Raw genomic sequence first — 221,293 nt, forward strand, 5'->3', positions numbered from 1 at the left:
CAGGCCCTGCATCAGGCTCTGCATCACACAGAGCCTGCTTGGAATTTTCCCTCTCTCTCTGCCCCTACCCCACTTGTGCTCTGTCTCTCTCAAAATAAATAAATAAATAAACTTGAACAAAAACAAAAACAAAAAAAACCCATTGGACCTATTATTTCTCTTACCATTCCCATTGATCAGTATATAGGTGATCAATTATGGTACTATCCTGGAAGTTTCTAAATAGAAGATTTTAAATCTCTTAAAGATTTTTTTCTAAATAGGAGGTTTTATAATAATAGCTCTCTTGCTTTCCCTACACCAATGATCCCAATGGTATCATCTTGGAATGCAACAGTCCAGGGCAAAGCAGCTTTCTGACCATTTAATCTTCTCTTTATTTCATTATCATCATCTATTACAATGAATATGCAATATAGAAGATTATGTTATGTTTATATAGAAGAAAATATGTAGCAGGATGCCTGGGTGGCTCAGTCGGTTGAGCAACCAACTCTTTGATTTCAGTTCAGGTCATGATCTCATGGTTTGTGAGATCAAGCCCCACATTGGGCTATGTTGACAGCGCAGAGCCTGCTTGAGATTCTCCCTTTCTCTCTGCCCTTCCCCCAACCCCTGTCTCTCTATCAAAATAACTAAACATTAAAAAAAATATGTTGTACTTTTCAAATGACTTAAGGCTTGGTAAAAGTAAACAGTTCACTTTGTTTTCAGGCTAGAATAGGGAATGATCTTATATGTTCTGATAGTTGTTTTCTTTTTTCAAAAGTTTACTTATTTATTTTGAGAGAGACAGAGCAAGAGAGACAGAACAGGGGAGGAGCAGAGAGAGGGAAAGAGAGAATCCCAAGCAGGCTCCATGCTGCGCATGGAGCCCGATGCAGGACTCTATCTCACAACCGTGAGATCATGACCTGAGCCAAAATCAAGAGTTGGCCACTAAACTGACTGAACCACCCAGGTGCCCCCTGGTAATTTTTTTTTCTGATTACATAAATCCTTGCTGAAGAAAACTTAATACAAAAAAGTATGAAAATCATCCATTAACTCATAAGTTTTCTGGTAATTTCATAAAGTTACAAATGCCAGTAGTGGCTAAAAATTTTTTGTCTTTATGACCAAAATTAAGCCTAAATGAGTTAAATAGTAAAATAGATCTTGAATATTTTTAGTTCATTCTTGAGCAAAAGCAATTCATGATATTTTATACATTCATGGAAGACAAAAATTTTTATAATAATGAGGCTAAAATTAAATAATTTGCTATTAAAAAATGAAACTAAGAAGAAGCTCTACTTAAATGTCCTGATATGGGAGAAAAAGAAATCATTTTAATCAAATGAAACTATTTTTTAAATGATTGACTGTCTGTCTTGTTTCCCACCAGCATTTTTACATTTGAACAAGAGCAGGAAATGTCTTCATCCTTAATCGTTCAACTTCAGCCTGCAGTATTGAAATCTGTTCAGCTTGTTGTTTTGAAATATTTGTTAACTTTTGTTGATGCATCATGTTTTCATACTGTTCTTTGGCAATCTTTTCACAAGTCAGTTGAGACCCTATCCCCCAAAAAATGAAGAATAGAATTAGTTGGATTGTCATTTCAACTTTCAAATACAGAAACAGCACTCAGAATCAGTTAACCCTGTGGAAGAAATGCTGGCAGCTTGATAACCAGTGACCAGAATTCAGGAATAGTGATTACTTTTAAAGAAACCTACAGTTGATTAAAGAGAAACAATTCTTACCTATTGCATTACAGATGTCCTTTCTCTCTGAGACAGCCACCAGCTCTTCTCGTAAATTGCAGCTCAGAGTATAATTTGCTATATCTTTTTGATTGCTGTACCTTCCCAGCTTTTTTAGTAGTTTTTTGCAGTTTTCCACATTCTTTTTGTGGGTCTGAAATTTTTGTCCCCATGACACCCCATGAAAATAATTTTGAAAAAGAGTATTTTATAAAGACATTTTTAAAATTTAAATTCATTATCATCAAGATATCATCTTATCACCATATCCCTACTGCCTACATTATGCCTGCACATAGTAGTTAACTAAATTATTTGTTTAAAGATAGAAGGGTACTTTAATACCATATTCTAGAAAAAAATCTTGTATATTCTTGAAAATGAGAGATTAAAAAATCCCACATAGCCTTGAGATGACTTTGTTTCCATCTTATATATGCTACACAATCAAAACTGAGCATTTGTTAAGCAGTTATGGAAAAAGTTATGCCAAGGAGAGACTATTAACACTTCTGTGAAATTGGAAATTCATATACACTCAGATATCTCCCAAGGGGTTATTTCTAATATTAAAAGAAGTACTTCAGTCTACCATACTTGTTATGGTTATAAAGATACTATTCAGGGGCCTCTAATTATATCCTGAATGTCAGTAAAGGATCTGTTTTGATTTTATTATATTAGGTTTTTTTAGGTTATGTTTGAATTCATGATTTCGAACATTATTACTGTGTTCAAATGATTCACAACTATTGGGATTATAATGATCAATATCTTTCAGACCTACCTTATCTAAAACAGCAATGGTTTGCTCCATTATTCCAATCTGAATGGCAATCAGAGTCTCATAGTTTGGTTCATTTAGGTACTTGGAGAAGAAAAAAAAACCCACAATATATGTAAGTATATTTTTCTCTATTCTTTCAATAGATAAATTTATAAAAAGTTCTTATTTTTGAAAGTTACTATTGTCATAAAAATTATCCAAGATTTATTTGACTTTTGTGCTATAATATTTACTTGTATTTAGCTATTGATATATTTACCTGTATACTAATAATTACAGATACCCAGAGTTTATTTTCTCATTCATTTATTCAACTCACCAAATATTTATTAAGTATCTCATTTGAGTCATATATTAATACTGTTTCAGTTAAAGATACTAAGGGAGATACAAAGATGGATAACATGACCTTAGCCTTCAAGAAAAAGAGAACATGTAGATATGAGTAGGTTGCCAGAAAATAGATAAAGTGACTTGCAAATTCAAAGGCGGTTTGAGAAAGGATGTGGTTTTTCTGGACTGGGGAAATCCAGAAGCTTTATGGGCAGGTGGCATTTAAACTAGACCTTGAAAAATACATTTGGGATGTGAAAAACCTGAGGAAAGATATTCGAGGTTAAAAAATCAGTAATGAGCAAAGGCACAGAGGTAAAATCCTAGAAAATATTAACTAGTCTGGTTTAAGAATACTAATGTATAAAAGGAACAGTGGGAATGAATTTGAAAAGTAGGGTTGAAGGATATGGAACATCGACCCAAAGATTTCATAATTCATTTGCCAGGTAAGAAGTTGCAGTTTAAAATGTTTGAGCAGAGGGGCACCTGGGTGGCTCAGTCGGTTAAGCAACTGACTTCTGCTCAGGTCATGATCTCATGGTTCGTGAGTTCTAGCCCCGCATTGGGCTCTGTGCTGACAGCTCAGACCCTGGAGCCTGCTTTGGATTCTGTGTCTCCCTCTCTCTCTGCCCCTCCCCTGCTTGCACTCTGTCTCTCTCGCTCAGGAAATGAATAAACATTAAAAAAAATTTTTTTTTAATTTTTTTTTAACATTTATTTATTTTTGAGACAGAGAGAGACAGAGCATGAACGGGGGAGGGTCAGAGAGAAGGAGACACAGAATCTGAAACAGGCTCTAGGCTCTGAGCCGTCAGCACAGAGCCCGACGCGGGGCTCCAACTCACGGACTGCGAGATCATGACCTGAGCCGAAGTCGGCCACCCAACCGACTGAGCCACCCAGGCGCCCCCCAAAATTTTTTTAAATGTTTGAGGAGAGTAGTAATGTTATTGGAGGTAAATAGCAGTATTAATCTGACAGCAGCATACAGTAGAGATTAAATAAGAGAAATCCCCAAGGTCAAGAGACCAGTTAGGAGGTTATTATACAATAGTGTAAATCATGAAAAAGAAAAACTGAGCAAGTGCAAAGGCAGTAGGGATAGAGAATGAAGGAATAAAGAGATAAACTAGGCCAGACTTGGAAGACAGGGCAGAGGGGAATCACACATGACTACAACTGCAAGCCTGAGTAAGTGGTTGAAAAAAACAGAAATAAACACATTAATTAAAGAGTTGCTGTTGGGAGGTGGGAAGGCAGAAATAGAACTCAGGGAGTTCAGGAACAGAGAACTTGGATCGGACTTTTAGAAGGGATCACTGAAATTAGAAAAATTGAGACCATCAAAGGAGAGAGCATGGAAGCAAACCAAGCTAAAAGCATCATCTTAAATAGCTATATTTAAGAGAAGCAAAAGAGAAGTCAGCAAAAGAAGCAGAGCAGCCTGACATGTTGGAAGAAAAAAACAGCAGAAAATAGAGATGAAAAAAGCCAAAGGAATGGGCAATAAAGATTGTCAAATGCTACAGATAGCTGAGGGATGGTGATGACTGGGGAAAAGAACACTGGGTTTGATAATTAGGAAATACTTGGAAGAAAAAGAATTCATACACATCATGAAAAACTAGTGGCTTAGAATATGTTTGGTATTACAGAGACTTCCTTTTGAATACTGTTTGAATGAATGAATACATTAATGAATGAACGTAAAATTATGTAGTGGGGCAAGGAGAGCTTACCTTTTGACGATCTCTGGAAAAAAATAGCATCTGAATATCCCAAGCCTTCTGATTTAGATCTTCCATTTCCATCTCCATTTTCTTATGTTCCCACTCAATCTGAAATATTCCTTTGTGGACATCTTTACTTTCCATCATGCTAGCAACTTTCTTTTGTCCTTGAGCCTTGGGGGGAAAAAAAAGTACATTCTGATATTCATAGGACTCCGCAGACAGAATACAGAATATCTGAAGCTGAATGCTATTCTTAGAAAACACTTGGACCACAGAGATAATTCTATCTTCTTTTAAAAATGTAGCAGATATTTAAAAATTACTTCTTGGGCAAAATCTGATCACTAAAAAGCTTTATAGGTACTACACAGAAAGGATTATAAAATATACTTGAATAGCATAGCCAGTTTACTTTATATGTTAAAATTAGGCAGGAGCTCTTTCTGTTATCACCAATCTACCAGTCTGTATGCACTGGCACCCCTACTCTCTGCCCTGCTTCTCGACACTATAGATAAAAGATTGCAGTTTAGGGGCACCTGGATGGCTCAGTCGGTTAACCGTCTGACTTTGGCTAGGTCATGATCTCTTGGTTTGTGAGTTTGAGCCCCGCGTCGGGCTCTGTGCTGACAGCTCAGAGCCTGGAGCCTGCTTCGGACTCTGTGTCTCCCTCTCGCTCTGCCCCTCCCCTGCTCATGCTCTGTCTCTGTCTCAAAAATAAATAAAAAACATTTAAAAAAATTTTAAAAAAGATTGTAGTTTAATGCAGCTAGGGACAACAATATCCAGTTGGTAGCTAGTGGAAAAGCAAATGAAATGAGATGAAATAAAATACAATTGGATGAGCTAAATATTTTTAAATACCTAGATATTTTGCCCTTCACTTCAAATTGCCTACATTGAAGTTCAGGAATATTTTCATGAAGTTGTTCTTCCAGATTGCTAATAGTGAAACTATTATGTCTCTTAAATTAATTTGTACAAAAGCTCCATCAGTTAACATTTTATATTTTTCCTCTCTTCTTCAAAAACTTAGCTTTATAAAGTTCATGGCACTATATTATACTATACTACCTGCTCCTCTTTTTAAAAATTATTTTCATCTTCTAATCACTACTTGGCCTCTCAATTCCTTGAATTTCTCACTATCAATGATTTTTTCTCCATCTCACTCAGCCACCCAACTCCCATGATCATACCCTTGATCTTGTCATAACAGCTCCAAAATATTAAGTTCAGGAATTTCTCCAGAGCAGTGTTTGTCAAATGTTGGAAATATTGCCCCACCAGGGGAAATTAAATTATGTTTGGAGAAATTTTGGCGGACACAACTGGAGGGAGGTGTTGCTACTGGAATCAGAGGGTAGATGCCGGGATGCCACTAAACTTTGTGCAATACACAGGACATCTCTCCATAACAAATAATCATCCGGCCCAAAATATCAGTAGTGCCAAGGTTGAGAAACACTGCTGTGGAGCTACCACATCTCCTCTCTACTCTCCTTTGATCAATTTTTTTCTAAGATTTCTTTATAGTCACTGTCTCTACAACCTCATTTCATATTATTTTTTCAACCATGGCCAGTTGAGCCCCTGCCCCAAACTTCCACTGAGACTGCTCTTGTCAAGTAATTGACATAGTGCACAAGTCCCTTGTCCTTGGAGACATTTTTTCATGGTTTTCAGGTTTCCTCTTTATTTAAAAAAATTTTTTAATCGTTATTTTTGAGAGAGAGAGAGAGAGATACCAAGTGCAAGTGGGGGATAAGCAGACAGAGAGGGAGACACAGAATCCGAAGGAGGCTCCAGGCTCTGAGCTGTCAGCACAGAGCCCAACGCGGGGCTCAAACTCACGAACTGCGAGACCATGACCTGAGCAGAAGCTGGACATTGAGCCACCCAGGTGCCCCTCAGGTTTCCTCTTTATTGGCAGCTCCTTCTCAGTTTCATTACATGATTCCTTCTCTGCTAGATCTATCAGTTAGACTTGGGGCACTGGCCCAAACTCTCTCTTCTATCTACCCATTCCTAGGTGGTCTCAAGCACTCTCATGCCTTAAACTATCCATTTGTAAATGTCTATAGGTAATAATCCATATATAGTTACCTGTACGTGATCTATATATAGAACACTCCTAAATTTATATCTCAGCCCTTAATTCTGTCCAGTAATATTTCCACTGGAATGTTTTATGTGCATCTCAAATTTAGCAAAGGCCAAAACTCTTTGTTTTAGGTCCCAGGCAAAACTATATGCTTCCTGTTTTTTCTCATGTTAGTTAATCACACCATCATTTACTCAGTTGCTCAAAAGCCAATGTTTTAGGATTTATTCTTGATTCTTCTCTTTACCATTTGCATTGAATCCATCAGCAATTTTGATAATGATTTTTGCACCTACACTAACAACAAAATATGAAGAATGCTCTGAGAAAACAAAGCTGAGGGAGTCTATCATTACTAGACCTGCTGTACCAGAAGTGCTAAAGGGAGTCCTTCAACCTGAAATGAGAAGGCACTACACAGTAACTCAAAGCCATAAGAATAAAAAACAAAAACCAAAAAAAAACTAAATTAAAAATGTAACTACAAAGGTAGATATAAAAGTATTATTGTATTTTGGTTTGTGTATACTCTTTTTTTTCTCTATGATTTAAAAGAAAAATGCACAGGGAAAAGAAAGAAAAATGCACAAGACTATAAATCTTTGATAACAGACACTTAATGCATAAAGATATAATTTATGACAATAAGAACATAAAGGAGGAGGGACAGGCCTGTATAGGAGCAGAGTTTTGTAGTTCTGTATATTTATTGAAACTAAGTTGGTGTTAATTTGGTTTGTTATAAAACTAAGATGTTGATTATAATCCCTATGGTAACCACTAAGAGAAAAACTAAAATGTATACAGAAAAGTAAAAGACAAGAGGATCAAATAGTATTCTGCAAAAAGTCAACTGTATACAAAAGAAGGCAATAATGGAGGGATTGAGGAACCAGAAAATATGATAGAAAACAAATAACAAAATAGTAAAGTCCTTTTTATTTTACCAGAAATTATTTTTATTTTTTTAATGTTTATTTATTTTTGAGAGAAAGAGAGAGAGAGAGAACATGCCTATAAGCTGGGGAGAAAGAGAGGGAGACACAGAATCTGAAGCAGGCTCCAGGCTCTGAGCTGGAGCTCAACAGGGAGCTCAAACCCATGAACCATGACGTCATGACCTGAGCCAAAGTCAGACGGTCAACTGATTGGGCCACCTAGGTGCCTCACTAGCAATTGTTTTTTAAATGTAAATGGATTAAACTCAATAATTAAAATTCAGAGATAGGCACAATGAATTTAAAAAAATGATCCAATGATATTCTATCCAGAAGAGATTCACTTCAGATTCAGTGACACAAATATCTTGAAAGTGAAATGATGTAAAGGTATCATCTGTGCAAACTGTAATCAAAAGATAGCTGGGGTGGCTATCCTAACATCAGACAAACACATTACTTGCTGATAACAGGCCAATCCTTCAAGAAGATACAGCAATTATAAACACATATGCTCGAAACACAGAGCCCCAAGATATATGAAACAAAAATCAATAGAATTGAAGGAGAAATAGTTCCATGATAGTAATAGAAGATTTCACCATCCTACTTTCAGTAATGGATAGAAGAAGTATACAGATGATCAATAAGGAAAGAGAGGATTTGAACAACACTATAAACTAATTAGACCTAAGAGACAAATACAGAACACACTACTCAATAACAGCAGAATACACATTCTTTGCAAGTGCAAATGGAACACTCTCAAATGTAGACCATATGTTAGGCCATAAAATGAATCCTAACAAATTTTAAAAGATTGAAATCATACAAAACATCTGTTCTGACTATAAGGGAATTAAACTAGAAATCAATAACAGAAAGAAAACTGGAATATTCACAAATATGGATTCACAAATATGGAATATTCACATATTTGTGAATATTAAATAACACATTATTAAATAATAGGTCAAAGAAGAAATCACAAGATACATTAGAAAATACTGTGAAATAGGGTGCCTGGGTGGCTCAGATGGTTGAATGCCTGACTCTTTATTTCAGCTCAGGTCATGATCCCAGGGTCATGGGACTGAGCCCCCCGTGTTGGGCTGCGTGCTGAGCATGGAGCCTGGTTAAGATTCTCTCTCTTCTCCTTCTGCCCCTCTCCCCGACTCACACACTCGCTTTCTCTCTCTCTTTCTAAAAGAAACAAAAATAATTTTAAAAAATTAAAAAAAGAAAATATTGTGAAATAAACTAAAGTGAAAACACAACATACCAAAATGTATGAGATGCATCAAAAGCAGTGCTCAGAGGGAAATTTATAGCTGTAAGCACCTATGTTAAAAAAGGAGAATTATCAAAGAAAAAAAAAAGAATCATCTCAAATCAATAATCTAAGAAAAAGAACACCAAAATCAACTCAACCCCAGAAGAAAGAAGGAAATTGGAAGATTAGAACAGAAAGAAATGAAATATAAAATAGGAGAAAAGAAAGAATAAATGAAACCAAAATCTTTGAGGTCAAAATTGACAAACCTTTAGTTAGAATAAGAAAAAAGATAAAAGACTCTATTTGCTAAAATCAGAAATGAAATCAAAGACATTACTACTAACCTTATAGAATATAGTAAGAGAATACTATGAACAATTGAATGCCAACAAATTAGATAAACCTAGATGAAATAGAAAAAAATTCTAGAAACACACAAACTACAAAAACTGACTCAAGAAGTAACAGAAAATCTGAATAAACCTATAGTAAGTAAAGACTGAATCAGAATAAAAGACCTCCCAACGAAATAAAAAGCCCAGGACCAGAAAGCTTCACTGGTGAATTCTACCAAATATTCAAAGAAGAATTCATACCAATCCTTCTTAAACTCTTTAAAAAAATAGAAAAGGAGGGAACACTTCCAAACTCATTTTACAAGATCAGCATTACCCTGATATCAAAGCCAGACAAGGACACCACAAGAAAAGAAAATTACAGGCCCATAATCTTTTTATTTTTTTATGTTTATTTACTTATTTTGAGAGAGAAGGAGAACACAAGTAGGGGAGGGGAAGAGAGAGGGGGGAGAGAGAGAATCCCACGCTGGCTCTGTACTGTCAGATGTGCAGATTGATCCCACAAACCATGGGATCATGACCTGAGCTGAAAGCAAGAGCTGGACACTTAACTGGCTGAGCCACCCAAGCACCCCACAGAGCCATAGCCTTGATGAAAAGAGATACAGAAGTCCTCAACAAAATATTAGCAAACTGTATTGTTCAACAGTGCGTTAAAAGGATCTTACACACATACACACACTCCTAGACATATGTTCAAACTGCTGAAAATCAAGATAAAGAGAATACCTCAAAGGCAGACATATTACATTAAGAGGAGCAAAGATCTAAAAATATATAGTAGGCACCTTGTCAGAAACTGTGTAAGCCAAAAGAAAATGAACACCTTTAAAGAGGAAAGGAGAGGAAAAAGAGAGAGAAAAAACCTGCCAATCCAGTGAACCTAGCAAACTGTCTTTCAACAATGAAGGTGAATCGAAGACAATTTCAGACAAAGAAAAACTTAGAGAATTCATTACAGGCAGATTTGCAATTCAATTCAGTTAAAAGTTCTTTAAGCAGAAAGCATATGGTATAAGGCAGAAACTTTAATCCATACAAAGAAAGATCTCTTGAAATAGTGAAAATAAAAGGAAATATGAAATGCTTTTTTCTTGTTTTTCATCACTCTAAAAGAAAATTATCTAAAGCAAAAATAGTAACAGTGTATTGTCGGTTTAGGGTATTTGGAAAAGTAAAATGCATGGAAACATTAGCACACAATTCCCAAATAGCACAAATTCTCCAAATATTTGGAAATTAAATAGCATTTCTAAGTAGCCCATGAGTCAAACATGGAAGTTAATGGGAAATTAGAAAATATTTTAAATGGAAAGAAAATGAAAACACAAAATATCAGAATTTGCAGAATGCAGCTAAAACACTGCTTAGGGAGAAATTTATGACATTAAATGTTTATATTAGAAAATAAGCAAGGTCTAAAATCAATGATCTAATCTTATCTAAAATTATCATTACATGAGTAAATTGAGCCTAACAAAATGATAGCATATTAGAATGAGCGTTTAACCTTGTAGTTTTAAACTTCTTATACTTTAGAATCATCCGGGAAGCTTTTAAAAAATACCCATGCTTAGGGGGTGGGCCTGGATGCATTTGTAAAGTTCTTTAGATGATTCTAATGTATAGCCAGAGTTTGGAATCACTGATTTAACAGAATGAAAATGATTTATCATGGAAATGGGAGAATAATGAAAAAATTTTTGGTACAGCAGGCTAATATGTTGGCTTTCTTCTTAAAAAAATGATAATTACCCGAATCACACAATTCAAGTCTTCAATTATGCTCTTGTTGATGAGAATTGCATCAGGATACTCCAGCAATAATTGGAAATTTTCCAGCTCTACTTGTCCTTGTTTAAGGAGAATTTGGATTGTCAAATTCAACTGGAATCTCACCTTCTCTTCCTGTAATCTACATTGAAAAGACTTCAAAGTAAGCAGTTGAAATACACTTATATTTCAAATTTCATCTATTATCTGAGAATATAAAATTCAAACTTAGTTTTCAACTTAAATTTCAACCTTAAGCTAAAGAAAAACCTGCTGGAGATTAATGCAGAAAATCTTTTCCCAATGATGAGCTTTCTTGGAGGTCTCTATGATGCCTCTTATTGATATGGAATTACACTTGGGCTGCTCAAAGAATGGCATGGACAGAAATACATTCATAAAGTTATACTTTATGATTAAGAAAAGATTAATATTATTTTGGAAGAAAATTGAGATGCTCCCAAATAACAAATCTATTAAAGTTCTGACTTTGTGTATTGACTTCTGATATTTTATTAACGATATTTAATCTGTATGCTACTTAGATCTATTTCTCACTAATTCACATTTCTCCTAATAGCCTGGATCTGAAAATGATGTATAATGATGAATTTGGGAACATCAAAGAAGAATTTATCAAAATGTTTATAAATTCGGATAAAGTGAAGTAAGGACTTAAAACAGTATCCTAATCACTTAGCAAAATAGAACAAACTTTCCAAAAGAAAAATATATTAGCTGGTTAGTTGTTTACATGGAAATTTCTTGGATATCTGCCTAATTTTCAACATAGTTTGCTTGTGTGGCTTGAGCCCCAAAGTGCTTATTAGCAGAAACAAGTTCTTTGCATTTTTATGTGGAAGGAGCAGATTAAAAAATAATAAGATTTTCCCCAAACTTGCCTACTTCTAATAAGAGCAATGGAACGTGTAGGTAAGTTCTATTCTGAAGTAAGGTCTTTTGTAACAAAATGCACTTTTTTAAGAAGAAGTTATAAAGCCCAGCAAGATAGACCAGTCTGTGCCAGTTGTAAACAAGTGAGTAGGCTTTCTTCCCCCATGATAACACAATCTAACTTAGCCTTAGCTTAGGTTTTGTGTAAATGAACATGAACGAAAGGTTCAAATTACACAATGCGTTCATGGAACACTTTTTCAATTTCCTGTTGCAACTTCTCATCCTCCTCAGTTCTCCTCCGGAGGAAAGCGACCATTTCCATTAAGCCAGCTGCTTTCTGCTTTACCTGAAGGAACCAAACCACAAACATCTCAGTACATATGCAGCTCTAGGAATAAAAGCAAACAAATTTTAAAGAACTTTGGAAAACATACATGTTTTAACTTAGCTACAAAACCTTAATAAGCCCATTTTTCTAGGAGATTAACAAAAATTTAAATTCCCACCATTATGTAAGATACCTAAAACTTAACATGGTACATCCATGAATAATTTGAAAAGTATCCAATTTTGCCTCTCACTGAAAATCAAATACTCAAGCAACCACAACTTTCCTTATATCTTATTTTCAAATTCATTCTTTTCATCTCAGACAAAAATATAAAATCATAGATTCTTTAGCAAAAATATGCCAGTCTGATGCTTGTGGCACGGAATTTAGGTATTTTGAGGTGGGGGGGGGGCAGAGGGTGGTTAAGAAACAATAAGAGTAAGAATTCTTCTCTCAAACATACCCTCAAATTGTTACCTTTGCCACATTAAAAAAATATTCTAGTAAAACTATAAAGTAGGTTCTAGTGAAATATAATTCTAATCTTTGCAAAATGGGATGAGGACAACTCCAGACCAGGGATAGAGAGGAGAAGGGAAGTTGTGTCCACAATGGGGCTCTTCAAGGGAAACACAATGTGAGCCACACATGTGAGCCACGTACTTAATTTTCAATTTTGTAGTCGCCACATTATAAGAAGTGAAATGAAACTGGTGAAATTAATTTTGCTAATTTTTTTTATTTAAAGCAATATATCCAAAACATTACCATTTCAACCTGTAATGAATATAAAACATATAGACATTTTCCATTCCTTTTTCATAAGTAAGATTGCTAAATCTCTGTATATTTTCTACTTACAGCATGTCTCAATTAGGACTGGCCACATTATTTCAAGTAAACAATAACCCCATGTGGCTAGTGACCACCACTTTGGACAGTGTGGGCCTACAATACGGGCCTATACATAGCCCTTAATACCACTAAGGTTAACATTTTATCTCATTATTATTACTAACATTACTAACTACTATCCTAGCAGGAAAACCTAAATAATTAGCATTTCTGGAAGCAAAGGTCACTATAAACTACATTTATTAGCACACTGAAATGAAATGAAGTGAAAATGGAATAAAATGTTATTATATACTTTCTGTTCATTTTCCACTTTCGCTCGTCTGGTTTGGCAGAAATGATCCCAGACCAAGGGGTCCAAGCCTTCTGGCATGTTACTAATATTGTCCAAGTCATCCATGGCTTTCATTAATTGGGCAAAGGCATCCTTATTCAGTTTCCCAGATTCCGGTCGCTCTCCAAAAGGCACAATACTGGCAGTATCTGAGTGTATTTTCTGTTTCTGAATCCTGGTATTACCAATAAAAACCCATCAACCTTTCACACTCTCACACAAAAGAAATCAATATTAAATTATATACAATGCTTAGCATCAATATGGCATTGCAAGACACTTTATTTTGACATTTGGAGGCTGGTGACTATTCCACCAAATAGAAGGAGGCTGGTGGACTATTCCAAAGAGAAAATCACCTACTTTGGTCTTCTTGCATACTACCTGGACACCTAGACATGACCTTGGCAGGACTACTGATGTTCCTAACTATCGTCAGCATTGGCAGCTTTACCTGCCCTGAAGAAGTCTAGCCCAAGAGGAGTGTGGATATTCCCTAGTTATGTCCCACATATTCTCTAGCCTGGAATTTTTCAGATATAAACTCAACTGAAGAAGCACCTTTTAAAATCTACCTGAATAGATTAGTTTTGTTTCCCTGGGCTGTAGCTAGGAAGGAAAGAAGGATAGAAAGATTTGTACCAGCCACTCACCATCAAGATGCTGTACAATATGCTGTGAAGTTACTATTGTTATCTTCTTTCTCTAGAATGAGGAAAGTCTGAGAAAAGCTGTTGGTCTAAGACCACAGGTCTGATAGATGGTAGAATTAGGATTTAAAGCTAATTCTGTCTGACACTAAAGCTTATGCTTTTTCCACTGCTGCCTCCCAATATGTAGGAAGTCTTCCTTCTTTTTTCACAAGACTTACTATGACTGACTCCTTTAAAAATAAGGAAACCAAGATATGAGGCATGTGCTAGGTTGAATTCCCCGAGGTTGTATGTAACCCGTCAAGGGTGAGAGAATGAGTCTGTACCTCAGATACAATGAGCCTATACCTTTGTAACAAATTCCATGGTTTCTAGCTTACATTTGAAAATTATGGAAATCTGTGGATTTCTATGGATTACTATGGAAATTGTAAGAATTTAGAAATCTGTGAAATGTAATTCTAATGCTCCTTTCGGTATAAAAAAACAGATATTTTAGAACCCTTTATGATAATGGTTATTTTCAATCATATATACTGGCATTTTTCAAACTTTGTCTTAAACACAATTACATGAAATGCTCTGAGTGCCAAATAAGTTTGGACAACTCTGCTTATTCTATTTTTTATATTTGGAGATCCAAAGACCAAAAACAAGTTCTGAGAAGTTTTTCAGTAAAGAAAACTGTTTAACTTTTTTTCTTTTAACCCAGTGTTTCTCCCTAACTTATTTTGTCCTGGAAGCCTTTTACATGAATTCCAATTCATACCACAAGGTCATTTGCTGGAACACATCTTGGGAAAAACTATAAATCTGTATGCCATCTATAACTTAAGAGGAACTTTAGTGCTACTTTCATAGAACTAAAATAGCACAATGCTCACCTAGACACTTTTTGAATAATGAAATCATTATTCTTCATTGCTTACCTTAAGATTTAAGAATAATCTTAAAAAACCCAGAGTTATGATAAAGACACGTGAACATTTTCACATAAAATATGTTATATTGAATATTTCCATCTAAGTGGGACTGAAAAAGCCAAAATATAATAATATTCCTCTTCACTTACAAACGTTTTTTTTCTCAGAAACGTGATAGCAAAGGAGAAACAAACCTTGGTCGGCGTTTAAAAAGTTTGTAGAGTATATCCACCTGGTGACTGGGAATTTCAGAAAATTCTTTTTTAAAGCTGCGATCCAAAACCTAAGGACAGACATATCATTGCTGGGATTGCAACTCTCTTCAGAAGCCCTTTCTTTGTTGACAGCACTCTTCAAAATATAGGATTGTATCACTTTGATTTTAAAAATCTATGAAAATTTGGCTAAAAAGTAGATTTGTTGAAGGGTGACCTCTCACTATACAAGGATTTATCAAAGATTTATTTTGAATACGAAGTACTTCAGTGAATTATAAGTACTACTTCATATAAGGTTCTAGAAATCATTCAGAACTACAATTTCACAAAATAATATTTACAAGTAAAACATGCAAGGTATTCTATTCTATTCTTCTATTCTATCCTATCCTATTCTATTCTATTCTATTCTATTCTATTCTATTCTATTCTATTCTATTCTATATATTTTTCTAACCTGTTCTTTCCATTACAAAACTAATGGTCAGGGGCACCTGGGTGGCTCAGTAGGTTAGGCATCTGACTTTTGATTTTGGCTCAGGTTATGAGCTCACAGTTCATGGGTTCGAGCCCTGAGCTGGGTTCCACACTGGCAGTACAGAGCCTAGTTGGGATTCTCTCTCTCCCTCTCTCTCTCGGCCCTTCTCCCCCCTCTCAAAAATAAATGGCTAAACTTTAAACAAAACAAAACAAAACTACTGGTCATACATATGATCCAGCAATTCCACTACTGAGTATTTACCCAAAGAATACAAGAACACTGATTCAAAAAGATTATGCACTTCTGTGTTTACTGCAGCATTAGTTACGATAGCCAAATTTTGGAAGCAACACAAGTGCCCATTGATAGATGGATGGATAAAGATGATGTATCATATACATACAACGGAATATTATTCAGCCATAAAAATGAATGAAATCTTGCCATTTGCAACAACATGGATGGACCTAGAAGATATAATGCTAAGTCAGTCAGTCAGAGAAAGACGAATACAATATTATTTCACTCATATGTGGAGTTTAAGAAACAAAACAAAAGAACAAAGAAAAAAGAGATAAAAAACCATACACTTAAATATGGAAAGCAAACTGATGGTTACCAGAGGGTAGGTGAGTGGGGGCATGGGTGAAATAGGTGAGGGGGATTAAATGTTTATTTTGGGAGAGAGAGAGATTACAAGTGGGGGAGAGGCAGAGAGAGAGGGAGACAGAGAATCTCAAACAGGCTCCGCACTGTCAGTGCAGAGCCCAGTGTGGGGTTTGAACTCATGAACCATGAGATCACCTCCTGAGGTGAGATCATCACCTGAGCTGAAATCAAGAGTCGGACACTTAACCAACTGAGCCACCCAGGCACGCCAGTGTTGGCGATTAAGAGTACATTTATCATGAGTAATGTATAGAACTGAGTAATGTATAAAACTGTTGAATCATTATATTGTACATCTGAAATGAATACTGTGCATTAATTATACTTGAATTAAAATAAAATTTTTAAAACTACTGGTTATAGCTTACTAAATTGATTTCATGACCAACTGATGGGGACTGCAACTTAAAGTTTGAGAAGCCCTTAAGTCTAGATGATCTCTCTTTTTTGTACAAGAGAATGTTTAAACCAGAGATGTTTACAAAAATTTATTTTATACAGTTATTATCAGAAATATTCAATGGCACAGAATGAAGTTCACTGATAACTGAAAATTATAATAGGAGAAAAATCTATGAGGAAGTTAAATTACATTCCTTTTAATCTTCCCCAAATCTAGGCAGCAACTCTATTGCATTGGTGAATGGGTAAGACAATGGCTCTCACTTTGTCTTCTGCCAATAAGTTGTCATAGTGTTCCCTGTACGTATCAAGGTCTTCTTTGGCTTTCTGGATGGCCTCTGAAGTCTGGTTCTGTAATAACACCAAGAATAGGCAATTGGAACTAAGTTTTTCAGGATAAACAAAAATATTGGGGATATTAAAAATAACAACAAATTTCCTAGTATAAGATAAATGTGTCAGTGGAATATCCATTACAGATAAGATTTGTAGAAGAAAGCAAATCAGGGGCGCCTGGGTGGCGCAGTCGGTTAAGCGTCTGACTTCAGCCAGGTCACGATCTCGTGGTCCGTGAGTTCGAGCCCCGCGTCAGGCTCTGGGCTGATGGCTCAGAGCCTGGAGCCTGTTTCCGATTCTGTGTCTCCCTCTCTCTCTGCCCCTCCCCCGTTCATGCTCTGTCTCTCTCTGTCCCAAAAGTAAATAAACGTTGAAAAAAAAAAAATTTAAAAAAAAAAAAAAAAAAAAGAAAGCAAATCAGTTGGAGATTTTGAAAGAACAAACATCTAATCACCTGTTTCTAAGTATAGCCAGGCCTGCATGTGAGTGTGTTAAGTGACTAAAGGAAATACGGATGATGGAATTGCACAGTCTTGGGATTCACATGGAGCTGGCTTCTGAGAGACTGAATGTATAAACAGACAATGGCCAGACTATATATACAAATAGGACTCTGACCCATCACCCCTGTATCAAGTAGCCAGGAAGCTAAACCATATCCTCAGCAGCGAGCAACCCCAAACTGCCAGGACTTGGTCAGTAACTTTCAGCTTTCCTAATTTTTGCCTCCATTTCCAGTTTAGGACCAAACAGACAAAGCCAAATATGCTCCCCAAATTAATCACACAGGTTGCCTGCCTTCTAATTACCTTGCCCCTGGCTTCCCCATGCCAACAACTTCTAATCAGGGTGCATCTGAAGCCCTCTCTTCTTTATTATAAAGCTTTCTCACCCCCTGCCTGCCTGTGAGTGTCTGCCAAACACAAGTGATGGTGGCTGAACCCTTACTATACCAAGCTCTGAATAAATAGTCTGCTTATTGTCATCTAGATGGTCTTATTTCCACAGTTCCAATTCCTGATGTTTTACATTCTAATGGGTGACTTAGGCATGTTACCAACTCTCCTCAACTAGGAAAGAAATCCAGGACCCTGCAGGGTTGTTATGAGGATGGTTGCATTTAGAAGGTGCTTTACATACGCTATTACTGTTAGCAAAAACTAAGTTCATATGTCATATATGATACTCTAAATCATTCATACATAAATGTTCTTTATTAATACTACCAATAAAAGCTGACACCTTTTGAAAATTATTATGTGGTGAGCATTTTGCATTCATTGTCTCTTTAATAAGACTTATCTATTCAACCCCTATTTATTAGGGTTTTTCAGAACATGACAGCTTTTCATTCTATAAGCTAACCTGTTACTCACATGCTTAGTAAAATATAGGGTTCCAAATGATCCAGAGAAGACAATACTCCCAGAGAAGAGCTTGCAAATAGCTTAAAAGATTCTATGTCTTGTCCAAGGTCCCACAGCCAGTCAGTAGTTAGAAGCGAGTCCTTCCAACCATGAAGCTATATTGTCTCATTTTATAAATCATATATCATATCAAAGTTACACAGTTCTTTTGACTAAATGGTTACAGACACGGAATCACATAACTTCGTGAACAGACTACAGCAGGTGCTTTCATCTGACCCTGGAGCAAAGTCCCTGGCAGGGAGCCAAGGAACACACACAGCTAAGAGGGATGTGCAAGAAGGGAAGGGCCTAGGTGTGTCAGCTCTGGTTATATTCAAGATATCAGATACTGTCCTTACTTTCTCCGCCTGCTTCTTTATAAGGTAGTTGTTTAAGAATGCTTCTCTGGAGCTTATTTCTTCATCCAACAGCAAAGAAAAAATGAGGTTATTTATTTTCAGTTCCTCCTGTGGAAATATTTCAAAAGGTGGGGAAGATGATCACTACTTCTGTTTGAGAAATGATTTTCTACTGAGGGCCACAGACTTGGCACTCATCAAGCAGATTCATGACATACAAACAAGAGAAATTCTTTTCAAGGAAAAGGGAATATAGACAGTTGCACTAACTACTCAGTTATTTTACCTTTTCCATCTTTTCATTGTAAGGTGAAATATATATACAGAAAAAATACACACAACAGCGTATAGCTTGAGTTATAAAGGTAAAACACCCTTGCAATCACCACACAGTTCAAGAAATACAGCTTCCCCTTCCATGTGTCCCCTTCACAGTCTCAACCCCAGTAATAACCACCTTCCTGACATTCATAATAATCACTCTCTTGTGTTTCTTTATGCTTTTATTACCCAAGTATATCTCTAGGCACTAGAGCATAACTTGTCCATTTAAAAAATTGCCACCTGAAAAAAAATCTCTTAAAATCCACAGATTCCCTTCCCTTCCTTTCCTTTCCTTTCCTTTCCTTTCCTTTCCTCACATTTACTTGTAGTTTTACCTAATCTGGGTTTTGCTAACTGCATACTTCCGGTGAGTTCATCAGTATCCTTCATCTCATGTACTGCCTGAAAACTGGCAGCTGATCAGAGGCCTGATCGGACCCATGTGTGATCCTTTTGGCAATACCGTAGGTGATACCATGTCCTTTGATCAGGAGACACATACTATTGTCTGCTTTTTTGTGATGTTAGTAAGTGTAGACACTGCATGCCCAGGCCCATTAATCCATGGAGAGTTGTAGGATGGTGATATTCTATTTCTGTAGTTCCTTTTTTTTCACTTTATTCATTAAAACTCCTTTGTAAATACACAGATGCTCCTCCTTATCTGCAGTGTAGTTACCTAGTGGTACAATTCTTACAGGAAGGCAGAATCAATTCTCGACACTCTCTCTGTCAGTTTTCAAATAATGAATTGGTTGTTATCATCTGAAGGTGAACGACAGGCATTTTTCTTTTTAAAATACTGCAAATTCACAAATTTAAACAATTTTGGTGGGTTTCAGGTAATTGCAATGATTATCATTGTTGAATCTTAAAGTATTCCCCTTACGGGAGCTTTTAAAATTGGCTCCTGAGTCCTTTGGATATTATCTGGTAGTCTTTGATAGTTTCCTCATTATTTTGTATGAAAAGATGTTCTAAGCACATCTTTTTAAAATAATAGCTTTATTCGTATATATTTCATACAATTCACTCATTTCATATAAGTCACTTTTCACCCATGTTGTAGCACATGTTAGTACTTGTCATTGCCAAATAATATTCCATTATATGGATAAACCATATTTTATTTATCTATATGTAGTCATTGGACATTAGGATTGTTTCTACTTTCTGGCCATATGACTAACGCTGTTCTTATGCCTAGTTCTGGGGCATTCATTACCAATCTCCCCCGACCCAACTACCATATACACACTCCCTCCCTGTGGGGCCAGTGGTTATGTTCATCTGTCTGTGGCCATGACTCCCCAGGAGCAGCCCCGCTCTCAAGGCTACAGCTCTTGCTGGTAGTGGTAGTAGCTCCCTTCCCTTGCCTCGTTAGATTTAGAAATGTTATGGGCTTCCCACTGTTTCTGGTCTCTTGGCCATTCCTTGCTGTTTCCCTTAACCCTGCGCATACCTCAGTAAAGAGTCCCTGCATTAAACCCTCTTCAATGTAACTCTTTCAGTGTACCATTCCTATTGGGACCCCGAGGATAGAGACATCCTCCTAGAGGTTCCCTTATCTTCTTTCATCTTTTTTGGTTGACCCCTCTTGCCTTTAGAGACACATATAAATTTTCAAGATCTTGTGTTTCTCAAAATATCATTATTCTCCTCTTACACTCAAATGATAGTTTGGGCAGTGTAGAATCCAATGCTAGGAATAATTTTCCCTTAGAATTGAAAGGCTTCACCCCTTGGTCTTCTTGTTTCTAGTTACTGTACACTTCATTTATATTCTTACTGTTGAATCAAATTAAGCCAGATTTTTCATTGGCTCTTTGGGTCAGATGGATTATTCATTCATTTAACACATAGTATGAGCCCAGCCCTTTGCTGGTTGCTGGAGATACAGGGGTGAACAAGACAGAGTTCATGGAACTTATAGTTTTGGGAGCATTAAAAAGTAATCTCATATAAATTAAAATTCAGTTGCAATAAGTAATAGAAAGTAAAAGGTCAGAGCATATACGAGGAAGCTCTAACCTAGTCTGAGGAACTGGCTTGTAAATTTGGACCTGAAAGATGAGTAGATACAGGTCAGGAGGCAGAGCCAGGAGGAATGGGCACAGTGCTGTGCTCAAGGCACCAAAGGGAGTGTGGCCAGTGAAGACGGGAGGGGCAGAGGTGAGGCTGGAGCAGGAGCCAGGCCCACATGAGCAGGAAGGTTGTTGGTCTTTTTCCTAAGAACAAAGAGAGGCCCTGGAGGCTCCTTAAAATAAAAGTCATGGGGCATCTGGGTGGCTCAGTTGGTTAAGTGTCTGACTTCGGCTCAAGTCATGACCTCATGGTTAGTGAGTTCGAGCCCTGTGTCTAGCTCTGCACTGACAGTTCAGAGCCTGCTTTGGATTCTTTGTCTCCCCTTCTCTCTCTGCCCCTCCCCTGCTCACACTCTCTCTCATTCTCAAAAATAAATAAATAAACATTAAAAGAAAAAGTCATGTAAGTAAAAGCTTTTATTTACCTGGTTGACAACCATCTCTGCCTTTACTCTCCTTTCAAAGAGTCTTTTCAAATGTTCATCAAAATTCTGTGTGCTTTCTTGAATGGAATTTTGAAGTTTCTTCATTTCTGCTTCTAATGACTGAAAGGAAATCAATAGCAAAGTTAATGTTTAGGAACATTAAATGCTGCAAGGAAGTGGTGTTCACATTTTGCTGCAAGGGTAGGGGAAGGACGGGCCTTCTGAAGTGCTCTGGGCTTTCTACTCTCTTCAACCAGAGATGTTCCATTTGGATCTGTTTAATATACTATGAGTCTAAGATTTTTGCTTTAAAACGATTATGCTGGAAAAAAAAAAGACATAACTGATCATGGCTAATGATCGGGCAGAATAAGGCCTAGTAAAACAAATTACAGCAAATCTTTCTGGAAAATTCTTACTCTCTCTATATAAAACAGAAATTTCCAGGCACACAATCTGACCCTAAAAAATCTTGATTTTTTTTTAAAGCCATGATATATCTTCACGGAATTTTTTAGATTTTAAGGAAATAAGGAGTGAGTGTATAGATAAAGAGGTAGAGGCAGAGACAGACTTAGAGCTAAGCAAGAGCAGGTGAGTAGGAAACTATAAATTTATATATATTTTTTTCATGGAAAATACCACATTGGTGAATTTGTTTATTTTTTAAAATATAATTTATTGTAAAGCTAGCTAACATACAGTGTACCCACTGTTTTGGGAGTAGTTCCTTGTGATTCATCGCTTATATACAACACCCAGTGCTCATCCCAGCAAGTGCCCTCCTCAATATTTTTAAAGTTTATTTATTTATTTTGAGAGAGAGAGAGAGAGAGAGAGAGCGAGCATGTGCAAGAGGGACCGAACAGAGGAGGGGCAGAGAGAGAGGGGGAGAGAGAAAATCCCAAGCAGACTCCATGCTGTCACCACACAGCCTGACGCAGGGCTCAGTCTCACGAACTGTGAAATCATGATGTGAGCCAAAATCAAGAGTCGGACGTTTAATTGACTGAGCCACCCAGGCGCTCCTAAACTTATATTTTTAAAGAAAACAATACCTGTAGTTCAATCCTAGACATACCATTACAAATAATTTTTATCTTTAAAAGTTTTTGTAACTTAAAATTTTTGATATGACTTTAAATTTACAGAAAAGTTGTAAGAATAGTACAAAGAATCCCCACATAGTTTTTACCAAATTAATCAAATGCTAATATTCCAAGGCATTTGTTTTATCACTTGCTCAATCCCTTCTCCCTCTCTCTCCCTATCTCTATCTTTTTCTCAATCATTTGAGAATAAGCTACAGACGCTCAAATACAGCTGAGTCATTTTGTAGACTGTCACTCAGTTTAGGTCTGTCTGATGTTTTCTCATGCATAGACCAGGTTATACATTTCTAGCAGGAACACTACATAAATCATGTTGTATCCTTCTCAGGGCACCACATGAGGAGACATGTTGGTTTGTTTCATTACTGGTGGTGTTAACTGGTCAAGCATTGTCTGCCAGTGTCTCTATCATACAGTTGCTATTTTTCCATTTGTAATCAATTTGTGGGAAGATACTTAGGAATCATGTAAAAATCTTGTTCCTCATCAAACTTTTATCCACCAGTTTTAGCATCCACTGAGAATTCTTCCTTGAATAAATTATTACTATGGTGGTAATAATACATTATTTTAAGTTTACCTTAAAAAGCTAAGTTCTATCTATGCTGGTTTAATGAAGTGAGAGACAAATTCTGGGAAGGTGATGGAGAGAGTTTAGCTAGATGTATAGAGGCCCTTGACACAAGGAGAAACACCACCCAAATTAAGCTAATGAAGCAATGAGGAAATATTAAAATAAAACAAATACAGAAAAAGCACACTTCAGGGCCAGTTTATTTATCATAATTTATGACACTATCTCATAGGAATGGAAACATCCCACCGGTTATGGGCCCAGTAGCTGTGTATCCAGGCCCTGTGTCCCTGGACAATGGTAGCACCATCACATGGCCAAGGATCCCAGCCCACCCCTCTCTCCGGACAGAAAGGACCTTTTTCTAATGTCAGAACGGCCTTTTGCTCTGTGTTTCAAACACCCCACATTCTTTTCACTGCAGGCTCTTCTCATGTGCTTTTCCATCTGTCTGATCTCCATTCCCTGCTCTTCAACCTGTCATTTTTTCTCATTCTTCTAACGTGAGCACCAAAGTCACTTTCTCAAGTAAGCCTACCTTGGGTCCCGTCTTAGGCACTATCTTGAGCCTGAGAAGCAAAGCCTGGAACGGGATTCCAGTGTGTGTGATTTTGGGAGGGAGTGCTTTTCCAGAGACATCTGTAAAGGGGGGGGAAGGGAAGCAGCCAAGGAAGGGGCAGAGGCTGAGCAACGATGTGCCCTTAGGTAGCCCAGCCTTTGCCTGATTCCCAGGGGATAAGGGTAATAGAGAGGATCCACTGAGCTGTCCCAGTTTGGGTCAAGGGGGCTGGACTTTTGCATCCCCATGTCATCAGTCAGTCACAGGCTGTTCTGGATAACCTTGTGTGGTACAACAAGGATGCCCCCTTGATGAGCCAAGGGCAAGGTGCCAGAGGTCTCAAGTCTGAGTCTTTATCTGTAGCATGCATAGCGGTAAGGGGATGGGCACGCCAGCCTGTAAAGGGGGACTGGTGAATAGCAGTGGCCCCAATCTCAGTCAGTGCCTCTGTGTTTACTGTCACAGATGGCACCTGGCCTTGTCCATGCTGATTTATTGCATTGTAATTAAATGACTATTTTGTGAATGTCCAGTTAATATGTAACTCTCTCCCCCCCAAGACAGCACTGTGAGGGGCGGGGGCTGTGTCTGTCTAGTCAGCAAGCGTCCTCCAGGATCTGGCCCAGCCCCAGCCCACAGTGGGAATCAAAGGAGTATTTGTTAAAGAATTGGGTGTCACTTTTCCTCAAACATCCCTGGGAAAATCTAATTTCAACTAAAAATGTCTGTATCAGGTGCTGAGAAATGAGAAGCAGGGAGATGGGAGATGGGACACTAAAGAGGAGGGTATGGATGAACAGTGCAGAACCCATGAGAACAAGAATTTCTCCCAGCCCTGGACAAACACATGGCTTGCAATTTAAGAAAGTATTGTTGTAGTTGGCCAGACTACAGGCTCTTGAGGATGAAGGTGGTAAATCCCCAGGCCCTTGGTCTGTGCCTGGTACATAGTAAGTGTCAATAAATTTATTGACTCATTCAAGAAATATTTATTGAGTGCCAATGGATCAAGCATAGTTTTCAAAACTTGAAATATAGTAAAGAGCAAAACAAACCAGTTCTCTTCCCTCACATTACATTCTAGTGGAGGAGGCAGGTAATATATACACGAGTGCAGGGGAAGCAGGCCAGGTGGGGATGAGCACTCTGGAGAACACCAGAGCAGGGTGTGGGGGACAGAGTGGGACTAGTGAGGAGAGAGTTTGCCATGTTATTTAGGGAGATGAGCTGATGACCGAGTAGAGATCCAAAAGAGGTGAGACAGCGTGTGGCCAAATGGGGCGAGAGCACCCCAGGCAATGGCCACAGCATGTCAAGTGTCCATGGCAAGAATGAGCTGTGAGTGTGGGAGTCAAGAGTTCACTGGGGATCCATGGAGGTCCGCGAAGCCAGTGCAGTAGACACACTTAAGGATGGGGAGAGTGATGGGAGAGAATGGGAAGGGTACAGATCAGGGGAGGGGAAGAGCAGGGAAACGGATGCCATATATCAGGTAAGAAATGACACTATTTGGATTAGGGTGGCAGCTGTCAAGGTGCCCAAAGAGCCGCCCCTGGCAAATCATAAAGAAGGGACTTGAGGTGCAATGTCAGGCAGTGCTGCTTCTGGGGAGAATGAGGCAGAGTGGAAGACGGAGGTGCCTCCAGGAGACTTGGGGTAAAGGGAAAGAAGGAAGGAAGAAGTGAACATTAAGGGTTCTGCAGAAACAAAGAAAATCATGAAATCAGAAATCAGAAGACACACTGGCCTCTTCCCCCTGAAATAAGAATAGTCCTACACGAAAAACTTTATATCAAATTGATAATGTCCACACAGAAGGGAAAAAGAAGATTCATCCAAACAAATTCTGAATATAATGTGCAGGTGGCCCACCCTCAGTGGATATATCCTAAGAACAAAAAGAAGTGCAAGGAAATCTTAAAACCTACCAAGAAGTTTTGCTTTTTGTAGAGGCAGTTTAGGCATATTGTAGGACAGAGCAAATGAATAAATACATTTATAGTTGGGGAACTAGGGTTTGCGCCGAGAAAGGAGATCTAAATACTATGTTGGAATTGGACGTAATAGTATGAAGTTTTCATATCATTTTATGTATAGTATGATGTTTTGATACCATATATATATAATTCAGGAGAAAAATATAAAACACAAATGTGGCAATATTAAAAACTGGAGGGTATAGGTATATGGTATATAGACAGTACTACTCATGTAACATTTCTGTACATTTGAATAATTCTAAAATAAAAATTGGCAAATTTAATCTGGTGTTAGGAAAATTGGTGGAGGTATAAAAATGAAATAAGATTTGCCATGAATTGATAATTGCTGAAGCTGGATGGGGGGGGGTTATTCTACTATTCTCTCTACTCTTTCATATATTTGATATTTTCCAGAATACAAAGGCTTTTCGAAGAGATCGGGAGAAACTGGAGACGATGAACACAGATTTTTCTAGGTTTTTTTTTTTTTGAGGAGACGCTGGGCAGTGGATTGAAAGGAAAGTGGGGTCCAGAGAGTTATTTTTTCCTTTTAGCTTATTTTGAAGTACATTCAGACTAACTCAAAAGTCACAAGGATCATAGAATGAATTCCAGAATCCTCTTCAAAGGAGTTTTTTTTTCTTTTTCTCTTCTAAAAGATGAGAGATGTATCCAATGTATAATATTACAACATGTGTCTATGCTGAAGGGAAAAATTGATGCAGGAAAAAGGGGAAAACTGCAGGAGTAACAACGTTGAATCGTAAGGTGGTAGGGGATTGGGTGCACAAGTGAAGGACCAGCTCGGGCAGATGCAAGGCCATTTCATCCTTAAGAGACAGAAAGGCAGGAAGAGTCTATGGATTCTAGCGCAGGCAGAAGATAGATGTGGAGGTGGAAGAGTAAGGGAAATCTCTTCTAGTTGCTTCTCTCCTCCCAGTGAAATAGAAAATAGGGTAAGAGTGCGTTGAAGAGGTCAGGTGTTGGAAGTTTGAAGACAGGGGAGAACATGTGACAAAGTCCTCTAATCTTGCTACTTAAAGCACAGTCCTCCGACCAGCAGCAGCTGCCACCAGGTTGCTTGTTAGAAATCTCAGGATCCTACAGGTGTGCGGTTTTGAAGGGGTACATGCACCCCAATGTTTATAGCAGCGCTATCGATAGTAGCCAAAGTATGGAAAGAGCCCAAATGTCCATCCATGGATGAATGGATACAGAAGATGTGGTACATACATATACGATTGAGTACTACTCAGCAATCAAAAAGAATGAAATCTTGCCATTTGCAACTACATGACTGGAACTAGAGCGTATTATGCTAAGAGAAATGAGTCCGAGAAAGACAAATATCATATGACTTCACTCATGTGGGGACTTTAAGATACAAAACAGATGAACATAAGGGAAGGGAAGCAAAAATAATATAAAAACATATATTTTTTTATATGGGGACAAAACATAAAAGACTCTTAAATACAGAGAACAAAAAGAGGGTTGCTTAAATATAGAGAACAAAAAGAGGGGTTGGGGAGGGGGGATGGACTAAATGGGTAAGAGGCTCAAGGAATCTACTCCTGAAACCATTGTTGCTCCATGTGCTAACTTGGATATAAATTATAAAAAATAAATTATATAAAGAAAAAAAAGAAATCTCAGGATCCTTCCATTTCCTCAGAATGACAGAACTGAATCTGCGTTTTTGACAACATCCCCCAGGTGATGTGGACTAAGCTAGGGGAAAAAGAGAACAGTGTCGCTGAACAGCTCTAAGGACCCAATAATGATTAAGGTCATTAGAGGGAAACCAGTCAGCAGGTGTAGGCACAGAGAAGGACAAGTACTGGCTTTAGTCAAGGCTGGCTTTTACCCACTGAGTGTGACCAAGGAACAGGGAAGTGGGGACACAGGCAGCAGACTAATTTCACAATACGAGACCATGCAATAAATGCCACCACCTTAGGCATCTAGAGTCCCCACTGCCTTCACATTTTTACTGCATTCAAGACTGCTCATTTTGGCTTTTTGGTAAGTCCTACCTTGGGATGAAATGTTAGGGCACTGTTAGAGGACTGCCGTGAATAAAAGCGGGAACAGGTTAACAATAGGTTTAAAGAAGTTGCTTATGAGATACAGCCACTATAAAGCTGACAAACTGTCCTGCCTGAAATGATGGCATGGTTTTACTTTCTTCACAGAGGAATAAATTTTTTTTATTTGGTTGTATACCATCAGCTTTTATATCCCTATTATAATTGTAAGCAATTTTAATGTTGGAATGTTTCTTGGTGATGCAAAGAGATAAAAATAGAACTGCATTGCAGGTATCTCAAATTACAACTGTAAACTACGTGCTGTGTTGATTATGTCATTCTTTTGTCAAGTCCTTTCCTTGAGATTGAGAGAAAATCAAGCAAGAGTATTACTAAACTGAAACAGATGTAGAAGATAGAGAGCAGTGCCTACAATATACTATAATACATGTTCACTAAACATCTTAAGAATTAATGGAGGACCAAATGAATTGTATCTATGTGGGAAATATTGAAATCAATAAGAACTTAAAAAAAAACACAATCATTGCAATATGTTCTTTCTGTTTGAAATTGTGTTAACTCTAAGTTTATCTCTACCCACTTTCCCTAAGTCTCTTGAGAATTTAAGCTGAAACACTATCCTGGAGCTACTCAAGATACTGAGGGAATAAAGAACACTCAATTTTAAAAGATACTGAAATGAAACTTGGGTGGGATACATTAATTCCTTGCTCTTCTGACCTTTCTATATTTCTCTCTTTCTTCATTTAACTCTTTAACTTTCTTCTCATATTCTTTAAATTGTTTCCTCTCTTCTTCAGACCATACAGCATCAGGTTTTGCCATGAAAGCAGGTTGAGGAATCACCTGAAGATATAAAGGAAAGCATATACTGTGCCTCAAACATAAATATAGCAGTATAGTGAAGGTTCAGGGTTATCATTACAGTTTAATTTTTTTTAATGTTTATTCATTTTTGAAAGAGACAGGGCACAAGCAGGGGTGGGGCGGAGAGAGAGGGGGACACAGAATCTGAAGCAGACTCCAGGCTCTGAGCTGTCAGCACAGAGCCCAACATGGGGCTCCAACTCATCAACCGCGAGATCATGACCTGAGCCGAAGTCAGATGCTCAACCGACTGAGCCACCCAGGTGCCCCATCATTACAGCTTAAACAAAGAGCCCTGGGGTGCCTGGATGGCTCTGTTGGTTGAACATCTGATGCCTGATATTTAGCTATGGTCATGATCCCAGGGTCGTGGGATTGAGCCCCACATTGGGATCTGTGTTGAGCATGGAGCCTGCTTGGTATTCTCTCTCTCTCTCTCTCTCTCTCTCTCTCTCTCTCTCTCTGCCCCTCCCCTGCTTGAGTGCATGCATGCATGCATGCTCTCTCTCTCTCTAAAATTAAATTAAGTTAAATTAAATTAAGCCCCAAAGACTTTTAAAGAGATACAGTTCTTCACATTGGCAAGATGATGGCCTGACACTTTAATGAAAGGATATGAAAAAATGTTACAACTATTTTTCTGTGACATAAGCGAGAGTGGGCAATTTGGGATGTACACAGATTCTTAAGTGACAGGTTGAGAGGTACATGTTGATATCTTCATAGCTAGAACTGGATCTGAGCTCCAGGGACACCTATGGCAGGTATCAAATGGAATGTTTCTTGGTATATCCAGAGAATTATGGGTGCAGCGTTCACCCTGCTTTCTATAGAGATAAGAACCACTATGGTTGCCTGTTTTTGTTCTTTTGTTTGCTTTATGTCAGATGAGAAGGCAAGCCTGGGGTTTCAAATTTCTTATTTGCCTGATGTGGTTTGTTTATGAGGTACTGTATATTTGTAGCTGTAGAATTTCTAAGACTCAGGTTATTATAGACAAGAATGATCAGATTTAAGTAGCTCTCTCTACCCCATTCCACCTTCCATAAGAATGTCCAGAAATCTCACCATTCTCAAAATATCTTCCTTCTTGACTTCCAGAACTCCTCCCATCATGTCCATCAGGGCTCGGTGCCTTGTGTCAGGACCCTGGAAAAGAGCCAGGGTCAGGGAGGGCAGCTGAGACAAAGATCTGTCCCTCTGGTGGCACCAGAGGCAGCCTCCCACCCAGTGTTAGAATGACTGCATTTAGAACTGGGGAGGGTGGCAAGTGGCATGGAGGGAAGAGGAGAAGGAGGCCACGGAGATTCCAGTGACCTCTGACCATGTCAATTGCCTTGATATGTTTCTACAGTGGAGTACAAGTACGAGACTACTGAACCAAATTGGAACAAGAATCCCTAAAGGAAAGGGGGTCTTAGATATGTCTGAGCCAAACTGCCTACCCGTGTCAGAAGCCATTGCTCCATTTTACTGGTCACAGTAAATTGCGTTTTGTTTTTTTGCCATGGATTAACAAATCTGTGAGCTGTAATCTGAAAGAGAAAATGTAGTTTCCTGCTGTTATTCTTACAAAATTCAAAACAAACCTTCCTTCCACACATCAGGGAAGAGGTTAGAAGGTACCAAGAAGATAAAGGAACCATCCAGATTTCACAACCCATTTCCTATCTTGGAACAAAGATGAGATCTAGAATGAGAGGCTTGGGAGAATTGATTGCTCCTTCTCTATTAGCTCTCAAAGCTGTTCTCTGCCACTAAAGAGATTATAACAAGGATCTGATTTAGAGGAGGGGGCAGGAGGAGGGTTTGGAGAAGTGTCCTCTAAGCCAAACCCTGTAGGATGAGGTTCCTGAGAGACCAACAGCTTGGAGTATTCAAGGAGTCGTGGGAATGCAAATGTGGCTGAGATGATGCAAGTGAGATGCAAGTGTGGCTGTGAGCAAGATGGTGAGAACAGCTGAAGAAGGGGCTGGGGTGGGCAGACAGGAAGAGGCATGTTTCCTGAAGTGAAATGAGCAGCCACTGTGGGGTTTGAAGCAGGGGAAGGACATAAGTTTGGCTTGTAACAAGCTCACTCTCCTCACATAGAAGGGATTAAAGAAGAGGTTAATTATCCACATACAAAGACTGCCCACAGCAAGACCTTGGTGAGAGCGGCAGAGTAAAGTCCTTGCTATCATCATGCTCCAGGGTTTTTGATTACATGGTGAGGGTCTGGTTCTGGAAGAAATGATATCCTTAAACAAGTACAATGGACCTCAGAGGTAAGAATGTGTTCTGAAGGATAATAATTTGGGTTCAGACTGCAACTCTGTCATTTACTAGCTCTGCAACTGTGGTCAAACTACTTAAACTCTCTGTGCATCACTTTCCTCACCTGTAAAAAGGAGGTAATATTAATATCTACCATATAAGGTCTTATAATGAAAAATTAGTCTCAATCTATTTAGGGCACTTAGAATGGTATCTGGCTTTTAACAGGGGCTGTATAATGTTTGGTATTATTTCTAAGCAACACTATTACCTTTTTGTCCCAAAGTAATCAAGCTGTTTTCATATGGGCAAGGATTTTTTTTTTTTTTGGTATTTTCTAGCATTTCTTACTTTTTAGAAATAAAACATGGTTATATTTTAATTGTTTTCTTTAAGCATTTACTTGTAACAACCTGGGGCCAAACACCTTTTAAAAAGGCTGCCCAACCTTTTGGGATGAGCACTGGGTGTTGTATGGAAACCAATTTGACAATAAATTTCATATACTGAAAAAAAAAATTAAAAAAAAAAAAGAAGGCTGCCCAGTGAGCCCCGTTCCTCTGGTCAGTGCCTTAATGACTCAGATAATTCCTGGAGCTTCATCAGCCTTTCTCCCACAGCATGACCCAACCTTCTTTGGTACAGGTACCAGACCTACGCTGGGTTAGGAACCTCTTCCTAGGCAAATGTGGAATCAGGACTAAGAGATTCTAGTTGGGATCAGTTGTTTGCTTAAGTGGGGAGAAATAAAGTAGAAGCTGCTGGAGGAAGGTGAAATGCAGAGAGAAGTGAGCTAAGAGATAAAGAAAGGGTACTTCTTGACTCCCCTCAAAGTTCCAGCCTTTGGCCCCTGCTTCCTTCTAGGCTTGGTGTCCAAATATTCCCTAGATTCCATAGGATTCACAAAAGAAATTCTCATTATTGCTGAGGCAATGTCAACTGTTTTTTTTTTTTTTTCTTGTGACCAAGACTGCTACCTAATATAGTCACTTCCAGTAGTGTGCACAAGAAAATGAGTAACTAAGAGCATGGGGGAATGTTGTGAGAAAGAAGGGAAGGGATGACACAGGTAGTCAGTACCTCTTTGTTTTCCACAACAAGGGTTCTCTCTGGCTTCTCGCAATCATCAAATTCTGGTTGCCAGACCACTTCTTCTAAGTCCAGATCTAAAATAATTTCTTGAATTCTTACATTTCTTTCCTTCACACGTGCAATTTCAAACTCTTTTTGTTTATATGCAGCATCAAACTCATTGTTGAAAATAGTTTTCACCTTGTAAATGACATCCTGAAATAGCAATATGATACTGTGAACACATCACATTATATGGTAACATGATCTCGTTTTTACCTTCGCACCAAATCAATTTACAAACTCTCAGAAAGTTAATCATTCTTTTAAATTTTATTTATTAAAATTTTTAATGTTTTATTTATTTTTAACTTTTTTTTAAAATATGAAATTTATTGTCAAATTGGTTTCCATACAACTCCCAGTGCTCATCCCAACAGGTGCCCTCCTCAATGCCCATCACCTCCCTCCTACCCCCCATCAACCTTCAGTTTATTCTCAGCTTTTTTTTTTTGTTTTCAACGTTTATTTATTTTTTTGGGACAGAGAGAGACAGAGCATGAACGGGGGAGGGGCAGAGAGAGAGGGAGACACAGAATCGGAAGCAGGCTCCAGGCTCTGAGCCATCAGCCCAGAGCCCGACGCGGGGCTCGAACTCACGGACCGCGAGATCGTGACCTGGCTGAAGTCGACGCTTAACCGACTGCGCCACCCAGGCGCCCCTATTCTCAGCTTTTAATAGTCTCTTATGGTTTGACTCCCTCCCTCTCTAGCTTTTTTTTCCTTCCCCTCCCCCCATGGTCTTCTGTTAAGTTTCTCAGGATCCACATAAGAGTGAAAACATATGGTATCTGTCTTTCTCTGTTTTATTTATTTTTGAGAGAGACAGAGACAGAGACAGAATTCCAGCAGGGGAGGAGCAAAGAGAGAGGGAGACACAGAATCTGAAGCAGGCTCCAGGCTCCAAGCTGTCAGCACAGAGCCCAACTTGGGGCTCAAACCCATGAACCATGAGATCATCACCTGAGCCAAAATTGGATGCTCAACCAACTGAGCTACCCAGGTGCCCCAGTAAGTTAATCGTTTTAAAAGACGGTTTATATTAAGTCATTTCTTGGTTCAATAACCCACAGTGGCAGCGGTAGGATTAAGGCAGTGATATAACTGTTATACCACACTCTACTTCCTGAAATGTTAGCCGTAACTCAATGTGCAGGTACGCTGATAAATGCTCAAGTAGGCAATGGGTACTAGGAGACTCCGGGCTATTCTCTCAACTTTTGTGTATGTTCCAAAAAAAATCCATCCTAAAATGTTTAAAAAGCAATATGTGATATTTATATTGGGAAATGTCTCTTCTTTGAGACCTGGTTTGGGGGAGATGTGGTAAGGAAAGGATGGCCTATAGAGATTGTCTAAAGAATTTCCCAGAAAAGCACAACTGCACACAATATTCTTTCTCTGGATGGTCAGGTCATTCTAAGGCAGGAAGGGGAGCTAAGCTGGCTAGCTGGACCTTGGCAGTGGGTCCAACTGGATTACCCCCACCTCTGCTGGTGAGTAGAATGATGGTCAACTCAAAGTATCCTTTATTTTACCATCAGAGTTCAATCTGTATATCTATCCTACTGAAGATGAAACCATCAAAGCAGGTAGAAAAATGATCTTAACAGTTAAAACCAGAATTTCTCTTCGGCTGAAATTAACCTTCTTGTAGGAAAATGCCTTAACAAAACAGCAGAAAGGTGAGACACTGAAGGCACAGGTCAGCAGAAGCTGAGCAACAAAATACATAATGAAACAATTTTGGATATAAATGCACAGGAATTTCAGGGTTGGAGGAAGAGAAGAAAAAAAAAATAGGAAGAGAGAGCAGAGTACCATGGTAGGAGGCTGGAACTCAAACTGCAGATATGGCTGGAGGACTTTTAGGAATATGAATGGCCATTATTAAATTTCAAACTATCCACATTAGTGCAATCTCAGTCATCAAATTTTCAAAACCCTTTGGTTGGCATATACAGATGTGTTCTGAGACTGACTGGTTTGGTAGAAAGTAAAGAGTAGGAGCTTAGAGCTTGTGGGATGCTGTACTTTATCCCTGAGTTCCAGAAGAGAAGTTATGGAAATCTTAGGGAATAAATTGTGTTTCCCCAGGTTAAGAGGATATATAAATAAGCAATCACATCTTGATCTTACAAGGAGGTTCCAAAGGACATCTGAGTTACCTAGAAGATGGCATTCAAAGACCTATTTTACCTTTGAGATTACTGAAGTTCTAAGTAGAACAATGATTTGCTTGTGGTATCAGCCAGTGTGGAGTGTTCCTCAGAAAACTTGTTATCAGAGATCCCAGTCCAAATAGATGAAAGCAACACTTGTATACAAGTTCTGTCTGAAGAACATGGACACACGAGCCATCTGGATATTTCTCTATGTACTTTAAAGACATCATCTGATTGGCATTAGATTTCAATTTGAGCCTTTGCAAGACACCTCATGGGAAATTTTAGAGATTTTGGAGGATAAGGAAAAATTCACCTACTTTTAGTAATATAATTTGGTTGATTTTCTCCTCTCTGGAATGAAGTTCCAATTGGCCTGACAACAGAGAGGCATGTACCCCAAAATCAGTACTCAGACTGCCAAGCAGATAATTGGGCAAGTTGCTAGTTTTTACTGCCACATCTTCTTCCTCTTCTTCATCCTCCTCTTCACGATGCTTTTTAACCAAGGTAATTGCAGACTGAACCTCTACAATTTCCTTTCGTAGCTAAATATAGAAAAAGATGACACAGAAGTTATGCAATAACAAGAATTCTCGAAAGGGCAATTTTGTGACAACTTAATTTTTTTCAGTCATCTTAGATGTCAAATTGTCTTGCCAACAACTGAATTCAAAGTGTTGGGTAGATCCTGAAACTGATGCAGAAGAGGGTTAAGCCTTGGAAACTGATAAACTGTGGATAAGTCGAAAGAGTGAACACTGTCCTTGACAGTATGTAATATTTACATTTCTGACAGGATTACAGCTGTTTGTAAATACCTTGAGTCTTTCCTGACACCTAAACATTAAAAAATATACCTTTTATTCATGTTTACAAAGGAACTTATTCCCATAGGACTGGGGAGTGTAGTTTAAGAGGAATTAAGTATGCCTTAATTTTGTATTTCAGAAAAAGAATGGATGCAAGGTTCTGGCCCCATTACACTGACAGGGATGTGTGTTTTTAGTGGTCTGATAGAGATTGCTGCTTGAAAACAAAGAAACAAAAAGCTGGGATTGCTCTAGGAAAACCGTAATTCCACCAAAGTAGATACTATGCATCTTTGGACAATTACTTAAAAATATAATCCCATATGATAAGAGATGATAAAAAGAGCAGGGTAGATGAAGACAAGTTCTAACCAGAACAAGAACAAAACCCCAAATCTCATTGTTTAAAAGTATATCCTCCTATTTGAGAGCTAGCCAGTATTATATAGGATTATAGACTTCTTGACTTATTGTGTGGATTTAGCTCCTATATTTATTAAAATATATTCTACAAATTAACAGGGAATGAAAATATAAACAAGATATAAACTTATCTTAAATTGTATCTTAACTCAGATCCATATGGAGACCCTAAAATAAAACACATCACTTATATAAATACATATATATTTAAAATTGTACTTTAAGACACTCTGTTTCAATCTTCTTTTGCTGCAAAACTCTCTTTAATTCTTTCAACTCTTCATCCGTGCGTTCTTTCATTGGGAAGTTCTCAACCACGTAAGGCATGTGAAAGCACTTGAAAAAAAAAGGCAGGATAAATAAATTTATTTGTAGTATAATTGTATACACACAATTGGAGTGAGAGATGTTATCCCTGATTAAAATTAATTCATAGGTTATCATTCATGAGTGAAATTGACAGTGGAAACTTTCTTTAAAATAAGACAACACAGGGTGCCTGAGTGGCTTAGTCAGTTAAGTGGCCAACTCTTGATCTCAGGGTTCCTAAGACCCAGCTCCACATGGGGCTCTGTGCTGACAGCTCAGAGCCTGCTTCAAATTCTGTTTCTCCCTCTTGCGCTGTTCCTCCCCCGACTGTATTCTCTCTCTCTCTCTCTCTCAAAAAAAAAAATAAATAAGTGAATATTTTAAAAAATTTATTTATATTACATTAGTATTGGTGTAAACCTTGGGTAGAAATACTGTACTTCAATGAAGGATTTATTTCTAGAGCAGTGATTCTCAACCAGGAGTGATTTCACTTGCTCTGCCCCCCTCCTCCCCAGCCCCCCAGGGACATTTGGCAATGTCTGGAGCTATATTTGATTTTCACTAGTGGGAGTTTTGGATGCTACTGGGGCCTAGTAGATAGAGGTCAAAACATCCTACAATCCATAGGACAGCCTCTACACCACAGAATTAACCAGCCCCAAATGTGCCACTCTTGGGAAACCCTGTTTAAGAGCAATACTCAACCACAAATATGTAGGGTGACCATATATTTCATTACCCAAATTGGGGGGGCATATTTGAAATGAGAAGGGTGCTCTTAATAGTTACTCTAGGACCACAGGGATAAACTGGGACTTTTGGTCACCTTACATGAAGAGGAACATTGTGTTGGGAGGAATCTCAGTGAAAAAGCATAAAAACCAGACATTTAGAGGGCACAGGTAGAACTGTGGACCGTACTGTGTCTAGTTTTCCATCTGTGTGGAATGTGAATGAAGCGGCTTTTTGGAACAGATAGATAATAAGACTGGATGCAGGTAGTTCATAGAGGAAAGAGAGAAAATCTTCAGAGCTGCTGGCTTGGAGGGGCACAGGGACTGAACAGGGAGGGAAGAACGAGACAAGAGAAAGTGGTACATCCAGGTGGAATCTGGAAGGGCAAGGCATGCTCTGAATGCTTTTGTATGTATGCATTTTCTTAAAATTATTTAAAAGTTTTTTCTGCCATGAGACTCTCAATGAAAATTCTCATCGGCTAAGGTATTGTACCTGGAGTTCTATCTGTTACCTTAAGAGCTCGACCTTTCACAGCCATCGCATTCCAGCATTCTTCTTTAATAAGTTCAGCCAAATAGGCCTTGGCTAGGTTATGCATCTCTGCATCCTTTCTTATCTTGAAGAACATAAGTGAAGGGGAAACAATACACATGAAAACGTGGCCTCTTGAAAAAATAATCTGAATTGTAAATTCACTAATCAGCTGTGGCTGCACATTTAGTGGTAGTGTGGGATCTTCTTTCCCCAATGTTCTGGGTTGCCCTGTGTTCAGATGTCCTTTGGGAGGAACACTTTCCTGTCTCAACAACATTTCCTAGAGTTTAGTCTGGAGGCTTGGGATTCCCTTCCTTGAGGACCAGGGTGTCAACACAAACACCTCTAAAGGCAGGTAGGTCCTAAACGTGAGCCAGGGAGGTGTGAGGACACATGTATGGCCATGGTGGACTGCAGAACTAAAGTGCACACTGGCGGGTTGGTACAGAGCTGGAAAGCAAACCCACTGTGCCAAGTGTTCCTGTTTTATTAGAGAAGCTTGAAAATGTGTATTTAAAAAATTTTTTTAAATGTTTATTTATTTTTAAGAGAGAGAGCGTGTGTGGGAGGGGCAGAGAGAGAGGGAGACACAGAATGCGAAGCAGGCCCCAGGCTCTGAGCTGTCCGCACAGAGCCCAACATGGGGCTTGAACCCACAAACAGAACCATGAGATCACGACCTGAGCCGAAGTCGGATGCCCAACTAAACCACCCAGGCACCCCGAAAATGTGTATTTGTAATGAAACTACCAGATATCTAAATGTTGCCTTACTTCTTTTCAATGCATATCTGAAGTGCCAGTTTGTGACCTTTGTCTTGGGGTCACTTAATTCTTCTAATTTTTATATCCACAATAAATAAATGCTCCATGGGGCGCCTAGGTGGCTCAGTTGGTTGAGCATCTGACTTAGGCTCAGGTCATGATCTTGCAGTCTGTGAATTCGAGCCCTGTGTCGGGCTCTGTGCTGACAGCTCAGAGCTTGGAACTTGCTTCGGATTCTGTGTCTCCCTCTCTCTCTGCCCCTCCCCCACTCATGCTCTATCTCTCTCTCTGTCAAAAATAAATAAACATTAAAAAAATTAAAAAAAAATAAATGCTCCATTTCTCTTGGGGATCATATGCTTGACCTTTTCTCATTTAGAAACATACACTATCTCAATTAGTTTTATCTGCTTAAGTCAGCCAACTGCTTAACACATAAGTGGTTAAGTATTCTTGTTTTAATGGAGCTTGCTAAAAGATCTAACATGAAAGTGAGGACCAACAATATTTGGTCCTTAGGATCCTCTTCAGAACCTCTTTTGCATTTCGCTGTGTTGGCAGAATTATCAGCAAACTAGCTAAGAATATATCTCCCAGATTAGAAGATGTCTTGTTTATTCATTTGTGTTTATTTTATTCATTGTGTGATCAAAGGCTTTGTTTAATTTGTATTTTACTTCTTTTTTTATCCACTGAGTTAATGGCTAATACAGTTTTAAATTATTTTTTCCTTAAATGAACAGCTGTTTTGGCCTATCAGTTGTCAGAACCTGCCTGATTCCCAGCCCACCCAGCCCTCTCCTCTCTACTGCTGAGGCTATTTGATCAACCCCTCCAGATTGTGTTCAGGTTGTCATTATTGGGCTTTGGTCTTTTCCCTATTGTTGAGATCCTAGCCGAGGCTAACTAATCACCTGTTCCCTTTAGGACTGGGATCCCTGACAGGTAGGTAGCACTAACTCTTTCCAGGGACTAGTATTCTGTTCCCAAATGTGCTGAAGGCCACCTGGGTTTAGGGTGTCATCTGCTAACACTGTTCTGTGCTGGACCATCTGGTTCCACTATTACATCTAATGTGGGGCCAATCTTTCTTCCAAGCCCAGAGCTAAAAAAATAAAATAAAATAAAAAATAAAAAAAAAATAAAGGTAATAATATTGGGGAAACGAGTGTGTGAAGAGCCATTCTCTGCACCAAAGACTGCCTCAAAGGAGCAAAGAGGCTTCTGGAGAAATATGTAGGAATTTGATAAGCAGCAAGGAGCATCTGGACAGAGGCATGGGGTGGGGGGTAATCAGGGTGGGCTCATCAGTGATCTGCAGGTCAGCAGGCCAGAGGGGCAGGTTTGTGGGGCTGAGTGGTCCCACATTAGCTTGGAGAGAGAACCAACAATGAAGACAGGGCTAGGCACCTGACCCAGATGCACTACGGAGAGGTCAAGTGATTCTAGGTCCAAATCCTTAGTTTCCTCAAGTCAGGAAAACCAAAAACCTACCTTTTTTTGGATGGTTGCAACAATCAAAATAAATAACATTCAAAAAGCCCCTAAGCTGGTGTCTATTTGCTATAATAAGAAAATGGGATGATTTCTAACAGCTTTCTGTTGAGTGTAAGAAAAGCCAAATTCTTTACAATGATGTACAAGGTCTTCAGAGCCGGTCTCTGCCCCCACCTCATTTCAAGAAGCTCTCTCCTTCCCCTGTGCTACTGCCTTTCTGGCCATGGTGTTTCTGGAGTAATCCAAGCCATTTCTGCCTCAGGACCTCTGTTCATGCTGCCTCCTTCGCCTGATATTCTCTTTCCCCAGCTCCTTGCATAGCTAGCTCCTTCTCTCCTTTTCATTCCCTTTAAAATGGTCTTCTTTGACCGCAGAAGTAGATGCCCCATATCTATCACAGAATTCAGTTTGTTTCCATCATACAATATAGAGAGATTTGTGTATGGTCGGTCTTCTCCACTAGATTAGTGCCATGTGGGCAGGACCTATATTTCATAGGCATTGTATTCCTGGCACTGACAATAGTGCCTGGCACATAACAGGTGTTCAATAAATGTTGCAGAATGAATGGATGGATGGATGGATGAATTTTACCTCCTTGAGTCAGTCTGTGAGGTCCTCTTGGTACTGATTCTGTTATTCAATATATTTCCTCTCATTCTCAGCCTTATATCATTCACTAATTTGACAAATATGCCTCATTTCTGTATCTTTACCCCAGTCATTAACTTATTTAACAGGAAAGGGTCCTAGAGCACATCACTGGAGACCTCCCTCCTACAGGCATCAAATTATCAGCCTCTTTTTGATATAGTTGTTTAACCAACTATAATCCACTCAAATGTCCTTATATCCAGCAATATTTCCTTCTCTTCTTTAGGAAAAAAATGTTTTTTATACTTGCACACTCAAAAAGTTAAATGTACTGTGCAGGTTGAGAAAGAGGTAGCTTAAGAACATTCTGTGCAGGGGCACCTGGGTGACTCAGTCAGTTGAGTGTCCAACTCTTGATTTCAGCTCAGGTCATGATCTCATAGTTTGTGGGATTAAGCCTCACGTTGGGCTCCACGCTGACAGGGCAGGATCTGCTTGGGATTCTCTCTCTCCCTCTTTCTTTCTCTGTCCCTCCCTCACTCGTGTTAGCTTGCTTGTCTCTCTCTCTTTCAAAATAAATAAAAACTTAAAAAAAAGAGAACATTCTGTGTAAAACACAATTAGGACTTTTACCTAAAATAAAACCCTTATGAGTAAACAATGTAATGTGACACAAAGAGATGCAAAGGCTGTATTAATAGAAGTATAGTATCTAGAAAAATGGAGGTTTCATTTTATGCTTTTCTGTAAACTGGACAGATAATAACTGGAATTCTTTTGTGGATGCCATACTCAAATATAATGAAATCATAGGGGAAAATGTATGACATATGATGAAGCTATTGAAACTACATTATATGATGGTCATAGGAGCTGGGACAGCTAGCTTAGACAAGATACAGAGGGAACATGGTAAGTGCTAATCTTCTCTGTTTTCAGAGTGGCCATTGAATAGATGATGCTTAAAGGTTAGAAGAATCAGTGAATAAAGGGAGAAGGATTCCAACTCCTGTCAAGAAATGGCTTACTAATCCAGAAGGTCCAAAGTTGGCATAGGTGGCCGAGAGGATTTCAAAAAACGTTCAAGCATATGGTGGGAGATGGTTGGAATGGATGTCAGGAAAAGAGGGACATACATCAGATGTGTGGCTGGCCCAGTCACCCCTTTCCCCTAACTCCCAAATTTAATAATTCTCTGACTCGTCGCACTTATACCTACTAGGTTTGCTTTCTTTGCATTGTGCTGGGGAAATTTTTGTTTTGTTCACATTATCCTAGAAAAGTTCTCCTTCACATTTTCTTTTTTACTTCTTTCATTATGTTTCTTTATGGTGCTTAATTCAGATTTTTCCATACCTTTGCCACTTCTTCCTCATTTTCGTTGTGAAGCCTTTCCAGCTCTTCAAGATCCAGGCTAAATTCCTTTTGCTCTAATTTTGCGATATTGTCTATTGCTTCATTTTCTTCCATCATAGTCAGAACCTGAATTTTCAGATAAGAAAGAATGGTGACAAGAATTAAACTTTATAGCCATGCTTTTCAGAGTCTCTTCAGACAGCAGTCAGTAAAAAAAAGAGAGGTCTTGTTTATCTAAATGTAACTATTGAGTAAAGCATTAGGTTATGGGCTTATTGTAGCCATTTAAGTTTTCAGCTTTAACCCTCATTCATCTAAAAACGACAACAAAAATGTGTACATTCATCACTTCATTGAAAGAAATTAAAGAATTATTGATATTTAGGTGTGCTGATGGTATTGTGATCATGTGTTTTAAGAGTTCTAATCTTTTAGAGGTACCTACTTAAATAATTAAATGATATAATATCTGGGATTTACTTCAAAATGATCAGGAAAGGGCACCTGGGTGGGTCAGTTGGTTGAGCCTCCAAATTTGGCTCAGGTCATAATCTCATGATTCGTGAGTTCAAGCCCCGCATCAAGCTTGCTGTCAGTGCAGAGCCTGCTTTGAATCCTCTGTTCCCCTTTCTCTCTGCCGCTCCCCTGCTCACATTCTCAAAATGAAGCTCAAAAATGAATCCTAAAAATTAATAAACATTTAAAAAATGATCAGGAGAGGGGATAGTGGCTGAGGATATAGATGAAACAATATTGGCCAATGGATTTATTATTTTATTATTCTCTCTCCTTTTATATTATATTTGAACATTTCCAAAATAAAAATTATGTTTAGAAGTTTATAACTTCAGGGAAGGCTGGGTGGTTCAGTCAGTTAAGTGCGTGATCTTTATTTTGGCTCAGGTCATGATCTCAGGGATCATGGGTTTGAGCCCTGCGTCAGGCTCTTTGCTGACAGCATAGAGCCTGGTTGGGATTCTCTTCTTCTCTCTCTGCTTGTGTTCTTTTTCTCTCTTTCTCCAAATAAACATAAAAACAATTTTTTTCTAATTAAAAAAGTTTATAACTTCAGAAAATTCAGGGCCAAAGGACACATACTGCAACACGGATGATAAAGTATTAATATCTTCAATATATTAAAAGCTCTTACAAGTCAACAACAAAAAAAAATCAGAAAATATAATAGAAAAATTGATGACCTCAATTTCAAAATAGTTGACTGAGAATGGAGTTTACAATCATCCTTCCCCACCTCAATCCATAAAATAAAGAGAAAAGAAGTGTATGATAAATAGATAAATCCACTACTAAAATTAAGACAGAAAAAAAGAATCTTTCAGTGGCCCAGAAACTGTAACTTCTGAAAGATGAAAATCAGATGGATCTAAATGATACATGATAGCCCCAAGTGTCCACAAGACAATATTTAACAACATGTAGAAGGTACACCAGATATAGGAGCATGCAGTAACCTGGAAGTAACTGGCTGCGTGACTGGCTGGGGGGACTACATCAGAAACAGGCAGTGGATAGAACCTGCATGTATATGTACCACCACTTGATAAAACTCCTGGGGGCCCAGCAGTAGTACCAGGGGTGTTTACCACCAGGCAGAGAAAAATGAAATGAATATCTGAATGGGAGAAATAGGGCAATGACAAGGAGTCTGTCAGTGGCTAGAAGGAATTAGAGAACATCTCCCCCTGCCACAAGACAGGTGGCCAAGACATCTACCAACACCACCCATCCCTTCTCATTCTACTGAAAACAGAGCAATATACTTACTTAAGTCAGATCTCCTACACATCTTCCCAAGCGGGTTCAACTCGCAGAGTGAATTACAATGGGGCATGTCAACTTTAAAGATGAGCATGGAATAATAAAAATAATAATACATCACCAATATTTGGGGAACAACAAGACCATTGAAGAGAGACAATAAATTCAATAAACAGAAGACTTGTTACACAAAGAAAGGGAGTTAATTAAGCAAAAGTAGAATTTACAGTAACTAGATACAAAATGTTGTATATCATAAAAAGTATCAAGAGATTATAAAACTTAAAAACGTTGGTCTTTTAAGTTTGATCTTTGAAACAAAAATAATTCAATAGATGGGCTGAATAGCAAGATGGACAGCTGAAGATAATCAGTGATCTGCAAGAATCAGTTAAGAATTCTCCTGGGGTGTAACCAAACAAAATAAAGAGACAGAAAATGTGAAAGAAAAGTGAAGACACTGTACGATATATCTAGAAGGAGCTACAACTAACATGACTTCAGAAGAGGGGAGAATAAAGAGAATGGGGGCCATAGCGTTTAAAGAAATAACAAGGGAGAATTTTCAAAAACACAGTACAGCATGAATACTCAACTCTGAAAGGGCCTAACAAGTGTTGACCAGAAATGTGAAACTTAAGAACCAAATCTGAAACATTTCCAAAGGGGAAAAAAATATCATGAAATAGAAGAATCAGTCTTAGATTAGCAACACTGGATGCAAGAATACAATGCATCAACAGCTTTGAATCAAATGTTTGAGGGGAAGAAAAACCTTGAACCTCTAACTCTGTACCATCAAATCATCATTCAAGTGAGAGGTTAAAATAGTCATTTATAGACAGAGGCTCAGAAAGTTCACCAATACCCACACCGCTGAAAGGATTATTAAGGATGTACTAATGCTAGAGGAAGGTGGGTAGAAAGACTTAAGTCTAAAGAAGATTTACATGTTTTTTTAGGAGTTTTTAAAACTAGCAAATTAGAGCTATAATTCCAAATTATATCATTGAGAGAAGGTGAGGGAAACAGAGGGAGCTGGAAAAGTAAGACACAACAACAACAAAAACACACTGAGGGTGTTGTCTTATCTGCGGGATGGATAAACCAGAGCTAAACCAGAGATAAACCGGATAAACCAGAGCTAAACTAAACCAGAGCTTCTCCAATTTTAATGTGCCTATGAATCACCTGTTAAAGAACAGATTCTGATTCAGCACATATGGGCTGGGGTTAAGATTCCAGGTGATGTCAGTCAGTGCTGGTGTGCTCTTCCACTGACTATGAAGACACCAGGAGAGGTGGAAAGACAGAAGGCCAAGCATGTGGGTTATAATTTTTAAAACAGAAATAGAATTATGACTCCCAAAATAGTAAAGAAAAATAGAACAATAATAAAAAAAAATGGATGAGCAACCCAAGAAGATAGGAAAGTAGGAAAAAGAAATAAGTTGAAAATATGTTAAATAGAAAGCAAAAAATAAAATAGCAAAAATAATTTAAAAAAATTTTTTTCAACGTTTATTATTTATTTTTGGGACAGAGAGAGACAGAGCATGAATGGGGGAGGGGCAGAGAGAGAGGGAGACACAGAATCGGAAACAGGCTCCAGGCTCTGAGCCATCAGCCCAGAGCCTGACGCGGGGCTCGAACTCACGGACCGCGAGATTGTGACCTGGCTGAAGTCGGACGCCCAAATGACTGCGCCACCCAGGCGCCCCAAAAATAATTTTAAATATATCAATAATCATAATAAATGGGGCTAATCTCACCTATTAAAAAGTTTAGATGGAATTTACAAAAAATAATCCAGCTGTATACTGATTGGCAGACAAAAGAAAGTTGGAAATAAAGGACTGGAAAAAGATATATATATATATATATATATATATATATATACACACATATATATATACACATATATATATACACACACACACATATATACGTGTATATATATATACGTATACATATATGTGTATATATATACATATATATACATGTGTATATATATATATATATACACATATATATGTAAGTGCTAAAAAAAAATACCAAGAAAATGGGAATATAAGAAACAAAATGTAGAGTAAGAACATTAAAAGAGAAAAAGATATTTCATATGGACAAAAGGAATAATTTATTGAGGAGATCTAATATTGATAGAAACAGAGGGATAAATTGACAAATTGCTAATCATAACCTAGATAACAACATCTCAAATAGCAAAAATGTAAATACAGATATGAAGAACTTGACACAATTCGATTGATCTAACAGGAATTTAAAGAACACTATACCTCCCCCTACTGTCTTCCCCCACCAAAAAAGACCCAGAGAATAAAATATTCTTTACAAACACACATAGAAAGGTAAAAAAAGTGACTGGATACAAGGCTACAAAGACAATCTCAACAAGATTTGTTCACCGATCACAGTGAAATAAATTTCAATATTAGCAAAAAAAAAAAAACCATATACAAAACAATCTATAATATACAAGGCAATCTGAAAATTGAAAACAGGCAAATGCATACACTCCTTTAAGAAATCCTTTGGTTGATGTGTTCAAAATGGAATTATAAATGTTTACAACTAAGGAACAATGAGAAAATTACTTATCAAAACCAGTGTAATATAGTCCAAGTGGTACTGAGAGGTATATTTACAGCCTTTCAGGCACATTGGAAAACAATAGGAAATAAACCAAGTTTTCAACTCAAAAAAGTGACAAAATGAGGACAAATAACCCTGAAGGAAGTAGGGAAGAACAAATAAAATTCTAAATTGCTAAAACCCTAAACTGGTCAAATATATAGATATAAAATTATATATATGGTTCTCTTATAATAATAGTCAAGTCAATAAAAACTGTACCATATTAATAAAATAGAAACACTTATAAAGTGTGATCAAGAAAAAAGATCAAAGGCATAAATATACAATTAGGAATAAAGAAAAGACTTGAAATTAGACTATTCTACAAATATATCTTATATATTTTAAAATCTAGATGGGGGGGCGCCTGGGTGGCGCAGTTGGTTAAGCGTCCGACTTCAGCCAGGTCACGATCTCACGGTGCGTGAGTTCAAGCCCCACGTCAGGCTCTGGGCTGATGGCTCGGAGCCTGGAGCCTGCTTCCGATTCTGTGTCTCCCTCTCTCTCTGCCCCTCCCCCGTTCATGCTGTCTCTCTCTGTCTTAAAAATAAATAAACGTTGAAAAAAAAAATTAAAAAAAAATCTAGATGGGATGAACAATTTTCTAAGAAACTATAATTTATCAAATCTATACTTGAAATAGAAAACCTGATAAGACTAATGACTGTAGAAAAACTTGAAACAAAGAATCAACTCTCATAACAAATCAGGCCCAGATGGTTTTATATGTGTGTGAATTTTTTGTTTCTCTTCTAATCAAAACTTAAAGGAGAATCCCACTTTATACAAACTGTTCCAGAGCATGGAAAAAAAGTAGAAAACTACTCAAATCACTTTATAAGGCTAGTATAACCCTGATACAATAATTAGACAAAGAAAGTATAAGAAAACAATATTATTTATGGATAAAGATACAAAAATCCTAAATGAAATATTAGCAAATGGAATCTGGTGTACTACTTAAACTCTATTAGAGGAACTACCAATATCTATCAGAGGAACACAAGTGTTTGATAAACTTCACAATAAAATTCACAAAAACTCATAGGTAACAAGGGATAGAAAGGAATTTCTTTAACTTGTGAAAAAGGATATCTAACAGACGCTGAGACAAATATCATACTGAAAAGTTAGAACCTTTCCTGTTGAGGTCAGGAAGAAGACAAGCATGTCTACTCCTATGACCGCTATTATATTAGAAGCCCTTAACATAAGACAAGAAAAAGAAATGAAATGGGGTGCCTGGGTGGCTCAGTCGGTTGAGCGACTGACTTTGACCCAGATCATGATCTCACACTCATGGGTTCCAGCCCCGCATTGGGCTCTGTGCTAACAGCTCAGAGCCTGGAGCCTTGCTTCGGATTCTGTGTCTCCCTCTCTCTCTGCCCCTCCCCCACTCGCTCGTGCACATGCGCGCTCTCTCTCTCAAAAATAAATAAACATAATAATAATAAAAAAAGTAATGAAGTATAAAAATTGATGAGACATGATTTTCAGAAGATATGATCATTTACCTAGACAGTCCAAGAGAGTCAACTGACAAAAAGGATAACTAAAAAGAGAATTCAGCAACATGATCAGATATAAAAGATAAAATCAGTAACATTCATATATACTAGTAGTAACAAATTAGAAATTGTAATAGAAAAATATTCCATTCACAAAAGTTTTAAAAAACCTATAAAATATCTAAGATGAATGTAATGAGAAGATTATACAGTCATTTTTATACTATAACTTCACTGAACAAACTAGATTAAAAAATGTTTCTTTTAATGTTTATTTATTTTTGAGAGAGAAACAGCATGAACAGGCGAGAGGCAGAGAGAGAGAGGGAGACACAGAATCCGAAGCAGACTCCAGGCTCCCAGCTATTAGCACAGAGCCTGACGTGAGGCTTGAATCCACGAACTGCAAGATAATGACCTGAGCCGAAGTCGGACCCTCAACTGACTGAGCCACCCAGGCGCCCCATGAACAAACTGGATTTTAAAACAAAGACTGCAACAAGAGATGAAGAAGGCCAGAGGGTAGGGAGATATTTTTGCTTTTGGAGAGAGGACAGAGACAGGTGGGGAGAGTACAGGCAAAGCACTCCCCCAGAAAGCAGCTGGAGAGAAAGAGAGTGGAAACACCCACAAGAGACTGAACGAGAAAGGTAAAAGGGGAGAAAGGAGAAAAGGGAAAGAAAGGAGAGGGCTTAAATATCAACAAGACTCTACAAACAGGGGAGTGCAGAGTCTGAAACTCTACAGCTTGATACGTGGTGGAGCTCTGGTGGGAAGGGTGAATCCCCAGGAGCAGACGGTGAGGTCTGAGGGTCCTTGGGTCACATAGGGAGAGGCGGTTCCCTGCTGGGAGGACATTGGTAAAGGCTGTACGGCCTCCCCACAGGCAAAGGTCCCAGTGGACCCCAGAGAACAGCTACATTAGCTGGTGTTGGAACAGGGACGTTAAGGGTGAAGCCTAGCACTGGATGTGTGTTGTGATTTACCATAATCCCTGAAATGCTGCTGCTACATGATTGCATAAACTTTTTCTGCGGCGGGCTGGCACCCGGCTGCAGTCTCTGGGCATCTGCAGCAGCACAGTCACACAAACGTACCATTGCTGGATGAGAACCTCCTCCAGAGGGTCTCAGTGGGTCAAAGCTGCAGGGCCCTCAGTAGTGAGGGGTTTGGAAACACAGCCCCACCTGAGATAAAACTCATGAGGGAGGTATCACCTGGCAGGCTGACAGCTTAGTTATGGACTTTGTAGAAGTCGGGAGGGGACAGAAGCTGGAGGCAAAGGTGGGGTGCTTGACTGCCCCTTGGTGAGAGCACAGAGTCCTAATACTAGAGACTGGGTAGCTGGGTGACACCATTTTCACCCCTCCCACACATGCACATACATGCGTACATACGCCACAACGATGCACCCAAGTAAACTAAGCAGTGCCATCTAGTGGAGAACGGAGCCATTACACCAAGCCCCAGACGACTGGGCCAACTGTGCTCTTGAGGAACACTGCAAGTTTCTCCGCCTGCTTAGTTTACAGACTATAAAGTGCTTCACAGCTTGACTTCTAGGGGAAATTGGTTATCACTTCAATTGTATTTCATTCTGTTCACTGGCCCATCTATTCAATTTTTTTCTTTTTCTTTTCATATTCTTGAATACAGAAGGAAAAAATTTATTTTTATTTTCCATTCTTATAAAAAAGATTTTTCTTTAATTTTATTCTATATATTTTTACTTTTTGGAAATTTTTTAAATTCTATTTTATTTTCATCATTTCATTTTACTCTATTGTATTCACTTCTTTAATTTTCAAATGTTTTCCTTTTTTTTTTCTTTTCTTTTCTTTCCCTTTTTCCTCCATTCTATCAAGCTTCTTTCAACAACCAGACCAAAACACACCTAAATGTCCTTTGACATTTTAGTGTTGTTTTTAATTTTTAATTAATTAATTTGTTTTTATTAATTATTCCTTCAAAATGATTAAACAAAGGAATTCACCACAAAAGAAAGAACAGGAAGAAAATGACAACCAGGGACTTAACCAACACAGATACAAGCAAGATGTCTGAGCCAGAATTTAGAATCATGATAATAAGAATACTAGCTGGGGTTGAAAAAAGCGTAGAATCCCTTTCTGTGGAGATTTAAAAAAGGAAAATCTAGTCAGGACGAAATTAAAAACGCTATAACTGAGATGCAATCTTGAATGGATGCCCCAGTGGCAATGATGGATAAGCAGACCAATGAATCAGCGATATAGAGGCCAAACTTACGGAGAATGATGAAGCAGAACAAAAGAGGGAAACTAAGGCAAAAGAGCATGATAAAAGAATTAGAGAACTCAGTGACTCATTAAAAAGGAATAACCTCTGAATCATAGGGGTCCCAGAAGATGAAGAGAGAGAAATTGGGGTAGAAAGGTTATGTGAACAAATCATAGCAGAAAACTTTCCTAACCTGGGGAAAGACACAGAAATCAAAGTCCAGGAAGCACAGAGAACTCCCACTAAATTCAACAAAAACCAACCATCAACAAGGCATATCATAGTCAAATTCACAAAATACTCAGGTAAGGAAAGAATTATGAAAGCAGCAAGGGAAAAGAGGTCCTTAACCTACAAGGGAAGACAGATCAGGTTCACAGCAGACCTATCCACAGAAACTTGGCAGGCCAGAAAGGAGTGGCAGGATATATTCAATGTGCTGAATCAGAAAAATATGCAGCCAAGATTCTCTATCCAGCAAGGCTGTCATTCAAAATAGAAAGACAGACAAACAGTTTCCCAAACAAAAACTAAAGGAGTTTGTGACTAAACCAGCCCTGCAAGAAATTTTAAGGAGGACTCTCTGAGGGGAGAAAAGATGAAACAAAACAAAACAGACCCAAAACAACAAAGACCAGAGAGCACCACCAGAAACTCCAACACTACAGGCAAAACAATGGCAATAAATTCATATCTTCCAGTACTCACTCTAAATGTCAATGACCAAACACTCCAATCAAAAGACACAGGGTAATAGAATGGATAAGAAAATAAGATCCATCTATATGCTGTTTACAAGAGAACCATTTTAGACCTAAAGACACCTTTAGATTGAAAGTAAGGGGATGGAGAAACATCTATCATACTAATGTTCACCAAAAGAAAGCCAGAGTAGCCATAATTATATAAGACAATCTAGATTTTAAAATAAAGACTGTAACAAGAGATGAAGAAGGGCATTATATCATAATTAAGGGGTCTATCCATCAAGAAGATCTAACAATTGTAAACATTTATGCTCCAAATGTGAAAACACCCAAATATATAAATCCATTAATCACAAACATACAGAAATTCATTGATAATAATACCATAATAGTAGGGGACTTCAACACCCCACTCACAGCAATGGACAGATATCTAAATAGAAACTCAAAAAGGAAACAATGGCTTTGAAGGACACACTGGACCGGATGCACTTAACATATATATTCAGAACACTTCATCTTAAAGCAGCAGAATACATATATCTTCTCGAGTGTAAATGGAACATTCTCCAAAATAGACCACTGAGACACAAATCAGCCCTCAACAGGTACAAAAATATTAAGATCATACCATGCATATTTTCAGACCACAATGCTATGAAACAAAATCAACCACAAGAAAAAAATTGGAAAGACAACAAAAACTTGGAGAGTAAAGAACATACTAAGGAATCAATGGGCTAACCAAGAAGTTAAAGAGGAAATTAAAAAGTACATGGAAGCCAATGAAAATAATACCACCACAGTCCAAAACCTCCAGAATGCAGCAAAGGCAGTCATACGAGGGAAGTATATAGCAATCCAGGCCTTCCTAAAGAAGGAAGAAAGGTCTCAGATACACAACCTAACCTTACACCTTAAAGAACTGGAAAAAGAACAGCAAATAAAACCCCAAGTCAGCAGAAGATGGGAAGTAATAAAGATTAGAGCAGAAATGAATGCTATCGAAATCAAAAAACCAGTAGAACATATCAATGAAACCAGGAGCTAGTTCTTTGAAATAATTAAAAAAATTGATAAACCCCTAGCCAGTTTGATCAAAAAGAAAAAGAAAGGACCCAAATAAATAAAATCAAGAATGAAAGAGGAGAGATCACAACCAACACTGCAGAAATAAAAACAATAATAAGAGAATATTATGAGCAATTATATGCCAATAAATTGGACAATCTGGAAGAAATGGACAAATTCCTAGAAACATATAAACTACCAAAACTGAAACAGGAAGAAATAGAAAATTTGAACAGACCCATAACCAGTAAAGAAATCAAATTAGTAATCAAAAACCTCCCAAAACACAAGAGTACAGGGCTGGATGGCTTTCCAGAGGAATTCTATCATTTAAGAAGACTATTAGCCTTCAATAGTCAATAGTATAAGTTAGTAAATAGTAAAAGAATACTATTTTTTGAAGCTGTTCCAAAAAAACAGAAATGGAAGGAAAACTCCCAAACTCATTCTATAAAACTAACATTACCTTGACTCCAAAACCAGACAAAGACACTACTAAAAAGGGAGAACTACAGACCAATTTCCCTGATGAACATGCATGCAAAAATCCTCAACAAGATATTAGCCAACCGGATCCAACAATACATTAAAAAAATTATTCACCATGACCAAGCAGGATTTATACCTGGGATGCAGGGCTGGTTCAATATCTATAAAACAATCAATGTGATACATCACATCAATAAAAAAGGACAAGAACCATTCGATCCTCTCAATAGATGCAGAGAAAGCATTTGACAAAATACAGCATCCTTTCTTGACAAAAGCCCTCAAGAAAGTAGGGACAGAAGGAGCATACCTCAAGATCATAAAGGCCATATTATGAACGATCCAATGCTAATATCATCCTCAATGGGGAAAAACTGAGAGCTTTCCCCCTAAGGTCAGAAACACGACAGGTATGTCCACTCTCACCACTGTTATTCAACATGCTATTGGAAATCCTAGCCTCAGCAATAAGACAACACAAAGAAATAAAAGGCATCCAAATCGGCAAGGAGGAAGTCAAACTTTCACTCTTTGCAGACAACATGATACTCTATATGGGAAACAAGAGTCCACCAAAAAACTTCTAGAACTGATCTATGATTTCAGCAAAGTCTCAGTATATAAAATCAATGCACAGAAATTGGTTGCATTCCTATACACCAATAATGAAGCAACAGAAAGAGAAATCAAGGAATTGACACCATTTACAATTGCACCCAAACCCATAAATACCTAGGAATAAACCTAACCAAAAGAGGTGAAAAATCTATATACACTGAAAACTATAGAAAGCTTATGAAAGAAATTGAAGAAGACACAAAAAATGGAAAAATATTCCATGCTCCTGGATAGGAAGAACAAATATTGTTAAGAGGTCAATACTACCCAAAGCAATCTACGTATCCAATGCAATCCCTATCAAAATAACACCGGCATTCTTCACAGAGGTAGAACAAGCAACCCTAAAATGTGTATGGAACCAGAAAAAGACCCGAAATAGTCAACGCAATCCTGAAAACCAAAGGTGGAGGCATCACAATCACAGACATTGAGCTGTATTACAAAGCTGTAATCATCAAGACAGTATGGTATTGGCACAAAAACAGACCATAGATCAATGGAACAGAATAGAGAACCCAGAAATAGACCCACAAATGTATGGCCAACTCATCTTTGACAAAGAAGGAAAGAATATCCAATGGAATCAAGAGTCTCTTCAGCAAGTGGTGCTGGGGAAACTGGACAACGACATGCAAAAGAATGAGCCTGGACCACTTTCTTACACGATACACAAAAATAAACTCAAAATGGATGAAAGACCTCAATGTAAGACAGGAAGCCATCAAAATCCTCAAGGATAAAGCAGGCAAACACCTCTTTGATCTTGGCCGCAGCAACTTCTTACTCAACACGTCTCTGGAGGCAAGGGAAACAAAAGCAAAAATGAACTATTGGGACCTCATTAAAATAAAAAGCTTCTGCACAGCGAAGGAAACAATCAGCAAAACTAAAAGGCAACCAACAGAATGGGAGAAGATATTTGCAAATGACATATCAGATAAAGGGTTAGTATCCAAAATCTATAACAAACTTCTCAAACTCAACACCCAAAAAACAAACAATCCAGTGAAGAAATGGGCATAAGACATGAATTGACACTTCTCCAAAGAAGACATCCAGATGGCCAACTGCACATGAAAAAATGCTCAACATCACTCATCATAAGGGAAATAAAAATTAAAGCTACAATGAGATACCACCTCATACCAGTCAGAATGGATAAAATTAACAACTCAGGCAACAACAGATGTTGGTGAGGATACAGAGAAAGAGGATCTCTTTTGCACTGCTGGTAGGAAAGCAAACTGGTGCAGCCACTTTGGAAAACAGTATGGAGGTTTCTCAAAAAATTAAAAATAGAACTACCCTATGACCCAGCAACTGTGCTATTAGGTATTTATCCAAAGGATACAGGTGTGTTTATAGCAATGTTTGTTTTATAAACCAATGTTTATAGCAGCACTATTGATAATAGCCAAAGTATGGAAGGAACCCAAATGTCCATCAATGGATGAATAGACAAATAAGATGTAGTGTGTGTGTGTATATATATATATATATATATATATATACATGTACATACATACATACATTGGAGTATTACTCGGCAATCAAAAGAATGAAATCTTGCCATTTGTAACTATGTGGATGGAACTAGAGTGTATTATGTTGTTAAATTAGTCAGAGAAAGAAAAATATCATATGATTTCATTCATATGAGGACTTTAAGATACAAAACAGATGAACATAAGGGAAGGGAAGTAAAAATAATATAAAAACAAGGAGGGGGAGCAAAACATAAGAGACTCTTAAATACAAAGAATAAACTGAGGGCTGCTGGAGGGGTTGTAGGTGGGGGGATGGGCTAAATGGGTAAGGGGAATTAAGGAAGACACTTGTTGGGATGAACACTGGGTGTGATACAGATAGGGGTGAGCACTGGGTGTGAGCACAAAGGGGATGAATCACTGGAATCTACTTTTGAAATCATTATTGCACTATATGCTAACTTGGATGTAAACAAACAAACAAACAAATAAATAAATAAATAAAATTATTAAAAAAATAAATAAAGGTCACATTCCTGGGTGGGGGGAAGAAAGAAACAAAACAGATGAACATATGGGAAGGGGAGAAAAAAGAGAAGAGAGGGAAACAACCACAAGACACTCTTAATGATAGAGAATAAACTATGGGTTGATGGAGGGAGGTCAGTGGGAGATGGGCTAGATGGATGATGGATACTAAGGAAGGTATTTGTGATGAGCACTAGGTGTTGTATGTAAGTGGTGAATCACTGAATTCTACTCCTGAAACCAATATTGCACTGTATGTTAACTAAAATTAAAAACAAAACAAAACAAAACAAAAAACTTCACTGAAGAATTCTTAACTGAATACAGATATGTATTATTTACATATAAATAGTATACTTATATAGTACATATTACATATAAAATTTATATTATAAATTTTTGTAAATTATGGGGCATCTAGGTGACTCAGTTGGTTGAGCATCCGACTTAAGCTCAGGTCATGATCTTGCCGTTCTGGACTTAGAGCCCCGCATCGGGCTCTGTGCTGACAGCTCAGGGCCCGAAGCCTGTTTCAGATTCTGTTTCTCCCTCTCTCTCTGCTCCTCCCCCACCTGCACTCTGTCTTTATCTCAAAAGTAAACATTAAAAAAAATTTTTAGTAAAAATTTTTTATAAATTATGTATTTCTATAAACTTTCAGAGAGCAAATAAACCCTCACCCAAGTAAAACATAAGCAATATAGTCTCAAAGTCAGATCAGAGTTTTTCAAGCCAATGAAAAACTTGGAGTTTGACAAGCCAATTTTAAAATTCAAATAGAAAAATAAGTGCATAAAAAGGCCAACATTTTTCTTTTTTTAAAGTGTAAAAGGAGAGGGGTGCCTGGTTGACTCAGTCGGTTAAGCATCCAACTCTTGATTTGGGCTCAGATCATGATCTCTTGTCGCGGGATCAAGCCCCATGTTAGGCTCCACATTGACAGCATGGAGCCTGCTTAGGATTCTCTCTCCCTCTCTCTCTCTGCCACTCTCTCCCCACCTCAATAAAATAAAATAAACATTTTAAAAAATTAAAAAGGATTCTCTCTGCCCCTCCACCACTCACACGTGTGTGTGCTCTCTCTCAAACTAAATAAATAAACATTAAAAAAAAGAATAAAGGAAGAATTACTTTCAAAGTATAAAAATATTTTTATTTTATAAAGCTAGCTATCAAAATAGTTTGGAATTGGCTTTGAAAATTATCAATACTCAATTTCAGAATAAAGTCCAGAAACAACACTGTATATGCGGGAACCCAGGGATTGATAGAGGAGGCTCCACAAATCAATGGAGAAAAGGTGGTATATTCAATAAAAAACACTGGCAAAATGGGCTGTTTATTTGAAAAAATAAATTTAGATCCATACCTCATACCATTCATGAAGTAAATTACAGATTAAATAAAGGAGTATTACAAAAAAGTACGTGGGACTTTGGAAGACCTTTTAAGATCAGACACACTAAACAAAAGCTCTAAAAAAAATCAATAAATTTGGATCATAATTTTTAAATTCTGCATTTCAAAAGGCACATTATAAAAGTTAAGACACAAGACAAAAAATATACATAGCATATTAGGTTGAACTGTGTAAAACTGTGATCTCATGTGGTTCAACCTGGTAATAAGAGCCACCTCTCGATTTTCCCCTTGCCCCTCTCCATGCTCTTTCCCCTCCCAGCTGACTATGGTGAGATCCAGCAGGGCGACCTTAGATGGCCTCATACTGAAGACAGCTGAATCTCTGCCGCGTGCATCTCTGAACAACTGCATGGAACTGAGCCGCTAATGACCTGGAATAAACTCCTAATCTCTGCGCCACTATATTTTTGGAGTTTAGTTATTATCACAGCTTAACTAGCCCTAATTATCACAAATAAATGTAAATTAAAATAAAAATAAAGAACTCCTACAATCCAAAAGACAAAGACCAACAACCCAATAGAAAAATAAGCAAAGGATACAAACAGGGAATTCCTAGAAGAGGGAATACAAAGTCTTAAAGAGTTAGGAAAAGATGCTCAACCTAGTTAGTAACCAGGAAAATAAAACAAAGGGGAGGAAATTCCCGAAGAAAAATTTGAGGACATTTCCCAGAACTGAAAATCAAGTTGTTTTTTTTTTTTAATTTTTTTTTTATTGAAAGTGCTCACCAATGCCTAACATACGGAAAAGACAGAGCAAACAAACTGGGTACAAAATAGATGACACAGTCACTTGGGATAACTGGGGAGAGGGACTTTTACAAAAGTATTGTCAGGGTAAAGGAGAGCAGCTAGGCATGATAAAGCATCTCCCACTGGCAACCACAGAAAGCTATCACCGTTCCTACTTCCTACCTACTTCCTACCTACTTCCTATGTGAGAAGGGCAAGGGGGGTGGAGTAGTTACTGGAACTTGGAAAGATCGGAGGCTTTGGGAAAGGCCTAGCTGTCACTGCCAACTCATGATACCACAAAGAGGCCACTGGAGGAATAAAGGCTCTGCCCTCTGATCTCCTGCTGATGCCACTCACTGGTTACACCTAACCAGAAGCCAGGGGGGCAAGGTAATACATTGATGCAGTCCACAAAGGCCGGCTTCTTGCGGCTGAGAACAGGATGGAAAAGGGCAGAGAGTATATTTGCATCCTCAAACCAAGAATATCCATCAAATCTATCAAGAAGCATAATTGTGAAATTTCCTAACAGCCGGGATAAAGAAAGGATCCTGTAAGTTTGCAGAGACAAAGAACTGGGAATCAGAAAGGTATTGGACTCTCTAAAGCAAACACTGAAAGCTAGAAGATGATGAGCAAGCCTTTAAAATTCTGAGGGAAAATCAATAAACCCCTACACAAGGTATCAAATGAGCACTGACAGTAGGATAAAGACATTTTAAGAAAAACCAAGTCTTAAAAGATGTCCCTCTCACATGCCCTTTCCCAAGAACAGAGCTAAAGCTCTTACAACTCTTGGGGGTGGGCACCATTCATACAGTATAACATTTAAATGGCATGCCAGAAGCACAGCTATCTGATAAATGATGTCTTCAAGCATGGGACAACACAGTAGTCCTGCTTAGGAACTGGAAGATGTACATCAAGAAATGGGGCTCTGGAAAGAGGGGCTCCAACTCAGGAGGCAGGTGAGAGGATTTCCCAGGAGAATGGACGAGATGAGTCCCTAGGATACATGTTCCCTAGACCATTTGCCTGGTGTAGGGAGCAAGGTGCTTATATTGGAGCTGGAAGATGGAAAGGCAGGTCATAAAAACAAACAAACAAACAAACAAACAGACAAACAAATAAACCAAAGCATGACAGCTTGATTACCTCAGGTATTTGTATTGGGAAGAGTTTTTAGCATTTTGAGAGAGTCTGAATAGGTAATAGGTATATAGAAAGGCTTATACTAAAACAAAAGCAATTGTGAATTCCAGGAAAAATCTAATTATAAAATGGAAATGTAATCATAACATGCCATGTGGCTCAGCTCTGAAGAACTTTTACGTAGCTATAATAGTGTGTGTACGGAGTATGGATTTATGTGTATGTTGTACTGATAAGGGATGTAAAAGAACCTAAATACTCCTCTTCCGTGCCAGGAAGCCCACCATTAATGTCAAAATAGAAATATCAAGAAATAGCAGTATTAAAAAGACTATTTGGAAAGAGAGAGGTAAATATCCAAACAAAAAAGCTGAAAGAATTGAAAACATGTACCTCGGGAATACAGGAATCCTAGTGAAGACAACTAGGGCAGGTGTTGCTTTAAAGACATTATTTTTAGTTATATAACTCATTATTTAATTTTTAAAAGTGTAAACAAATAAGTTTGATAAAAATAAGTATTAAAAAAAAAAACAAATAAGACCCAGTGTTTCAGGAAGACGGGGAAGAAAACCACTGTTTATATTTAGTGTTGTATGGTAAAAATCCCACCATGTTAAAAGCATCTCAGAAAACTGAGCTTACTGGCAGAGGAAAAAATGGGTAGAGCTCCTCATGCTGTGTTGGATGAAATAGTAGAAAGTAATTTTAGACAGAGGGCCGATGTATTAGTATATGAAATCACAACACTTACGGTTTTAGCAAGTGCTTTGATTCCTGTTTTTATCTCTTTCCTTTTCTTGGAAAACAGTTTAACCTCCTTTTTGATGGCCTGAAATGGAACAAGTATATCTCTTAGATAAGCAAGAGAAATGATAGTTATATGACAGATAGGTAGATGCATACATACATAGGTACATAGATACATAGATAGCACTTCTCTAGAAATAAACAAAAAATAAAGACTAATGATACAACATGTACATGAAATAACACCACTGCAATGCCTTGCTTAAGTCAACTGCTACTACGTAAGTGGCCATCGAAGTAACTTGCAACTGATGTCATTTATAAGGCCATCGGAAAGAATAAGTAGTAAAAAAATTAAATAGAGAATAGTTGACAAAGGAAACCAGTCTGCTATTTTATGGGGAACTTGAATGGGACTAATAAGCTAAATCCAGGCGCAAGCTACTACCTTTGTCACCTTCCTGCACATCTGAAGCTACCAAGTCCTTTCTCCTGTTTCTGGACCACCCTTTTTCTTTAAATCAACTTTGCAGTGTCCCTCAACATTCACTCCAACACGAGGTATCTGATTATTCTTCAGTTTGGCTTCCCTAGACATTTTGATTCTGTTCCACATTGCTTTAAGAACACTTCTTAAAGCTCAAAATAACCTCATCTAAAAGATTAGGCTAGTTTAGGGTGTTTGCTTTCAGGAAAGTTACACTTGTATGGTGCAATGCTCTGCCTGGTAGTACCTACTAAGCATCTACTACTATCTACTAGTATCTACTAATATCTACTTCCTAACTTTCCAGCGGGTTTTCATAGGAAGCTAGTCTATTTGGCACATTATTTCAAACCTCTTCCATGTTTTATAAATACCTCTTGGCTTTTTTGTTGTATCCAGGGAATTTCCTTTGAATTATCAACTTGGGTTAATTCCTCTTGTGATGAATCAATGCTCAACTTCGTATCTTCATTTATCTTAGAAGAAGACAGATATTTCTTAAAATTAACATTCTTCTTCTCCCACCCTACTTCATATGATTGCTTTGGATCCCTCTGCACTTATTGCATTTTTTTTAAAGAATACCAAAAAATTTTCCTGCCCGAGATGTAATGTTTTATTAATTTAATTCCTACCAATCTGTCCTTACAATAGCCACACTTTTCACTGAGAAAGCAGAAATGATCAGACAAGTCACACATTCACCACATCCCTCTTTGCCTCCTTCCTATAATTGTAGATCACATGCTCTGCCTATCACGCCCTGCCCAGCCATTTGTACTTAGGATCTCAATCTTTTCCTCCTTCTTTACACTTATGAGGTCTTTACACTTAAAAAAAAATCCCACTGAGGGGCGCCTGGGTGGCTCAGCTGGTTAAGCGTCTGACTTCGACTCAGGTCATGATCTCATGGCCTGTGGGTTCAAGCTCTATATTGGACTCTGTGCTGACAGCTCAGAGCCTGGAGACTGCTTCAGATTCTGTGTCTCTCTCTGCTCCTCCCCCACTTGCACTCTGTCTCTCTCTCTCTCTCTCTCTCTCTCTCTCTCTCTCTCAAAAATAAATAAACATTAAATTAAAAAAAAATTCCATTGCCCTTCTGCACGATCCATTTCTCCTTTTTACTAAATCTTTCCCAACAAATCTTTCCCAAACACACTTTAATATATCTTGTCCTAGGAAAGCTATTATCCATGGACTACCACATTCCTCTTTAGGTACCACCCCTTTCTCTGCTCCCTTTTGCAATAGAGTCTCTAGAAAGATTTTGCCATGTTACATTCTCCTGGCTCTACTAGATAGAACCTCACTGGCTGCCACTTCTTTGCATCCCTGAACTCTTCTCCTGGATCTGTAGAAGTTGCTCTATCCTGGTCTCCTTCTGTTGCTCACCATCCCCCCTTCCATAGTAACCTTACCTATTTTTATGGCTTTAAACTCTTTGCATTTGCCCTTGACTCTCAAATCAACATCTTCAATCCTGGCCTCTCCCCAGAACTCAAAGTTCATCTATCCAACAGTCTACCTAGTATCTCCTCTTGAATGCCCAGCAGGCTTGAATTCTCAAGCTCGGCATGGGTAACCGATTTTGGAATACCTTCTTTCTCCCCACAGCAGCTCTCCTCTCCAACTTCCTCATCACTGTGAATGGTACCATATTCTACAAAGTTGTTTAAGTAAAAAACCTAGGAGTCATCCTAGAGTCCTTTCTCTTCCTGCCCCTCTATGTCCAATCTCTCAGTGAGTTCTGTCAACTTTACCCCCAAATGTAACTGGAATCTATCACTTCCTCTCCATAACATTCCTCCTCCTCCATTGTTACCTAGACCTTTACCATAGCCTAATAAATCTCCCTGTTTCCATTCTTGTCCTGTACAGGAACCATTCTCCACATAGTGGCAAGTAATCATTTTTTAAAAATGTAAATAAGATCTTGTAAATCCTCTGCTCACAACTCTTTAATAGGTTCTCATTACACGTAACATAAAATCCAAATTCCACCTGGCTTACAAAGCCCTACGTTACCTGGTCTTTTTTTATTTCTACAATCTCGTCTCCTTCCATTCTCTCCCTTGTTCACTTCAATTGCACAAACCTTTTTTTAAGGCCTCAAACATGCTGAGGTCTTTCCCCTTCTGCCCTATTCTTGCCCTCCTGACCCCACCTTTGTACCCTCTTTTAATTCAGATCTCAGCTTACGTGTCTGCTCCTTAGAGAGGTTACTCCAGCCAAATACTAGCATTTTTATCCACTAAATAGGTCTTGTTACTATCTAATATTTTCTTATTTGAGTACTTATCTCTCCCTGCTCACATCCAACTCTTAATTAGAATGTAAACTCCATGAATACAGAAAATGTTACTGTCTTGTTCATACTTATATCCCCCACAGCCTGGCACTTTGTAGGCACTCCATAAATATTTAAGTGATTGAATGGAAGAATGTTGTTCTCTGGCTAGACACTTCCAGAATAAAGTATGTAACATAAAAGTAAAGAGAGACTGGTTTGATCAAGCACCAGAATTAGGGGTAAGATTTGTTTCACAGGAAAGCCCAGATCTCGTATTATGGTTTAAATAAAATCTGAGATGTAATATTTGCTTTGAGAATATTGCTTTGAGAAAGGCTGAATATTTTGTCTCAGATGTAGCTAATGGTCTTTCTGAAAATCATGGGGTACTTGGATAAAGGGAAATATTATTGAATATCTGCTGAAGGAAAACCACAAACTGAAAACTGATATCTGATTTAGAAAGGAAGAGAGAGTGGGTGGGTAGAAGGCACAGAAGGAAGGGGAGAAAGAGGGAGAGAGAAAGGAAAGGAAGGGGGGAGGGAGGGAGGAAAGAAGGACAAACACTGTATTGGAACTCAACTGTGTGTTCAGATGTTGATCCCAAATTCAAGGACTCTCTTTTTAATATACTTAAATAATCATTCTCCTCATCCATGGTGTTGCTCAGGGAAATTAAAAGTTTCTGGCAATATTCAAGAATTTCACTGGCTAAGTTTCCTCCAAACCGCCTATAATAATAATAATAAAAAAGAAAGTAAACTGGCTACAAAATCACAGTTTTAAAAAGTTACATTCAGCAGCATTATTTCCAGATACCTCATCATTTCTACACAAAGAAATATGGCGGCCAATTCTTCACAGTGCCCTGCAGTTATTAGGGCTCTACTTAGAGGAGAGCACCTTCATGTGCTCCAGGACATGACAAAGCTTCTTGACCTCTCTGAGGTGACCTCTCCTCACACTGTCCATGTACCCTTACCCTACATACCCTCTGCACCCACCCACCTTGGCCACTGCACAGAAGAGCCACTGCTCCAGTGGAGCCTTAGAATGTACTAGGCATTCCGCTGCCTCATGTACATAATTACATTGTCCTATTTAGTCCTCATAGCGCCCACCTGTCATTGAGGAAAGCATTACTTCCACTCAGTATATCAGGGCATCTCAACTTTAGGCATATCAGCATCGCCTGGATGAGAGTTTGTTAAAAACAGATGATTCCATTTCAGAGGTATGACTCAGAAAGTCTGGGGGAGGACCAAATATAAGCATTTCTAACAAACTTACAGTTGCTGCAGACCCCACCTTGAGTAACAATGTTGCAGACAATTTAGAGAGGGTGTTATTATGTGTCTGAGGCCAAAGTTAGTAAGTCCTGGACCAAGGTTTCCAACTCAACTTTGAGTCAGAGGTCCACGTGGTTACCCATGAATGGAAATGCCCTTACTTCTATCAAGAGGTCTCCAGCACTTGTTTGCTGTTGCCTGAAATGCTGTTTGTTCACTTAGTGTAAAGGGTATATTAGGACTTACATATGAGTTACAAGTTAGTATCTTATTCAGATGCCATACATAGACTGGGCCCGATGATGCAGTGTTCAAACAAGTCTTTGAAATAAGTGACTACCAAAATTGTTATGATATAAAATCTCCATTTACCTGTATTTAACATTTATAAATATTTAACATTTTCACAATGTCATTGGGAAAAGGCCATGTTTTGCTACTATTTTAATCACAGGGGGCGCCATAAGATATTATTTTTGTGGAAATAAATTGTATATTGACTAGTGATATCCATTGACAGATCAACCAAGGCAACATATAAAGTCTAGGCTGTCACTTCCAGGTTCTCTATCCCCTGGTCATCATCTATATGCTTGAGTAGTATTTTATTTAGAACTTTAATTTTAATCTAAGCAAAGTTCAAATTAATATTGTCTAAACTAAGTCTAACTAGAGAACTATATCTACATGTGTGTAAACACACATACATATCTATGTCAGGTTTTTAAGGGATGAATAGGAGTTTTTAAAATTATCTACTCTTGAGGATTATCCCCATTCCTTGTACTCCTCCAACGGGTGTTGTGAATGGGAGGACCGATCATCTCATATGTACTAACTATGTCTTGTTATTTTTTGTGTTTTGATGCTTTGACATGTGGGGCTTTGCCCCTTCAGTACTAGCCAGTTGCTACAGATAGGAAACCACTCACCCTGGAGCCACCTTTAAAATGCAAACAAACCAATCCAGAACCCACACCTCCAACTCAGGGCTACTATTTCCCTGCCCTAATCACCTCTGGGCCAAGTACCAGAAAACCAGGGCCAGCCACCAGGCCCCAGAAGCTGCTAAAATTATCCACACTAGCCAAACTGGTCTGCCCTTCCCCATGGAAACCAAAATAGGTTTGGTTTGTTGCCCATGTTTCCTTTGTTCCCTCTGCCTCCTGACCCACCCAGGGGCTTCCCCATGTGGCCCCACCACAGAGTTGGCAAACCTCCTCCTCTTGGGATCTGTGGGTATAATAATCTTTCCAATGGCAGTTGTCTCCTGTTATGGTGGCCTTGCTACACATAAATAATAACAAAATATTTATTTTCAACACTATACCATATGAAGTTGCTTTTAGATACTGTACATACCTCCATCTGAGGTAAACAAGGGTGCCATCATTTCTCCCATTCACTAGAATGTTTTTTCCATCCATTGAAATTCTCACTGATTGAATCCCATGCCCCTGGTGAGAATGACTCCGACTTCGAGCAAACGTTTCCTCAATAGTTTTAGGAACAAAGTGCAAAAATTACAAATGCAATTCCACCACGTAGTTTTTCTAAGGGGGTCACATGCACTTTCGCTCATGAGTAAATCTGTTTCTATTTGTTAACAGCGTTTTATTTGGCATGGAAGTAGCCTGTTGGTAATACATAGTACTGAAAATCCCTGGTTCAAAACCCGTTCACCAATACTGATTTATTTTTCTCATTTGTGTGGAATGGAAGGAGAGGGATTGTTATCACCAATTTCCAACAGGAAAACCAGACACACAGAAGCAAATTGCTGAAAGCTACAAAGTTAGGGGAGGGGACTTGAGCAAGCAGAAATGGCATTCAGGTGCCTTCAAGAGTCAGGTAGGTTTCATTTACGTGTGCTGAGTGGTTGAGGGAGGGTAAGAGGCACTGTGAAGAGTGGAGGGTGACCTGCCCCACATGGAGGAGGCTAAACCAGTTCAAGTAGAACCCAAACAAAACACAGCACTGATTTGGTGCAGAGGGCAACAGTTTAAGCTCCTTGACTGAAAACTGGGATTTATGTGTCATGCTGGTTCTCAGCCATGATTTTTTTAAAGAAAATTTTAACTGTTTGAATATATGTTTTATATATTTATATAATTATATTTTATATATTTAAAGAAAATTTTAACTGTTTGAATAGGCAATATACATATGCTGAGTGGTATAAAAACTGGGATTTATGTGTCACGCTGGTTCTCAACCATGATTTTTTTAAAGAAAATTTTAACTGTTTAATAGGCAATATATTCAAAGGTTTCAAAATTGAAAAACAATGCTGTGAAATCTGCTTTCTGTCTCCATTCCCCAACCACCACTTCCCAAAGCCAATCAGTGTAATTAATACCTTTAATATCCTTTCAGATGTCTTTTAGAACATATGAGCAAATTTTTATGCAATCGTAATTTTTAACATAAACTGGAGCATAGTACATTATATCATGCACCTTGCTTTTCCTTCGTGACCATAGATCTTGAGGTTCCTTCCACATTGTGGCGTAAAGATTTTCTCACTCTGCATAATATTTCACGTTTTCCTTATGTATCGTTTATACACCATGATTTATCCAGTCCTCTGTTGATTGTTATTAGGTTGCTTTTACACACAGTGCTGCCGTGAATAACTTCATGTGTGAGGTGCTTTGCACAGAATCACCCAGAAGAACTTTGATGTCTTGCCATGTCATGCCACCATCAACTATAGCATGTTAAAAATCACCTGAGGGACATGTGGGTGGCCCCGTTGGTTAAGCATGTGACTCTTGATTTCAGCTCAGGTCATGATCTCACGGTTTGTGATTGGAGTCCTGCGTCAGGCTCTGTGCTCTGACAGTGTGGAGCCTGCTTGGGATTCTCTCTCTACCCCTCCCCTGCACGTGTACTCTCTCTCTCTCTCTCAAAAGTAATAAATAAATTTTAAATCACTCGAATAAGAGACAATATAGCAAAGTTTGCAAATTGGCCACTTCAACATAATCTCTAAAGGATTCAAAACTTTCCCTGTACAATAATAGTATCACTTTTGTCCAGTTGCATTCCAAATATGCTTTCTTACACAGATGAACGAGAAGAGCAGGATGTGCACACCAGGGCCTAGTTTAGCTGTGGACCCGCAGGACTGTGACATGTAGGTGGCTGCAAGGCTTCAGGTGTGTGGGGTGGAACCCTGGGTAAGAATCACTGACCTCATCGAAGTAGACTGACAACCAGGACAACGTGGTCTCAAAACCTAGGAGAGGACCCTGCATGTTTTTGGAAGAAGAAACTATTTTCACTTTCCCAATGGAAATCAGAAAATGGCAGCAGTATTGGTAATGTTGAGGTTGGTCTGCAAGGGATGAGGGAGAAGTCTCCCTTCTGCTCTCTCGGGATCACTTGAAGAGTTGGGTGGGGGGCAGCAGCAACCAGCCCAGAGTCACTCCAGGCCAGGGAGATAGGGGTAATAATCCCTAGGTTTCCATGGCAATTCACTATTTCCAAAGCATTTTTGCATATACCCTCTCACCAGCTCTCATCAGAATCACAGAGGATGAGGGCATGGAAGGGTTCCCTAATTTTACAGATGAGCATCTGAAGCTCAGTGAAGGTCAGTGAGTCTCCTGGACACACAACTAAGTGGTGACAGAGCTGGGCAGCAGCTCATCTACAGTGTCCAGGTCCCATGCTCATTTTGTGCAGGTCTCAGTCTACTGGTTGGTGTTTCCTCCCCTGGAGACTCAAACCCTCAGCATATAAAAACACCAGTAAAATGTTAAAGCCAGTACTACAACCAGTGGTGAATAAGTTATGAGTTAATTGACCTAAGAAAGAAGTTCAATTCCTTCCCTGAGGGCTTTTGTTCCTTATATGAGATCAAGATAAACATCCCCAAGATTTAAAAAAAAAAAAAAAAAAAAGATTGTTTACCAAAGTGTGAACATCTCGGATACACAGAATTCCACCTTTAGCTATTGTTGTGAGCCACAATCCATGCGGAGACAGAGAGAGCATGCCAGGTCCGTAGTGCTTGCTTTGCACCTTTCGGTATGGCTTAAGAATGCAAATACCGCTATGTTCCTGCCAATCAAAGAACATGATTCCGTTATAGAAAAGAGCAGGAGAGTGGTGCCTAAGGGTTTGCAGTTGTGCATATACGGTCAGATTCAAATCTGCAAATGCTGTCCATGGAAGTGAACTGATACACCACTTTTCTTGCACCACATTTTCATCTGTTTGTAAATTAACATTTGTTCTAACCAACTAAGAAAAGTCGTGATGCGTTAGCTGCAATTAAAGATCCCAGCCTACACTGACAATATTTCTTTTTTACTGATCCTTTTCACACACACCCATGCTCAAGACAATTAAATGAATCAGTATTCTCTCACGTACTCCCACCTCCAAGCCCCTACACATGCTGTGACTTTTGTCTGGAATGCCCTTGTCCACCCCATTCCCACCAGTCCTGTCCCCTCCCTACCTCAACAACCTCCACCTCCTGCCAAAATTGTACACAATATTTCTCTGTGTCTAAATATGACCTATTCTTCAAAGGCCACTTCAGATATTACTTCCGTGATGTCTCATACCTTGCTGACAGTGGCTTCCCTGGGAGAGGAGGGTTTAGAGAGTAAGCGTGCTAGATAATCTGGGCCAGTGAGTGTACCAGGAGTGATACGATAGAGAGAGGTTTGAAAAGAGTGTGATACAAGGATGGCAAAACAGTTTATCTATTTTGTGCAATTTTGCTTATGGCTTAGGTGCAAAGTTCCATGGAAAACCATAGGCCCTGGAGCCCCCCGACACCTGTGGAGTACATGCTCTAATGCTACACTGTTTTTAAACACACGAAGTCAACAGAGTTACCTGCATGTTTATGTGATGAGTAGGATGTGTGCAGCACAAGTATGAGGTTGCTCAAATGTATTTATGATGGATTAACAAATAATGCTCATAATGTATCTGATTCGAGAAAATTATGTTAGTGTAATAAAGCCATTTGTTAACTGAACTATAATGTTAAAGCATGGATCGTGTGTAATTAACACAATGTGTCAATCATGATCGCTAAGACAAATAATAGCACGCTTAAGTTTTGGCATACTTTTTCAGGAAGACGGTAGCTGCAGATGTATGGCACTTGGTTACAGAAGCCATATACTTGGTGACTCTGATAGTCCAACACGGCAGAGGACAGGGTATGTTCTATCTCATACAGGAACTTAGCAATGAGTTCATCTCTCAGCCTCCCTCTTTCATCAGCAAAGCTTGTAGAAACTGTAAGATGTGAGGAAGAAAGGAGATCATTTGCACCATACAGTGATTTTATTTTTTAATCATTATGAATAACTATGAAAAACAAAATAAAAAATTCAAATGCTCAATTAATGTTGCAGAGGCTATTAGGAGACAAAAAATGATTTAAAACAACACAAATCCACTAGAACTACTCGAGTATTAAGTGACTGATAGTAAAATATCTTTTATAAGGCCTTGGTTAATTTAATCAATTAGGTAGAGACATATTAAAAGATACTCATGATGGTCTAGAGAGTCTTAATTAAGACACAAGAGTACTTTGAGGTTTTCAGCTCTCTCAGACTCTGTAATTATGTATTTACAAAATAGCTACCCAGATATATTTGTTATCTAAAACAAAGAGTGTCTATTTCATCAGGCTTCTTTATCCAAAAAGCTTTCTTTATAATTTCATCAGTGAAAGCTACTACACAGTAAGCTATCTGAATTTAACTATGTATATTTAAAGCTACAGAACAAGAGGTATCACAAAATGACATATCGATCTGACAAAAGCACCAGTTGATCCTGATCTTCTTCTCCGGGAAGAAGATACATTCGTATGAATGACAAGGACTTGAGGAAAGTCCACACTTCACATCATTTAGCAGGCACATCAGTTTCACTTTGTAAGATGTATAAAAGATGGCCATTTTACCTCTTTACATGTTAAGAGGGAAAAAATGCAATCATTAGAGAAAAGAAAGGAAGAAAGAGTGGGGAGGGAGAAAGGGAGGGAGGAAGAAAAGGGAGGAAGAAAAGGAAGGAAGGAAGGAAGGAAGGAAGGAAGGAAGGAAGGAAGGAAGGAAAGAAGGAAGGAAGGAAAGAAGGAAGGAAGGAAGGGAGGGAGGGAGGGAGGGAGGAAGGAAGGAAGGAAGGGAGGGAGGGAGGGAGGGAGGGAGGAAGGAAGGAAGGAAGGAAGGAAGGAAGGAAGGAAGGAAGGAAGGATAGAAGGAAGGGAGGCGAGCAAACAAGCTAAGCGACTACTCATCTGGGTTGCTTGATTTTACTTTACCTTGTGGCAGTGTTGTAGGCAGAGTAAATATTTCCAATCTGCTTCTTCCTGTTTCCGGAAGTGGCGAAAGCACCATCACTTCTACTATGTCTGTTTCCAAAAGAGACACTGTGGATATTTGTAAAATGTCTTTGCCCACCTCTGAAAGCAAACAGAAATCATCATAAGTCATCATTCATAAGTTTAAAGAATCTTTTATCATCCCAAGTAAGGTATCACATTATAGGACTGCCTTCAGTAAGCCTTTAGATTTCAATTTATTTATTGCATTTTTAAAGTGGCCTTTATTTTTCTTTAAGTTAATTTATTTTGAAAGAGAGGGAGAGAAAGAGAGTGTGCACAAGCCGGGGAGGGGGGCAGAGAGAGAGGCAGAGAGAGAGAATCCACAGCAAGCTTCGAGTGTATACCTAAAGTGATCTTTAAACATAAGTGATGGGGGGTGGTGCTTGGGTGGCTCAGTCAGTAAGGGTCCCACTCTTGATTTTGGCTCAGGTCATGATCTCAGAGTTTGTGGGATCAAGCCCCATGTTGGGCTCTGTGCTCAGAGCCTGTTGTAGATTTTCTCTCTCTCCCTCTCTCTCTCTGCCCCTCCTCTGCTCATGCTCTCTCTCTCTCTCTCTCTCTCAAAATAAATAAATAAACTTAAAAACTATACAGAAGTGATGGGGACATTTTTGATGAACGATGAGGGATTCTCATGACTGGATATCTGGGTTGATAGATTCAAGCCAGCTCAGTTGGGCTGAGCTTCCTTCCCTGTCAGGGAAGCCTCTGGAGTTTGCCATGTACACCCCACTCAGCAGCATCTGCTTGCTCTGGCCCCTTCATTGTCCACTGTGGCCTGTTTGCCCACTCTTGGTATTGGATAAACTCTAGCATCAGTGTTCTCTGAATCTGTAGTCAAGATATTGTGGGTATGGTGGAAACACCCATGACTTTATGAGTTTGCTTCTCTGGAAATCGGGCCTCTGAAAGGTGGCATGCCTGGGACACATCTTCAGTTCTTTCCAGAGTCACTACTCCCTCTTTCCACAGAACAGGGGCTGTTCTGTATGTGTCCACTTTCTCAGGCCCCCAGGATCAGCCCCTCCCCTCAGGCAGTCAGTTGGTGGTCTTTCGTCTGACAACAAAGAAGACCAAAGACATCTGATACAAAGAGGACCTTAATATTCTTTAAAAAAAAAAAGTTATGTATTTATTTTGAGAGAGAGAGAGCATGAGAGCACGAGTAGGGGAGCGGCAGAGAGAAAGGGAGAGAGAGAATCCCAAGTAGGCTCTGTGCTGTCAGCACAGAGCCCAATGTGGGGCTGGATCCACAAACTGTGAGATCATGACCTGAGTCAAAATCAAGAGTCAGATGCTTAACCGACTGAACCATCTAGGTGCCCTGACCTCAATGTTCTTATTCTGGAGATATTTTTGTATCAATAAAATGCAATCCTTTACATCTCTGATTTTGAGCCCAGGTCACCAATCTCCTACTAGACCATGTGCTTTCAGGTCCTCATTTTATTTTCTTGTGTCTTTTATTGGTTTCTTCTATTCAGCTCTCAAGACTACCCAATCTTCAGATTGCGACCTTGCTGCAGCCCTGCTTCCCCACCATAGCTGTCCAATTTTATTTTTCTGTTGCAAACTTCTTAAAACAGAAGTTGCTACTTATGGCCTTCATTTTCTGACCACCACGCCCTCCCTAACCTCTTTGTCCCTCTATTCCAAGGCAGTAGCTCTCCCAGGAGTTACCTGCTGATGGGCCCATGCACAAGGGCTTCATCCCAGCCCTCACTGCACTCAAGTTTCTGCCAGGCCACACCCTCATCAGCCTTCCTCTTTCAAGCTCTTTCTGGAGTGGGGACTCCCAGTGCTCTCATTACACTGGCCTGTCCTCAGTTGTCTTCATTGCCTCATCTTCCTCTGTCCATAACTGCAATGGAAGTTGCTTTTCCCATCACACTTTAACCAGATATGTTAAAAAATGGAACATTTAAGCAGGATGTGCATCCACTGCGAGGTGAGCCATAGGTCCTACCACAGTCCATGTCTTCGAATTTACATATTTAGCTTATCCATTTGGCCTCATTAAGCAATTGGTATTTACCTCTACTCTGTCTTCTTTTCTTTTTTTTTTTTTTTTTTTTTTTAATTTTTTTTTTTCAACGTTTATTTATTTTTGGGACAGAGAGAGACAGAGCATGAACGGGGGAGGGGCAGAGAGAGAGGGAGACACAGAATCGGAAACAGGCTCCAGGCTCTGAGCCATCAGCCCAGAGCCTGATGTGGGGCTCGAACTCCCGGACCGCGAGATCGTGACCTGGCTGAAGTCGGACGCTTAACCGACTGTGCCACCCAGGCGCCCCGACTTCTTTTCTTTTTTAATTTTTTTAATGTTTATTTATTTTTAAGACAGAGAGAGACAGAGCATGAACGGGGGAGGGTCAGAGAGAGGGAAACACAAAATCTGAAGCAGGCTCCAGGCTCTAAGCTGTCAGTACAGAGCCTGACATGGGGCTTGAACTCGATGAACCGTGATATCATGACCTGAGCCGAAGTCGGATGCTCAACCTCTGAGCCACCCAGGCACCCATACTCTATCTTCTTAAGCCTTCCCATCAGCTTCCGCAATTTCAAGATCAGGAAGCTATCATTAAGACTTGAACTACGAATCTCCATTTCCAAACATTAGCTAAATATCCCCAAATAAAGAGCTTATTAGCTTCAAATCCACACAAATCTCGTCAGCTCACACTATCCCTCAACCTCTCTAATTTCCTTTTTTTCTTGAGTTTTTGCTTCATTTGATGACATCATAAACTTCCACCATCCAGGCTAGAAATTTTGGAGTCGTGCTGATTCTCCCCTCTCACATTTGATGGAACACCAAAGTCCTGCCAATTTCCTCACTCAGAGCTGTCCCCTCCTTACTCTTTCTATGACTGCTGCATGGTGTGTGCACTCTGGATAAGAGCATGAGCCTCAACACAGACTTCCTGGATTTGGGTCCCGGCTCCACCACTATCCAATCGCATGACTCTGAATGAGTACTTCGCCTCACTTGCCTCAATTGCCTCATCTGTAAATTGGGATAGTAATAGTCTCTACCCCATAAAAGTTGTCTGTAATGATTAAATGAATTAACACATGCCAAGTTCTTAGAACGCGATCATATGGCAAAGAATACCTCGATAAATGTCGGCTATTGTTATGATTACTGTCACCTCTTGCCTGGGCTACTAGACTTGTTCCCTAACTTCTCTTTTTTATTCCATTCTCTTGCCTTTCAGCTCCATCCTTCACACTTGTGGCAGAGTCATCCTCCAAAGTCAAATCATACCAGGCCCATTTTGAAAACCTCAGAGGATGTCCCAGACTCCTTGCAATGATATTCAAGACCCTCATCTTCTTCAGGACTTCATTGCCATGATCATCGAGTAAACTCTTCTGTTTACCTATTATACCAGACTGCTGGCCATTCCAAGTGCCTTTACTCAGACTTTTCTCCTGAGCTGGAATACTAATATACCCCATCCCCCACTACTTAAATCCTCAGAGAACTCTCCCCCAACCCTCTTCACCTCCTTATCTGGTCTCCACTCCTTTCCTCACACTTGGCAGAGTTAATTGCTTCTTCCTCTGAGACTACACAGCACTCTGCTTATTCCTCCACCACGAAATTGTCTCCTTGACCTTTTCATGCCCCCACTGACCTAGGTTCAGCATTTTAGACCTAGTAGGCACTCACTAATCTTAAAAAGTTAATGAATAAATTAAAAATGTGTTTGGGTAAAAATATACCAGAAAGGAAAGTATTAGTTCTTACTACTTATCACATAACTGCTACCTCACCTTCCAGGTCTGTGGTTTACCTGGGTATGTGGATGACATTACTGAAAAACCTAGATATCATTTTGTTTAAAGAGGAAATATTAAAGATGCATGTACTAAAACTTTCTTTAGCTATCTCTATTAAATAGAGATCAAGTATTTTAAAATATATTTCAAGGATAAACCAATGAAACTACTTTTTGTGATAACATTAGAAATATCTAGCATTATATATAATGTATATAATATACATACATATTATATATGTGTACAATATATGTATAATATATATAATATCTAACATGAGAAATATCTAAATTAATTCATTAATTTAGTTAAGAAAGTTTATTTAGCTCAACTATGTGCCAAGCAGAGGTACCAAAAACCCTTTAAACGTGATGTGGGAATTCTCTTATAACTTACAGCAGTTATTTAAATGTTTCCTTTATAGAAAATACACTAGGGCCTCATTTTCACAACCTTAAATTCTTTGGAATAAAGTGACAAGTATTTTCATTAATTAATTGCCAATTAATTAACATTCCATGTTGTACCTACGAATCCAAGGATCTGAAACAAACTTGATGGATTGGCATTGATGATAAAGATGCATCCTTCTGATGTTCCAACTAATAGATATATCCCTCGCTGGTCATAACTAGGAAAGAAGAAATCTGAGGCTCAGATTTTGCTTGTTTCACCAGTAAGATGGTAAACAAACTTATTGACTGACAGTGTGGAAATACATTCAAAACCAGTCATTCTTATGGTTTGTGATTTTTAATATTATCCCATCTTGTAAAAAGCCAAGTGATTACAGGTAAATACAATCATTACATTCTAGGTTAATGTTATTTCCAAACTGCAGCTTAAAAATTTTTTTTTTTTCAACGTTTATTTATTTTTGGGACAGAGAGAGACAGAGCATGAACGGGAGAGGGGCAGAGAGAGAGGGAGACACAGAATCGGAAACAGGCTCCAGGCTCCGAGCCATCAGCCCAGAGCCTGACGCGGGGCTCGAACTCACGGACCGCGAGATCGTGACCTGGCTGAAGTCGGACGCTTAACCGACTGCGCCACCCAGGCGCCCCTCCAAACTGCAGCTTAAAAGCGCACAGTCGAGAAGATGCAGTGGTGTTTCATCATAAGTAAGTGAAATATGACACCAGAGCTTTCTTGGTATTGCAAGTGGAAATAAACAATTCTCAAACTAGTGATCACTGTGACATCTAGTTGCCTGGCAGGAGGAGGAAGAATGTAGTGAAATGTTTCTGTAACTTCTTCAAATTAGAAAAATGAGAAAATAGAAATTATAATAAGAGAAAAGGATCTGAGAAAGAGGAGGCGGCAAAGGTATAAACGGAGTGAGGTTACAGCTCCTTTCCCCCTGAGCTGGAGGGAGCTATGAGCACAACAACGCAGCAGGTGGAAACCTGCCTCCTCCAGGCACTAGCTAGGCAATCCTATAAAGCTTCTCTTAACTTCTCTGAGCCTAAATCCTCTCATTTGTGGAACAGGAACAAACATAATACCTTTCTGACTGCTGTAGTGAGGTTCACATTCACATACAATGTATGACAGCACCTCAAACTGTAAAGCAGGGCACCAATGTCACTTCTTATTAATACTATTCTGATAAATTAACAAAAGAAAGAACAATAACACACAAGTCTAAATCCAATGTCTCTATGCTGTCCTCTAAAAAGTATTACTTCAAAAGATTTGAAATCATCTAAATGCCCATCGATACACACTTTTGGAGCACCTGGGTGGCTCCCTTGGTTAAGTGACTCTTGATTTAGGCTCAGGTCATGATGTTACTGTTGTAAGATTGAGCCCCACATCAGGCTCTCCACTGGGCATGGAACCTGCTTAAGATTCTCTCTCTCCCTCTCCCTCTGCCCCTCCCCTGCTTGCGTGCTCTCTCTCTCTCTCTCAAAACAAAACAAAACCCCAAAGAACTCAGTCTTTAAAAATGATAGTATATTGGGTATTTACCCAAAAAATACAAAAACACTAATTCAAAGGGATACACGCACCCCTAAATTTATTACAGCATTATCTATAATAGCCAAATTATGGAAGCAACCCAAGTGTCTATCAACTGATGAATGGATAAAGAAGATGTGGTGTGTATGTATGTATGTATGTGTGTATATATATATAATGGAATATTACTCAGCCATAAAAAAGAATGAAATCTTGCCATTTGCAACGACATGGATGGAGCTAGAGAGTATAATGCTAAGTGAAATAAGTCAGTCAGAGACAAATATCAAATGATTTCACTTATATGTGGAATTTAAGAAACAAAACAAATGGGTAAAGGAAAAAAGAGAGAGAGAGAGAGAGAGAGAGAGAGAGAGAGACAAACCAAGAAATAGACTCTTTAACTATGCAGAACTGATGGTTACCAGAGGGGAGGTGGGGGGGGGTGGAAATCAGTGAAACAGGTGAAGGGGATTAAGAGGACACTTATCATGATGAGCACTGAGTAATGTGTAGAACTGTTGAATCACTATATTGCACAACTGAAACGAATCTAACATTGTATGTTAACAATACTGGAATTAAAATTAAAAAGTTTTAAATGATGGTATATTTATATCATGGAATACTACGTACCATAAAACAGAATAAGGAAGGTCTTCATGTGTGGATAGAAAACATTGTCCAAAATATACCATTAAGTGGAAAAAAAAAATGAGGTATTGAACATTGTATACAGTTTGCTACCCATTAAAAGCAAAGGCGTTTAAATCAAAACTTGAAAAGAAATAAAAGCAAAGGCAGTGACTCTGGACCCCCACTACCTGGGTTCAAATCCTGACATTTGCTATTTACTACCTGTGCAATATTAAGCAAATTATTTAACACATTGTGCCTAATGTTCCTCCCCCGTAATGGAGACAGTAAGAGTATCCATCTCATACAACAAAGCACGTACCACATTCTAAGTGCTTGATAATTATTTGTGTAATTAAAAGGAAGAACTTGTGGGTTTTTTGTTTTTGTTTTTTTGTTTTGTTTGTTTGTTTGTTTTGCTTATTTATGGATAGAATATCTCTGGAAAGAAGACATGAGAAACTGGTAACAGGCTGCCTCCAGGGAGGACAACGGAGTGTTTGGGAACAAGAGTGGGAGCCTTTTCACGATGCACCCCTCTGTACTTTTTGAATAGTGACCTGAGTCAGTGTATTAATTTTTGAAACAAAACATGTAAAACTTAAAATTAAAAGAAATTACAGCTTCACTGTAATTCTCGACAGACAGTCCTAACAATGCTGCTGCCAGAAGCAGGAAGTACTTACAGGAGGTGCTGCACAGACCATTCGGAGGGAAAGACCTTGTAAACTGCCCGAGGGGTCTCAGGATCTCTGACATCCAGGAAATGGATGGAGCCCTCCTGGGTGCCCACAGCGGCAGAGAAGGAGGAGGGAGAGGAAGCCAGAACCGTTGCCTGTTTAAAATAACACCAGATGCTTAATTTCCCTGTGCCAGAACACAAAGCCTGCTCTACTACACCTAAGAATCTACAGTTTATTTGAAAAGCCCTCAAAATGAGGACCTTGGCAAGTGTTGTATGATATTACAAATTACACATGCAGCATTCCTGAGCTAATAGATAGCATAAGTCACAGGAATCTGTACGTCTTATTCTTTATCCTAAAGTTAGCATCACAAAAATATAAAGAGATTTCTTGAGCTTTAAACCACGGCTTCATTTATATCCCTAAAGGATTATGAAATGATTATACCAATAATAATAAAAAAATAAAATAAATTTAAAATACATTCCTAGCACTTTTGGACATCTTTCTGGAATGTTAGTGATTTCTTTTTTTTTAATCAGCATTCATCTGTTGGCTGATGGTAGATCCTGGGATGCTGGTATGATGGAGGAAGACTTAAGAAAATAACCCTATCACTGCACCATATATTCAGTAACCAAAGACATGCATTGCAGATTCCTGCTTACCTCACAGTCATCTACAGAATATGAGGTCTAGGGGAGTAAATCTGCTTTCACGACGCTGAAGCAATCAGATTCATTCCTCTATAATTATACTTTGTAGGCTGTTTTGAATACGATCATAGAATGTTAGAAATAGAAAAGACTTTAAGAGATAATCATTTGGTAGAACAGAAAATGGAGGCCAAGAAAAATGTAGCAATTTGCTTCAGGATCCCATAGCTGGCGACAAAGATGAGAACTCATTAGCGTGTACAGTTGTCCAACCAAGCATGTCTTTATTTTATTTTTAAAGGTGAATTTTCCAAGGTTGAGTCTTTATAGTGGTATCTCAGTGTGAAACTGGAAACGAAATAGTGAATAGTGAGGGTTTTTCTTTTTTCCTCTTTTTCAACTAAAAGTCTTTATGGGATCTGTGTGTGTGTGTGTGTGTGTGTGTGTGTGTGTGTGTGTTCTCAAAATAATCAGTTGAAATTATCGTCCATTCCCGGGCAATGGTCGGCCGGGTTAAAAATATACAGCAATATCTGGAGGGGTCTTCTGTTCCTTAGCAAGTGCCATCAAGGGAAGCTACTAATGTCCAGACATCCTCCCATCCCAGTGCTGGGCCGGGGTCTCTGCCTAAAATGTTCATGAGGAACACAGTCCCGGGCACAGGCAGGGGACCTGGCCTCAGTATTGCTGGGTCCGTGCACTTACCAATTCCCCACAAGGCAGCAGTATTGTTCAGGAAGGGGCAACCACCAGTTGTCCCCAGTGCAGGCTGAACCATATGAGTGTGCCATGCCTGGTTTGGAGTTCAGTGAACATTTGTCAAATTAACTGTGAAAGCTGTTTGAATGTCTCCCCTCTGGTTGGGTGAAGGAGAGATCTGGTACAGAAAGCGAGCCTTCTCACGGTGCCTCTATCTCTCTTTAGCCAAGAAGAACAAAGTGAGCCCTGATTAGAGAGACTCTCAGGTAGGTTGTTAACCATTTGTATGCCTCTCATTTGTAAAAGGAGATGTGATGAACTTGAAGATCTCTTCAAGCTCTAGTAATTCTAACAGAAATGAATACATATGAGCTCTTGTCACTAGAACATGCAGTCTACTCACATTTCAGTCTTTTAGGTAAGAATTTTTAGGTTTATTTGTTGGGGTGAGTTTTATATATCCCATTGAATTACGTGCCTTTGCATCTTATAATCCCTCTTAAGTGAGGTGTGATGTTTCCTCTTGTCTTATAATTGAGATTTTAATTTTATAAAGGGGAAGGACTGTAACCTCCCTACCTACTACCAAGATCCATATCTTATCTAGAACTGTAGAATACATCAAATGATGATTTCAGGGAGAAATAGCATTGCCATTGTTTCTTGGTCCTTTTATGTTTTAGAAATGTTATTTTATGTAAAATGTACTATGAACATAGCAGAAATACTGGGATCACCTTGCGGTGAGTGTTGTGAGCAATTGTGGTTTGCCACTCCGCATCCATACACCTTCCTTTTGGAAAATTTCTGGAATATCTATTGAGAAACCATCTCTCCTATTTTGGAGATTCAGTGAAACAGATCTGACTCCCATTTTCAAGGCTAAGCTTAAGTCAATTAGCATTTCTCATTCCTCTGTCCACAGTGACTAGTTCAGGGATGTTATTAAGACATTAGAAAATGGGGTGCGTGAGTGCCTCAGTGAGCTGAGCAGCTGACTCTTGATTTCAGCTCAAGTCATGATCTCGCAGTTCATGAGATCAAGCCTCGTGTCAGGCTCTGTGCTGACAGTGTAGAGCCTGCTTGGGATTCTCTCTCCTTCTCTCTTTGGCCCTCCCCTCTTACTTTCTCCCTATAACACAATAAATAAATAAATTAAAAAAAAAAGACATTAGAAGACATTTAGCCTTGGGGAAAGGAGAAGCTTCTTTTCTCTTCCTCCTCCCACTGGAGGAGGCTTTCTTCCTTGATGGTCTGACACCCATGAGGCTGACACCTGTGGCATTTGGGTACCACTAAAAGATGCCTAGGGTGAAACTAAAGATATAGAGAAAAAACCAAGATCCTTGATAATATCATTTGAGTTGCTGGACGGAACCACATCTGAGGCCGGACAAGTTCTATACTTTATAGTCAATTAAGCCAACACCTCCCACTTCCTTAATTTTGGTTCAAGCTGGTTAGAGTAGCAATTTTCTTTCATTTCTAAATGACCTCCTTGAGGTTAGATGGGGAGATTTAACTAGTTATGGTCGAGGGGGGTGATTCATTTCTGAGTAAAAGCACCTAAGTGCTACTTCAAGACCCTCAAACACTCCCTTCCCATACCCATGGCATTGAGGAGCTATGAGTCAGCCTCCGTCAGCCTGGCTCCCTGAGAGAGAGACTGTGTGGAGCAGAGACCCTGCCAAACCACAGGGAACTTACAGCGTGAGTGAGATATAAACCACTAGGACCTCAGAAACAATTGCCACCACAGACAATGTTGGTATACACCAATACCGTACCTTATATTCTACCTTCCGGGCTGCGGAATATACTTTATACACAGGAATTACTCTACATACAGAGGGTAAAAATGCCCTACTGGCATGTGTAACAAGTATTTCCATAGACTATTGACATGTAAATATGAAAACATAGATTAGATTAGAATTCAATATTTCAATCCATTTCTAAGCCACACTTACTGGGGTATTCAGACAAATCCTGCTGGCACAAGTACCATCTTCTAAACACCAAACACAAACTTCCCCTGAATGTGTGAGTGTCTGTAAAAGAAAGAAAAATAAAACCCTAAACAGAAAACAAGACTCTGTTATAGAATCATATTCTAAATCCCTTTTTAGTAGGTCAATAACTTGGATGACTTACTATAATACTTCATTTTACTTGTATGGATTATGATGACAATCACAACACCAGTACTTCTGATTTAAACAAAAATTAAATTATCTTTAATACAATTTAAGTAACACATAATAACTATTTAGGATCAGAAAAGTGAAATCAAAAATTTTTTTCCATGTAACATAATCACTTAGAAATTCAACAGGATTATCGCTTAATGAGTAAAGCTAGAAACAAGAAATTATACATTTTTTAAACTAATAGATTTTGCTTTTAAGACCAGTTTCAGTACTATAGAAATTTTGAGCAGAAAGTACAAAGTTGCCCTTACCCTCCCCCCACCAGATACATAAAATTTCCGCTATTATTATCTTGCCTTCAGTGTAGTACATTTGTTACAATTGAGGAGCCAACATTGATACATTATTATTGATTAAAGCCCATAGTCCGTATTAGGGTTCTCTCTGTGTCATACATCCTACAGGCTTTAACAAATGTATAATATGTATCCGCCATCACAGTGTCATACAGAATAGTTTCACTGCCCTAAAAATTCGCTGTGTTCCACCTCCATCTTTCCCTCCCTCCTTCCCACTGAGTCCCTGGCAGCCCCTGATCTTTTTACTGTCTCCATAGTTTTTCTTTTTCCCGAACATCACATAGAATGAATCATATAGCTTTTTCCCAAATTGGCTTCTTTCACTTAACATTATGCATTTAAGGCTCTTCTATATCCTTTCACAATTTAATAGCTCATTTATTCTTAGTGCTGGATAATATTCCATTGTATGGATATATCACAGTTTGTTTATTCATTCACCTACCAGGGGATATCTTGGTTACTTCCACGTTTTGGCAATTATGAATAAACTTGCTATAAACATTCATGTATAGGTTTTTGTGTGGGCACACGTTTTCAACTACCAAGAGGCCCAGTTTTCAAATTGGTTTTCAAATACCAAGAGGCCCAGTTGCTGAATCATAAGGTAAGAGAGTGTTTAGCTTTGTGAGAAAGGGCCAAACTTGCAAAGTTGATCTACCATTTTGATTCCTATAGGCAATGAGTAATTGCTTCTGTTGCTGCAATATCCTCACTAGCACTTGGTATTGTCCACGTTTTAGATTTTAGACATTCTAATAGGTGTGTGGTGTCATCTCATTGCTTTAATTTGCAATTCTCTAAATGATGACTAATGTTGAACACCTTTTCATATACTTCTTTGCTATCTGTATATTTTCTGTGGTAAAGTATTCCAATGTGTTGCTCATTTTTTTTACTGGAGTTGATTATTTTCTTAGTGTTGAGCTATAAGAATGTTTTGCACATTTTGGAAACCAGTCCATCATCAGATACATATTTTACAAAGATTTTTCTCCCTGTCTGTGGCTTGTCTTTACTTTCTTTTAATATTGTCTTTCCTAGTGTATCAGCCTTTGATTTTAATGAAGTCCAACGTATCAGTTTTTCCTTTCATGGATTATGTTTTGTATTGTGTTGAAAAAGTCATTGCCAAACTCCTATGCTATTTTATGGGAATTTATAGTTTTTCATTTTACATTTAGGTCCAGTGTGAGTTAATTCTTTTGGAAGGTGTAAAATCTGTGACTCAATGATGATGACAATGATGATGATTTTGCATGTGGATGTCCAGTTGTTCCTGCACCATTTGGTAAAAGACTGTCCCTTCTCAACTGAATTGTTTTTGCTCCTTTGTCAAAGGTCAGTCAACTATATTTGTATGGATCTATTTCTAGGTCCTCTCTTCTGTTCCATTCATCTATTTGTCCAGTTGTTCACCAATACCATACTGTCTTGATTACTGTAGCTTTAAAATAAATCTTGAAAATTGGGTGGTGTTGGTCATACATTTTTTTCTTCAATATTGTATTTGCAATTCTGAATCTTTGCTTCTCCATATAAACTTCAGAATCAGTTTATTGATATCCACAAAATAACTTGCTGGGATTTTGATTGGGATTGCATTGAATCTTACCACATACTAGACTGTGGTGGGCGCTGATAAGTTTGGAAAGTTTGGAAAGAACTGATACCTTAACGATTTTGAGTCTTCTTATCCATGTGCATGGAATATTTGTCCATTTATTTAGATCTTGTTTGATTTCATTCAAAGGAGTTTTGTAACTTTTCTCATATAGATCTTGTACATATTTTTGCTAGAACTCCCAAAATTTTAATGGATTTGTTGATAAACCATATGAAAAATGAAATGTTTCTTGAGATCAATAAAAAGTAAACAGCTAAACACCAGGAAGAAAACAGTTTCTTTCCAAAATGTAGCAGTTGGGTTTTTTTTCCTAAGTAGGTCAAATTCATTTTTTGTGCATGGCAAGTATTTCATTTCCATCCTCAGAGGGTCTATACTACTCTGACAAAGGGTAAATACTACTAGTTTAATGAGTGTTAATAACTCATGACCGATGAATCTGTTTAAAGCTCTGGCTTGGAAAACTTGGGTGATGAATATAAACAGGATGGCTCCTCAGATTTTACATTTATTTATTTCTGAGAGACAGAGAGAGATAGAGCATGAGTGGGGCCAAAGTCGTAGGCTTAACTGACTGAGCCACCCAGGCGCCCCGACTCCTCAGATTTTAATTGCTCTGGATGTTTTCAGAGACTTAATGTTATGAAGTCAAAATATAATGATGTCATTCTAACTGGGGAGGACATTCAGTGATGGAAGTGGTTGGCATTTCTACCACATCCTTAATACCCTCTGGCTCCTATTTGTATAAGGTTGCACATAAACTTCCAAAATCTTATCTTTAAATCCTACCGTGAAATGCTAAAATATTCCTTACCATGCAGTATTCATTTCCAGGTGAGATAAAGTCAATTGCCTGAAATTTCCCATCACAAGCCTCTAGGACTCTATTAAAGGTTGGCTCCTCACCAAAAGTGTAAATATAAATGGATCCCTGTTAAATATACAAAAAAAAAAAAAAAAAAAGAAAAGAAAGAAAGAAAGAAAGAAAGAAAGAAAGAAAGAAAAAGAAATATGATGTAATTGTTGTGTGTGCAGTTCAGCAACTATTTATTAAATGCCTACTATGAGCAAGGCACTGTGTGGGAATAGGTGAAGGGAAATTAGAGATCAACTCCAATAAGGCCTTGACCTTGAAGAGCTTAAAATCTAGATGCTTAATTTGTTTATTGATTGATTCATTCACTCACACATCATTTAAAATAATCAACAAATAGGACTTTCTTCTTTTCTCCAATTCCAAGCATTCATTTTTTAAGGTATAAAACATAACACTTCTTCCTGACTTCAAAAATATTTATACAAAAAATTTGTGAAATGTGGAAAACCAGAAAAATTGTTATGGTGAACGAGTAAGTCTTAATCACATACTAGACGGTGGTGGGCACTGATAAAAACTTTTAGGGGCGCCTGGGTGGCGCAGTCGGTTAGGCATCCGACTTCAGCCAGGTCACGATCTCGCGGTCCGTGAGTTCGAGCCCTGCATCGGGCTCTGGGCTGATGGCTCAGAGCCTGGAGCCTGTTTCCAATTCTGTGTCTCCCTCTCTCTCTGCCCCTCCCCCGTTCATGCTCTGTCTCTCTCTGTCCCAAAAATAAATAAACGTTGAAAAAAAAAATTAAAAAAAAAAAAAAACTTTTAAATAAGCCTTTGTGGAAATTGTGGAGGTGGGGCTGAAGCTGTTACTTTATGACTTATTTATCGTTCTCAGCTGCCAAATTCACCTCTCAAAAAAAAATCTATCCTGTAAGTTATGACTCTCTGCCAAGTAACTGTAATATGGTAGAGCCACTTAACTAGCAGTAAGAAATCGGCTTTCAACTGAAGACGAGTTCTTCACATTTCCTTGAGTTAAACATGAATACTCCTGTTCTTGTTGGTCTAAAAAATACAATTCTGTAGAGTCTAAATTTGATAGATACTTACTGATTTTAATTTTCATTCATTCCTTCAGCAAATATTGAATGGATACACTGGCCTGGCATGGCTCTGCATGCTGGGACGATAGCAGAGGACAAAACAGGCAAAAATTCCCTGCCCTCATGGAGCTTACATTCTGCTGGGGCATTCAGACAATAGACAAGGTATCTAAATAGGATATATTGTAAGTTAAACAGCAGTACTTGTAAGACTCAAAAATATAAAGCAGGGAAAGAAGGTAAGACATGATAAAATAAGAGAGTGGGATTTTCAACCAAGTAGCCAAGGAAGGCTTTACTGAGGTAACTTTAGAGAAAAGACTTGAAGGAAATGAGGAAAAAAAGGATTCATGTGCATTCTGTGGGAATAGCATTCCAAACAGAGCGAACAGCCAGTGCAAAGACCGTGAAGGATGAACATGCCTTGTGAATTAAAGAAAACAGCATTATTGCCAGCATGACTGGAACAGGATGAACAAGAAGCAGAGCAGGGGGAGACAAGGCCCAGTGAGAACAGAACCCATATCATGAAGAGCCTTGTAAAGCACAGTGAGGATTTTGGCTCTTAGTCAGAAGAACATGGGAAATCACTGGAGGGTTCTGAAGAGTAAACACAACAGTTGTTCTCACTTTGGCTGCTATGTTGGGGATACAGTTTACTCTATCCTGTACTGAGAAAAGTGTATTAAGGTGTCCCATTGAGATTATGACTTTGCTTCTCCTTGTCATTTTGCCACATTTTGCTTTATATATTTTGGGACTATTTTATTTAGTACATATGTTTTTTTTAATGTTTATATATTCCTGGTGAATTTAACCTTTTACTATTCTTGAAATAAGTCCATTTGTCTCCAGTAATGATTTTTGCCTAATAAATATATCACCACTGGCTTTTTTGTTGTTGTTAATGTTTGCATGTTAGATATTTTTCTGTCTTAATTTTACTTACTTTCAATTTTTAAATTTACTTTCAATGTTACTGTATTTTTAAAAACTTTTATTTACTTTCTAATTTTTTTTAATGTTTTTATTTATTTTTGAGACAAAGACAGAGCATGAGCAGGGGAGGGTTAGAGAGAGAGGGAGATACAGAATCTGAAGCAGGCTCCAGGCTCCGAGCTGTCAGCACAGAGCCCAACGTGGGGCTCGAACTCACAGACTGTGAGATCACCACCTGACCTGAAGTCAGACGCTTAACTGACTGAGCCACCCAGGTGCCCCTAAAAAACTTTTATTTACTTTCAATCTCACTGCATGCTTATGCTTTGGCTGTGTCACTTGTAAACAGTGCATAATTGGGTTTTGTATTTTTTTTTAATTCGGTATTGTAACCTTTGCCTTTTAAGTAAATCAACTATTGTTTTACTTTTATTGTAATTACTAATATATATGAGTTTAAATATTACATTTTAATTTATGCTTTCTACTTTCTTGTTTCTTTTTCTCTTTTCTTACCTTGTTTTGGGTTGCTCTTTTAAAAAAAGTATTTCACTTTCTCCATCTATAGTGTAGAAATTTCATCTACTGTTTCAGATCTTTTGGTGGTTACCTTAGAAGCTACAACATGTATGGGTACCTGGGTGGCTCAGTCGGTTAAGTGTCTGACTTCAGCTCAGGTCATATCTCACGGTTCGTGAGTTCGAGCCCCGCATCAGGCTCTGTGCTGACAGCTCGCAGCCTGAAGCCTGCTTCAGATTCTGTGTCTCCTTCTCTCTCTGTCTCCCCCCCACCCTGACTTGTGCTTTGTCTCTATCAAAAATAAATAAATGTAAAAAAAAAAAAAAGAAATTACAACATGTAAACCTAATTTATAAACACCACAAGGTTACTTAAAACCTTACTTTCTGCCTGGGAAAGTAAACAATGAAATTGAAACACTTTATTCCATTTACTCCTTCCCCTCCAGTTTACATTATTGTTGTCTAGGATTTTAATTCAATGTTATTTCTAAACCTAACTTCACATTATTTTTGCTGTTAGGCAGTGTTCATTTACATTTCTCTACACATTTACTGCTATTCATTCTTATAACACAATACTTCCATCTGGGATCATTTTCCTCCCGCTTGAAGTACATTCTTTAGAATTTTCTCTAGTGATGGTCTGCTGCTTACAGTCAGTTTTGGAGTGTCTAAAAATGCTTTTTTTCAACCCTATACTGAAAAGAACTTTCACTGGGTGTAGAATTCCGGGTGGTAGTTACCTCATTTCACTACATCAGGGGTCAGCATACTTTTTCTATAAAGGGACACAAAGTAAATATCTTAGGCTTTGCATGCCATGTGATCTCTCACAATGACTTCATTCTACCATTGTAGTGTGAAAGCAGCCATAGACAATACATAAATGAATGGGTGTCACTGTGTTCCAATAAAACTTGATTTATAAAAACAAGCAGCAGGCTGGTTTGGGCTTACAGGGCAATAGTTTGCTGACCCTTGCTATATATGGAAGATAGCATTTAACTATTCCTTACTTACATTATTGCCACAGAGAAGTCAGCTGTTAGTCTAATTGAAATTTCTTGAAATAATCTGTTTCTCTCTCTGATTGCTTTTAAGATTTTCTCTGCCTTTGGTTTTCATGAATTTCACTTTGTTAAGTCTAAGTGTGGATATCTTTTATGTATTCTGCTTGAGATTCACTGGTCCTCTTGAATCTGTAAATTCATGTCTTTAATCAGTCTAGAAAATCTCTTTTTTTTAAATATCTCTTTAAATATTGTCTCTGCCTCACTCTCTCTCCTCTCTGGGATTCCAATTAAGCATATGTTAGATTTTTTTCACTGTATCATTCATGTCTCTTACTCTCCCTTCTGTATATCCTATCCTTTTGCATCTCTAAGCTACCTTCTGGATAACTTCTGCTCTGTCTTCCAGTTCATGAATTCTCTGTTTGGCTATGTCCAATATTTTGTCAGACATAGCCATTTAATTTTTACTTTGTTAGTGTATTTTTCTCTTTTAGAATTTTTATTTCAGTCTTTCTCTCTTCTGTTATATCTTTTTTTTAAATTTTTTTTCTACATTTTATTTATTTTTGAGAGAGAGAGAGAGACAGACAGACAGACAGAGCACAAGTGAGGGAGAGGCAGAGAGAGAGGGAGACACAGAATCCGAAGCAGGCTCCAGGCTCTGAGCTGTCAGCACAGAGCCCGACGTGGGGCTCGAACTCACAAACCGTGAGATCATGACCTGAGCTGAAGTCAGACGCTTAACTGACTGAGCCACCAAGGCGCCCCTGTTATGTTATGTCTTTTATTGTTTCCTGTTCTCCATAGATATTTTAGGTTTGTCATTTATTTGTTAAAACTGTATTTATGAAAACATAGTTAGCATAATTGTTTTAACTTCAGATATTTACCAGAAAGTGAAATCTTTCCATATTTAAATTTAAGTTTCTTTTAGGTAGAAAATCATTGATCTTTTTTTGTAATCCATCTAAGGCCATGCCTAAAAATATAAACTGCTGCTAATCCTGACTGTTGAGGGTCAATCCACTAATTCGGAGCCATTCTAACAGTATAATTGAGATAGATATATATATATATAAAATTTGGTTTTATCCTGCATTTACTCCTCTTCTCTCCTTCTCTTACAGAACCATCCATGACCCCAATCTCAATCCATGTTTGGTTGGGTTGACTCTACCCAGGGTTCAAGGGTAGGCATGTGACAGGCCTGATCAATGACAGCTTAGAATTCTCCTGGACATAGTAATTGCCACAGGGGTAGAGAGGTGACCCAAGTAAGTACAATGAGTCTAAATTCCAGGACATTTTTTCCCAGCTGATGTCTTTCCACTAGGGTCACCATGAAGGTAGAAATATAAACTGGAGTTGCAGGAGGCCCCCTTGACATCTCAGGAAAGAGTCTGCATGGAAAAGGTGACAGCAGAGAGCAAACAGAGCCAAGATATGGCCACAAAACAAGGCCAGCAGCATCATGGGAGCCCCTGAATTCAGGGGCTTGCCCTTTTAGTTACATGTACAAATACAAACAAATGAATAGTAACAACAACAACAACAAAAAACCTATTGGTATTTAGGCCTTTTAAGTTGGGTATTTTTTCATTTGTAACCTAAGGGGTCACAACTAGTAGAGTATCACTATGCAGCACTATGCTTGTTATTCTTGGAGTGCAATGATAATAATAATAACAATATTTGAAAATTATACATCAAGAAATGCCATCTAGCATACCTTCTCTGTTTGAATCAGCAACATTTGGTAACTTGGAGAAAACATCATATGTTCCACAGGCTCTTCAACCTGAAGAAAATCCTCTATTTTGTAATGTAAATCTTTAATTATAAAAGAATACACAAAGCCATCCTAGAGACCAAAAAACAATGAGATAAACACAGAAAATCAGCCTCAGTCAATGCATGTATACTTTTCATGTCAAATGAGCTAAAACATATTGGCTACCATCCACAGTTTATTTTGGAATCATCATCAACGTTTACATTATCTAGAATGCCCTCTTTATTTAGGCAACTTTTAACCATCTTTCCTGGCTTAGTGTCAATTTTATTTCTTTTGTGACACAAAATTTTGTGACCTAAAATTTTACTGATCTCCCCTTTCTTTGAACTCCTCTAGCATCTATCTTTTTTACCAAATTCTTCATTATACAGGAGGTGGGGCAAATGAAGCAGTTTATCGTATGGCTTATGTATAGCAGTCTCCTTACTTCAAGGAACACTAGCCTTAATGTAATTATTTAATCACTATTATGCGTATTTCTTTTCTCCCTAAATGATTCAAAGGTAGGGTATGTGGTGTTTATTTCCTTTATATCCTCCTTTCGAGTTCCTCTCACAGTGCTAGTACTCAGTAAAAATGGGTTGGTTGGTTGTAAACAGACTTAGGTTAATTTAACTATCCTCAAGATGAATTTGAGTTATTTTTACAGTAGTGAAGAGGCTTTGGACAAATTCATTCATCATTTCTAGATTAGATCCCACTATAACTAAAATAAATGGATTGGTGAGATGGCTGGATTCAGATACTTGAGACCTGGGGGATAAAACATGCAAGGTGTTTTCTCCAAACTCATCACCATTTTCCATAATTCATGGAGCAGATGCTCCCACCACTCTTTTAAACTAGTGGGGTTTTTTTTTATTTTATTTTAAATTTTTTTTTTTTTTGCAACGTTTATTTATTTTTGGGACAGAGAGAGACAGAGCATGAACGGGGGAGGGGCAGAGAGAGAGGGAGACACAGAATCGGAAACAGGCTCCAGGCTCTGAGCCATCAGCCCAGAGCCTGACGCAGGGCTCGAACTCACGGACCGCGAGATCGTGACCTGGCTGAAGTCGGACGCTTAAACCGACTGTGCCACCCAGGCGCCCCAATTTTTATTTTATTTTAAAAATAATCTCTCTACCCAATGTGGGGCTTGAACTCACAACCCTGACATCAAGAGTCACAGGCTCTACTAACTGAGCCAGCCAGGTACCCCTAAACTAGGTTTTTAAAAATGCCAAGGATGGGCTTGAGAAGGACAGAGTCAGAAAAGGCTATAAATGCAGACTAAATGTAGGAGGTGAGGGAGTGGGAATAGTCTGTTGCAAGGTTGGTGGGGTGATTATCAACCAAGTGTAGGTGTATGAGCTCCAAACTGCTTCTCATTGGTGGAGCTACATCTTTCACCCTGACATCCTTGCCTAACTACCCTCAGGGTCCTGGAAATGTGATCTCTGGCAATGGAAGAGACAAAGCTAACAGCGGTCTTGGGACATCAACCAGTAGAGCTGAGACTTTAGTGTAGGTTGGCTCCAAACCTTACCACTAATTACAATACCACAGAAAAGCAATGTGGTCTGAGCCCTTTTCATACTTAACTGAGACTGTGTGCTCTAATAAATGATAGCAAAAACTCTGGAGTTTGACACACCTGGGTTCAAGCCTCAACTACCACATTTACTGGCTGGTGAACTCTGTAAGGCTTGGCTCCTTCCTCTGTATAAGGAGGATGTCAATAGTTCCTACTTGATAGGGTCATTACAAAAACCAGTAAGATAATACAAGGAAAGCACTTAGCATGACGCCTGGCACCAAATAAGCACCAAGTAAATGTAGGTCATTAATGCTAACTCTAATATGAACAATAACAATCTGATACATGTAAGCTAACTGGGTATGCACAAGAAGGTAAGCTGAAGCTTAGACAAAAGGTTCCATGTGTATCTGACAACCTAAGATGTTAAGTGCACAAACAGGCATGAAGCTGGGTGACAGATATTAATTAGGTGTTTTGGGGGACTTGGAGTTTTTAACTCTATTTTTGATTATTTGCAATAGTCTAGATACATGGCAGTTCATTATACTGTTCTACTTTTATATATATTTAAAACATTCTTCATATAAAAAGTTTTATAATAGCAAGCATCCAAAAAGGGAATAATTTTAATTAATAATCAGACAGAACCTGTTGTCCCAAATTATGGCTCATAATAGTAAGTGGCAACAAATGGAAGCTATATATACTCTTGAAAGCAATTAATTTTGAAGAAAAAATACATTACAATTCCAGAAATCAGCACGCCTCCCTTCTGATATGCCATGGTGACTGGATTAATCAGATGACATCCCTCTTTTGGCAAAGAAAAACAAGGTAAAACAGGTGACACATATTTAAAAGTGCAGTACAAATCAATTAATTTCATTTTCTTTCCTAGTACTAGTCCTTTCTTTGTAATCCTTACCAAAAGTCAGCTTTCTATCAGAATATGTGCTATAATGCCTCCCAAGCAATGAATCATAAAAGATGCTCAGCATTGATTACTAATGTAAATCACAGGAATTTTTTTAAAGTTCTGTATCATCAGGTCTGTGTAACTAACACTGTAGAATTATATAGCAAATGCACTTTCTTATTTTAGGGAAGCGTTGTCAGAGATAAGATGCCAGAAAAAAACAAATAAAATGAAACCTAAGTTATTATCAAGCTGCATACTTAAGGTTTGTACATTTTATGGTATATAAATTCATATCTCAGTAAATAAACAAAAAAGGATAAAAAGAAAGTAAAAAGAAAAATGTTCCATAGGAACAAATGTTACTAATAACATATTGCCCTTGGGGGGAAAATAACAAAAGTGTATTACCTTTTATGTAGATAAACCATGACAACTATAAGATCAAAAGCTCATACAGCATCCATCAAATTACTTTTTTACTGTTACATGCTTGGCATTTTGCCAGATGCTAAGAAGCATACTGTCCTTTCCTTCAAAGACTATTCATCTCCCCACAGTTCCTTCTTTTCCAATCCAGGTGCCCCTGGATCCGAGGTTCTTATGACTCCTGGCCTGGCCTAGGTACCTGATGCTTAGAGCCACCTTCTAGGATTATCCTTTTCTGAATTATGGCTAAACTAATCTTCCCATGCACAATTCCAGTTAGGGTACATCCCCAGTCAGGAGTTTTTGATGTCTGCCCACTGTCAGCTCAATTAAGTAGAAACACCTTAGCTGGACATTCAAGGTCAGACATGGTATACATGTCCGTTTGTTTCCCATTAGCCCTATGTAACACTCAATGCTTTCAGACAAACTGGACCACTTCTTGTATCACAACCTTCCGCAGTTTTCCTTGTCTATGCAGATACCATTGCCAGAAACTCCACCTACCCTCATCTCTGCTTGTGACAACCCAAACTTCAAGGGCCATTTCAAATGTCACCTTCAAAATGACTTAACATGGCCTGTTTCCCTCATTTGAATTCACATAGCAATTGGTGAAATTTCTCTTTAATGAAATTATCTTAGTCTACCTGGATGTAATTGTCTACTTCTTTAATTCTCTTCAATAAAATAGAAATCTCTTAAGGGTAGATATTATAAAATCATATATTTGCCACTTATGTCACCTCTGAGGCACTTTGTGTGGTATCTTACACATTGTAGAGGCTAGGTAAATATTTATATGAAAGCATTTATAATATACCATGAAAATTATTAGGAATAGTATGCAAGAAGGAAATAGTGAGCAATACAAGACTACGCATGATTAAGTCCTAAATTTTGTATAACATATTACAAATGTGACAACAGTTTGGAAATGAAGCACATTGCTTTAGAGTTCATTTTAAAAGGGAGGAGCCAAGATTGTGAAACAGCATGGAAGTTTTTTGTGTGTCTTGCATCCATGAAATACAGCCAGACCGACACTAAGCCATCCTGCATACCTAGAAAACTGATTTGAGGATTAACACAACAATCTGCACAACCTGAACCACACAATTCAGTAGAAATTCACCCCAAAAGAAAAAGCACAAAGAAATGACAGCCAGGAATTTAACCAACACAGATACAAGCAAGATGTCTAAACCAGAATTTAGAATCATGATAATAAGAATACTAGTTGGAGTCGAAAGTAGATTAGAATCCTTTTCTGAGGAGATAAAAGAAGTAAAAACTAGTCAGGATGAAATAAAAAATGCTATAACTGAGCTGCAATCACGGATGGATGCCATGGAAGGAAGGATGGATGAGGCAGAACAGAGAATCAGCAATACAGAGGACAAACTTAGGGAGAATAATGAAGCAGAAAAAAAAAAGGGACATTAAAGCAAAAGATCATGATTTAAGAATTAGAGAAATCAGTGACTCATTAAAAAGGAACAACATCAGAATCATAGGAGTCCCAGAAGAGGAAGAGAGAGAAATAGGGGTAGAAGGGTTATGTGAGCAAATCATAGCAGAAAATTTTCCTAACCTGGGGAAAGACAGAGACATCAAAATCCAGGAAGCACAGAGGACCCCCATTAGATTCAACAAAAACCGACCATCAATAAGGCATATCATAGTCAAATTCACAAAATACTCAGGCAAGGAGAGAATCATGAAAGCAGCAAGGGAAAAAAGTCCCTAACATACAAGGGAAGACAGAGCAGGTTTGCAGTAGACCTATCCACAGAAACTTGGCAAGCCAGAAAGGAGTGGCAGGATATATTCATTTTGATTAACAGAAAAATATGCAACCAAGAATTCTTTATCCAGCAAGGCTGTCATTCAAAATAGAAGGAGAGAGGGGCGCCTGGGTGGCGCAGTTGGTTAAGCGTCCGACTTCAGCCAGGTCATGATCTCGCGGTCCGTGAGTTTGAGCCCCGCATCGGGCTCTGGGCTGATGGCTCAGAGCCTGGAGCCTGTTTCCGATTCTGTGTCTCCCTCTCTCTCTGCCCCTCCCCCGTTCATGCTCTGTCTCTCTCTGTCCCAAAAATAAATAAACGTTAAAAAAAAAAAATAGAAGGAGAGATAAGAAGTTTCCCAGACAAACAAAAATTAAAGGAGTTTGTGACCACCAAACCAACCCTGCAAGAAATTTTAAGGGAGACTCTCTGAGGGGAGAAAAGATGAAAATATAAATACATATATACATACATACATACATACATACCATAAGCAACAAAGATTAGAAAGGACCAGAGTACACCACCAGAAACTCCAACTCTACAAGCATCATAATAGCAATAAATTCATGTCTTTCAGTACTCACTCTAAATGTCAATGGACTCAATGCTCCAATCAAAAGACAAAGGGTAACAGAATGGATAAGAAAACAAGATCCATCTACATGCTGTTTACAAGAGACCCACTTTAGACCTAAAGACACCTTCAGATTGAAAATAAGGGGATGGAGAAACCATCTATCATGCTAATGGTCACCAAAAGAAAGCCAGAGTAGCCATACTTATATCAGACAATCTAGACTTCAAAATAAAGACTGTATCAAGAGATGCAGAAGGGCATTATATCATAATCAAGGGGGCTATCCACCAAGAAGACATAACACTTGTAAACATTTATGTGCCAAATGTAGCAGCCCCCAAATATATAAGTCAATTAATCACAAAGAAACTCATCGATAGTAATACCATAAGAGTAGAAGACTTTAGGGCGCCTGGGTGGCTCAGTCGGTTAAGCGGCCGACTTCGGCTCAGGTCATGATCTCGTGGTCTATGAGTTCGAGCCCCAAGTCGGGCTCTGTGCTGACAGCTCAGAGCCTGGAGCCTGTTTCAGATTCTGTGTCTCCCTCTCTCTGACCCTCCCCCATTCATGCTCTGATTCTCTCTGTCTCAAAAATAAATAAACGTTAAAAAAAAATTAAAAAAAAAAAGAGTAGGAGACTTCAACACCCACTCACAGCAATGGACAGATCGTCTAATCAAAAAATCAATAAGGAAACAATGGCTTTGAAGGACACACTGGACCAGATGGATTTAACAGATATATTCAGAACATTTCATCCTAAAACAGCAGAATACGTTCTCCAGTGCACATGGAACATTCTCCAGAATAGACCATATACTGGGACACAAATCAGCCCTAAGCAAGTACAAAAAGATCAAGATCATACTGTGCATATTTTCAGACCACAATGCTATGAAATTCAAAATCAACCACAAGAAAAAATTGGAAAGGTAACACATACTTGGAGACTGAAGAACATTGTACAGAAGAATGAATGGGCTAACCAAGAAGTTAAAGAGGAAATTAAAAAGTATATGGAAGCCAATTAAAATGATAACATCACAACCCAAAACCTCCAGGATGCAGCAAAGGCGGTCATAAGAGGAAAGTATATAGCAATCCAGGCCTTCCTAAAGAAGGAAGAAATATCTCAGATACACAACCTAATCTTATACCTTAAGAAGCTGGGAAAAGAACAGCAAATAAAACCCAAAGCCAGCAGAAGTCAGGAAATAATAAAGATTAGAGCAGAAATTGATGCTATCGAAACCAAAAAAACAGTAGAACAGATCAATGAAACCAGAAGCTGGTTCTTTGAAAGAATTAACAAAATTGATAAACCACTAGTCAGTTTGATCAAAAAGAAAAAGGAAAGGACCCAAATAAATAAAATGAAGAATGAAAGAGGAGAGATCACAACCAACACAGCAGAAATAAAAACAATAATAAGAGAATAGTGTGAGAAATTATACGCCAATAAAATGGGCAACCTGGAAGAAATGGACAAATTCCTAGAAACACATAAACTACCACAACTGAAACAGAAAGGAGAAAATTTGAACAGACCCATAACCAGTAAGGAAATCGAATTAGTAATAAAAAACCTCCCAAAAAACAAGAGTTCAGGGCCAGATGGCTTTCCAGGGGAATTCTACCAAACATCTAAGGAAGAGTTAACATCTATTCCTTTGAAGCTGTTCCAAAAAATAGAAATGGAAGGAAAACTCCCAAACTCTTTCTATGAAGCCAACATTACCTTGATTCCAAAACCAGACACAGACCCCACTAAAAAGGAGAACTATAGACCTATTTCCCTGATGAACATGCATGCAAAAATCCTCAACAAGATATTAGCCAACCAGATCCAACAATACATTAAAAGAATTATTCACCATGACCAAGTGGGATTTATACCTGGGATGCAGGGTTGGTTCAATATCCGCAAAACAATTAACGTAATTCATCACATCAATAAAAGAAAGGACAAGAGCCATATGATCCTCTCAATAGATGCAGAAAAAGCATTTGACAAAATAGAGCATCCTTTCTTGATAAAAACCCTCAAGAAAGTAGGGATAGAAGGAGAAGATCATAAAAGCCATATATGAATGACCCAATGCCAATATCATCCTCAATGGAGAAAAACTGAGAGCTTTCCCCCTAAGGTCAGGAACAAGACAGGGATGTCCACTCTCGCCACTGTTATTCAACATAGTATTGGTAGTCTTAGCCTCTGCAACCATACAACACAAAGAAATAAGAGGCATCCAAGAGGAGGATGCCAGGAGGAGGTCAAACTTTCACTCTTCACAGATGACACGATACTCTATATGGAAAACCCAAAATATTCCACCCAAAAACTGCTAGAATTAATTCATGAATTCAGCAAAGTTGCAGGATATAAAATCAATGCACAGAAATCAGTTGCATTCCTATACACCAACAATGAAGCAACAGAAAGAGAAATAAAGGAATTGATCCCATTTACAGTGGCACAAAAAACCATAAAATACCTGGGAATAAATCTAACCAAAGAGGTGAAAAATGTATACACTGAAAACTATAGAAAGCTTATGAAAGAAATTGAAGAAGACACACAAAAAAAGGAAAAAGATTCCATGCTCCTGGATAGGAAGAACAAATATTGTTAAAATGTTGATACTACCTAAAGCAATCTACATATTCAATGCAATCCCTATCAAAATAACACCAGCATTCTTCACAGAGCTAGAACAAATAATCCCAAAATTTGCATGGAACCAGAAAATACCCCAAATAGCCAAAGCAATCTTGTTAAAGAAAACCAAGGCAGGAGGCATCACAATCCCGGACTTCAAGTTATACTACAAAGCTGTAATCATCAGGATAGTATGGTACTGGCACAAAACAGACACTCAGATCAATGGAACAGAATAGAGAACCCAGAAATAGACCCACAAATGTATGGCCAACTAATCTTTGACAAAGCAGGAAAGAATATCCAGTGGAATAAAGACAGTTTCTTCAGCAAGTGGTGCTGGGAAAAATGGACAGCGACATGCAGAAGAATGAACCTGGACCACTTTCTTATATTGTACACAAAAATAAATTCAAAAATACCTAAATGTCAGACAGGAAGCCATCAAAATCCTCAAGGAGAAAACAGGCAAAAGCCTCTTTGATATTAGCTGCAGCAACTTCTTACTCAACACGTCTCCAGAGGCAAGGTAAACAAAAGCAAAAATGAACTACTGGGACCTCACCAAAATAAAAAGCTTCTGCACAGTGAAGGAAACAATCAGCAAAACTAAAAGGCAACCAACAGAATGGGAGAAAGAATTTGCAAACGACATATCAGATAAAGAGTTAGTATCCAAAATCTATAAAGAACTTACCAGACTCAACACCCAAAAAACAAATAATCCAGTGAAGAAATGGGCAAAAGACATGAATAGACACTTCTCCAAAGAAGACATCCAGATGGCCAACTGACACATGAAAAAATGCTCAACATCACTCATCATCAGGGAAATACAAATCAAAACCCCAATGAGATACCACCTTGGACCTGTCAGAATGGCTAACATTAACAACTCAGGCAACAACAGATAATGGCAAGAATATGGAGAAAGAGGATCACTTTTGCATTGTTGGTGCAAGCTGGTGTAGCCACTCTGGAAAACAGTATGGAGGTTCCTCAAAAAACTAAAAATAGAACTACCCTATGACCCAGCAATTGCACTACTAGGCATTTATCCAAGGGATACAAGTGTACTGTTTCAAAGGGACACATGCACCCCCATGTTTATAGTAGCACTATCAACAATACCCAAAGTATGGAAATAGCCCAAATATCCATTGATGGATGAATGGATAAAGAAAATGTGGCATATATATACAATGGAGTACTACTCAGCAATCAAAAAGAGGGAAATCTTGCCATTTGCAACTACGTGGGTGGAACTGGAGGTTATTATGCTAAGTGAAATTAGTCAGAGAAAGACAAATACCATACGACTTCACTCATATGAGGACTTTAAGAGACAAAACAGATGAACATAAGGGAAGGGAAACAAAAATAATATAAAAACAGTGAGGGGGACAAAACGTAAAAGACTCATAAATATGGATAACAAACTGAGGGTTACTGGAGGGGTTGTGGGAGGGGGTATGGGCTAAATGGGTAAGAGGCACTAAGGAATCTACTGAAATCATTGTTGCACTATATGCTAACTAATTTAGATATAAATTTAAAAAATAAAAATTAAATTAAAAAAAAGAATTTGTTTAAAAAAAACATATAGGTGCTAATCTGTAGCAATCTCTGGGATTTAACTCTGGAGCCAAAGGATGAGTAAAACACAGTTCTTGACTTCAAAGAATTGATATCTAGTGGGAAACACAGACGTGCACATGGGACACTGTGAAAGCACAGGATGAGGCTCTACCAAGGGAGCAAGTCTCAATGAATCCCATACAGGGTCACTGAATTTCACCCTAAGGTTGGGGTGAAGACAGGGAAGGATCCACTGAGGATGACCTCATCAGGTAGACCAGGAAGAGAAGGGCATCTTAGACAAAGATAACTACAAATGCCAGCAGGCAGAATTTGGAGGCAGCACAGGAATGATGAGAACTTCTCCAAGGCTTATGTGGGAGAAGCTGGAACTGGGAAGGCAGGCCACAAAAGGGGTTCACTTTGTAGAGAGCTATGGGATGGCATTGTGGAGGCAAGGTTAAAGAGAACTTAGCCTGGAGGGTACAGGTGACAGTGAAAGGAAGCCAGGGTTGGGGCAGGAAAGTCAAACCTAATGGCTTCAATGAAGTCTAAGCCAGGGAATGGGAGTTAAGAGTAGATGAGGGGCACTGTCTTAGGGGAAACTTGCTGTAGGTGGTGGCATTGAGCTGGGAAGTCAAGGATTCAGAGAGTAAATCGGCAAGAGGGTGAGCTAGGAGGCATGTCTGTGAAAAGACAGGAAGAAATTACTGGCTAGATCAGAAAACTCAATCTGGGGAGTAGAAGAAAATAATATAAATAGAGCAGGTAGGATCAGATTAGAGAGAGTGTAGAATCAAGGCAAAGCAGTCACTGAATTGCATGTTGAAATGGTCTTCAAGGGGGGGCCTGGGTGGCTCAGTCCATTAAGCGTCCGACTTCGGCTCAGGTCATGATCTCACGGTCCGTGAGTTCAAGCCCCGCGTTGGGCTCTGTGCTGACAGCTCAGAGCCTGGAGCCTGTTTCAGATTCTGTGTCTCTCTCTCTCTCTGCCCCTCCCCTGTTCATGCTCTGTCTCTGTCTTAAAAATAAAGAAACATTAAAAAAAAATTGAAATGGTCTTCAAGAAGGACAGTTTGGCAAGGATGAGATGACTGCTTTGGGTTAGTGTAGATTAAGGCCAATGAAGTCAGTCCTAAGGTTGCTGAAGAAATCAAGAAGTGAAATAACAAGAGGAATGGAGAGTGGAATAAGTGGAATGGAGAGTGCATTGCACAAAGTGGGGAGCTCGCAATGACCGGTCTCCCTTCTCAAAAGGTCTATACCTAGCTCCTAGACCCAAAAGGTCTATACCTAGCTAATGAGTGGACATTAGCTTCTGTGACTAAGGGCAACCCTGGCCACAGCTGATGGGACCAGGAATGGACATCAGATCTAAGGAAAATAAATCCAATTCTCTTAGAAATTCTAATCAAGGAACACAAGATAATTTTCAAGATGGTAGTTAAACTTAAAAGAGGTCATTGTGGAAAAAAAGGCCTTGAAAGGGGTGGAGGGCAGGAAAGGGCATAATTTGTTGATTGAACAAAATAGGCATATGTATGGGAAAGGATATAGCATAGTAGCTAATAACTTGAACTCTGGCATTCCCTATCAAAATAATGTCAGCATTCTTCACAGGGCTGGAACAAACAATCCTAAATTTATATGGAACCAGAAAAAATCCCAAATAGCCAAAGCAATCCTGAAAAACAAAACCAAAGCTGGAGGTATCACAATTCCGGACTTCAAGTTGTATTACAAAGCTATAATCATCAAGATAGTATGGTACTGGCACAAAAGCAGACACATAGATCAATGGAACAGAATAGAGAACTCAGAAATGGACCCACAAATGTATGGCCAATTTATCTTTGACAAAGCAGGAAAGAATATCCAGTGGAAAAAAAGACAGTTTCTTCAGCAAATGGTGGTGGGAAAACTGGACAGCAGCACACAGAAAAATGAATCTGAACCACTTTCTTATACCATATACAAAAAAAACATCAAAACAGATAAAAGACCTAAATGTAAGACAGGAAGCCATCAAAATCCTTGAGGAGAAAACAGGCAAAAACCTCTTTGATCTTGGCCACAGCAACTTCTTACTTGACATACCTCCAGAGGCTAGGGAAACAAAAGCAAAAATGGACTATTGGGACCTCATCAAGATAAAAAGTGAAGGAAAAAATCAGCAAAACTAAAAGGCAACTGACAGAATGGGAAAAGATATTTGCAAATGACATATCAGATAAAGAGTTAGTATACAAAATCTATAAAGAACTTATCAAACTCAACACCCCAAAAACCAAATAATCCAGGGAAGAAATGGCCAAAAGACATGAATAGACACTTCTCCAAAGAAGACACCCAGATAGCTAACAGACACATGAAAAGATGCTCAATATCACTCATCAACAGGGAAACAGAAATCAAACCCACAACGAGATACCACCTCACGCCTCTCAGAATGGCTAAAATTAACAGATGTTGGTGAGGATGTGGAGAAAGAACGCTTTTGTACTCCTGGTGGGAATGCACTCCAGTGCAGCCACTCTGGAAAACAGTATAGAGGTTCTTCAAAAAATTAAAAATAGAACTACCCTATGGCTCAGCAATTGCACTACTAGGTATCTATCCAAGGGATACAGTTGTGCTGATTCAAAGGGACACATGCACCCCAATGTTTATAGGAGCACTATCGAGAATAGCCAAAATATGGAAAGAGCCCAAATGTCCATTGAAGGATGAATGGATTAAGAAGATGTGATATATATATATACAATGGAATATTGCTTGGCAATAAAAAAGAATGAAATCTTACAATTTGTAACAACAAGGATGGAACTAGAGTATATTATACTAAGTGGCATAAGTCAGTCAAAGACAAATATCATATGATTTCACTCGTGTGGAATTTAAGATACAAAACAGATGAACATAAGGGAAGGGAAGCAAAAATAATATAAAAACAGAGAGGGATACAAACCATAAGAGACTCTTAAATACAGAGAACAAACTGAGGGTTGCTGGTGGGGTGTTGGGTGGGGATATGGGTTAAATGGGCAAGGGGCATTAAGGAGGGCACTTGCTGGGATGCGCACTGGGTGTTATATGTAAGTGATGAATCACTAAAGTCTATTCCTGAAGTCATTATTACACTAAATGATAACTAACTTGGATTTAAATTTTAAAAATAATAAAATAAAATAACTTGGACTCTGAAGTTCTTTTAAGTAGGCTTCATGTCCAGTGCAGAGCCCAATGTGGGGCTTGATTTCATGACCCTGAGATGAAGACCTGAGCTGAGATCAAGTGTTGGACGCTTGGGGTGCCTAGGTGTCTCAGTCGGTTAAGTGTCTGAATCTTGGTTTTGGCTCAGGTCATGATCTCATGGTTCCTGAATTTGAGCCCCATGTCGGGCTCTGTGCTAACAGTGTGGAGCCTACTTGGGATTCTCTCTCTCTCCCTCTCCCTCTGCCCCTACCCTGCTCATGCACTCTCTCTTTCTCTCAAAATAAATAAGCTTAAAAAAAAAAAAAAAAAGAGTTAGACACTTAACCAACTGAGCCACCCAGGTGCCCCAACGGACTCCGAAGTCTTATTGCTTGTGTTCAGGTATTAGTTCCACAGTTTACCAGTTATGTGAATTTGGGAATTTTCCTTAACCTCTCAATGGTTACGTTTTTTTCATCTTTCTCATGGAGATGAAAATGTATCTCTTTATAAAGTTCTTTTGAGGATTACATGAAATATATACATAGAGTGCAGCAGAATGCCCAGAGCATAGAACACTAGCTAGAAGGAACATGCACAAGACTTGGTAATTAACTATGGGATAAAGGAAAAGAAAGAATCAAAGAGGTCTCCAAGCAAGAGAAAAATAAGGAACAAACATCCATTTTCAAGTGTAAAACCATCACCAGTGGCTACATTTCTGGGAATAATGAAACAAAGTAGTTTCTCACCCCTTGATGTCGTATCTTCTATCTTATTAAGTATAGTCACCTTCAAGGTTTCTGCATTAACCATTAAAAGATGACCCTCTTCACAGCCAATGTATAGGTCATTTGTTGGAGTCCAGCAATGCATAGTTGGGTGAAGCAAAGGATACAGATCATCTTTAGGCTTTAGGAAAAGATTAGAAACCTTGTGTTAACAACATTTATGGCTGTGGTACCAGGTGGCTCATTCAGTTAAGCGGCGGACTTGAGCTGAGGTCATGATCTAGCAGTCTGTGAGTTGGAGACCCTCATCTGGCTCTGTGCTGATAGCTCAGAGCCTGGAGCCTGCTATGGATTCTGTGTCTCCCTCTCTCTCTGCACCTCCCCCACTTGCACTCTGTCTCTCTTTCTCTCTCTCAAAAATAAATAAACATTTAAAAAAAGAGAGAGAGAGACAACATTCATGGCTTAAGAGCCAGAGAAATACCCAACAGAATAACTTCCAGAAAGAAACAAATGAATATGGACTTATATCCTTTCAATTCATTGGTCCTGTTCGCCAAGAGCTAAGTGAACTTACCATTCCTTGCTCCACTTATCATTCTATATTTTAATTCACTAAGAATATATAAGATGGTCTTGCCAGCATATTTGGAGCTCTAGTGTCACAGGGTTTCATGAAAATTTTAAGTAATAACTCCTACACTGCTTCTTGGTAGAAGAAGCTTTTTGCTATCTCGAATCTAAGAAAGACGTTATCTAGCTAAAATTACCCTTTCCGAGGAAAACTTTTGTCATCATTTCACCCTCCTGATTCTGCAGGGGGCACAGATATGATTTTCCTTGAGTGGTTATGGAGAAGTTGACCCAGATCCTCTGGCATAGTTTTTAGGGGAAATGAAAAGAGGACACGTGCCTGATTTTGGTGGCCTAATTTGGTTCATGAAACATCCTATGTGATTTTGATACTCAAAGAGAAAGACACAACATCTATGGAATGTGCCTAAAAGAAAAGCTGGCTTTGGGAAGTAAGAACAATATGGACCAAGGATCTAAGGCAAGCTTTTCCTGTAAAGAACCAGGTAGTGAATATTTTAGGCTTTGTGGACCACATAGGTCTCTGTCACATATCCCTTTTATTTTTTTTTAACACCCCAATAAAAAATGCAAAAACCATTCTTAGCTTGGGGCCATATAAAAACTGGCCACAGTTTGTTGATCTCTGCCTTAGACGGTAATACCTCAGTAATATGGCCCCTGCAGCTTTAAATACTCATGTTCCACAGGGGATACGCTCTTCTGTCAGCACAGAGCAGGTCTCCTCATAAGTTAAGGCCTCCCTGCTTTCCTTCCTGGAGGTCAAGGCAGCTGTGGCAGCTATTTTGGGCATATGCCCCACAGCACTGATTAAAACTATGAATTCAGAATACATAACACAGGACTGCTTCCTTTCTAGTTAAACAAATCAAATATACTAGTTTACTTAGTTATTACTGTCTGAGCTTTTGGTTATACTATAGCACTGTTTAGAATTGCATTAGCTAGAAAGTAATGTTTTTGTTATCTTTAGGATCCTTACACCCATTGGAACAGAAACAAATTTTAATAAGCTACTGGCCAAATTAACAGAATTTTTGAATACCTTGAGACCTCCATGTTTATTTCATTCTTTCATTCACTTTTTAATTCATCTAAAAAATATTTATTAAACACTTACTACATTCCAGGTACTGTTCTAGGCACAGGGATGTAGCAGTGAACAAAACAGACACACACACACACAAATCTCTGCCCTCATGGGGCTTATGTCCTGGTGAAGGGAAACAGAATAAAAATAAGCTAAGAAGTTAACCATATAGAATATTATATGTTGACAAACGCTGTGGATAAACATAAAGCAGAAGCTGGAATAGGTTCTACAGTTGGGGAATACTGCAAACCTATTAAACAGTAATTTTTCCATTAGAAACTCCTCAATATATACAAGCTACCTTTCTAATAAATACTCAATTACTTGAACAATGTAGTATATACTGTTCTTTTAATTTAGGAATGATTTGTAGATCCAAGGTAAAGCAGGTATACTGCTGTCAAAGTATTTCTACTAGATTCTTAACAGACATAAATTTGTTACATAACTTGTATTTAAACATTTATTGGATGTTGCTGATACACCAGGCATTGTGCCAAGTCCTAAGGGATCCCTCTTCTCAACAGGATAATCACTTAGGTGAGGAAGAAGTATTAATAAATATCAGAATCAGAAAACATGATAGGTTATAGCAGAGGAATGTTTAAATATCACGGGAGTGTTGATGAGAAAGCAATTGGTTCTTTTTGGTGGAGTGAACAAAGTATGGAGAAAGTGTTATCATTTGGAATGGACCTTGATGACTAAGGCAAAAATCCGACATGGCAGCAGTCACCATGATAATTTTTTAAAAGGATATATATATTTTAATATAATTTATTGTCAAATTGGTTTCCATACCACACCTAGTGCTCATCCCAACAAGTGCCCTCCTCAATGCCCATCACCCATTTTCCGCTCTCCCCCACCGCCCATCAAACCTGTTTGTTCTCAGTATCCAAGAGTCTCTTATGGCTTGCCTCCCTCCCTCTCTGTAACTATTTTTTCTCCTTGTCCTCCCCCATGGTCTTCTGTTAAGTTTCTCAAGATCCACATATGAGTGAAAACATATGGTATCTGTCTTTCTCTGACTGACTTATTTCACTTAGCATAATACCCTCCAGTTCCATCCACGTTGCTGCAAATTGTGGGCATGAAATAGATCAATCATGACCAAAGTCAATATATCAGAGTATAAGCATATATAAATCAATCATTGACCAAAATCAATATATCAGGGTATAAGGATATATTGACTTTGGTCAATGATTGATCTATTTCATGCCCTCATAGCCTTGGATTGTTAAAAAATAAATACTGGATTAATAATCTGGCCACCCTATGGGCCAAAAAGGGGGGCAAAACCACTCAAAAGGATTAAACTGCTGCTGATTAGTGACACATTTGTGGTGTCTAATTGAGATTTGACTCCTTGGGAAGAGTTACTCACTGAATGCCATTATTTAATCACGATTATTTAAAAGTTTCTTGGGTTGTCTTGATGACATCTAACCTTAGACTATATATTACAAAGGGACAGACTCTTACCTGGTATGGCAATGGGCTGAAAAACCTTTTAAAAACCCCACACATATCTAGTTCTCACATCAGTGAATCTATGGGTATGCAATGGAAAGTGAGGATTACAACTTGGAGTTTTCTGGCCTTAATATGTTAAACTAGTATTGTGTGTGGCTTTTCTTACTTTAAGATAAACCTGAGCTTGTCTTTCTATTACTCTCTTCATCAATAAATATGTTTTGTGCCATTGAAAAATGAATGTGATATTATATGGATTATGTGAGCAGAAGCAATAATTTTAAATTCTAAAAATTCTGAAATTCTAAAAGAAAATACTGTTTAAAAATATTTGTTGTAATGCCACCCCATTGTTCAGCTCTCTGGAATCACAAATCAAAAATTTTGGTCACTTGAAGACTGAACATGAAAATTTTGAGTCTAACTCAATATTGCTTTAGAAAATGTAAGCATCTGGGGTGGCTGGGTGGCTCAGTCGGTTAAGCCTCTGACTTCGGCACAGGTCATGATCTCACGTTTAGAGGAAATACTAAGAGCATACACAACCTTTTCTCTTGGTGGCGAGAAATTTTTAACAAACTAATTACCATGTTGAATTATTTTTAACATCTATATCTCAGTTCTCTTTGGTGACAAAAACATTTGGGAGCTTCACTTCCTTCATCCTTGGCTTGGAGTTTTAACACAATCATTAGGCTTAGCCTAACGGAGCTCCTCACCTTCATGCCAAAGGCCTTGAGTGAGCTCCCCGCCTACCTCTTGACCTACAACTGCAGATCCCCCTCATTTACTGTGCTGTAGCCACCACAAGTTTTCTTAGCTCTTCAAACACACTGATTTATTTTCTTCCCCCAGGGCCTTTGTACCTACAGTACTCTCTGACTGAACACTCTTGACCCTGTTTGTAGCACTGAGTCTCCTTGTCCTTCAGGTCTCAGTGTAAATGTCATCTCCCCAGGGGCCTTCCTTGACCAACACATGTTAATCTCTTCCTCACTTGCATCTCTTCCCCCATTTTCCCCATTATAATAATTATTACATTTTGCAATGATTTAATGTATCTCTTTATTTGTTGTTGTTGTTTTGTCTCCCTGATAGAATATAAGCTCCAAAGGGTCGGGATTATGCCTGGTTGGTCATCATGTGATCCCATTGACTAAAACAGTGCCTGCTACATAGAAGAAGCTTGATATATATGTTGACTTGAATGAGTGTGTAGCTGTTAACAAACTCCCTTCAGAAACTTTCTTCCATGGCCTTGTTCTCTCTTGGCTTTGTTCTTACTTCTGTGATTGTTCTTTCTCAGACTCTTCTACTAACTCTCAACTCAACAAATCGGTTTCCTCTCTGGCTGTCTTGCCTGGCACCCTTTCTCTCCTTTCTATCATCCCTCCCCTGCTCCAGTCCTCCATTATTCCCTCTGTGGTAATGACTCTGGCTTCTGTGTTTCCAGCCCTGCCTTCTACACCCCAGAAACAGGTCTGATGGCCCAATTTCCACCTGGCACCTATATCTGGATGCCTTCCCAGCATCCCAAATTCAATATGTCCAAAAATGAAATCAGGTCCCAGCTCTCTGTTTCTATTATCAGTGTCATCATCCTCCCAGTCAACCAACCTCCCAGTCATCATCCTCCCAGAGACTTCATTTCTCATGGTCTCCAGGGCTAATCTGTATTAAAAACCCAGGACGATCTTCTCTCTATCCTGCATGTCTCATGAGATGGTTATGAGAATCAAATAGGCAAACAGGAAGAGGTGCCAGGTAATTACCCTGAAAGTTTCTGCCTCTTCTCCTACTAGCCCAGCAATGGCTGACAGTGGGAGCACCGGTCCATAGATAAGATCCTTGGGCAACGAGGTGGGGAAAATTACATCTGTTTCGTTATAAAATGACCCGTCTTCCATAGGTAGTTTTACTGACCTTTAGGAAAAAGAGAAATCAGAATAATCATTAACAAAAACTAGTCACTGATGGAGCAACTGCATATTGGTGATAAACAAGGTGGGGAGGTAATGTAACTTGTAGAAAACAAACACGCAACCAAACCAGATAAACACCAAATAGTAGATTTAAAAATACGTATCACGGGGCGCCTAGGTGGCTCGGTCGGTTAAGCGTCCGACTTCGGCTCAGGCCATGATCTCACGGTCTGTGAGTTCGAGCCCCGCGTCGGGCTCTGTGCTGACAGCTCAGAGCCTGGAGCCTGTTTCAGATTCTGTGTCTCCCTCTCTCTCTGCCCCTCCCCTGTTCATGCTCTGTCTCTGTCTCAAAAATAAATAAACGTTAAAAAAAAAACATATAGCAAAAGGACAAGTAATGCAGTTATAAATTAAGCACACAGGGATTTTTGAAAATTTTCAAAGTTAATATCTAAAGCTGGGATTGTACAGGCAGGGGTCAGGCAGGCGATGCATAGCCAGGTGGGGGACTGTGGCAAATGGGAAAGTGTGTTCCCTCCAAAAGGTGGTAGGTAGGTGCCACTCAGTTCTAGCCAAGAGGGTTTGTTGAGAATTGTAGTTCCAGAATTTTGAAAGACTATCATAATCTGGATATTTATGAGAAATCTCTCAAGTATTAAATGTTGATAAATCAATTCAAATAAAAATCAATGTGGGCCAAAATAAATGTACAGATCTTCCTTGATTTATGATGGGGTTATGTCCCAATAAAGCCATCATAAGTTGAAAATATCCTACCTACGTCAAAATGAATTTCATACATCTAATCTACTGAACATCATAGTTTAGTCTACCCTCCCATAAATGTACTCAGAACACCTATATTAGTTAGGCAAACTACATTAGTTGCCAACCTACAGTTGGGCAAAATCATCTAACACAAAGCCACTTATTTATTCATTCATTCATTTATGTTTATTTATTTATTTTGAGAGAGAGAGAGAGAGAGAGAGAGAGAGAGAGAGAGAGAGATTGAGAGAGAGGAGGGGCAGAGAGAAGGAGAGACAGAATCCCAAGCAGACATCAGCACACAGCCCCATGCAGGGCTTGAACTCACGAACCCATGAGATCACAACCTCAGCTGAGATCAAGAGTTGGATGTTTCACCAACTGTGCCACCCAGGCACCCCCACAAAGCCTATTTAAAATTTTTTTTTCAACATTTATTTATTTTTGGGACAGAGAGAGACAGAGCATGAACGGGGGAGGGGCAGAGAGAGAGGGAGACACAGAATCAGAAACAGGCTTCCAGGCTCTGAGCCATCAGCCCAGAGCCCGATGCGGGGCTCGAACCCACGGACCGCGAGATCGTGACCTGGCTGAAGTCGGACGCTTAACCCATTGCGCCACCCAGGCGCCCCACAAAGCCTATTTTATAATGAAGTGCTGAATATCTCAAGTAACTTCTTGAATATTATAATGAAGGTAAAAAAACAGAATGATTGTAAAGGTGCGGGACGGTGGTCAGCGCACAGGTTATCTACCCTGTGATCATGTGGCTGACTATAAGCTGCAGCTGCCACTGCCTAGCATCGTGAGAGTATTGTACCATGTATCTCCAGCCTGGGAAAAGGGCAAAATTCAAAATGTGAAGTATGGTTTCTGTTGAATGTATATCACTTTGACAACATCCCAAAGTCAAAAAATCTTAAGTAGAACCATCCTAAGTCAAGGACCATCTGTACATGTAGGTTGTATTTAGCTACCTTTACAACCTCCAATATCAAGAATTCATTTTCAAATATACCATACATCTACTTTTAACCCATAATACAGCTATAAAAGGGCGTTTGAAGAATTCATGGCTTTATGCCTTAAATTTAAAACTTCCTTGGTTATGTTTTATGAATGATAAATAATTTTAAAAACGGATCATGTAAAAACAGTACCTACTATTCAAATATAAGGCTTCAATGTTTTCTAATCCTGCTGGCTTTCTGAACCACGACAATCCACTCACTTTGCCTCTCACTTTAGCTGCTTACAGAAAAGTCACAACTCAACATTCAGAACTAGAAGAGAATATTCAAGGCAAGCAAAAGGAGAGAATACTGGGACCAATTACTTGCCCACCTTGGCAAGGATTTGATAGAGACATTACCCATTCTATGAATGTCTCTGCCTTGAGACAGATTTGATTATTCGTTGGGTTCTTATAAAAGTGAAATTGAGACATAAAGGGTACAGAACAGAAAGAGGTGTCTTTTTAGGATTCTCCATTTAGAAAACTTTACATTTTTCTTAAGAAGGCAATTTTTCAAAAATTGCAATTTCAAGGATGTATATACCCAGCATCAACTTAGTCTTTGACTTTGTGGAATACATTGAGAATAGTCAGTTCAGAGGCACCCTGAGTCTTTAAACTCCTTTAACAAAGGCACCATCATCATCAGCTATTACCAGGACATTGGTCACAAATTTCTTTTTGACCCAGTTCTATTTAAGCAGGTAATTCCCATGACTCCACTATATGCAACTACCCTTTTGTTTGGAGGTTATGTGAATGAAGGTATAATCCATATGTTTTCCATATCTAAAAGTTTCTTATTTTTGAGATTTCAGTTGTACACCAAAGTAATAGGAGCAAAAACTCATATAACCATCCTTTTTTCATATAAATAGGCATGTTTTGAAATTGTAAAGGAAATCAAATTTTGGTAAATTAAGTCATGTTGGAAAAGGCTCAAGGATGACTTGGTATTTAGAAGAAACTCACTGAGAAACCAGGTCATAGAGAATCCTTTCAAAAGGCAAGTAATCACTCCAAGGGAATTACACATGTAGAAAGATGCTACAACTGAAGATGTTTAATAGTACATATAAAGCCAGTTAATTCATCAAACTGATGCAATCACATTACATGAATGCAAACTAAGACCACCACCTTGTTGTGTAACTAAGTCTCTTACTTTGCTTTTAAATAATGCTCCTGGTTACTTTTTTCAACGGTCCACACGGTCAATGCACTTGGACTTGATAAGCACAGCTGGCGCCAGTTCATAGGGTTAAAAGTCATGCAGCTTACATCCACACCAGGTTGTGACTTCTTGCATAAAATGACACTTGATTCCCATTTCCTTAGAGAGAAATTGTGTTTGGTTAAAAAAATAATTCATTTAACTTGACATCTTGAGACCATTTATCTAATTACATATATTGAGTCTCAATATATGATATAATTTATTTAATGATATAATCTATTTAATCCATGATATTAATATCAAATGTATTAATAATTATGCTATACCCTTCTAAGAAAGCAAAATAACTGTGTGTTTTAACAATATTACCCTGTCATGTGCTATCAAGGCTATTTTATCTTCCTTATTAAATTTGAATTTAAATCATCCAAATCTAGAAAATGGAATATATCATCACACTTGCTGAAAAACAAGTATCTAAATCTCAACATACTATATGTGAATACTCCAGATTGACCTATGTTCACTATATACATTGATACCAATTGATTATTTACTGACTTTTAAAAATCAGTACTTTAAAATATTTCATTCATTTACCCATTTGAGAGACTATCCTGAATCCCTACCATGGGCAAGGTCTTTTATCAGATGAAATGGGAAGAAAAATAAATGTGAGCTATCTCCTCCTCCAAGGAGCTAGCACTCCATTCAGGATTCTGAATGGGAAATGGAATTAATATTTACTGAGCTCACCTTGCCTTTTGGCACCCTCCTGCTCTCACTTCCTTCCACCTCCATCACAAGTGTTCTGTCCCTCATGTCAGCCATTCTCTTACTGGTATCACTGGTTCCCTGAATCTTTTGACTTTCTGCCTCAGATCCCTGGACTAACCATCAACCCTGGATGGATAGAACTGAAAGTCCAGGATGCTGGAGACATTGGAACAAAGATCAGAGGACTATGTGTGTCTGTGACATTATAAATTCATGGTTAATGCCCCCACCCTTGGACCCTCAATAACCCTTGCATCCTGCTGTGTTTCTCTGGTCCATTCTCTCTCCCATTCTCTCACTAAGGGGAGAATATTTTTAATATTCTCCACTCTCCTGAAGTCTCCAACCTCTCCACCTCCTTCTTCCTTTCAGTGAAGAGATCCCATTAAGAAGATAGAGGCTATCGCCTGGGAATTCTCCCCAAATTTCTGCTATCAGGATATGCATCATTCTTTCCTCCTCCTGTTACAGTGGAAGGCATGTACTTCCTCTGACCTAAGGCTATTTTCACCACCTGTGTGTGGAGTCTTTGCCTCCTTAGGAACATTAGTTTTTCCATTATTCATTCTCTTCTACATCTTCAGACTCTCCCTCTCTCCTGACTCGTTCCTGACAACACTTAAATGTTCATCTGCACCATCTTTTAAAAAGCCTTCCCTCAATCTCACCCTTACATGTCTTTCTGCCCTCCCCTGTGAGCCAAACTCCTGGAGTTGTTCTAAACTCTCTGCCTCTTCTCACTCCAGCTCTCTCTCATGCCTGGAAATCTGCTCCTTGTCACCACCAGTCCACTGACACAGCTCTCTCCAAGACCCACCAATATCCACCTTCATCCTAAATCCAACAGTTCTCAGTCCTTGTCTAACTTGACCTCTGCAGGATTTGACACTGCTCACAATGATCTTCTGAAATGACTCTTGGGATCTCTGTCACACACCTCTTAGGGGACATCTCATGCCTCTTTCTGAGGCCTTCATCACCTGTTCTGCCTAGCTGACTCAGTGGCTGTCTGACTGTGTAGGCTTTGACAAACTTCATGTAGGCACACCCCTCCTGTGCCTCACCTCATGCCTGCTCCACATACCCAGAGGCTCCCATGTGCCCCTGGAAATGACATGTGGGAGGTCTAAATAAATCAGAAAGTGTGGCTGTTAACACTCTGTGCAGGGATATCCCACTCAGTGGGATAACAAGAGTCAGTAGATAAACTCTCATCTCTTCCTCCCCGCTTCCTAGTCTACTACTGTCTGTCACTGACCAAGGACTTTCCACGTTCACAGTTCATTCTGCCTCTCAGAAGATGATCTGTGAGACCAAGCAATCGACTGCACTTGGCACCAAGTGCAGAGTAATGCACTTGGCCGGCAAAGTAATGTGCCCTGATGCTGGCTCTCTTCCTTCCCTGCCTCCCTCCACTTTCCCACTTCCACCTGCCTCCTTCCTGGGATTGCACTCCCCACTAAAGAAGTGGCTCAGGGGCTGTTACCTCAGACTCCGCTTTCTAAGGAACACTGGTTGAGGCATATTCTGGAAAGCCCCCATGCTCAGTGTCCCTCCTCCCTTCATAACTACTCCTTCTGAGCTTCCCAGGTTTCTCTTCCTCTTTCAGACCCTTTTATTGGTGCTCTCTAGGTTTAGCCCGAGGTTCTTCTTTGAGTGTTCTTATCCACTTCCACCATTTTGAATACCACTTTAACAACTCCCAAACTTCAGCTCTCTCTTGAACTCCAGTCCTGTACATCTGTGGCAGAGGCACTGTGTCCCTCAACATCTCTTCTCCATTTCTTTCTGTGAGTAACAGAACTCCCTAGTTTTTAGCCAGCCACGTGGTTACCCACACTGAGGACCAAATTTCCCAGTGTCCCTTGTAGCTCCACAAGGCTTGTGACTAAGCTGGTGAGTGGGATATAAGTGGCAGTGATGTGTGCAACATCTAAGCTATGCATTCCAAGAAAGGTTTGTGCCTTCCTCTTTATCTTTTTCCCTTCCCACTGGCTCCCCAAAATACATGGGCAGTGCCCCCACTTTACATTAGAGATGAGGGCAACACTCCAAGAGAGGGAGAGCAACAAGTTAGAGGCAGACTGGCCCGAGACTAGGGAGCCACCATTCCAACCATGGGCTACTCATACCCAGACTAGTGAACTTGAAGGAAACTTCTGTCTTGTTTAAACCACTTTAGGATGATTTGGGTTTCTGTGACAGAAATTGAACTTAAATCCTAACTGATCTATCAGTTGCCCCAACTAGATATATCCATTTATTTATCTCAGGCACCCTCACCTCAGTTTGTCTCAGCTGGTCTTCCCCCATTGCCGCTTCCAACTTCCCTCTACCTGTGTTCTTGACATCTTTCTGACATGAACCATAATGACCATAAGTTGTCAAAGTCACAACTCTGGGTAAAACCCTCAGCTGTCCCTCTCCCTCAGCACCACGCCCAACATTCAGTCACCAAGTGCCATGGTACTGCCTCCTAAACACCTTCCAAATCTCTCAACTTCCCTCTGTCCCTACTCCCACCACCCTAGTCCATGCCACAGTCACCTCTCACCTGGGCCACCAAAGCCTACTAATTCATGTTCATGCCTATTTCCCTCCAATATACTTTCCATGACATGGCTAGAAGGAGGCTTCTTACACACAGATCTGCTCATGTCACATCCCTGCTTATAACCCTTTAACAGCCTCCCATCACCTTTAGGATAAAGGATGTGCCTATTAGCATGGCTTAGGCATAGGGTGAGTATTCTCCTGGTTTAATTATTGACAACATTCCCTCTCACTCTCAAGTGTCCTGACTTGCATGATAAATTACATGGTCACTTATTTATAAGGCTGCTCATGAGCCAGCCTCAGCCTCAGACTGACCGCCTAGGCTTACTTCTCATGACCCATTTCTGGTTGCCATCATTATGATCTCTTAATTAAATCTTCAAACTTGCCATATTTTCTCTGACCTCATGGCCTTTGCACATGCCTTTCCTCTGTTTAGAATTCTCTTCCTTATCTTCTTCACAAGGTTGATTCCTACTTATCCTTTAAGTATTGCTATAGGTTGAACTGTGTCCCCCCAAATTCATTTGTTGATGTCCTATCAGTACCTCAGAATGTGACTGTATCTGGAAACAGGGTCTTTACTAAGTTAAATGAAGTCATTTAGTGTGGCCTTATTCCAATATGACTAGTATCCCTGTAAAAAGGAAAGGGGAAATTTGGAGACTGATCTACATACAATGAGAACACCATGTGAACATGAAGACAGTTATTAACAAGCCAAGGAGAAAAGCCTAGAGCAGATTCTCCCTCATAGCTCTCAGAACAGACCAGCCCTGTTTACACCTTGATGTTAGACCTCTAGCCTCCAGAACTGTGAGACACTAAATTTCTGTTGTTTCAACCACTTACTAGTACTTTGTTAATAGCAGCCCCAGCAAACTAATATATCCATTAGTAGGTGAGTGGATAAATAAACTGTGGTATATTCATTCCATGGAATAGAAAGGAATGAAATATTGACACACACAGGAGCATAAGAGAATTTCAAAATAATTATGCTACATGAAAGCCAGGCTCCCCTGACCCCAAGAGTCTATAATGGATGACTCCCTGTATAAAAAATTCTAGAAAATGCAAACAAATCCAGAGTGATAGAAAACACATCAGTGACTACCTGGGGAAAGGGGCCAAGGGTTGGGACAGGGATGGTGTAAGTGTGGAAGGGCCCATAAGGAAACATATGAAGGAGCACAAGGAAACTTTTGGGGGTGATAGATATATTTATTATCTTGATTATGGTGATGGTTTCATGGGTGTGTACACAAGTAAAAACTAATCAAATTATATTCTTATATGTGAATTTTTTAATATGCCAATCATACCTCAATAAAGCTGTTAAAAAAAAAAAAGAAACCGAATAAACTAAATGTAGTTCTCTGAACCTAGATTATTATATTTTTGTATAAGAAATGCTGGTGTGTAAGGAGTATCTTCAATCATTCTCTGAACAGTTTGTACTTCCCCTTAAAAGAAAAACTCCTCCCGATGGGTGCCTGGCTGCCTCAGTTGGTAGAGCATGTGACTCTTGATCACAGGGGTGTGGGCTCGAGCCTCATATTGGGTGTATAGATTCCTTAAAAATAAAATATTTTTAAAAACGGAAAACTGTCCATTGCAGGAGTTTATATGATGGATGGAAGAGTGAGTACAACTTTGAAACTGGCCACATGAAATGACCCAGCAAAGACCACAGATGTGTCTTACAGGTATTTCCTATAGAGCTGGCAAATGTGCTGTGCTGTTCCACTCTCTGAACATATAACTCTTCTAATGTCTCTAAAAACATTACTTTACTAATTAAAATTAAAATACTAATTATAATTGCTTCAAATTGAACTCTAATATAGAGAACATCTTAAATTCATCATTAGTGGAAAATACACACACAACTCAAAAAAAGAGTTGCTACCATTTATTTGAAGGAAAGATGAAACTGTATGCAATTGTCATTCTTTACCCAACAAAGGAACTATTATAACACATTAACAAAAAAGGAAAGATAATTTCACTCCCATATAGCTTTTGCCCTGCCAAATCTTATGCCTAAAAGTAGCAACTCTATTAAACCTTATAATCAAAACTTTTATTCTTTCCATTTTTCCTTGTTGCACATTTTGCATGTATATGTCCTTTAATAAAATCCAGACAAGATTAAAATTTAATCCAATGAAAGGAATGCTGTAGCACACTGACTTACCAAAGGGCCAGTTCAAATTCTGGGAGAGAGGAGTAGCTAGCCAAGTAGGTGCCACAATAACTGAATGAAAGTAAAGTGTAGTCCAGAAGAACACTGCCTAAAATATAAAATCAGTTACAAGGGTTTAATCATTGTGTTCAGATTAACTACAGTCTTATAGTTTATCTCCCTTATCTAATGATTTTCACATAATTCAAAAGTATTCAGCTCCTGGAATAACAGATCTCCTAGGTAATTTCTAAGATTATGAACAGAAAGCTAAAAGCAAAGTTAAAATTCCTTTTTTTTTTTTTTTTTACAGCTATTAGAGTTGAGGTACCTGGCTGGTTCAGTTGGGAAATCATGCAACTCTCAATATTGAGTTTGAGCCCCACAGTGGGTGTGGAGATTACTTTTTTTAAAAAAGAAAAAAATTAGGGGGGCACCTGGGTGGCTAAGTCAGTTAAGCATTCGACTTCGGTTCAGGTCATGATCTCAGAGCTCTTGAGTTCAAGCCTCTCATCAGGCTCTATGCTGACAGCTCAGAGCCTGGAGTCTGCTTTGAATTCTGTCCCCCTCTCTCTCTGCCCCTCCCCTGCTCATGCTCTGTCTCTTTTTCAAAAATAAACATTAAAAAAAATTTTTTAAATAAAAAATTAAAGATATGAGAGTAAATTAAGACCATTAGGTCACTGTCCCTAGACTTCAATCAGAACTGAGTGTATTGAACCATGGATGTCGTAAGTATAATTTGAAATGACCCAAGAACTAGAACATGCTCCATAAATATATGAAACACTGTAATTAGAAAAGTTATTCAAACGTTAAATACTTTGGGGAGTTGTAATCATTCCAGCTTACTTCCACGTCTCTATGTCTTGGGCCACAGCAGGCCCTTTGCTTAATATCTTCTGGTTCTAGGAACAATTATAAAAAAGTTCTATCTCATCCATCCCTGTAGTTGAAGACATGAAACATGACTCTAAAAACCTTAGTAACAATGTGTTTACAATGTGTGTCATGAGGACGCTAAGACAAGGAAGTATCTGCTTCTGCCCTCCTGTGTATAAAGATCCGGTTTCCCCCACTCCACCTGCTGTTTTTCAATGTGGTTCCATAGGTACAAGTTCTGCCTTCTCCCATGTCTTTTTCACATGCAGGTCTCTATTGCTAGTTCTCTGTACTTTTCGTGGTTGTTTCCTGCTTTTTTTGCCCTTCTCACTTTAACTGACTAGAATATAACGCTAAACTTTGTTGTTCGTTGAATTTATTTATCCCAGTTTGATTAACAAAGAAAACTTGTATTAACTGAGCAAAAATAAAAGGTTTTCTGTGGAATAGAGGCCTCAATAGAATAATTTCTATCCTTACTATAGACATTTCCTCTCATAAATTAAGATTATTCATTTTATATTTTATTTATTTTAAATTTCTAAAAATGCATGATGTTTGAATATGAAAAAAAAGCTTTAATGTTTATTTAGTTTTGAAAGAGAGAGCTCACATGCACAATTGGGGGAGGGGCAGAGAGAGAGGAAGGGGTAGAATCCCAAGCGGGCTCCACAGTCAGCAAGGAGCCCAATGGGGTACTTTATCCCACAACCCTGGGATCATGACCTGAGCTGAAGTCAAGAGACTGACAACTGAGTCACCCAGGTGCCTCTCCCCGCCAATAAAAAGCTTTACAAGAAAATATATCCTCTGTAATCTCACTACCAAATTTGGTAAATTTCTGGTATTTTCTTCTATGCTTACTTGTCAATAAACATTTTTTTTTACTTAAATATAACTTTGAAAAAATATATAACATTGCTTTTTATAGCTATAACAATCATGGTTTAAATATTATGTATAATAATTCATTTTAAAAACTTGGATCATACAGTGTTAGTCCTATTGTTTACATTATATAGAGCATTTTGTCATTAATAATTCTTCAAAATCAATTTTTAATGCTTATATAATACCCTTTATGGGATATTTTCACATATTTAACCATATTCCTATTACTGGGGATGTAGGTGGTTTCCAATCTTTTTCTATTATGATAGTGCCTTTATCTCCTGTGCATACACATCTTTGACTATTTCTGATTTCCTTAAAATTGAATTCTAGTTCTTCAACTGAGTTTAACTGGGTCAAATACGGTAATGTTTACTTCCCAGAAAGATTGTATCAATCTTACTCCCACCTTATTCCCACCTTCAGCAAGAAAGTGTGTTACCAATTTCACTGTGCTCCACCTAGCAGTTATCAGCTTAAAAAAATTGTGACCTTGATAAGGAGAAAAACCTCATCTCAGTTCAAATATCAATTTTTAAAATGAACATTGAGATGGAGTATTTTTTGATATCTTGGTCATCTGTAGTTTTGTGGTTTGGGCAATTTCTTCTTCCACTGTTCTCATGGGATGTTTGGGTCTTTTTCTTATGGATTCATAAACTCTCTAAAAATACTTGATCATATTATTTCCAAGTATCTTCCTCAGTTTATTATTTGCCTTTTAATTTTTCATGGTGTTTTGAATGTTCTTAAATTTTAAATTTGTATGCAATAATAGGTCAATTTTTCTATTTTTAGCTATTTCCTTTGTGTGAAAACTTCTTCCCCATCCAAATCATTTCAATATTCTACCATATTTTCTCCTACTTTTCAAATGGTTTGCTGTTTATATTGAACTCTTATTTTTATCTGATGTATGTTTTGACGTTCAGTATGAGTATCAAACTTGATATGTTTGCTCAAATAGTTTTCTGTTTAAAATTTTTAAAGATTTATTTGTTGATTTATTTAAGTAATCTCTACACCCCACATGGGGCATGAACTCAAGACCCTGAGATTAAGAGTTGGATGCTCCACTGCCTGAGCCAGCCAGGTACTCCTCAAATAGTTTTCTTAGCACCACTGCTGAACAATCTATATTATCTATTTTGGGGGAAGGAATGCAGAGTATCATTCATCATATACTTAGCCTTTATATATTCTAATCTTGTACCCTCTCTTCAACTCTTCCACTGATGTGGTGATCCCTACACCAATATCACACTCTTAATCGCTATAGCATCATGTTAAAAGGACCCTCTATCATGCCATCATTCTCTTTCGAATTATTTCCATCTCTACTTTTTGTTGTTCTGGAAGAACTTCAGAATCATTTCATTTAAGTACTCCTTGCTGTCTAAAACATGATAAACTTAGGAATTATTTTCTATGAACTATATAATAACAAGACTTTCCACTCAGGAATGTCTCTATATACTTAAATAATTTAAATCAATGATATTTTTGTAGTTTTCATTGAGGTCACTCGCATTTCTTCTTGAATCAGTTCTAAGTATTTAAATCACCTTAGCTATGTGAATATTTTGAAACCAGCATCTTACTGAGCATTCTTTTATTAGTCCTAGTAGACCATTGCATTACCCATAATCTCTTCTTCTATAGCTATAATTTTTGTCTCACATTTTGTTTCATTGGCTTGAAATTCCAGGCTGATATTAAATAACTGTGGTAACAACAGCTATCCTTGATGACTTAGTCATAATTTTATTGTGAATGCCTTTAGAGTTTCATTTTTTAATATAAATGTTGGCTGCTGGTTTGAATTAACTTTTAATTGCTTCGACAGGGCTATAGTCAAAATAACAAAGCTGGGGAAATTTTAAAGATGAAGAGTAGTTACAGTCCATATAGACAGTTACCAATGTATGAATGAGCGATGTTTTATAAGTTGTTTTAATCTGTTGAGAACACAAATTTCCCCACAAATAAAATGCTATCAATTATAGTGAATTTCCCTGGCTTAACCCAAAGACTTATTTGACCAATAAGTCCAAAGAACTAAGACCGGTCCCAAGCTCTCCTGGGCTTTCTATCCATGATGTGTTAAATGAGGGAATCATTAGATGGAAACTCCAGTAAATGTGCAGCATCCCACTGTGGGTCACATGTATCTGTGAATAAATTAATTCTAGTAAATGTTGGGTAACGGTGACTGACATATTATATATGTGTGTGTGTGATATTCATATATGTCATGTGGATATATACATAATATATATATAATTACATTTATTATCACTACAGCCTTAACAGTAGATACTACCATTATCCCCACACCTAAGGAAATTGAGGCTCAGAGACTTCAGAACTTGTATGACCTCAATTTACCTGGATTTTCAATAAATCATCATAAAAGGAAAAAAAAGTATTCTGGAAAAAGGTTTCAAACTGCATTTAGTGCTGTAATAGTCTACTAGCCCAGTGCTTATCAAGTTTAATGTACATATCAATCACCTGGAGAATCTTACTAAAATGCAGATTCTGATTCAGTAAGTCTGGGATGGGAGCAGTTTCTGTATTTATAACAGGTATCCTAGGTGATGCCAATGTTGAAGATAAACAGACCACAGACTTTTGAGTAGCAAGGCTGCAGTACACTGATTAAATTCTTTGTGATCAGCCCGATCCTACTTTTAAAATGTGCGACATAAAAACAAACAAACAAACAAACAAAAAACCCAAACTGACAAACCAAAAACACCCTTCATTTGTAAGAACTAGGTTTGGTCACATAACGAAATCCTTCAGTTATGGCAGATTACGAGTCTTGCTGGTTACCTTTTAATTTGGTCCTTCTGGTCAATCCAGGAAAGTTGTATATGTAGATGAGAGGTTTTAACCTCCGGTCGGAAAAAGCCACAACTTCATAAGGAACGTTAGTTGCCACAACACCCACAACTCCATTCATACACTGAAGTACAGTCTTTTTCTTGGTTTCAATATTAATAAATATTACAAAATTCCCACAAGGGTAGCAAATGGTGCTGTCGTTGACAAAATGAACATTCTGCTTAGGGAATCCTTGGACCCATCTTTGGGAAAAAAATGTATCACCATCAATATAATCCATTTCAAATACTTTTTTTAAACAAAGCAAACAAAAGGGCATCAAAATATTTGAAACACATCTATTCTATTTTTACCTCCTTTCTGCCCAAAACAATCTCTAAGATAAAAGAAGACGTATGCTGGCTGTGAGACCAGTGTGGAGCCTGCTTGGGATTCTTTCCCTCCATCTCCCTCTCTCTGCCTCCCCCCATTCGCGCGCTCGCTCGCTTGCTCGCGCAGACGCTCTCTCAAAATAAGAAACATTTTTTTTTTAAACAAGCTTAAAAAAAAAACAACTTTGAATAGGGCAGCCTACTTTGTGGTTGTGAGTCAAGTAGAAAACTGTTTCTTGGGGCGCCTGGGTGGCGCAGTCGGTTAAGCGTCCGACTTCAGCCAGGTCACGATCTCGCGGTCCGTGAGTTCCAGCCCCGCGTCAGGCTCTGGGCTGATGGCTCAGAGCCTGGAGCCTGTTTCCGATTCTGTGTCTCCCTCTCTCTCTGCCCCTCCCCCGTTCATGCTCTGTCTTTCTCTGCCCCAAAAATAAATAAACATTGAAAAAAAAAAAAAAAAGAAAAAAAAAAAAGAAAACTGTTTCTTTACCAAGATGAAGTGTGTATAGCTGTATTTTAGATGGGAAAAAAACGGATACAATGCAGAAAATAAATGGAATTAAGTCAACATGACTGGAGAGTACACGATACAGAATCAAACAGTAACAGAGTGCAGGTAACACTCAAGAATGTAGAAGAAAAGAAATACCACCTTCTATCTGTGCAGCTGTTTGTGCTTTCCAAAGACCACTAAAAAATGCAAACAGCTCCAAAGTTAGTGGACAGAAGGAAGGGACTGACGGTCCTAATTTAGGGTAAATCCCCAAGGATGACGAGGAAAGGATGGGAGTGTGTGTAGGGTGGTGTTTGAAAAATCAGGAGAAAACGGAATACTGAGCCAGAAAGAGGAGGCAGACATGAAGAGTGGAAGAGAGCAATCGTGGGTAAGCGAGAAAGGGGAGGGTCGCAGAAAAACGAAGGGGTGCAAACAGCTGGAGATGTGGTCACTAAGAAGTCACACAGAGAGGGAGTCTTCAGGAGGGCGTTGGGGGGTAAAGGACACGAGCTCAAAGTTTCCAGGAGACCAGGTCCAAAGAATGGGAGAAAGAAGAGGGTAGGGAGGGGACTGGGTCAGAAGGAAGTTTCCGAGAGACCCGGCAGTCGCTGGGCGGAGGACGCCGCACCTCACGGACAGGGAAGGGCCGACGGAGGCGTAGGCGTTCTCCTCGCGCTCCCGGCCGTGAGCCATGGGCCAGGTTTCTCTCAGCCCGGCCCCGGGGAGAAAATGCCCGAGCCCACTCGGGTCTGCAGCCGTTCGTTACTCCGAGGTCCTCTGCGGCGCAGACTGCAAAGCGTCCGCTGTTACCACCGTATCCAGGAGACTGCAACCCCTGCTCCTATTGGCTATGCCCTGTCTGCATGCTCCCTCTCGGCCCTAGCGGATTGGTGGAAGTGCTGCCGCGTCTCAGCATATGGGAGAGCGGCGAGCTAAGCGTGGGGCGGGCCCTTAAGAGTGAGTGCTGAGTGGCCCTTGCCTGGGGCAAATAATTACAATATTAATAAATACCAATAGCAGAATTAATATTGTGTGCTGACCACGCCAGACGTCGTTCCTAGCGCCATGCAGGCATTATTTCATTTACTCTTCAAATCGCCCATCGGCCCCATTTTATAGATAAGCAAAGTGTAAGTGATGCGAGAAAGAACTTGCTTAAGACTGCAAACTAGGACTTAAAACCAGGTATCGGTATCGCCTAAATTTAGAGTTCCTAGCCTTTAATTACTATATTACACTCTCAAACGGACCCTCCGCTACCTCAAGGAGGCAGACATCTCCAGGAAGTAACTTCATCGGAAGGCCACATCTTGTTCTTGTTTCTTCCCTTTCCTCTCGTACCCTTTTTCCCTTTCTTCCTTTCTATTCCTCTCCTCCTCACTGGCCTCCCCTTCTCTTCCTTAGTTCTTTCTTCCCTGTCTTGCCACCTTCTGGCCTTCATTTCATACACAAATATTTACTGAGTATCTCCCGTGCATGGTGCTAGTCACTTGAAAAAAAAAAATGAGCAAAAGAGATAAAATTTCTTCCTTCTTGGAACTTAGAGATTGGAGGAAGATGAGGATAGACATCCACATCATTACACAGATACAGAATTATAGGTTGAATTAAGAAGAAAAGGAGCATGATACTGTGATCGCCTGTGTTGAGGTCCTCACCTAGTTGAATGGGCAGAGATGATTTCAGTGCGCATGCGCCATTTTCACTTCGCGCTGAAGGATGAGGAGCCATTGCTGGGGGCTGGGTGCTAGGGGCTGGGGTGGAGGTTGGGGGGCAGGAGTAGGATGGGCAGAGGAGAGTTTTGTAAACTGTTAGGACAGGACAGCAGATTGGATGAACAGGGAAGAGTAATGTGCCTGGAGCAGAGGGAGATGAGAAGAAAATACTGAAGATGAAGCTGGAGAAGGAACCAAGAGCCAGGTAAAAGCCAAGTTGAGAATTCTGCTCTTTCTTCTAAAAGCCAATGCAAACACATTAAATAACTTTAAGCAGGAGAATGACATGATCAGATTTATGTTTATAAAAGATTCTGACTGCAGGAAGATTACCACTTGACTAGGAGAATAGGGAAAATAGAAATAGAAGACATGTTAGGAGCCTAAGGGTCCCAGCAAGGGATGCAAAACAGGATTTTCGTGCTCACCACTATTGGCATTGGAGGGTTGGTGGGGAGTTGCATGCAGGATGTTTAGCAGCACCTCTGCCAGTAGCACCTCCATAGTTGGGACAATCAAAAATGTCTAAGGGCACCTGGGTGGCTCAGTTAGTTAGCATCTGACTGTTGATTTCAGTTTGTGAGTTCGGGCCCCACATTGGACTGTGTGCTGACAGTGCGGAGCCTGCTTGGGATTCTCTCTCTCTCTCTCTCTCTCTCTCTCTCTCTCTCTCTCTCTTTGCCCCTCCCCCTCTTGTGCACATTCTTGCTCACTCTCTCTCTAAATAAATAAACTTAAAAAGATGTTTATGGACATTGTCAAATGTCTATAGTGGGGGGGGGAGTAAAATCACCCCTAGTTAAAGACCACTGATCAGTCTAAAAATTAGAAGGTAAAAATCTATAGGATTTGGTGTTGGATTGATAAAGAGGGGTAAAAGAAAAGGAAGAATCAAGGATGATCTTGGATTTCTGATTATCATAGTCAAAGAGACTGGTACTCTTCACTGAGATGGGGTGAAGAAGAATCAGAGACGTGTGTTTCTGCTGTAAAGATTGTGGTTTTTTTGCTGAAATGGAAGGCAACACACATGCAGTGCTTAGTGTTAAAGAACCTCACAGAACTGGGTGACAAAATCCCACATTTCTCAGTCACAGGGGGAAGTGGCATAAAGAAAAGTCAAGCTTTCCCCTCTGGTAATTCCTAAACCCTGGACAGTTTCTGCTGCCACTTCCTCACTAGTTGGCTTGTATTTGTGTTTTGACTAAGCCCTCCAACCGAACATACCTTTAACCACAACCTGAGCATCTTATTTATTTTTTTATTTATTTTGAGAGACAGAGAAAGTGATTGGGGGAGGGGCAGAGAGAGAGGGAGAGAGAGGGAGAGAGAATCCCAAGCAGGCTCCGCACACTGTCAGTGAGGAGTCGGATGCAGGGCTTAAACTCACTAACTGTGAGATCATGACCTGAGCCAAAATCCAGAGTCAGATTCTTAACCGACTGAGCCACCCAGGCGCCCCTAACCACAACCTGAGCATTTTAAAGCCAACACCAGAGAAGAATGTGATGAGGCAAATCCTGCCACTGGGTAAATAAATGGTAGGTAGAAGATATAAGGGAGGCAGGAAGTATGTACTCTGGAAAAGAGATACTGACCAGGCTGGCATCAGCCATGACCCTGGAAACCCTGAACTTGCCCAGTGCTAGAGCAAAAGAGAAACGAAATGGAATCAAATTGGAAAACCCCATTTTATAGCTATCTTACTGCATGAAACCCTGACTGCAGTTTAGATTAAAAAAATGTCTCCAGCTGGGTTTCTGTGATATCTGTTGTTGATATTCGTGAAGAGACACCCTAACCTTTACATCGTATCAGTTACAGGAAGATTAGTGGCCTTTCTTAGTCTGCAGCGGGAAATATAGATCATCCCCAGGAAATGGACTGGTAGGGGTGAATCAGGAAAATCTGTTCCAGTGCTCACTCTGAAAGATTTACAAACAGTAGAAACAAAATCTTTCTCTAGAAACAAGTTCTTTCTCTAATCAGTGACCCCAAGGAGCAGCCCTGAGCGTCCTAAGGTGACAACTAGTATGTTCCACCATTTGGGGGAAGCATCCAACCCACCTAAGCACAACCCACACCTCTCAACTCCTTTTCTCCTTGCAAATCTCCTCTCTATCACCCTTAGACTAGTCCTGGACAGAATAAGCCTAATCCTCAGCATTAAGCTTTATACCTTTGTAGAACTCAGCTCAATGCCCCCAAAAAGCCGTGGTCAATTCAAGTTCATTGAACCATAAAACCAAAACTTGTCCACAACCAGCCACAGAACAACAACAACAAATATTTGTTTCCCACTAAAAGATTGTTTCATTCCTGGCTTCTCTTGGGTCCCAGTCAAACTCCATGATATCTGAAAGATGAATTTTCACTAAAGTTTTCACCCACTAACTCGGTTTTCTAGGATCATTTAAACATGGGAAAAGATTATACAGCATACTGGAACGCATTTCATTAAGTAGATGAATAAATGTGCTTTTTGTGAAAGGTAGCAATGTTTACATGAAAAGTCAAAAAAGCAAGAAACTAACATTGTTTCTCTGGGTAAAAAGAAATGTAAGTAATGAATGTTTTTAAGGTAAAGGAATAACAATTTGCAAGAGAAAGTAGCTTCTTATTCTCTGGTAATTGGCCCATTTTATAATAGTGATGATAACAAACCACAATTTCTTGAGCTCCTGTTTTTTGTAGAGAACTTCATAAAATCTGGATCCTCCCAACAACCATGGTAGAGGGCAAACTGGGGCTCAGAGAGTTGAAACATGTAACTCAAGTTTGGACGCATGGCTCTGCGCAGATTTCCTCTCCACTCGGCAATGAGAACAGCTAACTCTTTTTATGCCACTGCTCTGCGTCTGCTACACATTTATGAAACATGTATTATTTTATCCCTATTGCAGAGACATGGAAATTGAGTCTCAGGAAAGTCAAGAATTTTGTACAGAGTATCACAATCTTAAATGGATTTGAACCCAGGTGGAATTAATTATATGAAAGAACCCTTCTTTCCAGACATGTGAAGACTTGAAATTTTAAATCAAATTGGGCATTTAAGTTGAATTGAGCATTTTCCCGGAAGAAGAAGAAAAATAGGGAATCCTTCATAATTCTCGGAAGTTTTAGAATAAAGAATATGGGACCAGGTTACATTTTTATGGTAATTCTGAGCCAATTAGTAAAAATGGATGAATGTTATTATTTTGTGCATTTAACCTAACATATTCAGGTTTATTTTCACATTTCAAATATTTTTGTAGTGTGTGTAAAACATAGCTGTATGATTACATTTCATGTCCCAAGTTGCTTACCTTGATCTTGATGCTGAAATAACTACATTTGGTCAAGACATGAAAAGGATTTGTAATCAACATCCAAGTAAATAATACACTGTTATTAAATAGTGTAAATAATGCACTGTTATTAAGTAGTAAATAATACAGTGTTAGACAATGCTCTAAAGAAGGTGACTGAGAAAGTTAGTTTAAGGGGGAGAGGAGAGATTATTACATCAGGCCCACCCTGAATTCCGAGGCAAGAATATAGGCAAGACACCTGTAAGCCATTTATCCAAGTATTTTTAGATAATTTATTAAAATTTAAAAGTTGGAATGCCCTGGTGGCTCAGTTGGTTAAGCGTCCAACTCTTGATTTTGGCTCAGGTCATGATCTTGTAGTTTGTGAGTTCAAGCCCCTCATTGGTGCAAAGCCTGCTTGGGATTCTCTTTTCCCACCTCCTCTGCCCCTCCCCCAGTGCGCGCTCGCGCGCGCTCTCTCTCTCTCAAGATAAATAAACTTTAAAAAATGAAGTAAAATTTAAAATTCAAAATACAGGGGCGCCTGGGTGGCTCAGTCGGTTGAGCGTCCGACTTCAGCTCAGGTCACGATCTCGCGGTCCATGAGTTCAAGCCCCATGTCGGGCTCTGGGTTGATGGCTCAGAGCCTGGAGCCTGCTTCCGATTCTGTGTCTCCCTCTCTCTCTGCCCCTCCCCCGTTCATGCTCTGTCTCTCTCTGTCTCAAAAATAAATGAACGTTAAAAAAAATTCTAAAATAAATAAATAAATAAATAAAAAGTCAAAATACAAATTACAGGAATGAAAATTAAAAATTCAAATCAGGGGCGCCTGGGTGGCGCAGTCGGTTAAGCGTCCGACTTCAGCCAGGTCACGATCTCGCGGTCCGTGAGTTCGAGCCCCGCGTCAGGCTCTGGGCTGATGGCTCGGAGCCTGGAGCCTGTTTCCGATTCTGTGTCTCCCTCTCTCTCTGCCCCTCCCCCGTTCATGCTCTGTCTCTCTCTGTCCCAAAAATAAATAAAAACATTGAAAAAAAAATTAAAAAAAAAAATTCAAATCAGGGGGCACTGGGTGGCTTAGTCAGTCGAGCATCTGACTTCAGCTCAGGTTCATGAGTTGAGCCCCACATGGAGCTAACGGCACAGAGCCCGCTTAAGCTCCTTTGTCTCCCTCTCTCTCTGCTCCTCCCCAACTCACACACGTGTGCTCTTTCTCGCGTGCTCTCTCTCAAGAATAAATAAACATTAAAAAAAAATTCAAATCAGAATTTTAAAATGAAGGCAAAATTGTTATTTCATTTTTTATCATAATTAAATCTTAAAATATTTTATATCAAACACTGTAATTCTAGTGTTCAGTATCCATCTAGTCAAAGTGAAGAATTGGTGTCAGGCTCCAACATGTTTCATCTAGTCCCATGTACATAAATAAACGTAGGCATAATAAGGTTTGTATTATATTGTAACACATTCCACAGTCTCATGTGTTACTAATGCCAATACCACACTAATTCATGAGAACCCCTGGATGCACAAATTGGAACCCAAAGAGAATTAAGAAAATAGTCACTTGATTCTACTGAGAAAGGGTCCTTAATTATGAGAGCAGCCTAATGCATTCATACTCTCAGCAGCAGAGGACTAGACACATTTATTACCTGTCTTTTCTCATATCCAAGCATTTCTGCCACTCAGATCTTCCCTACACTCCCTAAATAGTTTCTCCCTCTGATGTCAGTCAGTAGTGATACATTCCACAAACCTCACAGTGGTCAAAAACAGTAAGTAGTCTGGTTTCGAGGACCTGGGGCAACAATGGAGAAACCCGGGGGGAGAAGAGGGCTAGTCACTATGGTAGAGCTTTAGGGTTGCCATGGTTCTGCGAGAATGTGGAGTGCTGTATCCTGCACATTGGTGGCATGGGCTCTCTAAAGCGTGGGGTCCCTGGCAGGGGCACTCCTTGCTGCGTCTGTGGATGGTACAATGTCACAGATGTTTAACAAACTACGGAGTGAAAGATAAAATAGCGTAGGAGGAAAGCTTTGTGGGAGATGGTGAAAGGGGGAAGCAATGGAATTTATTAGATGACAAAAACAGTACAGTTTAACAAAAAGTCGGGAAGTTAGTTACTCCTGCAGAAGGTATCTGGTTGTGGAGGGCATTGGGATGGGCTGGGCGAGACTTCTGGGCTCACCTGGGGCCTTGGATCCCTGGCAATTTTGCAGAACACTGAAATGAATGTTAATTAAAAATGAAATTTTATAGTATATTACTCTCTTGTGAAAGTATAAACAAGAAAATATATCTATGACTCTATATATCCATATATCTATGGACTCTAACATAGACTTCATTTAAATAGAAATCCAGGGGCCATTAGTAGATAAAAATGAATGAATTCGCCGTGTGCCATAAATATCACTTAAAATAGCATTTTCAAGGAGTATTAAGTACAAAGTTTTTGAAGAGCAAAGGTTTACCATCATTACATATTCAAAATTTGAGTTTGGATGTCCTCCTAAAAAGCTTCAAGGTTCATCCCCATTAAATTCTCCATTGTACCTTCTCATAAAAGTAAAAGCTTAAAAGCAGTAAAATCCATCAGTACGTTCCATTTTATATCCTTTCATCTTATTTCCCTTCCATTTCCTTTGCCCATAGGGTCTTTCATACTCATAATCCCTTGAAGTAGAAGCAAAGAAACAGGGCTTTCAAAAAAAATACATGTTCTGTGGCCATATGTTTTTACTGGTAGAAATCTGGCACGGCAAGTTTAGACTTGGACGCTTCATTGTATTCTATGACAAAAACTTGAGTCCAGAATGAGAAAGTGAAGATGAAGTGGTGAAAATACATATTTGAATTCAGATTATACTCTCAGAGGCTATGTGATTTAGAGAAAAGAGCCCCCAGCCTAAAAGTTTATGTTCTTATTCTATCTGGCTTCTTACTAGGTATGTGATACTGGAAAAGCCAAAAACATTCTGAAATTTAACTGCATCATCTGTAAAGTGAATCTGATATTTTTCCCTGCCTACCTCCGCAGGATTGTTTATGAGGATCAAATGAAATGATATACATAAAAATGACTTTTTTTTTATTTAAAAAAAATTTTTTTTTCAACGTTTATTTATTTTTGGGACAGAGAGAGACAGAGCATGAACGGGGGAGGGGCAGAGAGAGAGGGAGACACAGAATCGGAAACAGGCTCCAGGCTCTGAGCCATCAGCCCAGAGCCTGACGCGGGGCTGGAACTCACGGACCGCGAGATCGTGACCTGGCTGAAGTCGGAGGCTTAACCGACTGCGCCACCCAGGCGCCCCATAAAAATGACTTTAAATGAAATGTACAATATAGGCAGATGGTCCTGTTACATAGTTACATAGTTGCAAGTCAGTTGCAAGTCCCTCAGCTACTGAGCCTGGGAAGGAAGGTGATTTATACGCACACTGAAAGTAGGCAGTGCATAGATTACTAAGCTAAGAAAGAAGATTATCAAATTCCCTTGAATTGTTCATTAGCATTGGTAACACGTTTGTGTTCTAGAGCAGTTATGGGTTGTAACACCTTAGTGATTTGTATGATTTGTTTACTAAGTTGTGACCAACAGCTTTTTGTTACTGAAAGAACATAAACAAAATCTCACAAAGCATCCCACAGGGTAGGGTAAATAAAGTCTCAGGGTGTGTGTGTGTGTGTGTGTGTGTGTGTGTGTGTGTGTGTGTGTGTGTGTGTGTGTTTGATCACTTTAAAAATGTGATTTAAAAATGACTTTAAAAAAGTCAGTAAGTACATTAGAGGTAACTGTGAGCAAGACATACTGAATTTCATCAAATTTCAGATAAAATTATTAAGGGGTAAAATCTACCAAAAAATTACCAAAGAATCCTTTCTCATCACTCAGAATTTTTATTTTATATTTATTGAAAGTGCTCTTTAAAATTTAGATTTTTATCATAAAAGAACTAAAACTTACCTAGAAATAGATTTTTATCCTGGAGCACCTGGGTGGCTCAGTGAGTTAATCATCCAGCTCTTTGGCTCAGGTCATGATTTGAGGCTCCTGAGATCAAGCCCTGAGTTGGGATTTGCACTGACAGCACAGAGTCTCCTTGGGATTCTCTCTCTCTCTCTGTCCCTCTTCCCTGCTCTCTCTCAAAATAAATAAACATAGAAAAAAGAAATAGGTTTTTATCCTATATCACTCTCTTGTGTAAGTATAAACAAGAAATATAGGGGCACCTGGGTGGCTCAGTTGGTTAAGCATCTCACTTCAGCTCAGGTCATGATCTCACAGTGAGTGAGTTAGAGGCCTGAGTTGGGCTCTGTGCTGACAGCTCTGAGCCTGGAGCCTGCTTCAGATTCTGTCTCCCTCTCTCTCTGCCCCTCCCCCACTCATTTTCCCTCTCTATCTCTCTCTCTCTCTCAAAAATAAATAAACATTAAAAAAAGAAGAAAATATAAATGATGTGAGTTAAGGGTTTCCTACAACTTGTTCACTTTTACAACCCAGCTATTTTGAACAATTTCTCAAGTCAGAGTCATAGGTATTCATTTACCACTACCTCATCTGCCACTCCCCACCCCCTACATTGTCCTCTGTGCCAATAAGAGCATTTCATTTAATAATGGAAAAAGGGTGCCCTCTTATTATCTCTGGGATTTTCTTTCAAGCCATTGGCATCCACCCTGCAAAGTTCAAGTACAAGCAATAACATCCATGTCAGGATTGCACCAAGCCTACAGTGATTTTAAGATATAGCCCAATTTTCAGCAGTGTTCAAAAGTGGAGAAATGTACAGCTTAGAATTAATGAAATATGGCAGTAGTTAAGAGATCAGACTGTGATGTCAGTTCAGAATTCAAAGACCCATTCCACCATTCAGAAGTATGTTGCTGTTGGAAAGCCACTTAATTTCTGTCCCTGAGTTTCCTCATCCATGAGATGGTAATATTAACAGTATTTCTGATTTAATTTTTATTTAATTATTTATTTTATTTTATTAATTTTTATTTAATTTAAATTTTAATTAAATTTAATTAATTTATTTAATTCTTAATTTTTATTAATTTTATTTAACTTTTATTTAAAGTTTAATTAAAACTTTTTCATGTAGAACATTTAGCAGACACCTGGCAGGCAGTATGCATTCACCAGAGGGAATTATATCCTATATGCTATTTTACATTTCCATTTAACAGTATACCTTGAACATATTTCTGCATCAGTATATATATAACTACTTCATGCTTTTGGGGAGGAAAAATTTTTCTCTATCCTTCTAGATTCTTTTGGCTGGTCTAAGAATTAGATTGACATGGGAAAGATTAATAGGAGAAAATCAAATTTAATTATGTATGTTTGGGGAATCCACACAAACATGAAAGTTTCCAAAAATAGGCAAAATGAGGTATATACCTCATCTTGAACTGAGAAGGGGGTAGGGATCTGGGGTTTTAAGGGGAGGAGACAATTTCCAGAAAACAAGATGAAAACAAGCAAATGCTTCCTAAACAAATGTTTGTGGGGCCATACAAAAAGAATGAGACACAGAGAGGAATTTTAAAAACAAACTTTGCTATGTTTCTTCCTGTCTACCACACCTAGTTTATCTTAGGCTGTTACTTATGATAATAGCTCCCTTCTTGGAACAGGTCTTTCATGCAAATTCTTTCAGGTATTCAGGGAGAAGGTCAAAGGTTCTTCCTGAGCTTTCTGTTTCTTACAAATAATCAGCCTAAAATAATCCATATGCCAAAGAAACACATTTTGGGGTGGCAAAATTTTCTCCCCTACAGCCCCTTTTAAGAGTAGTTAGGTTGGGGGGCACCTGGGTGGCTCAGTGGGTTAAGCAGCCAACTTCCGGCCAGGTCATGATCTTGCAATTGGTGAGTTCCAGCCCCACATAGGGCTCTCTGCTCTCAACACAGGGCCCGCTTCTGAGACTGTCTGCCTCTCTCTCTGCCCTTTCCCTGTTCACGCCGTTTGTCTCTCAAGAAAAAAACATTAAAAAAAAAAAAATGTCGTTAGGTTGGTGTTTTGCTCTTATTTTTTACCTGTCCTTTTAAAAATCAGTTTCTTTTTCGTTTTTTGATCAGCCATGGTCAGTATTGTCTCTTCACTGCCTCTTTAATCAGAAACCTTACACACACGATGCAGGAAAACCAAATCCCCTCTGCCCACGACTTGCCCGGAAAAGTCTGCAGTCCTTTTAGCTCTAAAAGCTTTAGATGTTTTAGACCTTTGCCCTTGTGGCAGTCCACAGCAAACAGAAGTGCAGGGCTGGCTCTTCCACCCCGAAAGCCTCCCCTTCTGGGCCGGGGCAGCGAAGCGTTTCCGCAGGGCCTTGAACTCCTGCACGCAGAGGTCCTTAGTCAGGCGGCCTCCAGGGGCTGTGGACGCCTGCACGCACCTGCCGTAGGCCGCGGCCTCGGCCCCACAGGCCGGTGGGTGTCCCCGGAAAGCTTGGAGTTGGCCTCGCAAGCGCCCCCACCCCGCTCTGTTCCATGACAAGAGTAGCTCCTCCTGGCGCCCGTGGGCGCCGCCATCTTAGGTCCATCCTCTTCCCTAAAATCAGTTTCTTAAAAAAATTCTTTTTGATATATAGCATAGAGTAATAACTCAGATTACATAGAAAGGTTTTCAAATGAAGACAGTCTTCATCTCATTTCTTCTCAACTCATTGTTTCCTACCTCAGTTCCATTGTCCAGAAGCCACCTTCCAGCGTAAGAAACAGAATATAACCAGGCCCTGCAAGCACCGCACCATGTCACGTGCCTTCTCTTTTTCTTTCTCTTCCTCCATCCAGCGGTATTCACTCACCTGAATTCTGTTTATTATTGTTGCTTGCTTCTCAATTTTACCACATATGCATGTGCCATAACTGACATGCTGTGTCATTTTGCATGTTTTTAAAGTTAATATATTAGTCATGCCACGTATATTATTTTGTGACTTGCTTGTGTGACTCAGTCTTATGTTTTCAAGATGCATTCATGTTAATAGTTGTAGCTGTAGTTTATTAGTTTTCATTGTTGGATAGTTGGCCATTATATGAACATATGAATACACCACAAATTATTTATCCATTGTACTCAGGGTACACTTTTACTATCCCTCTATCCCTGTTTCCCCCCCCCCCCCCCGCCCCCCGTTTTTTGTTTTTGTTTTTTTGGTTTTTTTGCTATTCAAGCTCCTTTCTTTATGGACCATTTATTCCTGTATGGTATGGCTTCTTATTGTAAGGATTATAATGATTTTTTTGTTTTTTCACTTGACCTCATTCTGGGCCTTACTAATTCTTTCATTCTCATTCCACTGGTATTTTTCCATGGAATCTCTTTGTTGAAGGCTGCCATAGACTGTCACAGAATGTTAATTCTGTAAGAAGATAAGGGCCCCTAATTTTTCAAGAGATTTTAAATATAATTAATTAAAATAATAACGAGTGAAACACTTCATGTGACTTCAATATTCCTAACTTACTCTATAAAAATACCTTATTAATTTTAATTGATCATGTTCTAAAAAGTATAATATTATTCAAATTACATTCCTGACAAGTCACAAAAGAATGTTGTATCAAGTGAGTGTATATGGTCAGTAAGTCACTTGTATCAAGTGAGTGTATATGGTGGTACTTAGAAGGCAAAACACTGTTTCTTATCACTGTGACCTCCAACTCTTGACCTTTAACCAGCAGAATCAGTTCGAGTTAGCCCCCTCAAGTTAATTACTGACAATCACAACTGCAAAAATGTGAAATACTGTGCCCTTCACCTGTGGCTAACAGCAGTGGGTATCCAGATGGTCACATTATGAACACAATCACAGAGGGCCCGGAGAGGAACCACTATAATGCACAGCAGTACAGTAGTTTCCTGGGACAATATATGTTTTTTTCAATTTCTTCTTTTGAGCAATTAACCTTTTACTTTATTGTTGAATTGGATCTTTCAAATCATTACAACAAAATGTTACACTAGTCGTGAAGTTTTTAGGTTGGCCAATCAGACACTTAAATGTACAAGGTTAATTTGCGTTATATCATAAATGTGCTAAAAGACCTTCTAAAAAGTTAGTTTTCTACAAAAAGAGCTAAGCAAGACCCTTGTGTTAGTAAAAATGTGCCTTAATTTTTTTCATTTAGTATCTGTAATAATAAGCATTTATTTATTTTTTTTTAAGGGTCGGGCTCCGACCGCCTTTATTTTTAATTTTTTTTTTTCAACGTTTATTTATTTTTGGGACAGAGAGAGACAGAGCATGAATGGGGGAGGGGCAGAGAGAGAGGGAGACACAGAACCGGAAACAGGCTCCAGGCTCTGAGCCATCAGCCCAGAGCCTGACGCAGGGCTCGAACTCACGGACCGTGAGATCGTGACTTGGCTGAAGTCGGACGCTCAACCGACTGCGCCACCCAGGCGCCCCAATAAGCATTTATTTAACGTTTATTCTGTGCCAAGAACTCGTCTAAGTCTTTTCTATATATTTACTAATGTAATACTTCTTCAAACTCTATAAGGGAGGCAAGAAGTTGTCACCACTGCATTTTACGGATGAGGGAACTAAAACACAAAGGGATCTTGCCTACATTCGCACAGTTTAATAAGGGGTTATTATAATTTATAGAGTTTTATAAGAAATTCATATATTGAATTATTAATTCATAAATCCATATGTTGAAACCTCACCCCCCAGTACCTCAGAATATGACTTTATTTGGAAATAGGTCCATTACAGCTGTAATTAGTTTAATTAAGATGAGGCCATATTAGAGTAGGGTGGGTCCCTAATCCAGTATGACTAGTGTCCTTATGAAGAGGGGAAATTCGGACACAGATATGCACACAAGGAGGAGGCCATGGGAAGGTGAAGGCAGAGATGGAACAGATGCTTCTACAAGCCAAGGATACCAAAAATTGCCAGCAAAACCATCCGGAAGCTAGAGGAGAGGCATGAAATAGATTCTCCCTTATAGTCTTCAGAAGGAACCAAGTCAGCTGACATTTTGATCTCAGACTTCTGGCCTCCAGAACTGTGAAAATAAACTTCCTTAAAAATTTTTTTTTAATGTTTATTTATTTTTGAGAGAGAAAGAGAGAGCAGGGGAGGGGCAGAGAGAGAGAGGGAGACACAGAACGGGAAGCGGGCTCCAGGCTCTGCGCTGTCAGCACAGAATTCACGCACTGTGAGATCATGACCCGAGCTGAAGTCGGCGGCTTAGCTGACTGAGCCACCCAGGCGGCCCTAAACTTCTGTGGTTTAAGCCACGTAGTCCGTGGTACTTTGGTAACCTAACTCTTGAAAACTAATAAAGGGGTGGAGTGGGCATCAAACTCAGGCAGAAAAGGCTGAAAGATTGGTGTGCTTATCACCTCACTCTCTGCCTCTCCCATAATAGAACTAATCAAAATAAAAGCAGACACCAAGGCCTGGAGCAAATAAATGGCACAGGAATTACCGGCTTGCAAATCTAGGCAGACAAACAAAACACTGACCCCTTTCTAGAGTCGTACCATGTGCCCTGGAGCCTCTGCTTTTCTGCCTCTTTAAGGGACTTTCAGCAGTGGCTCTAGACAGACATTTGTCATAGATCTACAAGTCTAAATTTACTCAGTTCACTTGCGGGACTCTGAGCCTGTGCCCCTACTCAGCTTCAAAATCCAAACCTTTGCGGCGCTTGGGTGGCTCAGTCTTTAAGCATCTGACTCTTGATTTCAGCTCAGGTCATGTTCTCACCTTTCTGATGGCCCCTTTGGAGGGATGGAGCCTTCGAAAGGCTCTGTGCTGAGCCTGCTTGGGATTCTCTCTCTCCCTTCCTCTCTCTGCCCCTCCCCAGCTTATCCCTCTCACTCTCAAAATAAATAAGCTAAGAAATCCAAACCTTTAATAGGTTTTTTAAAGCAGCACCAGCATTCTGAGGTTAGTATTATCCACATTTGTGCTGTTCCCTTTGGGTTAAAATTAAAAGGATGTGTCCTACAGGTGACAGTAAGAACAATGGCCCTCCTAGTAGCCATATTAAGCTATGCAATAGTAGTTGTATTAAGTACCGACAAGGAAAGGAAAAGGCTGCACAGATGGCTGGGCGACCTGACACCGGCAGTGGACAGGTATCTTTGCAGAATACATCCCAGAACTGTGAGCAAGCTCCAGGCTGGGGCCCACAAGCCCTCAAGTCAGGGGAGTTTGGGGACGGAAGGGGATCTGCACCCAGACCCATGTCACCTGAGAGCAGCGGGTGTGCCTCCTCGCCCAGGTGCGGGGTGTGGGAGGTCAGGTCAGGGTTAGGCGTGGACATACGTGGAGGCCGGCCTGGAGACCACCATCCTTCTGGATGGGGGGATGTCTCTGAGGGTGTCGAGCTTCTTCTGTGGCTCTGGACGTGGGTACCTCTCTTGGCCAGCGAGTACACTCGGGCACGACCAGCAGCTGCGGTGTTTTAGCGCTAGCTCTGCAAAACCGGGAAGGCCAGGCCTAGGTGGGCGCGTTGGGTGGGTCTCCGGCTGCGATTTCCCTGCAGGCTCTTGGCCGCAGGGGCGGCGCGTTCCCGCTTGCGGAGGGTGGGAAGGGGATTCTGGACGCCGCGCGCCAGCTTTCATTAAGCGCCCGGGGCCACGCGGGGCCCGGAGAGCACAGCCCCCGCCCAGCTGGCGGCCGCCCCCGGCAGGCACTTCTGAGAGGAGAAGAGAAGGGAGCAAGGACCGAGGGAGGGGCGACGTACTTCCTGAACCGCCTGCACACCCTGGGTCGCGAGCTCGGCCTGCCCTGCGCCGCGATGTCCGGAGGGTCAGCCAGGAGCCTAGCGAAGGGTGAGGCCGGCCGGCCGCGGGAGGAGGGGGGAATCTCGGCCACCCCCTGCCGCGTGTCCGGTGTGGCTGTTCCGGAGCCACCCGGGGGGTCCCCCACACGCGGGGATCGGGCCGGGGCCACAGCGTGCAGGACCTCTCCGCGGCCTGGCCCGGGGGTGGCGGGAGGATGGGAGTCCCGGCCGCTTTCGGGGCCGTGACCACTGCCGCGTCTCCCCCGCAGGAAGCGCGCCCCCGGGGCCGGTCCCCCAGGGCCTGATCCGCGTCTACAGCATGAGGTTCTGCCCGTTCGCCCAGAGGACGCTCCTGGTCCTGAAGGCCAAGGGAATTGGGTGAGGACCCAGGCAGGGGCCGTTCCCCCAGCCGCCCGGGAACCAGCTGCTGCGGGGCGGCCGGGTGGGAACCTCGGATTGGGCCCCAGGGCTTCCTTTCCTGCAAAATAAACTATTCTCAGACTTTTGGGGGGACAGAGCAAATTATGAACCCACTTCCCAGGGTGAGAGGTAGGGGGAATGGCACAGATTACACCAGTCTAGGACTCCCCGTTTAGATCAACCTAACCACTTTATGGATTAGAAAAGCTGAGGTTCTGGTAAAGCTGGTGATTCGGGAGATCACTTGACAGGTAATGACCTGCAGCAGCGCTTTTAGGTCTGGTAGATCCCCGATTCTTGGTCCACTGCCCTTTTGCTTTCACCCCACTTCTACATTCATGTCTGATATCTAATACTGTTTGCTGTTATTCTGAGTATATAGTCCCTTCCCTAATAGTTGGTAATTTACCCCAGGACAGAGTCCAGGCCTTGACTGTCCTGGCAGAGTGCTGAGTTAACTGTACTGGACATATTCTTGTAGGTTGGGTTGTTGGTTGAGTCAAAGTGTCTATGCCTAAAAATTTAGTCTTTTGCGAAGCCTCTTTGAAATTAGCATGGTTTTTTTGACCAATGGGTTATGCATAGGGAGTATGCGATAGTCAGTTGGCTCCTGATACCAAGTATCCATTGGAATCCCCTCCCTTCCAATGATCTTTGGAATTTGTTGAGCAGACATTAGATACCTGTGGTGTGGAAGTTTAAAACATAGCCCCCATTCTTAAGAAATTTTCCATGCATGTGCTTAAGGTTTATAAACTAATTTTAGTTTTCTAGGGGGAGAATTAGGCAGACAATAATTTTACCTAAAAGAATGTAAGATGCATTCTTTTTCTGAAGGAAAAAAATAGTTTCTTTTAATTTTTTCTTTAATGTTTATTTTTGAGAGAGACAGACAGTGTATGAGCAGGGGAGGGGCAGAGAGAGAGGGAGACACAGAATCTGAAGCAGGCTCCAGGCTCTGAGCTGTCAGCCCAGAGCCCGATGTGGGGCTTGAACTCACAAATGGTGAGATCATGACCTGAGCTGAAGTGGGATGCCTAACCAACTGAGCCACCCAGGCGCCCCAAAAATATTTTTGAATTAGCCATCACTTCACTAAAATTTGCATCTTATTTGGATGAAATTGATTCTGAACACATAGCAAAATGCTCAACATTCCAAACTTTGTATTTTATCCTAATCTTATTCAAATTGGATTGAAAAAAGATGATCTTATGCTTATATAATTGGAAAGTATCGGGGCTCCTGGGTAGCTCAGTCGGTCAAGTGTCCGACTTCAGCTCTGGTCATGATTCGCAGCCAGTGAGTTCAAGCCCCACATCAGGCTCTGTGCCTGGATCCTGTTTTGGATCCTGTGTCTCCCTCTCTCTCTCTGCCCCTCCCCACTCACACTCTGTCTCTGTCTGTCAAAAATGAATAAACATTAAAAATAAAAATAAAAGGATAGGAGCAAGCACAGCTGGATTGGGAGGCATAAAATCCTGGTTTATGTGCCCCGCTGGAACACTAGGTTGAAAACAACCTACCTTATTTACTGGGACAGTTTTCCAAAGGAAAACTGAACTGATTTTACCAAAATAGTGTGTGTATGGGGGTGAAGGATGGTAACAGGAAACAACAGAGGTCTTCTACATTCTGAATCAGTTTTCAGTTTCACACCCAGAAGACTTTTATTGGACAGGTGCTACATTTTCATATGGTATAACCTGACAAAGCATGGTTTTCTCTACAAAGTGCATCTTCCAACTCGTGGCAGGTGTGTTGACTTGTTAGCTCATAATGTCAGGTTGACAAATCCAAGTGTGTTCTAAGTGTGTTCTTTATCACAACCCCCCCCCCCATTTTGTTGTTGTTGTTATTGTTGTTGTTGTTGGTATAAAACAACTTTTGTTTCATGGTATAAAAATTTCAGAAGTGTTGATAATTCCTTGGCAGGGAGCTGGCCTTGTATTTCTTTCCATGGCTTGTATCTGAGTTCCAGTAATCTGTCCGCACACAAACCTCTTGATACACAAATGCTAGGGTTCATTGTAGCCATTTCTGTTTCCATGGGGGATTACATATTTAAATCCTCAAACTAAATACTATTCTAACTTCTGAGGTGGATGGGGAAGTAGGAAACAAAAGGTGTTGGTGTGTTATTTTTGAGTAACTAACCTGTTCTGTTGAATGATTACTCAGATTTAACAATTATATGAAGCTTTCCTTTCTTTTATTTCCTCTACAATCTCTCAGGCAAGAAACAAGTTAGATCTAATTACAGTCTGAATATAGCTTGGATTTCATTTGTTTTCCTCCTTTTGGGTTTGCTTAGCGTAGCTTACTCACGTAACATTAAAAAAACAACAACAACAACAATGCATGGACATTTAATCTGAAACTTGGTTTTGTGGGTGGATTTTTTGCATTCCTTAACATTTTTTTAAAAAATGAGGACCTTTCTACTCAATTTAGCAAGAGGAATTGAATTTTATCATGTTGATTCTCATATAGTAGGTAATAGATACAATTCAATTATGTACCTCCTGTAATTTGCAATGATACCTTATACCCCAAAGTGGATTATCTTATTGACAATCTTGAAGCATTTTCCACTTATTCATTCAATAAATATTTACTGAGTACCCTATCTGAAACCACTTTTATTTTCACAGCATTTAAATCTGTTTAAAATTTTGCTCACTTACATGTTTGTTTATTAATATGAACTAGATACACAAAATCCCTGCTTTCAAGGAGCTTACATTCTAGGGAGGTGACATAATAAACATGTAAATAAGTGAGCAAAGTAATTTCAGATACATGTCATCAGGAAAACAAGATGATCATGTTAATAGAGGCTCTCAGCAGCTTCAGAGAGGGTGGTCAGGGAGGGCCTCTTGGAATGGTGTTTGACCTGAGAAGACGGGCAGAGAAGACAGAGGAACAATAAATGTTAATGTTCTAAGGTGAGAACATGTTTGGCAAATTCAAGGAATATAAAAAAGGCCGGTGTGCCCAGATTGTAATGACCAGAGGGAAAGTTATAGGAAACAGGTGTGACAAGTAAGAACAGGCCAGATCACATGCCACAGAGGGGCTTAGAGTTTATGCTCATTGCAATGAGGAGCAATCAAGGGGTGGCAAGCAGGAGGGTGGCCTGATTCAATTTACTTGTGTGTGGAAAATGGACTGTAGGGAGGGCACAGTGGAAGCAGCGGCCAGTGGGAGACTACTATAGTGGTCCAGCTGGCAGATGATGTTTTGGACCAGATGGTAGCAGTATAGCTGAAAAGTGGATATGATTTTGAGGTCTAGCCGACAGGTCTTGATGATCCATCCATTTATTTGACTTGAGACACAGGGAACAAGGGAGAAGGAATCAAGACTGATTTGACTCCTAAATTTGGGGTCCAATCAGCTAAGTGGACAGTAGGGCTGGTAAGGATCTACTCAGAAGTACCAAAAAAAAAAAAAAAAGAAAGAAAAAAAAGAAAAAGAAAGAAAAAGTTCCACTCTCTTCATTGTCTTCTGTGTGTCTTTCAGGCATGAAATCATCAACATCAACCTGAAAAATAAGCCTGAGTGGTTCTTTACGAAGAATCCCTTTGGTCTGGTGCCAGTTCTGGAAAATAGTCAGGGTCAACTGATCTATGAATCTGCCATTACTTGTGAGTACCTGGATGAAGCATATCCAGGGAAGAAGCTGTTGCCAGATGACCCCTATGAGAAAGCTTGCCAAAAGATGGTCTTTGAGTTATTTTCTAAGGTGTGTGTATAAGAAATCTCAGCTCTTATTTGAACAAACTTTGTTGTTTAAGCTAAATCAGTGTTGTCATTTATGACTCAGGAATGTGGGAAAGGAAAAGAAAGCAGTGCTCTTATCTGCTCTGACATGTCCTGCAAGTCCTTTCACCATCCAGTTCCTGTTTGCCTCTCCAATGTTAGCCCTCCTTACTCTTTGGACACTGTATTCCAGCCGCTGAATGTTTAGCTTTCCCAGACTTGCCACCTCCTCCTTAAATCTTCCCCCTTCTCACTTTGGCTGGTTATCTCCAAGTTCTCGTTCATGTATCTGCTCAGGTTCTGCTGCCTTCCAGAAGCTTGTCCGCACTGGCTTAGTGCCCAGCTGTGTTCCCACATGTGCTAACTTCTCTGGGCCAGTGACTGCCTGCCTTTTTGCCTGTGTGTTGCACCAGGGCTGTGAGCTCCTTGAAGGTGAAGCCTTGTTCCCATCACTGTTGGCTCACTGCCTAGGTCTGTGACCCACTCTGCCTCTTCCTAGTTGTGTGACTCTGAGAAAGTTACTCATTTACTTCTGTGCCTCAGCTCATCGCTTGTAAAAGGAGTATAATAACTAGTATAATAACTGCTCCCTTCTTGCAGATAAAAATCAGTTTATATAAAACACCTAGAGCAGAGTCTGACACATGGTAAATACTGTGTTAGCTCTTGTGGTTCTAGCCACAGTGTCTAGCAGCGGGCATCTACTGTGTGTTGGTAGTAGCTCTTAGCTGAGTAAATGACATTCTTGTAGAAGAACTATTTTAGTCAGCATCAAGGTTGTAGATAGTTCAAACAATTGATATTAACAAAGAAATGCCCAATAGTAGACAACAGGTATAGCTATGTCAAGTTATCTCTATACCCCTGTTATTTATCAGAATATATGTCGGCATATCTTGTCTTCTTTAAATGGTTAAAGAAATACCTCGAAGGTGGAACTTACAGAGAGAATGTATTATGTAAGGAGACATTGCAAAGGGAAGCCAATGGGGAAGGAAGAGGGAGTTGTCTGGCTTAGCAGAAGGAGAGGGAAATAGCAGATACCTGCTGCCATAAGTGATAGACAGGGAACATGGCAATTAGAAGAAAGATGTTGGAGAATTAAAAAAAAAAAAAAGTAACAAGAGATTCATTGTAGAGGCATCTGACTGGCTCAGTTGGTAGAGCATGAGACTCGACCTCAGGGTTGTGAGTTCAAGCGCTATGTTGGGTGTAGAGATTACTTTAAAAAAAAAAAAGATTCATTGTATTGTCTCGAAAGAAAATAAGCTAAAAGCTGGAGATGTTCACCATTACTTCCCAGCTCACATTCAGGGAAAAGGTGGCCTTAGGTACCATATGCCCCCTCCCTCCTGGCCACAGCTCTCAGCAAACCAGAAATGCCCCCATCTGTACCTGTAGCCAATCATCTTCTTTCCTGAGAACTTGAAACTGAGACACAGAGATTAACAGTAAAGGTGTTGAAGCTTTAGAGATGTGTGTGTGTGTATAAATGTGTGTGTGTGTGTATATGTGTGTGTGTGTGTGTGTGTGTGTGTGTTTATATAATTGGAGGCTTAACAAACCAAAGGCATGTAAAAAATACATTTTTTAAGGAAGCAGAAATTAAGAGCATTGCAAAGGGACTTGATATCTTGATATATAGGAAACCATATGGAGCAGACATTTAAGGCAAGGCAGGGATAGATAAAGCAGGCATGCCCAGATGGAACTGCGTACAGAAGTGCTGCCAGCAAACTTTCAGTTCCAAAGAGGGCAAGCTGTACTGATACGGACAGGATATCAGGACATTCTCCTGGATTTTTACAAGCACCTGTTGATAAACTGAGACGAGTGGACTTCAAGCCCTTGCAGTGAGAAAACACACAAATGCCTCCAGCAGGAGCCCTACAGCATCTGGCACTACGCCTGTGAGTCTTCAGGTAGTCAGCCCCTTCGAACACCCTTCTCATGTCCTCCCCGAGGTGGAAAGCAGAAAAATTCTCTTCCCCAGCTCCCTTTGCAGCTGGGGCCAATGCCTGGGACCTAGGCTCTTCCTGTCAGAAACACACATGGTGGAGCTGGGCTCAGAAATGAGCCATGTGGCGCTTGCTTCAGCAGCGCGTGTATGAAAATTGGAACCATCCATCCCCTGCACCAGGATGACATGCAAATTTGCGAAGCGTTCCATATTTTTAAAAAAGGCATGGTGGGGGGCGCAGTCAGGTAAGCCTCCAACTTGGGCTCAGGTCATGATCTCACAGTTCAGGAGTTCAAGCCCCCCAACAGGCTCTGTGCTGAGAGCTCAGGGCCTGGAGCCTGCTTTGGATTCTGTGTCTCCGTCTCTGCCTCTATCTCTGGCTCTCTCTCAAAAATAAACATTAAAAAAAAAATTTTTTTTTTAAAGGTAAAAAAAAAAGAGAAACGAGCAATGTGGGGAGACAGACTTGGGGCAGGGCACTGATTCTGCTGGTGGGAGTGGCAGGGGAGGGGGTGGGAGGGTGGCGCAGAGCCCCAGGCTTTCGGGAGCAGTGGCGGTTGCAAGATTAAATTCCGGGCTTTAGTTACCTCGGAGTCCCACTTCTGGCAAAGGTACAAACCGCAGCACCTAGTGCTCAGCTCACTGGCAGCAGTGGGTGCTTCCCATGAGGTCAGCTCGGAGCATGATTTTCGAATGTTCCAGCTTAGTTCTCAGCCTTTTTTTTTTTTTTTTTTCAGCCTCTCAATAATTCAATGGGCTACTCAATACTTTTTAAAAGGTATTTTTGGCTCAAACTCGCCAAAGTGGGTTCTACTATTTGCAACTTATAAAATCCTGACCAAACAGCACCTCTCACCGCAAAATTGTTTCTAAGATTGATACCTGACCTCTGTGAACACAGGAATGGGTGCACCTTTCAAGTTTCTCAAACACCCTGAACTGGGACTCTGAGGGTTCAGTGAGGGGGCTGGTACAGTTAGCCTCACACTGACAGTAAGAAATTACTCTGTCTAGGTTCCCCCTTTGGTAACAAGCTTCATTAGAAGACAAAATAATGAAGACGGCTCTGGCCTAAAAGAAGAATTGCGTAAAGAATTCAGCAAGTTAGAGGAGGTAATCTAGCTTTTATCAGAGTAAATGATACACTGTTCCTGCCCTCTTCTTTCTTTCTATTCCCGTTTCCCAAATCACTTTGTGACAGTTAGTAATAACATCAATTAAGGAATTTTAGGTTACAACAGATTGCTATAAGCAGGTGCATTTAAGATAGAAATCAACACACCTAAAAATATTTTGTCATGGCTTGCTTTTAAAACAATTTGTTGCACTGATGTTAACAAGGGGGAGAAATGCACTGATATTTCCACAATTTGTCACCTGTTTTCATTTTTCCATGCCTGTTTCTAGTCCTCATCCATATATTAAAACAAAAAAACAACAAAAAGAAAGAAAGGAAGAAAGAAAGGAAAGAAAGGTTAACATAACTAATCAGGGCATAGATATTATTCTGTGTTTTTTCCACTTAATAATACATAATAAACATTTCCCACCACAGAGTTTGCCATGAATCGTAAAGACACTTGGAGAAGCCCGGCTGAGTTTTTACCTCCCTTGGGGCAAAGCTGCCATTTGGGCCTTTAGATCAAGTCTTTCTCTTGGCCTTGAAACATTCCATTTTCTTGCTCAGCCTTGGGTTTTTACTAGACATAGTTCCTGTCTTGTATGGGAATGTATCCTATATTTTGTCAGTTTGAAGTTTGCTGTAGACTTTCTTCACAACTTTTTTTTAAGAAAAATGTTTCTAGTCTGTAAAAAACAAGAAGTCATGCATGAGTGTTAGATTTTACTGAATGTTTTGTCTATATCTATTACATCTATTGATATGTTCATAGAATTTTTTACCTTAATCTGATAAATATGGTGTTATTGACAGATTTTTCTGGTGTTAAACCATCCTAGCATTGTTTTCAATGGATTTTTCTATATATTATAGAACTAGTGAATACTTAAAGGTGTTGTATATTAATGAGATTGGGCTATTATTTTGTTTTCATAGTGTCCTTATTTTTTATATCAAGGATATTCTAACCTGATAAAATGAGTTGGGTTACTTTCCCTGTATTTCTAATCTCAGAAATCATTTGATAGGGCTTGGCTGTTTCTGCTTTTACTAACTAGCCCAGGAGTTCAGTAGCTCAATGCATCTATTTTCAGTCTTTCTTGATTGTTTAATGCATTAATGACTAACACACTACTTCTAAACATCGTAGCTGCCTCCAGTATGTTTTACTGTGAAGGACTTTCATTGTTCAGTTCTAAATTTTTTTTTTTTTTTGCTGTTTTCATGATTTTCTCATTGCCTACGAATTATTGATCATGTACTTGTAAGTTTCCTAAACTACATCTTTTGCTGTTTTCTAATTTAATTACATTATGGTCAGAGAATGCATGTGGGATGTTGTTTCTTTGAAGATTAAGACTTTTTGTGTTTGGCAACCTGGTAAAGCCCATGTTTATAAATGCTTAAATTAAAATATGTAAGATTAACTCTACTGTGGTTTATTTCATAATGGAAATACCTGCTAACTGTGGGGTTAGTGGAGTTGGGAGAAGGTATGTACTTTTTTCTCATCTAAATTCAGACTCCAGATTAAGAACTCATGCTTCAAAGTGAGTAGTATCATTTCCATGCTTTAGGTTGCTGAGAGGGTTATTTCCTTCTGACTTAAACTGTCATACTAAATTTTATTTATGCAGAATATAATAACCAGACACTATAGTTTAAGGACAGACCCAGTTAATATCGATTCATTGTACAATTCTGAGTGCCTAATAACTACAAGGTACTCTGCTAGAAAGTATGGGAGGTAGAAAGTAAGACGTTGTCTATACTCTTCAGATATTTAGTTTGGTAGTAGATGGTTGATATATGCCATCAATCTATAATGCAGACTGTTATATGGGCCCTGAGGAAAATTGCAGAAGTTTTATAAATGCTAAGTTGGTTTGTTTATTAGGCAGATAATATTCTCAGTTTCTTTACTTTGGCAAAACCATTAATACCAAGGCACGTTCTTGAATTTCAGGAACATACGACTTGTTTTGGCTTTCAAATAATTTTGACATCAGTTTAATAGTTAATCCAGGGGCGCCTGGGTGGCTCAGTCAGTTGAGCATCTGACTTCAGCTCAGGTCATGATTTCACAGTTTGTGGCTTTGAGCCCCGCATCAGGCTCTGTGCTGACCGCTTGCTCAGAGCCTGGAGCCTGCTTACGATTCTGTGTCTCCTTCTCTCTCTGCCCCTCCCCCGCTCATGCTTTGTCTCACTGTTTCTCAAAAATAAATAAATGTAAAAAAAAAAAAAACTTTAAAAAAATAGTTAATCCAGTTATTTCCAGCATATTTTAGGTAAAATTTTAATTGAAGTATTACATGCAGAGAAGTACCCAAAGCATGAGTACAGCTTGATGAATTTTTACAAAGTAAACATAGTCATGGAATTAGCACCCATAACAAGAAACAGTATTAGTTTTGGCTGCTTTTGCTCTTTATACATATGGAATCCTAGGATATGTACTCTTCGGAGTCTGGCTTCTTTTGTACATTAGGTTTGTGAGATTCATCTATATTGTGTATAGTTCATTCCTGTTCTTTGTATAGTGTTTCAACCTATGACTATAGCAGTTTGTTTATCCGTTTTACTACTGATGGACAGTGAACAGTTCTATCTTGGGGCTATTACAAATAGTGTTGCAATTAACATTCTCACATCTCTCTTTTGGTGAATGGATGTTCACATTTCCAAAGAGGAGAATCACGGGGTTGGAGTGTGAGGACATTCAGGCAGCTTTAGTACATACTGTGAAAACATGGTTGTGCCAGTTTGTGCTCCTGCCAGCAGTGGTTCCGCACGCTTGCTAACTTTGTCTTGTTCATTTTAGCCATTCTGTTGGATGTGTGGTAGTACTACATTCTGGCCCTAATTTGCATTTCCCTGATGACTAATGCAGTTGAATATCTTTTCAAATGGTTTTTGGCCATAGAGATATCCTCTTTTATGAAGTTCAAGTCTGGCCCAAATTTCTGAGTTGTTTGCCTTTTTTTCTTATTGATTCCCCAGGGGTGTTGGATTTCTCTCTATATTCTGAATGCCAGTCCTCTGTTGGGTGTGTGTATTACAAACATCTTGTAGTCTGTGGCTTGTTTTATTTTTCTCTACTTTCCAGTTTATTTTGTTGATTGTTTGCTTCATCCCAAACCAGGAGATTCTAAAGTTCAAACAAAAAGCCAACTTGAATATGTCGGCATAAAAGCTACTTCTCTCACTTGCTCTACTTACCTGGTCTTCCTAATATCTGATGATGAATCTTACGAAATGCACACTTAAGCAGTACTCTCATGCTGTTTAACATTCAGGTTCTGACCAATAAGAAGACAACCTTCTTTGGTGGCAATTCTCTTTCTATGATTGATTACCTCATCTGGCCCTGGTTTGAACGGCTCGAAGTTCTGGAGTTAAATGAGTAAGACATTTGAGTATTTTGTACATAATTTAGGATAATGATGACGGGCATATTGTATGTTGGCCTTTTTTCCTGAACAAAAATGAAACTGTTTTATACAACTGGTATGAATGGGCACAAGCAGACAGGAGGAGAGTCTTGGACTATCCAGGGCATATACTCACCCCCCTTCTCCATTCCTGGAAGTGTGCGGTGCAGGGGTGGGCAGAGAGTACTGCAACATGTAACAAAATGTTTTAAAAATAATTTACTCCTTCCCTTCTGGCTAAAAATCCGTAAGTAAGTGCATTTTTATAAGCTTTATCATGTGGGATTGTATGACCAATGCTCCCTCCCATTTTCCAGCAGGATCCCCACACTAGTTTCCAAACTCCATGTTTTGAAGTTAGGCAGCCACCTTGGCTTACTCCCAATTCTTAGAGCTATTCAGGGTTACTTTTAGTCAGTCTGGCTATAGAATAATAACTATATAACATCCATGGCTGTCTTTCATTTTCTCATTTTAACAAAGTTATCAGACTGCCTGGATGCATTCTTGTGCTGACCAAGTCACTTGACTCTAGGATTCCTCTTCCACAAAACAAAGACCTCTAAAATATCTTCCAAATCTAATATTCAGATTATGTGCATTGTAAAGAAATATTTTAAAAGATTAGAGGAAAACAAAAGGAAACTGTAGAGTGATAATGGTATAGGAGACTTTGCAATGCCTTCCTAGTTCATCTAGCTCACACGTTCATTCTTTTCCCTTCCCACAGGTGTGTAGATCACACTCCAAAACTTAAGCTCTGGATGGCAGCCATGAGGGAAGATCCTGCAGTGTCCTCCCTCCTCACTGAGGCGAAGGCCTTTCGAGGTTTCTTAGATCTCTACTTGCAGAACAGCCCTGAGGCCTGTGATTATGGGCTCTGATGGGGGCAGGAGTCAGCCATGAAGAGATGTCTGATATTTTCCTTCACGAATATGAGGAAAACATGCTTTCATTTTACCAAATGCTCTCATGTCTCATTGGATCACCTTCTCTGATTTGACATCGTGGCTTAAGGCCCTTAAGGCCTTCCTACATAAATGTAAGCTCACATGCTTCTAAGGGTTTTATCATAGTTTCTGCTGAAAATCTCTAAATCATCATCTCTGGTGAGAACTGGACTTCAATCTAGATTTCTTCCTGCCCATAGGACATTTCCACTTGGATACTCTGTTGTTTCTACAGCTGCCTTCTCAAGTTTTCAATTCCTCATTCTTTTCTTTCCATCAACTTAATTTCACTACCTTTTTTATTCCCATCGTCACCACTTAAGACCAGACTAATAACACCTCAAAGTTAGGTGACTAAGTGTCCTCCTATTTGGTTTCCCCGTCTTCAATCTCAATGCCCTTCAAATTCTTCGTACCAACTCCCATGCTGGGCACATGGCAGGTATCCCATAAATGTAACTAAATACTGTGAAGGGGCGCCTGGGTGGCTCAGTCAGTTAAGCTTCTGACTTCAGCTCAAGTCACTATCTCAGGAGTTCAAGCCCTGCGTTGGGCTCTGTGCTGACAGCTCAGAGCCTGGAGCCTGCTTTGGATTCTGTGTCTCCTTCTCTCTCTGCCCTACCCCCTTCCAAAGATAAACATTAAAAAAAAAAATTTTTTTTTTTAAATAATGTGGAGACCACATCTATCAATTCCGATGTAAGTCTGGATAAGTAATTCAGAAATATTAATGCTATCTTCCATAGCCCACCGAGCTTCTATTTAATTTTTATCATCACATTACTTCCATTAGAAGAAGGTAGGTCAGGGGCACCTGGGTGCCTCTGTTGGTTAAGGGTCCAACTTGGGCTCAGGTCATGATCTCTCTGCTCTTGAGTGCAAGCCCCCCTTCGGGCTCTGTGCTGACAGCTCAGAGCATGGAGCCTGCTTCAGATTCTGTGTCTCCCTCTCTCTCCGCCCCTCCCCTGCTCATGCTCTGTGTCTCTCTGCCTCTCAAAAATGAACAAATGTTAAAAAAAATAAAAATTTAAATAAAAAAAAAGAAGAACTTAGGTCAAAGAGCATCATTTCATTCTACAGATGGTTTTACTAAGATCCCGAGGCTAAATGAGTCCTTAAGATGCTGGCAGAAAGATCGAGAACACAGCCAACACACTGTGAATATCAGTGAGCTGTCGACCCACCCCATTACAGTCTGGTTTCCGGTACATATTCTTAAACGTAAGAGCGCATAACAATCACCTAAGGCTCACCGCTGGATTTCCGATTCGGTGGGTCCAGGGTGGGCTGCAAAGTCCACATTTGAAATGAGCTCTCCCCCACCCCCACCCCATGGTGATGCAGGCGATCCAAGGACCGCACCCTGAGAGGCCGTGAGAACCGATTGACTTCACAAAAGGCCTCTTGCCGCAAACCCTCGGCCGCCACCCACGCCCAAGTTCCGGGTGGACTCTTCTCTGCCGCCGTCCGCCTGCCCCACCCTCCAGGCCCCGGTCGGCTGCGGGCACACTTCAGTCGGATGTAGACCGGGGCGCTGAGCTGCCATTGCCAGCCACGACCTGGCTTCTACTTTTGCCAGCTACGACACCGCAAGCACTCGCGACTTCGGTATCCAGGAGCCTGTAACGCGGCCGCCCATTGGCTCAGCTCCGCACTGCTTGGCCGTGGGGCTTTCAAAGGCTTTAAAGATTGGCTGGAGTTCCAGGCGTCGCGGCCAGTCGGCGGGTAGGATCGCGTTCTAAGGGGCGGGTTCCGCCTGGGCCCCGCCTCCCTCCGCTGCCACTGCCAGCTGCTGCTGGCTCCGCTCTACTTCGATTCTGTCCGCCCGGCGCGCGTGGGTCATTCCGGTGTGTCTTTCTCTTGTTACCTCCCCCGGGTGGGTCTGTCCGGTCTGTGGTGCATTGGAAGGGAAGGGGTTTGAGGTCAATAATGGATTTTGGATTTTTCACGAATTTCGGGTTTGCCTAACACTTTTAAAAGGAAAACCCAACGACTTATCTTCATCAAAGTTTCATCAAAGATTTTAACATCAAGAAAAGCGCAAGCTCTATAATTTAAAGAACAGGTCTTTAAAGCGAATCCCTTTAACTTAAAGAAAAAAAGCCTCATTAAATTATTCTTATTTTTCTGATTTGGCTGGAGTAGGTAAAGACGACCGAAGATCAGGAATTCTCAGGCTTGCATCCGGCACCACTAGGTTAGCTACATTACAGGGCATTGGCTGCAGGCAAATTTGGTCCCCGCGAAAGTCTTCACATTGTGAGGATTTATGGGACTCCCCTGCTACGTTCAAATACTAATAAAAGTAATAGTTAATGTTGAGTGCTTGCTAGGTATTAAATGTCTCTTAACCAGTATCTGAATTAATCCTCCCCAAGCTACAGAATGTGTTAGTACTATTGGCTCTAAATTATGGGAGGGGGAACATTGGGGCATAGAAAGTTGTGTGTTTCCCAAGGTCACCAAGCTAGTAAATGCTAAAGAGGTGATTTAAATCCAGCCTGAACTCCTACAGTCGTTCAGAGCATTCTTGAGATAAGATCATACATATGCTTCTGCCCCAGTCTCTATTCACTAGCATTTAGAGGCTGAGCCAGGAGAGGATAGTATCCACCTTTTGGACACACCACTATTATGTCTGGGATTTAACAGGAAGTGTTGATGTTCCTGTTTCAAATTTAGTGTGTTTTGTTAAATTTTACAAATATTTGACTTTGGCTAATTTCAGGATCTTGAAAATCTGCCTTTGCTCTTTCAAATGATAACATATTAAAATGTTTAATTTTTTTTTCTTTGATCCCCCAAGCTGTAAGGAGAAATAGGAATAGGAAAGTGGAATCCAGTACTAAGGAAGAAATTCTCCTTTGACTCAGGATTCCATAGTGGGATGATGAAGTTCTTCCTCTGGTAACTTTAGTAATCTTATTTGATGTGTCCCAGATTGGGATGTGTGTGTGTGTGTGTGTGTGTGTGTGTGTGTGTGTGTAGTTCAGGAGGGCATTGGGATTAAAATAAAGTGGTGGAAAGTTACATACTTTCAGTTATAGGTAAGTCCTGGGGATGTAATGTACAACAAGATGACTATATTAACACCGCTGTATGGTATATTTGAAAGTTGCTAAGAAAGTAGATCCTAAAAGATCTTGTGGGGAGATTTTTTTTTTTTTAACTGTATGAGGAGATGGATGGTAACTAAACTCATTGAGGTAATCATTATACAATTTATATAAGTCATTATACTTTGTATCTTAGACTCATACAGAGCTGTATGTCAATTATGTCTCAATAAAACTGAAACAAAAAAGTCCCAAAGGCATTAGAACACAGGATTCCCTATGAGCCCAACTTGCTGGAAACAGTCCTGGGAAAATAGAGATTTTCCCCTTACTTATCTCATTCTTTGAACTTGGCGAACAAGTTTTGAACACCCAGTAACATAATTTTTCATGTAAATTAGGCTTCTGAAATGTCCTCCAGTTTCTGCCACTGTCAGAGATTGGTGTAACAACAAAAAAAAAGTTTTTTAACTGCAAAATGCAAACTCTGCTTTCTCTCCGTTTCTCAAAACAGAGACATGTGTAGTTAAATTATTTCTCTGGTGGCATTCTTTTCCTAGAAGGCTTGAATAATTATCACCCATGACTGAAGTTCCCCACAGTTTCAAAACTGATCCGGTTCTGTTTCAGGTAGCTAGAAATGATTTAGAGTAGGTTTCATATAGCCCTATTACTATTTGTTTCTTGCTTGAGTGAATCAGTATAATAGTGGTATAAACATGATATAATAACATAAGAAGAACGTTTGCAAAGAGGATTTCAAAGAGGTACATATTGGTTCTTAGAAAGGAAGTAGGGATAAGCTTAAAGGTCATAATTAAATTCTTTCTAGGGAAACCATAGCATTCAGTGGTAAGATTAAGAACCACACTACTGAAATGTAGCCTGCAGCCTGCAACCCATTCAACTGGCATTAAATTGGTAGCTGGTGAAATAAGTATTTTGAGTTGAATTTTAATTCTAATGTGCCTGGCAAAGCAGAATTGTGGTACATTTCATCTTTATAGATACAAAATTGGAGTGCACTGTGCTATTAGACATGTGTTCTTATTCACTAATATTAGTCATTAATTTCCAAACACACTGAGCTCTTACTATACTGAGGATGTGCACGATTTCATTCAATATTCAAAACCTATCAAGTAGCTACGATTAGTGTTCTTTTTTTACAGATGATGAAGATGAAGGTCCAAGAGGTTAGATACCTTGCCCAAGAGCCAAAGCCAGGGTTTAAATATAGTGCCAAGTAAGAATCTTGACAATATATTACTTCTTTTCGGAGAAACAAATGTTTCCATCATTCTATCTTTTCTAACTTCACCAACTACACTCCCATTTGAGAATGTGGCTTCCAACACACAGGTATACTTTTAATAAATAATATCTTCCAACTCTTAGAGTTGATTTTCCTGATGAGTGGGGATGAGGAGAAAAAAGTTGGAAATACATTCTCTTCTGGCATAGTAATAAGATGATTCAGGAACCTTTTACTTTGCTAATGTAATTCCCAATTTGTCTATTGTTAATTCAGTCATTGTCAGTATAGAGCAGGGATGGGCAAACTAAGGCCAACAGGTCAAATCCAGTCCAGTGCTGGTTTTTAATGTTTATTTGTTCTTGAGAGAGAGAGAGAGAGAGAGGGAGACCCAGACTCAGAAGCAGGCTCCAGGCTTCTGTCAGCACAGAGCCGGAGGCGGGGCTCGAACCCACAAACCATGAGATCATGACCTGAGCCAAAGTCGAAGACTTAACTGACTAAAACAGCCAGGTGCCCCTCCACTGCTGGATTTTTTACAGTCCAAGACCTAAGAATGGTTTTTACATTTTTACTTCTTTTTTTTTTTTTCAAGTTTATTCATTTATTTTGAGGGAGAGAGAGGCAGAGGGAGAGAGAATCCCAAGCAGGCTCTGTGCTGTCTGCCCGGAGCCCAATGCAGGGTTCCATCTCATGAACCGTGAGATCATGACCTGAGCCCAAACCAAGAGTGAATGCTTAACCAACTGAGTGACCCAGGCACCCTGGTTTTTACATTTGTAAATGGTTGAAAAAAAAAATCAAGAGAATAATCATAATTTGTGCCACATGAAAACTATATGAAATTCACCAAAAGTGAGCCCTAATGAAAACTGTGGGCATTGGACAATGATGTGTCAATGCAGGGTCATCGATTATAAAACTGTACCTCTGATGGGGGATGTTGATGGTGGAGGAGGCTGTGTATGTGTAGGGGTAGTGAGTATATGGGAAATCGTATCTTCTCAATTTTGTTGTGAATCGAAAACTACTCTAAAAATAAAATCGTTAAAAATATATATAAAATTTAAATTCAGCATTCACAATGTTTTATTGAAACACAGCCACACCCATTCATTTGTATATTATTTCTGGCTGTTTTCACCCTAAAATGTAGAGAGTAGTTGAGACAAGCTGGCTGGAAGAGCCTAAAGTATTTATTATCTCAACTTTTATAGAAAAGTTTGCCCAACTCTGGGATAGAATAAGATTCTGGTTGGATTGCTGCCCCAGGAGTTGAACTTCCAGGCTTCAGAATCCTCCCTCCACCTCTTATTAGTTGTGAGGCTTTTGACAAGTGACTTCACCTTGCTAGCATCAGCTTGGTCGTCTTTTAAACTAAAATTATAGAATTCTTATAGGACTATTTTAAGAATTAAATGATTGAATACACATAAAGCACCAAATATGTGTTAGTAATAATTTCACATTCCTCTTATGCCCCCCCCCCTTTAAAATCTGGATATATTTTCTTCCAGCTCTTTGAATCTGCTTTTCTTATGTGAGGATACATTGGTCTGCCGAGGAGTCACTTCCTTGTCTGCCAAGAAGCTCTCACATGATATGGCTATATTCATTGCTTTCATCTTACCATCCAATTTGTTCTTTCCCCAACCCCCCTTTAAAAAAATATTTTAGTAATCTCGACACCCAGGGTCGGGCTCAAACTTACAACCCCCAGATCAAGAGTCGCACGCTCTACCAACTAAACCAGCCAGGCGCTCCACTAATTTGTTGTTCTTGGTCAAAATTAGCTCCAGAATAGTAGTTATCCTATTACTTTATCCGTCTTCCAAAATGCAAAATTGTTAGCATGGCAAGTCAGTTTACCTTTTGCAATACGAGATGTCCTACTGACATATAATATTTTCTTTCCAGAGAACACTTATTCAAACATTTTTGCCACTCTCCAATTCTTATAAAGCGACAACTACTCAAAACCACATGAATTCACTCTGAATGACTTAGCAAAAAATGTAGTAACCAAGTCACTATCCTGAAGATTTTTAAAGATTCTTATTCAGTAGAAAAAAAAAAAAAACTATTAACCAATGATTTCTGGATAGATTGAAATCCCAAAGGCCAAAAGATACCCATTCATAAGTTACATAATTAGGTTCTGTCATTTTAATAAAGATATTTAAATTTAGTGGACATCTGAGGAGCTGTTATGTGTTATATCTCACACATAATTAATACTTATAAGAATGGACTTAACATCCCTACCCTCTTACCCAACTTTAGAGGCCAAGACAATAAAGTCAGGCTTTGAACTTTTAAAGTTCTTCAACCCCACTCACTGGTCACGTTGGGCAAGTAATTTCATTTTTCCGAGGCTCTTTTCTGTTTTGCAAGATAGGAATAATACTAGCTGCCTAACTGAGTAGTCATGGGAATCAAACAAGGTAGTCAATGGAAATCAGTTGGTGTGAGTGAGACAGATCATACTTTTCTTTCCTTCTTTACCTGTCAATCTTATACAATCCATTGACAAGCAATTCCCATTTCAACCAAGTCCTGTAAAACTAAAGGAATTATTTTACCACCTGCTAAATTTCATGATCTCAGCCTATCAGGGTCAGAACAAAGACCAGCTACCTCCATTATGTAAGGTAGACAGAAGAGCTATCCAAGTGGTCCCTGTATTGCTGGGTTGTTGGCCATGTTTTCCTTGGCAATTCAAGTTTTCTCTGAAATGAATGCTGGGAGTGGTAAGAATTTACAAATTTGTCTTTGCCTCTAGGTAAAGAATGTTCCTATTCATCACTAGTTTTCTGTAGCTGGGATAAAATGTCACAAATAGGGGGAGAATAAAGGTGAAGCAAGTGAGGGGCCTCGATCAGCAAAAAATTTAAGGAGGCACTCACTCTCCGGGTCACGCAAGATTTCAACACTAACAAGTTTTCATCCTTATCTGCTATATCCGGAGGAAGTCTGGCTTCACTTAAAACAAACAAACCTTGTTCATTATAGGGAGGTTGTGTCCAATTGTCTTAGAGATGCAGGAGGGAGGGTTTAGGATGGGAAAGAAAACGTATCATTACCCTGGTCAAGTTTTACTAAACTCCCTTGAAATACAAGCTGGAGTTTAAATGCCCAATCTTCAGGGACTTTGGATCTGGAGGAGAGACCCACCCTGAATGCTCTCCCACGTGTTCAAGGCAAGGGGTTCTTTTCAGGGTTCTCTTGCTCACTCTGACTTTTGGGCTTCCAGATCTGGGCAGATGTCTCTCTTGGTTAAGTTGTCCTAGCTCCCGTCCCAGATCACTTCCCTTCTGTCCCCTCACCGCCTCCCCTTCAACCCCGACCTCAGTCACTCAAAAATTGAATTTGGGGCTAGGAGGGGCAGGCTGGAGCGAAGCTGTCCCTAGAGCCTGCGGCCCCGGCGAGGGTAACACGCCGCGCAGACGCCGGGAGACCATGGAGGATGCGACCAGGACTTTTGGGAAAGGTGAGCCCCCTCGACAGCTGTCCCCGGACTGGGAGCTCCGCGTGGCTGGGGATGTTGGCTCTGGGAGATGGGGCTGTCGGGCCATGGCCCCCAGACCAGCGCGGCGGGGAGGGACTTGAGGGGTTTCTCTGCACAAAAGCCGAATGAAATGTGTCCTCTCAGGGACTCGGGAGGCGGGGTGCTAGCAGTTCTCTTGGGATCCCTGGGAGGTGAGGGAGCCCACCTCCCCGTGGGTTCACCGGTCCCTCGATCCCTCCCACCCCCCCCACCCCCCCCCCCCCCCGCAGGAAGCTGCCCCCCGGGGCCCGTCCCAGAGGGCCTGATCCGCGTCTACAGTATGAGGTTCTGCCCCTTTGCGCACAGGACGCGCCTTGTCCTCCGGGCCAAAGGCATCAGGTGAGAAGCTGAAAGCCAGAGCCCCAGAGGCGAGCGGGGTGCTCAAAATCTGGGGCGCCCTGCCCCGGTTTCAGAGGAGCTCCTTGTGTCCCTTTCTTCTGAGGCAGAGTCGGTAAGTGGTTAGCAGAGGGCGGGTTCTTTAGCAGGCAGTCCTGAACTGCACGGCTTGTTCGTAGCGGTGTCTATGCCGGAAACTTTCAGGACACCTCGCGGTAAACTGAACCTTGCCTCTGGCGAGCCCGTTCCCTCCCGTAATGCTTGTGAAGGAAGGGCACTGCGGCTGCTACGAGGCCTTCTCTGACTGCTCCAGCGAATGGGCCCCCCACCCAGGCAACCAGGCAACTTCAGTTCACTTTCTTCATTGCGCTTACCGCATCCAGCATTTTATCCGTTCGTTCCTCTCCCCTCCACGCTCCTCGGCCCCACTGCCACCACTGCCACTCCCCACCCCGCCCCCGGTGGCCAAATGTAATTTCTGAGGGTAGGGCTTTTGTCTGTTTTACTCCTGAGCTAGAAGAGAGCCTGGTGCATGGTAGGTGTTGAAAAATATTTTTTGAACGAATGAACAAATAGTTCCAAACAATGAAGTAGGTAGAAAGAACTGCAGTCAAGAGGTGTCTTGAAGGTTCTAACATACCTGAGAAATAGGTACATTTTCTTCCAGAAGGAATTTTGCAAAACTAGCACCTGCAGAGGAGGTCTGGGTATGGAAGGTAGAGCAACTTGGCTGGAATACGGACTGAGGAGTGCAGCTGGCCAGAGCCAAAGTGTTGAGGTTGTGTTATTCCAGCCTTTTGACTCTCTTGGAGAGTCATTAAGGGATTAAGGGAGTCATTAAGGGATGACTTCAGAGTTTCAGACTGATGTCAGAGAAATACCAAGAAATAATAATGGAGAGACATTTTATTATGCAATTCTGTTCTGTTGAGTGTATATGGCACACACTTCCAGATTCTTCCTTACGGCTTGAGTCTAGTTGGTCCTAAGGTTACCTATTTAAAATAACAACAGCTCCAGGTTTTACCCTTAAGTGACAAATTGATAGTTTAGGAAGCAATGTAAGTATTTCTTTAGGGCAGGGTTTTTCAACTTTGGCACTATTGACATTCTGGGCCAGGTAGATCTTTGGGGTGTGTGTGTGTGTGTGTGTGTGTGTGTGTGTGTGTGTGTGTTTGGGGTGGGGTGGGGTGCTGTCCTCTTCATTGTTGGGCATTTAGCAGCATCCCTGGTCTCTACCCATTAGATATGACAATCAAAATGTGGCTCCACATAGTGACATATGTCCCTGCAGAATGGAGCAGGATTACTCCTGGTTGAAAACCACTGCTTTAGGATTTAAGATACTCTCCTTGACTGAGCAAAGAATATACTCATTTGTTTCCTTTACTCTTTTAAACATATGTGAGCACTTCTGGTAACTTTATAGGCTTGAGCCTCTAATAATAATAATGGGAAGAATAAAAAAGTTATTACATGCTTATGTACCTAGGCACTGTCCCAAGCACTTTAGACACACTTATTTGATCCTCACCACAATGCCAAGATGGCCACAATGATTCCTCCCATTTTGCAATTAAGGGCACTGAACACAGAGAGGTTAAGGAATTTGTCCAGCATCACAAGCTAGACGGTCCAAACCACAGGCAGTCTGATGCCAGAGTTTGAGCTCATAACTACTAATATTTACCATATCCTTTTGTGACTTGTTAATATCATATTTGTATTTGCAAGCTTTAAAACGTAGGAAACTCTGTAATGCTGTGCTTAAGAGCGTGAGCTCTGAGTCAGACTTCCTGACTCTCAGCTTGGCTGTACTATTTCCTAGCAGTGATAATGGGCAGGAGATTGAACCTCTTGGAGGCAGGAATCACAAAGAGCAAACAAGACAAGGCAGAAAAAATGTTTAGCTCGTCTTTTTTTTTTTTTTTAAGTTTATTCATCTTTGAGAGAGAGAGAGAGACAGAGCATAAGCGGGGAAGGGGAAGAGAGAGGGAAACACAGAATCCGAAGCAGGCTCCGGGCTCTGAGCTGTCAGCATAGAGCCTGATGTGGGGCTCGAACCCACAAACTGCAAGATCATGACCTGAGCCGAAGTCAGACACTCAACCGACTGAGCCACCAAGGCGCCCATAGCTTGTCTTAACTATAGCAATGGAGACAATGATGTTGCTATGTATTTTTCTTTGTAGAAACCTAAACTTTGAAAAACTTATTGCAAATTGAAATTTTATAAATTGATTGCTTCTGCTTTCCAGATGAATGTCTGTCTGCGTAAGCCTCTCATTTTTGTTCTGTCTTATTTTCCCTCTGCTTTTGAAGACATGAAGTAATCAACATTAACCTGAGAAACAAGCCTGAATGGTACTATACAAAGCACCCTTTTGGCCAAATTCCTGTCCTGGAGAACAGCAAATGTCAGTTGATCTATGAATCTGTCATCGCCTGTGAGTACCTGGATGATGCTTATCCTGGAAGGAAGCTGTATCCATATGACCCTTATGAGCGGGCTCGCCAGAAGATGTTATTGGAGCTATTCTATAAGGTATATCCAAAATTTTAAAAAGCCACTTACAGTCTATTTTACTTTGTATGTCTTTCCCAAACCTCAGTTCATTTTTAAAGCTAAATCATTGATGAGGTTGTTTTGTGTTAATACTACGTGCATCTTAGAAGGAAAACTAGTATGGAGTAATAGTAGGGCTCTCACCTCTAAAATGAAAGATGAAAGGCTTAACTGATAGGTTCTTTTCCATTTCAACTAGGAGACTCAAGAGGTATGGTTACGGTGTGGTCATGACCATGTGCCTCAAGGTGGGAAGGTTGAAAGAGCTGAAAACTGGTAGCGCTTTAAGGGGAATATTTCTAAGGTTTCAGGTAAAAAAAAATTGGGGTGTTAAGAAGGTAATGCATGAAGGGGGACTGGACTTTATGCAGAGCAACAGTGCCAACTACCCAGGAAACATGAAGAAGAGAGAACAGGGGATACCTGTTGATAATATAAGAAAAAATGGAGTTTTATGATAGTTCTCTTTGAAAAGAAATAAAAGGAACTCAAGAACATTAATGGCTGACCTATCTTGAGCATTTATGCTGTGCCAAGCACGGCCCTACCTGCTTTATAAAGGTCAACTCGCTTAATGCTCCCAACAGCCCTCCAAGGCGGGCACTGTTATTGTATCCATTCTTCAGATGACAACACTGAGGCTTAGAGAGGTTAAGTGCCCCACTGCAGATTGAACAACGAAGAAGTAGCTGAGCGAGTAAGGAGCACTAGAGACCCCCTTTAAAGCGCCTTGTTTTGCCAGGGTGCTGTGACAGTGGATTCCTGGAACCCAGAGATGGCATGACCCTCCCAGGAGGTGGGGAACCTGGATGTGCGTGTTGTCCTGTTCAGTTGGAGTGATAAAGCTTTGGCTGTGTTTTCAGGCAGAACAGGAGCACAGAGTTTCCTTAGACTTCTCCACTAAGAACCTGTGTTCTCTGATTAGGTCCCACATTTGACCAAGGAGTGTCTGGTGGCCATAAGATGTGGGAGAGAATGTGCTGATCTGAAGCTAGCCCTGCGTCAGGAATTCTGCAACCTTGAAGAGGTACAAAAGGGGGCCCCTCTCCTGGTCAGATTCAGTGGAAGAGGTGATACAGGGTCCTGAGCCTGACCCCTTGCTTTCACAGACTTATTCTTTCTGCCAGAAGTTGATAAGTTCAGGTGCCAGTCATCTGGTTTTAACTTGTGGGTGCTTGCTCCCCACTAACCTGTTATGGAACTATTCTTGAAAATCTGGCAAGGAAGGGGGAAGGACATGTGATGAGTTTCTTCCTTTCCCCAACTCACCACATTCTTTACTGCTGCATGGCTTCTGTACTTTCTGCCAATGAGGCTAAGATTTATATTTGTTAGGGATTTTGTTTGGCTGCTAGCAAAAGGGACCTTACTACTGTAAACTTATTTTATAACAGTTTGCTCTCTCACATAAAAAGTCAGAGGTAGTGCAGTTCAGGGCTATTTTGATGGCTTCTTTATAAAGTTATTAGGGACTGAGGCTCTCTTTCCATCTGCTTTGTCATCTTTAGTGCAGGTCTTTTATCCTCAAAATGACAAGATAGCTGCTGGAACTGCAGCCATCATTTCTAAGTTCCAAGTTGAGGAAAGGAGAACAAGGGGGAAAAAATGGCGAAAGACCATGCCCCTTTAAAAGACTTTCCCAGAATCCCTACTCAATGATTCCTTAAATCTCATTGGCCGCAACTTAGTTGTTGTGTGAGAACTATGTGCAGAGCCAGCTGGGAAATGTAGTCTTTTAGCTGGGGACACCTTGAATAAATCAGGGTTCTGTAATCAAGAAAGAGGGGAGAGTGGCTATGGGTAGGCAAGGAGCAATCTCTGCCAGTAGATCGTTCCCTAACCTGGCAGTAATACAGCTACTTACCCCTTACCTCTAGAATGATCTGAAAGGTGGTTCTATGACTTCCTTTAAATTTGTTTTAGAATCTGATATGTTCCCTTTATGGGGCTGGGAGTTGTAACTCTGTTGGCAGCTAGAGAATGCTATTTTTATCCCCTTCAGGGAAGGCTGATTATTAATTATCTTTCATTTGACCTTTGTCAAGTGGAAGTAGATTACATTTATTTACATTTCCAGCTACCTATCTTAGATTTGTACAAGTGCAGTATTTATGGATGATGAATAATTATCTATAAGAAAGGACTTCTGGAAGAAGAAGAAGCTCTGGTTTATAGCATTTTCTATTATTTTTTTAAATGTTTATTTATTTTTGAGACAATGCGAGAGACAGAGTGCAAGCAGCAGAGGGGCAGACAGAGGGAGACACGGAATCTGAAGCGGGCTCCAGGCTCTGAGCTGTCAGCCCAGAGCCCGACACGGGGCTGGAACTCATGAACTGTGAGATCATGACCTGAGCCGAAGTGGGACGCTTAACCGACTGAGCCACTCAGGCCCCCTGATTTATAGCATTTTCTGATTTCGGTGCTGTAAATACTCCCACCAAATGCTGATTCAGCCTACCAATGTTATGTCTAAGCCCAGGGTTGAAAAGAGATGTGATTGGTGATTGGTCAGCTCCAGCACAACACTGAATAACACATTTCCTCTTTATCTTCAGTAGCTGAGTCCTAGAAATAATTTGTTAAACTAGCTGAGGTAGGTATATACCAAAATACTGATGGTATTTAAGGACCACTGAATATTCAGGATTGTTCTAGCAGATTTGAATATGGTTTTTATCCCATTATTAGCAAGACTTATAAATACGATGTAGGCAATATCAGAATCTGAAACATGCCCAGTTAGCTTGATCCACTCTTAATACCAGTATATTGACTCTAGGAGATTCTACTGAGATAGAAACTTGTCAGAATAATTTTGATAGCGAATGTTCCCTGACTTGTGCAACTCTTTTGCATGGTTTTATATAATCAGGATTTTGTGTGAGCTGAAAGTACATTCAATATACATGGTCTTTCTGAGTGATAAGTAAGGCAAGATACCAATACATAATCTTCTGCTCAGTTTACTGCTTGCAGCCTTAAACTGTGACATTTTCTCTTTTTCAAGTAATGCCCTGACTTTTAAATTTGTTCTTAAAAAAGTTTCATCAAAATTAAAGATTCATTGTGCTTGTTATTTAGCCGCATTTTCCTGCAATATGTTTACAATTCTTTGAGATACATTACTGCTGCATTCATTATCAAACTGGCAGAGTCCCCACTTGCTTTCCTGTCCCAAACATTTGCATGAGCTTTAAAATGACAGGGATGCCCTTCCCTAACCACACTTTCTGTTGTCAAACCGATTTTCCAGCCTCTACTGAATCAATCTCAGTGGCACACGTCTTTTTAGCTTTATTCTTTTTTTAACGTTTGTGCTTGACTTCGCCGTATCAGAATAGCACTTGAGCCCACTTTCGTTTTATCTTTGTGGATTTGAATGTGGCAGAACTTTCAGAGGTTCCTTTTTTGGGGGGGCGGGGCTAGTGCCTTCATTCTAAATATTTTCATTGTGGAAGCAGTCAGCCCAAAGGCAGTGAAAGACAGGATTCGGCCAGATTTCTCTGATGCTGCGGAATTTTGCTCTGATTCAGCGTTTCTGTGTTATGAATTCTGTATTCTGGCTGTTGCTTGGTTTCTTGCCAATCATCAGTGGAACTCAATAAAAGGGAATGAGAAGGGTAGTAACAGATAACTGGAAAACACAATCTGCCTAGGAGGGAATGACAACCTGCCTAGTAACTTGAGGCCTTCAGCTTCCGGGGGCCACAGGAGACCTTATGTTGTTTTTAATTCTTTTTTTTTTTTTAATTAATAAATGTTTATTTATTTTTGAGAGGGAGAGGGAGAGAGAAAGAGCAGGGAAGGGGCAGAGAGAGAGGGGGACAGAGAGGGTCTGAAGCAGGCTCTGCACTGACAGCAGCTAGCCTGATGCGGGGCTCCAACTCACAAACCTGGAGATCAAGACCAGAGCCAAAGTCAGACACTCAGCTGACTGAGCCACCCAGGCGCCCATGTTTTTAATTCTTGGTATTCCCCAACCTGCCTTGTGATGTATCCACGCAAAGCTTCCCATGTCGCCAAATTTGGTTACATGTCTTGTGTTTTTAGTGAGGTCAGATTTGTATAAGCTGTATTGACATCACCCAGGAACATCTCTAGTTAAGTATTTTTGTGATTCCAAATTTCTCCCCTAATGTTAATTTTAAAAAAATTTTTTTTAACATTTATTTATTTTTGAGACAGAGACAGAGCATGAACAGGGGAGAGGCAGAGAGAGAGAGGGAGACACAGAATCTGAAACGGGCTCCAGGCTCCAAGCTGTCAGCACAGAGCCCGACACGGGGCTCGAACTCACGGACCCTGAGATCGTGACCTGAGCCGAAGTCGGACGCTTAACCAACTGAGCCACCCAGGCGCCCCTACCCTAATGTTAATTTTTTTTTTTTTTTTAAATTTATTTTTGGGACAGAGAGAGACAGAGCATGAACGGGGGAGGGGCAGAGAGAGAGGGAGACACAGAATTGGAAACAGGCTCCAGGCTCTGAGCCATCAGCCCAGAGCCCGACGTGGGGCTCAAACTCACGGACCACGAGATCGTGACCTGGCTGAAGTTGGACGCTTAACCGACTGCGCCACCCAGGCGCCCCCCTAATGTTAATTTTTAATCTGTCCTTTCTCCTCTCCAGAAAGAATACATTTGCGTCCAATTAGATTATATTTTCTTGGTTAAGTTTTGCTATTTTTCCTTAATTTTTATTAATTTCAATAATGAAATTATATGTTGCTTAATTATTTATCCTTTGATGTCAGCAGGACATGAAGGAAAGAAAGTTTGTATCTGGCTAATTGTTCACTGAAAATAATTTTCTATAGCCTTTTGTGTATGGCAAACTATAACCTAAATTTATTTTGTTATCAACAATTTAACATGTCTACAAACTAAATTAGTTGTTACTAGCTATGTTTTTATAACAGCTTTATTGAGATATAATTCACATACTATAAATTCACCCTTTTCAAATGTACAATTCAGTGGCTTTTAGAATATTTACAGAGTTGTGCAACCATCACCGCTAGTTATTCTACAACATTTCATCGTCTCAAAAAGGAACTCCTTAGTCATTAGTATTAGCTTCCCATTTCTTCAAAACCTTCCCAGCTATCAGCACCCACTAATTCACTTGTCTTTATGGATTTACCTGTTCTGGACATTTCACAGAAGTGGAAACATAGAATGTTAGCCTTTCATGAGCTTCTTTTACTTAACATAATGTTTTCAAGGTTCATCTTTTTTTTTTTTTATGGCTGAAAAATACTGCATTATTCGGAGATACCATATTTTGCATATCCATCAGTTAATGGACAGGTGGGTTGTTTCCCCTTTCTGGCTATGACAAATAATGCTGCTGTGAGCATTTATGCATGCGTTTTTGTGTTGGATGTATGTTATCAGTTCTCTTGGGTTTGCTAACTGATTTAGCATGTCTACTAATGTGCCATTAATTTCAGTTGTAATCACCATCCTTCCACACTAGGAAACCGATTATCCTCTATTCACAATGGCTAATTGAGTGTTTTTTGTGCTGTTGCTACTTTGGTAACTTTATTCACTGTCCAGTTCTGACAGCTGCTTTCCATGTAAATGAATATTTGTTACATTTCTGTTAATAGCCTTCTGCTATACCATCTACCACCATGTAAATAATAGAATAATAATTATTCTCATCATGTAGAAATTAATTTTACTTTTCTCCAATTATAAATTAGTATTTGTTCATTAGAGAATTTGGAAAATATAGAAACTAAGAAAAAAAAAATCCATAAGCCCATTACCCAGAAACAACTATTGGTATTATTTTGGACTTTTTTTGTTTTCCTTTTCTGCTATGTAGTTGGAATTGTACTGTATATAGAACTCGGTTATCGTTATGATGTAAAGATTTTCCCATATTTTTATAAACTCTAGAATGCTTGTTTATATGTATAAGAGCATTTTTAAAAGAAGCATTATTTATGAGGGTGAAAAATTATAAACCTTAATGTACATTAGACAGGAAATGGTTAGATAAATTATGTTCATCTTGGGGCGCCTGGGTGGCTCACTCAGTTGAGCAGCTGACTCTTGATTTTGGCTCAGGTCATGATCTCACAGTCTGTGAGTTCAAGCCCCACATTGGGCTTTGTGCTGACAGCGTGGAGCCTGCTTCGGATTCTATGTCTCCCTCTTTCTGCCCCTCTCCGACTTGTGCTTTCTCCCTCAAAAATAAATAAATGTTAAAAACATTTTTTTTTTAATTTTTTTTTTTCAACGTTTATTTATTTTTGGGACAGAGAGAGACAGAGCATGAACGGGGGAGGGGCAGAGAGAGAGGGAGACACAGAATCGGAAACAGGCTCCAGGCTCTGAGCCATCAGCCCAGAGCCTGACGCGGGGCTCGAACTCCCGGACCGCGAGATCGTGACCTGGCTGAAGTCGGACGCTCAACCGACTGCGCCACCCAGGCGCCCCTAAAAACATTTTTTTAAAATAAAAAAATTATGTTCATCTTGTGGAATTCTGTATAGCAGTTTATTTATTTTTTAATGTTTTTTAAATTTATTTTTCAGAGAGAGAGAGAGAGAGAGAGCGAGAGAGTGAGCACTAGTGGGGGAGGGGCAGGAGAGAGGGAGACACAGAATCTGAAGGAGGCTCCAGACTCTGAGCTGTCGGCACAGAGCCTGGTTGGGGGCTTGAACTTGTGAACCGCAAGATCATGACCTGAGCTGAAGTTAGACGCTCAACCAGTTGAGCCTCCCAGGTACCCCTGTATAGCAGTTTAAAATGAATGAAGTAGATCCATGAGTACTGCCATGAAAAAATTGCCTAGAAATATTTAAGTGAATTACACAGTTATACAGATGGCATGATCCCATTTTTGTAGAAGAAAACAAATGTACATATGTGTACATATGCATGTAAATAAATGTCCAGAAAAATGCCTTTATAGATAGATATCACACTCCCAATAGAGGTTGCTACTGGGAAAGGGATTAGAACTGGGATGAGAAAGAAAACTTGGTAAGAGCAGGGATGGGGAGGGCAGGTCTTTGCCATTTATACTGCTTTCTTTGTGGGGGGCGTCTGGGTGGTTCAGTCAGTTGAGCGTCCAAATTTGGCTCAGGTCATGATCTCACGGTTCGTGAGTTCAGGCCCCGTGTCAGGCTCTGTGCTGACAGCTTAGAGTCTGGAGCCTGCTTCAGATTCTTTGTCTCCCTCTCTCTCTGCCCCTCCCTCACTCATGCTCTCTTTCTCTCAAAAATAAGTAAACATTAAAAAAATTAGGCTGCTGTCTTGTTTTTAAATAATGAGAAAGTATTTCTGTATTACATGTACAATCTTTAAAAACAGAAAAAAAAATCACTTTCTTTCTACATAATTTGCCATGTGTATAAACCATACTTATTTATCCAGCACACCCATTAGGAGTTTTTAGATTGTTTCTGGTTGTTTACCATTGAACGGTGCTGTAAGAAACAGCAGCTGTTCTTTTTTGCATATAAAAAAAAAAATTCTGTATTTTAGAATATGTCCTTAGGCCAGACTTCCAGGAATGGAATTACCAGATCAAAGGGTATGAACATTTAGAGGCTGGAGCAGTGTGTTGCTAAATTGCTTCCCCAAAGACTTGGGCTGTTTGCCCCCCACCAGCAGTGTATAAAAATTCTCTTTGCACTTCCCCCTTTCCACTGTTGGGAGATTTCATTAAAGACGATATTTGCCTGCTTTGGAGAGAAGCAGTAGTTTTTCATGGTTGCCTTAATTTGTATTTCTTTGATTGCTAGTGAAGTGGAAGATTTTCCCCCAAAGTGTGCCATCTCTTTGGGTTTTGTGAAAATGGTCTGTTACCCGTCTATCAAGATCTTCCTGATTTTCCTTGTTGAGTGTAAAAGTTCCTTATATGTTAAAGAGTTCCTTATGTATTAAGGATATTTGCCTGTTTTTAAAAACGCTTTTTTTTTTTGTTTTCTTTTTTTTTTAACTTTTAGTTTGGCTTATTTTTTTTTTTGTACATGTAGAAATATAACATTTAGGGGCACCTGGGTGGCTCAGTTGGTTAAGTGTCTGACTCTTGTCACGGTTCCTGAGATCGAGCCCCTTGTCAGGCTCTGTGCTGCCAGCACTAAGACTGCTTGGAATTCTCTCTCTCTCTCTTTCTCTCAAAAATAAAATAAACTAAAACAAACAAAAAAAGAAATATAGGGGTACTTGGGTGGCTCAGTCGGTTAAGCGTCCGACTTAGGCTCAGGTCATGATCTCACCGTTTGTGAGTTTAAGCCTTGCATCGGGCTCTGTGCTGTCAGTGCAGAGCCCGCTTCGGATCCTCTGTGTCCCTCTTTCTCTGCTCCTCCCCTGCTCGTGCTCACTCTCTCTCAAAAATAAATAAAAATATGAAAAAGTGTATTTAAAATGGAAATCTAACATTTAACCGTATTGTGCTATAGGTCTTTCCCGTTGTGATTTCTTCCACAGCTTTTACACATAGGAAGTCGTCTACCCCTTCAGGAGAAATGGAAAATATTCTTTTGTTTTTTTCACCCACGATCCATCACTTTAAAGGTATTGGACTTGTCAAGCCTTGGTCTACTAGCTTCCCCTCTTACTATCGTGCTCATACACATTGGCAAAAGAAGTGAGCCCATTAAAAGGATCCCAGCATAGAATTCTCAGGATGGTCCTTTAATCCCTGAATGTTGACAAATTGCGTTCTGAATCTTCATAGGGGACTCCAGGTCATAATTGTTGAGCAGCAGGAGGGGGTGTGTTCTGCCCCAGAACCTACTTCTGAGGCTTCTTTCCAGAGGAGAAATGGGTTTATATGTACTCTAGTTTGTCCTCATAGTTTGTTTCTATACCCTTGGTTCATTTTACAGGGAATCAGTTCTTTCTCGCTGGCTCAGCCTCAGCAGTGCTTCAGTGTAACAGGGACCAGAAATGTCAGAAATGTGAAATTTTGAGAATCTTCTCTCTCTCTCTTTTTTTAATGTTTATTTGTTTTAGAGAGATTGAGAGAGAGAGAAAGAGAGAGCAGGGTGGGGCAGAGAGAGAGGGAGACACAATCTGAAGCAGGCTCCAGGCTTGGAACTCTCTGCACAGAGCCCGATGCAGGGCTTGAACTCAAGGGCTGTGAGATCATGAACTGAGCTGAAGCTGGGGCTTACCCGACTGAGCCCCCCCAGGGGGCCTTTGAGAACCTTCTCTTATTTTTTATGGACTCAGATTTCTTCCCCCTAGTCGAGTACTTTTCTGCTACTTCTGGAGAAGGGCCTGCCTTGCTGATGTATTGGCAAGTGGTTTTGTGTCTTTTTGGGGCGGGAGGGGAGCGAGGTTCTGCTTCTCAGGAACTGTTTCCTTCAAGAAAAAAACGCTCTCTTTGTTCTCCAGCGAGGACAGCAGCGCTCCCTCAAGCCACTGCTCTGTCTGCCCTCTTTGGAGGCAATGACAGTGGTGCAGGGCAGCGACCTCCTCAAGTTAAGCACAGTGAAGCATTAGTGAAGCTGATCCCAAGCTTTACTAACCAAGACTATAGATGGAAGCTTTTTAGTGTCTAGTCTGAGGAAGTCTGGGATTTGCTTCTCTTTAAGATCTTGCTTCTCTCACAAAAACCGTACAGATTTCTTTTACCTCCTTGGTAAACTTCCAGGCCAAGCGAAGGCCAGGGCGCCTTACCACGTATGGCCACAAGGGGGTGCTCCGCGCTTCTTCCTTCCACGCGCGCTCTAGGGCGAAACTCTTTTGGGTCCTCCTGGGGGAGCCCGAGAGGCCCTCGCAGAGAACAAGGAGCCCTTTCATCCGGGCTTTTTCACGTTGAGGGGCTGGAAACACTGTACCCAACGGTCCCTCCCTCTTCATTTGCGTGTTCACTCCTTACCTCTTTTGACATCCACAAGCAAGGGAAGTCTAGTAGTCAATTTTCAGTGAAAAAAGTAGATTTTTAAAATACATATATATATTTCAGGACATCAAATGTCTTTTCCCCAATATCCTAGTTCTTAAGCTTGGATTGGAGATGTGTTGATACTTTTAGGAAAGTGGAGAGCTAGAAGCTGGAGCCTCGCTTCCCTCAGCTGCCCGTGTGTGGCCTGTGGGGCGATGTCTGGGGCCTTGGAATAAAAACACCTCTGTAAGCAGGCTATTTTGCCTTGCTTGGCATACCAGAGACAATAATTCTGAAAGTGAGGGATTCTATATGTGAGAGGTGGGTGACAAAAAGAACTCAAAATAGAGTTTTATAAAATGGATATTAGCATAACCACTGCTAAGTGGGGTTGAGGGAGCACAGCTTCCTATTCCATTGGTGACAATAAAACACTTAGGGAGGATAAGCCACTGGAGATTAAGATTATCTGTGTACTCACTATCCTACTATCCTGTTTTACTTCTGACTATGCTAAAATCTTTCAGAGGAGCTAATTGGCTATAGGCAAGGACTAAGTTTAAACTGAGAACACAGGAGAACTATCTTAGTAATATTGACCAAAGACCCTCTTATCAATGGAATAGAACAAGAAGGAGAGAATTTTGTAAAGATTTTATTTTTAAGTAATCTACACCCAATGTGGAGCTCAAACTCACAAACTCACATGCCGTGCCCACTGAGCCAGCCAGGTGCCCCAGAAGAGAATTTTGATAAAGTTTTTTTTTTGTTTTGTTTTGTTTTGTTTTGTTTTGTTTTTTACTGTGATTGTGTCTCATCTCCCAATGGGCTGGTGCTCTGGCAGAGCCCATGTCTGAGAGAGAGAAAACAGGACTGGGGAGGGAGTTCTCACAGGGAAGCTCACAGTTGGACCAGCCTTGGCCAGAGAGGGGTGGAGGCTTTCAGAGTTTGCTGATTCTAGGGTTTTTGCTGATACTTAAAGAACAAAGAATTCACAAGAGACTGTGACTGCAGTCATCATACTTAGATATCTGAAGTTCAACAACACAAGGGCTGACTCTAGTATAGGAATAAGAGAATGCTGTTTTCGTCTGAGCTCCCTCACCTCCCTAGGAGTGAGTTTCCTCCCCTGAAAAGTGAGAGTCTCTTTGTGCTTCCATGTGAGAGGCAAGAATTGGCTCACCCTGCGTGTTTTCCTCTCCTCCTCGGCTGCCAGGAAACTCAAGTCAGATTCAAAGATTTAAGGAACTCTTCAGGCCCCTGGGCTTGATATTTCCTTCCTTGTTTTGACCTTCTGTTCTAACTTTTGTTTTTTTCTGATCTTAGTGGTTTTTAAAAAAATTTTTAATGTTTATTTTTGAGAGACAGAGCATGAGTGGGAGAGGGGCAGAGAGAGAGGGAGACACAGAACCCGAAGCAGGTTCCAGGCTCTGAGCTATCAGCACAGAGCCTGATGCAGGGCTTGAACCCACAAACCGTGAGATCATGACCTGAGCTGAAGTAGGATGCTTAACCGACTGAGCCACCCAGGCGCCCCTTTCATGTTTCTTTATTGCACAGATTTTTTACACTGCATCTCTAATCCTGTGTGTAATGAGCATGGTGTAAAAAAATGGTAAAGTGGGAGGGGGGGGGTCCCAGTAGAGGAGTTCCAGTGACCCTTACAACACTGATGTTCTGTGATTCTTAAGGGAAAAGCCACTGCACATATCTGAAGGTATCAGGTTTGCATGGAAGGGAGCTCGCTTACTGAGGGTCTTAAAGGTTTCAATAAACCTGTAAGGAGGGCTGGCCAGGATGTTCTACATCACTGGCACATGTCTGCAAAGGAGCCAGCACTTTGTGCTACTTTATAGGAAGATGGCTATTCTCTTGGGACTTTTTGGAAGAGACAGAGAGAGAGAGACAGAGTGCAAATGGGGGAGGGGCAGAGATAGAGGGAGACACAGAATCTGAAGCAGGCTCCAGGCTCTGAGCTGTCAAGCACAGCTCAAAGCCTGATGCAGCTTGAACTCAAGAACTGCAAGATCATGACCTGAGCCAAAGTCGGATGCTCAACTGACTGAGCCACCCAGACACCCCTCTCTTGGGACTTTTAGACTTGCCCTGTGAGAAATCTGGGGGAGAAATGCCTGTCTGAGGCAGGAGTCAAGAATCAGAAGCTGTATCAAAAACTCCAAGGAGTTTTGATGTTACACTTGAATTTAAGAAAGCCCAAGGGAGGGATGCCTTGGTGGCTCAGTTGGTTAAGTGTCTGACTCTTGATTTCAGCTCAGGTCATGATCTTAGGGTCCTGAGCCCAGGCCCCACGTTGGGCTCTGGGCTGGGTGTGAAGCCAACTTAAGGAAAAATAAAAGAGAGAGAGAGAGAGAGAAAGAGGAAGGAAGGAAGGAAGGAAGGAAGGAAGGAAGGAAGGAGCAAGGAAGGAAGGAAGGATGGGAGCCCGAGGGAATGTGTAAATGTATTTTGGGGGTGGGAGAGATTGGCTGAGAATAATACTTCATCTATTTCATCCATATGCTCATTTTGACTTTTTATTGTATCAAGTACTTTGATAGGGCTTGAATTACTTTGAGTGTTTATATAAGAATTAATTATATCTGTAACATGTATATCAAAGACATACTCCTACTTCGAGTAAATAAAAAGCTTTAAAATATATACTAAATAAATATCAATTACTAAGCAGTTATTCATTTTTGAAATATCACTTGACCAAAGGACCCATCATAGGTTCTAATAAATGTCCATATATGATTTGTTTTGACAAGGACTTTCCCAAGAGCACCGCTGCTCTGTAAACAGAAGAATTATACAGATGTTCTGGGGTTGATCGATTTAGATTTGGTTCTGATTTGTGCCATGAAGCCAACAGTAAGTTGGAGAAATATGTTTCAAAGCCAGAGATAAAAGTTTGGATAATTACGATCTATTCCTGAACACAAAGATTTGGTGCTATCTAGAACCCATGAAAACTGAACAATTTGTTCTTTTCTGCTGTAAGTCAGATCTGTTTTCCTTATGCCTTAAAATAGCCTCTGTCTTGAGTTTTCATTGGCCAGATTCTACTGGTTTAGTTCCATCCTGTTAGTTTTCTTGAACAAAGTCATGCTACCTAACATTTTTTTAGACTTCCAGGACACCAGTCACGTAAACTCCTCTTTACCATATTGGGGGATAATGAAAACTTAGATTTGCTTTTTCCTCTGAGAAGGGTGGCAGGTGGGAGGATCCCATTCATCTTTTCTGTCAGGGACAGATCTGCTTTCTGTAGAGGTAGACTCTGGACATCTCTATGCTTTCTCATCATAAGAGCTTATGTTTATTTATGCATGATTACGTAACTCCTCACCATAACCTCTGAGGTGGGCGCTAACTTACCACCATGTACAGATGAGCAAATTGAGGGAAGTTGCCCTGGGTTGCATGTTGAATAGGAGGTAGAGCCCAGGATAGGATCAGGTCTGACTGCTCCTGAGCTCACCTTCTTAATGACAACCCTAGACTGCATCACAGAATCCATAAGCTGGTCTGGAGTATGAAAAATCAAGCCTGAGTGGTAGAGATAGGAAGATAGAAATGTATCTAAAGGATGTAGGAATCTGGATCTATAGCTGTAGGGGAGTAAGCAGTTGATTATGAGTTATATGGGTCAAAGAGAGTTGTTTGCTTGATTTACCTAGGTAACTGGCCCCATACTTTTCTCTTTGGAAAGACCTGGTCCAAAAGTAACCTGTGTTAGATATTTTTGCTTTTAAATTTTTCAGGTACTTTTTTTTTTTTTAACTGGCTTTTGGTTATCTGTCTGTTAAGAGTTTATCTGTTTGGTTTACAGTCTACCTATCTGGATAAATTTGTCCCATTGGGAAATGAGACATTCTATTTTAATGTAAAAAGTTGACAGTGACGAGTGGCCAGAAGTATATAGTTCAAAGAGCTCAAATAAAAAAAAAGAAAAGATGATATAAAGACAGTGTTGGGATTTGAGGGAGTCCACGAAGACCATTTGCTCTTTCCTGCTTTAGTTATACATTGATTGAGAAATAAGTCTAAAGAGGAAGACATATGGAGACTACAGTATTCCCTTAATTACAGATAAAGTGGGTCCTGGAAAATGAGGGAGCAGGGTTCCTAATGTGGTCCCCTGCCTCTCAGTAATGGGCAGTGCTGGCTTGGGGCAGGGCCCCTGTCTCCAGGAACTGAGTTCATCCATGAAAAGTTTAGCACACGGAGGAACGTGTTCTAGGCTAAGAGGGCAGAGCTGGGCTCCCTCTGCTTGGGTTTTCCTCCAAGTTCCCAAGTCACATGAGCCACCCCAGTGCTCCAGTGTTGAAAGGGGGGAAGGGCTGAATCTGGCTGGGAGTTTGACTCTAAAGGAAGTGGACGAAACCTCAGGAAAAGGGAAGACTCACTGCCTAACAAATTGCAAGGAGAATCAGAGCCTTGGTTCTCTCTCTTTGGGAGTAAATTTGATATTTGTAGTTAGCATCTATAAACATGGCAGCAGGTAGGTAAATTAACTTGCTTTTGTTCTATTTAAACTTTTAGATTCTTGGCTATCAGAACACCGTCTTCTTTGGTGGAGACTGTATATCCATGATCGATTACCTCTTTTGGCCCTGGTTTGAGCGGCTGGATGTGTATGGAATAGCTGAGTAAGACATTTGACTGTGGGGTTGTACTGGGTAACAAGCAGAATGACCAGCCACACAGCATGGAAAGTTAGGGATATTTAAAATAGATGAAGTTGCCCGGTGGACCTGGGGAGACCGTGTAGGGGTCCGCAGCCAGAACACGTGCTTTGTTCCGATGCTCAGAGACGTTGAACTTGTATTGGCACCTGCTGTACTCCCAGTCCAGTGCATAATTGGGCGCTGGACAATTATGGCGTTGGGGAACCGGGTCCTGCCCCAGCAGAAGTGCGTCTGTACCCTCACGATGCGCGGGCTCACACCTACCCAGCCATGCTCTCCCGCACCTCCCACTTTGGCTGTCTCCAAAGGAAGATCACATAAAACATAGTTAGATATTTTAAACTATGTCTCAAAATACACATTACCACAACCTCTCTCCTCTGGAGATGGAGTACTGAACCACGGATCGGGAACCCTCACCTCTTCCTGGATTTCCCACTCACCAGTGGTACTATTTTGAGCAAATCACTTCCATATCCTAGACCTAAATTTCCTGATCCATCTTTGAAAGGGGTGGGTCAGCTCCATTATTTCAAGGTTTGATGATGGTTTTACTGATTTTTAAAAAGTGTTTTTGGAAACGACTTGTCTTGTTTCAAACTCCCTAAAGTAAAATCTAACAATGACAGAAGAATGTTTCTTTTTGTGGCGGGTGGCGGGGGGGGGGGGGTGTCCTTTTGTTGGTAAACAGTGAAGCCCAGACACCTTACTTCCTGGAACAATCAGTCCACAAGCATTTTAACTTGTGAAAAGCAACAACAACAACTTCTGTAAATTCCAAACATGCACAACTGTTCCCCAAATGAGCTTTTCCTCCAGTCAATGATCATGACCAGTTGATAATAAGGTAGCTAAGATAACTTCATTGCCCAAACAAACCAGTCTTTTGTATCTTGTCAATCTAAGAAGCATGCCTGCCACCTTTACCCATGGCTTCCCTTTCAGACAAGCTAACCGTTCTTTCCTGTCCTGCAGCTGTTTGAACCACACGCCAGCTCTCCGGCTCTGGACAGCAGCCATGAAGCAGGACCCCACAGTGTGCGCCCTTCTCATAGATAGGAGCATTTTCCTGGGCTTCTTGAATCTTTATTTTCAGAACAACCCTGATGCTTTTGATTATGGGCTAACTTGCTGAGTCTCAGTCTCCCCCTTCACATCCAGAATTCCCAAGCACGTCGTGACTCTACATCAGGGTTTGTTTTGGTGGGTCAGTCAATCTCTGTTCATTTCCTTTGAGGTTCTCAATAAACGTGGAGACAGAAAATGTATTCTTTCTCACAATCCGTTTGTATGACTCCTCAGGCCTCTACCTTCTGATGATTCTCAAGAAATCTCAAGTGCCCAGTGCCAATGTCCAAGCACATTTTGGGAGCCTGTGTGCCTCCTGGCTCCTTGGCCTTTGGCCCAGTTTGACCTCCAGATCACTGGTGCTCAGGCTGATGTGGAGGTTCAAGGCCTGCCCATCAATGATGTTCATCACTACGGATTGGGCCCCTCCACAACCTCCCTGGAGAGAGGAAAGCTGGAGAAGAGGAAGAGGGAAACACTCCAGGCCCAAATACTCTCCATTTGGCAACTGAAAGCTGCTGTCCACATGGGCATGCATGCGTATCATTCTTGTTCACACTTTGGCGCTGGCCTGGGAGACACCGAGGGTCTTGTGACTAAAAAAATCCTGAAGCAGGAAATGAAACACCCGCTGTTCCCCTAGACCGACTACGTCAGAATTTCACCGGTGCTGTCAGGGTTCAGGATGGCTCACAGAATGTTCTATAGCCAACATCCTGCCTTGAAAAAATAAACAACGCCCCAAACCCAGTCACAGGCAAAGGTCACTTGGTTGCATTTGCGTCATATACACTTTCACTTGGTCTCAACAGATGCCTCTGGTTGCCTGCTGTGTACCAAGCCCTGGGCCATGTGGGGGCGAAAGATGACAAAAACACAGGAGCCCCTGGTCATTCCATTCATCTTGGTGGAGGCTGTAGACTTCGTGCTTTGGAGCTGGTTCTCTGGCAGTGGGAACGCTTGTCTTGGCCCCATATGGCACCTCGACTGGCTCTGCCCAGCACTGCTCACGACCGAGGGTGACCGGGAGTGCCGGCAGGAACCGGACGCTGGCAGCTTCTATCACTTACCCCATAGGAGTGGAACAGGGCTGTCCGATGCCATCTTATCTCCAGGTCTGGGGATCAGCCTGTCATCATTTCAGCTCTGTTCATGCTGAACCTCTTCTTAGCTTCCCAGCCATGGCGAAAGACCAGGCAGTAGTGGGAGTGATGTTGTGACTTGTCGGTGCCCACTGAGCTGTCTGCAGCCCCTGCCTCTGACTCAGCCCAGCCAGCCCTGTTTCTCCCCACGTCTCAGCCCAGCCCGGCCATCTGCTGCCTCTGGGTGGATTTTGACTCATGTCAATAGCTACCGGTGTGGCTCTGAGCCAGCTGGACAGACGCAAGCCTGCTTTGGTGAGGTGGCCCGATCTGCCAGAACGGGTGCCACGTGACGGGGGCAGTCTGCTCAGGATGGGGCACCCTGTTGCCATGGCACCTGAGCCAGAGCAGAGCAAAGTCTGCAAGTCACATTTTCCTGGATCTTTGCTTGGCCCCTGTGGCCTCTCCTAGGACTCGGGGACTGATCGGACTTTGCAGGTGTAAAATCCTGTGTGTTGGCAAGTATTTGGCGTGAGACCAAAATTGCTGTTGACACAACAGATAATGGCATGTCTCTGGATGACCAAAACCAAAGATGTTCTCTTTGGGGCTCTACATACTAATTTAGGAAGCTTGCAAAACCAAGAAACACAGGATGAGAAAAGTGCTCGTGGGGAGAGGTTGCAGGCTGGTGGCCCACAGCCCAGTTTGGGAGGTGAATGCTTTTCGGCCAGGCATGCTCTCTGCAGTTTGCTGGGGTCACCTGCACTGCCTTCCACGTCTTCCTTCTCCTATATGCCACCCGTCTGCCCCACAGAGGAATCAGTTGTTAACCTCTGGATAAAAGTGTAAGGATTTAGCCTGGAGAAGAGAGGCAGTTAAATAATGCTCCACAAGGAGCTTTTAAAATACCATGTCTTTCATTGCAGGAGAGGGCAGAAATAATATATTAGGGCTTTTTAAAAAATGCAACAATGAAAATAGGAATTCTTCCACCATCTCGTGTTGCAGAGATAACCGCTTTTAACAATTGGTGTATATCTTATAAAAAGCATGTCGAACTTACAGATTTAAGCTGAAAGCTGTTCTCTATGTCCTGCGGTGTGGAAAAAGAGAAAAATAGTTTGAAAGAGCCTCATTGTCATACATGAGGTTAACATCCGAATCCTTGACCAGAGGAGGTCCTGTGAAGCTCCCGTCCCTAGTGGTTCTGAACTGGGGCCCATCTGGACCGAGTCCAGTGACATCCTGGCTTGGTTGGGGGTAGGGTGGGTGGCTGGGACAGCTGGAAGTGATAGTGGGGGTAGGGGGAGATGGTGACTGTTACTTGAAGTTCCTTCTAGCTCAAAATCTCTCTGATCTCAGACAAAGCAGCGGTTGAGCGTGCGAGTGGCTTAAATCTGAATTATAAGGCCCGAGCTGGAGTGTTTCTTCTGTGTGTGCCCTCCACATTGCCCTTTGGAGCTCTGGGTGCAGGTGTGTGTGTGTGTGTCTCTCTCCTTTGATTCCTCAGTTTCATGTGTTGCCTGGTCCACCTTTCCTTTGTCAAAGTCGAAGGCCTTCTTGACGCAGGGGGAATGTGCTGCTTTGCCTTCAGAACCAAGCTTGACTCTTGGGTGGTTTATGTTGGCCTGTTTCCATTTGTTACCTAAAGTCTTCACAAATAACCAAATATCCAGCCCAAGGGGGCTCTTGTTGATTAGCCTCCAGCCTGTCTCTCCCTTTCCCTCCCACACAGAACACTGTACCCGCCCAGGAGACTCATTTCCCATTCATCTTCCTCTGTGAGTCCCTGGAAGCCTGGCCATTGGCTTTTTCAAACATTTTGCTCCCATCTGGCTTGTCAGAGCTCTTGAGCCTTTGCGAATACTGTTTCCTCCGCTCTCCCAGTCTTCCTCAGAGCAGCCTGTTGTTTTGTTTTGTGTTTTGTTTTTTTCAACCAGCCTTTTCTCTGGCAAAGTTCAGATAAAAATTCTTCTTTGTGTAAAGAGATAGCATACCCGTGTGGATAAGAATAGGGCTGTTCGGTCAGATATTCTGAGCTCATGTCCTAGCTCTGCCACTCATTAAATTCTGTTGCTTAACCTTTCTGAGCATCAGTTTCTTATCTGTAAAACGAGACCATTGTGTTTATTTCGTAGGGTTGTTGAAGAATACTGGGATCATCCACGTAAGGCCTCAACACTTGCCAGGTAAATGCTCAGTGAATGGTAGGAAACCCTATCATCATGGTGAGACTTCTGTGAAAGATCAGACTTGACCGCTGTGTTCATTCTCCCATGACTTTGTGGGACATGGTGTCCTACATTGAACATGGCTTGGTTCATGGTTTGGAGTGTTTCCTGGTTCCGTGTGTGGGTTTGATCTCAAATGACCTGTGAGCCCTTGGAAGCTGGGACTTTTCTCTCCTCCTCCTCTTCCTAGCACCCCAAGCCTAGTTTAATACTGAGTCCCCAGATCTTGCCACATTGTTGATGATAGTAAAATAAATACCCTTTCCCATGTTGCAAAGAAATACTCAGATTCTCACTTCTTGGCCTGCTTGGAGCACACTTAAGGGAATGGATTTGAAATGACCAAGGGCCTGTGCAGCTGTTAGGCAGCTTGGGTGCTGCATGGAACACACCAGCACCCCAGGAGCATGCTGCTCATGGAAAGGATGATCACACACGTGCTCCAGGCAAGAGCTGTGGAATACTGTCTTGTCACTTTCTCCCAAGGATCCACTGCACCAAGACTCCCCTTGTAGACAGCAGGGGTCCAGGTGGCCTACTTTGTCGGTAGCAAATGGCCTACAGGGCATGGCTGAAAAGCAAAAATCAGCTCCCTGGCATACGGGGCAGGCTAGAAAGAGCATTTGCAAGCCCAGAGCAACTGAGGCAGGCTCTGACTGTGCAGCCCACCCAAGGGAGCCTGAGCGGACCCTCTCCTGGGAGCACAAGACAGATTTCTGAACCTAGGATGGCTATCTGTTAGCAGGAGCAGCCTTTGATAAAAACAGATAAATCTGTTTCCAAAGCCATGCAATATTTGGGTTATTATGCTTAGGGATTTAGAAAGTCTCTCAAAGGATGTGTGTGTGTGTGTGTGTGTGTGTGTGTATTTGCATGTTTCTGTGCATTTCTGCCACAGGAGGAAGGTACCAGGATAAATAATTAGAAACTGTACAGATGGGAAGGTCAGGAATTGTTTTTTAAAAGTCCATCCTAAAATAAATGGTAATTGGCCATTCATTTGCTAAAGAGCAAGGCCCCCTTTGGAGACTTTATCTGGGACCATCTGATGGTAGCAGGGGTGTGGTGGGGAACAGACATTCCACCTGCAGAGGCTGCCAGAGGCTGTTAGCTGGGGCTCTGCTAACCTAAAACCTAGGCCTCAGGTTTATGGAGGAAGGAACCCAAGGTAGAGTCAGAACAGACAACCTTCCGTTTATGGAGAGCTCACTATTTTTGTTTTTGTTGTCCTTGACTTTATCACTCAAGTCCTAAAGCTAAATCCTACCTTTTTACCTAATCTTCTCAATGGCTGTATGAGGTGGACAGCGTGATCCCATTTTATAGAAGAAACAGGCAAAACCAAGGCTCGTAGAAACTAAGAGACTTGCTGAGACTTGCTGGCATAGCTGGGATTTGAACACAGAACCCAAGCTCTTAGTCCCTGTGCCACTTACATGGTCTGGAATCTGACTCATTGGTCTTTGCACGGCTTTGTCATGAGAGAAGCTGGGTATCTAGTGGGCAGCACCTTACATGTGGGCCTCCATTTTGAGTGGGCACATGGAGACAGGGCAGGGGTCTGCACTTCCTTGTCTCTCTCTGGATCGCTAAACATTCAGGCTGAATGATCTTGCTGCTCCAAGTCTGGTTCTGGATGGGTAGAGCTTTGGTAGCTTCCCTGCCTGGCCAGGTTATAAAATGTTGCAGGACACAAATGTGTGGAGAGGGCTTCTTGGGAATTGGTCCCAGCAAAGCTATGGGTCTCAAGAGGGCGGAATGCCACCAACCTCTGCCCTGCATCAGGCTCTACTTAAGGCCTCTGCTGTTGTCTTGGTTGGCCCGGATTCCTGGGGTAGGGGGTCGGTATGGGCTGACTTATGGTCCTTGGCTGGGAGATCCTGGGGCTGATTCAGCACTAGTCATGCTGTTTGAAGGAGCCTCAAGATAATAGTCAGCCACTGGAGGTCCAACTACTGTCCCAAGAGATATCTGACCCAACATAGTTCAGTCTACTCTCCAGAAATAAGTGAACAGAGAGGCCTTGGGGGCTGCGTTAAGTCATCTCTGGCCAGGTAGGAAGACAGGCCCAAGGGCGGCTTGTAGAAAGGGGTGGGAAGTGGGTCTTTGCTTTGTTTCTATCTTAAATAAAGTTACCTTAAGAGAAATCTAAAAGATCACTGATCAGTGGGTTTTAAAGAAACAGATGGGACCAGATTCTTCCCAATCCCCTACCCCACCCCTGTCCTGCAAATCTCACCTGGCACTTTTAAGACCTACCTTTTCCCAGGAAGAAAAGAAGCAATGTCTTTGAACATCATGGAGATTTATGTGGTTCCATCTTGCTGGAAGAGAATTTGTTGTTGACAGTTTTATTTTCTGGTTTCTTTGTGGGGCTGTAGAGGAACATCAAAGGAATAGAAAATGCCACTTACATAGTGAAAGCAGGGTCCTACATTGTGCAGAAGGAAATAAACCAGCCCTGGGCCCAGATGAGCAGAACACAAGCATTTGGGAACAGAACGACAATCATTTTGATTTGATTTTCTTTGGGGAGGCCCTTCCCATTTTCCTGGGTATAAGGGAGCTTAAAGCTGTTACAGCCCAAGCCCAAAGCTGATCTGGGAGTTCTCAAATTCCCTCTGGCCATGCAGGCCTCAGAGCCACATCAGTTCACTTACAATTCCTTAATGCTCTTTGCTATTCTCTGGCTTATATTTTGGCCATCAGTTTTGTCTTCTTAATAGACCCACATCCCTGGGGACAGAGCCCTTGTCTTAGACTTCTATTTCCCACATAGTGCCTGACTCAGGATAGAACACAAGTTATGTTGCTCAGTACTTGGTTAAAAATGCCTTTTCCTCACTCTGGAGTTAAGATGATGGAATAAATCTCAGGCAATAGTTGATTTTTATGGTAAGATACCTGGTGGTGAACCCATATATACCAAATTGATGAGTACATATTATAGCAATTACCAGAAGGGCAGATCACTTCAAAGCGGGCTTTATGCCTGGAGATGTCCACTGCAGTGCTGTTTATAATAGCAAAAAAAGTGGAGCCACCATAACTGTTCCTCAGGAGGAGAGGCTGGATAAATTAGGGTACATGCATACATACAGGGAGGTAGTAAGCCAGCAGCTATTCTGAAGAAGAGAGTAGAACCAAATGTTCAAAATGGTATCCAAGGAAAGTTAGATGGTATGATGCAATTTATGTAAAAAGAAATGGGGTGTGATACATAGAAAAATTTTGGAAGGCTACACAAGAAATTTCATATTGGTTATGGCAGGGGAATGGATGGAGACGGGGTGGTACTTTTATCTTATTACTTAATTTTTCTGGCAATGAATTTTTTTTATCATGACTGTATTGTTTTTATTAAAAAAAAACCCAACTAGTTAGAAAAATAAGCGATCTTTGGATGCCATCTAAAGGATGCTCTTTCCAGTGTGGGGGGTTGAGGGCAAGGCAGAGGAGGGTGAGCGGGGTGGGCACCAGGCAAGCGGAGGGCGCGTGTTTCCCACACTGAGTGGTTATTGGTGCTGTCCGCTCCTGATCTGCTGGCCAAACCAAACAACCTTCCAGCTCTATCCCAGGAAGTGGAGAAAGATGGAGCATGAAAATGTTCTGAATCACAGCCTATGGAGTGACTTCAGTTAAAACTTCCAGGACAGGGGTACCTGGCTCAGTTAAGCCTCGGACTTCAGCTCAGGTCATGATCTCTCACGATTTGTGGGTTCAAGCCCCACGTTGGGCTCTGTGCTGACAACTGGGAGCCTGGAACCTGCTTCGGATTCTGTGTCTCCCTCTCTGCCCCTCCCCCACTCACGCTTTTTCTCAAAAATAAAACATTAAAAAAAAGAACTTCCAGGACATTCACTGACCCTGCCAGTTGCCACCTATCCCACCCTGGAAGTTGGCCGTAACCCCCTGCAGCACCTAGCACAGCGCTGACCACATAGTTAGGGGCTTCATGGTTTGGGGCAGATGAAGTTACTGTCTCACTCAAAAATCAACAATGGCTTACCACTGCTTATTGTATGAAGTTCAAACTTACCTTGGTTTACTTTGCCTTCAAGGCTTTTCTGTGATCAGCCCCCACCCACATCACGGGGCTGACATGGGAATTAAATGCATTAATACACAGAAATGCACGTAGGAGGGTGACTGGCACAAGGCAGATGGTACTTAAATGTTGCCTATATCTATTATGCTTTCCTAGCCTCATTCCATGGTTCTGGCTGGAACACTCTTCCTGGTCAGTCCTACCCATCTTTCAGAAGCCATATCAGGCAGTGACTATCCCCTTATCCCCCCAGGGTAATCAGTGGTTCTCGGACTTTCAGAATCACTTGGGGAACTTGGCAAAATGCAAATTCCTGGGCCAGACTCCTAGAGACTCCACTGCCGTCTGCAGCGTGGCCCAGAAACCTGCACCCAGCGGACACCCGTAATGTGTCTTTTGGGGCCACACCTGGTAAAACAGCCTGAACTGGATTTCTCCTGTGGATTCACCAGTATTTCCATCATTCGTTTTTTTTTAAATTAAAAAAAAAAAAGTTTATTTATATTTAAGGGGGGTGGGGAGGGGCAGAGAGAGAGGGAGATACAGAATCTGAAGCAGGCTCTAGGCTCCGAGCTGTCAGCACAGAGCCTGACACCGGGCTCGAACTCATGAGCCGTGAGATCATGACCTGAGCCGAAGTCGACACTTAACCGACTGAACCCCCCGGGTGCCCCGTTTCCATCATTCTTGTGGCCCTTCCCAACCTAACCAGCGTCTTGGCCTCAGGCCGCCTTACTCCTTTCCGTGTTGTCAAGAGGTGCAGCAAAATGTGGTTCTGGATTATGTCACACAACCAGTGAGTGGACGCCTGGTGAAGTCAAATAGGCTTGGCCAAGGGAAGAGCTTCCTCAGAGAAAGAGGCCTGGGGGTCCTCAGTGGAAATGCCTCAGAAGTGCCCTGAGGGACTAAAGCTTCCACTTAAAAGATCATGTCTTTCCTCAAAAACCAAAAGCTTCGTGTTCCTTCTCTCTCCCACATTTGTTTGCACATCATGCTCTGTGACATAAGGTCTTGTGCTGGTGTCCACCATGTTCCCCTTCTGGAACTCTGTAGGCTGCTTCGAAGATGGGCTAGAAATGTTCTACTGCATTATTTGTAAAAGTTTCCCGAAAGTGTAAGAATCAAAAGGGAGTGAAAGCTTCCGATGGTCAACAGGAAACCCTCCCCACTCCCCAACTCTGCTCTGGGAACCTCACAGACTTCCTGAAGTAAAAACAAACACCGTGACCAGTTTCTACTTCTTGTAAGAATTTAATTCTTCCTTTAATATAAATAAGGCAGCATGAAACACCGAGAGCCCTGCTGCTCTCTGCTTCAGAAGCAGCTTTGCTGCATAAAGACCCCCATTTCCCCGCTGAGTTGGCATCTCTGAATAAACAAGAGGCCAGAAGGTTATTTTTCAGTGAACTTTCTTCTGGGAGCCAAGGGAGGTTCAGGCTTGGTCCTGGCTTCTGGAGGCTGGTTCCTGGCTGTGGGGTCTCCTCCAAGCACAATAAGATACGGATGAAGGAGGGGGGAATGCAAGGCACAGGCAATAATAAATATGGAAATTCAACCCGACTCTGGAAACAAGTCCCAACTGAATGGGGGGCCTGGGACTACTGTTGGGGACCACGTGGGCACGCCCCTTCCCTGCAGCCCCAGCCGCCAGTCTGTGCAGTCTGACTCCAGCTCACACGGAAGGGTTCCTACAGGTTTCAGTGTTCCATCACAGCCCAGCCTGCTGCGAGTAAACCCTGGCAGGCAAACCGGTTGTCCATCTTCCAGAGCCCCTGGGACCAGGTGAGAGAACCTCTGGGGTCAGGACAGGATCCTCTGCAGCTCATGGTGAGCCTGACAGCCTGGTGGACCGGGTAGGCTGTTCAGCAGGCATGGCCGGCTTAAACCCTGGAGGGGAACCCAGGTGCTGGTGCAGGCGCCCTCATTCTTGCCTCCCCCTCGGGTTGCTGTAAGGGTTACTGAGGCAATGCCATGAGAGGAACTCCCAAAGGGCCAGTGAAGCCACAAGTGGAGGAGGAGTGGCTTCCCAACCCCCCTAAACAGGCCTGGAGACAGGCCAGCGCCCACCACAGGCTCTGGCACCTGCCCAGTGACCGGGGCCCCCGGCCGCACTGAGGTGACCTCTCTGGGGTTTGGGGGCTGGGTCTGCACGACCGTCCCTGTGTGCTCCCAGTCAGCTGAGCCTCTCCGGGTCTTGGTCATCTGTGTGGCTGGCAAGGCCCCTTCCAGAAAAGAGGGTTCTGTGCAGTGAGGGAGCCCCACTAGAGAGAGCAAGTCTTGGGGCCAACAGATGGAGCTGGGTCTCCCCTGGCCTCCATGTGCTCCTGCTTTGGGACCGAGACCCTGCTGAAGAAAACTCAGGGCTACAGCATCTGTCACTTCTCAGCTCTGCAACTTTCTCTAAACCGGGCATCAGAGGCCAGGCTGTGAACCAGACCAGAGTACCCTGGGTGTAGGTGCTATCCTTTATCCCACTCACCCTGTGTCTCTTGGAGCTTCCACCTTCGGTATCTGCCCTCCCCCACCACATAGAGACCGGCTGTGGAGAGAATACAGAGGGGTGAGGGGCCGTGAAGCTTGTACCCTGCACGGTGTGTGGCACCCACAGAGTTCAGCACACTGGGGGAAGGGGTAGGGTGAGGGGGTGCACCCTGAGACGTGTAGCTGAAAAAGCAGCCACATGAAACTTCTCTCTGCCACCAAGTACCCACTTCTGCGCAACAGAGACACTGGCCTCTTGGGGCCTCAAATCTCTACCTGGTCTTTTTTCCAAATAGCTTAAAAAATGGCAGCTACAGTTAGATTCCTGTTTTGCAGGCTGTGGACAGAAGGTTGCAAATTCCCACGGCTGTCCCTATTAGTGCCTTGGGTGCAGATGGCCGGGGCCAAGAGTGACTGGAAACAGGGTGCAGGGTCTTAACATGCTACCCTGTCAGCCCTCCTAGAGATCGTCTATTGATATCCAAGTAAAGACTGGACCTAGGAGGTAAAAACTGCACTCAAATCAATGTTTGTGTTGTCTTTAACTTAGTGTCCCTGGAGTACTTCATCATCCTCTTGGCCATTTGTGGTGATCCAAAAGTAAGCTGCAGGGCATCCACCAAACCCAGACCGTAACCTCACCAGTAGGCCCCAGTTGGCATGAAAGCAAACCAGCTTCCAGTGTGGGATTCTTTCCTCCGGGCTGTAGGGCCTGAATTCCCCGGCGGGCTGAGGCTCCCAACAAAGCCCACTGTTTTCCCAGGACAGGCCCTGTAGACACCCCCAGAGGTGTGGACATGTGGGGTGTCCTGCACCCCGGCCCTCTGGGTCCTGGATACTTTACAAGACAACAGCTTTTGGGGGCAGGCTGGCATGGTCTGAGGGGATATGTAGGGAATACTCGCTAATGAGCACTGGGGCGTTCTTGAGCATCTCATAGAAGGAGTCCACCGTCTTCCGGTAGAGACTTCGCTGCAGGACGAAGGGCCGGAAGAGGTTGAGAGGCTCGGCCCTGCGAACGGCCTCAGGGAGTCCCATGGCATTGGGCACCTTGCGGTTGCCAATGAAGAAGTGATGGAGCTTCTTCTCCAGCAGGCTCTTCTCCAGGAATCGGAGCAGGTCATGCAGGCGAGCATCAAGCTGCCCGGCCTCCCAGTCGGCGGGCCGCCGGGAGACCAGCAGGTGCAGGAGGGCTGTCTTGAGGTGGTAGTTGCTGAGCCCACTGGGGCCAGTCAGGCGGCTCTGCTTGGACAGCAGGAAGGAGGCGATCTGCAAGCAGCTGAGGTGACAGGCACCCTCAGGCAGCGCCTTAGACGTCATCCTGAGGAACTGTCGCTCGTAGACGGCAAAGGACAGGAGCCAGTCAGTGCTGGATGCCGGGGCGTCCCCAGAGGGCTCCCTGGGAAGGTGTGAGACAAAGTACAGGTCCGAGTCATCAAACTGGATCACAGGAATCAGGTTGAAGGGCATGGACTTCCCTGAGCGGAACCTGATCTTGAGGGACCCAGGGGAGTCCAGCTGACCAAATGCCAGGTCGAACTCGTATTTGTGGGCAATGCGGTGCCAGGCTCTGGTGAGGGCCGTCTGGAACCATTTCATGACCTGCATCGCGTCCAGGTGTGGGGCGCCTCTGGCACACAGCAGGGTTTCCACCTCGCTGCCCGGCCGCGCCAGGCTCTTCTTGCCGTGGAGGAGACACAGCATGTCTTCCCCGAGCTTGGTCTTGTCGCAGATGCAGCCCAGGGGATCCTCGTCGGCCCGGACCACCTTGATCTGGCCGTAGCCCTGGCGATCCAAGGGCACGGGGTGGCGGGAGCAGCAGAGCTCTGCGTGGAAGTGGTAGGGCTCGGGGGGCATGAAGGGCACGAAGAGGTCGCACAGCAGCGGCCTGTCCACCTGCCAGTTCTCATACATGCTGTCCACGCCAATGAAGTCCTCCACCTCCATGTCCGTGTCGCGGTTGCAGAGGCTCCTCAGGGCCTCCAGCAGGTCATCCACAAAGCCTTCCACAAACTCCCGGGTGCGGGCCGCGTCAGCCGTGGCCCCCCGGATGCAGCGCTCATAGAAGTGGTCGAGCGTGCCCTTGTTGGGCAGGGTGAGGCCCCGGAGCGGGGCACCCTCCAGGCCGGGCAGCTCGTCCTCGTCCCCGCCCGGGCACTCGGGTGAAGGCGTGTCCTGGTGGTCCTGCCGCCATACCTCGATCACCAGGAAGAGGATCATGCACAGGGTGCTCCACAGGTCCCAGGCCGTGCGGCTCTCGTTCTGCTGCTGGCCTTCCTCCGCCACCCGCTCCAGCGCCTCCTTCTCGGCCGCCAGCCGGGCCACCTCCTCCTCCAGCCGCAGCTGCTCGAGCTGCAGCTTCTCCTGGTGCGCCTGCATCTTGCGGATGATCTCCTCCTCGTTCTCGGGGACCGTGGCGTTCTCCCGCGGGAACAGCAGCGGGTGGTTGATGATGGCTGTCACCACCACCAGACACACCCGGAAGAGCCCCAGAGCCATGGCTGCAACTTTCCTGTCACACAGAGACACAGATCAAGGGTCACACCCAGCGTCTCTCCGTGAGGCTTCTTCCCCGGACCCTCACACCAACCCCTGCCCCATGGAGCTGGTGAATGTTTTATGGCTCTTCTCCCACCCAACCCGCGGTCTCCTTGTGTGCTTCCGTGTAGCCTTGGAAGAAAGAACTGCAAAGAGTCCCACACCAGCAATCCTGGCTGAGCAACCCACAGAGACAGCCCTGTTTCTGTCTGCCCAGGTTTTCCTCTCTCTGGCAGGAGCAACCCACTTTCCCCAGCAGTCAACCATTTTCTGCTCCCTGTCCTATGGCTTGGGTGGATAATTCCACCCCGGCTCCAGGGAGGAACATACAACTCAGGCCCAAGCTACTCCCTGCCCCGACAGTGTGGATTCAGTGAGGAGCAGAGGACCTCACTGGGGCCAATGGGAGGGAGGCCCAGGTAGGATTTGTTGGGGCCGATGGGAAGAAAGACTTGCCCTGTGGCCTTCGTTTGCCAGGGAACAAGATTATAGCTGCCGGTGTCTCTCCAGCTGCCTCAAAGGGGGGACTGCTTGAGAAAGATGCCAATATAGACAAAAGCAGACTCTCTGGATCCATTGCCTCTGAACTTTTAAAATCATATAAATCAATGATTTCTTTGCTTTGTTTCAATCAGTTTGAGTCACTTTTCTATCACTTCAACCCATCTCCCCCCACTGAATTCCTTGTGGCAAAGGTGTCTTTCCTCAATGCAGTAAAGCCTAGTGGTTGAGAACAAGAAGGCTGAGTCCCAAGCAATTAGCTGTGTGACCTTGGGCATGTCAACACATTTCTCTGAGACCCAGTGTCCTTACTGTACAAGAGGAAAGCCACGGTAGCCACAGGGTCACAGTACTGATGGATGCCGTGACCCGTGAAAAGTGGGTACACAGCAGTGGATGGTGAACAGCATATATTCATCCAATAGCAAGTGCTTTTGAAGCAGTTTTGGGCCCTTGTCTTCCCCCGCCGTAAACCTCTCCTGATATGTGAGGCCTCACTCCAAATACAGACACTGACCTCCTGGCCTTCTCCTTGGTAGAGCTCTCCCCAGGGCCATCTTGGAGACAACCAGAGTGACTGAGCCATTGGATTTGCTCTCATGAATCTTCTAAACTTTAAATCTGACTTCTTAGTGTGAAGGGCAATACTCCATTCCTCCAGGACAAATGGAGTTTTAGATCTCAAGCGACTTTTAGGGAAGAGCTAACCCCATTCAATCCTGGGAATTTGTTAGACACGCAAAACCTTGGCCCCATCCCAGACCTACTGAACCAGAATCTGCATTTTAATACCATCCACATTAAAGTCTGAGCCTTCTATTACACCCTCTCCTCTCCTAGGCAGGAAGCTTGAGAAGCAACAACGGGCCTTTTCCATACTTGCCCTGCTCCCCCTGCCTGGGACCTCAGCTAGGAGGGCAAATGGCCAAATGAGGATGTTGTCAGACAACAAAAAACACAGAGGGCTCCCCTGGCCCCCTGTATGCCAACACATGCTGATAGAGCTTTTCCATTTTGCTTGAGCCCCATTTCTTAACCTTCAACTTGCACCCTTAAAACCACTTGTTCGGGTTCTTACCCTAATGGTGCCAAGGAACAGGTATGTGTCATCAGGTAAAGAAACCTCTGCAGATTCTGGCCAGCAGTGCCAGGATGTACACGACCTGAGTTGCCACACTTGGGTAAAGCCCGCTGCTCAGATGTGACTCCATCCTAGACGCAGCTGGACACGCAAGCAGGAACCAAAAGAGGGGTCCGCCTGCAGCCGAATTCAGTGTGCACACACACTCAGGCCTCAGGGGTGCACTTGAGGAGACGGAGGACAGGAGAAAGTGGAGGAAGTCAGACCGGAAGGTGGGCAGGCTGAGGAAAAAGTACAGGGGCAGCTAGCCAGCTTTTCTTCCCCAAGACCAGGAGCAGTGTGCTAGAGAACTGCAGGAACAGGTCAGCCCTGGTTTCCACATTAGAGACACATCAATGGAAAGTTTTGCCAGGGTGGTCCAAGCCTGGCTTATTAACACGGGTCAGGGTTTTAAGATAAAGGTGTGCTAACAGGCAGAGCACCAGGCAACAGCCAGTTAGCAGGTAATTTGGGGGTGTTGAGGACCTTGAGGGCCCCTGTACTACAGGCCACCTTGGGCACGGCAGGCCCTGACAAGTCACAGTAATAATCCTGGGCAACCCCTGACCCGGGAGGTTAGTCTTCATGTGAACTCAGGATAGGCTGCTACCGAGTGGGCAATGGCACCATTGTCAAACCTTAAGACTGGGAAGTCTTCCTCCTCCCTCCCCAACAGCTTCCACAGGGCTACCTGTGTGCATCCTCGGGCCCTGTTCAAGGGCTGTAATGGCCTCCTTGCACTGCGATAGGCAAGGTTCAAAGCTCCAAATGAACTGGAGCCATCGACTCTGTGTGCAAGGGGTTAAGAGGACGGATTCCAGAGTAGACAAGACAGAGCCCAGCACATGCTATGTGACCTTGGACAAACAACTCAACTTCTTAGACCCTCAGTCTCTTCATCCATAAAATAGCAATAATATCTGCCGTTGCAAAGCTTGAACGAGGTAATGCATATAAAGCACTTAACCAAAAAAAAAAAAAAAAAAAAAGCTCTTAGCTTTCCTCAGAGCAAGTTTTCTTATAAAAGTGTAGCTGTGAATTGATGGGATGGGCAAACACAGTGAACCTGCCTGCAGGGGTTCCTGATGGGCCACACAGGTGCCTCTACAAGGTACTCAGGAGGATGCAAGTGGCCCACAGTACCACGGACAGGTGGACAGCTGTAGGGTTACAAGACTTTCTGGGAGCCTGAGGGAGAGGGTGACAAAGTGGAAAGAGCCTGGGCTTAGAAGCAGACAGGCTTGGGTTTGAAACTTTACTCCTTGCTGAGTGGTCTTGCTTCTCCAGGACTCCACTGCTTTACCCGTGAGATGGGGCTAACAGCAGACCCTCCTTCACAGGGAGGTTGAGTTAAGGGAGATAATTCATCTCAGGTGCTTGGCACAGAGTAGATGCCCTACAACATCAGGGCCTTCCCCTTAGGCCTCTGCAGGCCTCTGTTTTCTCACCTGCTAAGCACACCCTGCCAAGTCCTAGGAGTGCGGAGCAAAGCACGCTCAAAAGTGCTGTGAAAGCACAAAATGCTCCCCCAGTATTGCTGTCGCTTGGCATGCCACTCTGCCCACCCTGCCCTCCAGCAAAGGGGAGAAGCCTCTGGAGGCCTGGATCCTCCTGGAGGTGGAGTTCTGACTCAGTCCTTACTTAAACTGCAACTCCCTCCCAGGGATCAGATGAGGTATAATTTTGCTTTTAATGTGTGGATAGGCCGGCTCTGCCTATGGCACCCTAAGGGATGGCGAACAGGCCGTGGCCACTCAGTGCTCACTAGATGGGGCCGGGGTGGATCCTCTACTTTTCCTCCCCAAAACAAACCAAAGGGAACACTGCCCTGGGGCCACCGGGCCAGAAGAATGAGAAGGAACCAGAGTGGTGTGAGTCTTGTTGGAGACCAGAGGGACAGACAGGTATCTGGGAGCCCCTCCCAGAGCCATGGATATATATGTGCGCCTCCCCCACCCTTCCCAAAGGGCCCCTTTCCCCCAATTTGAAAACTGTCCACCTCTGCATTGGCCCAAGGCTCTCAGCTCTACAAGGCTGCCCCAGGCATGTGGTCCAAGACATCGATTGGGTTTGGCTTGAAAATTAACTTGGGTTCCTCTGAGGGCTTTTGTCTGTCTGCTTGCCAGGAAGCCAGCAGGAAACCTGCTGAGTTCCTCTCCACCGCTGCCCTTGCCTACAGAGTGCAGTGGCCCATGCAGGTCACAGCTAAACTTAGCCTGGCAAAGGGCCAGGGTCACGAGGCAGCAGGGGCTGGGCAGAAGGCTGCAGGTGGTCAGCCCAGACTAATGGTTTTCTCAGACCCTTATTCTGAGCCCGGCCAGAAGCCTTAGACTCTGGGGGAGAAACCCCAGATGCCCTCTCTATTCCCTGGGGTCTGTCACTCCTGCATCCCCCCACCCCCACAATCACAGCTTAATCCAATGAATGCCACTAAGAGTTGTCTAATAGATATATGCTTCTGTTTATCAAGCCCTCACTAGGATGTGCTGGGTGCACAGTGCCCCCGCCCTCCATAACCTTCTACATGGTGGGTATTATCCTGGTTTCACAGATGGATAACCAAGCCCAAGAGACAAAGAAATTTTCTAGCCACACTACGAGAAAAGGCGAAGCCAGGTTGAGATGCAGTCTGTTCTGTGTGCTTCCACTTGCACAGCCCAAGTTCTTTCCACCCTGCTATGTTTACAAAGCACCTACTACGTGCAAGGACCATGCTGGATGCTGCAGGGCCCTCACAGATGAGGGCAGCATGATCCCAGGCGGGAAGAACACCACAGTTCATGAGCGGAGGCAGACAGCCACCCGGGACTGTCACAGAACAGAATGAGCTGTGGGCATAAATGGTACATGAGCAGTAGACCACTAAAATGCAGAGGGAGAGAGTTTCGTTTCTGTTCTTTGGGGGCTCCTCCTCGTCTGTGGACCTTCCCTGTGCTCACTGGGCTGGGGAGATGTGGGTGCGCAAGCCCTCGGCTCCATATCCTCCCAGTACCCTCCTTCCAGACAAATTCCTACAACAAACCTGAAGCAGTGAGAGCCTGTGTCCGGCCCCACGTGTTCATCAACACCCCTTCTGCCCCACCAGCCACCTACTCCCACCCAGAGCTAGCTGGCTGTGGCCTCAGCAGCAGGGGTGCCCAGGACCCATTTCTCAGCAACCAGCAGTCCCCTGGGACGGTGGTTCTCAAACTATGGTCCCCACTAAGCAGCACTGCAATCACCTGGGGACTTGTTAGAGATGCAAATGTTCAGGTGCAATCTCAGACCTGCTGATCAGAAATTCCAAGGCTGGGGCCCAGCACCTGGTGTCTTAACAAGCCCTTCGCGGGGGGTGGGTTCCAGTGCCCACTCAAGTCTGAGAACCAGCCCTGCCCAAGCCAGGCAGGTCTCCAGGGAAGAGGAAGGTGTGGCTCCTGCAGTGTCAAGGCAGCCCCGACCTGCAGCTTGCCAAGACCTTGCCCCACGCCCAGCCTGTCAGGTGCAATTAGCTGTGCTAATTACAACAGCAAAAGTGGCCCAGTCCCTGGCGTCATCTTCAGAGCTGAAAGGAACAGCTGAGGTCGTTTCTTTATGAAACAAAATGAAGGAGGTGGGTTGGTGGCAGGAGAAGCCACCTGCAGTCCAGGCCCCGTGGGGTTACTGGGCCCTATCCCACTGCTTAGGCTCTGCACCCTCTGAGGAGGCAGGGGCCAAGGGAGACCAAGCTGTTGGTAAGTTTGGGCTGAACCCCTACTGTGTGCCTGGTCTTGTGCAGGTACAAGGTACACAGTTGTTTGGGAGAAATAAAGCCACAAATTTAATAAAGTCAGAATTCAATGTTGTACTCATCTAAGCCCCATTTTATAGATGAGGAAACTGAGACCTAGAGAGGAGGCATGCCGACGAGGAGGGCAGGGTGGAGGTGGTCCCGGGAGGCATCACCCTGTGGACCCTCACAGGGGTTCCTGCACAGACCGGAGAGAAGTGGTGCTTCTACTTCTGCCAAAATTTACAAGGCTGAGCACTCTGCATGCATTTTGTCATTGGATTTTCAGAACATTAGTCAGGTAGCTGCAACATCCTATTTTGTGAAGAGACTGACGACCGAAAGGTCCACTGTGTGACTTCTAAGATTCCCTGTCTGCAGTGAGCCTGTCCCCCTCCTTCTGCTCTCCCTCCAACCTCCCAGGGCATGAGCCCTACCACCTGCCAGGCATCACTGCCAAGGACGGCTGCCCAAATCATCCAGGTTGGCTGTGCCCCGAGTTTCCCAGACCTTGAGGAAACAGGACTGTAAGGCTGAATGCAGAGCACGAATTTGACCCTGAGTCTTTGTGGTGGTTTGGGCCCCATGAGCACGCAGTCTGTCTGAAGCCCTGGGGGGTTCTCCTCCCGTGGTCTGGCCTGTCTCACCTGTGACTGCACGCCTCCCTCTAGCAGAGCCCACACCGCACACTGGTGTCAGACAAGCTTCCCTGCCCAGCCCAGGGGCATCTTCATTCAGGGCCAGCTCAGGGGCCCCTCCTTCGGGAGCCTGCCCCTTGGTGCAGGCCACCTTCCTGCTCTTCCCTTGTGTCACTTCACCTACCAGGCCCTGCCTTCCTGGCTAGTTTCAGGAAGTTCTGAAACTGAATGTCCTCCAGCCTCCTTCAGCACCCATTGCAGGTGCCCAATATGTTGGAGCAGACTTGATCACGTATTAGGGAGGAGACGGCCGCTGCGGGAGCGACATATTTCCACAACCTCTTTCCTCGTCATCTAACTCAGGGCCGGGGAGAGGGGCACAGACAGACTCAGCAGAGATGGCCCCCACCCTTCCAGAAGAGTCCTCTGCAGGACAGGAGAACGGCCTCACCAAGAGCATCTCTTGCTTTGGTCCCTCTTTGCCTGCACCTCCATGGGGGTGGGGACAGGGGAAGGGCTGAGCAAGGGGCTGGGCCAAGGTGGCCTCAGGCCTGGGCAAGACAGGGAGCGGCAGGCAAAGAAAGGAAGTGAGGAAAGAGGAAGGAAGCGGCCCAACAAAGCATCATTGAGAAAGTGGGGGGGGGGGTGAGGTTCTAGGCCACACCCATCACCTTCCACCCACCCCTCCCCCACAGCAGGACCTTTGCCTTGGCCCTAACCAGGCTCACCTTCCTCCCGCCTGCCACCCTCATGGCCCCTGGGTCCCCTCCCTTATCATCTTTCAGTCACCCTTCCTGAAGGCAGGGGTTGTAGACCACATGTGGGGGACAGGGGTGGAGAAAGACTCCCACAGAAAATGGGCAGGCTGCAGAGGCTGCACATCTAAGGGATGGGGATGGAGTGGATGGAGTCGCACAAGCTTTATCTAAAGGCCAGAGCCGTTACATTCCATGTTCTGTGTGCCAAGAATGGCGTGATCTCATTTTTTTGTTTTTTTTCCCCCAAGAGATTTTGGGATTTTATCCCAAGATAAATCTGAGATCTGGATTTTATCAATATCCCTCAATTTTACACTTGTCGGGGTTTTTTCAAAAATTCTTTGAAAACCATGGAAGCCAAATAAAATGTCAGCAGGCCACCTAAAGCCTGTGGGCCCTGGTCCACAGGCCCCTTTCTCCTGTCCAGTTCCCCCTCCCCCCCCCCCCCCCCCCATTAAGCATCCCTCAAGGCTGCCCTTGACCCTGGGACTCCTTACTCTTCCCTCTCAGCAGTACCAGCACCTACTATTTCCTCTGTGAACAGGATTCCCTGAAATAGCCCCCTCGGCTCAATCTTTGTCCCCAGTGTCTCCCAGTCGTCCCAGCAGCTACCCTCTGAATAATCATACCTGGCATTTATGCGGGTTGGCTGTGTGCCAAGCCTGTGCCAGGGATTTACATAAAGGGCTTCCCCACAGCCTCTCCAGGAACTAGAAGAAAATAGAGACTCTGTAGCTTAATGGGTATGCACTAAGTAGCACCTGGTATTACTGTCTGAGGTCTGTGGTCTCCTGGACTGGAGAACCAGATCCCCATTGTCCCCCCAAACCCCCTGCCAATCCAGGGGAGACCCATACTGACTGAGCAGAGATCTGGGCTAGGAAGAAGCAGGGGTCAACACTGGGTCCTGGTAGGGGTAGGGGAGAGGGCAGAGAGGAGAGGTACCCCCCCACCCCTCCACGCCCAGTGGAGAGCCCATGGCAAAGTTTACACTGTGAGGGGAGAGGTATTCTCCCCAAGGTAAGGTCTGCTGTCTTTGCCCCATGGCCACATTGGCCAGACTCACAGTGGGTGCCCAATCACACCGGCCAAAGCGCTAAGTTTCCTCAAGGCCTACTTCTGGAAGAGGAAGGGGTTTCCAAAAAGTCACCAGGATGCCAACCCCATTCCCTAGTCCTGGGACATGCAGCTGGCCAGCCCGAGTGCAGGAGGGACAGGGGCCTGGACTCCGCGGATGTGGGTGGGAGAGCCCACATCCTTCCTGTTCCCGCTCCTCCATCGGCATCTCATGTGCATCCCTTGGGACGCAACGGACGGGGACGACGGGGAAGCCATCAATCTCCCAGGAAGGACACGGTGTCCTTCCGCCCAGCCATGCTGCCTGATGCCGATGCCCCCACAGCACGTCATGGGAAATCACAGCGTCCTGGGACAGACAGGCCGAGGCTCAGCATCTCACAGGCTAAGGCATGGCAGTGAGGCTTGCAGGCCACAGAGACAGGAAGGGGCTCCCCCAGCAGCCGTGAGTCTGGGCCCACATCCAGCTTTCTCTCGTCTGTGCTCCCCAGGGCATCTTGAATCCAACATTTGCTGCAGTGTCTTGAATGGTGGCCCTCAAAAACATAAATCCATGTGCTAACACCGAGACCCTGTGAATGTGACTTTAGTTGGAAGGAAGCGTCTTTACAGATGTAATTAAATTAAGGATCATGGAGACGAGCTGGCCCAGGATTACCCAGGTGGGCCTACAATCCAGTGACAAGTGTCTCTTAAAACAGAAAAAGAGCAAAAGGACACAGGAGAAGGTAACAGAAGGCAGAGGCAGAGGCTGAAGGGAAGCTGCCAGGCCCGGATGGCCTGGAACCACTGGACGCTGGGCGGGGCAAGGAGGTATCCCCTCTTGCAGCATCCGGAGGCAGGGTGGCCCTGCGGCGACCTTGATTTCAGACTTTGGGCCTCCAAAGCTGTGAGAGGATCATTTCTGTTGTTTCACCACCTAGTTTGTGGTGTTCTGTCAAAGCAGTCTTGGGAGACGAACAGAGTCTCAACGCACAGTGCAGCCTCCTTGCCCCACCCAGCTCTGACGCAGCCTTTGCTCCTCGCCTAAACTCGGGGCTCCCCACCCCAGCTGGCACGGACCTTTGCAAACAGCTCCTCTGAGCTCTAATTCCCAGCCACCCTCGGTGGCCTCTGCCTCCCTGGAGGTCTCCCTTCCCCCATTTCAGTGGGTTCCAGTTTCCATGTGACACAGGTCAGAGCTTTGAGACGACGTTCAGGGCCTGGCCCCACCCAGCCTTGGGGGACGCCTCAGTTCCCTTCCTACTGGCTCTGGCTGATTCAGATTACTGACTGTCCCCCAAACACCTCCTGTGCTGCCCCAAATCCCTACACCGCTTCCACACCATGCAACCAAAACCCTGCCGGACAGTCCTCACACGAGTCCATCTCAGAAACTGCTTCCAAGAGCCTTCCTGAATCCTCTCCACCCTCAACTCCTGAGAGAAATCTTCTTTCTTGAAAGGAACACAGAACAAAGTTGGGGGAGGCGGGAGATGGCATATTTATTAAGTCCCTCTGAGCACAAGCAAGTCTGGTGCCTTGTGTCTGGTGCAAGGCATCTCCAGAGACGTCCCATGGCTGGTACCCCACAACGCCTGCTCCCCTGCCTCTTAGTTCGGCTCATTGGTGCAGCGGCCCCACTGCACAGGCAGGAGCCCAAGGTGCTGAGAGGTAGGGCAGTCGCTCAAAGTCTCACAGGCTAAGAGCAGAGGGGCCAGGCACTGCCGTCTCCCCAGTTTACCCCACCCGCATCTCTGTCGTAGTGAGCTCCCTGAGCTCTGGTCTTATCCCACTGCTTCCAGCCCTGCCTGCTCATGCGCCAAGGACACGTGCGATCCTGGGGACCCACCAGATTGCTCACATCCTGCACTCTAGAGACCCCCACTTTCAAAAGAAGGCACCACAGGCACCCTCCATTCTTAGGAAGGATGCATTTCCTACAGCAAGCAGGTGTGCACCAAAGCATGTCCCTTGATCCTGGATTCCCATCTCAGACTTCTGGCCCTGAAATCATAGGGGCACATGAACAATGGGAACACAGAGCTAACCATCTCTCACAGTGAAGCAGCCCTCATACACCGTCAGATGCTGACTTGGCTTGAGCTAGTATTTCTCAGAATTTCCCTCTGCCTCGGGGCCCCATCTCGCCCACAAGAGCACCGGCTGGGAGGGAGCATGAAAACCCACCTCGGGCAGCGATGCCATGATGCCACAGCTCCCCAGACTTGTCCCCCTCCTCTCCCTCTACCCGTGTCCTCTACACCCCCTGCCCCCAGGCAGCGAATGCTCAGACACTTTGGCTGTGGGGCAGGGATGGGGGGAAGGCAGGCCGCAGGGACAGAAAGCAGGCTCCGGACAACAGCAAACATGCTGGCTCAATGCAGAGGGTATTCAAGGGGGCTGAGCAGCAACCAGAGAGAAAATACAAAGGAAAACAAAGTGGAGACAAAGCCCTCCCTTGGCCACCCTGCCTCCCCTCTCACAGATGAGCTGGGGATGGGTGGAATGAAACAGACTGCTGGGCGCCACCTCCCTTGTGATCCCTGGATGAGAACAAAGAGAGACCTGCTCACAAAGACAACCTGGCCTTGCAGGCAAGGGCAATGGCCCCCAGGACTTTTCCATGGCCACAGAAAGGCCAGTTCCCTGTCCCACCCTCCCCATCCTGCCGCCTCTTACTCACGTCCTGGCTTGAGGGATTCTGGCCCCCACACAGTGAACAGGCCGTTCTCCCACCCGGGTCCTCTGTGGCTTGGGCGGTACCTGACACAATGCCTGGGCCCCAGCTGGGCTGGAGAGAGGGGGAGAGGGGTGGGGAGGAAGGGAAGAGCGCTGGGCCTCCTGTACGTATGTGTGTACACACACACACACACACACACACACACACACACACACTCTGTGCCTGCAAAGATCTAAAACCCCTTTCATCTTAATAAAGGGGAACAGCAAGAGACACAAAGAGAAGACGGAGGCCAACCCAGTCGTAAAAAACTTAAGAGTCTGTGGCAGGCCTCTGTGCTGCTGCAGGAACCCGGGCTGAACACCAGAGCCAGAGTTAGCCTGCCTTCCCCCACCAGGGCCGCCACAGTCAGGGCCAACCAGTTCTCCCCATCCCAGAAAGCAGAGGGCCGAGACCATAAGGCCAGGAACAGTTGGCAAAATCACCCCCAGAATCATCTAGGACTGCACAGGGTCCCCTTCCCTGTGAATTACACAAAACGGCATCCAGCCACAGGGATGGACTGAAGCCTGAGCCCTGCCCTGGTTTCTGCCCGGGGCTGTGCCTGGCACGTAGTAGGTGTCCCCAAACAGGTACACCAGGTACGTGCGGGTCAGGCTGGGGCAGGCAGCAAGCAGACACTGACAATGCCAAGTTCACAGGACACACTCCACCCCGAGGCCACCCAGAGAGAAACAGCCCAAGGCTCTTCAGTTCAGAAGAGCCTAACGCTTTGTAGAGGCTTAGTGTACAGGGGCAATGGAGCCAAGGTCTAGAATCAGAAGGCCTGGGTTTGAATCTCAAGTCTCTCACTTGTGGTGACAATAGTACTTCCTCGGCATGGTAGTCACATACATGGTCGTGCTCCATAAAGGACGTTGTTATCTTGGTGTTGGTATGGGTTTGTCTCTTTTGATTTGTTAAGTCCTGCATCTTAGGGAGTGCTCTAGGGACGGTGCGGGGGGGTGTTGGTCAACATCCCTGCAACACTCCAGAAGCCTGGGGACTTAGTCTGGTTGTCTCCTAACCTCCCTGTTTCTTTGAAAGACCCCAGAGGCTGCCACAGAGGGAGAGCAGGAAGCTTGGCCCCTGGGGAGACTGCAGCTCACCCCCCACTGCCACCCCAATCTGGCAGCATCAATAGAGACAGCGCCTCCACTCTTTCTGAGCACCTAGAAGGAGAAACCAATGCTGGTCCCTGATGCCTGGGCATTAAAGAGAGGTGCAGGCCATCCGCAAACACCTGCTGAATGGATGAAGTCAGGACCGGGGAAAACCCTCACTGCGTTTACTCCCAGGAGCAGGAATCTGAAATGGGAGTGGAGTGGGAGATCCCTGATGAAGTAACTTGTAAGTTTTTGTTTTTGTTTTTTTCCTTGGGAGGCACTCTGCAGTCAGAAAGTTAGCAAAGTGCTAACAGTTGTTAAGCGCCTTGGGAAATGTGAGCAAAACCCCTTGCAGATGCAGCCCTGGAGACAGACCTCAGCGGCCTCAGGTCTGGACGGCCTGCATCTAACTGCAGGCTGACTCACCACCGATGTTTACCGAGAAGCTGACCCAACCCAGGAGTGAACCGTTTATCTGACCCTCGGCTGCCTCTGCCCTTGACACCCACTTCCTTGCTTCAGACTCTTATAGAAATGTAAGATAAATGGAGGATTATAGGGTTCAAAGCAAATTAAGTAAGAGAAGTAGCAGAGGAGCAACCCTTGAAGAGTGGCAAGCCGTTCTCCCTTTCTGGAAAAAAAGACAAGCAAGCCCCATGGCCCTGACACCCCATGGGGGGATTTAGAAAATAGTGACCAATGTGTAACATTTATTGACATTTTAGCATTGCGCAAGAGGCTTTACGTGAATCATCTTCATAATAAACTTCCAAAAGAGGCACTATCCTCATTTTACAGATAAGGAAACTGAGGCACAGAGTGGTGAGGCCACTCGCTCAGGATTGGGGCTGGGATTTGAACTCAGGACTGACTTAAGCCTCTGGTCTTCCCATGATGCTGTGCTGCTCAGTGACCTGGTATCTGTGAAATATTACAGTGCACCTACGGGCTTTCCTGTACTGTTTTGGGAAAGAAGGTGACAGTTTAGGTGAAATCTGGGCATGAAGCAGGGAATCAGACTTAATGAGATTTCAAAGCTCCTCCCACCCAGAGATTCTGGGAGTGTGACTTGGGATGTCTGAGACCACTATTCACCCGAAAGGACGGTGCATTGGGAAAAGGGGGTGATGGCCCTCCTGGCACTGGGTAGTGTGTTTTGGTGGGAGGCGTCAGGGAGAAAGTGGCATTTTGGGGGCAGCACGCAGTGGGGGAGCTGAGGGATCCCTCATTCTCTTCCTCTCCAGCCCAGGCTCGCCTGGCTGTGGTCCTGCCCCTCTGGAACAAAGTCTCAGTGAACAAAGGACCTTTTCATGAACTTCAGGCGGGTCCCCTGACTACTTCTAAGGTTATTGAAACAGGCTCCCAGGAGAATAGTCTGTTAACAGCACATGGTTTTGTGCCAACAAGCAGGACTCAAATTATGACAACACCCTCCCTATGGTTTGGGGCAGGCTGGAAGGAGACTTTCCTGTATCCACTGCAGGGGAATGACATGGAGGAGAAAGCAGGAGCAGCCCAGGATAGCTCCAAAGCGCAGCCCCCTCCCAGGCAGTGAGCGTCCCACCAGGTCATTCACCTGGAAGTGAGTCATTTGAAAATTGTGGCCTTGGTACTTTTTCCAGGACTTCCATCTGAGGATCTTAAAGTGCTCTGTATGTTCTCTGGTCCTGGCTGCTACTGTTTCCATTAAACAGGCAGAGAAACTGAGTGAGTCACACAGCAGGAGGGAACCAGGAGTGGGCGGTCAGCCTACTGTCTTCTAGCCTTGGACACTCTGACTTTGAGGGATTCAGCCCTCTGGCAGGACATAGTTGATACCCATGCCTGTCACTCCCCAGATCTCGGGTATACTTCAACTGCCTGCGTGAACTACTGGGGAGGAAGGGACTTTCCATGGCTTTAGTTTAAGCCACTTGAAAGTCTCTGCATTTTTTTTTAAAAAAGCTTATTTATTTTGAGAGAAGGAGAGAAACAGAGAGAGAGGGCGGGGCAGAGAGAGAGGGAGAGAGAGAATCCCAAGCAGGCTCTGCACCATCAGCGGGTGCTCGAACTCAGGAACCAGGAGATCATGACCTGAGCTGAAATCAAGAGTCGAACGCTTAACTAACTGAGCCAACCAGGCGCCCCCTAAGTCATCTGAAATCCTATGGGGCATGCTAGAGCTGGTAAGAGGTGAGCTGGGAGACCTTGCCTCTCTTCCCAGCTGGTACCAGTTCCTGGCGCAGCGGATCCCAGACATTCCTCCTCTCTGTGTGCATTTCATGATAAAGCCCCATGAGGCCAATGAATCCCTAGCACACTGCCTTGCACATCGTAGGTGCACAGTAAATTCTCGCTCAAGCAATGAATGAAGGCTCTCTCTTAAATCAGTCCCTGTAGTGAGGACGTGGGCATCCTTGTTCCCTACTTTCCTTTGGGGGTGAGGGTGAAGAAGGGAAAGCCACTTTCCTGATCTCCCCATCACTGCACCCCTAGCCCCCAAGCTCCCCTTCCAAATTCAGGTTGTAGAAGGGAAACCCAGAACCGCGGAAGCTGCCAGAAACCCCTGTAAGGAGTCATGCTCTTTGGTCCAAGTCGCAGCTCAGAGATCTATTCACTCGGGCCAAACCAAGACCCAGAGACCTACCACCAGCTGGCTCAGACCTCTGAACTGCAGCCCCTCCCGCATCCCCTCGCCCAGCCCCTGAGAAACACACCTGTGGAGGTCACACCTTCTATGGTCTCTCCTTTCAACATGTGTCTTACAGTTAGGATGGCTCTTATTCCTCTCTCTACCTTAAGGTGGAGGTGTTGCCATGGGCAACAGTGATGTCACCTACCAGTTACTTCCATTCTGCTGATGTCAAGGGGTGGGCCACCTGGATGGATGGAGGGGGAATACACTTTCTTTGGGAAAATATCACAGGTCCCAAACTGCTGAGGAGGACCCTACAGACCTCTTGGGCACTCCCAAATGACCCTTGTCCTCTCCCAGAAAACCTAACCCTTCTCTCCCATCTGGATGCCTATTCAGGCCAAGACTCAAACCTGATTCTCCCTCTCCCAGAGCTGGATAAAAGGTCAGGACTAGAAGCTTTGTCCTCAGCTCTGAACAAACCACAGCTAGGGCACCGATGAGCTCCTTCCTTCTATGCATCTGGGACAGTCTGGGTCCCCACAGCCTTGTCCTTCAGCCAGACATCAGTGGCACTAATGGGGAAGCTGAGGGCCCAATTCGGCAGAGAATGTGGATCCTCGAACGACCTCTACTGTCTTTAAGATCTCATACTAGCCAAACTAAAAGTCTGTGCCAGGCACAGTGCTGAGTGCTTTCTATGCGTGTCCTAGGAGTGGTTGTCCCCATCTTACCAATGATGAAACTGAGGCTTGAAATAGTCAAAACACTTGCCCCAATACAGAGAACGTCCATACACTGAGCAGGGGAGCCAGGACTCAACCCTAGTCCACCCTACGAAGGCTCAGGAGGGTCACACCTCCTTGGTGCTGGGGCACCCTGGAGACTGTGGCTTACTAAAGATGAGCCATGAGGGGACCTGGACAGAGATCACAGAGAGCCCTTTAAATCCAAAGAGGCCATTTGGGCAGGCCAAGCTGACCGGAGCCAGCCAAGGCAAGGTGCCTTAGTACTGCTTCACGCCCGTGCGCATGCAGGGGATGCTCTAAGTGGCCAGCCTGGGGCCTTTCACTTCCCCGAGCATCTGCGCTGATCAGGACCACGTTTCTTTGCTCTGTGCTTGGCTTCCTGTTAACCCAACCAGGCCGCCGGACCAAATCGTCTTAATTTGCATCTAGCATTCACATCCATGGCCTGGCCTTCCAACCCTGAAATGTATAGTGGTTAGCTTATGCAAATGAAACTATGTAGCTGGGAGCTAATGCTTATGAAGCACTAAACAAATTAAGTAAGTAAAACAAAAGTAGCTAAATTATGCAAGAGGGAATGGAGAAATGCTATCAGGTAAACACTGTCCCCGAGGCACTGGCCAAGGAGACCTACACAGCCAAGCTGACTGGAGTACTGCTCTACCAGGCAGGTATCTCTCCACTGCTGAGAGGGCCACAGGAGTGAAGAGGGGCCCATGCTATTGGACACCCCTCTCCCTGCCCTGCTTTGCCAAGCACGAGCTGCCCGGATCTTTGGTTTCCCATGTGGCTCGCCCGGGACGCAGGGACCAGAGACCATCTAGTCTGCATGATGGTCACACGTCTTCCAAATTAATAAAGAAGCATTCTAATTTGTACACCCACTCCTGGGAGCCTCTGGAGGTGACACAGTAGTCCAGGTCCAAACCACTCTGAAAACTGTGGAAATGGGGTTTCTGCACGGGCACAGCTAAGAGGTAGACCTTGGGCCAAGTGACAAGATCCAGGTAAACACCACCCTTTATGGCAAATCTGTGAAGGCACCGGCTGGTCCTTCCCAACAGAGTTGGAGGCATCCTCATGGGCCAAGAGGCTCGTTTGTTTAAAATACTGTCTAGAGACAGTATGTAGTAAAATGCTCCATTCCAGCTAAGTAAGTGCTAACATGTATCCTGTGGAAAATAAAGGATGACATATATGGAGCTGTGAAATGGAGTTCTGGGAAAGATTTCCTGAACAAGTTTGGGAAGGGCATTTGCAGGCGAGTAGGACCTGGACAAGAAGGAAAGAGGGAAGAGATGGGGATTGGGGGTGGGGTGGGGAGGGCTGGATCAGCATGTTTGGACACTCGCCACCTCTGGCCACTCCTGGGGGCAGTCTCCGCCTAGGCCAGGGGCCCCGGGTAGCTGTGGCCTTCTCCCTCTGCACCACACCCAGGTGGCACTTACTCATCACCCTCCCATCGGGTCCCAAACTGGATTTGTCACCTCACAATGCCCAGTGATTAAGAAGGAAAGTCATTTGATGCTGGGGCCAGGCCTCCTGTCAGCCATCAAGACTGAGCTTGCTCTTTTTTTCCTCGCCTTTCTGCCATCAGATGAGTTTTCCATTTTTCCTCCATGTGAGCTGAGTGGGTATTTCTTCCTTTGACAAAGAAAAAAGCAACTGCTCTTTCCTCCTTCCCACAAGGACCCCCAACCAAACTAGCTTTTTAAGCTTAAACTGCTTCTTGCTCTGTGAATGTTCAATGACTGGGGCTCAGCTTCCAGGCTCCTGAACACTTTACTTCTCTGTGCCTTTGTTTCCTCATCTATATGAGGATAACAATACCTCCCTCATAGGACTACTATGAAGAGTAAATGAATTAATGCAAAGAAAATGGTTTTGGGGAAAAAAAAAGCTTGACAAATAAATGCTAAGCCCTCAATAATTGTTGGTTATCAGGACTGCTGGGTATGGTTGCACAGGTGGTGTACTGCTCAAGAACCTGGTCAGGGTGCGGTGAGGATGAATCCAGTTCACACGCCAATTGCCCAGCTATGAGCCTTGGCCATGTCCATCAAGACGAGGCCCCAAGGTGGCATCCTAAATGTCACCGAGGTGCCACCCCCTTGCTGAGAGGTGTATCTTACTCTAATTCACACAAGGGATGGAATAGGCTAGCAACAGCCCTGGCAGTTATTGTCAATCGTTGGCATTCCCAGATAGATCTCCCTCCAGAACAAGACTGGATTAGAGGGGGGTCTGGGATAGACTGGTCTCAGCCATTAAGGTCCCACTCCTCAGCTGCCCAGCACTCTTGGAGCACTCGCCCCTCCCTTGGGACGCTTCTCGGTTGAAGTCCCGCAGCGTGCCCTACTACTTCATCCCTACTGATCCTCCCTCAGTTTTGGATTCTGAAGCAACTCTCTCCTTCATAATTGCTGACGGCCACTTGTCTCTGCTGACACTGAGAACTTCCAGTTGCTGGCAGGTTACTCCTTACTTCTTATGAGATCCATCTCCCCGCCTCTCCTAGTCAGTGAGTCTTTGAGGTCAGACAGAGGAAGTCTTCCCCTTTCCTCAAGTGACAGTGCTAGAGAGTCCTGAAGGCCACAGCCTCATCCCCCTCGGCTTCTCCTCCTGGAGGTAAAATCACCAGTTCTCTCCCTTCTCCCTCACAAGATGCGCTCTGCAGACGCCCCTCACCATGCCTTCCCCTCTTCTCTGGACCAGTTCCCTTTGGCAGTGCTGCTGTCCCTGGCAAGAGGCAGCATGGAGAACTGAGCTCAGGGGCTCCAGCAGCCCGACCCCCACCCTTCCATGGGCTCCGCTGGTCACTGCCTCCCACTGAGGCGTGTACCCCCTCCATCGGATGGAGTTTCCCACTTTCTTTCTCTTCTTCCTCCCGGGGGTTCCGGAAGTTAAAAATACAAAACCAGCTTTCTCCCAGGCAGTACTTTCTTTGGTGGGCAATTTTGCCAGAAGCCTCTACCTGGACGTTCTTCCCCAGGTCTTGCTCTCAGGTAAAAAGTTCACCCCCACACCCTCTTCTTTGTTTCCCTTTGAGCACTGCAGGAGCTGGGAGCCATTCCCAGTAAGGTGACAACTTCTAGGATGATGGCATCAGGTTAAGAGGTCAGATTCTCGCCCACTGAAAGCCAGAGCCTGAAATGGATGCGTCTTTGAAAATTATGGAGTAAGAGGGTGGCATCTGAACAAAAGCCTTTCCATCCACTGCGAGAGCAGAGAAGAGACTCCAAGTAACCACTTTATGGTTACCCACAAGTGGAAAATATGAGGGCAGAATGGCCTGGAGCAGCAGCCGGCACAGGGAATTAGCAAACAATGAAAGCCACTTAGGCACGTAGGCTGGAAGGAGGACTCAAAAGCACAGCCTATTATGTTATTAATAAAGAGACCAATGGCGGCAATTCCATCTGTGGCTGCCGAGGCGTTTTTCACAGCCCACCTGGATCTGTAACTACACCAGGCTCAGACCAGCTTCACTCAGCAGCCTCTTCGAGGTAGAACTGGTTTGTAAAAGGGAAGGGCCCTGGGTCATATCCAAAAGAGTAACAAGAAAATGGGATTCCCAAACGGATTTAGATCCCAAAGACTGGGGTCCAGGATCTGCCAGTATCTGGGGCTCTTCCAGTTTTGAAAGGGGGACGAGGGGCTTTTCACACCAGGCAGAGGATGCAAAAGGCAATGTGCCGTCCCTGAGTGGTTCACTGAAATATTTTCCCTTCCTGGCTGGCAGCCTTTTGGTTTTTAAAGAGCATTTCGGAAGGGATGCCTGGCCCTGGGGCTTCAGAGTCCCTTCACCTGGCAGCCAGATAGCTGGAGACACTGGGAGGGGGAGGGGGATGGGAGTAAGGGTCAGGCGGCAGAAAACTATCTGCAGCCACAAGAGAAAGTTCGGCGTTGTGTGAGGTCCCCTCCACTAATAGTCCCGAAAGAGGAAGCCGGCGAAGGCTTCGCCCGACCCCAGCAACCTCACCAATACAAACCTTACACCGAGAAAAAAACAAGCTGCACGCCTACTGCCCCCTCCTAGGAGTGGCCGGGCCTGTCTTTCTGCCAGAGCACTCTGCTCAGACGGTGATAAGTAACAGGGCCACGGGGTCCGCCGCGGGGGCTGGAGCGGGGCCGGGGGCGCGCTGGACGTGCGGCGCCGGAGACCACGCGTCCGCCTCTGCACGGGCGCCGCAGCCGGGTCTCCCCCAGGCACCCAGCCTGGGGCCGCGCACCGCCCACACTCCCGCCGCCCGCACTCGCGCCGCCCGCACTCCACGCCGCCACCTCGGGTGCAGCGCCGTCGGCCCGCGGCCCCCCACCCCCACCTCGCGAGGTGGACGCGTCGGACTTACGCTGCCCTTAGTCCCACGCCCCGTCGCTGCACGGACCGCGCCAGCCCCGCGGCGCGCGCGCGGGTCCAGGGCCCGGAGGCCGCTGTTCTCGGGCGGCTTCCGTCGAGCGTCCCGCTCGGCACTTAGAAGGACTGGGGGCGCGACACCCCAGCCGGCTCCCGTCTGCTGGCCTCCATCAGCGCGGCCCTAAAGGCGGCGGAGTTACTCATTTCCTGGACGTCCCAGAAACTTTTTCCTCCTTATAAGAACAAAACACCCGCCTCTACTCGCGGCAGCGGAAACTTCTTAAGGAGGACCGCGCGGGTTGCGGCGGCCGGCCCCGGGGTCGCCGTAGAGGTCGGCCCGTTGACCCCCAGAAATTTCAGAGAGGCCAGCAGGCCTGGAAGGTGACCGGCCGAGCCGGGCTTTGGCCACCGGAGTAAACTGGGGCGGGTGGACAGGGAGTCGGGCAGGACGCCCTTAAAAGTCGGTCTGGGCCGGCGGAGTGGAAGGGGTTAAATCACTGCTAGTGGGCCAAGCGTTTTCCCGCGGCGCGTTTCACGGGCGGCGGAACTCCGGGGGCCACCTCTTTTGTCCCCGGGAGGGAAATATAAATTGAGCCGCCACGCCGGCCCTCTTTCTTTTTTCTTTTTTCTTTTTTTCTTTTTGCGGCTTGAGTGTATTAGAAGAACTCACCAAACTAAACGAGAAGCGAAAGCATCGTAGTCCCTGAGTAACCCTGCACAAAGGAGAGTGATGACCACCCGGGTCTATCCGTAGAGGGCGCTTTCATGTCCAGAGCCTGTTTACCCTTGTGGAGTTAGCCCTGAAGGAACTGAGGCCGGGAGGGACAGCAGCAGCAGCACCCTGGTGGCGCTTAATGGGTTATGAAATACATAACCTCTTATTTTCCCTTTGTGACCTGCTCCAGTGCCACAGCCAGTGGAAGTGGCCGGCAACGGCTTGAATAAATCCTGCATTAAGTGGCTTTGGGGGAGTCAAACGCCACCGAGGGCACCTTGGGGGAAATTATGAGAACACACTGTCCAAATGATTATCACCACTGCTACTGCTGTCGAGTCTTAGATCACCTACTTCCTTCCCTCTTCGCGCCAGCCAAATAACTTTAACACTCGCCTGGAAGACATTAGGGAGAGTCGGAAAGAGAAACAGGCAGTGAGACAAAGTCCTAAAAATAGACCCCCTGGCCCTTGGCCCAGGTTACTCTTGTTTTCAAATTTTGCTGTTGCTCATAGCTCTTTCCTTACGTCAGGGACAATTATGAAAGAGTTTTGGGGGCTGGTGGGGAGGCATGGGGAATGGGCTTGTAGGGGCCAAGGGCAGGCTGCACCAAGAAGGGCCAGTTTGGTCTGAACATTATTTTGAATTAAAAGCAACCGCAGCAGATTTGGGAAAAGCTCTTTACCTCCCCCTCCAATTGCCTGCCCCACCAGGAAGAGAGCTATTACCAGAGATTTCTCTTTATCTAAGAGGTTTCTCTGCATAATAAGGCAAGCTTTCTTTTCCAAACTTCTCCTTTTACCTCCCTGCTAAGAGTCTTTTCTCCCCTTTGTCTCCTTAGGCCCCTACCCCTCTCCTCTGCTCCCCTAAGCTCCTGTTGCCTCACTGCCTTTGGAATTTGCGTGTCTGCATGGATCCCCCTTACATAGGAACCTAAATCTGATTTTCTCCTGTAAAAAAAATCTGTCAGCTGTCGGTTTGACTCTTAGTAGAATCAAATGACTAGTAGAAGGACCTTAAAGGGCAGAGAAAATTCTTCCTCCTTGACAGAGTGATCTGGGGAAACTTTTGTGAAAGAGCTGTGTATTTCCAAAATGTTTGTGAGGCGGATGGATAGGACACTCATTCTCTCCGAGGCAGGCAGAAGAAATTCTTGGGGGGGGGTAGGAACACTGGCCTGAGCACCCCTACATTGCCTTATAATCCTTGGAGTAAGAGTTCAGGGTTATGTATGCTGGAATGTGAAGGTTAGTACTGAAACACCCTCTGGGATTGCCATCCAGTCTGCAAAGTTCGCTGTGTGTATTTCTTTATAGAAGGAAGATTTATTAGATTTGTCTTTCTTTTAAACCAGTCCGTTTCACTCTCTGAGACCTAATGGTCACCTGCACTGGTTTCCCTCTGCTCTCAAAACAGAGTCCACTATTCTAAGCTGGCACACAGGCGGTTCATGAATTGGCCTCTGCTTATCTCACTAACCTCACGTCTCACTCCATATGCCACCCCAAACTCCTTGCAGTTCCTGGAACTTGTGCTTCTCAGAATGTGATATAGGGTTTGTCCCCACCCCCACACTTAGATAGTCACATGTGCTCTGTCTTCTGTGTGCAACCTTCTCCCACCTTGTTCTCCAACCTGTCACCCCCAGTGCACACACACTTTTTTGGGGAGGTGAGGGGCCTGGCTAAGGTGTGCTCAGTCTTTAGAATAAGCAATTTCTCTTTCAGGAAGTTTTCCTTGAACCGCCATGCCTTCATTGGAACCCCCATCTATGCCGTGTGCTTTCCATAGCACCTGTGGTTACTCTACAAAGTTTTTAAAAGACAGGAAAGTACAAAGGTTCAACTTCTGGGACCACGAGGGACTAAGAAGTACGGGACCATCTGCTTCTAACAGAACTGCTGAAAAAAACATAGCAATGCATGAAAGGAAGAAAGGAGGAGCTGGGGGGGGGGGGGGGGTGAGATGAGAAGAGAGAACCCAGAAGCACCCATCTGTGTTTGATGTGAAAATAAGCCCAAATGGCTGACTGGAGGTGAGTACTCACTCAGGCCTTGGGTTCTAGAAAGGCAGAGATCTGGACTAGAGACCCCTGCTCACAGCTGGGACTGTGCAGATCTTAGTGACTAGAGAATGGAGAAAAAATTTTCCCACTTGTTCACGGTCACAGCAAGGAAGTTTGTGGTTTGGCGCTCTGGATGAACTGATGTTGTCTGCCATAGAAATTGAAACCACTAGCCCAGCTATGGCAGCATAGGTGTGAGGCCCCACTTTACACAACCCATGTGGTGAGGGAATCTTGAAGTCAATACAAAACATAAAAGTTGGTTCCAAAGTGATGAATCTCCTTAGTCCCTGTCAGAAGTGAATGCAAAACCCGGTTGTTTCTTCTGATCCCTTAGGGAATAAACAATCCCCCATGGAAAATGAGCTTATAATAAGAAATTACAAACTAGTAAGTGAACCAATGAGGGATGAGATTGGTAGGTATAATAAACAAGAGAATTAGCCCCTTAAGGACTTGAGACAGGGGCACCTGGGTGAATCAGTCAGTTGAGCGTCTGACTATTGGTTTCAGCTCAACCCTCGATCTCACAGTTTGTGGGTTCAAATCCCATATGGGGCTCTGCACTGGCAGCACAGCACGGAGCCTGCTTGGTATTCTCTTTCTCTCTCCCTCTCTCTCTCTGCCCCTCTCCCACTTGCACTGTGTTTGTTTCTCTCAAAAATAAACTTTTAAAAAAGATACAAATATAATATATAGAAATAAAAGCATAGTCGTTTACATTTTTAAAAACTCAGTGATTGGTATTCTTTTCTTATTAGGCAGTAATAATATATCAGTCAAAACTCCAATAATAATACCTCATTAAAAAGGGGAAAATAAAGAAAAGGGACATAGTAATTGATGTGAAAATGTTGGGGTTCAGAGCGAACAGTCAGGAAAGAGTTCTTGAGGGGTGCCTGCATGGCTCAGTCAGTTAAGCATCCAATTCTTGATTTTGGTTCAGGTAGTGATCCCAAGGTCGTGGGATAAAGCCCTGAGTTGGGCTGCACTCTGAGCCGGGAGCCTGCTTGGAATTCTCTCTCTCTCTGCCCCTTTCCCCTGCTCATGCTCTTGCTCTGTCTAAAAAAAAAAAAAAAAAAAAAATTAAAAATTAAAAATTAAAAAGAATTCTTGAGATGTCTTTGGTGCAAATAGGTGGTTTTATTTTATTTTATTTATTTTTTAAAGTTTATTTATTTATTTTGAGACACAGAGAGAAAGAGAGAGAGTGCATGAGCAGGGGAAAGGCAGAAAGAGAGGGAGAGAGAGAATGTTAAGCAGGCTCCGCACTGTCAGCACAGAGCCAAAATGTGGCTCGAACTCGTGAACCCATGAGATCATGACCTAAGCTGAAATCAAGAGTGGACACTTGACTGACTGAGCCACCCAGGCACCCTGCAAATAGGTGGTTTTATTAAAGCACAAGGACAGGACCTGTGGACAGAAAAAGCTGTACTGGGATTGTGAGGAGAAATTGAGCATATACTGTCAGGTAGGGAGGGGGTTAGGTATAACATAAGTCTCTAAGGAATTTTGGAAGCAAGGTTTCTAGAACCTGGAGGGGGGCTAGCTATTGTTAGGAAAAGACTATTTATTTGTTTGTTTATTTATTTTTAAAAACTTTTTTTAGTGATTTATTTATTTTTGAGAGAGAGAGAGGGGCAGAGCATGAACAGGGAGGGACAGAATCTGAAGCAGCTCCAGGCTCTGAGCTATTGGGGCTCGAACTCATGAAGTGTGAGATCATGACCTGAGCTGAAGTTAGATGCTTAACCGACTGAGCCACCCAGGTGCCCCAGGAAAAGGTCATTTATCACTGCCTAATAAAACCTTAGTCATGAGATGCTTCAGATGTAGATCAGTGGGCCCTATGCTTGGAGGATAATTGCTAACATGTATTTGGGGGGGTAGAGATTAAGGAAGTTTCCAAAGGAATTTTTAGAAGTTAAAGGAGACTTCTAGGATCCTGGAGGTCTGGATAGTGTTAAACTAAGATTGCCTTTTGCCCTTAGCGAAGTATCAACATTGGGGCAGTTGAGATCTAAGGGCAAGGTCACTCCACTTATCTCAAGGACTTGTCAATGGGCTGTAAGTAGTAAGGAAATTTAATTTGATTTTTTTCTTTTGCTTTTATTCCCCACATCATCTTGTTTATGAATACTTTTTCAGAAATCCTAATGAAAAAGTTAATACAGAATTCCAGCAGTGCATCAGAATACAATTAAACACTTCTGTAGTGTGATAAAAACAAAGGGTGAAGTTCGGCCCCAAAACCAATATCATGCTTCAAGGGGAAACACTAGAAACCTTCGTGTTTAAGTCAGTGCAAGATAAGGATGTCTTCTTTTATCTCTCTCTCTCTTTGTTTAACTTGTCAATTTGGAGTGTGATTGGTTTCAGGTATTAAAATCCTGACTATGATTTTGTATGTGTTTGAGATTACTAGAGGTTTAAACAAATAGGGGGGTTATTTTCTTCAAACAAGAAGTCTGTATGTGGGTGGCTGCTTTGGTTGAATGCTTTGATAGTTTAGGGTCGGGTCAAAAGTAAGGTACATATTGGAAAACCATCCTCCAAGGCCGCTTTCCCCAATTTAGACTCTCAATGATAAAGTGTGAGAATGATGGTTGCCCCACATCCTTTCCAGCACTGGCACTTTCCTAACTTACATTAGTGTGCTTCTTTTATGGGTGAAAAAGATATCTGAATGTGTTGATGTGCATTTCTTTAATTAGGAGTGAGGCTGAACAGAACAGGGTTATTGGCCGTTTTTATTTCTTCATTTGTAAATAGTCAGTTGTAACTTTACTCATTTTTCTGCTGGTCTGTTTTTCGTGTGTGTGTGTGTGTGTGTGTGTGTGTGTCTGTGTGTGTGTGAAGGTAAATGGAACTGTTTTCATAATCTCAGGTCGTACATGTGGCTTCAAATTCCGCATTTATAGGTGACTTGTGACCAACACCAGGCCAACTGCTGGGCACATACTGTACTTCACAGTCAAGAACATTGAAAAAAAAATCCAGACAAAAATGGGGACAGATTTCCTGTTCACCCCCAGCTGTGATTATCCCAGTATGTGGAATAACATACACAACAATGGGAGAGACAGGAAGCCAACGCTAGTCACAGACAGAGTGATGGATGGTAAAAAAACCCAGCATTTTCCTTGATTTGGTCGCTCTCTTGCCATCATAAATTCACCTTTGCGTGCAGTTTCAAGAGATAATAACAAGTTGGTTTACAGAGCATTTCACTGGAATAGGCTGCTTTGCTGAGATGAGACCTTAGGAGTGTCCGTTGAACAGGAAGGATGATTTACATCTGGCTATTTCTTTCCCAGAGAAAAGAGGAAATTTCCTTGTGCTGGGAATCCCCCCGCTCTTCTAGGAGTGTTGGAAACAGCAGGTTAAAGATTATCTGTCAAAAAAAGTGAAGCCCAGAGAAACTGGGTCATATACTCAAGGTCAAATTATTGTTTAGTGACAGTATAATAATAGGTAAAACTCATACTATGTGGTTATACTATTGCTTTAAGCACTTTACATATAACACCTCATTTAATTCTCATAATAACCACACACAGAAGGTATCATTAGCATTCCCATTTAACAGATGAAGAAATTGAAGCCCAAAGAGGCTAAGCAACTTGCTTGAGGTCACACAGCTAGTAAGTGGCAGAGCCGGGATTTAAATCAGGCACTATGGCTCCAGAATCTTGACCTTAACTACTACCTTGTATCTTTCTGTTCGAAGTAAATCCCCTTCAAATGTACAACTGATGGGGTTTTGGGGTGATGGTGGGGTTTGGAGCCAATGGCCAAGAAAGAATTCTTGAAGATGTGTTTGGTGCAAAAAAAGGTGATTTTATTAAAGCATGGGGACAGGACCTGTGGGCAGAAAGAGCTGCACTGGGGTTGTGGAGGGTGAATGATTATATACCTTCAGGTTGGGAGGGGATTAGGGACAGCGTAAGTCTAAGGAATTTTGGAAGCAAGGTTTACAGGACCTTGAGGGGCTAGCTGTTGTTAGGAAAATGTCATTTATTATTGCTTAGTAAAATCTCAGTCCTGAGACCCTTCAGATGTGTATCAGGGGGCCATAAGCTTGGAGTATGATTGCCAGCATATATCTTGGGGAAGTTGAGATATAGGAAGCGTCCAAAGGAATTCTTATATGTTAAAGTAGATGTACAGGATCCTGGGGAGTCGGGATAATGTTAAGCCAAGATTCCCTTTTGCCCCTAGCAACGGGTCATCTTTGAGGCAGCTGCGCCCCTAGAGGGAGGTCACTCTGCCTGTTTCAAGGACTAGTCAATGGGCTGTAGGCAGTAAGGGAATTTAATTTTTCATTTGCCTTTGTTTCTCACGTCACCATGGCAAGCACTTAAACCCCCTTACATCTTGATGAAGGTGATATTAGGGCTCCAGAAAACGGAGTCTATATGCTTCTGGAGATTAGGCTATGGATAAGATTGCCTTTTTCTTGCAGTTTACTAAGTTATCTTGCACTTTTCTAAGTTTACTAACTAAACTGAAGGAAACTCCTGTCCTGCATGACTGTGATATCTGCCAGTCAACCATTTGGTTTCTTTTCTTTTCCTTGTTCTTGGGCAGCCAGGAGTGCGGGAGGAATATCACACATATCCCACCTATGGGGGTGGGAGTGGGGGTAGGGAGGTGCTGTTAGTCTATACTTTTCCCTCAGCTTGCCTTATGCTCCCTCATCGCTACACTGAATTTCTCCAAGAATGATATTACAATAGTATTTAAACATTTTTCAAGCTTTTTTGAAAATACATTTTCCCTTAGAACCCAATATATTCACACATAAAAGTGTGTTATAATTGAAAGGCAAATTCCTTAAAAACAATATGCTTACTACATGTGACAAACTCTGGTATATTCCCTCTTCGTTCTCTACCCATCTCTTACCCTTATTTGAAAATGAAAAGGCAGGCCACAAATTACTAATGAGTCATGATCCACAGTAAGAAAAGAAATGCTTCTTTCTTTCTTTTTTAAAAAAGATTTTTATTCTTAAGTAATCTCTACACTCAGTGTAGAGGGCTTGAACTCACAACCCTGACATCAAGAGTTGCACGCTCCACCGACTGAGCCAGCCGGGTGCCCCATGTCATGAAAGCTGGTGGTGGTTTATACATGTTAAATTTCCAACCACACATAGCACTTGGAGTAAGGAAAACTGTCAGATAATTTCTATCAGACTTATTTCTGGTCAGTAGGTATTCATTGAGCTTCCTGTAGTTAATGTCTAAAGATGGTACACTGGGACTTTAAAACAAATCACCAGGCTGTATAACCTTAGGAAAACCTGTCTTCATTCATTCATTTATCCATTCATTCATTCAATAAATATTTGAGCACGTACTATATGCCAGGCATTGTGCTAAATCAGGACTTGGCAATACTGGCTGGCAGGCCAACTCCAGAGTGCCACCTGTTTCCGTAAATAAAGTTTTACTGGTTCAAAACCATGCCCATTCATTTTTGTATTGTCTGTGGCTGCTTTTGCACTACAAAAGCACAGTTGGATATGGAGATCATGTGGCCTATGAAGTCCACAATATTTCTTAATCTGGTCCTTTACAGAAAAAGTACACAGACTCTGTTGCTAGATTCTAAAATACAGTGTTATTTTAGACTGGTCTCTGCTGTCCTGGAGGTTTGAATTGTCCTGCTTGACTTCAGCTGGGTTTCAGTCACCTTGGGGCGGGGGGTGGGGAGGGGTTTGAGGCTTTCTGCCTCCCTCCCATTGCTGCCTCTGAGAACACCTGTTCACAGTAGATGCTCCATAGTCATTTTCTACTGCTGAAATTATTCAGTAGATTTGGCAGCAAATATTGGAAAGAAAGAAACATACCTCCAGGGTAGAAAGGAGAGTTTATTCCTTTAACATAACAAATAGTTTCATTTTATAGATGCCTATCTGCTGCTATGAGAAGCTAGTCGTCAACTTTTATTGAGTATCTACTGTGCATTTGGCCCTCTGGAGAAGAAAAAAGACTTGGTTCAAACTTTGGCCCTTGTGTTAAGGATAGGGAGATAAAGGAGATAAATGTATTTTATTGTAATCCTTAATACTTCTGTTTGGGGACCTGGTGCATACCTGAAGATGATTTTGGTTTACTACCTTAGAATCGCAAATGTTTGTATTCCAATACCTTTTAACTTCGCTTAGTCACTAGTTACTCCCGAGAGTAATTGCTCTATGCCTGAGTGGATAAGCTAATCCTATTTTTAATTCCTTCCTTCATCAAACTTTCTATTTTGACTGTCTCTTATGGGTCAGCACCATAGATATACTTAAAGACTGGTCCTTCTAGTCTGGTGGGAAAGACCGAAATAAACACATGGTTACACTATTGTGTATTGACAGAATGACACACAGGTTTTCTAGCAACACAGAGGAGGGGTACCTAACTAGGGAAGACTTCCTGGAGGAGGTGACACCGAGCTGAGTTTTAAAAAGGCTAACTGGGGGCGGCTGGGTAGCTCAGTCGGTTGAGTGTCCAACTTTGACTCAGGTCATGATCTCATGGTTGGTGGGTTCAAGCCCCACATAGGGCTTCACGCTGTCAGAGCAGAGCCTGCTTCAGATTCTTCATCTCCCTCTCTCTCTGCCCCTCCGTGGGTTGTGCTGTCTCTCTCTTTTTCTCAAAAATAAATATTGAAAAAAAAAAGTTAAAAAAAAAAAAAAAGAACAGGCTAACTGGACAAAGAAGGAGACATAGGATATTCCTGACATGGGAGTGGAGACTTTACCCATGACAATGGGTAAAGTCTAGAGATGTTTGAAAATATGGTGTTTTCAGGGAAGAGCAGAAATAAGACAAGGGATTTGTGCTTTGATGTTTTAAAGGAATTATTTATTTACTTATTCACTCATTAATTTATTTCATTTATTTATTCATTTGTAGTGGGAACAGGTTGTGTGGAGCTACTCAGTCTTTTTGAATAATCCGGTTAGCTGGTGACTTTGTGTAAGTCCTCCCTGGTTCTAGGAAGAACACCAAACTGCAGTCTTGGCCTGGCCTCTCCAGCAAGAGCACCAACTGAATGAACCAGTCATACCCAAAAGTAATCCGACTGGGAGAAGCACAGTTGCTGTTAAGCCAATGAAATGCAAGGCAGGTTGGATAACTGCGTGGTTGTGACACTGTCATCCCCTTCTGGTAAAAATCATCGCCTGCAATGGCAGATCGCCCACTGCTTCCACTTCATGGCCAATCTTTCAATCTTCCTGATAAATGTGCCCCAGCTTTGTAGCCTCCTCCAGTATCAAGAGTGGAGTTTGTATGGAGATCCTTCGGGAACCGATGTCAAATGCTCAACAAATGTTCTGTTAAGTTTGGTCTGCAGCAGGCTGGAAAAGGAGCAGATTAAAGGAATAAAATATGGCCCGCACAGTCTTGGAGAGCACCAGCCAGCTGGGACTCTGTTCTGTCATCTAAGGTGAGCAGGGGGTCGGCTGATAAATGTCAACAATTTTCTGTAACACGTGGGCTTTTAATCTTCCCAACAGCCCGGGGGAGAAATGTTAGATATGATGACAGGGGCAGTTTTTGCCATGTTGTTTGGGGCCCCAAATGCAGTTTTGATACTAAATTCAAGCGACATCGCAAGAATGCCTGCATAAACAGGATTTGTGTTGATCGGGACTTTTGGGTTTTTGGGGGTATAAGCAATGGAAACTAACTCTGTCTAGTTTAAACAAATGAAGTCAGTTTGTTAGGAGGTTGTATCTAGCAAGACTCAAGAGTGTGGGTGTTCCCAGGCCTCCCCAGGGAGTTACCAGGCTCTGAAGAGGCATCAACAACCAGGGAGGCTCCTTCCCCCAACGCTCCCTTCTCTTGGGCCTGTGGATTCTTCCCCACGTTCATTTGCTTTATTCTTCCCTCTGTTCAGCCTACCTTTCTCTGCCTCTCCTGGGATTCACATACTCAGTTCCAGGCCCCAGCAATGAGTGGCTTGCAACTCTTGACCCCATTTATAAATCCCCAGGAAAAATAATGGGATTGACCTCAGGTGGATCAGGTCTCTACCCTACCCTTCAGCTATGGCCCAGGGAGTCAGATAGGGCCATCTATAACATTTTGGCATCAGGAAGGAACATACTTCCTGGGGGGAGTTACTAGTCTCAGAGAAAGGAATTGTGGGCTGTGTGGACTCCCTCCAAATTGGCTCCAGGACCTCTCTGATCCCTTGCAGGAGCAGGTTTCCTTTAGGGCACAGTCGCTTTGCATCGTAGGCTGGGACTTTCCATGCAGAGCCACATCTCAGTGTTTCTGCTTTTCTGGAGCTCTACAATGTATCTTCACTGGGTGCTACTAAAGAAGTGAGTGCTATGTACAGAAAGCTGTTCTTATTATGAGTCACAACACACCGCTTAGAAATCCTAGCAGGGTGCCATAGGAAGCACTTATATCCAGGTTTAAACAAAGAGCTTTGCAGAGGTATTACAGTTCATGATCATATATTCAAGTTATCTGGCAGAGTGAATGGATGTGTTCTTGGCTGCCCCTGGTCTTTGAGTTTGCAGCCATGCCTCTGTTATTCTTCCAAACCTCCACCATTCACCTACCCTCTTCTCAACATTAGTGTCCACTGGCCCCTGAGAGGGACCGCACCATCCCTATAGCAGGACTTTTACATTCTTGCCTTGGTATGTGCCCAATGCTACTTCCCATACTTGGGATTCCTTCTATTTTCTTCCATGACTCTCTGAGCCATCTGTATCATTTAAGGTCAAGGTCAAGGGCCATGTCTACCATGTAGCTTTTCCTAATATGCTATCCTTCACTGTTCTTCCTTATTTTAGAGCTCATTCAATAGACACTTACTTAATAGTTGTAAACTGAGAGGAGTGATGGCCATTTATATTGGTTTTTTCATCTGCCATAATAAAGTACCACTGACTTGGGTGGCTTAAAGAGAAATTTATTTGCTCACTGTTCTGGAGGCTAGGAGACCAAGGTAAAGGTGTCAGTGGGTTTGGTTTCTCCTGTGGCCTCTCTGCTTGGCTTGCAGATGCCCTTCTTCACTATGTCTTTCCTCTGTGTACATGCATCCCTGGTGTCTCTTTGTGTGTCCAAATTTCTTCTTCTTGTAATGACACAATTCAGACTGTATTAGGCCCACCCTAATGGCCTTATTTTAACTCACAAAGCCCTCATCTCCAGATACAGTGACATTCTGAGATAGTGAGGCTATAGCTTCAACATACGAGTTTTAGGGGGACACAGTTCAGCCTACAATACCAATGGAGACAGGGCTGAACAAGATATACATGTACCTTGCCTTCTTGTTTGATAGCTTGTAGAGAAGACAGATCTTAAGCAACCATTTCCATGAACACATGATGAACTACCATTGTGAGAGGGTCCAAGAAGTCGAACACATGGTACTTGCAAAGGTAATCTGGTGTTGAAGGATGGTCAGGAAATCTCTCCCCGAGGAAGTGAAATCTGCAGGAGGGGTGGACGGGAGTTAGCCAGGTGAAGAGGGATGGTTGAGTATTCCAGACAGAAAGATCAACCTCTGTGAACTCCAAGCGGTGGGAAAGAACATGACATACAGGGAACTGAAAGAAGCCATTGGGGCAAGAAGTGAGCGGTGGGAGAAGGCACCAGAAGGTCAAAGGGGTCAGATGACACTGGATATTATATTCCGACATCCTCATTTCAGTGCTTACCACATCCCGCCTTGGAGTGTTTTACAATTTTTTTTGTGTGGGGGAGGGGGTGCCATGTGTGTTTTGCTTCTCCTTATGCTCCCTTGGGAGGAGATCCTCGATTCAACTCCTTTTATATTCTCCACAGTAGGCAGCATAAGGCTGGGCACATAGTAGAGGCTCAGTAAATAAATTAAGTGGATGTAATGAGTAATGAAATTGATAGAAGCACTCTTACTTGTCTAAATTAGGGGCTGACCCAATCTTGGTGGATGAGCGTCTCCTGGAGGCTTTAAAAGGTGAGAACTTTTGGTAGTGTGATGCCACCTAGTGTTCCTTTTTATTACAACAACAAAGGGGAACAGGGTCTTCAGGAATCTGGAAAATTGGAAATGAAGCACTTTCTTTCATCAGCATACACTAATTTGTCCAACCACCCATCCTCTCATCCATTAATCCATCCAAGTTGATGTCACCTGCATCTCTTTCCTGTGAGTTGAATGTGTCATGTTCCTTTCCACCTCCTGTGGTTCCCTGATTTCCTTTGTTAAGGTCTTTTTGTCCTTATATTCTAAATAATGCTCTCAGGTATCAGTGTCTAGACTGACCCAGCACCCATAGTGCTCGCTGTTGGCATGGCATGTTCTAAATTATGCCATCATATTGTGTTGGGATTACTTGTAGATGGTCTTTTCTCTCTTCCCCCCCAAAGCCAGATTGTGAATGCAAAGGGCAGTGACTCTGTCTTAGTTGGCTCTGTGGTTCCTCTAGCCAGCCTTGTACTTACAATGCAGCAGGTGCTTTAAAGAAGTGTTTTCTGGATTGAATTTCTGTCACCTTGGCAGGCCATCTGCTTGTAAAATAATCCTTCAGAAGATTCTTGGGAAATGGGAAGACATATAGCACTACAACTGATACCAATACAAGATATGGGTGGCCAGGGCCCTCTAGGTCTTTCTTTGTTATGTACCTTCAGGAATGTTATGGAGTCTCTCTGGATCACGATGGTATCACCACCTGTTAGTCCCAGCGTGTGATTGGATCTCCTGTAAACACACAAAGTAGCCTGAGCCCTGTTGCCTACCCTGTGTTCTCATTTCCATTAGCTTGGCTTGCAGTTTGGTTCAGCCTGATCCTCCAGCTTCAGCTGCCACTTCTCCCATTGCCTCCACAGTGCATTATGCCTCTGCCATATTATGTCCTTTTTTGTCTACCAGATATACAGTCTCTGTTCATGAATGAGATACAATTATACAAATGTGAATTTTCCCCAAGTTAAATCATAAATTCATTAATGTTCCAGTTAAGATTTCTCATGAGGAACTTGAAAACATCCTGAAAATTATATGGGTTGATGGAGGTTCATGATTAGCCAGTGACGTTTTGACAGAAGAAGTAGGAGTGGGGGACTTGCCCTCAATCATGATGTCTGGCTATAAAACCATCATGATAAAACCTTGTGGTACTAGCACAGGAGGAAACCACAGAGCTCAGTGCAGAACTGTCTATATTTGGGAACCAAGATGTTGAAAATGGGCTCACTCCTCTGAGAAAAAAAAAATCGGATCCTTACCTCACACCATACGCAAAAGTAAGATGGGCTCAAGAACTGAATGCTAACAAGTAAAACTATGACACTAATGTAAGAAAATGATAGACAATACCTTTATGACCTTGGGGTTGAGAAGGACTTCTTAAATCATACTGGAAAAGCATGTAAAAAGTAAAACACACACACACACAATGAAGGGCTACAAAATGAAGGATTATTGTTTTACAAAGGACATGGCAAGCAAAGTTTTCAGTCTTTGAAAGCAGATTAATGTCCAGATTAATGTACAAAAACCTCTTGCAAATCAAATGAAAAAGAAAAAGAGCAACTGAAATATAGGTAAAGGCTATAAATAGACAATTCACAGAAGGGAATCCCAAGTGGCTTATAGATGTATGAAGAAATGTTCAATTTCACTAGGAGTCAGAGAAACGCAGAGTAAAGCAAAAATATGTTGACATTACTTCCATGATAATTGACAGAATTTAGAAAATTGGCTGATTAGATGAGTCAGTATTTGTAAGGCACTTAGAAGAGTATTTGACACTTGGTAAACACTATGTGAGTGTTTATGAATAAACAAACTACAGTGTGCTGGTAAGGATGAGAGTAGGGCCAGAAACCCTCACACTGTGCACTGGAGGATAGTGTAGAGCAATAATTCTGGTGTGCCATCTAGCAGTACTTGAAGTTAAGTACCCAGGGCTCCTAGCAGGCTACTGGGCACCTTTATGCCATTGGAAAACAGTGTCTACCACTGGGCAAATGAATTTGAAAGAGGAATACCCTCTCAATAGTAATAGCCTCTCAGGTTCGTGACTTGACTAGGGAACAGAGCTTTTGGGGGAAGAAAAGGGCATATCTTCCTTCAGCAGGGCACATGACATAGGAAAGCTGTTTTCCAGCTCCCATTGGTGCTTGGCTGGATGTCTTTGTGCAGGACAAGTTGCATAACCAAATGTGAATTGCCCTGTACATCCACTATAACTTACCAACCTCATTTTTAGGCATATGTTGCCGAGGAATTACACATGGGTCCACAAGAGACCATGGACGAGGATGATTATCACTGAGAGGTAGGGGTAGCCTTGGTATCCATTTGGGGAATGGAAGTCACATGTGTTGCTGTCCAATATGGAATACTGTGCAGCAATCAGAAGCGATAAACTAGGATTACAATACCAACTGCAAAAGAATAGATTCATAAAAAGAATATTGAGTGAAAAAAAGTAGAAAATAAGATCCTAAAGTCCCATATCATTAAAAAATACACTAATAAAAATGCATACACTTTTCAAAAATGCATATTCAAGCACAGTAGCGTGAATGTTTATGGGGCTGAGGAGGGATAGGAGTAAGGATGGGGTTAAAGGGAAAAAAAACAAGAGGGGTTTTGCATATTTCATGAGCCAAGTTGTTTACCCTCTGTACCTGAAGGTTAAAGAGTGTGGAGGA

At 41.9% G+C, this 221,293-nt stretch overlaps 4 protein-coding genes, 1 long non-coding RNA gene and 1 pseudogene across 9 annotated transcripts; 3 read left to right on the top strand and 3 right to left on the bottom strand.

The window, feature by feature from the left end:
* Positions 1-1,165: 1,165 nt before the first annotated feature.
* CFAP43 (cilia and flagella associated protein 43) lies at positions 1,166-121,087 on the bottom strand. Its single transcript, XM_043597450.1, has 38 exons — positions 120,913-121,087; positions 119,409-119,662; positions 114,810-114,906; positions 109,265-109,432; positions 106,167-106,317; positions 101,250-101,409; positions 90,099-90,166; positions 87,766-87,897; positions 82,464-82,580; positions 79,481-79,561; positions 76,156-76,304; positions 73,399-73,502; positions 69,023-69,163; positions 67,814-67,986; positions 66,637-66,786; positions 64,081-64,211; positions 62,013-62,160; positions 59,514-59,615; positions 58,657-58,734; positions 41,485-41,610; positions 37,251-37,355; positions 35,909-36,025; positions 34,775-35,002; positions 32,239-32,445; positions 30,348-30,437; positions 29,971-30,051; positions 28,756-28,881; positions 21,755-21,874; positions 18,922-19,029; positions 17,082-17,168; positions 15,242-15,330; positions 13,433-13,646; positions 12,185-12,297; positions 11,037-11,196; positions 4,611-4,775; positions 2,536-2,616; positions 1,749-1,902; positions 1,166-1,559 (listed from the first exon to the last, which is right to left on the bottom strand). Exons 1-38 carry the CDS (start codon positions 120,975-120,977, stop codon positions 1,393-1,395), a joined length of 5,007 nt encoding a protein of 1,668 aa, XP_043453385.1. The 5' UTR covers positions 120,978-121,087; the 3' UTR covers positions 1,166-1,392.
* Positions 121,088-135,574: 14,487 nt separating this feature from the next.
* On the top strand, positions 135,575-147,720 carry GSTO1 (glutathione S-transferase omega 1). 3 transcript variants are annotated; one of them, XM_043597455.1, is made up of 6 exons: positions 135,736-136,108; positions 136,329-136,437; positions 140,005-140,227; positions 143,219-143,317; positions 146,621-146,727; positions 147,486-147,720. In XM_043597455.1, exons 1-6 carry the CDS (start codon positions 136,075-136,077, stop codon positions 147,637-147,639), a joined length of 726 nt encoding a protein of 241 aa, XP_043453390.1. In that variant the 5' UTR covers positions 135,736-136,074; the 3' UTR covers positions 147,640-147,720. The 3 variants fall into 3 exon arrangements, with proteins under 3 accessions (XP_043453388.1, XP_043453389.1, XP_043453390.1); XM_043597453.1 differs by lacking the exon at positions 136,329-136,437 and having other exon boundaries at positions 135,575-136,108; XM_043597454.1 differs by lacking the exons at positions 136,329-136,437; positions 146,621-146,727 and having other exon boundaries at positions 135,575-136,108.
* On the top strand, positions 142,329-142,420 carry LOC122493611 (annotated as a pseudogene).
* A 973-nt stretch (positions 147,721-148,693) lies between the features above and the next one.
* Positions 148,694-174,287, top strand: LOC122493223 (glutathione S-transferase omega-2). Of its 3 annotated transcripts, none has more exons than XM_043597456.1 (7): positions 148,694-149,430; positions 155,396-155,506; positions 155,794-155,902; positions 158,222-158,444; positions 159,391-159,492; positions 172,874-172,980; positions 173,995-174,287. In XM_043597456.1, exons 2-7 carry the CDS (start codon positions 155,476-155,478, stop codon positions 174,152-174,154), a joined length of 732 nt encoding a protein of 243 aa, XP_043453391.1. In that variant the 5' UTR covers positions 148,694-149,430; positions 155,396-155,475; the 3' UTR covers positions 174,155-174,287. The 3 variants fall into 3 exon arrangements, with proteins under 3 accessions (XP_043453391.1, XP_043453392.1, XP_043453393.1); XM_043597457.1 differs by lacking the exon at positions 148,694-149,430 and adding an exon at positions 149,445-149,552; XM_043597458.1 differs by lacking the exon at positions 148,694-149,430 and adding an exon at positions 149,604-152,007.
* Positions 174,288-182,686: 8,399 nt separating this feature from the next.
* On the bottom strand, positions 182,687-206,184 carry LOC122493221 (inositol 1,4,5-trisphosphate receptor interacting protein). The gene is made up of 2 exons (XM_043597451.1): positions 205,832-206,184; positions 182,687-186,444 (listed from the first exon to the last, which is right to left on the bottom strand). Exon 2 carries the CDS (start codon positions 186,429-186,431, stop codon positions 184,773-184,775), a length of 1,659 nt encoding a protein of 552 aa, XP_043453386.1. The 5' UTR covers positions 186,432-186,444; positions 205,832-206,184; the 3' UTR covers positions 182,687-184,772.
* A 9,519-nt stretch (positions 206,185-215,703) lies between these two features.
* LOC122493225 lies at positions 215,704-218,820 on the bottom strand. Its single transcript, XR_006299846.1, has 3 exons — positions 218,525-218,820; positions 217,909-218,080; positions 215,704-215,979 (listed from the first exon to the last, which is right to left on the bottom strand). It is a non-coding gene; the product is annotated as an uncharacterized LOC122493225 (long non-coding RNA).
* Positions 218,821-221,293: the final 2,473 nt, after the last annotated feature.

This window comes from Prionailurus bengalensis, chromosome D2 (assembly GCF_016509475.1).
Source record: "Prionailurus bengalensis isolate Pbe53 chromosome D2, Fcat_Pben_1.1_paternal_pri, whole genome shotgun sequence".
In the NCBI taxonomy this organism is placed as follows: Eukaryota; Metazoa; Chordata; class Mammalia; order Carnivora; family Felidae; genus Prionailurus; species Prionailurus bengalensis.

Bases quoted from the DNA above. Each gene is read 5' to 3' on its own strand.
- CFAP43 (XM_043597450.1), bottom strand. From the start codon at position 120,977: ATGGCTCACGGCCGGGAGCGCGAGGAGAACGCCTACGCCTCCGTCGGC. The intron at 109,433-114,809 runs GTAAGTCAGTGT...TTTCTCTCTAAG, and splicing joins GAATTTGAACTGGCCCTTTG to GAAATGGGAATCAAGTGTCA. The intron at 66,787-67,813 runs GTATGCCAAAAC...TTTGATTGGCAG, and splicing joins GCTACCGTCTTCCTGAAAAA to GAACATAGCGGTATTTGCAT.
- GSTO1 (XM_043597453.1), top strand. From the start codon at position 135,642: ATGTCTCTGAGGGTGTCGAGCTTCTTCTGTGGCTCTGGACGTGGGTAC. The intron at 143,318-146,620 runs GTAATCTAGCTT...TTTAACATTCAG, and splicing joins AATTCAGCAAGTTAGAGGAG to GTTCTGACCAATAAGAAGAC. The intron at 146,728-147,485 runs GTAAGACATTTG...CCCTTCCCACAG, and splicing joins GAAGTTCTGGAGTTAAATGA to GTGTGTAGATCACACTCCAA.
- LOC122493223 (XM_043597456.1), top strand. From the start codon at position 155,476: ATGGAGGATGCGACCAGGACTTTTGGGAAAG. The intron at 155,903-158,221 runs GTGAGAAGCTGA...CTGCTTTTGAAG, and splicing joins CTCCGGGCCAAAGGCATCAG to ACATGAAGTAATCAACATTA. The intron at 172,981-173,994 runs GTAAGACATTTG...CCTGTCCTGCAG, and splicing joins GATGTGTATGGAATAGCTGA to CTGTTTGAACCACACGCCAG.
- LOC122493221 (XM_043597451.1), bottom strand. From the start codon at position 186,431: ATGGCTCTGGGGCTCTTCCGGGTGTGTCTGGTGGTGGTGACAGCCATC.